Source organism: Ceratotherium simum, chromosome 2 (genome assembly GCF_057802395.1).
Source record: "Ceratotherium simum simum isolate JZ-2026a chromosome 2, ASM5780239v1, whole genome shotgun sequence".
NCBI classification, from domain to species: Eukaryota; Metazoa; Chordata; class Mammalia; order Perissodactyla; family Rhinocerotidae; genus Ceratotherium; species Ceratotherium simum.
The window spans coordinates 16219304-16506474 of record NC_141901.1 but is presented as its reverse complement, the minus strand read 5'-3'; the positions used below and the strand labels follow the sequence as shown (position 1 = coordinate 16506474).

At 47.8% G+C, this 287171-nt stretch overlaps 4 protein-coding genes and 1 long non-coding RNA gene across 8 annotated transcripts; 1 reads left to right on the top strand and 4 right to left on the bottom strand.

Annotated features, from left to right (window-relative positions):
• Positions 1–66560: 66560 nt before the first annotated feature.
• LOC147917762 (uncharacterized) lies at positions 66561–89359 on the bottom strand. Of its 2 annotated transcripts, XR_015554159.1 has the most exons (6): positions 89034–89359; positions 87761–87889; positions 79393–79490; positions 74262–74313; positions 71596–71779; positions 66561–70375 (listed from the first exon to the last, which is right to left on the bottom strand). It is a non-coding gene; the product is annotated as an uncharacterized LOC147917762 (long non-coding RNA). The 2 variants fall into 2 exon arrangements; XR_015554161.1 differs by lacking the exons at positions 66561–70375; positions 71596–71779; positions 74262–74313 and adding an exon at positions 76425–76808 and having other exon boundaries at positions 89034–89350.
• A 36810-nt stretch (positions 89360–126169) lies between these two features.
• On the bottom strand, positions 126170–128284 carry IER5 (immediate early response 5). The gene has a single exon (XM_087438709.1). The coding sequence runs from the start codon at positions 128082–128084 to the stop codon at positions 127128–127130; it is 957 nt and encodes a 318-aa protein (XP_087294835.1). The 5' UTR covers positions 128085–128284; the 3' UTR covers positions 126170–127127.
• Positions 128285–151545: 23261 nt separating this feature from the next.
• LOC101406881 (major histocompatibility complex class I-related protein 1) lies at positions 151546–174980 on the bottom strand. Of its 2 annotated transcripts, XM_087438703.1 has the most exons (7): positions 174854–174977; positions 168184–168323; positions 164491–164751; positions 163521–163796; positions 156074–156349; positions 155366–155470; positions 151546–154181 (listed from the first exon to the last, which is right to left on the bottom strand). In XM_087438703.1, exons 2-7 carry the CDS (start codon positions 168203–168205, stop codon positions 154141–154143), a joined length of 981 nt encoding a protein of 326 aa, XP_087294829.1. In that variant the 5' UTR covers positions 168206–168323; positions 174854–174977; the 3' UTR covers positions 151546–154140. The 2 variants fall into 2 exon arrangements, with proteins under 2 accessions (XP_087294829.1, XP_004425024.3); XM_004424967.3 differs by lacking the exon at positions 168184–168323 and having other exon boundaries at positions 174854–174980.
• Positions 174981–183738: 8758 nt separating this feature from the next.
• Positions 183739–229063, top strand: STX6 (syntaxin 6). The gene is made up of 8 exons (XM_004424970.3): positions 183739–183982; positions 200245–200414; positions 202454–202548; positions 209358–209420; positions 212851–212976; positions 214226–214332; positions 218178–218272; positions 223126–229063. Exons 1-8 carry the CDS (start codon positions 183948–183950, stop codon positions 223200–223202), a joined length of 768 nt encoding a protein of 255 aa, XP_004425027.1. The 5' UTR covers positions 183739–183947; the 3' UTR covers positions 223203–229063.
• Positions 229064–236060: 6997 nt separating this feature from the next.
• KIAA1614 (KIAA1614 ortholog) lies at positions 236061–273416 on the bottom strand. Of its 2 annotated transcripts, XM_087438680.1 has the most exons (10): positions 272840–273416; positions 270251–271197; positions 269454–269517; positions 259022–259165; positions 249985–251537; positions 248140–248296; positions 245960–246218; positions 242832–242959; positions 241867–242051; positions 236061–237297 (listed from the first exon to the last, which is right to left on the bottom strand). In XM_087438680.1, exons 1-10 carry the CDS (start codon positions 272875–272877, stop codon positions 237104–237106), a joined length of 3669 nt encoding a protein of 1222 aa, XP_087294806.1. In that variant the 5' UTR covers positions 272878–273416; the 3' UTR covers positions 236061–237103. The 2 variants fall into 2 exon arrangements, with proteins under 2 accessions (XP_087294806.1, XP_087294810.1); XM_087438684.1 differs by lacking the exons at positions 236061–237297; positions 241867–242051; positions 245960–246218 and having other exon boundaries at positions 242837–242959.
• Positions 273417–287171: the final 13755 nt, after the last annotated feature.

Sequence of the window (287171 nt, the reverse complement as noted above, 5' to 3'; positions counted from 1 at the left end):
TAGCCATAACAAAACAATCAGAAAGACAGACAGCTCCGTTCTGAGCTGTCTATTCCGGTTCTGAGGGGTTGGGAGTGGAGATTCACAGAGAGCCCACGAGAGATGTGATGCTAAATTATTCAACTTGCCTGTCCTCTCAGCAGCACCAGGAGGCTGGAGGGCTGTCAGGAGGGGCTTTTCTTTCTCCCCTTCTCGGAAGCTCTCCTGCTCTCCTCACACCGAGCGCAGGCTTTGACCTCCTAGAACAGTTGTGAGCAGTACTGTGGCCCTCAAATATTCTTACCCGACTCAGACCGGAAATGGTCAGGAAGGGTGTTCATTCCCGCATAGCTACTGCATGCAGAGAGAGAGAGAGAACCAGAAAGCTCTCTACACCTCGAAAGTGGCACAGAAACAAATGAGCTTTATTCACCGACCTGACAATGGAATGAGCTTTGGTACAAAAGCCTAAATCCAAACCAGTCATTACCATAACTCTGTCAGAGCAGGGAGGTGACAAAGGATCACCTCACACACACACACGCACACTCACTCTCCACGGAAAAAATGAAACTTGAACACAAGCAGAAAAGACAAATCAATGCTATCGGTGAGTTCCACAGCTAGTTAGGTATCAAAATTTCCTGAAGACTTTTAAAAGCTCATTCCCAGTCCCCGTCCCCAGAAACTGGGCTTCAGTGGTCTGAGGTGGAGCTCAGAGGCCACGTGCAGGCCGGCCAGGCAGGCCGGCTCTCGGCCGAGCTCAGGTAACCACTGATGTCCCCCCAGGAAGGCTGGCCTGGGGTCCCCCTCTCCTTCGGTCACATAAAAGTTGTGACCCTGTCATCAGCCCTTCGGTTCCATTCACACCCAGTACAAGGCGGCTCCAAGAATCGAGAAAACTTCACAAGATGAGGAGACATCGTTGGAGAGTTCAAGCTTCACATTTTCTCTGTATGAAGCATTTAGATAATGTACCTGTATTCCAGGCAGGGCTCTAAACACCTCACAGACGTTCATTCATGTCATCAATGCAACCCTTATACCAATTCTCTGAGGCAGCTACTAATATCATCACCCCACTTGCAAAGAGGAAACTGAGGCACAGGGGGTTCAGTGATTTGCACAACGTCATGCAATTAAGTGCCAGAGCCAGGATCTCAGCAGACAGCCTGACTTTGGAGTGCGCGCACACGTGGTTGTTGCACATAGGCTACTTGAAAACTCCTGGTCAGCAAACTGTGAACTCCTTGAGGGGAGGATGGAGCGTGAGTCCCTGGCACGCAGAGCAGCCCGCAGTCCACACCACGGGATTGAGGGCCATCACAACCCTCTCCCGAGGGCCTGCTCCGCGCCAGGCGCCAGGCTAGGTATTTTCACGTCGAGTCCCACGCCAGCCTCACCCCCCGCCTCACACGTGCATCCTCGGTCTCTCTCTTTCTCTCTCCCTCGTGGAACAGTGACAAGTCTCAGAGACAGACGGGTGGATATTCACGGTACACCCGTGCTATGCTTTTCAGACTGCTTCTGCCTTCCACTGCTCGGAGCGTCGCTCCCTTCCGTTCTGTGGGATCCCGTGACACGTCTTCCTCGACAGGAAAAGACAGCATGACAGGAGGTGCTGGGACAAGGGAGGAATGGAGGAGCCGGCCCAAGTCGGAGCTCGCGGATTCCTCGGGGCTCTCAGCTGTGTCACCCACCGTGTCTGGCTGCATCCTCGGCAAACCCAGGCCCACTGCATTCGCCTCCACTCTGCCTCTCGCCCGCCGGTGCTTCTACTACAGGCAGATCCTTTTACAGGACGAGGCAAAGGAGTGTCAGAGAGCTTGTGCTCCGGTAGATCTAAAGTCACACTTGTCCCCAGTGCAGGATGCTACCATAGCTCCTTATGCCACCAAGATAAAGTCCAGGATCCCCTGCTAGGCTTCCCAGCATTCCCTGGCCATGCGACAATCTCAACACACACTCTCAGCCCTCTCCATCCCAACACCCCACTACGGCCTCCTAACTGGTTGCCCCGTTTCCATTATGCCCCCCACAGTCTATTCTCAATGCAGCACCAGCAGGATCCTGCTGAAATGTAAGTCAGACCATGCTCTTCCTCTGCCCAAAGCCCTCGGTGGTAGGCAGAATTCTGAGATGGTCCCAAGATGCCTGCCCCTGGTGTTGGTGGGTGTGGTTTAATCAGGTGATCCCTTTTCAAAGAGGGACCGATGGTCTGAGGCAGAGGAAGTCAGAAAGATTCAAAGCAGCAGAGATGCCCTCCAAAACAGCCACGTTGTGGAGAGGGCCACATGGCAGGGAATAGCAATGGCCTCTGGGAGCTGAAAACGGCTCCAGGCTGACAGCCAGCGGGAAAGCACAGATCTCAGTCTTCCAACTGCAAAGAACTGAATTCTGCCAACAATCAGTGAGCTCAGAAAACGAGCCCAAGCCTCGGAGGAGATTGCAGTTCCAGCCGACACCTTGATTCAGGCTGGTGAGACCCTGAGCAGAGAACCCGGTGAAAACATGCCACACTCCTAACCCTCAGAAATGGTGAGACAGTAAAATTATGTTGTTTTAAGCCACTAAGTTTGTGGTAATTTGTTACACAGCAATAGAAAATTAACATACCTTCCAAAGCTTCTCCTCTCACTCAGAGTGAAAGACAAAGTTTGCACCTAACCTCCTACTATTCTTGCCCTAGTTCACTCTGAGCCAGCTGCATAGACCAGGCATACACGCACCTCAGGACCTTTGCACCTGCTGTTCCTTCTGCCTGTATGCTCTTCCCTGAAAGATCTGCATGCTGCTCTACCTCACTTCTCAGGGAGCCCATCCTTGCACCCACTCCACCCTGCTGACCTGTATCGTTCTTTGCTTTGTTCTTCTCCAGAACACTCTACTCCTGCGAACACACCGTAAGCTCATTTATTTACCTTGTTATTGTCTGTCTCCCCCACCAGAATGTAAACTCCATGAGGACAGCGATTGCTTCCTCTCTTCTGTTCCCTGCTGCATGCAAGCACCAAACATGGGGACTGACACATGGTAAACACCCAGTACTTATCTGTTGAATGAATGAATGGTTCTCTCTGGGCCCCTTCAATCCCAGAAGTTCTCAGTTGTGTGGACATTACGTACTGTTCAAGGCCTGGAGGAAGTCCCACCTTCTCCAGGAAGCCTCTCCTTCACCGGCCTCATATACCTCTGACCTCCCAACACAGGAACAGTCAGGATCACAGCGTTCACTTAGCAGTTAATTATACCCCAAAGTTTTTATGTGGCCTGATAACTGCTTCCCAGATTTAAGTCGTCTCCTGTCATCTTCATTTCCTTCCCCCAGCCCCATCCTTGCACTAGGCAGTGGGCTTTCTGAGGGCCAGGATCCTTCATTTATTTTTTTTAAAAATGTATAGAACACCACAAAGTGCCAGGCCCTGATCTCAGGACTGGGGATGCTTGACATAGCCCATGATTTCATGGCGTTTGCAGTCTAGTGAGGAGGGTGCGGGTGGAATAAACACTCTCTCGTAGTGAGTTCCTTAAAGCCAAGTACAGAGCTGAGCAAAGTTGTTCATGAAATATTCTTGATTGATCCATTGACTGTTTGAAACTGGTTGAGACTCTCACAGGGCGGGGGTACTGGAATGGGCAATGCATAGTGTATTAGTCAGCCTTCTCCAGAGAAACAGAACCATTAGAAGATATAGATAGATATCTAGAGCTATCTGGCGAGGGGATTTATTATAAGGAACTGGCTTACACCATTCGGGATGCTGAGAAATCCTACCATCTGCCGTTTGCAAGCTGGAGGCCCAGGAAAGCCAGTAGTGGAGTCCAGTCCAAACCCAAAGGCCTGAGAACCAGGGGAGCCGATGATGTACGTCCCAGTCTAAGTCCAGAGGCCTGAAAACAGGGAGCTGATGTCCTGAGGCAGGAGAAGATGGACGTCCCTGCTCAAGCAGAGAGCAAACTCCCCCTTCCTCCACCTTTTTGCTCTATTCAGGCCCTCAACGGATCGGATGATGCCCACCTGGAGTGGTGAGGGCAATCTTCTTTACTCAGTCTGCTGATCCAAATGCTAATCTCTTCCAGCAACACCCTCACAGACACACCCAGAAATAATGTTTGACCAGCTATCTGGGCATCCCTTAGCCCAGTCAAGTTGACAGATAAATTAACCATCACAGATGGCATTGACAGGAAGCACATGCCTACTATGTTACACGAAATTCCAAGAAGTAGCCATACCCAAAAGAATGAAATGCTAAAGCTCTCGCTGTTCTAACTCCTTTTGAGATCCCAGCTCACGTCGTCAGAATGGGGTGAGGTTCAGGGAACTGCCTGGTAGGAAAGTACTGCTAAATTCTCCACAGTTCCCATGGGCTTCTCTTCCTGGGGGAGACTTAGAAGAGGAAGGTTAATGAGACAAATTACAGTTCAGAAGGAAAGTTAATGGAACAAATTACAGCTCCCACTGCTGCAGCCGCTCTGGGGCCTCAACCTGTATTCATTGTCTCCTTCCACCACTGTCTAGTCGATTCCCCCTCACCTTCAGTTAGCACCTTTGCTGGCCTCATGCTGTTGGCATGACTTAGACCCTCAAGCCCGAGGGTCTGAGCCCCATTCGCCTTGCCCTTTCAGGCTAGGGTTCTGCACCTGTCCATTTACCATCACAGTTGAGGAAGGGAGTACTAAAGAGGTACCCAAGGTGTCCTCTGCCTCCCTGCCCCCATTGTGTAACAGCAGCTCCGCCTGCTCTAATGTTCGGGGTCAATCATCCTTGTCAAGATGGTGACCTTCTTCTTGCCTGCTGATCCTGGACACGAGGAGCCTGAAGTGCCAGATGGCAGCTGAAGCTTAGCTTATAGTTCAAAGATATTCTTGCTGAGTCCCCTGGTGGAAATGTTCCCTCTTTGGAGACCAGGACCTTTAACCTTGCAGAGCCCAGAGTTGCAGGCACAGAAAGCACAAATTTTTTATATGGGCCATGGAGTGATCATAAGCAAGGCCACTCCCGCATCCCCCCGTGGTCCCTGGATCCACGAGTTCTTCCAATTTGGGATATAGTGCCATATAAAGGTCTTTGAGATTCAAGGTGTATAGCGCATCCTAGAGTATGACACCACATCTTCAAAAGTATCTCCTCTGAACTGGAGCTTCAGCTGTTCCTTCAGCAGGCCATCCCAAAGCTCTATCAGCCTATCTGCTTCTAGATGGTACAGCCCGTGATATGACCAATGTATTCCATGGTCACGGGTCTACTCCTATACCTCCCTTTCTGTAAAGCAGTTACCCTGGTCTGATGTGATGTTATGTAGAATCACATGTACATCCTCGGATAGCGGCATTGGCAGGAAAGGCAAACCCATACTCAGAATGTGTATCTATTTATGTAAGAACGAACTGCTAGTCCTTCCAGGGTGGAAGGGTCCCAATGCAGTTGACTTGCTACCTCAAGGAATGGTGCTAAATTGGGGGCTCAGCATTGGTCTCTCTTGCTGGAAAGTTGGACATTTGGGGGTGGTAGTAGCTAAATTAGCCTTGGCAAATGAGAACTCAGGCTTTTGAGCCCAGGTTAGCCTCAGTGTGTGCCACCATGGCCACCTCATTCCTATTCTCATCATACCAGCACTGTGGTAGCCAGTGACAGAAGCTGACTGATGTCAACTGGCTGAGTCATATTGTCTACTTGCTTATTTATTGTCTCTCCCTTAGAGACACATAGATGCTCTCTGGTGGGTGTTAACATACGATATAAAGATATTTATACTTTTTGCCCATTCTTGTATGTCCATCCATATGCCTCTACCCCAGACATCCTTGTTCCTGACATTCCAATCTTTTTCCTTCTAGGTCACTGATCAGTTGGTCAGATTATTTGGCACTGTCCATGAATCCATATATATCCTAGAGCTACTTCTCTTTCCACACAGAGTGGATGCCCAGATGCACCACTTGAAGCTCCATCCACTGGAAGGATTTTCCCTCACCTCTATCTTTCAAGGCCACACCAGCAGGAGGCTATAATGCAGCTGCTGTATTTATTTTGGCTTAAGCCCAGATTCCAAGCTGACTCATCTATAATCCAAGATTGGGCTTTTCTTTCTCCATCGGCTAGTCATAAAGGATTCTCCCACAAGGCCGTAAGAGTGAGCTGAGGGACGGACATTGGTGAAAGAAGGGCAGATGGTGTGAGATATGAGCTACCTGCTCACACAGCTTGCTTTTGCACTCTGGTTCTATTCATATTCAATTCTGATATACCACTTCCATCTTACAATGAACTATATCCATCCCAATTATTCATTTTGGGACTAGGGAAATGACCACAAGTGGGTCCACAAGACCCAGTGGAAGCACTGAGAGCTAGACTTTGGCCAGAACATCATTTATCACCTAGTCCTCGTATGCCCCCACTCTAACTAGGGGGCCTGATAACACTTCAGGTCTCTGAGCATCAATGTCAACTCAAACTCTATGTCCAACTGTCCATAAAATATTTGGGTATTCCCCTTTCCCCAGAGTACTATTGCCAGCGTAGATGGTTATAGAGCCCTGTGGAGGAAGGACCACGTACACTTATGGAGGTGTTGCAGGGTGCTTCTTCCCAGGCACCTGACCTCTCTTTCTGTCAATGAGAAATCTGGCTCAGATCCAGAAACCAAGCAAGGAATCCTGACTTTTTATTGGGCAACTGCCCTTAGACTCCTAATCACCTATCCCTGATTTCTTCTGCTGATGCAAGTTGAGTAGTACCCTTGTTTGCTGCTCGTATAATTTTCTCCTAAGGACATTGTGTTCCACTAGCCATCTCCACAACTCTCTGTGGGTCAGGACCCCTTGGCTACCACTCTGAACTTGCTGTTCACTATAATAATTGCATCCACAACAATGGCTTCTGCCACTTATTACAATTATTGCACCCATAAATAGCTTCTGAGGTTAAGTACTGCCACCTGGCCTCTCTTGTGTTGGGGTCCTATTCTCTCTGCTATCAGCGGACCTAGTTCTGTAATGGTCCCTCCTACCATTAGCCCCCAGAAGGCCACCACCACGCTTAGTGATGTTGGTGCCTCTCCAATCAGTGCATTCCTTAAATGATGTATCCTCCTCTAGTAGGTTTTCTGGCCTTGTACGGTATATCCATTTAGCATGCCTGCATCCCTGAGTCTTTTAATTCCTTTCTCTACCATTTATTATGGCCATTCTGGCATTTTAATCTCTGTAAGGTGGGCCATCGCTTTTTCCATGCTTCTAATAGCCGCTCTAGAAGCAAGTTCACACCACCTGATTAAAGCATGTATCTTGTGAGTGTTCCCAAATCAATATCCTTTTCCTTATTCAATCTTATGTTCTAGCATTCGTGACCAAACACTCTCAGAATCCAGTCTAGTGTACTCCTCTGGCTCCTTCCAGTACATGCTGGCTAGATTGGGGAGATAGTCGTTTTCCTCCCTTTTCAAGCCCAGCATGTCCCTGGCTGGGTTGTGCTGTGACTTAACTCTAGTTATAGGCCTAGTGGCCAGGAGGAGGCAGGGACAGATCCTGAGGGAGAGGGAACACATTTTGTCCTGCAGGGGCGAGGTCTCTGCATTGTCTTCAAGCAAGGGTGGGAGTGCTAGCTCTTAACAGGGATGGGTGGCCAAATTCTGCAGGCTCAGAGAGTTCAGGGGAATCTGAGAAGTAAAGATTTGGGGGACATTGACCCAAATATCCATGCGGCAAGGTCTCATCCTTTCCCAACCAGGGCCCTGACCTTGGCATAGCAGATCTGCCATGTTGGAGAGTTCAGCCTTCTTTGGAGATCAGCTACTCCGACCATTAAGTCCTGGTCCTCAGCCTCAGCTTTCTCTGCCCTCCTTCTGTAAGATGACAGCCTCTTTACACGAAACAAGGGCGCTTCCACATGGTTTGAATTGGCTGTTAGCTGCTCTAGACTCTTGTTATCTTTGTCTGGCACTTCATAAAGCTTAGCAATATCCACCTGTGCAAGCAGAACAATGGCCCCCAAAGACCCCCCTGCCCTAATCCCCAGAACTCAGGAACTTGTGACCTTACATGGCAAAAAAGACTTTGTAGATGTGATTAAGATTAAGGACCTTGAGATGGAGAGATTATCCTGGATTTTCCAATTGGACCCAATCTATCCTGGCTGCTTTAGAAAACCAGAGAGATGGCAGCGTGAGAAGGACTTAGCCCACCATTGACGATTTTGAAGATGAAGGAAGGGGCCATGAGCCAAGGAATATAGTCAGCCACTAGAAGCTGAAAAAGGCAAGGAGGCAGATTCTCCCCTAAAGCCACCAAAAAGGAATGCAGTCCTGCCAACACTTGGATTTGTAGGTCAGCGAGACCTGTGTCAGACCTATACAATTGTAAGATAATAAATCTGAATTGTATAAACCACTACATTTGTGGTGATTTGTTACAGCAGCAATAGAAAACTAATACACTGTCCAGTCCCACTGTGTTTATAGCATTATTTCCCTGATTTTTTCCAAACACCTGATGTATAGCATCAGCTAATGCATTTTCTTCTATTGGTACCCCATCTAGTTCACCACTGGTGAAAGTTTTAACCATTGGACTTGCACCAGGGACTATCTGTGCCCATCTATCACCAATGATGGGGTCATGGGCGGTGAATGATCCAGCCCCCAAAACCCCATCTTATTACCTGCTTTTATGGAATTCTCCTTAAGAAGCTGTTGCAAGTTGGGTCATCTAGAAAGCAGACTGTGAGACAGAGTTTACTGTTTGGGAGGTTTATTAGAGTACTCCTGGGATCAACACTTGTAGAAGGGAAGGAGAATGGGGCAGAAGGAAAAATAGAGCTGCAATGCAGGTCTGATAGCCTCAGCCAATCCCATAGGGAGCTCTAGAGCTGAAATGGTCCATCAGAGTTGTCCCACAGTGGGCCAAAAATGCCAGGCCTTTATGCCTCCACCTTGATCAATCATTGGACGCTGGACACTCCTGGAAGGACATGATCTTGGGCAAGGGGCCCTCTGTAGCTGAGACTACCCAGGCAGGGGATGACAGCTGAAGACTACTTGCCAACAGCCCTCCCAGAAGCTGATTCTACCAGGCTTCTTTGAAGTGGATCTCTGTGTTCACTTCAGGCCCCTTTCCCTTTGAAGCAGCCAGTCTTACACTCCAAATCAAGAGATAAGAGGATTTCTCTATAAGGAAACTGGGCCATAGAAAAGTCCTAGAGATGATGACATGTGGGGGTCTGCAAAGAAATTGGCTATAGGGAGGCCCACCAGTCAACAAATCTCTCAGAAGTTCCAAATAGATTGACTACCTCTCTCTTAAATATGAACAGTTAGCCAAGGATTGCTATACACTTGAAGAAATCTTTCAACATGACAGAGAAAGTCTAAAACAAACAGAAAGAAAGGAATTCGGAGGAAAAAGAGACACTTCAAGTAGTAGAAGAAAACATTTTTTAAAAACTATAATTGTATCCTCTTGGAGATAAAAGAAGATACTACACTCATGAAACAAGAATACAACACTAAAAAAAATGTAAGATTGATTTATTGATTCAAGGAAAAGAAATAACTTCTGAAAATTAAAATACAACCAAAGAAATAAAAATTTCAACAGAAGAGTTAGAAGTTAACATTGAGAAAATCTCCCAGAAAAAAATTAGAAGATCATTCCTGAAGGGTCAAAATCTGAATAATGAGGACTTCCAGAAAGAGAGAGCAGGAAAAATTATCCAAAAAACTTTCCCAGAACTGAAGGACTTGAGTTTATAAATTCAAAGAGCCCACTGCATACTTACCTGAACATTTGAAAAACAACCCACATCAAAGCATATCACTTAAACATAAGAACATTGAGAACAAAGACAGTATTCTGAAATTCTTTCAGAGGAAAAATCAGATCACATACTAAGAAAAGAAATCAGAGGAGCATTGAACTTATCTGCAGCAACCTGGGAAGACAACAGAGCAATGCCTTAAAAATTCGGAGGGAAAAACTTTCCAACTTAGAATACTATACTCAACCAAACTATAAATTAAGATAAACATTAGATATAAAACAAAAATATAAATCAAACATACAAAATTTCTACAGTTTTACCTCTCACGCATTCTTTCTTAGAAAGCTACTAGAAGATGTGTTACAGCAAAACAAAAGAATAAGTAAGGAAATGTGAAGTCATAGGATCCGGAAAACAGGCTCCAACACAAGAGAGAAGCAAAAGGAATTCCCTAAGATGATGATAAACGTTAACAGCTCTACAGCAGATCTAGCAAGAAAACAGATTAGAGGAGGAATGCAGCAGTCTCCAGAGGACTTTCCAAATGAAATAATTAGGACTGGTAGATTACCTAATGTGCTTAACTGTGCTGCAATGAGATTTCGAATTCTGTAGTGTGGGGATCAGTTAGTGATAGGTACTGTGTTAGGGTAAGCTGATTAGGGTTAGGGTTGAAACAAATATACCCCCAAAAAGTCAGTGGCTTAAAGATAAGTTTATCCCTTTTTGGTATAACAGTCCTGGGCAGACACTCAAGTTGGTGAGTGGTTCCCTCTATGCGTTCATCAGCGACCCTGGTTGATGGATGCTCATCATCTTTAATACATGCCTTGCCAGGACACCCTAATTGTCACCTTCCCAATCAGCCAGAACAGGGGGAAAGCATGAAAGAGCCTGGAGGAGGTTTTTACGAGCCACATCCTGCAGCCGGCACTCATCATTGCCACTCACAGGACCACACTTAACTGCAAGATAGGCTGGGAAAGCTAGCCTAACCGAGGTCCAGAGAATGGGAGGATGGATTTCGGTGGAGAGCAGTGATCTCCACCTTAGGTACTGAGAGGGGTGGGATCCACTCTGGGGGAGTGGGGGAAGGGGGCCTGAAGCTTATATAACAGGTGCGGGGGGCACTTCTTTAATGAAAAGAATACAAAACTAAAAATACAAAATGGCTAGGGTCCCTCCCAGGACCTTGAAAGAGACCTGTGCCAGCAACAAGCCCTGAAGCTGCAGCTCCATTTGCTTCTTGGAAAATCTGCCCCTGGGCATTGCAGTAGTTATTACACAGGTTAGGCCCCAAAGAGAACCGACGGTACAGGAGCTCAAACAAGACAGCAGCCTACTTCCTGTTCGTGGTAAGGTAGGCATCTTCAATCACGTTGTCCTTCCCTCCGCCACGTGTGACTTCCACCCTCGAGTCTACATTGGCTGATCTTGCTCCTGCCACCACATCTGCATCTCTGCAGCAGGAACAAGGAGAGAGAAAGGGAAAGGTACATTCTTACCATTAAGGGCATGAGCCAGGCGTTGTCACAGCATATCTGCTCACCTCCTCTTGGCCCAAGTGAGTCATAGTGACCATACCCAGCTACAAGGGGTGCTAGGAGCCATAGCTTCCACTGGGTAGCTCAATGTACCCCTAAAACTTCTCTTACCACAGAAGAAGGGAGAAAGGATGTCAGGGCACAGCTAACTGTCTCTGCCACAGATACCTAGAAAACTAAAACTAAGCAATTTATTATTCCCAGAGACATCTAAGTTATGCAATAAAGAAAATGTAATCGTAATACACTATATGGCTTGGGTGTGAACAGTTTTGCCTAGAAATCTAAATACTGATTTTTACGTAACCAAAAATGATAAGATAGCTATCGGAAGAAGATAGAGGGAGAGAGCTGGGTCTGTTGAAAGGGACAGAGACATGGGTAGAAAGTTAATCATTAACCTCAGTGCCAAGTCAATAGATAATGCCTCAGACCGAAAAATCAAGAAATAGCAGTACACACATGTCATTTGGAAATATGGAGGCTAAAAACCAGAATTAATAGCTGAAAGAGTTGAGAGAAGTTGCCTCTGGGAATTTGAGATACGAAGAGGTAGGATGGCGGCTGATGATTTTCATTATAATCCTCGTAGTAGTTTTTTTTATCTTTTAAATTTATGTATATGCATTACTTGGACGAAAATAAGAATTTAAGATATGGTATAGGTGTACAACAAATGCTGCATAGTAAAAAAATCATACAAATCAGTTTTGCTAATTTTGAAGAGTCAACCAGCCTGACTATAATCAATTTTTTCAACTTTCTATCTCAATGACCCCCGAACTCAGTGTTTCTCAAAACGTGATCAGTGAATCATCTAAACCAGAATAATCCAGGGAGCTTGTATTAAATACAGATTCCTAGACACCACCCCTCAACAATTCAACACACTGAAGGTTGAAAACAACCTCCCTCCTTCAAACCTCAGTTCCAGCCAAGCTTGTCCACGCACTTGTTTCCACAAAATCTTTGGCCAATTCCGACCTTCCAACCATCCTGTCCTCTCCAGGGATTCCGTCTCTGTTCCCCCAGCCCCCTCTCCCTGCCTATATAAGCTCTTCCAGGTCTGTATAAAGTTCCTCTGATTGTCATGTGGCCTCCCCCGAGGGATGCCAACCCCTTCTGCTGACTCCATCCCTGTCCTGACTGTACTCCATGCTGCTGCCCACCCTGCCTGGTAACTGCCATTTTGTCCAGCATAGGGCTGGTCCCCTGGTTAATAGTCATTGTCTAGTTGTTTGATTACTTGGATTCATGTGGGTTGTGTGTCAGGCTAGGGGATGTTACCCATAAAGGGCTCAAAGGGCCTCCCCCGGCGGGCAGTGTATTAGTTTCCATTGGCTGCTGTAACAAATTACCATAAACTGCATGGCTTAAAAGAACACACATTTATTCTCTCACTGTTCTGGAGGCCAGAAATCAAAAATCTGTTTCACGGGGGCAAAATCAAAGTGTTGGCAGGGCTGCGCTCCCTCTTAGGCTCTAGAGAGAATCTGTTCCTCGCCTCTCCTGGTTTCTGGTGGCTGCCAGCATTTCTGGACTTGTGGTCATATCCTCCAGTCTTCAAGGCCAGCATCTTCCAATCTCTCTCTGCTCCATCTTCCCGTCACCTTCTCCTCTGTGTCTGTGTGTGGCCCCCTCTTATAAGGATATTTGTGATTGCATTTATTGCCCACTCAAATAATCCAGGATAATCACCCCTTTTAAGATTCTTAATTTATTCACATCTGCAAAGAAGCTTCTTCCAAATAAGATAATATTTACAGGTTCAGGATTAGAACCTGATATCTTGGGCGCCATCGTTCCGCCTACTGCAGGCAGTGTCTTAACCCACAAGAACTGCCTCACCATCATATGTCCCAAACAGCACTGGGTCAAAGTTCTCACTGGTGGCCCTTACAGATTCGTGTCTGGAAGCAGTGGTTCCAACTCTGGCTCCATACGAGAATCACCTGGGGAGTTATGTAGAAATATAACTTGCTCAGGCTCTCAGCCCCAAAGATTCTGATCCTATTCTTTGAAGTCAAGTCTGGGCATGGGTACTTGGAAAACTCCCAGGTGATTCTAATGTGCAGCCAGGCTGGAAAACCACAGCACAAAGTGTCTTGGGGAACCAAAAGCCAGCCCCGGGTGTTCTTCCAGCAGCCTGAGCTCAGCCTCTCTCTCCTGACTACTCAATGGACCCAGGAATCCCAAGAGACCTTCTTCTGAATTCCGGACGAAGAGTCCAGGCTGACAGGTGGGGGCTGAGCAGAAGGGCTCAGCAGAGCTTGTACTTTTCTGGTCTAACTGTCTGGAGCCCCACACCTGCTCCTCCTCCCATAATGGGGCTGGAATCTTGATTCTCCCAACACAGATCTAATTAATGCACTTTCAGTAAGAAGGAAATGAAAAGGACATAAGGCAAGTGGAAGACCCTGGAACAGAAGAATTATTGAAGGGCACGATGATCGTTAAACCCATTATGTTCTATCCAGGAAAGGAGAGCTTCACAGATCCCTGATCACATACACCCTACAATTGTTCCACCCTAGTCTCATTCCCCACATTCACACACACACACACACACACATGCACATGCAAACTCACACTCAGCTGCCTGTCAGGGGTTGGCACCCTGGCCCACCTCTGGGAGAACAGATGTACAAGAGAAGAAGCTGGCAGCATGGAAGACACAAGCCAACTGTTCTATACCACGACCCAGATACAAAGGAGTGTTTCTCGGCCTCCACAGGCGGGGCAATGTCAGTGCCTAGAGTATAACCCAACTGCCTGAATGGTCCTGAGGCCATGTCACAGTTTTCTGGGAAGAGGACCAACTGGCATTGCAGACCTCAAAAGCGACCTCTGGGGCTTAGCAGCTGACAGCAGCAACTGGCTACCGTTTGGAGCCAGGAGACCCTTACTGAAAGGTGGAGTGGTCACTCTGGGATCAACCTCCTGCTTAAGGCCGGTTACTCAGTGTCAGACTCCAGGGGCCAAGAGGCTGCAGGGTTCAGAGGTTAAGAGCATGGCTGTGCCCACCCTTGACCTTCACCCACATGCTCGGCCCCCCACCTGCCCAGTGTTCCCATCTAAACCGTACAAGGAGGCAGGCAGGTTTGTAGGCAGGTGCGGGAAGGAGCCCTGGACTGGGAAACTGGACTTCTATTCTCAAGACAGCTGTGTGGCCTGGAAAAAGTCACTCCACCTCTCTGAGACTCAGATTCTTCATCTGCGAGATGAAGGGGTAGGACTTGGGATCCCTGAGTCCCTTCCTGAGCTAAGGTTTGGTCAACTAACTTTCTTACTTTTTTTCTTTTCTACATCATATATTGAGTTAGTTTTTCAGAGTTCTGGTACTTTACTGACTCTTAAAGTGCCTCTGTATCTATTAGCTACCAGCAGACTGCTGCTTACCAGCTGCAAAACCCCAGTGGCGTACAAAATTAAGCAATTATAGCTCACACGGCCGTGTGGAGTGGCTGGTGTAGGCTGGCTCCTCAGGCATCTGTAGATCTGCTGGGGGCTCTCTCTGGGCTGCTTGGCCTGGCACCTTAGCTGGGCAGCTCTGCTCCACATGTCTCTCATCCTCGTCCTCTCATCAACCAGCAGGCTAGCCCAGGCCTGTTCTTTCCAGGGAGAGAGCAAGAGGGCAAGCAGAAATATGCTAAGCCTCTTGAGATCCTGGCTGGAAACTACGCTATCACTTTCATCCTATTCTATTGGCCAAAACAAGTCACATGACTAATCCCAGCTTCAAGAAACAAGGAAATAAAATCCACAAAGTCAGATGGCAAAGGGCATGGATAAAGAGAGGGAAGAATAGGGGCATTAATGCAACCTACCACAGCCTCTCTGGGACAAGGAGAAATACCACCCAATTCAGGCCAGTGGTCCACCCCGAACCTGAAGGGGGTCTCGGTGGAATCAGCCATTTCCTACAAACATATAGGCTCTCTATCCTCCTGACACAGCCTGGGAGAGAACGCTGGATTCCAGAATCTGCCGTCTTGCTCTGCCCCAAGTCTCTGGGCCTCCTGGGGGGCTGAGTCCAGGGTGAGAAGGGTCACCTCTTGGGCTGACGGAGCAGGGCGTCAGAACCGGCACAGGCTTGGGCCCTTTGAAGGCTCTTGGCACCCGAGTTGATTGGAACTAAGGATGAGGGATTTGATTTGGAACTGAGCAGGAAGATCCAGAAAGGGAGGGTGGGCAGAGTCTCCAGGGGGGCTGCAAAGCTCACAAAACACCTCTGTGGCTTGGTGGAAAAGGCCAAGGCTTGATCTCAGCATCAGAAAACCCAGCTTCCCATCCTGGTTCTGCCACTAGCTAGCCAGGGCCCTCAGGTAACTCCTTCAACCTCTCCAGGGCCTGTTTCCATATCTAGGAAGTGACGACGCTAATATGCTCCTCATGGGCTTGAATTAGGCCTTTACATGAAATGGGCTTTGCCGAGAACCACTAAATGTCCTCTGAAGTTGTGTGACACTCACCTCCCCACGGCCCGGCATCATTGCCCACCTTGCTCTGGGGAAGGAGTGACGTTCTCCATCCCCTCTGCAGACACTGCTGCTCCTTCAGGCCTACTGTGGCCACCCTTGTTTCTAGCCTCCACAAAAGCCCTCTGTGCTCACTGGTCCCGTCTCGAACGTTTGATTGCTGTTTTGATTTCCCATCTCCCTGGTTGCCTCCCTGCCAGGCTATGCCCCTGGCTGCCCCACCCCAGCTGATCTAGATTTGCCATCAGTATCTCTGGGCTTGATTCTTCTGGTCTGTCCCAGCAGGGCGGCCTCACACGCCTGCATTAAAGGTCAGCTCTTGAGCGGTATTATGGCTGAGCAGCTGGGGGAAAGCTTCAGAAGCTGACTTCCCTCTTTCTAGCTACTAAGTCATTCTTTTATCCATCGACTCCCAAGTGGGACCCCGGGCCCGAAAACAGGCTGCTCCCTGGCACCTCGGACAATGGCGTCTTTCAAAATCTCATCTGGACCCGTCTCCCTGAGCCATCCCCACCTGCCTTGAGACAACAAAGCACCAAACCTGTTCCGTTGGCCTCGCTGAGTGGCAGTGCTCACACTTGGAGGCCTCGGGAAAAGACGGGGCTGTGAGGGGCAGTAGGGGGTCTCCCAAACCCCATCTTCCTAGCCATCCAAGCAGCACCTGGTGCTCACCAGCTCCCTACTGACCTTCCTGGACCTGCTGGACGGACGAGGCCAGGGAGATGGTGAGAGGAAAGCCTGTGACTCTGCGTGTCTACACAGGGGCAGAGCACAGAGAGGGAAGGAGGCCAACGCCTTGTCAGCCAGGCCAGCTGACTGACCTGGTCCAAAGGTGGGCCCCTGTCATCAGGTGGCCTCTCAGATTCAGGTGAACCTCTTGTGACCAAACTCTGAGGGGTGGATCCTGAGCTGTCTTCTACCCCAAGATCAACAAATTAAATACTTCTGTCCTCCAGCTGACAAATATATATTGAACCCCTGCCATGTGACAAGTAGAGGTGGCAATGGGGATAATGCCACAGTGAATAAAACAGACAGGGTCCCTGCCCTCAAAGAACTCACTCGTGGGGAAGACAGATCATAAACAGCTGAAGCAAGCAATAATTAAAATTATTTCAGGCTGTGAAATGTTCTGTCCAGGAAATAAATACAGTGCTGTGATACGGTCTGGAGGAGCAGGGACCTCTTTGTGATGGGTGGTCAAAAAGGCCCTTTGGAGGAGGTGATATTTAAGCAGGGAACTGAAGGATAAGGAATAGGAGGAAGAGCAGACAGGGACTGCACGTGCAAAGGCCCTGAGGTAGGAGCACTTGGTATGTCCTAGGAAGTGTAAGAAGAGCCATGTGACTAGAGCAGAGTGCAAGAAGAGGAGGGCAAGGACAGCTGGAGAAGCAGGCAGGGCCAGCTCACCTTGGGTGGGAAGTCACAGAAGATGCTGGGTTTCTTTCAACTCATTGGAGGATTTTAAGGAGGAGGCTGGCATGGTTAGTGTTTTGAAAAGACCTCACTAGTAGTGTGGGGAAAATGCAAATAAACTTTAAATCAGAGCAGAGGAGGCTTAGGGTAGCCAGAAAAGAAGGCTTTCTGATAAACAGGACCAGCTGGAAAGGGACTTGCTAGAAATTTCTACCTTCTTGCAAGAAATTAAAAATAAGATGGAACCATCTATCTAAAACGGTTTATAATTATCTTATCTTAAACAGTTGTCTAATTCTGTTTTCTACATGAGCTGTATCTCAGCTGAAATTTTCAATTAGGTAAAGCAGAGAAAATATCTACCTGTTCTGCCTTTTTTAATTCAATAAGATAGCAAATTTTTTTAAACTTGGAAAATATTATTTGTCTTATTATTCAAATGAACCAACAGAAATGTGTTGAGAAGTTGACTGTGAGCCGTGCTCTTCAGGAAATACAAAGTTCTTTTTTGTGAAGGCAGCCCCAACTTCCAGGGGCTTGTACTCTGATTTGCGGAGATACAACAAAATAACATAAAAAGTTGAATAACAATCTGGTACTGGAATTTCAATTCAAGACAAGCAACAGAAGAAATATCATAAGGTTGTACATGAGAACTCACTAAATGGATTTTAAAGAAAATGCCCAGAACTGTTGGAAGAAGGCAGAAATCACGCTTGGCCATACCTGGACAGACAGCTTCAGGTGTGGCTGGCTCAAACCCGGCTTTGGAGCCTCCAGGGAATTGGGAAGGCTCTCCCAGAGGGGGATGGGCTGGACAAAAGCACCAACAGGGTGTGCGTGGGGGAATCCTGGACACGCTCGTGCCTCGTCACTGACTGTTGCAAACATGTCCTGACACATGTGGGTTCGCATACGCAGGAACAGATCTGGGTTTTGTGATGCCCAATGCTTAGACCATTTTGGTGCCCTCTGTAAGAACACAAAATGACTGATATAAAATTAGGTATGAAAGAGCACATTTATTTTGAATAAGATAAGAAATAACAAGTTATTATGGGAGTCTTGAGATTCAGAACCTTTTTCTACCAAGGTCTCTTTAGGCAATTTACCAGAAATGCTTGCACAAAAATTCCCCTCTCCACTTAGAACAACACTCCTCAACTCCCGGTACCTCCCGGGGCCTGGAGCCTCAGCCTTGTAAATTCCAGGTAAATCTGCCCCTGAGCACAAGCAAACAAGAGATTGACTTGGATTCAAGCACCAGAGAACAGAAGGAGCTGGCACATCTGTGGAGCAGGCCCAGGGGAAGGCCCTCACGCCCCACCAGACAGTGAACGCAGAGGACAGGTGCTGATGGGAGCAGGCACATGAACACCTCCAACCCATCTATGCATCTGAGTGACAACAGCTGCAGGGATGTCCCTCACATGAACCCCAGCTGAGCCCCCCAGTGGGGCCAGTGGCTCATCTTGTTTGCAGGAGCTGTGCCTTTGAATAACGGCGACAAAGCTGGCGAGTTCAGCTGACCCGGCAGGCCTAACTTAGGAATTCGCTGAGTGCTTCCAATTATCAGGAGATCATTGCTGGTCCAGGCATGGCAGGATCCAGGTTCTCCAATCACGCATCAGGCTCTGCTACTCCCAACATCTCCTGTGTGCTCTGTGAACTGGGCTCCAAATCTGTAGGAGGACACTTGTGGACTCCCCGATCATGGCTAAAACTCTGCAGTTTCCACAGATGTGCCCCCTGGTGCAGAGCAGGGCTGGGGGAGGACGTGAGAGGATTTCCCCCAGTTTGAGACACTTACCACCCTTAAGTCACCATTAAAACTACAGTGTCATAGACTACATTCAGTACAGTGGGTTGCAAACATTTAGTCCAAAAGAACTTTTATCTAGAAGGCCAAACAAGCAGATCAGAGCAATCCCTCAACATCACTCGCACTCCTTATTCTTCTCAAATACATTCAGTCTGGCATCAAGTCTCTCCTCATCACGGTAGCCAAGGAGTCCAGTATCAATAATAGCCAGTCACTGGAGTGCCCTTTCCCCTATCCCATCCCTCAGGTCACTGGAGAGGGGGCTCTGCCCTTCATCCTCTCATCTACCACTGCTCCTTACACAGAAAAGACCACTCTCCCCAACCCTTTTCTATCTCTCAGAATCTGCTGCTCAGGAAGACACAGAAGTACCCCTTTGAGTGATTCATTCACCAAAACATACTTGACCACAAAGACCTACCCATGGCTGTTCTCAAGGCTACAGCATTGGCCTCCAAAAACACACAACAGCCAACCACCCACCACCACCACCTCGGCAGGCAACACCGAGGCCTCCACCCCTCACTGGCCCCCACCAAGCCCCTCTCCCGGGAAGGACCACTCTGAGCCCTACTCTCTCCCCTCTCCTCCAGCACTACGTGCCTCTAAACAAAACTTAGATTGGAGGAGGGTGGTCCTCCCTGGGCATGACTTTTTTGTCCTGAAACACAAATGCTGTTAACAAACAGGAGGGCAAGGAGACCAGAATTCCCAATGGGAAAGTTTGACTACCTTCTTAAGATGATGGGAGAAAAATCTCACCTCATTCTTTGGCATCTCTCATGACAGCCAGAACAAAGCATGAATTTACAGATCAGTTAATACCTCAATGGATTATCCTACCACACCAATGAAATAAAGAAAAGCAGGATTTGGGGCTGCCCCGTGGCTTAGCAGTTAAGTGCGTGTGCTCCGCTACTGGCGGCCCGGGTTCGGATCCCAGGTGCGCACCGATGCACCGCTTCTCCCGCCATGCTGAGGCCGCGTCCCCCATACAGCAACTAGAAGGATGTGCAACTATGACATACAACTATCTACTGGGCTTTGGGGGAAAAAAAGGGGGAGGATTGGCAATAGATGTTAGCTCAGAGCCGGTCTTCCTCAGCAAAAAGAGGAGGATTAGCATGGATGTTAGCTCAGGGCTGATCTTCCTCACAAAAAAAAGAAAGAAAGAAAAACAGGATTTTCCTGGCAAAGAGGGCCAGTGTCCTATGCCCCCATTATCCATCCCTATGATCCTGAGGGTCAGCGGTTTGAAAATTACTGAGCACTACATCGCCCCACCACTGCTCACAGCCTTCCTTGTACAGAGGAGGAAATTGGAGTGGTCTGCCCAGGTCAGCCAGCCAATCAACCCTGAGGCGAGCAAGAAGCAGCCTTCCGCATAGTAGGATCTGTCATTTGACACCAGTTCCTGTACCCCAGCTGAAGCCCCTTCCGCCTGCGCAGGTCCTGACACCTCCCAGGAGCTCTCAAAGGAGCAAAGAGAAAGAAGAAGCAGGACCCAGGAGCCCTTCCTCAGCAGCTACCACAGAGAAGAGCCTCCTTTCCCCTAGAAAGGACTGTTTGTTTGCGGGGGTTTTTGTCTGCTCCAGCTCTGAGCCTTTCAATTCCGAGCCTGCTGAAGAATTAGAGGAGATAGGACCTGAGACAGACACGCTGTCTGCCCCAGCTCACCCGGGAGAGGTCAGACTGCAGGGTGTGCGAGACACTCCAGGAATCCGCCAAGCAGAACCCTTCTCCTATAAGCTGTCAGAAATGCCACCAGGGGCTGGGAGACATTTGCTTAATATGAAACATTGTTCCTGGGGGAGAGGAAGGAAACCATATCAAGAGACCAATACAACCAAATGTTGGCAGGAGCTGCGGTGTCTGAAAATCACTAGTGGGATGCCTGGAATTCTGAATACAAATTCCAGAAGGTCTGAAGCCATCTGGTTAACAGGTATGAATTTAAAAGGAAATAAATATTTTGCTTTTGAGAAAACTGAATCATGAGGAAGCCTTTGATGTGGCAAAAGAGTACTAGTCATGACAGTCTATGATACGCCACAGTAACAAATAAATCCTGAAATCTTCATAAAATTCATCTTAATCCTAAAGGTTTGATATAACAGATTTATTTATTATTCACAAAAAGTCTGGTGCCTGTCAGGAGGCCTTCCTTCATCTTGCATCTATGTCCTATGGACACATGCCTTCAAGACAACGGAAGAGAGAGAGAGAAAAAGGCACATCCATCCTAACTACCTCAGCGTGGAAATGGCTCCCATCATTTCCACTCCCAGCCCATGGAAAGAACCAGGCACACGGCCCCACTGTAAGTCCAAGGGAAGCCGGCATATGTAGGGAGCACGCAGATATCTGATGAGCGCCAACTATCTCAGCCACATTGAACCCCCAGCTCTCTGCCCAAATGGCTGATCTTTTTCCTAGGGCATTGAGCTCCCTATCCCCAAATATTCCATTCATTTCACTTTTGGCCAGAGCTGTCGTCAAACATGGACTAAAACACATGTCCTGACGAGCTTATCTCAGCCCAGGTTTCACAAAGGCATGGGGCAGAGTGCTATCAGAGGAGAGTGTGACTGAGGGCTGGCACCATGATGTAGTGGTTAAGTTCGGCACACTCCACTTCAGCGGCCCGGAGTTCACGGGTTTGGATCCTGGGCCTGGACCTACACCACTTGTCAGCCATGCTATGGTGACAACCCGCATTCAAAATAGAGGAAGATTAGCACAGATGTTAGCTCAGGGCCAATCTTCCTCAGCAAAAAAAAAAAAAAAAAACGGAGAGTGTGCCTTCTGCTTACTTGAGGTCCCTCATGGCAACAACATCCAAAAAGGCTAGGAAATTGTGATTCGTAACAGTTTGTTCATCTGACAAATGTTTATGGAGCATTCACTAGGTGCCCGACACCGTGCTCCGTGCTGAAGACACAATGAGGACTGAAACACAGCTCCTGCTCTCAGAGACCCTAGAGTCTGGTGGGGGAGGCAGGCACCAGTCGAATTACTTCACAGATATGTAACTACAAGCTAAGGTAAGTGCTAGGAAGAAAGGGAATAGAGAGCTATGGCAGAATATACAGGAGGACCCGATCTCACCTGGGTGAGTCCGTGAAGATTTCTCCAAAGAAATGATGTTTAAACTGAGATAAGAAGGATGACTAAGGGGACACTAGGCAAATGAGGTACCCACAAGATGAAGGGAAAAGTGTTCTAAGCCGAGGGCACAGCATGTGCAAAGGCCCTGAGGAGTGAGAGAATGTGGAGTGTTTGAGGAGCTTCGAGGTGGCCAATGTGGCTGAAGCTCAGAGGACAAAAGTGCCACCAGTAGCCACAACCCCAGGGGACACAATTCATATGGAAAACCATGTGTGTTATTTTTTAATGGGATTTTTGTTTCATAATTGCTTAAGTGCAGGGTGGTTAGAGTTTGGCATTGGCCCTTTATTCAACAGTGGGGGGAAATGTCTGTGGGCCCTTCTCTGTGTTGGCACTAGATGGTTCATGATCAGTGCCCCCCAGCTCCCACATGGCCGTCTCACCAAAGGTAAGGCCCCACCCAGACAAACACTCAGCAAGGCTTCCAAAGAAAATGTGCAGGGAAAAGACACAAACGTGTTGGAAGAGCAGACTGTAGAGTTATGACAGGCCTCCTTCATACCGTCAAATGCCTCGGATGCCTCAAATCCCATAAACATCTCTTCAGGGAAAAAAAACTGGTGAAAAGAAAGAAATGAGGGGTGAGCAGTTTATCAGGGGGCCCAATATGAAGGGTGTTTCAATGGCCCAGAAGGCACTGAGGGCCTGAGTGCAACCTAAGGGGAGCTGGGCTGGCTGCAGAGGACCCTGAACTTGGGAGTGCCACCCCCAGCCTCAGTCTGCCACTAGGGGCACCTCACTCTCTGGGGGTCCCAGGGGCCCCAGCTCCCTGTCCCCACCCAGACCTCAAGGCCACCAGGCCCTGGAGAACTGTCCCCTGCCTAGATTTCCAGCTTCCTCCCATCCTGCTGCCCTCCCTTCCCATCTCCAGCCACCTCAGACCTTCCCAGTTCCTCACAGCTTCTCAAAGGCTCTTCCGGGGCCCAGAACACCCCTCCTTCCCCTCTTCCTCCTCCTGCCCCTCAGCTCAGCCTTCTCCTCTCAGGAGACCTCCCCTGACCCTCAGACACCACTCTGTGCCCCCTCGCATCCTAGCGTCCTGCTCTTCACCCCATCAAAATACAATAAGGACCCTTTATTGCTGTCATTTCTTCCCTCTCAGACAGCCAGCTCCCCCAAAGCAGGGCCCACTTCTACACGGCCCACCACTGTTTCCCCAGTGCCCGGCACAGTGCCTGACACACAGTGGAGGCTCAGCCGCTATTTCCTGAATGCATGAACAATCCAACTAGGATTTAGTTTCCCAGAGCCAGGAGTTTGTGTCTGATTTATTCATGGCTACATCCCCAGCACCTAGAACAGATGTTTGTTGAATGAATGAATGACCTTCTGAGCCAGAAAGGGCAACTTAGATGCCTTCATTTTACAAGTGAGGAAACGGAAACCCAGAGAAACCATAGACCTGCCCACGTTTCACAGCTCAAACAGCTGGGCTAGGCTCCCGGTGCCAATAAGCGAGGTCATCTCCAACACTCTGCTTGTCCCTTTTTTTGGAGGAAAACATACACAGGTATTGATCCTCTCCAGAAGCAGCTGCCCAAAGTATTTATGTATATATGAGCGTGTTTATCTGTTTATTCCCCACCCTGCTCTAAAAAGAACTAGAGGCAGTTCGCCCACTGCAGCTCATGTCAACGCTGTATTTTCCAAACACAAGAACAAAACGCAAAGTAAAAACAACCTGTTTGGAAGGAGGGGAGACAGCACCTCAAGCAGAACAAGTTTCCTTGGCCAGAGCAGAAAAGCTCCAACAGAGAGGGTTTCTCTGTAATCAAATTACCAAAATTAGTGACTAAGAGGAACAGCAGATGTGGAAGATTTCAATTTTGCTGAAAGATTTGGCACAATGTCTCAAGGAACTGAATTTGCAAAATTCCTGCGTAAGAACAGTGTCACATGTAATAAAAATCTGGCTGCAGGACCACAGACGGGGGCGATGCTGACAGCCAAGCCTACAAGTGACGTCGTGGTCATTGACACAAATCTTTTCCTCCTCCTTATCTGCAAGGGGCGGCAGAAGGTGCCTTGAGGAAGCTGCAGCCGCAATGACAACAATAAAACACTGTTTATTTCTATATAGCAGTTAACTTTCTAACGCCCTGTCAGCACACGATCTCAGCTGATCCTCACCGTCAAAAGTAGAGGCTCAGAAAAGTGAAGCGATCTCCCAAGTTCACGCAGCACATGAGCGGCCGGAGCCCAGCTCTGGGGCCCGCTGCTTCCCGCCCGCTCGCGGTTGTATTAAGGATTGAGGGAGCGAGTGGCTCATTGTGGGAAGGACATTGAACTCTTTCAGGACGCAAGGGCACCGTATTTTTTAATGCCCACATGGCACTCTCACCCTGCTAGGTCAATTAGTGGCCCTAATGAGCATGTTTTCAGTGATCATTTCTTACAAGGGTCGAGCGGACTCAAGGTGAGGGGAAAAGAGAAGAGAACACAGTGGCTCATCTCTGAATCTAACCACAGATGCTTCTCTAAGGAGCCCCAGGGTTTTCGTGAGCAATGTCCTTCCCAATAGTCCCAGGAAATAGGTGCAGTCATATTGCAAACTGAAGCCTTGATGTTTTCCCCCCAAACCTGGCTCCCATCCATTGTTCTTCACCATGATGGATGCCACCACCCAAATTTATAAACCAGAAACCTCAAGTCAGCCTTGACACCCTTTCCCTCACCCCCCAAATCCAATCCATCACCAAGCCCATCTGACCTCCTAAACAATATCCGTATCCACCTTCTTTGCCCCATCTCTCCCTCCACCTCAGTCCAAGCGATCATCAAGTTTTGCCTGAGATGATTCTGAAAGTTTCCTACTGTGAGCCTCATTTCCCCTCTTGCTCCCTCCAATCCATCCTCCACACTGCTGCCAGAGCGAGCACTTGAAAATGCAAATTTGGACATGTGACTCCCCTGATTAAAATGCTTCCATAACGCCGTTGCACCAAATCTTTAACACGGCCAACAAGGCCCAGTGTGGTCTGGCTCCTGCCTGCCTTGCTGGCCTCTCCACGGCTACCTTGCCCCTTCTCTCTCCAACCTCCAGACACACTGGGCTCCTCCCTGCTCCTTGTTGATGCTACATGCTCCCACTTCAAGGTCTCCCACCATTCTCTGTCCCCACCTACCTCCCCCAACCAGATGCCTAGTTATCCTTCAAAGCACAGCTCAAATGCCATGTTCCAAGGAAGCCAGCCTTCCTTAGCCCTCACGGCTGGGTCAGCTCCTCCTGACAGACGCTGTCATAGGACTGCGTGTCTAGCTTTTACAGCCCCTATGTCTGTTTAAATCAGATAATACTTCATGACAATGGACCACATTCATTCATTTACTACTTTATTTCTAGCAATAGGAACATCACCCAGCACATGATCAAAACTCTATAGCTGTTTATTGGAAAAATACTTAATGGGGGGGCTGGGCCCATGGCCTAGTGGTTAAGTCAGTTCCCGGGCGCAGATCTACACCACCATTGGTGGCCATGCTGTGGCAGCAACCCACATACAAAATAGAGGAAGATTGGCACAGATGTTAGCTCAGGGTGAATCTTCTTCAGCAAAAAAAACTTAATGGATGAAGCATGGACACACCATATGGGGAAACTGAGTCTCATCAGCATGAAGGACTTTGACAAAGGATGTGAAATCTGCCAGGATTAGGCAGACCAGGGGCATCATCCAACCTCTGGAGATAGATCTGGGGAATCTGCCCTCCTAAAATTAAGTGAAACGTTCCTATTCAACAGGATTGAAGGTTGGGGGAAGGAGACTCCAAAACAGACACAACATCAGACCTAGTGGTGAGAAGGGCTGGCGAGGAAAGATCCAGATCTCCAACTCTTCTCAATTATCCACCCAATTAAGGCTGGGTAGACCATGGAAGAGTAGAAGCTGGAACATTCAAGAAAGTAGAACAGCAGCTTTGGGCCTACAGTGGTGTGAAGGAGGGGGCAGGCAAGGGGCAACCCCACCCTGATTATAGAGTTTGTAGGGCTCCCAAAAGCATCACCTGCTCACTAAGGGCCTTCCGTGTTCCTGACTGAATGTCTGGATGAAAAGCACAGTCTTTGACCTTACAGAGCTCAGAGTCTGAAGAGGAAACAGGTCTGTAACCACTTCATTGCAATTTAGTAGTGAAGTGCTACGTAAAGGTATGTCCAAGGTGCTGTGAGAGCCCGGAGGAAGGACAATTGACCTCTGGGGCAAGTCGGGAAGGGACTGCTCAGAGACAGTGCCACCGAGGGCTGCATCTGACTGGGCAAAAAGGTGCATCCCATTCTCAGCGTACTCCCACCACAGCCCTGGGCAGCTTCTGTTCTCCTGCAGTGACGCATAGAAACAAAACACCCAGAAGAGCAATGACTGTCCACAAGGTGGCCCTGCAAGTGGCCAAACCAAGACCAGAATACTCTGGTTCCTCCTCTTCACATCCAGAGAAGTGAGAATGCCACTCAGAGAAAGAAAACTGAGGGCAGAAGTCAGGAGGACAGCAAGTCAGAGGACATGTAGCCAGCTAGGTCCAGGGGTTGCCAGCCCACAGGCTACACTGGTTGGAGTGTCCCTCCCAAATTCATGTCCCCCAGCAACCTCATGTGCCCTTATTTGGAAACAGGGTCTTTGCAGATGTAATCAAGTTAAGCCACAGTCACACTGGATTAGGGTGGGCCTAATCCAATGGCTAGTGCCCTTATAAAGAAACGCACAGACACATAGGAAGAAGAAGCCCATGTGATGATGGAGGCAGAGATTGAAGCGATGCACCTACAAGTCAAGGAGTGCCAAGGATTGCTGGCAACCACCAGAAGCTAGGAAGAAGCAAGGAAGGATTCTCCCCTAGAGCCTTGAGAGGAAGCATGGCCCTGGCAGCACCTTGATTTCAGACTTCTGGCCTCCAGAATTGTAAGAGAATAAGTTTCTGTCGTTCTAAGCCACTCAGTTTGTGGTAATGTGTTACGCCAGCTCTAAGAAACTAATACACTAGTTTATTAGTGTAAATAATAGACTAGAGGACCAAATACATAAAGCAATTGAGTGAACCGGCATGGTCTCAGAAGTGGGCTCCAAAGTGGACCCCACTGCAGAGCATGGCCTATAAAAAGGGGCAGCAGGTACTCGGCTCTAGCCAATCGCTGCCAAGAGGCAGTGACGTTGCCAAATTTGTCAATTTTTCTAGAGAAGGAAACATTCCACACTTTGAAACCTCTGACTTTTAAATGTTAGCTCAAATGGTTTTTTTCAATTTGTTTTGTTCTTATTTTTTGCTTTTTTGAATCAGTGTGGGCCAGATAAGGCCAGACCAACCTCCCCATTTTGCAGATGAAGAAGCTGAGACTCATGAGACAAGGTGATTTATGTCTCACAACACATAAGTGAGAGCCAGGACTGAAACCCACACAGCCACCTACCACGTTGCGCTCCCACCGTCCGCCACAGCACACGGCCTTCCCTCCCCTGGAGAAGCAGGTGTCAGATCACCCTGCGCAAGATACAGACTCCTGGTGAAAGGGGCGGACTCCTGGGCTGGAAGGAATAGGCACAGACCCAAAAATGCCCTCATTTTCCCCGCTGCCATGGTGCGCAACGGTTCCTGCCAGGCTGGGTTCCCAGGAAGAAGCTACATAGCAAAGAAGTCCTCAGCCACAGAGAGAGAAAGGGATGGGGCGAGGCTTGGAGAGGCATGGGACATGGGGACAAGGAGGATGCGTTACAAGTGTGGTGTCTGTCGAAGCCAAATGAAGAGCCTCCTCTGGCAGCACCTGGGATTCCTCAGCAGCAGGCCTTCCCACCAGGGTGTAGGGTAGGCCGGCTAGAGAGGCAGAGTGAGCACAGACATCCCAGACAGTGCCAGCCAGTTACTGCAGGAGGCAGTGACGGCAAAACAGTGCTCACGAGATGCCAGGGCGGGCAGGTCTAGAAGCACGTCAGAAGGGTGGCGCCAGCTCTTCCCAGAATGCCATGCCCGTTTGGACAGATTTTTGCTTTCCTCTATGTGTTCCAAAAGCTCTTGGAAATGAGAGAGTCCTATTCAGTTCTGTTTGGACAGTGCCTGGTATGACGCTGAATATCAATAGCCCCTGCAACGTGCTCCTTTGTGCCAAGGAAGATGCCAGAACCACACACTCAGAGACCTCACACTGTGACACTCCGGGCAGCGTCTTCTCTCATGTGATGGGGGAAGCTTCTTGGAAGAGCAGGAGAGAAATGAAGACAGTGCTTTTCACTTTTTTTGTCCTTTGACAAGATGCAAGGGAAGCTTTGCTAAAAGTTGTTCATGAAGACCAAAAATGAAATTCACAGCACTGCTTGGATCTAGCAAGCCCATTACACAGCCCCTGGCTCCCGATCCTCACTGGTCTTCACAGAGCTCTGTGAAGGTGGGCACAAGGCAAATGTGGGCAGGGGGAGGTCAGGGACTCCCACCTCTGGCTGGTAGAGATGCCCTCATGCCAGAGTGGCTTGGTGAGACCCTCAAACACACACACATACACACGTATGCACGCACAAACACACTGCCCGCAGAGCGTCTATTAAAGACAAAAAAATGGGGGTAGATCCGAACGTACAGCAGCTCCTGGGTTAAAACATGAGCGATATGCAGAGGCACGCCTCTCTGCTCCACCCTAATCCCCCTGGCACCTGTGCCCCGCTATTTGCATAAGTAAATGGCAGCTCATTACAAACACATTAGTAGCTCTGCAACCATGTAAGGAAACCAACCTCCTGAACACTGAGCCACCGGAGAGTTCTCTAATTCAGTTTTGCAGCCCTGCGGCATGAAGCAGAGTCTGTTGTCTGCTGTCTGCCGTCTGTCTGTCCAGCTAGAAGAGAAAGAATAGACTCTTACGGAAACACAGAAGAGACTTAATAAATATTTGTTGAAGAATGAATGATGGGACGTGAGGTTTGCAAAGGGCAAATCTTTCTAAAAATAGAGAAGTGTTTGGACCACACTGGTTGCGGGAGGCGTTTCTCCCCATGTCTACCATCCACGGATGGCTCCAGGACAGTGGGTGCAAATCAAAGCCGTGCATCAAATCCCCCCTTAGCTTCTCCGACATGTCGCCCTATGATGCCTCTGATTCAGGTCGCAGACGGGGCCCAGGACTCTGGAGTTTTAAAATGCCTCCCGGCGATTATTTGCCCCCCTGTTTGAGAACCATTGCCCTTGAGCCTTCTTACTCACGGTCGCTGCTCCACGGAAACGCAATGTGGGCACCATGCAGGAGCTTGTTAGAAATGCAGAGTCTCAGGCCCCACGGAGAGCTGCTGAGTCAGAACCCGCATTTTAACGCGCGCCCTGGTGATGCTTTGGCACGTAGGTTTGACGAGCACCCTCTAGAGGCTGTTAGGGTGGGCTCTGTGTGAGCCCGGTGGGCCCTCCGACAGCCAGTCTCCTATCTGAGCCCTGCCGGCGGTGGCCTGTCCCCAGGTGTGTAGTGCTTTAGTCACAGCCTCAAGTCTCCACATGGCCCTTGCACAGGGCGCAGAAGTTATACTCCGTGGCCTGCCTTGGAGCTCCTTGTCCGGCGAGATTCCAAGACACCTTGGAGCCCCCAGCGTTATGAGGAGATTCACCGCAGCGCAGACCTAAGCTCTCCCGTCTTTTTTGGGGTGGGGGGGATGTTTGCATTTCTCTGCTTCGGTGGGGGTGCCGCAGCGTAGAATGAAAGGAGCAGGGAAACCCCGGGGTCAGCAAATTCCAGGCCGGCAGTGACCTGGGAGGGCCACTCCAGCCCTCCCCAGCCACTCAGGGAGAGCGGGCAGGCTCGAGAGCATTTTACACCTGTCTCCAGGGCCCTCAGGTTTCATTTCTCTAGGTAGGCTGCCCAGGAGTGACCAAGCTAATGACTTCTAGTGCAATCAAGTGTCTGCCAGGAAAACAGCCGCCCTCCCCGACTAACATGCCTCCGCCCACGGCTTGTCTCAGGTGCCCGCCACCCGCGCGCCAGGCAGCGCTGCGCCCTGCTCGCGAGGATCAGAACACCGCCTGGGAGCGAGACACAGGCAGAGGCTCCCGAAACCGCGCGACTGCCAATCGTAGGGGTATTTTTAGCCCGGATCCCTCTGGAAAGGCAGCTCATGAAACCCTACTCTGTCAGCACTCCCTTCCTCCCTTGTCCCGGGAGGAGCGGGCGTTGCCTTGGTAACACGACAGTGTGGATCCGCTGCTTCGGGGACACCTGTAACTGGCCCGCAGGGAGAGGAATCCAGGGCCCCCTCACCTTCGGGCACTGGCCCCCTTCCCCTGCGCAGAGTCCCCAGGGAACGGGGCCCCAAGGGCTCAGGAAACCCGCACAGACGCCACAGCGGCCTCCCTGGGAGACCCTGAGACGCCGCGCTTTCAAAGATGCCTAAACCGCCATTAACACAGCACGCAGTGCCGGCCTCAGCTCCTCTCGTTAAATTTTCATGAAATCTCTGCTCGCTGAAGATTGGTTCCTCAGTTCGTTTGGGGATTAATTATTCATGTGAGGGAAGTGGGGGGTCAGACAGGCGTCGGTCCCGCCCGCCTCCTCCTCACTCTGCTGTTTGACCGCCTTTACACTTTCTCCTTGAAAGGGGCTGGAGGCGAGGGACCAAGCCTTGCTCTGAGGCCCGGAATGTCTCCTTGGCCCTTGCTGCTTCCTTTATTGCTTCTCTGCTTTTAATCAGGCGCCTGGTAAGTTTCCGCCCTAGATCTCCAGTTCGTTCTCCTGTCCTAGTGTGGCACCTCTGGGCAGTAATGAACTTGGAGGGATGCAGATGGGCTGTTGGTTAACTCGCAGCGCAGAGAGGATACGCTACCTGGAACAAACTGGAATGAATCCTGCCCAAGCTGAGCAACCGAAGGTCCAAATGTGAATTTAGCTGTTTGACCAACAGAAGAAGAAATCGTCACCATCTCCATTCAATTAGTTAGGTCTTGTTTTGGAGGTTGGTTACTTGAAGGCCCGAGAACATAAAATGTAGTAACAGAACAAACCACAAAACCCTCCGTAATCACATTGATTCTCTTTTATTCTTCCACGATGAAAATAGCTCTGCTGGATTTTTTTCATGGTTATGTAAATAATACCTGCTTATTGTAAAAAAAAGAAATTAAGCAATACAGAAATGTATTGGAGAGAAAAGTCAGGATCAGCTGCCCCAGACATAACCCCTGCCTGCTTTTGATAACAAGTTTTCACACTCACACCCCTCACATGCATACATGTGCAATTTTACAGAGATGGAATTGTATTATGCACCATGAGGCTTTGTTTCTTTCTGTCACAGAGTTTGCGAATTTCTCTCGCTGCCTCCTCACCCAACCTCCCTCCCCAGGTACCCAATGTTAATAGCCTGTCACATCAGACAGGCTCAGGGAGGAGCAAGTCCCCATGCTCATATCTCCCTTGAAGGTGTCCTCTCCTACTCCTGGGAACTGTCTCACCACACTCCCATAGCTGTGGCCAAACACTATTTCAGTCTCTCTTCAACATCCTAGGGAAAGTGATCCCATAAAACCGGAAGTCACTTCTCTGCTAGAAACAGTCCAACTGCTTCCCGTCTCTGTCCAACAGCTTCCTGTCTCTCGTTAAGATAAAAACAAAGGCTGTGAAATGACCCACAAGGTTCTATATGATCCAACTCTCCCTCTGTATTGTCTCCAAACTGTCTCCTTTTTGTCCCCTCTGCTCTGGCCTCACTGGCCTCTCTTGCCACAGGGCCTTTGCACCTGCTATCCCCCCTACCTGGTCCACTCTTTCTCTAGATATCCACAGGCCTCATTCCCTCACCTCCTTCAGATCTACATTTTAATATTGCCTTCTCAGTGAGGCCTTTATTTGCCACTCCATTTAAAATTTTACAACCTTTTTCCCAACATTCTTTTCCTGTCTCCTGTTTTTCTCTAGACACCTATCTCTAGCCACATGCCATCTATTTTACTTATTTATGATCCCTATCACCCCACTAGAAGGGAGACTCCATGATGACAGGGTTATTGATTCTGTTCCGTTCACTGCTGTGTCTCCAGCACCCAGACGGCACCTGCCCAGGTAAGTGCTCACTAAGTATTTGTTGAATGAGTGAACTGGGGCCTCTTCAGGGTTGAGCAGGGGCCTAGATAATCAACAAGTGCTTGTTCAGTAATTGCGAGTTCGTCCTACAGCTACACGTTCAAGGCCAAATGGTTCCATGAGCCTTGCTGTTTACAGGAGCAGGCACAGGACATTTTATCCCTAGGGTACTCTTTCTGCTCCTCAGACTCCGGAAGCAACAGGTTGCCCCTCTCCAGCTGAGTCAATAGTCCAGATGCTCCAACAAGGGCTCCACACGGAATCTGGGGGGACCCTTGCCTCTGAGTCCTTGGAAGGGTCTCAGATGGTCTTCCCCATCAGGGTCCCTTAATTGAGGCAATCTTTCCGCTTAGCCTCGGCTGTGGGCCACTGGCCGGTGGTCCCACATGATGGGCGTCCTGGACTCTTGACCAACAGTGCAGCTCGCTACGTCCCCTCCTATTCCCTGACTGCAGAGAGCAATCCAGAAACGTCAGCCTCCTTCCCAGGGCACCGGGGAGGTGACTGCAGCAGGGAGCATGAGCCTCTGGTCAGTTTGTTCGTCTTTTCTTTTGGGTCGCTTCTTTGTTTTACCATTGATGATTATCATATAATATGGACTGTCTTTTTAAAAGTTTATTACCTGGATAATAGGTAACAAATGCATGAAAATTCAGCTTCTTTTGAATTGCAATCTGTTCTACATTTAACTTGTGGAAAGTGGCAGGGTTGGGGGCACGGTTGGGGAGACAGTTTATCAAGGACTCACCTCCCCCTGGTCTGAGACCTTCTGATATCTGGCCAGACAGTCTGTCTATGGAAAGACACACACATACAAAGAGATGCACACATGCATACAAAGACACACACACACACACACACACACACACACACAGCTTTCACAACCCAGATGGCAGGAGCCTGAGTGCCAAGCTCTCTCTGGCAAAAGGCTGTCTGCCTCCACTCCCCACCATATCCAGGATCACAAGCACAGGGGACTAGAAATTTCTAAATGCTGCCCTTGGCCCTGTTGTTGGAACACTCTCTAGAAGCTAATACATATTCCAGCTGCCCCCCGGGCCGGTCCAACCCATGGTCCCCCATGCTCTCCCCCTCCACTGCCTCTCTGGAGAAGGAAGGGCCAGCCCCCTTCCAAAGGTTTCTACCCTCTTCTTCCAGGGAGAAGCAGCCCAGACTTTTCGACAGCGAGTACAGGAAGGGAAGGAGACCAGGCCACTCCGCCGTGCCCGGGTCCCTGGCAGCCGACAGGCGGATGGCTCCCTCTGTCACAGGAAGGGCGCGGGTGGCCACAGTGGGCATCGGCTCCTTAGTCAGTTCAACATTTGGGGGATTATCTTCTCCCAGGGTTCAGCAGAATTAAATTTTTAAAAACCAAAATATCACTGATTTAGAATAAAGGTAAGGTGGGAGCACTAGTGAAATCTTTAGTTCTACTAGTTGTTGAATTTTTTCAATGTAATTATGTCTCTTTCAACTACATCGAGTAATACGAATGCCAGGCTAGACATTATACATAAAACAGCTCATTTAATACTCACAAGCAGTCTGCAAGGTAAATATTATGATGCCATTTTATCCTGGTGAATGAACCCAACTTCAGAGAGGTTAGAAGCTAACAGCTGGTAGGCGATGTCCCTGTAACTATTTACATTGCATCAATCTTGGATGGATGGATGGATGGATGGATGGATGCATGGATGCATGGATGGATAGATGGATGCATGGATGGATGCATGGATGGACAGATGGGTGGACAGATGAGCAGGCAGATGGATGAATGGACAGATGAAGAGCAGAAGAAAAGGCAACTAAACCACATAACTTACCAGTTAGCTAAACTAATGAAATAGTGGGGCTATTTAAAGGACTGAATTTGACTGATTGGTAATTAGCATTTCCGCAGTAAAGAAACAGAAAAGAGGAGGCAGGAGGAGGAGGAACTACTATTATCAGAACCTGTGCTCTGGAGCCAGACTGCCTAGGTTCAAATCTCGGACCCACCATTTACTAGCTGGATAACCTTGGGCTAGTTATTTACCTCTCTGTGTCTCTGTCTCCTCATCTGTAAAATGGGGATATTATAACTCATGAGGTTGTTGTGAGAATTAAATGCTACATAAAATAACATACAAAGCATTTAGGACTTTGCCCCGCACCTAGCAAGTGCTCAGTGAATACTGCGATTGTTATCCCCACTTTATAGGAGGAAACTGAAGCCCAGGGAAGGCGATGACGCTTATTCTGTCACTGCTCCAATAATGCCACTTTCCATATTGATTAGCGGAAACCCTTTTATTCAGTCATGGTGCTACAAGAACATCTGAGCCAACTCTAGCCAAATGATCTCAACTGTGGCGAGGATCTAGATTTTAGGTAAGATTTTTTAACTATAGCTTTTTTTTTTTTTTTTTTTGGTGAGGAAGATCAGCCCTGAGCTAACATCTGTTGCCAATCCACCTGTTTTTGCCAAGGAAGATTGGCCCTGGCCTAACATTCGTGCCCATCTTCCTCTACTTTATATGTGGGACGCCTGCCACAGCATAGCTTGATAAGTGGTGCGTAGGTCCACACCCGGGATCCGAACCTGTGAACCCTGGGCCGCCAAAGTGGAGCAAACTTAACCACTATACCACGGGGCCAGCCCCTTAACTATAGCTTTTTAGAGAACTTATAAAAGGTGATGCAACAAGGTAGAGACCTTGCTTCATCAGAGCCTGATACACATTTATACCAGTTGCTATTACAGGAGTTCAGAGAGACTCCATAGGGATTGAGAAAAAGATAGAGCTGAATTACATTTAAACTGCTATAAATATTGTTGGGTAAATAAATGTTAGCAATTATCATATTACTCAAGGCCCCTTATTCAAAGACCACGATAAATTCCTCTCAGAACTCAAGGAGTTTTATTTCTTCTGAAGAACTTCCTAAAACAGGTCTGAAACTCCATATCAGAAACCCTTGGAGCCAGACGCATTTCTGAATTTAGAATTTTCAGACTTTTGAGAGATACTAGAGTGCAGACAATTTATCCTGTGTAATTCACCCTGGAGATCTGGGCTAGCACCTCGTGATTAAACATCCTAATAGCTCTGCAGAGAACTGTATATGTGAACTGAATATTTACACTGAGTGGGATGTATAAAAACTATAAGCAGGCCAGCATCAGCTCAGGTCAGGTTTTGGCACCAAACAGTTTCTTGCAAACAAATAGAAAATCTTTGGGCTCTCAGAGCTTTTTGGAAGTCAGAAGGGCACAGTGGGGATCTTGGGCCTGTGGTGAATAATGAGCTGTGCTCCCCTCAGCCAGGCTGCTCAGAAGAGCTTGGTTTGTGTCTCATGAAGTTACTGAGCCCTCACCACACGGGCACTGTTCTAAGCTGGTTTATGTGAATTGTCTCATTTGGTTCTCAGAACAACTACAAAGCATAGGTAAGCGGCCCAAGGCCAGTGGGCGTGGAGCTGGTGTTTACCCTTGGGCCTCTGAGATCAACTGATGAAGCTTCCCTGCCAGTGGGGCATTTCCAATATGTTTTTCCTTCTTCCTTCACTTTTTGTTTTTTGGTTCCTGTCTTTTAATAATAGTTTTTGATATTCTCTTCTCTGTCTTTTTCATTGAAACTAGTAGGTAGAGGAGGTGTCACAAAACTTTTTTAATTAAAATAATTTTTTTTTATGTCCCATACTTTTTACAACACAGACCTGAAATCCTTCGTGAGGTTTTGGGGATGTAGCAGAGTCAGCTTCTAACAACAACCAGCACAAACACTTATGCTGGACTCACCGAGACAACTTCTGAGTAAAGAGAATCCTACTGAGATTAAAGCACGGACGGGGAAATGAAGAGTTCACTCCCAAGACCTCAGGTGGTTGGAGAAGGTTAAATGCAGGCCCTCTCAGCTCAGTTTTGCAAATAAAGGGTCTCATTTGGTTTTCCCAACCCATCGACCCCATCTGGCTCCGTGCTTGTGTAGACAGCACCAACCCCGTGAGAGACACAGTGTAGGATGCAGGGCTGCTACTTTGGAGCTGGGGGGCATGAAGCAGATGCAGAAGGCAAAGGAGGGCATTCCAGACCAAAGAGATTGCATGGTATGTTGGAGAATGCAGACTGGTCTGGCAAGGCGGGAGCTGAGCTCACAGGCAGGAGACGGAAATCGAGGAGCTGCAGGAATAGTCTGGAGCTGATACTGCAGTGCTCCAAATGCCAGACTCAGGGATGTGCGCTTCACCCCAAGGGCCCTGGAAACCCCCTGGAGGCCATGGACAGAGGCACCCCAAGGACACTCGAGACCTGTTTTACTCACGGCCATATTCCCAGTACCTGGAACAGCAGCTGGCACATAGCTGGGACTTGGTGTACATTTGTTGAAGGAAGGAATGAAAGGATGAACACGTGAGTAGATTTACGTTGGAGAACATACTTGAATGTAGAGGATGGGGAAGGAGGAGACAGCAAGCCCAGGGAGTCACAGCAAGAGTCCAGGTGTGAACTGACGAGGGAAATCAGTGGTGCTGGGCATGGACAGGAAAGGACACAGCCAATCAACAGTGATGGCGGACTCTATAGGACGTGTCAACCAACGGGATATGGTGAACGGAGGGCAAGAGGCCTCAGAGACACCTGGCCAAGGGTCCTGGTGAAGAAGGGGGAGAGGGCTTTTCTCAATGGGCTGCGTGGGAGAAGACAGCTTTCAGGCTCGGAGATGCGAGATTCTCCAGGGCCACCCTGGGGAACGGTATTTGCATGCCCCACTGAGCATGTGTGGGCAGCAGCCAGAGCTGGTGCGTAAAAATACATAGTGGCCAGAGTAAGAACACAGCTGTCGCAGCCTCCTGGAGAGGTCTGTCTCCCTGTGGCTCTTCTCCCTGCTCACCATGCTGCCCACCCCCTCACCTCAGGAATGTACCCCTGGAGACAGAGGGAAGCAGGGATGGGAGGGAGCTGCAGGCTCTTGAGCAGCGGTGGGTGGTGCCAAGCCGGGGACCGCTGGCAGCAGGCGGGTGTCAGGGAACACAGGAGATCTGGGGAGGGCCCATCTCACACCAGTGGAAGTCCACAGGGAGGCTCTCGAGCCGCATCAGAGCTAGGGAGGGACCAATGATAGCTTTGATACTTCCTGGGGAGAGGGCCAGAGTGGCTCCTTTTCCCACATATAGGCATGATTTTTAGGTTTGGGGTGGCGACGCCATGACCTTGGCGTTCCCTCTACCCTGTTCCAGAAACTTTGAGGGAGTTGGGGAGGAGCCAAGGGAGCCTCCTGGAAGGAGCCCCTCATGGCTGTGAAGCAGCCCCACCCCTGCCAGCCTTCACGTCTACAGGCCTGGGCCAAGGGCTCCAGGTGGCCCAAAGGAGACCCTCGGGGTGATCCTTCCGACAACTAGACCCCATATGACACACAGTCCTCGGACTTTGGAAACCTGAAATCCGACCCAGCAATGCTGGCTCTTCCAGAAAGATCCACGCAGGGGTCAGCAGGTCAGCCCTCCCCAGGCTCACAGAGAAAGCCCAGGCTGAGGGGTAGGTGACTCACCCAGAGTCACAGAAAGAGCCAAAGAGCCCAGAGCCAGACCCCAGGGAAGGGCCCTCTCTAGGGTGGCTGTTACTCGCAGAACATTTTCTCCTTAGGATCTGCTCTCACAGGGCCATACCTTTGGGTCGAAAGGGACACATTTTGGGTCGAACGGGACACATTTATTGAGCACTTACTATGTGCCAGGCCCTGTAGTGGACACTGAAGATACAGAGATGAATGTGACATGGCCCCTACTTTGAAGGAATTCATAGTTCATTGGAGAACCAGACATAAACCCAAACCGTTAGAGTAAGTAAGGCTGTTCTAAGGATTCAATGAGATAGGTGGGGACAACAGTAAGTCATTTAATCCTCACTACCACGTTGAGGGAGGTATTGTTAGCCCATTTGATGGATGAGGAAACTGAAATTACGATGGTTAAATCACTGGTGTTGGTTCAACAACCAGTGAGAGAGACTGCCAACTCCTCACTCAGTGACATCACGTGGGTCACTTGAAATCCACCACAGAAATTGGCAAACACTACAAACCAGGTGACAGTCTGGATTCAGAAAGTCTGAAACCAAAGACTTTTCCAGTTTGACCCAGATTCTTTTCTGGATTGAAGTATCCCTTCTAAAAGCCTGCCTCCCCTGGAGAATCACACCAGCCCATCCGGACAAGGCCAAACAAGACAATGGGTGTGATCTGCCTTCTGTGTCACAGAGGGCTTGCAACTAGGTTAAGTCACCATCTAGCCCCTGAGTTCTGAGCTAGCATCTTAGAAGACACACTGGGGCTTAGATGTGCCATGTGGGCCTGGGGTGGGAGGGGATGGGGGTCAGGGGGAAGATGGGGGCTGAAGAGGGAGAACTGCACTCCTTTCTCTAGAAACACTAATCTTGGTAAACGTCATTGGTGGGATTATTTAATTAATCTCCGTCTCCCCCACTAGCTCCACAAGGACAAGGACTCCACAGGACGAGGACTGTGGCTGGTTCTGCTGACCATTGTCTCCCAAGTGCCTGGCCCAAGTGCCCCATGCCTGGTGAGCAGGAGGCCCTACATTAACATTTGTTGAATGAATGAATGAATGAATGAATGAATGAAGCAGGGGGGCATCAAAGCTAAACTGTACACAGAGTGGCCAAGCCCAGCCCTGCCTTCCTCCCTATAAGGCAAGAGGGAGTCTGAAGCCCATCCCAGCCCTGAGAGGAGGCTGCAGAAGTTGCCAGACAGCCTGGATGGAAATCCCATCATGCCACTTGCTAACTGGGTAAGCTGTGCCGCAGTGTCCTCACCTGTAAATGAGGTTGTGGGGTTGCTGTGTGGATTAAAGGAGTCAACCTTTGTAAAGTGCCTGGCACATCATGAGTGCTGCGTGTTTGTTAAATAAATAAGGAATCCCCTCCCCTCCTCTCCAAATCAGTGTGCAGAGATACTTTCTCCTCTGCTCTTTGAATGCAATTTTCCAGCCCATTCTACTCCAGAGAGGGCTTCCCTGGGGAAAAAAGAGATTCCAGCATCCTGCTCCTCTGCCCACCCCTCCCCACTCTACCCTGCCTCACCCGCTGGCATTCCAAAACACCCGTCTCCCCACCTCGGTCTCTCTTTAAAAGACCCTGAGCCTTATTCAGCCCCGCCCGGCGGACAGCACAGGAGCTGCCCCCAGGCTGCAGGAAGTCGCGTCCTTCCCTTGCCTCCTCTCTCCAGCGCCCCCCGGAGCCCGGCTCCCAGCTGGGGGTCGGGGGAGGCGGAAGGCAGGATGCGCCACCAGGATGGAGCAGCAGCCGCGACCCAAGCCAGCACATCGCGGGCGGCTGCGACACCCAGTGGCCACCTGCGGAATCGGCGGCGGGGGCGGTCTGCAGAGCCTGGAAGTCCCAAGCCGGCCCTGGCTGCTGCGGCCTCTGCAGGGACAAAGGGAGAGAAGCCAAAAAGAAGGGAAGGTTGATGGGTGGAGAGAATATCACCAAAAGGACTGGTAGGCTCTAGGTCACAGGGAGTAATTAATTTAGTCGGGAAAGCAGTGACCCCTGGGCAGGGCTGTCCGCAGGGGCCCTTTTCTCCCTGTCCCTTGCACACAGGCTCCCTCCTATAGGAGAATATTTGACTGGGGGCTGAGACTCTTGACCCCTGACATCCCTGGCTTCCCTGTGCCAAGTGTATTACACCCCACTGCCCTGGGCTGATGAAAAGACAAAGGGCCTCTGTGGACCTGAGGCCAGGAGCAGCTTCTCTGCCTATGGTGGTGTCTGGGGATTAGGACCCACAGAGAGTCCAGATTCTAACCTTAGCTCTGCCCTGGTTCTTCATGCCCGGTGCCCTGTCAGCCGGGATTTTCTCACCTGGGAAAGAGGATGATAAAAATAAACGCCTACCCAACTTCTTGCACAGAGGGGTTGTGTGACTCAAACGAGTTAATGCTGAGGAAAGCATTTGGAAAAACAAAAACCATCACTATTCAAAATTTCTGACCCATAATGATTTTGGCAACCAGGTGACTATAGGCAAATGCAAATACACTTGCTTAAAGAGTAAGACCCTCAAGTCCTGACTATTAACAACTCAAAGGAGAGATTTTCATTTGTAGAGGAAAGAAAGGAACATACAGTTGAGATCCAAAAATACAAAGTTCCATATGGGAAATTTAAATGATCAAGAATGTCTTAAGGATTTTACTATATAGAATTTAGAAGGCAGCTCGCTCTTTAGGAAACCAGAGGAATAGACATTACGATCCCCAAAAACATTTGGAGGATGAAGGAGAAGCCAAAAGAGTTCTCTAGGACCCTACTCAGGACCACATCAAAGGTAGAATCACAAAATCACGGGACCTTACCTTGGCCTATGATATCCCTGGCAGCCCGGGCGTCTATTCTGAGTTCTCGTGAACACCTCCACCAGTCCAGTCTACCTGCAGAGGCATACTCTCTGCACAAGAACAAATCCACCGGCTGGTCCCATTCTGATCTGCTCCGACGGGGAGCCCGGGCCCCCGACCATCAGGACAGTATCATGAGAACAAAGGTGCCCCCACTTCAGAGTCCAGGGCCTGAAACCTCTAGACAGGATGAGAGCTGACATCAGAGTAAGGCAGAGACATAAGAAGCAGCTCTGGCCCCAAACCTCACCCCAAAATGGAGCAGTGAGCCGACCAGCACTTACTCACTGTGTCTATATGGTGGGCAGAGCGAGAAGAAGTGCTATAGGAGAGAGAACTGGGGCAGGCTGACCAGAGGCTGCGCACCTGGCAGGGTGGACGCAAGTCTGGGATTTCAATTCCTCTGGTTGACAAGTCTTTAAAAGTCCCCTATGATACAGGGTCCCTGTGCAGGTCCTAATGGCCCTTCCTGCTCCTCCCTTCCCTTTTCTCTCTCTCTCCCTCACCAGAGAGGGTCACATTCACTCTCACAGCCCACGAATTTCCACCTCCCAGTGGTTGTATCCTGATTTGTTCTGCTTCTTAGGCTTTTCTTCTCCTCGGCCCACATGCTGCCATGCAACTTCTATTTCCCCTGTGATGGTCTCCCAAAGAGTGCCAGAATCTTTGGGTGAGAACCTTGATATACAGCTCTTCTGAATCCTCCAAGCCCAGTGGGTTGTCTGCATTTATTGAGCACCACTGTGTGTGGACTCGTGCGCATAGAGGCAGGGAGAAGGGTCACTCTGATGTCAGTTCTCATCCTGTCCAGAGGTTCCAAGCCTGGACCCTGAAGTGAGGGCAGACCCAGACCATCCCCCAGCTCACACTGCAGTACTGATCTTAAATTAATTCAGCAAGTCCCTGTTGCTCCCACTCCGTCTTTAGTGCTGTGAGGGGTGGTGGGGACTTCACCTGTAAGAGAGAGCTCTCAGGATGCCCTCCCTGCACACCAGCCCTGTCATTCTGCCCCAAGGAGGGAGGATGTCATCTGATTGGTCAGGTTGCAGGACACTGATCGGCCCATATCTGCAGGTGGGTGTGGTCACTGTTGTAAAAGGGGGACTAGGAGGTGACTGACCTATCCCTCTCCTCCATTCGTGCAGTCGATGCAGTCCACTGGCCCAGGCTGACGCCCTCTCCCTTGTCCTTCCATGTGGCAGCCAGAGCACAGGAAGAGTAGAGATTCAGGGAGAACAAGGCCCCCTGGCTCAGCCCAGCTGACCCCAGTTCGCCAGGTGGCGTGTGGGGCCCAAGCGATAACAGTCCCCCATGCTCCAGAAGAAGCAGTTCAGCAGGAAGGTTAGAATCGTGCTGCGATAAGCGGTAAGAGCTAAAATAAAGTTTATCAGGGAGTTGGCAAAGGCTTCACAGAGAGACCAGAGTTTAAGATTGGCCTTGAAGGATATATAGGACCTCACAGACATTTGGGGACGTGGGGACAGGTATTCCAGGCAGAAGAAACTCAGGCGTGTTTGGGGGAGACTAAAGAGTCTAGTTTGGTGCTGGCTGCATGAATATGGACAATGGAAGAACATTCCAGAAAGTTACGTAGAACCTACAGGTTGGAGTCCTGGAATGCTGAGTTAAGAAGTTTTTACCTAATTTAGTAGACACCTGGGAGCTATTGAAAGCTATTGAGAAGGGAAGGCTGTGGTCAGGACTGAGCTCTAGAAAGAAGAATCTGGGAGAAGTGTGTGGGATGGACTGGAGCCAAACAAGGCAAGGGCAGGAGGATGGGTTAGGTGGCCTGTACAGTAGCCCAGACACGCAGAACATAAGGGCAGGGCAGTGGAACCAGACGGGGGCCCCAGGTGAGAGGGTGAGCACTGAACCTGGGGGACTAGAATCCCAAGGAAGAGGGAAGATGGACTGTGGACGGTTGCCAGAAAGGTCTCCAGGAGAACAGAGGTGCCCTCCACAGAAACTGGGAGGTCAGGGAAGGCAGGGCTGTTTTGCAGAAAGAGGAGCTTGGCCACCTGCCCTGGGTCTTGACCTTGCCTCCTACCACTGCCCCAGAATACACCAGAATACAAAGGCACTGCTCTTGCCAATATCTGAAATGTCCTTCCCCTAGTTCCCCACCCCTTTCTCAGCAGCCTGCCTCTCCCTTATTCTTCAGTTCTCAGCTCAAGCATTGCCTCCTCCTGGAAGCTCCCCAAGCTCCACATCAGGGGTGTTGTTAAATGCCCTCCTCTTGCTCACCTGCTCCCTGACACTTGCACTGGCTGCGCTACAATTACAGGTGAGGAACCTCCCTTCTCTGCTTCCCCATCACCCCAAAGCCCTTTGAGGACCGGTGTTTAGTTTATTCAGCCTGTGGGCAATGATGCTTATTGTGCACCTTCTAGGCTCTGACTCCCAGGTGCTGAGAACAGACCGGGGAGCAAATGCAGCGCCCGCTCTCAACGAATGCTTGGTCCTGGGGAGGAAGGAGGTGACCAGTTAAACAGAGACTCTCCATGTGATAGGGGGCCATCTCTTCTTTGACTCTATCTCCCACCCCTAGCAGGGCCTGGCACGGAGAAGATTTCATAACTGCCGGGTGGGTGAAGGGAGGACGTGTTGATTTTGAGGTGGGGCAGCACATCCAGTGAGCAGCTGGGAACGGAGGGCTGGAGCCCAGGAGAGGATCGCAAAAAGGATGTTTTTGGAATTCTGCCCACTCACCTGTAAGTTAATGCGAATTGCACTAAACCTGACATGGAGAGTATGTGGAGGTCCCAGAGCCTACAGGGAACGTGAAGAAAGTGAGGGCGCCTCTGCAGTCCCCACTTGGCTTAGATTAACAGGGGACATGTCCTTGAGCTCAGGGAGGCTGCTCCCACTCAGAACACATCCCATTTAAGGAAGCGGGACATCGAGTCGCCTGCACCAAGGGCCAGAGATCCGTCAAAGAGAGAACACTCACACTATGGAATGTTCCTGTTCCAGGAAGCACTAGCGTCAGTGGGAAGAAGGAGGCTGCGTCTGTGCAGTGCCCCAGACAGCAAGTCATATCTCCAGGCTCCAGACCCACCAATGATTATGTTTTTCCTAATTTGATGCAAGACTTCAGCTCATCTGAATGCCTGTGGCATTGAGCAAATCAAATGTAGATCCCAAAGTAACATCAAAAATGGAAAGAGCCTGTGCTGGGCATAGTTTCTGCTGGTCCTAAAAAAGAATTACCCAAATTTCCCCTCACGAGCTCCCCTTCTGGCTCCCTGGTGGAGGCCAGCCCACTGAGGTCTCCTGCCCAATCTCTCACTCGCCTCTGAAATGCACTTGATCAGTTCTTGTGGACAAATCACTGATACCAACAGCTTCTGGTTGTCTGAAAACACTTGCAAGTAAACAATCCCGCCCCAGTCAAGTTGTACAGCTTGGCTCTGGAGGTTTCTGGACGTCCCCTTCTGAGCCCTTTCCCCACCCGACTCCACCTCTGTAGTACCTGTGACCTCCAGCTCATCCTCCAACGAAACCTGAAGGGTCTAGAATCCAGACTGAAAGCTCCATGAGCACAGGGGCCATGTCATCTGCTCACCTCAGCATCTAGTACATTGCCAAGCACACAGTAGGCTCTTTATAAGTATTCGTTATGTGGATTCAACAAACTTGGGCTGAGCACCTCTCCTGAGTAGGATATAAAGATGTGCAGGTGTGCCTCCTGCCTTCAGACCTGTCCTTCTTCCTAGGACACGGTGCAGAAAGGGTGGCCAGTGCTCTGCCCACCAAGAGCCCCCTCTGCAGACGAGCCAGGGTACTCCAGGTAGCACATGCCCAGCCCCTGTGGCTCCCTCTGCCTGAGCATGGATCTACCCAAGACCCTCTCTTTAAACCTACAGTGAACACAGGCTGGCCTCTCCCTTCCCAGCTGTCCTCCTCCCCATCTCCCCAGCACTCCCTGCTCCCTCTGGGATGTTTCCAGGAACGTCTGGCACCATTTCAGAGAGGATGGAATGGCATGGCTTCCTTAGCCACCTGGGACACTTAAGCCACCCAAATTACTTCTGCCTTTGTTTCAGACAATGACGTTTGGAGAGCAGAATTCCTCGTCCTCGTTAAAAAGAGTTAGTGCCCATGCCGTAGAGACAGACCTAGTGGGTAAGGAGCAGGCTCGATAGCCACAGGCCTCTGCTCCAATCCTGGCTCTGCCACTTAATTTCTGGTGATGTTGGAGAAAGTTCTTCATCTCTGTTGGCCTCAGTTTCCTGACCTGTAAAATGGGGATGACATTAATAGTTCCTACCCATGGGATGTTATGAAGATTACATGAGATAATCCATGTAAAGCACACAGAAGAGTCTGCAATAAAAACTAACATTTATTATTATTACCTTTAATTACAGTTCAGAAAGGGCCCCACCAGAGGCTGTTTACTCCAATTGACACACACATATACTGGCTCCCTTCTCTCAGGTTAGAGTGGCTAATTAAACCTTACCCCTCTGTCACCAGGAGGCTCCTCACTGTCTCCTTGTGGAAACACCTCTGTGGAACATCACTCTCTCCACCCCCAACAAAAGTGATCTTACCACATACCCTCATGTGTGCTCTGCATTAATCAGCACAGCCTAAGTGCTGTAACAAGCAGCCCCCAAAGCCAGGGGCTCAACCCAACAAAGGCTCATTTTTCACTCATAGTCCAGTATCGTCAAGGGTAGGGGACATTCTGCTCCACCAAGTCATTTGGGGATCCAGGCTCCTTCCTAGTGGCTCCACCATCTTGCAGGGCCATGGAGTCCCACCCGGGTCCTCTGCACCCAACCAGCGAGTGGACAGAAATCACACAGGGGATCGCATGCAGGTTTTAGGACCATGCCAGGCGGGGTGTTTGTCCCTTTAGCCCCTTCCATTGGCCAGAAGCTCAATCCTTCCACACCACTTACTGTAGTGGAAACTCAGAAATAGCCTTTCCACGTGTCCAAGAGGAAAATAAAATCAGTTCAATGAATTCATAGTATATTTTCTGCTACCTACTCCTTTTGAAGCAGAGGCTTCTCTAGGAGGGAACTTGAATTTGTTTTCTTTAGGACATTCCCTTAGAAAATAGGCCCAAAGCAATGCTCCACGTGTTTCCTCTCAAATCCTGTAGCAGATGGTGTCCCCTCCCACCTGGGCAGCAGACGGGGGAGAAGAGGTGGTCTTCGGAATGCGGCAGAGCTGGGCCCAGCTCTCAGCTTCGTCCCTTACTCCACCAGCTCAGCCTCTCTGAGTCAGCTCCTCTTTTGCCAAGTAGAAGTGGTAACACAGGGTGGTTACTAATTGGAGACAACACATGTAAAGGGCGCTATGACTGGAGTTTTCTTTGGCCCTCCTCCTCCTTTGTCCTCTCAACCCCCAACCACAGCACACCCTCCTCTCCGGGCTAATGTCTCTCCAAGCAACAGACAAAGTACTAGTCAGGGCTGCCAGGGAGGGGGAAGCGTTCTTCTGCTGACCGAGTCACGGGCGGGCCTTCTGGTTTGTTTCTCAGCTGGCTGACTCATCAACAAAGGATGGAGGTCAGGATGGTCTGTGAATGTAATTAAGTGAACACAAAATCTGGAAACCCAAATCCCTCTGCCCGACCAATGCCAGCTTGATCCTTTCCATTCCCAGACCCCACCAACAACCCGTCCCCACACTCCATGCTCCAATCCAGATGGCCTGTGGATGCTGCAGCCAAACAGCATGAGGCCTTGGTTGTTTCACAAGCTCCCGCAGACTCGGTCCCTGATTGCAAACCCATTTGGGACATATTCGGAAACAAGAGGCTTTGCGCTAACCACTAGTTCCTAAATAAACAAACAAACAAAAATCAGGGCTTATGCTTTTCCACTCATTCTCCCACTCACCGGCTCCTCCTCACACAACTTGCTTTAAAACAATTCCTTGGGGAAGAAAAGGCAGTGCCCACCTTGTTCACCCCTCGTAACACCACAACAGTCTCCGCTCCACGGCTGGAAGTAGAGCCATCGCTCTCCTAGCAGCCCGAACGGCCCCAGCTGCACAGATGTGGTGCTTGGCTTGCACCAGCCAGCAGCCGGGGGCGAGCGTGTTGCTAGAAGAGCCTGAACTTGAGTTTAAATTTGCAACCTTTCTTGACTGTCACAGCTTTTTCTCAGCTGCAAATAGACACACACTCAGCAGCAGGACCCACAACACTGGGACCCCTGGGAAATCCCTAGCTCAGATAAGATGGTTGTGCCTCTCTTGTTTTCCTGTCTTTTTTTTTTTCTTTCTCTTTTGATTTTCAAACTGAGCCAACAACCACACAAATAAACCAGAACTATGAAGAATTGTCCGTTGGGCAGTACTGACTGAGCACCTATTATTACCAGGCACTGTCCTAGGCACTGGGGACACAGCTGTGAGGGAAACAGGCAAGATCGTGCCCTGGGGAGCCTGTATCTGGGGGAAGGGGGTGATAAACAGTAAAGAGATATTTTATACATCAGGATTCTCCAGACAGACAGAACCAGTAGGAAATATCTGTGTGTGTATGGATATGGATATGAATAAAGAGATTTATTTCAAGGAATTGGCTCATGTGATTGTGGAAGCTGGCAAGTCTGAAATCTGTAGGGCAGGCTGGCAGGCTGGAAACTCAGGCAGGTGTTGAGGCTGCAGTTTTGAGGCAGAAGTTCTTCTTCCATAGGGAAACTTCGGTTTTGCAGTTAAGGTCTTTCAACTGATTACATGAGGCCCACCCAGCTATGGTGAGTAATCTCCTTTACTTAAAGTCAACTGATTGTAGATATTTACCACATCTACAAAAGACCTTCACAGCAGCACTAGGTTAGTGTTTGATTGAATAACTAGGTACTCTGGCCTAGCCAAGCTGACACAGAAATTCACCAAGACAGCTATATCTACCCGTGTGGGATAGTGATAAGTGCAGTGGGGGAGAAGAAAGTAGGGCGAGGGGGTCTGGGAGCACTGGGCAGGGGGACAACAGGAGACCCACCCATGTGAAATGCAGTAGGTCAGCCAAGAGGAATCAGAATGAAAAATAAATAAATAAACATTCCTAGGCACTGCGCTCAAAAGCACAACAAAAATCCTCACTTTGTTACACACCCGCTTGATCATGACTGTGCTGCATGGCAGCCGAGACAGCAGAATCGCTGTTTGAATCACTCTCGTTAGGATTACTTGACACAGCCAAGCAAGCCTTTCTAGTCTCCTGTCCTGTTCGTTCTGCAGTTGTGAGTCCCTGTTGCAACAGCCTCCCAGCTGACTCCTGGCTTCTACACTTGCTCCTCCCCTTCACTCCTCTGCCCAGGCCCCTCCGGGGTTCCCAGGGCACCCTGGCCCATGGGCCGTCCATGCCCCCACCCTCTGCCCCGGGGGCCTGGAAGGGTCTCCTCCCAGCCACCTCCTAGACTCTCTCAAGCATCCTGCTCAGAGAGGCCAACCGTGACCACTCTACAAAATAGCACCTCCTTGTCACTCTCTGTCCCCTTAGCCCGTCTTTTTTGTCTTCACAGCACTTACCTTAAATATATATTTCTTTGTTAATTGTCTGCCTCCTCTCACCGGAATGCAGGGGGCTGGGACTCTGGGGTTTCTGTGTGTGTGGTAAAGTAACATTAAATTTACCATTTTAAAATGTACAATTCAGTGACATTTAATACATTCACAATGTTGTGCAACCATCACCACGACCTAGTTCCAGAACATTTTCATCACCACAAAAGGAAACCCCATACTCATTAAGCAGTCACTTCCCATTCCTCCCTCCTCCAACCCCTGGCAATCTCTAAAGTGCTGTCTCCATGGATTTGCATACTCTGGACATTTCATATAAATGGAACCGTATGATGTGTGGCCTTTTGTGTCTGGCTTCTTTCACTTAGCACAATGTTTTTGAGGTTCATCCACGTTGTAGCAGATAGCAGCACTTCCTTCCTTTTATAGCTGAATAATGTTCCATGGTCTGGACATGCCACATTTTGTTTATCTGTTGGTCACCTGATGGACATCTGGGTTGTTTGTGCCTTTTGCTCTTGTGAATAATGCTGCACTGAGCATTTGCGTACAAGTATTTGTCTGAAGGGGACTCTGTTCTGATCACTCTGTATCTCCAGCCCATGAACAGACCTACACAGGGAAAGGCTCGATCATTAATAGCTGTGGACAGTTTAATCCTCAGACAGATAGATAAAGGCAAGGTTCGGACATCTAATGTCCTCAGGCTTCAGGCCCCCTCATCTGTGCTTTCTGCCACAGCCCAGGACGGAGAGCCCTGCGTCTTCCCCTTCCCAAACCCACTCTGTCAGAGTCCTCGAGCTGAACCCCACCCAGCAGGGGGGCAGGGGTCCAGCCGGGCTCCTCCCCAGCTGCCCCACTCCCCAAAGGCAAGCACATCCAGACACGGGAGAGAAATGGGCCCTTCTGAATTCTCACGCAGCCCCAGGGTCTCCCGAAAAATAGAGCATCATTATCTTCAGGTAAAGTCTGATTAGGCTAATACATGCTGGACGTATCTTTGGATGGGATAAAATCTCAAATTTCACAATTAGAAATGAGACCTTAAAAAAAGGTAGTATCCCTGGTGTTGGTTTCCTAGGGCTGCCATAACAAAGTACCCAAGTACCACAAACTGGGTGGCTTAAAACGACCGAAATTTATTCGCTCACAGTTCTGGAGCCTGGAAGTCTGAAATCAAGGTGTCAGCAGGGCCGTGCTCCCTCTGAAGGCTCTCGTGGAGAATCCTTCCTTGCCTCTTCCTAGCTTCTGGAGGTTTCCAGCAATTCTTGGCGTTCTTCAGCTCACAGTTGCACCACTCCAATCTCTGCCCCCTTCACATGGTGTTCTTCCCTTGTATCCTCACAGCGTCTTATTATAAGGACACCAGGCATATTGGATTAAGGTCCCTCCCTACTCCGGTGTGACCTTATCTTAACTAATTACATTTGCGATGAGCTTATTTCCAAATAAGGTCACATTCTGAAGTACTAGAGATTAAGACATTGACATATCTTTTGGGGGATACAATTCAACTCATAATCTTGGATAAGGTAATGGAATACATATCCTCGATTTCACTAAAGTGTAAATGATTGATAAGGTATTGGGGGACAGAGGACTGCCACGCAAATGCAGAGAGGAGAGGACCATGCATAGGCCAGGTGGTTCCACTACTGAGGAGAAATGGGGTGAGAGGAGGATGGAAACACAAAGACTGGTTTCTTTGTCTTGCTTGGGATTTAGCTGAGGGCCAACCCTTCAGGGGGCCGTTGCAGAACAGAGAAAGGAGATACCTCAGGCCTCCTAGAAGCAACCTTTTCACGCTCAGACCAGCTCACTCCTCTGCTCCAAACCCTCCAAGGGACCCTTTGTCCGGTGGCCTAACATCGACGAGGCCCCACGCCACGCACCCTCCACCTCTGCACAAGCTTCACCTCCCATCACTGCCACACCGCTCGCTCCGTGTCGGTGCCACCAGGCTCCTCACTATCCTTGAAAGTGCTCTGCAGGCTTCTGCCCTCGAGTCTCTTTCCTGCTATTCCCCTGCCTGGAATGTTCTTCCTTCAGAGATCTCCGTGGCTCTATCTGCATCTTGTCAGGCCCCCCCAACCACCCTATCCCCACCCACACCAGCACTTTCTACACCCTCCCCTTGCTCATTTTTGCCACAGCACTTACCACCACCTGATAAACCAGCATTTGCTGTTTCCTGTCTGTCCTCCTCCACTAGACTGAACAGCAGGAGGGCAGGGAACCAGTGTTGTGTTAGTCACTGCTGTGTGCCAGGCCCCTGAGCAGTCCCTGGCACATAGCAGGTGTTCAATACATTTTCATCAGATGAAGGAAACAGCTTCTGCCACACCACGTGCTTGGGGAGCCTTGCGGCTACTTAGAGGGCCTTTGTGATTATATGGGGCCCACCTGGATCATCCATGATAACCTCCCCATTCAAGATCCATAACTTAGTCACATCTGCAAAGTCTCTTTTGCCATGTCGGGTAACATTCACAGGCTCCAGGGACCAGGACGTATTTGGGGCCATTCTTCAGCCCACCACGGGCAGGAAGGGCAGGCCTGCTCCCCCACCATTGTCGTGATGTCCGCCGCTGCCATGTCTGAAGTGACTGGCCACCTGCCCCACCCTCCCGTGGTGGGGCCCTGCCTCCCAGAGTCCTTCCATCAGCCTCTCCCCAGCCCGGGCTTCAGGGACTCCTGACCAGATGGCTCCACACACACACACACACACACACGCGCACACACGCACACCCCGGGCTTTCACGCAGCCCCTGAGCAGCTGCAGGCCCCGGTACACTTGCTTCTTCCTGCGAAGGCTGAACCAGGCCAGGCCATCTCAGGAAGCAGTCACCGAGGCCAGGATGGCGGCACCCCCTTGGACTTGTTTTGGGGGGAGTGTAGAGACAAGAGGCAGGTGAGGGGGTATAGACGGGTGTCCCTAGGTCCCTTTTGCACTTTTCTGTCTATTCTCTCACCTCCTGCTTCTTCTCTCCCAGGACACACTCTTTTCTCTCTCTTATTCTCCATCCTCCCCACCTCAGCTAGTGACACCCGGTGGCATTGGGCACTTTCACACTCAGTGCATCGAGGAGAGAGAGTCCAGAGCCTTTGCTATTTCTCTCTCACACACATGAACATGCTCGCACACACGCAGAGTCACATTCTGAATCATATTCTGAGCAATGTTTAATGGCAAAAGAGGCCGAGGGCATGGGCCCCGCCCTGCCTGAGCCCTGTGTGAGGACGAGAGCTATAGAGCCAGAAGGGCCAGCTCCCAATGCCAGCATCATTCCTGACTGGCTGTGAGACCTGACGCCGTGACACTCCATGTCCTCATCTATGAAATGGAGATAACATCCCCAATGGGATGCCTACTCCCATTTGTGGTCCCCAAAATCCTGGCAAAGCTTTACAAAATACCCTTGATGTGGAAGAGTCTGTAGCAACTGAACAAGAAAGAAACAGAGATCGTGGCTGCAAGGACCTCAGGAGATTGGCGGGTACCCGGCGTCAGAGGTTGGGGAATCCACAGCGTCCAGACCAAGCCTTGACCAGAAGCAGCTGAAGCTTTCACGACAGTGGTACACACTAGAATAGCCCCAGACCTGGCCCCGTTCTCCCCTCTGCGGACCCCCAGCACAGCCCACAGGGGCAACAGAAGGGGTCTCTAGAGCTCTCTTGTCTCATTTTACCACACATTGGTAAGTTCGGTATTGTCGTTTGAGGAAACCACTTCCCTAGGTGGTCCATTCAGTGAAGGCTGGTCCAGTCGGGGCCGCACAATGCTGTAGGTGTCTTCCCTCCTTCATGTTCTGCCTTGAGAAGGCAAGTAAAGACAGGGCAAAGTGAGGTGAGAAGAAAGCATCCTTTTTACATTCATAGCTATCTGACTATTAGTAGAATTGCTCAGCAACTAATCCTCAGGTCGGTTGTGGAGGGGTCCTGAGACAATGTGAGGAAAGCATGTATTGAGCCCTAGTAAAAACTAGATTTTCCCACTTACTGCCTTGTGGGGTGACCTTGTGCAAGTTCCTTGAAGTCTCGGAGCCTCAGTCTCGGATTAAATGAGCTGCCCGTTGGCCCAACTACCTCAGAAGACCCAAATGCAATATATGTGGGTGAGGGTGACCTTGAAATGACAGTAACACACCATACAAATGTGTTAAGTAAAAGAACAATGAGGACTAAAGAAAACAAAACAAAATAATTGGTTAGTTGGTGTATTAGCTTCCTAGGCTGCCATAGCAAAGTACCACAAACTGAGTGACTTAAAACAATAGAAATTTATTGTCTCATGTTCTGGAGGCCAGAAGTCCAAAATCAAGGTGTTGGCAGGGCCGTGCTCCCTCTGAAGCCTCTAGGGAAGGAACTGTTCCAGGCCTTTCTTCTAGCTTCTGGTAGCCTCAGGTGTTCTTTGGCTTATACATACATCCCTTCAATCTCCCATCTTCACATGGAGCTTTCCCTATGCCTTCACGTTATTTTCCCTCCTAGTGTGTCTGTCTCTGTGTTTTGAAATGTATCTGGGATTTTGGTTTTATTCAGGTGTGGTGAGACCAACCGATCAAGAGATGACTGCCATTGAAAGACAGTTTGTTACTCACAGTTCCCAAGAGAAGGGGGCACACCGTGCCATGCAGGGCCACACAGGGAAACGCCAGGGCTGGTCAGGAGGCAGAAGGAGCGAGGAGAAAGTGTGGGCAGGAGTCCTTATTGTGGTTTTCATGGGAAGGAATGAGGAAAACAAGGTAAGCAAGCTGAGCAGGATTAGGATTGGATAGTTTGAATGATTTCAGCAGGCTCTGAGCTATGGGAGTGGTCCCTAGTTGTCCAGTTCTTGGCCCTTGGGTGATTAGGAATATTGTCTCCTTGAGTGTAAAGCCAGATAGAGGAGGCAGTTTGGAGAATGGACTCTGGATTTATTAGTTTGCATATGAAAAGCATGCTTCTGTGCAAGTCACTTGCTGTCTGTAGGAACTGGCCAGCCCTGGAAGGGGCAGTCTCATACCAGTCACAGAAGCCCCAGATGCCAGAGCATCAACAATACAGAAAATAAGAAAATACAGCTAATATACTCTGCATCCAAATTTCCCCTTTTTATAAGGACAATAGTCTTATTAGATTAGGGCTCACCCTAATGACCTCATTTTAACTTGATTACCTCTATAAAGATGCTATTTCCAAATAAGGCCACATTCTGAGGTACTAGGGGTTAGGACTTCAACATATCTTTTTTGGAAGATGTAATTCAACCCACACAGACAAGAAACAGTAAGCTTTTCCAGTTAGGGGAGGAAGACAATTCCTCTACCCTCTAAGTCTTTCTGGCTGGTCTAAGAATTAAATTGACATGAGACAGAATAACAGGAGAAAATCAAACAAAGCTTTGTAATATGTATACATAGGAGAAACCCAGAAAAACTGAGTAACTAGCCAGAATGGCTGAAGCTGCCACCTTAAATACCATCTTCAGCTAAAGACTAAAGACAAAGGATGATGTTGTGGGTAATGGTTTGTGGCTTCAAAGGGGAGGAAGGCAATTCACATGGAAATGGAAAAGCAAATGTTTGTTAGACAGAACTTTGATAAGAATGGGCTTAGCCAGGACACTCACAGTCTACCAATACCTGGAGTTATCTGTAGTGATGGCCTGTCCTGAGGACAGGCCTTTTTTTTTTTTTTTTTTTGGTGATGAAGATTAGCCCTGAGCTAACATCAGTTGCCTTTTTGCTTAAGGAAGATTGTCCCTGAGCTAACATCTGTGCCAGTCCTCCTCTATTTTGTATGTGGGATGCCACCACAGTATGGCTTGATGGGTGGTGTGTAGGTTCTGAACCTGTGACCCCCAGGCCACCGAAGCAAAACACATAAACTTAACCACTACACCACCGGGCCTTGGGGACAGGCCTTTTATCTTAAATTCTTTTAGGCAGTTAGGGGGAAGGTCAAAGTTTCTTTCAGAGTCTTTTGTTCTTAAAAACAGTCAAGGCAGGGGCCGGCCCCATGGCCTAGTGGTTAAGTTCAGCGCACTCTGCTTCGTCAACCCAGGTTCACAGGTTCGGTTCCCAGGCACAGATCTACACCACTCATCGGCAGCCATGCTATGGCAGCAACCCACACACAAAATAGAGGAAGATTGGCACAGATGTTAGCTCAGGCAAATCTTTCTCAGCAAAAAAATAATAATAATAGTAATCAAGGCAAAGAGACTCATTTTGGGGTGGCCAATTCTGATTCCCCACACCAGTACAGGGCCAGATAGTGAATGTGTTAGACTGGAGGGCCATACTTCTTCTGTCACAACTACTCAGCTGCTATTGTAGCAGAAAAGCAGCCATAGACAATGTGTAAATGCACAACTGTGTGGCAATAAAACTTTATTTACAAAAACAGGCAATGGGCCAGACATGGCTTACAGGCCATAGTTTACCAACCCTTAGGTTAGGAGACAAATTTTCAAAGCGAGAAAAAAAGAGTTTATGCAGCCTTTCTGAGAGAGGGGATTCAGCAAGGAAATAGAGATTAGTAGCAAACTTTGAGTCCCCAGAAGTGCTAGGGGTGGAGCCAAGGCAGGTCTAGCTCAGGGCATGGGCTCAAGGAAGTGGATTCACAATGAGGGAAGACTGAACACCCTGGAAGACCCCTCACAGGCACTAGGCACCCATCTGACAGAAAGACTGAGTGACTTGCCAGAAGAATTACAGCTGGTAGAGGCAGGAAAAAAAAAGCCGGTGATTTGATTCGAGGCTGAGTGTGTAATCACTAGCCACACACCTCCCAGAGCCGGTCTGGTTACTCCAGTGACAAGGCTGTGGTGGCTGGGCATCTAGAGGGCCAGAGAGCCTGGAAAGAGACGATGGAGAACAGAAATGGGTGGGTCTTTAGAGGCCACAGACCTCAGGCTCACCGCTGAAACAGCTCTAGGGACGGGGCTTTATTAACACCCCTCCCGCACAGCAGCCGAGATGGGAGACCTTTACTCTGAGTTAACAAAGCCTCTGGGAATTGTGTTAAACATAAATTAATAAATAAACACTCAGGGACTCAGTTCACCAGAATTGTAAAGAAATAAAAAACAGAAACAAGGTCAAGATACTAATGGCAAGACGCCAATTGTGCTTGTTTAGCTGCATCATAAAACTTCACCCTTATTGGCCTGTCGTCTTCACACCTCATTGAAAATCCATTAAAACAATGGCGGGGTCATTAACCCTGACTTTCAGGCAGAAGCTTCCCTTGGGCACAGTTTTTGACTAGAGTCCCTTCATTAATGCTTAGTGTAATTGCTTGTGAGCTAGATAATTGTGATTATACACCACTATTTAAATATGGAGGGGGAGCACCGACGACTCGATCTTTTCTTTGCATCTTTTTAATTTTTTTAATACGAGTGGACTCATCCCCCTCAGGCAAGGTGATATATTAAAACTTGAATTTTTAAAAGAGAGAGCTGATGACTCAATTTACAAAAGAATTCGCTGTAGGATTTCTTAAATAATGAGCTCCCATAGCAATCAAAATTATTTGATTTACAAAAATTCAATTTGCTAGCATCTTTTCCATATTACGACTAAAGCATAAAGGTTATATTTGAAAAAGAAACACAACTGCTAATGAGTACCTAGTGAGGCTGAGCAGAGAGCTAAAGGCTTGCGTCTATAAACAGGGTGGTGGCCAGAAGACAGATTTTAAGGGTACCCTGAAGATCAGCCTCAAAGCCTGGGATATGGCTGTGACCTGCTAGGACACGCAGGGCAGACCAGAGAGCCAAGGGGGACATCAGTCAGAGAAGAGGGGACCCACAGATCAGACTTCAATTTGGAGCTACTGCAATAGATGCTCCTTGCGCGTACACAGAGGGGAAAGCCCCGGGCTCGCAAAAAGGAGGCTCTTCCCCGCTCCATCCTCCAGCCACATGCAGCTCACAAACCTACCCAGCACCACTTCAGATACACCTGATATAAAGCCCCAAGGATGTTCAAGACCTTTTCCATTAAACAGTGGCTTCTATGTTAGTATATCATCCGTTTCCGTTGCTCTGCATTTAAAACCAGCCACACCCGGGCGCACACCGAGGCACCGCTTCTCCGGCCATGCTGAGGCAGCGTCCCACATACAGCAACTAGAAGGATGTGCAACTATGACATACAACTATCTACTGGGGCTTTGGGGGAGAAAAAGGAGGAGGACTGGCAATAGATGTTAGCTCAGAGCCGGTCTTCCTCAGCAAAAAGAGGAGGATTAGCACGGATGTTAGCTCGGGGCTGATCTTCCGCCCAAAAAAAAAAAAAAAAAAAAAACAACCAGCCACACAAAATTGTAATGCCATCTTCCAGGTGTGTGGCATCAAAGTCTGTAGACTGGATTGAATAGTAATTTGTTATTAATTATTGCTAAGAACTGAGTTTTGCTATGATTTACTCTTCTCTTTCAGTCATAGTTTTTAGAATAAATTCCAGGTTACCCCTCTATTCATATCATGCTCACTCGCTTGCATTTCCTTATGCTTTTGTGAGGCAGAGAGAAAGGTGTAGAGCTGACACGCTGAGAATTTCCCAGTAGCCTTGCAGTACAAGTGTGTGTCCCATTTGTGACCATCAGTTGTCTAAGCAGGGGGAAAAAGCCACCTAGCATGATGGCTCCCAGGATTGAATACATCACACGCCAGCAAAATGTGCACTCAAAGTGTGGGGCCCTGGGGAGAATTGCGAATGTTTTGTTTGCAAAATAAGAACACTTGATCAATAATTTGTTATCTCTTGTGACCATCACTTCATAGAAGAACAAATATATTAACATCCACAAAGTCAGAAGGACGACCTCCAACTAGTTCTTCAAAAAGATAGGTGATAGGGCCGCCCCCGTGGCTTGGCGGTTAGGTGCGCTCGCTCCGCTGCTGGTGGCCCGGGTTCGGATCCCGGGCGCGCACCGACGCACCGCTGCTCCGGCCGTGCTGGGGCCGCGTCCCACATGCGGCAACTGGAAGGATGTGCAACTATGACATACAGCTATCTACTGGGGCTTTGGGGGAAAAAAAATAAAAATAAAAAAAATTAAAAAAAAAAAGATAGGTGATAATCTTACATTGACTTATACATAAAAAAACATGGTTCATATTTTTCTCATTTTGCTGCAGAGTGGTGAAAATGTTCCTCATGGACCTACAAACATCAGTGCAACAGCAGGGACAGACAGAGTTTGGAAACCACTGCCCTAGACCTTTGCTGTCCAGTTCAGTGGCCAGTAGTCACACGTGGCTGTTGAGCACTTGCAATGTGGCTGGTCTGAACTAAGCACACTTACACTGTGCTGTAAGTGTAAAATTTACACCAGATTTCAAAAACTCAGTACAAAAAAAATGAATGTATAATATCTCAGTAATTTTTATATTGATTGAAATCATATTTTGAACATATTAATATATCATTAAAATGAATTCAACATGTTTTTTACTTTTCAAAAAACGAGGCTACTAGAAAATCTTAAATTACTATGTGGCTCGCATTATATTTGTATTGGACAGTGCTGCCTAGATGATCAGCATCAATTGGAGAATGTTAGATGCCATAGAGGTAGCTTATAGCTTCTGGTTATATTCATATATATCTTATATATTTGGCATTGAAATAGCAAATAAATAGGACTTGAATTTGTGTTTCCATGCAGGGCAGGGAAGTTATGACTATGAGAACCTGAGTGTGTTCAAGGCAAACTGGTTGGCCTTCGGTGTCTTTACTTGCTGTTCCAGACGATACACTTGATGCCCTTTGGGGCCACTAGAGGGCAGTAGCATATGAAAAAATGCAAGCTTTCACACAGCCATTAACTGAGAAGACCCAACAGGCAGAGCCTGTTACAAGGTATGCTGTAATGATTATTACAGCTGATCCTCTTTCTCTCCCTCTTAAGCGCCATATGTTATGGGAGGAGGGAGAGACCACAGAGGACTGGATAGAGCGTGAGCTGGCCCTTAAACTGCGAGTGAGGCTTAGACAGAGCAAATCAGGAAAGCCATTCTTTATGAGAGAAATCACGCTCAAGGGCGAGTGTTCAAAGACCCAGGCTATACATTCAGGTTTATCTTCCTGGCTCTGCTACTAACAAAATGTGTGGCCCCGAAGCAAGTCGCTGGGCTTCAGTGTCTTCCTCTGTGAAATGAGGAGGTGGAGGGAGGTGAGCTTTAACGCATCCTCCAACCTCAGCGCTACCTCCTTTCAAGAGTAAACCCTGTGGGCCTGGTGTTACCATAGGTTTGATGAGTCAAACAGAGTAGTAATTATAGGATTTGCAGCCACAGTGGTACTTAAATTCATGCTTTAAGGCCCCCTCTGCTCCAAACACTTAACAGTAACAGATAAAATACAGAAATTAAAAAATTAAAAGTCAAAGCCCTGGAGGCCAGCCTGGTGGCATAGCGGTTAAGTTCACACGCTCTGCTTTGGCGGCCCGGGGTTCACAGGTTCAGATCCTGGGTGCGCACTGACACACCACTTGTCAAGCTATGCTGTGGCGGAGTCCCACATAAAGTAGAGGAAGATGGGCACGGATGTCAGGCCAGGGCCAATCTTCCTCCATAAAAAGAGGAGGATTGGCATTGGATGTTAGGTCGGGGCTGATCTTCCTCACAAAAGAAAAAAAAAAGTCAAAGCCTTGCTCAAAAAGATCAATATCTCCAAGGATCAGAACAGTAGAGACACACGTTGTAAGCTGGGAAGACGCTGCGGGATTGTGAGGCTCCAGGGCAGGAAGGAGGCAGAGAGGTGAGGAGCTTTTCTCCTGTGGTGAGATGGGGAAACCATGTGAGGAGGCGTCCCCAAACCAGGGACTGTGTGAGGCTCTCACATCCAAGAACCAGGGGTATAAATTACATAACAAACTGCTTCCAGGGGCTGAGGCTTATACAAAGCTTCTTACCCCCAAATAAGGAAGAACCTGGCCCCCTGGCCTAGTGACAGGATCAGCAATATCCCCAAATCATGACAGCTTGGGTACCTGAGCTGAGGATAGAGAATCTGGTTCTGAGCTGGGGGCTGCAGAGGCCAAGAGGAAGCAACTGCAAACTGTCTGGGAAGAGGGAGAATCCCCCTCCGCCCTTTCCCTTAAGGTTCTTCTGGCTGGCCAAATAATTAACAAGACAGGTTAGCAGGAGAAAATGATACCAAGTTTAATAACATGTATACATGGGAGAAACCAGGGAAACTGAGTTTCTCAACACAATACCAGAGATTCTCATCTTAAATACTATCTTCAGCTAAAGACAAAGGAGGATGTTGGGGGTGGGTGGTGGTTTGGGATTTCAGAGGGGGAGAAGACAATTTACATGGAGAGAGAAATGTAAATGTTTGTCAGACAATGCTCTGCAGGGCCACCTATAGAGAATGTGGCTGGAGAGACAGGAATTATAGTAATCAAGAGTATGTACATTTAAGTCTTCTTCTTCCATCCTGACAAAAGTTTTCACAGATAAGGTCATCCCCCCTTCTTCCCACTACACAGAGGGAGATACCTTTACAAATGTAAATATTTGGTAAACAGAACTTTGTTAAGAATGGGCTTAGTGAGGACCCTGCCAGTCTGTCTACACCCAGAGTTCAATTCCTTTAGGCAGTTAGTGGGGGAGGTCAAATGTCCATCAGAGAAAATCATCAAAGTAAAGAGATATATTTCAGGGTGGTCAATTTTGATCTCCCACAAAACCCACTAGGTTGGGTAGGGGTGAGCACAAGAGAGATCAAAATTACTAATAATAACTCCCCTCGGAGAAAGACTAAGAAAGGCAGTCAAAAATTGCAATTAAAGAAATGCAATGGCAGGAAGTGAATTCACTTCAGACGAAATGAAAACAGTAAGGCAATCTGATATTGACTTTTAAAATAAGAATACATTATTTATCCAGCAAATATTTTAACCACCTACAATGTCCTAGATACTGTTTTAAGTGCTGAGGATATAATAACAAGTAAAACAAAGTGCCCACAAGGAACTTACATTCTAGTGGAAGAGACAGACAATTTTTTTAAATTATATAATATGCCAAGTAGTAACAGTGCTGTGAAGAAATGTTTAGGATCCTTGAAGATATAAAGGAGTGGTTAACAACCATATATAAAAACATAAATTATGAAGCAACAAATAGGCAAAATCAAACAAAAGCAAGTTGTACAAAAGAACCAATTGAAATGAAAAATATAGGCATTGAAATACATAAACTCAGTAGTATTAGATAAACACTATGAAGTCATAGTGGAAGACAGAATCATTAATTAGAAGGCAGTACTGAAGAAACTACCTGTAATGCAACACAAAGACAGAAAATGTATTTTTCAAAAATATGAAAGAGTAGTCAAGAGGCATAGAAGGTAGACTGACAGGCACCAACATAGAGCTAATAGGAATTCCAGAAGAAAAGACTAGAAGGAATGAGAGAGAAGTGATGTCCAAAGAGAGAATACCTGAAGTTTTCCAGTATTAAGAGTTTGACTTCACCAAGAACTCTAGATATGGATGTATAGGAATTGTATTATCCCTATGATGTATCTAGGCCCACACATCATAGTGAAACTGCAAGACATGTAAGGATAAAGAAAAAGTTATAACCAAGAAAATGAGACTACCTACAAAAGAAGGAAAACCTGATGTTAGCAACATCATCAGCCACAGATGCCAGAAAACATGGAACTCTTGCAAAGTGCTGAGAGAAACTTACTAATCAACATAGACTTCTATACCCAGCTAAACTAGTATTCACTCAAGAGTGAGAAAAAAATATACATACTTTTTCAAGCATACAATAATTAAAAGAAATTACAGCCCATGGTCCCCAGGTAAAAGAATTGCCAAGGAATGGAATCACAATGGAATTACAAGAATTTAGAACTGAACAAGAAAAGCACAATCTATCTGAACAATAACAACAATAATGGTTAGGATATGTGGCTTCCAGCTATGAGCCTGGAATTATAGTAAGCATTTCCCGAGTAGTAAATCCCTCAGCCCTCAAAGTCAGGTTATGAACTAGGTATTGTTAACTCCTTTGTAAGGATGAGAAAAATTGGGGTAGAACAAGATAATCATGCCACTATGGACTGAAGGTTTGTGTCCCCCCAGAATTCGTATGTTGAAGCCCTAATCCCCAAGGTGATGGTATAGAGGTGGGCCTTTGAGGGAGAGTTAGGTTTAGATGAAGTTGTGAGGGTGGAGTCCCATGATGACATTAGTGCCTTTATAAGAAGAGGAAGAGACACCCAAGCTTCCTCTCTCCACTATGTGAGGCTATAGTAAGAAGGCAGCCATCTGCAAACCAGGAAGAGGGCTCTCCCCAGAACCTGACCATGCTGGCACCCTGATCTCCGACTTCCAGGCTCCAGAACTGTGAGAAATAAAGGTCTGTTGTTTAAGCCTCCCAGTCTATGGTGTTTTGTTACAGCAGCCTGAGCTAAGACACATGCATAAGAGTCTGGGTCTGTGCAAAGATAGGGAGCCAATGAAGCAGGAAGGGAGGTGCAGGTGGAATTTTCTGACACTTAGGAACAAGAACAGGAGGCCTGTGCCAGGTACAAACAGCTGTTCGACAGGGAGGAGGTGGACGCAATGTAACTCAGCAGCATTTCATGCTGGTGATTACCTTTGCTCTAGTCACCTTTGCCCTGGGCCTGAGCTGAGTTTGCCTCATTTTAAACCCTATATTATCAGGAACCGCTGCCCAGCTTTTAGCCAGAACTGGGTTTTCAAGCTGTAAATAAAGAGGCATTTACGGGAACCACACATTTGGACCGGGGTCCCCAAGCGTGGAAGCAGCCAGGAATCTCTTGGGGAGCTTTCAAACATACCCATGCCCTCCCGCCCTCCCCGCAAGATTCATCCTCCGTTGATCTGGGCTGCTACCTGGGCAATAGGACTTTTTAAAGCTCCTGATGGGGGGTTGCGGGGAGGTGCTGTTGTTCAACCACAGCTGAGCACCACTGGCCTGGAACTGGGTAAGACAAAGGAAAACGTTCGTGCTGCCCAACGGGCTCCATCTGGGGACACAGGCCTGTCAGCCCCTCTCGGCACCCGGGACAAGCACTCTGGCAAACGTCAGAGGCCGCTGTTCTGGCAGCTTTGGGAACTGGTTCCCCTTTCCTTGAAAGAAGAGTGTAGCTCTTCTCTGAAGTCAGAAAAGAGGAAGCATAGAGTACTTGTCAGCAAAACTAACGATTCTCCCAGAGTGGGGGAGGGGAGCTTTCTCTTCTCCTGACGTGGACGGAGTGTGAGGTCCAGTGTTAAAGCCTTGTGAATTAAAGGCCGTGTGAGGACACAGGTCAGTTCCTCAGGTGCATGGCCTCACGTGGAAATGACCCAGACAACACAAATTCTATTAAGCCTTATCCCCTCACATCTCTCTCTCCCTGTGCCCACCCCCACCTCTATCCCCAGTGTTCTCTAAAGCCTGGTCAGCTTGGCTCCCTCACACCTCCCACCGCCTGCCTCATCATTCCTGCCCCGCCAGCACCCACCGGCATCCGGCGGTGCTCCTGCTCCCTGCCTGCCAGGCACAATCCATCACACCCCTCACTCTGCTGTCCCTCCAGGTTCAGGGTCCTGGATGCTCATTTCCTCAGCCACCACCCAGGCTAACGCCTGAGTTTGCAGCAGGCCCAGCATAGACCGCCTGCCCTGGTGGCTCCCACCCTAGACCTTCTTGTGGAAGACGGAGTTGTCTTGCTAAGTCACCACGTGTTGACTAAGCATCTTCCTGTGTTCATGACTCCCAAATGCTGATTACATAAACCCCACCTCTTCACCAGAAACTTCAAGTCTTCCTTTAGCTTCACCTCACCCCTCCCTCCCCATCCCCTATAGTTCCTGGACTGTGGCTCTCCACCCCACACATGTGAGGTCACCAGTCCCCCCCTCCTCTCACCACTGGCTTCAAACTTAAAACTCTGACCCAAACCCACTTCCTCCTCTCCTCCTTCAGGATCCCAGTCATGTCCCCCCATCCACTCCTGCTCCCCCTGCGAGTGCTGTCTAGGTCCTCGGGCTCTCCTGAGGCGAGGACTATCTGCCTTGTCAGCCTCTTCTCCCTTCCATCTTAAGTTCATCCTGGGCCCCTAACAAGAAGCAGAAACTGAAAGAAACACGAGGTGACCAGCCTCAGTTCACCATGGACTTGCCCCACTGTGCCCGGTACCTGGCAGGTGCCTGGGAAAGGAAATGCTGCTGCCTGAGCAGCCCAGGAGAGAAAGCTGGAGCGTTCTGGCCAAGAGGGACTGCCCGCCCACCCGGGCCCGGGGGCCTGGGGCCCTGCTTCCTGACGACAATCTACTGCTCAGATATCCCCCTAGGACTACACATATCACCCAGCAGCAAAGATCTCAGGGCCGTCCCACTGCCAGGTAACTTCTTTCCTTCATTGTCAGAGCACCTGCTGAGTGCTGGGCCCTGCTCTAGACACAGAGGTACAAAGCTGGGGGAGCGGGGCTGGCCTTCTCGGGGCTCCCAGGGAAGTGGGCGCACAGACAGGTCAACAACTGTGACCACACAGTGAGCTGGGAATCGCCATGAAGCAGAAGGAGGGGGGAAGGCACCCAGGAGAAAGGTGACCTCTGCGGGCACACGGACAGCTCGAGCCTCACTCGACAGCCCGACACTCTGGCCTGGGTTCCCCTCGCCTCCACTCAGCCTCACACTCTCCATTCTCTCCTGTGTCGGGAGCTGGGTCCTGGCCCTCCACCTACCTGTCTGCTTTTCTCTCTGGCACTTGTTCACCCATGGTCCCTTCTGCTCTTCCAACTGTCACCACCCCACCCCAGCCCTGGTCATCCTCCGCTTCATGCCACATAGCCAACTGCCTTCTGGACTTCTCCACACCACAGCCACAAGGCCACCTCAAGTGCTCTCCTCTCCACATAAACTAAGGACCCCTCCGAATGTTTCTACCCAGTAGCCCAAGCGCCATCCCTCGCAGCGGCCATCCTCGACTCATCCTCCCGAATCCAAGCTGTCATCAGATCCTGTCTTTCTTCTCCCTTGTCCTTCCCACCCACCCCTTCTCTACTTCCCCACTCCCAGTGGGGACACTTAGCCTAAGTCCCAGCTTCTCAGTTGGCCTAACCTGTTTACCCCACAACACCCTCAGCATCCTATCACTCAATCTCATGCGGGGCTGCTAAAAAAATCATCCTGAGACCCTGCCCTGCATACGTCACTGCCCACCCCTCTCAAAAACCCTCAATGGTCTCCATTGCCCACAAGACTCTGCATTCCAAGATGCTCCTCCTCTGACCCCCTCAGTCATCCTGTGTCCTCCTTCCCACACACAGAAGCCCTCCACCCCCCACGCTGTTCGCCTTCCTGGACTGCCTTCTCCTCTTTCTCTCTATTGGGTGAGTGGAATCCTACCTTTGAGAGCCCCACCTCCTCCAGGTAGCCTTCCCAGAGCCCCAAGCATCAGTGTGCCCCTCCCCCAGCACTCCCGCGGCACTGGCTATCTGTGACACTCCCTCCCTCAGAGCAGCGGCTGCCTTGAGAGTCTAAATTGTCTCTCTGTGCACAGTGCTATCTCCTCACACATAGTCGGTCCCTCGTGGGCTGGGAGCATGCCTTCAATTGAGCTGAACCACTGGCACCTGCACTGGGTTGTAAAGACCAAGGCTTTCTACAAGATTGTGCTGACTGCTCAGGGTGTTCTGTTCAACAACTTGCTGCCCCCATCCCCCATTTTGGAAAGTGGTTTTCAGAAGGCCAGGGACCTGCTCCCTCCTGTGACATGCCAGAGCAAATGGGACACTGGAATGAGAGGAAAGCCACCTGACTGGTCCCATCCCCTTCACCCAGAGAGGACCATGTACACTCAGAGCTCAGCACCGAGCGTCACAGGGCATCCTCTGGAAGGAAGACAAGAAAGATGTCCCCTCCTCTAGGGCTTAGAGCCAAGTTGACTTGGAAGTCCTCAAGGGATCACGCCGTCCCTCAGAGAAGGACAAGACGATGGCATGAGTCAACTCAATGGATCCGAATTCCTGCCCACCCAGTCCTACCTGAAGGTCCAGAGAAGTTACCCAGCCTCCTGGGCCTCGGCTGATCTGTGGGGAGGCTTTGGAGACCTCCCTTTCAGGGTCTTAAGTCAGAACCTAAGACATAGCTGATAACTGGTGGCTGATGCTGTGGTTGCTACAGGATGCTGTGGCTCTGTGGGTGTTGTGTGACAGTGCAGATGTTGTGGTGTTGCTGTTGTGTGCCTGTGTGGTTGCTGCAGTTATAGTTATTGCAGTTGTAGTTGTGTGGTCATGTGGTTGTGGTTGATGCAGTCATGGTTGTTGTGGGTTGTGCGGCTGTATGGTTGTTGCAGGTATTCCGGCTCCTTCCTCACAGCCTGAGGAGGAGCTGCTGCTCCGGAGGGGTGGCCTCTTGACACCCGACACCGTCTCACCTCAGCGCCAGGCTGTGCCCAGGCAAACAGAGAAAGGAAATCCTCTCCCGGTGAGCGTTTGTTGGAAGCACGAGCTTCCCCAGCCCCCAGTCCTCTCTCTTTGGCTGCCGGTGACTCCCCAGCATGGATGTGTAGGCCGCTTATCCAGAGCTGGAGCCAAGTCCAAGAGCTTGAAACCCTGAAGGTTCTCCTCTGGCAGCACCACCTCCATTTCCAAGAACACTTGCCTGTGCAGGAACCCTTTCTCTGCAACACTAAAAATAGACCCTGCCCCATCCCACTGCCCTGAGATGCATCAAGCAAGCCCAGCCAGACAGTGCTGATGGCCTGGGGGGACAACGAGCAAGCATGATTCTGCTGGGGGTGCATGATAGGAAGACGTGACTTGCCTCAGATCATAGCAGAGGCCCCAGTGGAGAGCCCAGCCTGATGCCCACCTCCTTGACCCTGGACCCAGAGTCAGCAGGAGGCAGGGCGGGCTGGTTCAGCCCTCCAATGGGCAAGGCCTGGGCATCTCCTTGCTCACCTCTGGCCACCACTCTCACAAGGGCCCCATGGGTGGATCAGAGCCATGGTGAGCCCACAGTTTCCCCAGCATGGCAGGCAGAGACCCTCAATTCTTGGTACCCAGGATGGAATTTTACATCTGCCTCCGGAAACCCGGGTCCCGTGCAGTATATCCCCTCCCTTGAACCCTGCTCCCAATCAGAAATTTATTTGTTTGTTTTAAATGTATTAACAGATAATACTTCACATGGTCCAATAGTCAAATGTACAAAAGGGAATACAGTGAAATACGCCCTCCCATACCCTTCCCTTAGCCACCCAAAGATAGCTCATGAATAAACAAGCAAAGACGCACGTGTCCATAGGAAGGAACGTGGCATGGTGCTAAGAGTACAAACTCTGGCACTGGACTGCCTGAGTTCAAGACCCAGCACTGCCCCTTACCAGCTGGTATGTGACCTTGGGCAACCTCTCTGTGCCCCAGTTACCCCCATCTGCAGAACAGAATATAGTGATAGTACCTGCCTCTTATGATTGGGGCGAGGTTAAACAATACATATAAGCTCTCACTGAGGGGGATGTTCTTTTCTTTCCTGTTTTACAGAAATGACAGCACACTGTTTTGTGCACACTGTTCTACACCCAATTTTTTTCACTTTCAAGTGTATCTGGGAGTTCATCAGTCTATTTAGAGCTGCATAGTATTCCATTGCCTCACTGCACCATAAAGTCTTTAGCCAGTCCTTTTCGATGGACATTTTGGTGGTTTCCAGTCTTTTACAATCAACGCTGCGATGAATAAGTTTGTACATACTATATATATTTTACACCTCTATCACGTCACATAATTATCATTTCTTTTTTGTGATAACAATTACGATCTAGACTCTTAGCACCTTTGAAGTTTATATTACAGTATTGTTGTCTATAATCTCTATGCTGTGCATTAGATCTCCAGGACTTATTTATCTACTGGTCGCAAGTTTGTACCCTTAAACAACATCTCCCCAAATATACATACTATATTTTGCCCAAAAGTGATTAGGATAAATTCCTAGAAGTAGATTGCTGGTCAACAGGTACGGGCATTTGTTATTTTTGCCATCCAAAGAGGTTGTATAGATTCAATGTTCCACTGGCAACATATAAGAGCTTCTGTTCCCCAAATCTTTACCAACAGAGTGTTTAAACAAATTTTTTATCTTTGTCAATTTGGTAAGTGAAAAATACCAAATGCTGTCTCTCTGTAGTTTCATTTTACAATTTCTCTTATTGTGGGTAATGAGAAGCATCTTCTTGTATGTTTATAAATCATTTGTGTTTCCTTTTCTGTGAACTCTGTTCACATCTTTGGCCCATTTTCTTATCATATAGTCATTTTTCTTGTGGTTAGTAAAGGTCTCTATGTATTAGGAACATTACCAGATTTTTCCTGGTTTGACATTACTCTTTAGAATTTGCTTTTACTAGTCTTTCCATACATGATTTATAATACAATAGAAGTTATTATTTTTTTCTTTATGGCTTCTGTATTTTGTGTCATACTTTGAAATGACTTTGAAAGTTCTTCCCCATTCCAAAATAGTCATTTGACTATTTTTTTAATCTCCCATAGTTCCTTCTAGCATTTTTAAAAATTTAAATCACTGATTGTTCCTGGTATGCATCCTGATATAAGAAATGAGGTATGGATCCCACTTAATTTTTTTCCAGATGGCTACCCAGTTGTCTCAACACCATTGATTGAATAATTCATCTTTTTTTCCAGTGATTTGAAATGCCATCATTATCATAAGCTAAATTCCCAATAAGTTTTGTTCTATTTCCAGACTTCCTATTTTGTTCCAACTATAAGATGTCCTACACTATTTTAATTATTCTAGATTTATAATATGCATTATACCTTATAGGGATAGTTTCCTATTCATTTTTCAGCCTCTTCCTTATGAGCTGTTAGTTTCATTGGTACTTAATTTTTAGGTTAACTAAGGCAAAACTGACATTGAATATGTCATTGAATACGATGCTAAGTCAATTTTTGGTGAATTATATTTTCCCAGAAAAGTATCCAATATATCAGGTTTTGCAAACTTAGGGGGTTCCCAAGACAACCTTCAGATTCAATAATTTGCTAGAAGGCCTCATAGAACAAAAGCTGTTGTACTCGTGGTTACAGTTTATTACACTGGAAGGATATGATTCACATCAGCTAAAGAAAGACATTCACAGGGCAGAGCCCAGGAAACTTCCAAGCACAGAGCTTCCAGTTGTCTGTGGACAGTGCTACTTTCCCCAGAAACAATATGCAACAATACACACAGAGCATTGCCCACCAGGGAAGCTCACCTGAGCCTGGGTGTCCAGAGCTCCTACTGGGGCTCAAACACATAGACCTGACTGACTGGCCACATGGCTGACCTTTAGTCTCCAAACCCTTCAGAGACAAAGTGAATACTGTATGGCCCAAAACTCCCGTCATAAATCACATTGTCAGACTGGCAGGTGTGGCAGGAGGCCCCAGGTAAACAAAGACACTCTTATCAGGTGGGACATTCCAAGGACCTAGAGATTACCTCCCAGGAGCCAAGGGCAAAGGCCAGATCTCTCTTTGAGTAAGGTTAATTTTTTTTACTAGACAAGTTTTAAAATTTATGTATATGGAGTTGAGCAAAATAGTCTCTAAGTGTTCTTTAATTCCCTCCGCCTGTGGTTATTTCCCCCTTAGCATTTCTTCTTTGTGCCTTCTTCCTTCTTTTTTCTTGACAAGGTTAGCTGACAATTTATAAACCTTATTGTTTTTTCAAAGAATTAGCTTTGAATTTATTTATTAGTAACTTATTATAATTTACTAATTATAAGAATCTTTTTGTTTTACAATTCATCCATTTCTGCTTTAATGTTTGTTAATTCCTTCCTTCTGCTTTCCTTAGGTGTATTACCTTCATTCTAACTACTTCAGTTGGATGCTTATTTCATTTTTTCATCCCTGTTTAATTTTTATTAATTTATTATAAGACTATGTGTATTAGTCAGGGTTCTCCAGAGAAACAGAATCCATAGGCTATCTAAAGAAATTTATTATAAGGAATTGGCACATGTAATTATGGAGGCTGAGAAGTCCCAGGATCTGCAGACAGCAAGCTGGAGACCCAGGAAAACCAATGGTGTAAGTTCCAGTTTGAGTCCAAATCCAAAGGCAGAAGACGACCAGTGTCCCAGCTCAAAGACAGTCAGGCAGAGAGAAAGAATTCTTTCTTACTCAGGCTTTTAGTCTGTTCAGGCCTTCAACTGATTGGATGAGGCCCACCCACATTGGGGAGGGCAATCTGCTTTACTCAGTCTGCCAGTTCCAATGTTAACCCCATCCAGAAACACCCTCACAGATACACCCAGAATAATACTTGACCAAATATCTGGGCACCCTGTGGCCCAATCCAGTTGACGCACAAAATCCCACTGTGCATTCTTCTCTGGACACTGCTTTAACTGTACCTCCTAAGTTCTGATAAGTAATGTTTTCCCTATTGTTATTTTATAGATAATCATTCCATCTTGGAAGTGCCTTGTGGCTCACAGAAGGAATGTTTCGCTACTAAAGTTTGACCAGGCCGTAAGTTCAACGACTTGCCTTTTCGGATAAGGTCCTTCTGATTCTCTTTAAGCCAATGCAAAGGTGAACCAGGACCTCCTCAGGGCCCAGAAGTTGCTTTGAAAGGATTCTCTCAGAACTTGAAAAACTCATTTAAATATCAATGGAAACATTCACCTATTTGCCTAGATGGGTTTCTTAACAACTAACATCAAGAGTTCCCCGTTAAATCTCAAATCTAAGAGGGAAAAAAGAAAGCCACCATCTCTCTCCCACCCACAGGGTCATAAATAATAATATTATTTACAAAAATTATAATAGCTACCATGATACCATCTAATATCTGTTTCCAGTGCTTTATATGTCATCTTATTTAATTTTTGCATGAGTTCTAGGATAGAGATATCATGCTCTACATCTCAAAGATGAGAAAACCAAGCCTCGAAGGGGTTACATAACTTGCTTAAGATCACACCTCTTTTTAAGGGGAGGAGCAAGGATTTCACACTGGCTCTGTCTGATTTAAAGCCTATGCATTTTTTCGGGATGCCTCTCTTGTCTCTCCTCTGCCCCAACTTGCGCAATAAGATGGTTCTGCCTCCCTTGGCAAAACTTATCTTCCAGGCAGAGAGAGTACATCTGCCACAGTCCGCTCTCCATTAGGGAGCAGTCCAGCCTGGAATTCTGGAACTGAGACGCAGCAGGCGCCAGCCATGGAAAGCCTTGGCCTGCAGAAGCCATATGGATGAAGAAGACTCGGAGCCAAGCACTAATGAAGAGAAAGAGGAGGGAAATCAGAGCAGGGGCTGAGAGAGTAGAAGGCAGGCACAGCTGCTTCAGGAGGGGTCACTGACCACAGGGCCTGCATGTGCTGGACACACCCGTCACCCATGCCAAGCCCATCAAGTTCATCTCAGCCATCTGGCAACTACCCTCTAATAAAACGAGCAAACGACTTCCTATACTGAAGGTTTCAGTTAGTGTCGTTGGCCAAGTCTCAGCAGGAACCAGAGAAGATGACCACATGGGGGCTGGAGGCCCTGATAGCAGCAGCCAGAGCCCACTGGCACATCTCAGAGCACCTGCCAACTGGGCAGATTATCAGAACCCTGCCGCCAAGAGATAAGGAACGGCCTGATCCAGCCCCTAGAAGGGCAGGGCTTTATATAGCAGCCTGAGTAGGCTGAAAGGGAATGTCCTGGCTGCAGGCGGCTCTCAAGACCAGCAGAGGGGGGAGTGGGTGGGTGAGAAGGACGAGACTTTGTAAATAACCCCCTGTGTGCCGATCTGCCCAGCAGCCTTGTCTTAGCAAGGCCTGAGATCTCAAGGAGGAGCAGTCGTTTAGAAATAATTTTTATTTTCTTGATGCTTCTCTATTTTTTCCAAGTTTTCTACAATGAACATAAACTCCTTTTATAGTCAGCAAGCATGAATACAATTTTAAGAAAGTTAAAAAGAGAGGCACAAAAGGAATTCCTTCGGTTGGGAATCTGCTGACTATCTTCACCCTGGTCATGGGTCCCCGTCACGACCACTCCTTTCCCTCCTTGGCTGGTCTCTCCCAGGGGAGCCCTCTGGTGCTTGCACTTGCCTAAGTTGCAGGAACAGCTGGGTTTTCTCAGCTCCTCTGGGGTTCCTGCGTTCCCTATACCCTCCCTGCCCCCACCAGTTCAAATGTCGCTCTTCTTGGCTTTGTTGTCTTTGGAGAAGGTGTCCATGCCCCTCATCTCTTCTGGGGTGCAGAGGGGTCACTCAGGTATGTCGGCCCGCCTGCTTCCTGGCCCCCTAATGCTAGCTTAGTAATGGGAGAAAAGCAGTGGAGTCCCTGTCCAGAGAGTGTGTTTTAACAGAGATGATATTAAGATGAAAATAAGACAGTGAATGTAAAGTGTCTGACACATTGGAAACGCCCAATTAAATATGAACTGATTGTCAGTCCACTGTGCCTCCTTCTCCACCCCCACCCGCCCCCTGAGTGACCATACCTACCAAACTTGGCCAAGACGACTTTCATTGTCTCCAAAAATAACTCCTTCGTGGAGGTGTGAGGATTCACTGCCCGACTCTGGCACTAATTCAAAGCAGGAGTTCCAAAAATGCTTTGAGAGGTGACAGGCTCCTTGGAACACGAGCCTTCGAAGAGCCTCCTTATAAGGCAGCTGTCCTCATTTGGCTGTGTGAGTCATGGCAGGGACAAGAGATAAACAGATAAATGAATAAACACGTCCCTTTGTAGTAACAACGTCACGTAGGCTGAGTTCAGCTCATGATTCTAGGGCAGTTTTTAGGAGACACAAGTAGGTGAAATACCAGTGGATCCCTATTTTTCAAGCAAGTGCTACATGCAAAAAGGCTCTGTGCTAAGATTCAAAAATGGAACATAAAAAGACGACGAAAGTCTCTGCTCTGAAAGAGATTACAGTCTAGTTGAGGAAGCAAAATGCAGACACAGAAATGGAAACCTCACTAGAAAAACAGGATGCGATCCATGCAGGTGATAAGGCAGAGAGCTTGGAAGAGAGTTTCCTCTGGGTTGCAGAGATCAGAGCAGGCCTCGTGGAGGAAATAAGTGGGCACCAGGCCGGGTAATATCCTGATGCAATCAGGAGAGTCCGAGAGAAAGGAGCTCACATGTTAAGGCCCACAAGGCACGGCACTGGTACACACCACGTACACCATCTTCTTTGATCCTGACGACAGTGTTGTGTGATGTTCTCATTCCCATTTTACAGATGAGAAAATGGTGGCTCAGAGAAGCTCAGAGAGGTTAAGTTATGCGCCCAAAGTCACACACAGCAGAGGCAGAATTCAAACCAAGTTCTACCTGCTCCACAGGCCCTATTTTTGCTTCTATCACCTGGCACTGCTAAGAGCTCCCCTAAATCTGGCTCCCAGAACAGACTTGGGCTGTCTGTGACTAGTGATGGGGCTGTGGACTTCCAGCAGGGAGGATGCTGCCCAGGGTGGCTGGCAAATTCTTTGGAGATATATCGACCTCATTTCACCTGCCAGCATCGTGGGATAAGATGCGATGACTTCTAAAGCCTAGATCAAAATAATAATTTTGACAACATTTGATAGTTTTAAATATTTAAGCCCCTCCTTCCACTTTGTAGTATTTTTTGCAGTCCAGCAACTTACCCCTTTTATCATCACAACAACCCATTAACAAGCAGCATAGACTTTTCAGGAATGACATAGGAATAATTTTGCAAAGGTGACCTCTGTCCCCAGCTTTAAGTCATTCGGCCTTGGAAGATTTTTGTGATGTAACATACAGCACCTGCCGGTTAGCACCGGGAAAGGCCCAGATGCATGTGGGTGTGGCCAACACTGGCACCAAAATATTGCCCACGACCTTTGGTGTCACGCCCAAAGTCCACCGACACCAGTATGACACAAAACCTAAGCATCCCACTCCTGAAGGCGTCAACCAGCAATTATCAAGCACCAAGCTCACGGCTCTTAAAACCAGTTTAAATTACAATCCAGTGACCGTTAACTTAGTCCCTGCTCAGACTGTATAACTATCTCCTAATCATGAAAAGAGACTGGGAAGCTCTTTAAAAGAACAGTGTTATAGACTGAATTGTGTCCCCCTAAAATCCATATGTTGAAGCCCTAACCCCCAAAGTAACTGTATTTGGAGACAGGGCCTTTAGGGGGGTAATTAAGGTCAAATGAGGTCATAGGGTGAGGCCCTAATCCAACAGGTCCTTGTAAGAAGAGAAGGAGCTACAGGAGACGGTTCTGTGTCTCTGCACGTGCACAGAAAAGAGGCCGTGTGAGGAGGGCTCAGCAAGAAGGCGGCTGTCTGTGACCCAGAAAGACGCCTCACCAGAAACCAACCCCAAGGGCACCTGGATCTTGGACTTCTAGCCTCCAGAGCTGTGAGAAAATAAATTTCTGTTGTTAAGCCACCTCATATTTTGTTACAGCAGCCCGAGCTGACTAATACAAACAGGAACTCAGGCTGTAAGGGAGTCATGAAACCACTACCCAGGGATCCAGGGCAGGGTAGGACAGGCCAGCACAGGTTACAGACCTCTGCTCTGCCGCCGGGAGCCCAGTGTTGGGCAGAGGTAGATACCATCCCTCTTTCATGAATTTATTAATAGTGAACCTGATTCAGGGAATGTGACTTAGGTCCACAGGAGCAGTGGGCTTCCTAACACCGCCTCTAGGATGAGGCACACTCGCCCTCCCGTGGGCTGCCACGACTGTGTCACTGCAGGCCGCCCACTGCGGGGCGTGCACCACTCAGCTGAGCACCCAGCTGAAAGCTGATGATAACTACACTCTCCGGAGGCAGGCAGATCCTAAGAGAGAGTCAGGAATGACTGAGCCAGGCACCCTCAGCGCCTTTTCCCAAGCTCACTAAGCAGTTAAACTACTGGGGAGACTAGAGTAAGGGACAGCAGGAAGCCAGGAGTGTTCCCCTAATCAAACTCCCTCCATATGGAAATATAAAGAGAGGGAAAAGAAATTTCCTCCCAACAATCATCCCAACTCCATTCCAGGCACACACACATCCCTCTTTGAGCATCTCCAGTATAGTATTATGTGTTTCCGCCTTTCAAAAGGACAATAAAATTCACAACTTGCATCAAACTTCCTGTTATCACACACATACACATAGACACACACATACTTACGCAATCCTGGGACATGTCCAGTTGCTGAAGATGGGTGAGCTCATTTGTGGCCCTGTATCAGAAGGGGACAATAAACATTTGTTGAGCCTGGCTCACACTCTGGATCCAGTCACTTCCTTCTTTGCTGGAAGATAGGTCCATTCATTCACTTTTCATTCAACAGATATTTGCTGAAATCTTACTATGTACCAAGCATTGTGCTAGGCTGACTGACCAGGAAACCGCAAATCTGGAGATCTTGGCAAACAGCAGACCTAAACCAGCTGTTTATCCAGGCCAGACACCTGCCCATCATCCTTCACTCCTCCCCATCTCTCAACCACCTTATCTAGTCAAGCACCAAGTCCTGACAGTCTATCCTTCTGCATCTGAAATCCCTCTATTTCTTTCCATCCCCTCTGCTGTTCCTTGGTCTAGGCCACCATGTTCTCTTCCTTGGATAGCTGCAGCACCCACCTAATTGGTTTCCCTGCTCCCCCCAAGACTTGCTCTCATTCAGTCTAATTGCCATACCACAGTTCATAGTAAGAAATCTGGCCTCACCTAAACAGAGATCTGGCCTTTGTCAGGGCTCCTGGGTGGTAACCTCTAAACTCTTGCAGTTTCTACACTGGGAAAAGTACAGTATCTTTGTTATTCAAAGTGGGCCCCTCATTTACACTAATGGATGAGTCAGGGTGGGGGCTGGCTGCTGATTGTGGTTGGGGCTTTAGACCACATGATATCAGCCTGACCATGAGAGAGGGGAGGGGGCCTGGACACTGAGTTCAACCATGTGGGCAATTATTCAATCAATCATGCCGAGGTAATGAAGCTTCAATTAACACTCTGGACACTAAAGCTTGGGTAAACTTTCCCGGTTGGCAGTACTCATGTGTATTGTCACACAGCAATGCTGGGAGGCAGTGCATCCTGAGGATACAGAAGCTTCATGTTTGGAACCCTCTCAGGTTCCACCCTACTGATTACAATTGTATCTTTGACTGATTCCAATTTGTATCTTTTTATTATAATAAAACTCTGCTCCTAAATATAACACTTTCCTAAATTCCGTGAGTTGTTCTAGCAAATTATCAAATCTGAGGGTAGTCATGGGAACCCCTGAATTTGCAGACAGCTGCCCTAAAGTGAAGGTCATCCTGGGGACCCCCAAACTTGGGGCTGGTGTCTGAAGTGAGGGCAGGCTTGTGGGAACTGTGCCCTTAACCTCAAGTTTGGCTAACTCATTAGACACGGCCAGAGGGGTTTTTGAAAGTGGAACTATGATCATATCACATGTCTGCCTAAAACACTCGAGGGATGTCTTACTCTCCCTAGGATGAAGTCCAAATGCCTAAGTATGGCTTCCAAGATCTCTGATGACTTGGCCCCTGCATTGCTCTCCAGTCTCATATCCCCCCATTCCCCCTGAATTTGACATTCCAGTCACACTGAATCCTCCCTGGGTGCTCCACGTGCTCTCATTTTTCTAGACCTTGGAACATGTGGCCACTCATCCTATAATATTCTCTCCCCTCTACCTTTCTCTCACACCCTTTCTCTCGGCTAACTCCCACTAGCCCTGGAGGCCTCAGCTTAGATGTCACCTCTTCTGGGAATCCTTTCCGTACACACTACACCAAGTCAGAGATGGGTGAGCACTCCTTTCAAAGCACTTAGCACATGTATTAAAATGGCCTGGTTACTGGTTTGTCCCTCCAACGAGACTATGAACTTTCCGAATAAGAGGACAGTATTTTCTCCCCTATTACATCCCCCCAGTGCTTAGCAGACTAACACACAATTCCAAAAGAGAAATGATAACTTTACCGGGGACAAACCTGGCAGACGCCTACATGACTAGTGTTGAATGAATGACTGACGGCACAGATAGGTTTTGGAAGGCTCTCCAGGCTCCTTGATGGAGATTTGGAAAGCACCGTGGTTGTATCCAGTAGCCACTTACAAGTCATCTTTCAAGATGGTTCCACCCACGAGTTCCAGATCTTATTCATTTGAAGCTGATTTCTGTTGGCTTCAGCTTCAAAGGATGAATTTTTTTTTACTTTGTCCTCAAAATTCTGAGATGTATGCCTGTCAGTTGTCCTTTAGATATCACTTTGACCCTTTCACTGCTGTTTTATATTTCCAATCCCACCCCACCTATCAGGTTTTATGGCATTTGTGAAGAGAGGGACATCAATAGAGTATTATATTTTCAACATAAATGATTGGATAATTTATTAAAACAATCTTCATTACCAATTCATGCATGCATGTGCATCTATCCATACTTTCTTATTAATCAACACTTGATAAAGCACTGCTGGCAAGGTGAAATGGCATCTCCTTTTCCTTCCTTTTAGCTTTCAGTTAAAACAGTCAGCACAGGAGCCAGCCCTGATGGCCTAGAGGTTGAAGTTCGGCGCTCTCACTGCTTTGGCAGCCCAGGTTCCTTTCCCGGTTGCAGAACCACACCACCTGTCTGTCAGTTGCCATGCTGTGGCAGCGGCTCACACAGAAGAACTAGAAGGACTTACAACTAAGATATATGACCATGCACCGGGGCTTTGGGGAGGGGAAAAAAAAAAAGAGGAAGATTGACAACAGATGTTAGCTCAGGGAAAATCTTTAAAAAAACAACAACCCGCACAGGCTTCCTCTTTCTTCCTTTTCTCTTCCCTTTCTTTCTTCTTTCCTTCCCTTCCCTTCCCGGCATGGAAGAGTCAGCATTGGGCCCCCATGGGGTACTGACAGGGAGAGAAGGGAGATCCATATGGAGGTGCTCTGATGGCATTCCTGCTGGAACCCGAGGACACAGGGCACTGGGGAGTGGGGACAGGAAATGGAGGTAAAAAGAGGCACATCTGGTATGATTGGGAGATTGGTTACGTTAAGCAAATAAGTAAACTTATTGAGCTAATCAGTACAGTCACGGGTCACTAAATGACAGGGATATGTTCTGAGAAATGACTCAGGCTATTTCGTCATTGTGCAAACATGATAGAGTGTACTTACACAAACCTAGATGGTATAGCCTACTACACACCTAGGCTCTATGGTACTAATTTTCTAGTACCAGCATCGCATATGTGGTCTGTCATTGACCAAAATGCTAAGTGGTGCATGAATGTACATACATTGAGGATAATGAGAGCCAGGTTGGAGAAGGGAGTTACAAATATGGAGAGGGAGAGAGCTATAAAAAACCTTGAAGGTGGCTTGGAATTAGAGGTATAAATATCAACTTATGGGGTTTTTTTAATGTATAAACACACGTAGATATAGAAATAGTTATAGACTTGTGTGTGTATATACATGTGTGTGTGCATATGCATACATATATTTCCCAGCTCTGTCCACTGAAAGGGGCTAGGAGTAATGACACCCCAATAACAATAAACACACTAAGTGCCCAGATCTTGGTTTCTAAATACCATCCTCCACTGAAAGGAAGCAGGGCTCCTTCAAGACAGGGCTAATTCTAGGCTGGAGCCAGAAAAGTATAAGATGAACCTGGGACATGATGTCGTGCCAGAAAGTAAGAAAGTGCTGAGAGTGATGGGGATATGTCAGAAGGATGCAGGAGCCATCCTTAGGGGACCACTGGCCATAACTGGGACAAGTTGAACATAAAAACAAACAAGGATAGCAATGGAATATAACCTATTGAATAAAATAAGATTCCTTACTGAAATAAATATATAAACAAACACAGAAAATGGGAAAGCTCTTTTTTGCAGTCGCCTTCCAAGTAATAAAAGGAGAAGGAATGATGAAAATAGAAAACAATCATTTGGCAACTGTCAGAGTGGTGGTTGATTCCAGCAGGAGACATCAGTGAAGGCTAAGATTGTAGATGGAAGTTTGAGAAAGAACAGGAATATCTCCCCTCAAAACGCCAATCAATATAAAAGGGGGGAAATGGTGACTTCACATGGGAGAAACCTGGTAGACACCAACATGACCAGTGATCAAGATAAATATCACCAGCTGGGTGAAGGTGGTCAAAAGGTACAAAGAAAGAAGAAGATAAATGTCACCAGTTGTAGGACGGGCCGACATCATATGTTTCCCCCTGCCCATCCCCAGGTAATTCACCGAGAAAAGCACAGCTTCATTTCTGGGGTATTCTTATCTAGAAAGTATGACCCAAGCCTGGTCATGAGAAGATACCAGACAGACCCAGGGACATCCTACAGAATGAAAGGCCCATACTCATCACAAGAGATGAAGACGTGAAAGACAAGGAAAGACTAAGGAACTGCTCCAGGCTGGAGAGACTACAGGGGCACAAGGAAAATGCAACATGTGTTCCTGGGTGTGATCCTGGACCAGAAAGGAGAAGGAGACACTGTGGGACAGCCCAGAAATGGTGAATGGGCGGTCTGTGGATTAGACAGTAGTGATGTGTCAAAAAGTTCATTCCCTGATCTGGAGGGTTGTGTGGTGAGTATGTAGGAGAAAACCCTTGTTTGGGTGAGGATTCCCTCTTTTGAGGGAAATACACACCGCAGTATTTAGAAGTGATAGTGCATCGTATCTGCTCTCAAATGGTTCAGAAAAAGACTAATGATGAATATATATAAACACACACACAGAGAGACACATACATACATTACATATATACATGTGCAGGCACATACATAAAGAGAGAGAGAGAGAACAAGAGAGAAAGAGAGGTTAATAGGACAAACAGAGTGAAATGTTAACAGTTGGAAAATTGAGTGTGGGATATGTGATACCACAGATGGGTGGCTGAAACAACAGAAATTTATTTCTCATAGCTCAGGGGGCTGGAAGTCCAAGATCAAGGTGTCAGCAGGGCTGGTTTCTCCTGAGGCCTCTCTCCTTGGCTTGCAGATGGCTGCCTTCTCGCTGAGTCCTCACATGGTCTCTCCTCTGTGCGGGCACATCCCTGACATCTCTTGTGTATGCAAATTTTCTCTTCTTAGAAGGACACCAGTCAGGTTGGCTTAGGGCCCACCCTGCCGGCCTCATTTTAAACTAGTCACCTCTTTAAAGGCCCTATCTCCAAATACGGTCACGATCTGAGGTACTGGGGGTTACGGCTTCAACATATGAATTTGGGGGGTCACAGTGAGCAGAGGAAAGAGCAGCCCCCAGGAGCCACACAGAGGAAGTTGCTAACCATGTCTGGAGAGTCAGGAAAGGCTTCATCCTCAGGGTGGTGCCATTTGAACTGGCCCTTGAAAAAACAGGTTTTCATCCGACAGGGAAGGCCATTCTCTGCAGATTAAGGAGAATTGGAAGACTTCAGTTCTAATTATGTAATAAATGATTAACACTTTGCCAAGTTCCAAGAGACAAATTTCTCCAGCCCTGAATATTCTTTGCAATACTCCATCACTTCACACAACAGGATTCTGTCCTCATATTCTTTAATGTAATTGTATACTTGAAACATCTTCTCCCTCTGTTTATTTTCCGATAACATCTGGAACTCCAACATCATGTCAGGGCTCCAGCATCCTCATTCCCCTTTTGTCTTTCGGTCTATCACTAAGAATCTATCTTCTTCCTGACCTGCTACTTCTTATTTTCCTAACTTCGGGGGCTTTTTGTTCATTGGGGGTGCAAGGTTTTATTCTGTCTAGAAGCACTCTTCCCATTAGCTGGGGGATTTTTTGACAATAAAGGTGTATCTAAGCCCATTTACCATAAAATCTGTCATTGCCTAAGTGGTACCCCGCTGCTTGAGTCCTCATTCGTCTCCATGGCAATGTTCTGAAACTATTCTGCTTGTGTGAGTAAGTTCAAGGCCCATCAAATAATTTATCATAACAGAGCCAGCATATCCCACCAATGCACACACATACACATTCAGTGCATCATAGCTGCATTGGCAAAGGAAGCCACGGTTTGTTTCGTATTCATTTCAAAAACAGCAGCATATCCTTTGAAACGGACAGCCCACTCATCAGCTGACTTCAATTACTCATTCATTCATTTGTACATCCAGGCTTCCAGGGAGACAGAGACATAAAAACTTGCCTCCTCCTTGGGGCTGGGGGTAGGAGTCAGGAATGGCTTCACTGTGGAGTGGTCAGCTGATCACTGAAGGGGAAGGGCTTTCCTAACAAAAACAAAGCATGGGCAAAGGCATGGAGATGTGGACAAACGTTCAAGATAACAAAGGAAACACCTCAGATAATAAGGCTGGGAAATGGGATGGAGGAGGGCGATGGAGGGAGGTACAGACAGGAGACAGAGAGAGTAGGGCTAGAGAGAGGGGTAGCAATGAAGTCCTGAGGGACCTGTATGAAATAGTAAGGAGTCTGTACTCCTCAGGCCAGGAGGAGGATCTTAAGAGGAAATGCAGCATTATCAGATTTATATTCTAGAAATCTCTCTTCCACCACTGCCCTGGAGCTTGATTACATGGTGAAGGCCCAGAGCCAGAAAGAAGCCAGGGACAAGCTGATGAGGGCCTGAGAGGACCAGAGACCAGAGGTGTGCACGGGGAAGATTCAAGCACGACTTAAGAGGCAGGCCGGCAGGACCTCATGACCGATTTGATGGAGGAGTGAAGGACAACTTAAGATTTCTGGGCCCATTTGATGTCAAAGAAAGGAGCAAGGTTGGGGAGAGGATGAAGCGTTGAGTTTGGGACTTCTTCAGTTTGCAGAGTCTCCAGGACATCTAGGAACAAAATCAGAGACACCCTCCCCACACCGTCCTCCACTTGCCCCTCACCCTTAATTCTCTACCACAGGGATAAAGCAATCTGACCGGCTAAGCCCCACTGAGGAGGACTAAAGATGGAAGCCTCAACCTGTGACTCCCTTAGGAATCATATTTCCAGTTAACAAGAGAGTACACCTAGCCAATGGTCATCAAAGGAATGACTGCCCTATAGTAAAGTTCCAGGCAATGTGACGGGCAAGTTGGGGGATATTTTTGGGTAGGGCGATCTTCCCAGCATCTCTAAACCACCCCACAGAGCCTACAGCGAAAACTCTTAGTGAAGAGAATGCTGTTGAAATTTCACCTTCATTCCAAAGAACCCCATTCATGCCATAGATAAAGCGATCTTCCCCCTGGGCAGGACTCTGCTCTCTTGGCTGGGGTGACAGGACATCAGATGTCATAGGGCTCTGGGGTCGTTGAGTTCAAGTCCTGGCTCCCCAACTTACTCCCTGTATAACCTCGGGCACGTTAGTTAACGTTTCTAAGACTCGATTCCATAATTCCTTAAACAGGGACTCAGAACACCTGCCTCTCAGGGTTGTTGCGAGCTTTGATTTAAATGAGATGGTCGCAGTAAATGTTGGTTTCTTCTTCTGCCACCTTCTCCCCATCCTGCCATCTCATTTCAGATTTAAATCTCCATTAGTCATTCTCACTGCCTCCACTGCTTATCGCAGTGTCTTTCAACACCGAATTCACTTAGAGAAGCCTAATTTTCTCTCTGTTCATGCACTGTTAGCTGCTCTGACAACTTTAGGTGATGAAAAGCCCCCATTTGGGCGGCACAGGCTCAGAGTCGGCAAGCCCGGTGGTGAGGGCTGTGCCCCTGAACTGCCTGCAGGGGGCAGCATCAGGCAGCGTAAGGCCAAGCGGGGGCTCTCCTGAAAAAGGCTTGAGTCTGGGAAGGACCACAGAGGCGGCATTTGAATTCAGACTCCAGCTGACAAAGGACCTATTTTACTCCACGTGGGTCTGACACGCGACCTCCCAGGGAGTCGAGTCTTTGGTGAACAAGGGAGTGGTTTTCTGAAAGCACCACCGGCCCCAACAAGTCCAGCCAGGATTTTCCCAAACACACACCAGGACTATGGTTACCTTTCAATATAGCGCTGATCAAAAGGAATCTCCTTCTCACCTATCTATTGGGCCCTTGTTGCAGATGCCTCCTGCCCCCATGAAGTATAACGGGAGAGAGCACCTCACAAGGACAAGATGGGGAGGATACCCCACCCCAAGCGTTTTTAGTTTCCCACACCCTCAGCCCCGTGGGGGAGTCTTGGAGGAGACAAAAGAAATAAAGGGACGCAGCTCCCAACTCTTAGCAGCTATTAATATTGTTGAAAAGACACGCTGATGTGGAACTGGTGAAAGAGACAAAAATACATATTATCACCATCAGGTGTACTGTTTTTGCTCAAGCACTGTAACTCCATGTTCCCAAAGCCCCAGGAGGCATGGTCTGACCTGGGATGATTTTCTATGACTTGTTTATATGGAAAAACAAAGAGGCAGACTGCTTAAAATCAATCAAGACTGCCCAGAATATAAGGTCACTGTACGGACAGATGATCCTAGCTCTGAGAATTTGGAGAAGGGAGCTATTAATGTAGGTGGCGTTAAGATCCAGGGGACTTGGTCACTCCTAAGAGAGCCTCAGGCCTCGGTGCCAATGAGAAACACTCATCACTCACTCTCCTGTTGACTTTGGCCGGGGAGGGGAATCACTCTGTCACCGTGACATCACCACCTTCCAGGAATCACTGAGTCAGCTTCAGGCCGCAAGCAGAACCCACTCACTTCCTCCAACCAGCAGAGGGGGGAGCACTCCCCCTCCCCCAGGCAAAGCTTTGCATCTGTTTTTTTCACCACTGTCCACCAGTACTCAAGACACTCAGGACCTGGCCCAGCGTATCAGCTTTGCAAAGAGACACACCAGGGTGGGGCCAGCCGTGCCCCTCCAACCCGTACTCTCAGGCCGGGGAAGAGAGGCCCTTGTGCAGAATCACACCTGGCTTAGAGTTGAAGTGCAGGTGTCCCTGGGAGAGGTAGCACTTTTAGCTTTGCAGTCACTTATACCTCCCTGTGAACAAGATGAGCTGTTTCTAAGGGGAAAAATTGTGACAGAGGAATTAGCAGGGATTAAGTAAGAGGGAGATGGGGCTGGGGGGAATAAGCACAGAAAGCCGAGGCAGGGAAGGCTAAAAGAAAACCTGTGCCCACTTCGCAACTGAAGGTTGCTCCATGTGGTGCCACACAGACAGTCAACTGGGGCAAGGAGGGCCCTTGTCCAGGCCCGCTCTGGGCCAGAGAGGATGGCCACACATAGCCAGACTCAGCCCACAGCCAGAAACCCAGGAACAGGACTGGGGGTGTCTGTTGGTAGCCCTCAGAGGATGACTTTCTCTCGCCCCTTCCCTACCACAGTCATAGATGCCTCTCCTCCTCCCCATGTCAGACCTGGCCCTTCCCTGTTAAGAGGATTCAAATCAGAATCAGTCCACACTACATCAGTCTATTCCAGCTTTTTATTAAACCTGATGCCCTGGAATCTAGTCTTAAGAAGAAGAAAATTAACCAGTAGTCAGTGTTGCAATTTTATAGCACTGCAAAGGTCCAGTACTCTCCCTGCTCACACACACACAACACATACACACCACATACATACACACACGTAATCTGTTATGTTTTGATCTTTTACTATATTGTTTCACTAATGCCAACAAAACCCTGCCAGGTAAGTATCGCTGTCTTACGAGAAAACTGAGATTCAGAAAGGTGAAGGAAATTCTCCAGGGTCACACAGCTAGTGAGTGACAGAGCCAGTCTCAGAAGTTAGATTTGTCTGACACTAAGTAGCTGGGATCTTTCCACTCAGATATTCTGACTCAAAGTAAGATTCTCCTCTGAGTCAGAAATTAACAAAATTAGAATTTCATTCAGCAATTCACAAAATCTTAAGGTTGCAAGAGATTTTGAAGGTTGTCCAGGTCTATGACCCAGGCAGATGTCTGAATCTCCTGCATAATGTCCTGGCTTCTGCTTGAATACACCAACTCTAGGAAGTGCATTACGTCCTGATTCAGCCCCTGCCTGCCTTGAGTTCTTGGAGAGTTCTTTTGGGTTTAGAGCTGAAATCTCTCCCTGTAGCGTCCACGCATTGCTTCTGCCCTTGGGAACACAGAGAACCTGAGTGGTGTGTGCCTCCTGAGTTGTCTTTGTCCAGACACACGTTCTCCAGTCCTTCCAACCTCCTCCCAGGTGACAGTTGCTCACACTCTCCTGTGCATGGGGTCTGGTTTGTCTGTTCAGTCTCACAGGGAGACCCCAGCACGACTACAACACTCCAGCAGTGAGCTGACCCGCCCAGAGAACACTAGGACCAGACTATAACCCCTTCATTTATTTCACAGGTCTCAATATGCAGGGGACTCATTTTGATCGTGAATGATAACCCTTAAGTTCCTTTCCCATGTGCTGTCCCTAAGCCACATCCTCTCCAGCCCCTTGTCCAGCTGGGTTGGAAATGTTCATGACCTTTCTCTTCATGCAGACAATGACTAACAAGTGCTCCTGGGCAGTCTGGCCATCCTCCTGCCACGTGGGCCCGCTGCTCAGTGCTCCCTGGCACCTCTGATCCACTAGGGCTCAGCCACACCCTCCCTCTGGCCTCAGCTCTGGGTGTCCACTCTGAGACTCTGCCAATGGGTCCCCCTGACTCAGTCACCCCTCACCAGGCATGATGGCTCTTAATTCCCAGATCCTTACACACCCCCAAGTGTCACCTGGGAAGTTCTGGACACACTCTCATGCAGGCCATGTAGAAGCAAGGTCCACTGTCTCAGACCCTCCCTTTGCTGAAACACAACTTGCCAGCGTTTCTACCTTGCCGAGATGGCCTGTACAGACACCCGCGAGGGATTCTCCCTCCAGTGATCCAAATGTGAAGTGGGGCAGAAGCCCCTCTACTTTCCACTTCTTGTCACCCGATCTGGGCTGTTTCTAGCACCTTGCCCACCCCCAGCTTGAGTCCACGGGTGGTGGGCAAAGCACACAGCGTCTTACCCTGACTCCTCACCCCTCCTGAGTCTGGCTCCACATGCTCCACGTTTCTCCCAGCGTCAGATGGGCTTTTCTTCCTTCCTGCGGGGCAGACGCTTTCTTTGTGTCAAACTCTCTGTTCTCTACACGATGGCTTAATACATCGCTCTATGCTTCGGTCCCTAAGCTTTGCCCCAGATACAGAAGAGGGATCTTCTTGGAAAATAAAACACCTTCTCCCTCTCAACAACCAGGTTCTCAAGATTATTGAGTATTTGCTTGCTATGGACTTTCAGAAATCTAGTTTGAAATGCAAAACTGAGCAAGACTTCTTTGCTCTAGGATGTGGGGGGCTCGCCTAAGCCACAAACCCATTGATTCAGTGAGTAGGAGCATCTTCTTCATTACTGAGAGTGAAAACCCGTTATTCTAATATCTCAAAAATAATATCTAATTTCTTCCCATGGCTCAAAACAAACATCTAAAAGAACTTACCTCTGTTGCCTCCCATCCCCATCCATTCTTCTCTCCTCACCACCAAATCCTTATCCTGAATTCTGTTTCTCCCAGATCTCTACTTGACTGTCCATAAATACATCTGTGAGTTATCATATGGGGGTCTGTTTCTCTCATTAGTCAGCCCACCTTGTGGCATAAAGGTCATACCCCCAAGGGTATGCTCACATCTGCTCACTCACTGTGTTTTCAACACAGGCATTAGCATATTTAAAACCAATGAAACTGCGATTATTTTCACCTCAGCCATATCACTCTCAATCCACTTAGTATGGATGGGAAAGTGGGGCTTGTTTGTGTTTAAACCACACAGCCCAAGTTGTTCTAAGCCTAGAGGCAACACGGTCTAAACCAGTGGCTACCATACCTCCCCCGCGGCCTTCGGGGAGCGTCAGCCCTACACCACTCCCGTCCAGCACTGACGCCAGGGTCTGTGCTTCTTAACCTCTTCCTCACCCAACCCTGCAGATGCCCCACAACCACTAAGGCCTCCCACAACTCTGCCTTGACCTCGACTTTGAGCCAGCCCCCAATCAGCAGGATTCTGTGGGTTTATGCAGCGTCTACCTCCCCAAACCCCTTCACACTCTGTAGAATTTCCCTGTCATGGGAACAGTTTTTCATTTGCTCTCTCTAATACACTTTAGATTCACTCATTCATTCAGCAAGCATTTATGAACACCCTCACTGTCAGGCACTGTTCTGGGCACTACAGCTATGGGGATCAACAGGCTGGGCAAAGCCAGGCACTCAAAGTCCATTCTGGTAGAGGAGATGCACAATATACAAGGACACAGGTAAAAAGCAACAGCACCGCAGAGTGTGACTGCGTTCTGTTCTTCAAAGGAAATCAGTAGATCGTGTAAGGGAGCACAGAAGGAGGCGCTTTAGAGAGGGAGATCAAGGAAGACTTCTCTGAGGTGGGGGCTAATATTAAATTGACAGGTGCCAGATGAGAAGACGCAACAGAAAGGAAAAGCATTCCAGACTAAGAGGAAAACAAGAGCAAAAGCGCAGAGCCAGGGCTGAGCCTGGTGTTTCCCAGCAATCAGGGGTGTGGAGGCTGACAAAAGAGAAGGGCAGTGGGAGAGGCAGGGAGACCACGCAGGCCTGGCATGTCAGGGAAAGAGCTGGATTTCACTCTGCTGGTGGCGGGGAACATGAGCTGATGAAAATTTTTTTTTTTTTAAAGATTTTATTTATTCATTTTTTTCCCCCCAAAGCCCCAGTAGATAGTTGTATGTCATAGGTTCGCATCCTTCTAGTTGCTGTACGTGGGACTCGGCCCCGGGTTGGACGGAGAAGCGGTGCCTTGGGGCGTGCCCGGGATCCGAACCCAGGCCGCCAGCATCAGAGCACGCGCACTTAACCGCTAAGCCACGGAGCCAGCCCTGATGAAAATTTTCAAAGACAGCTCTGGCTACTGTGTGGAAAATGGAACTGGGGATGGGGCAGGGGAGGGAGTGGGCAGGAAAAAAGCCAGTGAGGCTCTCCCTCTTGTCTCCACAAGAAATGATGACCAGGGTGTTGGTAATGAAGATGGAAGGCAGTGGAAGGGTGGAGATACAATTTGGAGGGAGGTGTAATTTGGAGGGATGTCTGACCTTTGTCATATTGTTGTTGTCAGACGTTAAGAAAGCGCATGAAGAAGGATCTCACACCCAGAGTCAGAGAGACGGGGGGCGGGGGGGATGTGTGTCAGAGGCCAGGGACTGGGAGAGGTATCCTGCTGTGTGTGTTCACACACGTGTGCACACACATGCAAATGATTTGGGGGAGAGCTGAAAGTCTTCTAGAAAGATCCAGTAGGGATGGGGAGAGGAAGAGGCAGGGGTGCGCCAAATACTAACAACCTGAAAATTGAAAGAAGCTGTGCTTCTGGCCATGCCATCATCGCTCCCCTCATAAGGTATCACTGGGGCATTTCCCGGTCATAACAAAGGAATGGTGAATATTAACTGCCTATCACAGCTAAATTGCTTTCTGCTATTGTTTCATCATAAATAGGAGGTTTTATGAGCTACAGGTGGGCATTTCCAGCCCAGCTTCAGAATTTTGCCTCCATTTGTAACAGTAATGCTGGGAAGGAAGGGGTTCCAAGTTCTGAACAAGTGACCTGTAAATAAACCCTGGGAGCACAACACCCAGGCAGTGACTGCACCTGAGGGAGGGGGGCTCATTCATGCCCTTCTCACACATCTCACCGCCACAAATCAGCCTTTTCCTGCAAATCAGTATCTCTGCTGCTTACTCACGTTCAGCTTGTGGCCAAGTACGACACTCCAGGATTTATTTTCTTCTGTAGTTTCACCCAGAAGGGTTTAAGCTGTTAGTTTTTGTGCCAATTCCAAGTAGAATGGCCCAGAGGAGTCGTAGCAGGAAGCCTGTTTAAAAGAGTCTTTTAAAGAGAGCCGTACCTCCTTACAAGCAAAGGCTAAAGAAAGTATATTATTTTAGAGTCAAGGGTGAAAACAATTTTGTTTTTAAAGACCTATAAATGTAACTCAAGATTTCCCAGATCCTGCCAGTCTGAGCCACAAGAACAATAGGAACCCATGATTGGCTGGTTTTGAGCCACACTGCTCTAGGCCCCCTGGGACAGCCACCCATATTTCTGGATGTCTCCAGGAGGGCTCTTGAGAAGGTTTCCAGAGAGGACAGTGGTCAGGAGCTCAGACACATGGGGGCTCCACTGCTGACAGGAGGTATGAGCCTCAGTTTCCTCCTCTATAAACTGTGAAATGTAAAATCTTTTTTTGTTGTTGTTGTTGTTGTTTTTTTGTTATAAAATTTTGTTTATTGAGATATAATTAACACACCATAAAATTCACCCCTTTAAAGTGTCCAGTTCAATGGTTTTAGTATATTCACAAAGTTGTATAACCATCACCACTATCTAATCCTGGCACGTTTTTATCACCGCAAAAAGAAAATTATTCGCGGTCCTTCCCCACTTCCCCCAAACTGCCCCTCTCCAGCCGCTGAAGCCTGCTTTCTCTCTCTATGGACTTGCTTATTTTGGACATTTGGTACAAATGGAATCATACAATATGTGACTTCTGTGTGTGGCGTCTTCAGCTTAAGGTATTTTTTTTTTGTATTTATTTATTTTAAATTTTTTGTTTATTGCAGTAACATTGGTTTATAACATTGTATAAATTTCAGGTGTACATCATTATACTTCTATTTCTGCATAGATTACATCATGTTCACCACCTAAATACTAATTACAACCCATCACCACACACATGTGCCGAATTATCCCTTTCGCCCTCCTCCCTCCCCCCTTCCCCTCTGGTAACCACTGAAATGTAAAATCTGAAAGTGGGTATTCGTCTCACCTCCAGCTATTGTTCCAAGGATGAAATGATCTAATTCCCATAAAGGACCAAAGCATGGTGCCCTGCATCTAGGAAGTGCTCAATAAAGGACACAACTACCACCGCCATTACATCATCATCATCAATACCCACCCCTACTCCCCTCTCCTCTGACTAAGGCATTCTCTCCAGGCCCAGTTTACCACACCTCAGAGTCCAGTCACGGCTCCCAAGGATCTTGCTGTCTTCATGCAAGTGGGCTCCTGGCCAGCCTGCCCCACCAGACATGCCCAGGCATGTCTACCTCACCCTCTGCCTCAGGCTGGGCTGCTGCCACAGAAATGCAGAAGTCCAGGGACACACTGGCAGAAACACACCACTAGCAATCCTGCTGCTCCCTGTCCCTGGCTGCCCCCTCCTGCAAGGCGTGCCACCCCCAGGCTCCCAGGCCAGGAGACCAAGGCTCTGAAGAAACTGGCTCCTGGCAGGGGTGGCAAATAAAGCATGAGCCTCCCCAAGCATCCCTGAAATTGCCAGCAGGCCCTCGGAGAGGTCAATGGTGAAAGCCAAAGATAAATCACCTACGATGAAATCAGGCAAACGGGAGAAAGTGGCTGGGGGCACAAGGACACTTGGCGTGGCAGACAGAGTAAAGGTGGGAACAACACAGCAGCTTCCCGAATTCCTCCCCCATGAAAGTTCAGCATTGTCAACACAAAGCCAGAAAAAACACTTGAGGCAGCATTCCCAAAACTGAGACTTAAGTGCCAACTCTGTCATTTGTAGAGTGACATTTAACAAGTCTCTCATCTTCTGGGGGAACCACAATTTGCTCATTTAACACCAGGAGAGCAGCCTAAACTGCATGTCCATCTGCAATGAGACCATTGCCATTACTTCACCTTGGCTACGCTCCGGGGACTCATCTTTGTCTTCCCTGTGCACCTGTGTGCTGGGGGCCGCTAGGCCTCGGGAGTGAAGGGTGCAGATTGCACCACCCCAAAATATATCACGTGGGCATAAGGGTTATTTTGAGCTGGAGGCAATGGAAAAGAAAATACAAAAGCTCTCTGCCCTTCCTCTATTTGCCTTAAAGCAGGGCATAAATTTGTGATGTTCCCCCTCCCTCACTAGCAGCAAGGTCAGAAGTTAATCACCAGAGACAACTCTAGACCCTTATTAGCCCAGAGAGCAGCAGAGGAACCTACATCACAAACTCTACTAACTAGTCCTCATCTTCCATTAGTCTCCCCCATATATTTACCTTCCCACAGTTTGCTGCCTTTGGAAGCCTACAACCTTTCCCCTTTGTCTTGTCACTTTTCTACAAATGTATTGTTCTTTTGTCAAAATGCTATATAAGTCCAAGTTCTAACCACCCCTTTGAGTTACTCATCACTGAGTGCTCCCATGTGTATGTGTGATGCGTAATAAACTTCTGTTTGTTTTCCTCTTGTTCATCTGTCTTTTGTTAGTCTAATTTGCAGGGCCCAGTCATGCACCTCAGGTGGGTGGGGGAAAGAAAACAGATTTTCCTCCCCTACAGGAGCAAAGGCCAGTGGTTGCCCGAGGAGTCTCCGTCTAGCGGGGGAGAGGAAGCATCATCATTCCCCCGCCAGTCTGCAAATACACCAGGGGTGGGTCAGTGGTCCTCAGCCCCGACTGCAAGTTAGAATCATCTAGGGCGGTTTTAAAATGCCAATGCCTGAGCCGTTCTCCAGACCTATGAAATCAGAATCTCTGAGGGTGCACCTGCTGTTCCCATTTCAGAGAACAGTTTCCCCTCCGCCTCCACCAGACAGTTTCCTTTTTCCTCCTGTGTTAGCTGAAACCTGCTTCTTGGCGAGGACATCCTGATTCCCCCGAATCTGGGTTATGGGCCCCTCCTGTGCTGTCCTGGCTGGTTTGCACATCTGTGCTTCCCAACTCCTAGCTCCTCAGGGGTGGGGACTTTAGCTTATCTGTCCTTTATCTGACCCAGAGTAGACATTAGATACTTGCTAATTGGATGTAAAAAATGGATGAATGGATCTCGTTCATATTATAGTTTGCCTCTTCCTAGAGCTCTCCTTCTCGCTAAGAATTGGGATTAAACCAAATCCAAAATTTGGGTTCAGAAGACTGTTTCCCTGTGCAGGTGGAGTGAGTGTTGGAGAAGAGGCAGAGAACTGCTGAAATGAGGGAACAGGTAGTCCACAGCCAGGCGGCCACTCCCGCCCCTCACGTGCAGAGGCACAGGCAGCAGAAGGAAGCGGTCTCTTCCCTCCTCATCGCCATGGCCCCTTGAGACAAAACGCACCCTCCTACCCTGGTGCTGGCCTCTGTGTTCCCACCACTGGTGTCCAGGCAGGGCTGCTCTCGCTCCAACAAGGCCTGGAGGGCAGAAGGGTGGACGAGGTCTACCCTGGGGCAAACAGACGGAGTAGGCCTGGCAGGAAGGCTCCTCCCAGGAAATTCTTCCTCTGTACCTTCCCTGAAGGTCGGAGGGACCACATCTGGGGCAGGCACTGTGTAGTTGTTGTCTCTGACCCTCAGCCCCAGATGGTGACCGGCGTCCACAGCTCCCAGGAACTCCAAGGTTCTGGTGCCACCGAGAGGCACAAAATGTGAGGCCAACAATCCCAATCTGTGAGCTCGGCGCCTCAGGGGAGATGAAGAAGCTGAATGCTCAAGACGAGGTTTTAGAGTTGGTTATCAGGGAGCCCCTGCTGTGCACTCTGGCTACCTAGAAGTCCAGCCAACAGCTGACCTCGCCAGGTTCAAACTCATATCTCCTTCCCATCCCCTCCCCCACCCGAAAGCGCCTCCTCTCTGTGACTTCCCCATTTCTATAAATAACCCCACCATCCTCCCAGCCAACATTTCAGTCATTTTTTACTCTTCCCAGGTCCCCAACTCTCTGGCCCCATCCTCCGCCCAGTGTCCCTGTAGACGTGGCCTCCTCACGCTTGCACACCCTGCATCTTGGCCCTCCCCACTGCCCACCCAGTGGCTTTCTACCCTGGCCCCTGCTGCTATCTCTTCCCCTTCAGTTCCCCCCCTCAGACCACTGCCAAGACAGCCCTGACCATGCGATTCCCCTCATCAAAGCTTTCATCGGACCCCACCCCCTACTGAAGAAAACACAACCTCCCACAGTGGCATTAAGACTCCACAAAGTGGCTCCAACTGGCCTCTCTGCCCAGATCTCCTTCCTAACACTTCTCTACATTCTGCACTCTGCCCCACTCCCCAAGTGTGCCCTGTGCTTCTGGGCCTGCTACTTTCTCCATTTAGAAGAAGCATCACCTTTCCAAATGTCCAAGTCCTGCTCATCCTTCCGGACCATTTCAAAAGCCTTCTCCGTGAAGCCACTCCTGACCCCTCCTTCCTTTGCATTCCCATCAGGCCCGGCCAGCAGTGTGGCTCAGTGGAAAGCCCCAGCCTGTGTCGTCCCCTGGCCACAGTTTGAACAGCAGCTTTGCCCTTTACTAGCTGAGTGACCCCTTAGCTTCCCTGGGCCATGGATTCCTCACCTTCAGGATTGCAGTGAGGACTAACTGTGACAGCACAGCGTAAGTGCTCAATAAATAGCGGCCGATACAAAGTCGCCTCTACTCCTTCTTCAGGTGGCTCAGCTGAGCCAGCTGTGAGCCCGCCTGCAGACACACATGAACGGACACCTCCTGTGGAGCCCTGCTTGTTTTCCGCTGTCCATCAGTTACATCTGCTGACCTCCTCCCTGAGGGTTTTCTGAGCTACAGCCTGATCTTCCTCGAGGTGCACGAGCCTCTCTGTGCTTCGCCCATCGCCCTTCCTACTCCTCATGGCTCCTCCCTGAGCCCATCGGAGCCCAGAGGGCTGGCTCCACAACATGCACATCCACTTTGGTACCCTCACCACCAGGGCTGCAAAGTGTGTCCAGAGCCACCAACCTGTAATCTTCAAAGGACTTTAACTGGGGGAGAAAAAGAACCATCGCACGTTGGTTGATGCTAAATGAACCTCTTTGCACTAAATCAATCACACTTAGCTTGGTTACCGCCTAATGTGCTCTCCCAGAGCCTCGGTCATGAATTAATTCAGTGCAGAGTCCCCGCCTCAAGGAAGGTAATGGGGATTAGTCCCACTTTCCAGATGGGACCAGAAGACAGACGCTGATAAGACCGTATGCAGCAGACAGGCCAGGTCTCTGGGAGAGCAAGAAGGCCAGCACACGTCTCAGGGCCAGGGTTGAGGAGGGGGCAGCTCTGCACGGAGGAACCCCAGGAGGGGAGGCGAGCTCAGTTCTGAGGGCTCCAGGAACAGAGTCGGACAGGAGACGTGCCACAGGGAGGGATGCTTCCAACCCAAGGCCAGTTTGTATTGTCCCCAGCAGAGAAAATAGACCATTCTCTGTGTCCTTCATGACTTCACTGAATGCAGAACAGCCGGTGAGACCAGGGGAAGACCAGAGAAACACAGGGCAGCACACTCATCATTGTTATTTCTAAGTCTGCTTCACTCATGTGGTGCCACCTAGGGGCCTGCATGGAGGAGAAGGGATATTCCACCACCTGATGGACCAGCTCCCGCAGAGCCACGGTGAATTTCCAAATGTAAAATTCATTAGTCACTTCCCTAACGGTCTCAGGAATACACACTTTTTCTCCCCAAGTGAACCACATCAAAAGGCATATTTGTCAACACAACTTTTCTCCCCACCCCTAGAGACCATCACATCCCTTTCCAAAGTCTGTGGTTGGTGGCAGTTCTGACAGGAACCCAAACTTCACAGCTGCTGGGCAGGGCTGGGCTGGACCCCAGGCTGCTCGGACCGGAAACCCAGGCTGCTCTGAGCCACCCCCTCCCTTCACCTACAGCCGGGCGCAGGAAGGGCCCCCAGCCCACACACTCTCACTTCCTCTTTCCTAGAACAGAAACACGGCAGCAACGTCACACGTTGGACTTGGAGATACTTCGTATGCCTTTTCCTACTCCTGGACTTTATTCTTTTCTGCATACTTTTATTCCCTCTTCCTCACCACTCAAGTTTTCCTCTCCTCACAGGTTTCTCTTTCTTGCTCTCTTGCCCTTTTATCTTTCCTACCAAGGTCCTAGAGCACCCATTCCTTCTGAGCTTTCTCCCTTCCCCCAGCCCCCTTTCATCCTCAGTCTCCCTCTGTCCCTTCTCCCCAGGAGTCCTGAGCCTAGAGGGCCCTCCACCTCACTCCCAGGCCCTGTGCCACTCTACCTCAGGCTCCTCCTTCTCCTCAGTTCCCAAGAAAGCTGGCCAGAGAAACCTGCCTCCTCCCCTTTGCCTCCCCTCTCTCCTACCAGGCACACAAAAGGGGACAGAGGCACCAGATGGCCTGGTGCTAGCTGAGGGGCTCAGGGAGGCTGCCACCCCACAGAGGCCCCTGCTGAGCCTTCGAGCTAGTCCAAGCTGCTGCCCGGCCCAGCCGCCCAGCTGGCAGAGGAGCAGGGCACGGGGCCAGCTTCCTCAGTACGAGGCCAGCTCCCCCTGCCAGCTCCTCCTGCCCAGCCTGCCCCCAGGCCAGCCCAGGGAGGGGGGCATGCTCACTAGCTGAAAAGCAGAGAGTGTCACCACATGTCCAAGCCCCAGGGGCCGGGGCCCAACGGCCTGTGCGGACACTGGGCTTTCCTGGCAAGGAGGAAGAGTGCCTGGCAGTCTGCTCTTTCTGTGGGACAGGCCGTGCCTCAGCAATGGGTCAGTGGGCCACAGAGGAGTTAACTGTCCCCCAATTCCCCCCAAGAAAAGGTTTGATGACGCAGTGTATAGTGTTAACGGCTACCATTTACTCAGTGGTTAGCCGAACGAGGCATTATGCTCAGTCGTTTACCACAGAATCCCTCATCCTTCAATAGTCCTGCAGGGTAAGTCTTTGGAGTCCTACCCTACACACAAGGAAACTGAGGCTCAGAGAAGTTCAAAGACTTGCCCCAAGCATCATAGCCAGAAAGCCAGTTAACACAGATGAGAGCTTCTTTTCCAGTTAAGATTCTGTCAGTCCTGCTAAGGTAATGTTCCAAAGGTGGGTGCCTGCTCTCTCTTTTTGATCCAAATGCCCCCACTAAGGCCTTTAGGAAAGCCGCACAGTGCAGGACAGAAGCTTCCAAACACAGCTGGCCATTGCAAGAGTCTGAGGGACTTGTTTAAAAATCAAGATCCCAAGACCCCTCCTCTGGAGGTTCTGATGTACACCCAGCCTCTCCGGGAGACACTTGGGTAGGAGCAGGGGCTGTGGAGTCTCCAGTCACATGACTTGGGGAAAAGAGGCCTGTATCCTTCAAAGCCTCAGTTGCCTAATATAAAAAAAAACAAAATGGAGATAATGATGTTTACTTCACCGTGCCATGAGTATTGTATGGTGCTTGGCATGGTGCCAGGCATCCCGTAGGTAAACAGTTGATGTCAGCCTCCCTTTACTTCCCTTCAGAAACCCGAGGTTTCAGAGTCCAGACTGCAGAAAGCTAAAGAGAAAGGGGCGTAGCCCACGAATACTGCTCATGTCACAGTGACCTTCGATTCCTGCCTTAATAAAAGTCCACGCACCCTGCCCCAGGGTCAGCCGGCTCCCACAGGGCTACAGGACAGACTTGATCACAAGCCAGCGCGGGATAGGTGATTTCCAGGGGTGGGCCCCCTGCTCTCACAACTTCCATGGAAAGGGCTCAACAAGGACCTACTCCACCCACAAAGGGTCAAAACCCAGCCTTGCTAAGAGTTTCTGGAAACCTGTCAGTTCATCAAACTGCTCCCCAGCCTGCCTTCCCTCACCCGCCCAAGCACATATGTCCAGAGCCGCCTTTACCAGCTGCCCCTCTGGACAGTGACAGGCTCACCCCCAGGTCTAAGCCCTCCTGCCTGGTCCAGCCACCATCAGCCCCTCAGGCCACTCTCTCCCACCAGCCCTGGGCATCTTCTAGCCCCTGCCCAAAACCCATTTCCCCACTTTGAAAGGCAGTGACCCCCAAATGCACCCTTCACTGTCAACGCTGAGTTAGCTTTGACTTACTTTGAGGGTAGGCCTACGCCCAGCAGCCTGGTGAGAATCTTGCCTTTCATCCTTAGAATAGAGAAGAAGTGGTTCCAGAAAACCTCTGGCACATGGAGCTACCCTCCAGAGTACACTCACCAACATTCACGGTCACAAGAGCACAGGTGGAGGCCCTTCCACAGGCTCCCTGCTGGGCACCTTCACCTTCTTCCTCTCCCCAACCTGAGCAGTGGGGAGGCAGGTACCATATCTTCCTCTTATAGATGAGCGGATAGAGAGTTCAGCCACTCGTACAGGCTCCCACAGCTGTTGGGTGGTGGACTTGGGATTCAATTCCAGGACTTCTGAGTCCCAGATTAGAGCATTTTCTCCTTCACTGTTGGCTGCCTCTCTACAACCTATCTTGAATCTATTTCTTTCTTTCCCTCTTTGTTGCCCCCAAACGAATCGACCACCACTGCTCACCTGCGTCACTATCACAGCCTCCTAATTGGTCTCCTTGCTCCCATTCTTGGTCCCTAAAATCTGTTTTCCACAACAGCAAGAGTGGTCCTCTTCAAGAAGTGATCATGTTACTCCCCCACTGCATGTAAAATGAAATCTATCTCCGTACTGTGGCGTAGAAGGCCCCAGGAGGTCTGGTCCTGCCGCCCTCTCCCTCCTTATCTGGCACCTCACTTCCCCTCAGCCACTACCTTCCAGCAGCGTTGGCCTCCTTTCCACTCCTCAAACGTTTTCCTGGCCTGGGGTCTTTGCACTTGATGTTTCTTCTCCTCTCCTGTTTCACTCTGTATATTATCCCATTTTATTTTCTTCGTAGTACTTATAACTATCTGGAAGTATATTATTTATTTACTTCTTGGGGTTTTTTGTTTGTTTGTTTTTTGGGCCTGTCTCCACTGCCCCATCCCTCCCCCACAACGTAAGCTTCACGAGATAACTTGGTCATGTTTCTGACTGCATCCCTCGTGCCTGGAACAGCACCTGACCAATAGTAGGTACTCAATAATTACCTGCTGGATGAATAAATGAATGCTAAGGAGCCCTCAGAGATGATGGGCTGACTGGCAGGCCATCAGAGGAGAGGGAAGCTGGGGCAGAGTCTCCTGCTATATACAAATGGCCCTGCAGAGCTTCACTGTCAGCCATGCGAGAAAGCTCATCAGGTCTGGAACATAAAGAAGACAGGCAATTGTCTGGCCAAGGAGAGGGAACTATTTGGAAACTGGGAGGGTAAAGAACGGAGAATAGAAACGTTGGGTTTCTGCTAGCTGCTCTGATTTTTTAAGGCCACTCAAGGGGGTTTCTACAGTGGTTCAACACAAGCAAACATGAAACTTCTAGAAAATAGAGGAACTGGAAGAATGGAGAGAACTAAATGTTTGGGGTGAAAATGGAAGAGGCTCCCCAGAGCCTGACCTCATGTGTGTGGACTCACATGACCCTCATGGAGGCCTCCTCCAGAAGAAAAGAAAAAAGAAGGACGAGGAGCACGGGGTGGGGAGGGCGGGCGGGAGGGAGTGGAGGAGGGAGAAAGGCGAGAGGGGAGACAGAGGAGGAGGAAGAGGAGAAGCAGGTGGAGAGTGAGGAAGGGGGAGAAGGGAGAGGTGGAGAAGGAAGAGAACAGGAGGAGAAGGAGGAGGATGAGGAGGGGAGAAGGAGGAGGATGAGGAGGGGGAGAAGGAGGAGGATGAGGAGGGGGAGAAGGAGGAGGAAGAGAAGGGGAGGAGAGGGAGGAGGAACAGCTGTCACAAACAAGCAGTCCAGTGACCACAAAGTGGGAGTAGCCACTTTCCAGATGACCTCATGGTGAAGGTCACGTGGGGAAGTCACAGAGCGCACCCTGACTTTGAAGATTTGCCAGTGCAGACAGGGTGAGCGGTGGAGGGTGGAAAGCGATGCGGCACCACTGGGAAACACTCAAGTCCCTCCTTGTCCAGCTCCTCCAGGAGGACAGAGCTCCTCCCGCTCTGAAACCTGTGCTTGGCTCTTCCTTACCCGCTACAGACTGTGTCCCTAGGGATACACAGTGCATCATCGGGAGAAATGCAGCATCTCTCTGGAGCACCAATTTTACTTGATTATTTGGTGGGAGACATTGTTTTGATTAAACATATAGGGATTTGTTTTGTAATAGATGCAAGATATACGTGAATTTTTAAGATAAAAGAAGACTTTCAGAAATTTCTTTCAGAAATTTCACACCTGTAGTAGTTTTTATAAACAGTCCAAGAGGTATCGACTCTCCCCTCTTGTTCAGAGGTGTCACTAGGAAGAGCGGTCTAGTGGGTAGGTGCACAGGCTCTGGCAACAGACTCCCTGAGTTTGAGTCCAGGCTCTGCCTGTATGACCTTGAACAAGTTAGTCAACCACTCGGTGCCTCAGTTTCCATCTGTAATATCGGGCCGACTGTAATAGTAACTACCTCATAGAACGTGTGTGTAAAGTGCAATGGTAAGCACTAGGTAAGTGTTGGCTATTTTATTGCTTTGGTGGGAAAGTTGAAAAGTGCTATGACAGATGTCAGAGCCCATGACACTTGACTCCATGCCACCTTGAACCACCTTCTCTCCCCAACAAGAGCATTGGTAACACTGGGGTGGGACAGTGATCTGGCTCTCGCATGACTGACGAGGCGCAGGCACCAGCAGCTTTCCCCCGCACCCGCCCCCTCACAAGAGGAAAGGTAGGGGTGAAGGATCTGTGGGGCTGCACCTCAGGGCACAGCCCCACGCTGCACCATCCCTTACCTGGAAGGCGCTTTCCGGCTATTCATCGTCACTATCTTCTCCTTTCCTACCAATTCCTACCCATCTTCAGGGCCAGGGCCAGGACTAAAGTGAAGCAAAGTAGACATCTAGGGCACAAAATTTAAGGAGACTCTCACTCTCAGACTTTTGCAAGTGCTCAGGGTTCAGCTCAGATGTCACATCCTTTAAGAAGCCCTCCCTGAACCCCATCCATCCAAGTCTCCTTGGAGGTCCCTCACCACTCTCACTGTCAATCAGACTCCATTGTAACGGCCTGTTGACCTGTCTGCTCCCCACTGGCTGTGAGCTCCAGAAGGTCGGGGCGAGTATCATCCTCCTTTTTCTTCCTGCAGAGCCTCACACTTGCTGAGCACACGGATGAAGCCCCTAAATGTTTGGTGGATAAATGTTGAATGAATCATTCTAGAGGAGACCCTGAAGCCTGGCAAAAGTAAAGTAATATGCTAATCACCCAGCTGGGTAATGAGACTAGAACAGAGAGGTGAGGGAGGGAGACGGGGAGAAGGGTAGAGTGGAGAGAGCACCTGGGATGGCTTACGGTAGAAATGCCCCTGACCTTAGGGACAGACACCCAAGAAAGAGGGAAAGCACTCCCTTCTCCTCCTTCTTGACAAACATGATATTCTGGAACTCACTCAATGATTTCTTCATTCATGCAACAATCTGTACCGAGCACCAGCTAGCACAAGGCACTCTGCTAGAGCAAAGAGACAGAGGTGGATGGGCAGGACCCCTTGTCCAGGGCTCCTGGGCAGCCCCCGTGGGCCCAGCTCCGTTTCTGCTTCTCTCCATGCTGATTATGGGCCACCGGGCCATGGGCCCTACGTGCCTGATGCTGGCATATCAATCACAGTGCTCTCAGCCTTCAGGCCACCTTGTAACAATCCTACTGTAGGAATTGTGCTTCAGGGGAGACGCAGTGAGGCGCAATGGAAATACACCAGAAAAATCAGGAAATTAAGTTGTGGTGCCTTGGGAATCAGTAACGCTCTCATCCCTAGTCCCCTATCCCTTGTCCCCTCCCTTGTAACAGTCCTGATAGGCCCCAAAATGGCCAAAAGATAATCCCCACACTGGAAAACCTGCCTCCAAGTAGGAGAGGCCACAGGAGGCAATGGAAGGAGCAGAGAATTTGCCTGGATTTGAACTCCAGATGTGGCAGGTAGCTGCTGAGTGACTGTGCTTGTGCCATCAAGGCTCTCTGTGCCCCAGTCCCAGAACTGTTGATTAGATGACATGACATAGGCAAAGGCCCAGCACAGTCCACAGTAGGCTTCAACAAACATTAATTCTGTTCCTTTGAAAAGTGAACTCTACAATATATCCATGTAGCTTTAAAAAATTTCTTTTTGTAATTGGTATGTTGCAGTGTCTCCTCCACTTAAAACACTATTTTCTAAGGCTATTCATCTGTCCAATAACCATTACAGTTGTCAAACATCAGATAATTCCATTTCTGTTCAGCAGAGACCCAAGCTCCATTCTAGGGACAGGTAGCCCAAGGGAGGGGCAACTACCTCCACCTGGGGCATCTGGAAATGCTAGCGGAAAGGGGGGAAGCCTGGGTTAGGTTGGAAGACAAATGGGAGTAGGGGAAATGAGTAGAGATGGTTGAGGCAAAGGGCAGTCCAGAAAGAAAGATCAGCCTGAACAAAATACATGGGCGGGGTAGCGTATGGCACGCTGGGAGAACTGCAAACAGGTCCTGTACCTGCGGGACAGGAGCGTATGTGAAGACTGGAGAGGAGGTGTGGCACAACGCATAATCAAGATCCAGTCCAAAAGGGCCTTTTATTCAAAATTATGGATTTGCATTTATCCTGAAGGTCACAGAGAGACATTTTCCAGCAGAAGGTTGGATGGGAGAGAGTGGGGAAGGCTCCAGGCAGAAGCTATTGTAATGTTCAGGCTAATAAATTATTAGATCCTGCATTAGGACACTAGCCCAGGAATGGAAAAGAGGGAATCGATTCAAGTGATGTTGGGTGGTAAGAAAAACAAATATAGAAAGTAGGGATGAGAGAAAGGGAGGCATCTAGGATATCTTCCATATTTCAGGCAGCTAGATCAATGGCCATTTACTTAGGGAACCCAGGAGGAGTCAATATTAGTGAACTTGGTTTTATTCAATGAGTTTGAAATACTTGAAGGACATCTAGGTGGTGTCCAACAGAACTTGCAAGCGCCACAGAGTTCAGTCCTGAGTCTGGTGAGTAGTCACTGTGGACTCTTAGGCCTCCAAGGTTCTGTTTCCTCATCTGTAAAATGAGACTGAGACCCACTTCACAGAATTGTTTAGAGAGTGTACTAAATAAGATAGCCACGGGACAGCACCAAGCCCCATAGCTGGCACATGGTGGGAACTCCACAAATACTTGTTGAACCTGAAGGTGATGATGATCATGGACGTTTCTTTGTTTAAATACCATTACCACAAGCGTGTGGGTAGCTTGTTCTTTTCATCATGGCCTCCTCAGGGCAGTTCTGGTTAGGTGGAGAGGACCATGGTCAGGGTTGCCAGGAGACCAGCCACTAAGAAGGGAGCTCTTCATGTCCACCTCCTCAGCTCCCACGCCAGGCATGTGCCTTGCCTCTCCCCACTCCCCTACAGCCTCCCTGCCCAACAGGATTCCAGAGGCCAGGAGGTACTCCCCAGCCTGACTCAGGCAAACAGAGCGCCTGGTTTCTGACATGCAGGCCCTGAGGCAAGTCTTGCTCAGCGAAGATAAACAGGTTTTTATTACCTCCACCTTAGGACAAAGCCTCAACCTCTGGCTGCTGTAGGAGGCTCATTCCCAGGAAGAAAAATGACCTCTAGTTGCAGTATGCATGTGACACCTCCCTGCCTAGACTGTGAGCTTCTTGAGGGTAGGAACTGGGTCCCTCAAGTTTGTTGAATTTTAATTCCTTTGTATTTGGTTTCTGCTTCTGAGCCAGGGTCTTCTACCAGGTAAGCAGAGTTAGATGCACTCCTCAAAACTCAACAGGAAAATGTCATTCACTCTGGGTCAAGGTTAACAGGGTCTGCGGCCAATAGTCCCTGCTGCTTCCTCCTCCTCCTTCCCAACTCTGCACCTACCCCAGCCTACGGCGCTGAGGGTCTCGGGAGTAGATTCCTAAGTCATGCCTGAGACAATACATTAGGTTCTTTAATAAAGTTCACCAGCCCCAAAATTATATCACCTTTAGCAAGAAATTGAGGCAGCTCCAAGAGCTTACTCCTCCCCATGGTCTCAAACACTGGTCTATGGAGGATTGGATGGAGCAAAAGACACTAGAGCCTGCTCCCTCACACTCATGGGCACTTGCCACTAAAAATGAGCCAACTAATACAAACCCACCTTCCTCCCCTCCGCATCTTCTCTTCTGCTGGATCACCTTTAGACTTCTCTGGCCAGTACAAGGCAGACACTCCAGACTGCTTCTCCTCCCAACTAGCTACAGCCATAATGCACATTAACTCAGCCCCATGCCCTTTACACCAATTATGGTGTTTTAGCAAAAACGTTGCTCCCAGACCAGCCTCCCCTCCCCAACATTCTCCTGGGCTGGCTAGGCCCCTCCTTCAGCGACCAGCCCAGCCTATCTTTGCATTCGGACCAGGCTCTGACCCTCTCAGGTGAGCAGTCAGTCATCCAAGCTCTCCACTTGGAGAACAATTGATTTAGATTTCAGAGATTTGGGAGACACGGGTGGATATTCCTAAAGGAGATCCCCCACTTCCAGCACAGACTCCCAGTTGCCTAGCAACTGTAGGAAGAGAGCTGGGAAATCCGGAGCTTACCCCACAGTCCCCTGTGCTGTGATGAGCTCGGTGTGGCCCACCTAGCAGGGAAAGAGCCGCAGTTGATAATTATCAGGGGTAACAACCATAATCCCAGACCTGCTATTACTGTGTTTACCAAGGAGCAATTGCTACAGAAGCTCACACCACTGGCCTTTCCCAGGCCCTCACCCTTCCCGCCCTGTGCTGACTAAGGGAGTAGAAATAGCCGCGGGCTGTTCCCAGGAGAAGAAGCTACAGCCTCAGAGTGCCCAGGGTGCTCTGACACCGGTTCTGCCACTTAAGCTGCTCCCCAAAGCTGTGAGTGGCCCCCAAAGAAGTGGGAGGTAGGAGGTGAGTGAAGTTCAGGGCACATGCCCTGGGCCTGGGTGGAGGCAGGGAGCATCCAGGGTCAACAGAACCAATGATGATGTTTGGGATGCAAAGGGGGCTGGTCTTAAGGGGATGTTGCGCTCTCTTTTTTCCTTCCTGAAGCTGGTGGTCTGCTCTCTGCTATCCTTTCTGAGTGGCCCACCCAAGGCCAGGCTAAGGATGAGGAATAGATGCAGAATTGAGAATGCCCCTATCCTATTAGTTTGGGACCCTCCGTCTCCCAAACCCTCCCCCGCCCACCCCCACCCCCACCCCCGCTCCTGGTCTCTATGTCTCCAGCTTTGTCAATTGTGGAGATGAGTAAAAGGGAATTCCATCCAATGTCAAGAAGCCAACGAGGAAGGAGGACAGAAGTCTATAAAGCCAGCCCACTTGCTCCTCTCTTGGGAACTCCCTTGTTTACGAGCTGCTGACCTAAGCTTTATGGGTGAAAAAAATACCCAGACTTTCAGCAAATGGTCTCTGAGAATAACATGTTACCCTTTCAGAAAGCCTGCCAGCTCTGCCTTCTGTCTGCATCCTCCATGCCCTGGGCCCTGAACCCTGGCTCTAGCAACAACATCCTGATGTGCCCCACCTCTTTTCTTGGGTTTCTCTCCTTCTATGAGGCAAAGGCCAGAACATCATGGAGCCTCCCTGGGAATCAAGACCATGAGGTCAACTAATCAAAGTCATGGAATCTTAGACTGTTACATTTTGGCATGACATTAGATACAATCTAGTCTAATGTTCCCATTTTACAGATGAAGAAAATGAGGTCCAGAGACAGAAAGTGGCTGACCCACAATCACACTGCTGGTTAGTGACAATACTGAAATCTGAGCCCAAACTTCCTGACTTCTACTCAATTTTTCTTTCCAACACACTAACCTGCCCCTTGATTCTGCTTGCACTTTGGGTTCAGATCGCAGAAACATAGTTTTGTTTGTTTGTTTTTTTAATCTAGCATTGTAGGCTTAGTTACCAAACACTTTGAACTTTTTCCAAAAAATTTTACAAGAGTCCTATCCTATACTCGAAGCACTGTTTTCAGGAAAATGAAGTGGATAGTAGTATTCTCATTGTACAGGTTGGGAAACAGAGGCCAGAAAGAGTTGCCCTAAGTCACAAAAAAGATGTATCAAAAACGGGAAGAAGAGTTCATGTGTCCTGACTCTATCCAGTGCTCCTCCCACAGTCTCCATGCCTCCATAAGTTAGGCATTGTCACCCGACTAACCAAACTAACCAAATGATACTGTCACAGGTGCCCCTTCCAGAGCAGAGTGCTTCTCTGCTCAGATTCTCACAGACCTTGTGATAAGGCAGTGGTTCTCAAACTTCAGAGAGCATCAGAATCCACTGGGGGGCTTGAGAAGCATAGATTGCTGAGCCCCATCCCAAGAGTTTCTGATTCAGTAGGTCTGGGGTGAGCCTGTGAATTTGCATTTCAAGTTCCCAAGGGATGCTGATGCTGCTGGTCCAGAAACCCCACTTTGAGAACCACTGTGATAAAAGACACAACTCGTACAATCTGTGGTCAACTACATGAGTCTGGAGTATGGGGAGGATCAGGGTGTGGGAAGGAGGGTTGGGGCTGGGACGGAGTTTGTGCAAGTGGTATATGCACATCTGGCTATTTAGATGCTCATCCCTGGATGCGTGGAGCAATTTGGGAATTGGGAGCCTAGAGATGAAAGTCCCTGGCAACTTACAACTTGACCATTCTCTCACGTGTTTTCATTCTCCTTCTCCCCTTCACTCTCAGTGGCTTCCCTTCAGAGAAAGTTCGCTAAGCTTTGGCTGACAGATGCCTCACAGGCAACAGAGGTGGGAGTGGGGGAAGAGCGGTGGTTGGCAGACTGAGCCACTGAGCCACAGGTCTCTAAGTGCACCTGACCACAGGCTCAGTGAGGAGCTCAGAGAGCATGTCTTGCTAGCCAGGTGGAAGCGGGGCCCAGATGGGTTGCAAAAGAGGGAGGCACCGGGACAGGGAGGAGGCAGTGGCACAGCCCCAGCCATTGCCTGTCTTCTGCAGGCGACTGCCCCTCTCCCCTCCTGGGCTCCTTCAGAGGGCCCAGCCAGGACCAGATGTCTGCCAGATTTCTGAGAGGGCAGGAATCTAGTCCCTTGGGAGGTGGAAGGTGTTGGCTCTAGGAGAGGGGGCCACCTCTGTGGCCAGACATTCACCCTGGCCCCAACCTCCCCTCCCCCCTGGTCCCTCGGGGTCAGGAGGCCTGGGAGGAGAGAGGAAGACGATCCCTGTGCAAATCAGTGAGCATCAGTGCTCAGAGCATAACACTGCCAGGGAGGGTGGGAAGCAGAGGCCTTACCACTCAAAGAGGTAATGACTAAATGCCAAGAAAGCCGACCCAGCCCTCCTGAGTCATTTCCCAAAGAGCTTCCCAGTAGCCAATGGGCTTAATGTGCCCAGAAACTGCCTTACCTGGCAGTTTAGAGGCTGAGGTGGCATATAAGATATAACTTAAGGGGGAGCCAGGCAGATCTCCTGTCCCCAAATCCCTCTCCCATCACCTATAGTAGGGCCAGAAATTAGTTGTCATTGCTTTGGGACTTAAGCTATTTTGGAGGGGAAGCATGGGTGGGGGCTTGGGGAGGAAGCATGAAAAACTCTGGAATTCTTCTCTGCAGCAGAAGGATGCCATCTGGGAGAGGGCATGGGGTTGACAGGAAAGCAAGTGGGGGACAGAAAGAGAACTTGAGAAGACACTGCCCTACCCTACACCCATGAAGAGGTCCCTGCACATGTGGCCTCATACTCGTGCCAGAGGAGGATCTCAGACATGCCACCCTGGCCCCTGTGAGCAAGATGTTTGGCCTGCTCCCTGCCTCCACACCCTTGCCTCTTCTCGCCTCCCACCTGTCAGGCATGTTGCAAGACTCCATTGACCAATGTTTACAGAATGCTCCAAAGAAGAATGATCCAGTTGCCAAACGCCTGAGTCATCTGGCCTAGTCACCCTTTGCTCCTCTGGTCTGGCCTTCCCACCAGAGCGGAGATCACACACGGCAACATTTCTTCACAAGGCCTCTCCAGCTAGGAGGCCAAGTAGGCTTCCTAGACCTGTCTTTCTACAAAAACAGGCAGGAGGAAAGAAAGAAACCTTTCATGAGTGCCTAATATATTCAGGGACTGAAGCAGGCACACTCACATATATTGCATTATCAAATGTTACAAACCTTGTGTGGCATTATGATACCCATTTTTCAGCTGAGACAACAGAAGCAGAGGGGCTACATAGTTTGACCCCAAAACAGAGCTAGTAAGTAGCAGAGCCAGGAGTGGAACCTGGTTGTCTTCACCCAGATTCCCCCAAAAGCAGAGCCTGAGACAAAAGCTTATATGTGAAAAATGTATTTGCAAATGTGACCCAAGGAGGCAGAAACAGGGACGGAGAGAGAGCCAATACAGCGGTGCACTATGAAGCTGTCCATAACGGTCAACTGGTTGACCAATCCTACGGAACCATCTGAGGACACTTTGAAATGTATCTCAGGATCATCAACCGGGAAGAAAGGGGGAAAGCATTTATCCATTGGCTCTGGTTCGCCATTGATCAAGAGTTGCCCCACAGGGTATTAACTCCTCTGTATTTCTGAGTTGCACATGCACAAGGCTGGGAATCCTGTACAGAATTGGCCACAGCAGCAGAGGCTGAAATAAGATTCCAGGCAACGAAGACTTAAAGTGGTGCCTAAGGGCAGTGTTCTGGACACAGGTCCCACCCCAGCTTTCCGCCACACCATACTGGATATGGTGAGTAACTTACATACGGTCACTAGGGTGCTCGGCGGAAGAACCAAATGTGAATCACAGTCCATGACTTCCATCCATTCATTCAATAAACATTTATTGCAGACCCACTATGAGCTAGACACTGGGGTTTAGCAGTGAACAAGGGCAAGATCCTTGCTCTCTAATGGAGCTTAAATTCTGGTGGGGGGGTGGGGGATACAGACAATTAGCAACTAAACAAATAAACAAGTGCTGATTGTATATCAGGCACTGTGCTAAGCGCTGGGAAACTCCAGAACAGGGAGACACAAGAGCAAAGTACCACAGTCTAATGTGGTAACTGCTGTGATTAGGGAATGCATACCTCCTCTGGAGCACAGAGAAGGGGCATCTTACTTCAGACCAGGGGCTGGGGTTAGGGGGTGGGCATCAGGAAAGGCTCTCTGCAAAAGATGAGACACAAGCTCTTTTGAAGGCCAGGCATCTCTGGAGTGGGGGAAAGGAAGGGCGTGCTCCAGGGAGAGGGAATAGCCTGGGCAAAGACAGAGAGGAATAAGAGTATGCCATGCTCTGGAAAACTACAAATAATTCAGTGTGACTAGAGGGTGCTGTACATGCAGGATGGTGTCAAAAGATGAGGCAGGAAAGGTAGGGAGGGGATGGACCACAAAGACTTATATACCTAATACTGAGGCATTTGTGTTTAATTCTGAAAGTGAAGGCGAGCCTCTTTTAGTCCTCTAAGCCCAATTAGCTCTTGAACATCTCAGCCAAGAATGGAGATAAAGCCAAACAGTCAGCACAGAGATAGGCCCCAGTGGCCTTGCAGTATCCAAGAATGGCTGGACCTGAGTTGCCTGGGTTACATGTCAACAACTCAGCTCTCAACACTTAATGAGGCACAGTAGGCAGAGGGCTCACTCTTGGTCACTATGCAGTACATTAGCCTCAAGGTCAATTTCTCTGAGACTGAAGAATCCATCCTCTACCTCATCTCTTTCAGCTTCCAACTCAGCCCCCTTCTCCTCAGCCTTGCCCTTTGCAGGCAGAATTCCAAAGGCTGCCACCCAGAGGTCTGTGACATTGAGGACCCTGAGTTCAGGCAAGGTGCCTCTGGCCCTCCTTTGGTTTGCATGAAATACTTGCTAGGGCTTTCCAGCTGAACCTCCACCACCGAGAGAAAACCAGAAAAGCAATCAGCATCTGGCTACATCCCTCGCAGAGGCCCATCACATCCATCATCTGGGCAGGAGAAGCTTCCTGCAACCCACGACCACATCCCTCAACTCCCCTGCAGATCCCTTGTCAAACTGAGCCCCTGGCTTCCGTTCATTCTTCAAAGCAAAGAATTCTGCAATGATCTGAATGCAGACAAGAGCAAAACTCCCAGCAGCAGCCTTCCTGTTCTCAATTTCAGAGTAGAATGAAATCCCATTCCAGCATCCTCCTATCCCAGAGAGGTTCTGAGATGACCCAGACCACAGTCAAGGGTCCGCAGGCCCTATAGTTCAGAGGTGGTCGAGCACCTTGAGCCTGCAGCCAGGACCTGGGGTCAGCTCCAGAGTCCTTCAGCTCACAGGGATGGAGTGAAGACAGCAAAAATGGCTCCTAACCCTGGCCCTGGTGCTTGGACTTTTTTCTCCCTTGACCTGTCCCTACCCCCAGCAAAATTCCCTCGTCCTAGATCCCATTCCCTCAGGCTCCTGGTCTGTGCTAGGAGGCCTTTTTCTGTGCCTGCTGGCCTGCTCTTTAAAGCAGATGGTGATCCACAGCTGCATCCCTGCAGAGACAACGTTTGCGTTTTAGTGAGTCCTGAAGATTATGCCTGACGCTAGACCAATGTCCCAACAGAAACTGCAGGCCAGTAGAAGTTGTGGTTAGGGGCATGTGAGTGCCCCCGACCCCCACAAGACCCTTGGAATCACACACCCAGGTTCTTCTGGATCTACAAGACATGACTCCCTGAAGGACATTCTGGGCATAGGATTCTGAGCGTGTCCACGGCTGTGGGAGAGGGAGGCTATTCCAGGGCGCACACAGATACAAACCACCAAGGCAGAGGTTTCCATTCCCCAGGATGCTAAGGACTCTCAACTGACTCCTGGGTTGCTCCCCTTGAACAGATAAGCAAATCAGAATCCTTGGAGGGTGCTCTCCCTTCCCCCAGACATTCACCATACTGAAGTGATCATCTCCACCCTGACCCGGCCGCTCTCCCTGGCTTACAGGTCCGGAGAGTCCCTACAGATGCTGGGACTCTTCCTGAAGAAGAGTGATGCTGATGTGGAGGTGGGGGTGGCGGTGGTGTCGAGCACCATCCAGGGAAGGAGCTCTTGCGCTTAGCAGGACTCCTACTGCCAAAGATGGGAAAAGAAAGATGGGCCCCAGAGCTGATTCCAGGCTGCCCAAGTGCTTGGGTATCATCATTTTTCACAGCAGCCATGGCAAGCCCCCACCTGCTCCATCCCCAGGCTCCTGGTAGGAGCCAACAAAACAGATCTGTCTTCATAAGTCCAGGCCCTCTAACTGACACATCTCATCTTTTAGAAAGACCAAGAGAGATTAAACCTCCTGGTCTCTTCTTGGATCTCAGTGACAGATTTTTCTGATTCACCTCATTACCTCCTCCTACAGGGGCCCATTCATTTCCACCTCATTTTCCTCCTGTTCTCATTCCTGTCTCCATCCCAGCATATCCTATAGGGTGGGCTCTATCCTCACTCAGCCTTTGCCCTTGCAGACACGACCCCACTTCCTCTGTGCTTCTCTCTGGATTAATATGGTTTCTCTTTTCTGCCCCTCCCCTAAAGATCAAAGCTCTGGAAATCTTTCAATCCAGCATCTCAGGAAGAAACAAATCACAGGGCAATGGTGTAAGAGGATGCTGACCTCTGGGCTTTGATTGAGAAGTAATGGGAGACAGAACCTCTCACTCTGGCCTGGAATCCTTCCTGCCTCAGTTTGCTCTGAGTGTTAGTGGCCTCCACAAAGATCTGAAATCCCACCATTCACATCTCTGAACCTCCCACAGCATCCAGCAGAACAGCAGTACAAAGTACACACTCAATAAATAATTGATGAATGGAATCCCTATAAAGCTCAAGCCATTCATTGAACACTGCCTAGAATCATTAGTGTATTTCAAAATTGCAGGCTCTTGGAGTTAGAAGGGACCACGGGGGTCATCAGTTCACTCCCCAACCAGCAAAAGAACATGCACTACAGGATTTCTGACAGGTGGACATCTAGCCTAGACTCCTTGATCATCTCCCTGACCACAAATGCCTAAGGAAGCCCAGCCCCTCTCATAGTTGAGATCTCTGGTTATGAGAAAATCCTTTCTACTATTTACCAGAAATCTCCCCTCCCCACTGCTGCATCCCACACCCCTCCACACAGTGATTACAGAACTGTTTGCAGGGCTTGTGTTTTCTGTGAGAGTGTAAGTTCCCTGGGGCACCCTAACTCAGGGCCCCAAGTAAGTGTCCAGGGCAAACTGGCTTGCAGATTGGTTTGCTAATTGAAGGTGGTAGCAAATTCCCTCTAAAGCACTGGGTAAGACAGAAGGAAAGGAAGCCAAGCCCCACAGCTCTGCCCATACTTGTCCCAACTCCACACAGCCAGGTCTCCACCTCTTCATACCTTCCTCCACCACCAAGACAGCAACTTAAAACCAAACGAAACGCAGAAGGATCCTAGAGTTGTTGGGCTCCCTTCCTGACCCCCACCCCCATCTCAGGCCATCAAAATGTTGTTGATAACACTTTCCCCCCAGAAGAACACGCTTACAGAAGAGAGCAAGGATGAGCTTTCCTAGACAGAGGAAAACCAATACCCACTCCCTCTGCCCTCTGCTCAGTGTTCAGGACACTGTTAACTAATCCAGAAGACAAACAGCAGGTTAACTTTGGGCTAGGTTTCAGACAAGCTCTTCTAAAGCACCAGTCAATTTTTTTCATTTGAGGCTTTCAAAGAACAAGATGCTGCCTACAGAGCCAGAAACCTGGCTGGCAGTTTTCTAGGCATTTGGATATTAAGGGAACGGAGATGCAAAGATACACTCTGCAAATAGTAGTCACATGACACACCTCTTTTAGTCTATAACTAAGCACCTTTGGTACTGGACCACAGGCCTAGAATGGACCAAAGCACTTCATTGCCTGGGGCCTGCAATGTGGGCCTAGGCCAGAAAAAGAGTGGAGGGAATATTAGAGAGCAATATTGATGAATATTTATTCCCTGAAAGGCTGCGTTTTCAAGTTAGTGGGTGAAAGGGACCAAGTAGGGGTCATAATAATGGTTGCGATGAGGTTAAGTGGCAGATCTTTATAAACTATGAAGCCCTATGTAAATGTGAAATATTATAGACTATAAGAGCAGATTCACCAGTAGACAATCCTCAGGAAATGTTAGATACATTTTTCTTACCTGAGGCATAGTTCTACCCTGGGGCTTTTTACCAAAAAAAAAGCAAAATAAAAGCTGACTCTGTTGGACAGAAAAGAAACAAAAGGAAATGGATACATTAAAAATGTAAGTGCTTACAATCTGCAGCACACATTGAACTCCGCCCACCTCCCTTAAATATGTCCACCAAAACCTCTGACTGTCCCCTCCAGGCTCAGGCAGGCAGTCCCAGCCAGGATTCTGGGAGATGGCAGCAGAACCTTGATTCTGGGATGGCCTTGGGCTTGACTTTGCCCAGCAAAAAAGGAACGAAGTTAAAACAATGCAAAGCACTCCCACCGGATTCCACCTTCTGTTGGCCACTTCCTTCCTTCCCTCCTTTTTCCTTCCCTTCCTGCAGGAGCTACTCTGCCCCACCTTCCTTCCTGGGGAGGAGGACCTGCCCTTTCCTCTTTTAGGGTTGGTGCCAAAGGGATGAACAATGTGATGTTGAGGGGGGCGGGGCAGGGGTGAAGGGAGTCTAGAGGTGGGGAGGAGGAAGACGGTGTATGAACCAAAGCAAAGAGTGACCAAGCAGAGATGGAGTAAGCAAGTTTACTCCTCAAGTTTCATTTCAAGGGTCTTTGGCCAGTTCCCAGAAGCTTCCTTTACTGAAGGTCACAGGCAAAGAGGCTGCTAATGGCAGCAACAGCAGCAGAATCCTCCCACTCCCACCTACAGCCCCACCCACGGTACCCAACCAATGTGGTTTCAGGGTCGCAAAAACAAGGGTGGTGTCAGCGAGATACAAAGGGGACTCAATCTAGGGTAGCCATGTGCAATCTCTCCTCCGCTGTCCACAGCCCTCTGAGAGAAAAAATGAAAAGGAAACCAGGAAAGAGGCAGAGTGTCAAGAGGGTTTCTGGAAGTCTTGAAAAGGCTGAGGACAGAAAATAGGTTCTGATAGAAAAGGGAGCGGACAATCGAAAAGGTAACGCGGAGCTGAAAAATAAAAGAGGGGAGCAGTTGCCCTTATAACAAATGTATCAAGCTACCAGAGGCGATGAGAGCGGGGGAGGGGCAAGGTCAAATGCAGTCGTTTTTAAGGCAAAGCTTTGGCGTGAGGGCTAAACTGGAGGTGGCGAGCAGAAAAGAAAAGGCACTCCAGGAGGTAGTTGCGAGTGGTGGAACGCTTGAGAGATGAAGACGACACTGGGAAGAAATCAAAGGGTCCATCGAGTGAAGGGGGGGCGCGAAGGAAACCCGCCCGGGAGGGACCGCTTTGTCTGGCGAGGGCAGCGGCGGGGGCACACGTGCAGCCTGGAGCGCCCAGGGTCGCCAGGTTCCCCGCCGAGGAGCGCCCGAGAGCAGGCGTGACGTCTGAGGCGGGGCCCGGGCCCCTGCGATGAGCCGGCCTCTTGCCCGCGGGCCCCGCGCTCCAGAAGGGGCGCATTGTTACGTCCCAGGCCGCAGCAGATTGCCGCTGTCCTGCAATACCCTCGCACCCTGGCACGGCGCCACTGGCACGGCCCGGGGGTTGGAAATAGCTGCGACGTTCCCATGGCGACAAGGCAGCGACTCCCGCCCCCGCCCGTCCGCCCCGGGCCCTCCCCGCTCCGCCCGCTGCGCCGGTCCGCGGGCCCCCGCCGCGGCCGCCACCCCCGCGACCTGGGCGCCCCCCCGGTCGCCCTGGCAACGGCGGCAGCGGCGCGCGGGAGGCGACTCCGAACGCAGCCCGGCCTCGCTCCCCTCCCCCGCCCCTCCCGCGGCGCCGCGCGCTCGACCCCAGCCCGGCCCCCTCCCGGGCCAGCGCTCGGGCCGGGCTGCCGAGGGGCCGGGCCGCAGGAAGCCTCCCCGTCTCGGCCGGCCGGCCCGGAAAGGCGGGAGCAGGGGAGGAAGCTCCGCGGCGGCGCAGGCTGCAGGAGCGCCGTGCTGGTCTATAGTCTCCTCGGAGCCTCCCCCGGCCCCGCCTGACCTCCTGGCCCCTCGAAATCCTCCCAGAGCACCCCGCCCTTCCTTCTGGGATGGGAGGAGACCTTGGCGGAGGGTCCCCGGCCTACGGGGCCAGATAAAAGAGGGACCCGGAAAATAAAGCCCTCCTCTGCCCGAGGGCCGGAGAAACCGAGAAGTGTGGGCCCAGGGGGCAATGGGCTGGAGGGGGAATCGCCCACGGGAGCAGGGGTCGTGCGTTCCACGGAGCCCCCTCCCCAAGTGCACTGCACCCCGTGAAAAAAGTCTCTGTTGCTCCACGCGGGGATTACCGCCCCCTTGAGAGGAAGATTTCGACCGTGCATGACCCTCGAGCGTTTTGTTTGTTGGTGTGGTGAGGAGGGAGTACTGCAGATCCTCAAGAGTGTCTCCAGCTTCCTGCGTGATTGGGTCAAAATCGAGACTTTCCCGACGGAACAAATGGGGGTGGGGGCGAGAGAGCTCCATTTATACCGTCCCTCTTAAGGGCAGAATCTACCCCTGACTTATTTGGAATGTGAGCTCCTGCAGGGCAGACCCCCTGGCACACAGAAGGTTCTGAACTAAATTAACGTTTAGTGAATGGATATGATTAAAACCAGACAGTGCCTCCATCAATTCAGTTGTCCTGAGTGGGCAGAGCATCCCAAGGAAATACACTAAAAAAGTATTCAGGGTCCTCTGAAATTTGGTGGGAAATCAAATGAACATAAAATAATACCTTGCGTTTGTGAAGTCCTTTCCTCTAAGAATGTCACCTCATTCCGTATTTTTCTACTTCAAACTCCATAAAATTCCAGAGCAAGAAGAAAGGATTCATATGGGGCTAATAAAACAAGAGCCTGGGCTATCTATGGTCATAGTAGAGGAGCATAAAGAGTTAGACTTTGTTAGTTCTTAGAGTCCTATATTTTCTCTGAAGTGGTGTAGCTGGCTTACCTTGGTATGGTGGAAAAAGTTTAGGGATATACAGTCAGAGGACTTAGGCATGAGACTTGCTGGCCATTTAGGCCTAAGTTTCCTTGTCTGTGAAATGATTGTTGTGAAGATGAGATAATGTATGAAATAATCTTCATAAGCCATAGGATGTGTCACACAAATGCTTTGGTTATTGGAACATCTATTAATTGGTATACAAGTCATGATTCATATACTGTAGCTGCAAAACGCTTTCCAAGGCTCTGTTGGTTCTCTCTCCAGACTCCTCTGAATGGGGGAAGAAATTCAGTCAGAGAGAAATTTATTTGTTTTTCCAGGGCCACTCCTGTATCCTTCGCTCAGTTTGGCGTTAAAACACAAGATGACTTCCTTTTTGCTTCTTAGCCTAAAAGACAGCTTCAACTACTACACACTCCAAATGTAGGCACCAAAACCCAAGCCCAGAAGAGCAGCCCCAATAAGAGAGACGGAGTTAGAATAAATGTTGACACAGCAACAGAATGACAATCTTTTGTTCAGAGAGCAAGACAAGAGGGTGCTTGGACTCAGGGAGGTGGCAGATCTACAAGGGGGGACATGGAAGCAGGACTGAAGGGTTCTATATGCTGTTGAATCCCTTTTAATATTACTATGGACTGAATTGTGTCCCCCTGCCCCCAATTCATATGTTGAAGCCCTAACTCCCATGTGACTGTATCTGGAGATAGGGTCTTTAGGAGGTAATTAGAGTTAAGTGAGGTCATAAGGACTGTGGCTTTATATGAAGAGGAAAAGAGAGATCTCCCCACCACCACCACCAGGCAAGGACACAATGAGAAGGCAGCCATCTGCAAGCCAGGAAGAGATCCCTCTCTAGAACCCAGCCATGCTGGGACCCTGATCTCAGACTCCCATCCTCCAAAACTGTGAGAAGATACATTTCTGTTGTTTAAGCCACCCAGTCTGTGGCTTTTGGTTATGGCAGCCCGAGCAGACTAAGACAAATATGTCTTGCTTGGAGCTGAGCGCCCCTCCTACCACCTCCACCACCTGGCGTTTTGTTCAGCACTTCCACAGTTGTCTCATTTTTAATTCGTAACCGTGTGAGTTGGAATTGGCAGGATTTATTTTTAAATGAAGAAGCTAAAGCTCAAAGTGACTTGCTGGAAGTCATACAGATTGTGAATAGCCGAACCAAGCCTTGAGTCTCCCCAGACAACATCTAGTCAACTAATGCTAAGTACTCACCATGGGCTAGATTCTGGTCTAGATTATGGGGACAGAAAGATGAATGTGATTTAGGGGTGGGGAGGGCACAGTCTGGTCAGGAAAAGAAACATGTGAACAAATAATTACAGCAAGGAGAAGTGTCTGCAAGGATTAATTGGCCCAGCAAGTGTATGGGGAAAACAGTCCAGGCAGAGGAATGCTGGGAAAACATGGCTTTTGGGGGAGCCACAAGTACTGCTGAGAGGAGGGTACAGTGGAGGGAAGGAAGGAGCAGAGATGCCCCAGATGCCATTGGAGATACTGTTCTTCTTCCTCCTACCCAAGGACTCTGCCTTCCCAAGGCTGTGGCCAAAGAGAACTGAACTTGAACAGAGATCAAGGCTGAGAGTCCGTAAGGACCTAATATCCCTTAGTAGAATCAACAGTGAACTCCTCAGTTAGGTTCATATTAACATTCTCCAGTCAATTATCTTTGTTTGACCTGGGGGGTCTCCTAAGGGTTAGTTTATTGCAGCCCTACCCATTTGTAAATAAGCAATAATGTGCTTTAGTTAGGAGAAGATATGAATTGCATACCTATGGCTTTCACTAGCAAGGTGTCAATGTTTTCACAGAATTCTGGTCTCCAGAGGCACAAAAGTCTTACTTAAACTAATCCATGATCATCCCTCACAATAGAAATGCAGATGAAGACCTTAGTTAATGAAGGGACTAATATCTATCTGTCCCCTTTTGGGAGCATTAGTCCAAGTTCTTACCAGTTATAGTCAGAGGATTCACTTACCTTCTACTGTTTTCTTTATGAGTACCAGTTGCATACTTATGTTTATCACATCTTTAATCCACTCTGACTGTCAGAGGTTTATTAAATCATGGCACTCAAATGCCCTCCCTGGGGGAGGGGCTGTAGGTTGGGGAAGAAATGAGCCCAGTAGGGCTACTTGCGCTTCAAGCCCCTCTCCCAGGAACCCGGTTCCAGAGGCCTGCCTGCCTCCCAGGGGTACTCATTCTGAGCACCAGGCCAACAACTAATTTAAGCGCTGGTTCTGGGATTTCAACATCTCTCTGCCCGGGACCAAATGAAGACTATCACCTCCGTCACTAGAGACCTCATTAGAACTTGAACTCTGGTCTCTGTTTCTTCCCAGCTGGTTCAATACAGTGGAGAAGGTGAGGGGAGAAGGGGAGTCAGTAAGCCCACAACTCCCAGAGCAGCAGGAGTCCAACAGCCTCTGAGAACTGGAAGTGAGTAAACAAGCAATTACCTACAAGACAGCAGGGTAACCAGAGAAGTGGCCTAAATAATTTGATTCTACTCACTTGCCTGAGAGGATGTTTGCCTTCCCTCAAGCCCCCCTCCCACCCAGCTTCTCAAGGCTAATTTCACCACCCCCTGCCTACTTTCCAAGTGAAATTCCACCCTCAGTGGAAGCAAGGTCCCAGGGCTGAGAGGCAGATGGCTCTGTTCTGGCTACATTCTTCTTGGCTTGGCCATTGTCAACATCACTGCTCTTTGCCTGTATTGTGAGATGGGGAAAGAATCAGATGGTGCTGCTACCTTCCCTACTCCAATACCTCTATAGCCTTCAAATCATTTTGGGGAAGAGAATTTAGAAAGAAAGAGGTGACTCAGAATTTGCTTCTCAGAAACCAGAGTGGGAACCCAGCTGGGCTGCAGGGAGTGTGGGGTCGGAGTAAAAGAAACCTCACATTCGTTTCTCTTTTGGCTGTGAGCTCCCTCCTGCCTACTACTTATAGGCTAGTCCCTATTTTTTTCACTTTCTCTGGTGCAACTGATATCAGTGAGATCCTGGCATGGAAAGGCTTCTACATAGATAAGATTAAGGTCCAGCACTTATCTTCAAAGAATTTACAATCCAGTGGCCAAGGGAGAGGTAAGGAAATTAAAAAACATGTACATAAATAACAATACAAGGGAATGTACAATAGGCGCCTCAGGAGAAGTGCCAGTGCTGCTATTAGCCCCAGGAATTTCTCACCTGGATTGTTGAACAACCCTCTAACTGGCCCTTGCCTCACCCTGCCTCCAATCTTTCCTCTTCTTCCACTCCCAGTCCTGTCTCCACACTACAGCCAGTGATGGATCTAAATACAAATTTGATTGGGTCCCACCCCTGCTTAAAAGCCTTCCTTGGCTCCTCCACATCTTTCAAGAGGAAACCAAATCGCTAGCATGGCATGCCTAGCCTTTTGTAGTCCGACCTCTCCTAATCCTTGGGGCCATGTCCCACTCCACACCCATGCTCCAACCAGAAGGAAGCATTTGCAATGTCCAGATACTACCAGCTCTCTGGCCTCAGGGCCTTTGCACATGCAGCTCTAGCTGCCTGGAATGCTTTTTCTCTTACTCCTCACTTGGCTAACTACAATTTGCCTTTTGGGACTCAACACAGAAATAATCTCCTCTTCCCAGGAACTCTTCCCTGACACTCTGTCTTTGTTAAGCACCCCTCATCAATATTTTTTTAATCACCCCTCATCAATATTTTTTTAATCACCTAAATGGTAATGAGTTTTTCATTCTTCTCCCCCCTAGACATGAAGTTTCTTGCTCAGTTTTGTACTCAGTGCGTGGCACACGGTAGACAATAAATGAAGGTTGAATGAAAGGCTCAATGGCAGGCAGAGGAGTTCATGGAGAATATGGGAAGTCATTAGAGGCTTTTGAGTCAGAGACTGATAACATCACCAAAACTAAATTGTAAGATGAGTAATCTATTAATTATAAGGTATGGCTGGGGGAAGGGAGGGTAGAGGGAAAGGGGAGAACGGACTGAAGTAATAAGGGCTTGAAGAAAGGAATGAAAAAGGTGACAGAACTGGAGAGCAGCAATGGACATGCGCTTCCCTGTGGAGGAAATGCCAAAAGCTTGAGCAGGTGTTTGGATGTGTTGGCAAGATGGGGAGGTGGGGGCCAGGTGAGGCCAAGGTCGCAGCCCTGGTGCCTGAGAAGGAACTTGAGTAGAAGAAGCAGACAGAAGTCGGAAGGCACTGGATGCAGGTAGCAGTGGGGAAAGGGCTGCCAGGGAATCCGTGAGAGGAGATGATCTGTTTGTTTTTAGAAATAGCTTCAGCTAATTAGGACAGAAAGCAAACAGACTGGAGGAATTTTGAGCTCTGGGTTGAATTTTGTCTCTGGGTGGTCTAGGCATGCAAAGACTAACAAGTTAGGGCCTCATATCCTTTCAGAAAATTGTGATGAAGGTCCGGGAATGATATGGCTTTGTAAATCTCTCTTCCAGCTTTAGCACAAAATGATCCCACTACCAAGTAGAGCTATTAATTCTTTTGCACTTTCCCCCATGTTCCAGAGGACCTTCTGGGGGATAATGCCATTTCTCCATCTGGACGGGGCTATGTTTTATCAAGTACACTGCAGTGCTCAGTCCATTACCTTTTCCTTCTTCTCACGTTCTTCCTGTTTTCTGATTCTGAGTTTATTTTAGTCTTGTGTTTCTCTTGAAATCTTCACAGACATCTGTCTCTCTTGCCTTCTCCATCCGTCCACCCTTCTCTCCCACTCCTACTCTCACCTCCGTAACCTTTCATCAGTTGCCTTAAGAGACCTAAAACTGCACAGCTTCCCTCCCTTTTCTCTCAGTATCCGGAGCCTCTTTGTTGGACATGTCTCAACCTGTTCTCAGCCTCAGACTAATCCTCCATAATACTGAAAATGACAGATGAGGTCGGACTTGCTTGGGAGGGAAGGAAGAGAGAATTTCTTACCCAGGAAAACACACTCATTCATAACTGGCTTTCCGAATGAGAACAGAGTACAAGAGTGTGTGTGTGTGTGTGTGTTTCTGCCAACAAGAACCCCAAATCCTGCTTTCCTCATAGCACATGCCTGCATTCCGATAGGTTTAAACTCCTAATATATAAAGAGGACGAAGCATCAGAAATATATATATCTTTAGATTAGTAGCAGGCAGCACTAGCGTTTGGGGAAGCAATCCTTTATCCTCCAGGATCTTCTTGCAGTTTGTTACCTTGCCAACTGGTATGCCAGAGTTTAAGCTGCAAGAGTCTTCGTGGGCTGGGAGTGAGGAAGAGAATGAGGGCTGCTGATGCTAACAAGGTCTCTAGAGTGATTTATTAGTGTCTCCAGTCTCCTTTTATTTGAAAAGAGAAAGAAAAGAAAGTGTTTATTCCTTCTGATAAGAGACTCATACTTAGCATTTTACATATTCAAACCTCATTCACGTCAATATAGCTGTTTCTGCACCCATTGGTTCTGTCTTCAGACATGCACAGGCCCTTTCAATTGACCCAGTGTCTTCTCGAGCTATCATCCTGATTCTCTTTTGCCTTTTATGCCAAATTTCTTGGGGAGGGGGCTACAGCCAGAGCCTCCACATCCTTCCCTTCACTCCCTTTATAATCGGGTTTTCTCTCCCATCTTCTACCCGAACCTCTCTCAAAAGTCACTGCTGACAATCTTCAGTTCAATGACATTTTCTTTGTTCTTGTTCTCCTTGACTTTTCTGTTGCCCATCTCCCTTGGCTCTACTCTCACCTCTTCACAAACTGCGTTCCTGCTGACAGCGCCCTCTCCCTACTCCAGCCTCTACCTCTAGGCTTACCCTTCACTAGGTCCTTAGCTTCTGCCCTAAGGCTCTCTTGCCTAGAGAGTTTCTCTATGCTCTCAGCTTTAAGGACCGTCTCTAAAAGTTGGTCATGACCCCCTGGGGAACAGCATATGAAAAGGCCCAGAAGCTTGCAGGTGGTACCATATGGGTGGAGGCAGCATGTGAGGAAAGAAATGGCAAGAGGGAGCTAGGCCTTGTTTGACCTCAACCTGAGAAGTTCCCACTTGACCCTGAGATCAGTGGAAATATCTGCTTTTTAAACTTTAATGTGAATACAGATCACCTGGGGATCTTGTTAAAATGCAGATTCAGTAGGTCTGGGGTGGGGCCTGAGATTCTGCATTTCCAATAAGCTCCCAGATGATACCCATGTTGCTGGTCCATGGACCGTACTTAGAGAAGCAAAGGGCTAAATCACACTTACTTATCTACTGTCAGATTTTCTAGGGGTTTTCTGTGTTTTTTTTGTGTCTTATTTGGAATGTAATCTGACTTGAGGGCCAGGAGCCTGTTGTTTGCATCTATGTATTCACTATTGATGAGTTCCTTCTGAGTGTTCCTGTAAAAACTTAATTGACGGCACCCAAGGCTGAGCTGTTTATATCTTCTAGCTTTGCTTTACAAACACTAATTTATCTTTAAATCACAATTGTGAGGCAAGTGGATACTTTTTTTTTTCTTTTTACTGTAAATAGAAACCAAGAAAGATGAATGACTCTCCAAGTAGTGAGTCACATTTTCACATTCTGGTCCACAAGTCCCTTGCTCAGAGGGGTCCCAAGGAACTAGTCCAGGGTGAATTCTAACACTGCCTCTGCTTGGGTCTTCACCTGACCTTTCAAGATGACCTACTCACTCTCTGGACCTCCTTTACTCTTTCCTGACTGATAAGTAGGAGACTCTCCCCTCTCTGTCTCCCTTTCTCATAGACGAGTTCAAAAGTCTTAAGGAGCTACAAGCTCCATGTTAGGAGGCCAGATGCCTGATGCCGAGGTGACTAAAAGGTTGGGAAGCAGACAGCTGGGCCAACCCACACACCAGAATCGCCCACACACCGCATCTTTACAGCTGCTCTCAGCAGTGCAGACTAGGAGTGCCTTTTAAAAGACATTTTGAAAAGGGAGTGGGGTGGGGGGAGAAAACCACAGAAATCATAGAGTAATAACCTCAGCATAGCGTCCCATGTGCCTTAAGTTCAGCTTCTGAAACTGAATCTTTGCTTTTAGAGACTTCTCCCGTGGCCATAAAAATAAAAGCAACTTCAGTCTCTAAAGTAGGTCACACAGAGAGAGAGACAGCAGATAAATGCAGATGCCAAGGCACTTTCACCCTTTTCCAAGCCAAAAATAAAACTTGGAAATAGTCTGAAAAAAATGGGAGCTTTGGAGCAACTTGAAAAAAAAAGTGGGTGGGGCGCTCCTGCCCTGGATTCACTCGGCCCACAGCAGACCTTCTTGAGCAGGAGAACTTGACTCAGTGGCAATTCCTCCTGATGACTGCCCCCTACCCCACAGTATCTCTTCACACCCTCTAGCTCACTTCCTGCTGGTCACCTCTGTTGCATGATTCCAGTGGGTGATTACTCCCCTACTCCCACTTCTGGTAACTCACAGTAAAAAATTTCTATTAATCAATCAAAGTCTAGACGGGGGAGACAAGGCAAAGATGTGATTTTGGATTTCTCCGTCAGAGCAGCTCTGTGATTCATTTTCTGTTCTAGCAAGTGGCACACACAGTTCTAGCAAAGGGAAGCAGGAGCGGAAATGCTGTGTAGCCCACGTTTGGGCTCCCCTGGCTTTGCCTCTCCTTTCCTCCCTCTGGCCACAAGCCAAGCTGGTTTTCAGTGGCTGCTCCTGTTTCTAGGATGGATACTCCCATATCCACCCCTACTATTATGACGGAATTGGGAGTCTGGTGAGGCATCAGAATTGGACAACCAGCTACCACAGCTATGGCTTGATCTCCAGGGCGCAGAGGCTCTGGAGACTCTACAAGTCTCAAGGTCAAGAAATGCAACTCTGCTCCTTCTTAGCCAGCAGTAGCATTCTCAACCACAGCTCTTCCCTGAGCACTCAGACTCTTTCCCAGGCAAACAATGAATGTGTCTTCAGGAGAGAGTAGAAGGAGGGGAGTTTTAGAAAGACCCAGACAGAGAGACGGAAAGACAAAACAACTCCAGCACTGATGGAAGAATCTATGCCGCAAAGGGAAAGATGATGCTGTGACTGGCTAGAAAGAAATAGCCAAGCAGATGTGAATCAATTTGGAGAAAAAATCTCATGGGTAGTATCCCGGATTCAGGAAAGGGATCAAGTACGGGGAATAGCCAAAGGAAATCCTGCATCTCAGCAATAACTTCAGTGCTTTGAGCAGAGGGAATAGAATGGTTCTCCTTTACCTCAGAGAAAGAGAGTTCCCAGCAGCTGCCCTGCCCCAAGACTTGATAGATGGAACGGGTCAAAGAACAAGAGGGAACACATGGCTTTTGGCATATCCCTGAATTCTAGAAAAACTGAAAGGAGCCTTGCCTTGGCATCTAGTGGAATAATTGGGCTGGGGAAGTCTGGCAGAGGCCCAGTTCATAGCAAGAAAGCAGAAGGCTGGGACCAGGGCTGACTTGGTGCTAAATGGGTGGAAAAGGGGCAGCTGAGTCTCACCTCAATCCTTTTAAGTTAGGGGTTATCACACAGTCATAAGGGCTTCTTGTGACCATGTCCCAGAAAACTTTTTATATAAAATAAGTATTTACCAACAAATACCACAGGCCTACTTTATTTATGCCAATCCCCTAAGAGAATCACCTGCTAGAGATGCTCAGTAATAGTGATAGGGACCAGCCTTTCTTCCTGTAGCTTTCAAAAGCTGATAGCCAATATTCTTTCTCACCTGCCCATAAGTGGGCAGCATCTTTCTGCCCATAAGTGGGCAGCATCCAGTGGTGGAGGCCACTGCTGGTCAGGAGAGAAGAGAAAGGCCCTTTTAGGAATGCAGTCCCTGGAGGCTTCTCCCTCCCTGCTTGTAGGATTCCAAAGGTCTGAGATAAACCCCAGGATATAGTCCAGCAAAGACACTTTGGGCTATATTCTTCTGGGAGAGGGCAATGGCTAGAGAGAGATTTTATTTTTAAAACCCTCATTCCTGCTGGGGGAGGGGGTTGTGGCAGGCATTGGGAAAAACTGTGTTTGGATCAGGAAGGAAGCATTCTACTAGATGTGTGTATCCTTTTACACTTTCTGCTCTCACATATTCTCTTCTCTATTGTATTCTCAAGAATTGTTACTGAAAAATTCCCAGGGCATGAGTTAAGATCACAATGATTCCTAACATCAACTCTGCTTCTACTATGTTTTTCCTCCCAAGGCTTTCCGCTGGGTAGAATTTTAAATTTGAACAATGGTTCAAAGGCTGAGAGACAAACTGCTCATTACTGGAAAGAGTGCCAGGAATCCTGGGAAGCAGACCTCACTCCCCACCGGAGTTCTGCACCTAAGAGTAATGGCTTCTTTCATAGTCACAGGAGGGTTGGATCACTGTTTCTTTTCATTCTCATCTTCTTTCAGTAACTGCTGGGATAAAAGCAAGCCTAGGAGAATAAAAAATTCACAAACAGGACAAGAATAAAATATTTAGGGCAAGAGATCAGAAGTTCTTTGGTTATTCAGTGAACTGAACTAACTCTACTTAAAAAAAAAAGTATAAGGAAATAAATGTCCATCAAACTCTGTCACAGTGGGTATTAGCCTTTCGACCCCATCTCACAGGCTCTAAGCTGAGTTGTCAAGCCTAGCAAGTTGAAGTAAGCGACTCAGACTAATGCAGAGATAAAATGGAGCAGTTTTGTCATTATTAATTCTGTTCCCAATATTTACTACATCTTTATTCTGAGAAGAATTCTACCAAAGTTGTTAAATGGCCCATTCCCTTCCACTTCTTATCCCAAAATCCAATCAGTGATGAATGGTAGGAATGGAAGGGTTATTACTACTTCATTAGGTGCCTTAGAGAAAATCCAGTCCCTTCATGCAGTTCAAGCTTTCCATCATTAGGTCCTTTCCCCAAGTATAATCAATGGTTTCTGAGAGGAAAGACAGCTTTAAAGCGACATGGTTGAGAAGCGCTGTACTAAAACTTATTACCTTTATTCACTACTAATGTGGTCTTCTTGGAGTACTTGTCAAAAAGTACTTTAAATATGTTTTTTACATGGCAGTCAAATTTGTTTTTCCAGACCAGAGCTAAGGTTAATTTGCTCAAGTGAACAGGTCCCTCCGAGTGGTCAGGTGCTACAACTACGGCTTCATTTGTAGTCACACTGAATCTGATTTAGTTGTTTGTGATAACCCCATCTTGGCACTGGGAAGGCTCTTTTCCAGGACCTATCAATTAACACAGCTTAAGAAACATTCTATGCCCAAGCAATTCAGGCTAAAAATAACTCTGTGTGCTATTTTTTTTCCTTTACTCATCCACAGAAAGCATCTGTATGTCAACAAGATCTTTGCTCCTTGAGTGTTTTCACTCCTACTTACTCCTCCCTGAAAATAGAGTTGTTTGATACAATCAGGAAAGTCACAGGGTTGGTGTAAGACATACAGAACAGCAAAACTATGCTGATGGAACTAAGTTTTGTGACTGCCAAGTGTCCAGAGAAGAATAAAAGAACCCACCATTCACAGATAGGATAATTTAAAAATGTATTCTCCCTTCCCCTCCTTTCTTACAAATATACACAATTCTTTGACCATAATATATCTGATTTATAAACAGAATTCACTTCTACATCAACAATAACTGCCAATTGAGTGCTTACTATGTATGAGGTACCTTCTCTAAGAACTTTAAGGGCAGTAACTCATTAATTTTCACAACCCTATGAAGTAGGTACAATTATCTCAATTTCACATTTGAAAAAACTGAGGCACAGAGAGATGAAGTAACTTGTCCAGGGTCCCTTGGCAAATAAGGGGCAGAGCCAAGATACAAAACAAGCAAGTCTGGCTCCAGTGCCCAAGCTCTAACCATTACACTATACTGCTTCTGCAACAATTCTGCAACAAAAATGATCTTTTCTGATTTCCTACAAAGCTGTATTTCCCTATCAAATACGTCCATTTACATTCTCTAAGCAGACACATGGCCCCATGGTTCATCTTAATGTGAAAACAACGATCAACAGAACTTTAGTCTCATCCAAAACCTATCAACTCTCTTAAACACACCAAATGTTACCCCTTTTCAAATATAAAAACACACTGAGGTAGCTGTTCAAGCATAATAATTACTTTCTAGCAACATGAAATGTTAGCAAAATTAAGGCCCTGGACACCTTTTTCAGTTTAAGTAGTCAGCACTCAATGGATCTCTTGTGGCTGTAACGGAACTTAAGGAGATAATCTCTGAAAGAAAACCAATTTTAACAAGACTCTGATTACAGAATGTTTAATTCTACGAATATATTATGGTGAGGGAGCATAAAGTAGCCAGTTCCTTATGCTTAATGAATCACTAATACAGTTGCAAAAATATCCAAGCATTGGCCTACTCAGCTATGACAGTTCATATAATCAGGACTTTAGGAAGGCCAAAGCACCATTCATATGCTCCTTTCACTCAAAGTCCATAATCTTTACTTAAAGCTTTGTCTAATCTTCCCTCAATTTCTCCCATCTCTTAAACACCCTATTTACTCATAAGCTGTTATAGACCAATACCATTTTTTAAAGTACTAGCAACCATATTTTAAGATACCATTTTCTAATTGATTTGCTTCTGAAATAGATTATTGAATACCTTTCAAATATTGAACATTTTGCCTTAGACAAAATCTCTTAAAATGTAGTAATTGTAGTAAGATCAACGGATGACTTAGCTGTCATCACCTAAATGTTTACCATGACCCAAACACTGATGTCACCATTTGGGTGAGAAAAGCACATCAGGAAGTTTTGCTAAATAAGTCAAATTTGCCTAGCCCTCCTTCCTTAGCTAGTGTCACACAATTTCCTTTCACTGATACATTTACTTTCTACAGATATAACAATAAAAGAAAAAAAGCATTGAAAATTCCATCCTGATATCCACTGGAATGCAGAGGTGGACCTGACCAGCTGGGCAAATCAGTCTCACCTTCCCTCATATGTCAGATTTTTTTCAATAAGCAAGCTGAAAAATGACCTATGTTATACAGTTTAACAGAAAACGTAGTTTTAGAGAAAACAATTTTTGTGGCTGGGAACCATTTTTGTGGCTTCAAAAGTTGGCACTTAAGTTATTTAACACTAGACACCATCAGATTGGGCTGTAGAAAACCAAACTGGTCTAAATTGACTTGAGAAAAGACAGTTGTAGTAGCAGGTCTCAAGAAACTGGCAGGGCACTGATATTAGTATCTAAAAGCAGTCCCCTGATCTGGGGGGAGAAACCTTAAATGTGTTTCTCTTGATACTTAGTGAAGTCAGCAGACAATGTCCCCAGTCTGTGCATGACTGATATTAAAAACCACACCTTCAATTTTCCAGCCCAGACCATAGATCTCCCTCCTGTTTCCCTCCCAACCCAGACAGGTGATTACACACAAGGAGGCAGTGAAGTTGCTTCAAAATATTTAATACGTGTTAGACACGTAAAGTTACATTTTTATACAAAAATCAATACAACGAAGGAGAAAATACTGTACAAAAACCTTGTCAGCTCCCCCAACCTTTATACAACAAAGACTGGAGTCACCATATATACAAACCCAGAAGGTCATTCCACTTAGGGCTTCTGTCTGTAAACTTTGTTTCATTAAACACTTTTTTAAAAGCACTGTGTAGTAGTTCTGATCTAGAGCTTTTGAAAATATATCTCTTCTCTATAAACTCCATATTTCCAAGCTTGAACTTTCCTGTGAAGTTTATCAAGCTTTTTTTCCCCTGTGGGGAAGACATGGGCCGCTAACATTCCCCTTTCCCAGAGTAATCACAGGGTACAGACGTTTCTTCAGTGAAAGAGAAAGGTGGGGAGGGAGAGAAAAGGACACAAGTCTCTACTCCAGACTAAATCCCTCTAGATTTAGGAAATCCTGGGAGGAAACGCCACTCCTGGCCCGGGTGCGGTTCTAGCTTTCATGTAAGGGGTGTGTGTAAAGTCCCTTCCTCCCCCGAGAACGAATGGGGAACTCCCCGGCCCCGGCCCTTTTAGCCGCTTCCTTCTCGGTGCTGCCGGCAGAGGAAAGTCCCTGTCGCCCCCAACCTCCTGAGCCCCGGGGCAAGGGCGACGCATTCCAAAAGGACAAAATAGTCTTAATTCAACAAGACAAACTGACACACACACACACACAGACACAAAAGTTAACGATCGTCCTCTTCCAATAAGCCTCACGCCCCCGAGTCCCCGCAGGGCCGCCGAGGCCGAGGGCAGTGAGTCCGTGCTGCCCAGCAGCACCCACAGTCTCCGCACCGCGCCCGGCGCCTTCGTCTCTGGGGCGGCCTCGCAGCCGGGAGAGGCCCAGCCCTCACGTCGGAGTCGCCCGCTGCTCAACCTGCTTCCCGCACGGGGCCCCTGGGCTCAGAAGGCCACGATGGCTGTGCTCCACGGGTTCATGTCTCTCAGCACCGCCTTGTCGCAGCAGATCTGCCCGGGCTCGGCGGCTTCCGGGCCGCTCTCCTCTCCCTCGGCTTCCTCCCGGCCGCCCCCGGGGCTTTTCCGTAAGAGTCCCGAGAAGCTGGAACCGAAGATGCTAATGAGGTTGGCCACGTTACCGGTCTCCATCTCCTCCTCCTCCTCGGCCGCCGCCCCGGCCGGCTGCTCCTCCAAGTGCCGCCGGGGCTTCTTCAGCGGGCTCGCGCCGAGCGCCTGGCAGCCCGCGGGGCCGCCGCCCACCCCCGCCGCGCCGCGCTTCCTGGGGCCGACGGCGGGCGGCGCGGGGCGCTCGTCCTCGGCGGGCCGCGGCGCGCAGCGGCAGTCCACGCGGGGCGGCGCGCTCAGCGCCCCCAGCGGGTCCTCCCCTCCCGCGGGGCAGCCGCAGGGGCGGCGCGCCGCCCGTGGCCCCTCGGGACAGACGTCCGCGACCCCGGCGGGGCTCCCGGCTCCCCCGGCCGCCGCCTCGCGCGGGCCCTCCACGCGGCGCCAAGCAGCTTCCGCCTCTCCGCCCTGAAGACTGTCCCCGGCGCCCGGCGCCGCGGCCGCGGGCTCCGCGTCACCCGCCCGCGGCGCGTCCGGGACAGCGGGGCGCTCCGGCGGCGTCTCCGTCTCCGGCCAGGCGGCGCGGGCGGCCGGCGGGGGCGGCTCCCCCCAGCCCGCGGGTGGCCCGGCCGCCGGCTCCCCGGGCTGCGGCGGCGCCGGGGACCCCGCCAGGTAGAGGCCGGGGCACGGGTCGCTCAGGTAGACCTGGCGGGCGCTGCGCAGCACCAGCGAGACCAGCAGGTTCTTGTGCAGCTTGATGCCGCCGCGCTGGCCCCGCGAGTTGTAGATCTTGCCCAGGGAGATGCTGACGATGCGGTGAGCCTCCAGCTTGAACTCCATCCTGTCTCCCTCACGGGCTGGCGCGGAGGTGAGGGGCGAGCCCTGGCGCAGGTTCGGAAGCTGGGAGGGGACGAGAGGCGTCCACAAGTCGGCCCGGGGGTAGACCCTCGGAACAGCAGACTGAAGAGAAACGACTCACGGTGACGCGCTCACGGCCCCCCGCGTCCCGACCACAATACACAAAAGCCCAGCTTCGGATCCAGTCGCTAACTGAGGGCAGCCGCGCCGCCCCACGCCTTATATAGGCCGCTCGCCCGCCAATCGCGGAGGGCCGCCAACCGTTCCGGGCCGGCCGGCGCGCCCTCGTGCGCCTCGCGCGGCCAATCGGAGACCGAGGAGGGCCGCCAGGGCAGTTCGAACATCAGTCCCGCGGAGCAGGCTCTTAAAGGGGGCGACGGTGTGTGGGGTGGCAGGTGGGTTGGGACTTGTGGTCAGAAGGCAGGTGATGGGGAGGGAGCGTAGCCACAGTGTTGTTCGTAGTTAAATTTTGTGGCTTGTGTGCTGGCTTGCTGGAACCACAGAGAACTAAATCATTCGAACTTTCATCCTAGTATGGTGGTGGACTTTGCTCCGGAGTAAAGTCCCCATCCTTCCCTGATCAGCCCGCTCCCCTCCCTCGCCACCATGTCCAAAGCTGCACACACCTGTAAGCTCCTGGCCAATCCTGGCTTAAACGGAGATGATGGCAAAATGCGGCAAAGGATACCGCTGGATAACAAATGGTATTACTACAAGATATTTAGCAGATATTAATTTTGGATGAATCCCTTGCCCCCTTGGGTCACACACACTCTTAGCATCTGTCAATTCTTTTTTTTTTTTTTTTTGTGAGGAAGATCAGCCCTAAGCTAACATCCATGCTAATCCTCTTCTTTTTGCTGAGGAAGACCAGCTCTGAGCTAACATCCATTGCCAATCCTCCTCCTTTTTTCTCCCCAAAACCCCAGCAGATAGTTGTATGTCATAGTTGCACATCCTTCTAGTTGCTGTTAGTGGGACATGGCCTCAGCATGGCCAGAAAAGCGGTGTGTCCGTGTGCGCCTGGGAACCGAACCCTGGCCGCCACTAGCGGAACGTGCGCACTTAACCGCTAAGCCACAGGCCGGCCCAGCATCTGTCAATTCTAACCCCGAAGAAAGAAAAAGGGGGTTCTAAAAGTTCCTAAGTTTTTGGCTGCTAATCTGTCTAGATACAAAGGAATTGTGTCTAGGTACAAAGTTATTGGTTCTTCACTAAAGCCAGCATCTAGTTTGTTTTCTAGATTCTAGAACAAACACAGTTGTTATGCACGTTACAATGAGATGAAAAATGAATTGTGGTTCACCACAATGCTTTTTTTTTTTTTTCAACATGAGGCCTGACCAGTCCACCCTTGGAAAAATCTAGCCAAGTTCTAAAAATACAAATAGAGAAGTCCTGTGTTCCCATCATAATGTCATAATTTTATTTTGTGTCAAGGTAAAAATATAGGGGAAGAGTGTTCCAGAATTTTCTGGTCAGTTAATGACATCGTCCATCTACTGATCCTTAGTACATGGCATTAGGGGAGAATCACTGCAGGGTTGTCCAGGGTCCTGGACTGGGCTCCTGGAGAGTGAGTTCGAGTTAGTCTCACCTAAGCTCCACCACAGACCTGCCTGTTGACTCTGGGTGAATAACCTCAGGCACATTAGTTTCTCCAATTCTAAAAGGGAGAAATCACATACACGTCTCCTCTGTTATGCAGAAGATAAATGAAAACTCTCAGCCACAATCTGAATCATAAAGCTAAGCATAGCTTTCTTGGAGTCCATGTAAAACAGTTGGCCTGATCCTGCACCAGGGTTTGGCCAAGTGGTGTATTTAGTTAGGAGAAATACTAGTGAAAGGTGGGCTTGGTTATGGCCAATTCACAATCAGGAGGCCTCCAAAGGATGTGATGGCTCAGTAACATTACCTAGGCCCGAAACTTACTGATAGTAACTGAGACACCAGTCCATGAGACCCAGAGTCCCTCCTCTCTAGGAATTTTCAGCTAGTATAAAGGAGATAAACTAACAACATGAACAATTCCAAAAGCAAGACATATATTTTGAGTAATAACATGACAAAATTTTTCTTCTATTTTCTCTTTCTTTGAGAGCTATTAGTCACTATAAAACACTGATTAAGAGCATAGGCTCTGAAGACAAGCTTCCTGAGTTGGAATCCCAACTCCACTTTTTACTTGCTGTGTGACCTTTGGAAAGTTATTTCACCTCTCTGTGCCTAGGTCTTTTTCATCTTAAAATAGAGATAATAATAGTGCCTACCTCTTAGAGTTTTTGTAAGGATAAAACAAGGTAACATATGTAAAGGTCTTAGAAGAGCCTGGTGTAATAATAATAAGCTATCCACGTATGTTAGTTATTAGAACACTTCACCCCACACATGACCTGCGGGTGGGAGGAGAGGCTGGGGAGGGAAGGAACACAGATGAGAGAAAGAACTTGTATGTGAGGAGGGTGTTGAAAAACACTGATGTAGGATCCACAAGTTCCAAGCAGCAGGAGTGACAGAGTCCAGTATAGGGAACATCTCATTTGACAGGTGTGTCAGGCGCCTGTAGTAAGTAGAAAAGGCTGGAAACAGAGGCTGTGGCTACATGATAGTGGGTCATGTGTGTCTCATTGAGGAGATGGGGCCACAGGGAGCTACTAAAGGTTGTTGAGTAAGGGAACCACAGAATGGATTCTAGAACAGTTGGTACACTTAATTTCACTTAATTATAGAGGACCACTTAATTATAAAGCTCTTGTGAGAGTTTAGGCAAAGGGTCATGAAGGCCTGAACTAGGTGGAGTTAGCAAGAATGAAAAAACTGAGACAAAAGGAACTTTAGTGATGATCCGGGATGCCCCCACCCCTAAACAGGTCCTGGTAGAGCAGGCCTTTGGTGAAGCCTTTCCGACCCACCTGGCCTGGGAGCTTCACATCCTCCGCTGTACGAAGTACACTCCTTCATCATTGCCCTCATCACTTTCTCCTGTCATGCCAGGGCCCCTCCCAAACTGTGCTCTCATCAAACGCAGGAACCCATCAGAAATTTATAGCCAGAAGATAGTGAAAATATTTAACAAATGTGCAACACAGGCACTAACCATCAGAACAGAGTCCTGGTGGCCCTTATAGTGCCAGGGTTTATGGGGGCTCCTGCAGGAGGGGCTGGATGACCAGGAAGGGGGCCACTCAAGGGGCCTGGGGCAGAGGTTCTGCCAACCAGTGTGGAAGCATTTCAATATTTTAACAACTGGGGTGGCCATACCAGTGCATACTGAGCGATTATGCACTTGGATTCATGAATCGCTAATAATGATACTGTCTACATGGCACTGTGCTAGTCACTGTACAGGCATGATTTATCCTCCTTATAAAGTTCAGAAAGTAGATGTCATTATCTCTGTTTACAGATGAGGAAGCTACGACTCTGAAAGGTTGAGTAATTTTCCCAAAGTCATACAGCTGTGGGTGGAGAGAGTGGGCTACAACCGCCAACTATTTACCTGTAAGGCTTGAGTGGGCGCTCTAGGGCTAGATTACCTTGTTCCACCTCTTACTTGCTGTGTGACCTTTGGGAATTTATTTCACATTTAGGGGAAATGAGAATATCATGTCCCACTTTTGTAACATGGGCTAGTTATTTAACCTTTCTGTGCCTCAGTGATCTATTGTGCAAAAGGAGAATAAAAATACCTATAGCGATTAATACAGTTCTAGCACCATACAAGCACTTACTAAGTCTAGTTATTGTTATTGTTATTATACCAGTGCCTAGCTCAGTACCAAGTACCATGTAGTAGGAACACTGTTAGTCCTCATTGAATTTTGAATGCTTTTTCTACTGCCACATGATAGGTGCCCCATAAATGTCTGCTGACTTGAAATTGAGCACGATCACTGTTATTGTTAGGATTTCCTCTAATCCTGAGACAACAAAATGGAACCTTGAGCACTCATCTCTGGAGTTCCTGGGCTCTTATGATCAGCAAGCTTCACCTCCACCTACCAAAAAAAGTGGGAAGATATAGAACATATTCTTCTAAGCTTTAGAAAGCAGGAAACTGAGTTAGAATTTGCCTTCATCAATCTTTGAGATTTTTCTCAGTTAAAAACAAATTGGTAGGGCCGGCCCCGTGGCTTAGTGGTTAAGTGTGCGCGCCCCGCTACTGGCGGCCCAGGTTCGGATCCCGGGCGCGCACCGAGGCACCGCTTCTCCGGCCATGCTGAGGCTGCATCCCACATACAGCAACTAGAAGGATGTGCAGCTATGATGTACAACTATCTACTGGGGCTTTGGGGAGAAAAAAAAAAAGGAGGAGGATTGGCAATGGATGTTAGCTCAGAGCCGGTCTTCCTCAGCAAAAAGAGGAGCATTAGCATGGATGTTAGCTCAGGGCTGATCTCCCTCACAAAAAAAAAAAAAAAAAAAAAAACAAATTGGTAGTATTATGAGAAACACTAGGGATATCAGCAAAACAGAGAAAGCCATTGCTCTAGAAGAAGTGGCCGAGCGTGCCCTTCAGTCTGTTCTGTCCTTCCACCTCCATCTTCTCTGCTGGGCCCAGCCAGTAAGCACGCCAAGTGCCGGCCACAGCTGTTCCCACTTAGGCACTATCTGGGCCCTGGCCTGAGGATTCTTCTCAGCACAGGGCCTGTCTGCCCACTGCTGTTGACTCTATTTCTTGTTTGCATGACTTATTGAAGGCTAAGTCTTATTATCAGATGAGTACAGAGCTTATATTGCCTTAAAGTGAGGCTAGTCTGTACAAGAACAATGCAAACCCACGATGGATTATGCACACATAGCTCTGTGACAAGTAACAATGAGTGAGAAGGGGGTGGGTGAAGTAAAAGGAAGATTTCTGACGCGCTGCTCGGCTGGCCATGCTGAGGCCGAGTCCCACATACAGCAACTAGAAGGATGTGCAGCTATGACACACAACTATCTACTGGGGCTTTGGGGAGAAAAAGGAGGAGGATTGGCAATAGATGTTAGCTCAGGGCCGGTCTTCCTCAGCAAAAAGAGGAGGATTGGCATGGATGTTAGCTCAGGGCTGATCTTTCTCACAAAAAAAAAAAAAAGGAAGGTTTCTGCACTGTGTCCACCTTTCAGTGTTAGAACGTTTGGAAATTGTTTTTGGTCAGAGTTGCTTATGTAAGTGACTCCTCATTTGTATGGCACCTTGAGTTCTTTAGGGGAAAAGCTCTATAAAATACATTATTAGCACTTTATGTAAACAATACTCCTCTTGCTCTTCTGAGAACTGACATATCTGCTTTTTAATTCAACTTTTTCTCTCTTGCTATTCTGACATATTTTACATCTTTTTTTCTCTTGGCTGCTTGACTACTATAGAATTTCTTTATCTTCAAATAACATTTGACTAGGGGTGGGTACCAAAGCCTGCCTGTCTTTTTTCCTCCTCCTTATTTCCTTTTCTAAACTATTACAGCCCCACCCTCCATCGTGTCCTAAATTTTGTATCCTGGTTCAGAGAACCTCAGGTTGTTTTTGCAATCATCTTTGTCAGACCTTGCCTCCTTACTACCCCTAAGGAAAACAAGTTCCTCAATAAGTAGACCGCTCAAACTCATTAAAGAGAGCCTCGTACTCTCTCAAGCCACAGAATGAGAAAACATCACCATAGAAAACCCCAGACCTACGCTATTCAATAGTAGCCACTAAGCCAGTATGGCTGGTGTGACTGAGGAACTGAATTTTTACTTTTATTTAATTCAAATCTAAAAACTGAAACAGGATAAAATCCTTTTCCTGAAACCCAACTTTATTGTGTCATTTTTTGTTTGAAAATTTAGCATCCTACTTGCTGCTGTAATTATAAAATACACAGCAGATTTCAAAGTCTTAGTATCAAAAAGAACACAAAATATCTCATTAATATTTTTAGAATGGTTACATGTTGAAATCATAAAATTTTGGATATATTGGGTTAAATAAGAGATGTTATTAAAATTAATTTAACCAGTTTCTTCTCACATATGTGGCTCAAATTATATTTCTATTGGACGACAGTGCCCTAGGAAAAATAAAGGGATAGGGAGGTGTGGACATATGAATATGCACGAGCACATTGTGAGCAATTAACAGATATCCTTGATTGGAGAAGAGGGAAAGGAGAGGAAAGATAAAGTAAAAAGGAAGTGACACATAAAACACCTAGATAGCTGTAGAGTTGAGGAGAAAATCAAAGAAAAATGTAAAAAACAGAGCTAATTGGCCAGAAGAAAGTTCTTTCTAGAACTGAGAAGTAGCCGCAAAGGTAGAAAAGCACAATTCTACTTATCTGAATATGATATACAGAAATTATTACAATATTATTTTTAAATTCGAAATACAAACATGCAAACAAATTTCAGAGAGAGAGAGAGAGTACTCACCTGGATAGTATCATTCTTGTGCGTTGTTAGAGTGCATTTATTCTTTTTTGTGTGTGTGAGAAGATCAGCCCTGTGCTAACATCTGCCAATCCTCCTCTTTTTTGCTGAGGAAGACTGGCCCTGGGCTAACATCCGTGCCCATCTTCCTCCACTTTATATGGGACGCCGCCACAGCATGGCCTGACAAGCAGTACGTTGGTGCACGCCCAGGATCCCAACCAGCGAACCCCGGGCCGCCGCATCGGAGCGCGCGCACTTAGCCGCTTGCGCCAGTGCATTTATTCGTTACAATTCTTTTTTTTTTTTCCCCCCAGAGCCCCAGTAGACAGTTGTATGTCATAGCTGCACATCCTTCTAGTTGCTGTATGTGGGACGCGGCCTCAGCATGGCCAGAGAAGCAGTGCGTCGGTGTGTGCCTGGGATGAACCCCGGGCCGCCAGCAGCGGAGCGCGAGCACCCAATCGCTAAGCCATGGTGCCGGCCCTATTCTTTACAATTCTGATGTCCACCTTGAAGTCGCAGGACCATTTTTCAATGTGCCATTTTCCTGCACAAAAACCTTCAATGGTTCCCCATGACGTCTAGAGCAAAAATCCCACCCTCTAGCCTGGTCTCCAGAGCGCTACACAATACATTGTCAAAGACAAACAGCTAGAATGGTGAACAGAGCCTGGCTGCTCACCAGCTGTGAATGGGCAGATTTGCAGATGGTCCTTATCTTGTAAAATTGGGGAGCTGGGCTAAATCAATGGTCCTCAAACTATGGTTGCACATTAGAATCACCTGGGGAGCTTTAACTATTGAGATGCCCAGGCCTCACCCCAGATGACTTAAATCAGAATCTCTGGGTGAGACCCAGGCATTGGAATTTTTTAAAGCTCCATTGGTGCTTTCAATGTGCAGCCACGTTTGAGAACCGGTGGACTAGCAGATTGTTTTAGTATCATTTCAGGTAGAGAACTCTATGATTTTATGAATCTAGGCAAACCTTTCCCACCTTTCTACTATCCTGAGCAACATAAATGTCCCCCTTTTCCCCAGAGAGACAGGCCTAATCAGAAGTAGATGTCTCGTCTCCGACTTCCTCAACAGAATGCCCTCTCCGCTCCTGCTCAAATTCTGCACCACCACTTCCTCCAGGAAGCCTTCCGTGCCCACTGGTGTTTACAGTGTGCTCACGTGGGCACACACACTCTCTCTCATAATCTAACAGTCATTTCTTACTTAAAACCACAATACCACTTATCTTGTGATAACCCTTATATTTCTGTTTCATATTTTATTTACTCACATATTATTTATTTAACTTTTATGTGGATATACTTCTCATTTCCCAATAACATTATAAAGTGCCGGGAGATGCTATGTTACACTTTTTTGCATCCTGCCTCCTCTACACTTAGAACCCTATTACTATGTACATATCAAGGGATCAATAACTATTTGATAAACTAATTAATAGGTTCCCAAAATTTGAGGCTAAAATATTCAAACACAGCCAACTAGAGGGTAAAAAGAGAGTCCTCGACATAAATTTTTCTAGTGGTATATTAACCAAACTGTCACTGCAAATACATTTTGTCTTACCCTGCTCATAATTATTCATGACCGTAAGCTCTACCATTTCCCTATAAGAAGCTATTTTTCACATAAAATAAGCTGATTTTTGATAGACAGTTTGCTTTTTCTGCCATGCTGTTTACAAATGTGTGATTCTATTACTGAGAAAGTAATTGCTTGCCTACTCTGTTCTGATTAAACATTTATTACAGGTTAGTGATGTACTGAAAACCCTACTGGGTACCAGCACCTCCTTTAGGGGCAACCTATATATCTTTCAGCCAATAAGAAAGTCTTGCCTCTTCTCCCCCCCCCATTCTAATTGCTGTAGCTAATAGAACAAATTCTAATCATCAGTCAAGTCCATTTTAGATCAACACAGCTGATCTAAATTCTAACATGAATGCTCATTTAGTTCAAAAACCCCAAAGCACTAAGCCTTCTCTTGCTCATTTTGACTAAGCAAATTCTGAGTAAGTATTTATACAGACACATCCTCCAGTGTAAAAAGAAGTTTCAGATCTGCTCTCTACCCAGCAGCTAGTGTGTGGATTAGCAGATTTATGTTTATAAGGGAGTCTGAGCTCTTTTCAGGAAAAATGATGGTAAAATGGGCAGCACTCTCGTATCCTTCCCTGCTTCATTATCACTTAGAAAGTTCTCTGAGTCCAGCTCCTCTCTTAATAAGAGAGAATTCCTTGTGGCATTCCCTGAAAATACCAAAAGATCATTGTAGGGGGAAAAAGCGCCCTTTGTGTGTGTGTGTGTGTGAGGAAGATCAGCCCCGAGCTAACATCCATGCCAATCCTCTTTGCTGAAGAAGACCGGCCCTGAGCTAACATACGTCCCCATCTTCCTCCCCTGTATGTGGGACACCGGGAGGCCGCCACAGCATGGCTTGACAAGCGATGCATAGGTGCCCGCCTGGGATCCAGGCCCGGGCCCCCAACAGCGGAGCGCTCCCACTTAACCGCTACGCCACCGGCCCGGGCCACAAAAAAGTGCCCTTCAAAAGTCAAGTAGGACCAGACATCCTTCCATCTGAGAATTGGTCAAGGAAGAAAAACTAGTTAGAAATGTTTTGTGGCATTGCCCTTTTAAGATTTTGGTTCCCAGTCTTTTCTCCCCTTTTCCTTCAGGAGCTGGGGCTGAGGTAATGCTTAGGAAGTTTCAGAGTCACATGGGGGCCCCTGAGGTCAGAGTCCTGAGGAGGCTTTTCTCAGTCTGAGTCTTTCTGTTTGATTTTGAATGTATCCTGCCGTGATGTAGTGAGTGCGTGTGTCCCACGGATGTTCAGATCAGCGTGCCTGGGTAGAACTGTTTTTGGGTGTGTCAGTGGATGTTGGCAGGGGGGGAGGGGATCTGCTTAATCAGTTTGGCCACAGTGGTTTGAATAAATGCTATGGTTGGAAGGGATGGCAGAGCCCCTGATGTCTCTTTTCTGTTATGACAGGGATTTTTGTTTGTTTAGGTTTGGGGGAGTTGTTTCTTTGTTTTGAGGCTTAAATGATTTTAAAACTACTTTGATTGGTTCTTGGGCCAATATTATGTTTTCTCATGTGTTTCCAATTGGGTAGAAGAATTAGGTTTATTTTGTTAAAACATTAGTTTGTGTGCCTGTGCTTCGGGAGGAAAAGGAACCCTTTATCCTGATCCCTGCTCACAGATGGGAGAGTAAAATAGAATGAAGGAAAGGGTATGGCTTATGCTCTTTTTTTTTTCCATGAGCTCTAACTAGACTGGAAGGGTCTGACAAACAATTAACAATCCTCCCCACTCAGCTGCTGTTTCCCAAAATAGCATCCCCTTGGCTGCCAGGGTAGATGGGGGCCTTCAGGGGAGGAAGACACAAAGGTGCCCTCTTTATGAAGCCTGCATCCTCTGTGAGATCTTGAAGGCAGAGGGGGAAGCCCAGGGGATTAAATTAGCAGGCAGCCCAGGCTCCACCTGGAAGGGAAATAGATAATAGGCTTAAAAGACAGGAAACAGCTTGTGCTCCAAAATAATAATTTTCAGAAGCAACACATGATGGATGCTGGGAAGGTTTTCTTCCCCCCTAGTTCATAATTTTGAAGTGAAATCGCCCTTTAAGATGCGGCTCAGTGAGTGAGTCAGGTCTCCTGGTATTCCTGCAATGCCGCGCCACCTCGCCCCCGTACTTGGAAGGACTGTTTCAGCCAGCCCTTTTCTAAACCTGACTCCCAGTTACAGCAATTGCTCAACACCAGGTCTGGAGAGACCTGATTAGGACTAGTGTTGCTCTTTCTTCCATCTTCCTTCTCTGCCTTGTCCTCTTTCTTTCTTCTTTCCCTTTCCCACTTTCTGCTCTCTCAGCCTGCCATTTTTACCTCTTCCTCTTCCCTTTCTCTGAAAGACTGCCTCTCACACTCCCACATGGCAGTTAGCTCTGCCAGCCCAGGCTCTCTGGGGTCCTGAAATGTCTCCTGTCATGAGTGGGGATGTGGATGGGAAGGGAAAGCACAGGATGCACTAAACAAAGAAAACAGACCAACATGCCTTTGAGAAGGTCAGGAGCCTGAAGATAAAGGAGGAAGGCGGAGAAATGGAAGGACCAAATGTGCCCCCAAAGGAGTAAAAGATTATACATATCACACTGGATTCTAGATTTTGCTGTTTTTAAATTTCCTTGAAAATATACCCAAAGGAAATTAAAGCGGCTATCAAAAACAGAAACCTGTTCCATGAATTAACTCACAATCAACCTCAATTGCTAGAAACTACAGGCTTTGTTCCTTTTGCATTGTGTACATGCTTCCACTCTAACAGCGACGTTCTAGTTCATGGTCTGATCATATGATCATGTCCCCCCCCTGGACTGGGACTTCCCTGAGGGCAGCAGGCAGGTCTCCTGTGTGCATCCTCAGTGCCTAGCACAGCACTTGATCCAAAGGAGGCAATGGGATTCTTAAAGTGTTAGGCTGAGTGGATGGATGGATGGATGGGTGGATGGATGGATGGATGGATAGGAGAATAGATAGCAGAGGAAGACACTTGGAATACTCAAATTATCTCTTTTTCTCCTGATATTCTAGAAAAAGGAATATATTGGCAAACTGTCTTCTGACAGATAGGCAAAATAAAGAAGTGATGAGATTAACTTTGATGTTCCAACAACACTTGCTCCTCATATATCCTCTTCAGCACCTAGCGCTGTACTTGACATGCACAGGGTTACACTCAGCACACATTTGTTGAATTAATGATTTAGAGAGGAGAAAAACAGCTATTCTCCCTTGAGGGAGAGATTTCCGGGAAAGAGAATGGAAAAGCAGTATATAGTGATACAACTAGAAAGCATTTTATGACATTATCTTTCCCAACCTTGACTCTGTGAAATATCTTAAAGAAGAAAAAACCTTATGATGAGAAGGGATATTTTGGAGACTATGGAAGGGCTTTCAAAATAAAGAGGGAGGAATGGGAGTATGTAGGTGGTATGATATTTCCAAAGGATGCTCTTTCAAAGGCTTTTGTGGCTGACTCTAATGTTGGATGTTTGGATCCAGAGATGCTTACATTCTTTCATTTTGGCAAGGAGTCTGCACAATAGAGGGATATTAACTAGGGAGCAAGGTCAGCACCAGAACAGTAGGCAGAATAGAATACATGCGGCCCAGAGAGTACAGCTTCTGTTCTAACCCAAATTGGGGTGGGAGAAAGGATGTGTGAGTCCGTAAAGGACTGGGATGATGCTAAGCAAATACGTGATTATGCAGTTATGTAACCAGTGTTTAGTATAACGACAAGATAGCTCAATCTGGGATTTGTCACTCAGCTAGCTTTAAGGTCATTCATTTATCCAACTCCTCTCCCGCTCCCCAAGCCCCAAGAAAACAACAAAAAGCATAAGAGAGCTGAGATTTACACAGAACAGGAGCTTTACCAAGTTTTGAACACAGAATATGCCTGGGAGGTATAGAAAGGGCAGTTAATTGGTTGGCTCCTGAATGTGTTAATCCTGAGCAAAGCTGTGTTACTACCTCATTAGCACATTAATTCTACTGACTATTCTCTGCAGTCCTGTATCACTTAATATCCTGGGCATTTCTGGAAGTGGTTTTACAAACTCAAGTTTTACTGACTAGAATTGCAAACTAAGACTCTTGGCTCAAAAGCCCTTGTTCAGGAACATTTTAGATTAAGAAAAGATAAGGTTGTAAATATGTGCCTGAAATAATAAGCCTGGCTCTTCTCTGCTCAGAAAACCTGTGGTTGGTCTGAGCATCTTCATTGTTCCTTGCCTCTCCTATAAGCACACAGTGAGAGGTGAGCAGGATTCCAACTCTGCCAGCTGTGCTGGAAATGGTCTCCGGGACCAATGAAGGATTTGATGACCCCCATCTCCACACTCCCATAACCACTCTCCCAAAGGAGAAGTTGTGTGTGTGTGGGGGGAGGGGCCTTACTTAAGATATCACCTTTACTCCAAGGTTTTCTGCCAATCCTTCAAGTTGGAGTTCATTGCTGCATGAGTTTTTCATGCACCTTATTTTTTCATTATATTTTTTCTACAATTTCCTGCATGCATCTCTTTCGTCCTGCTAGATTATTAAATGATTCAAGGTAGGGACGTTTTTTCAGCCTCTGTCTCTCCAGTAGAATCCAGCCTACTGTCTTGTATCTAATAGGTACCCCATAAATATTTGTTACTTTGAATTTTTGAGAGATAGCAGGGGATAATGAAAAGAACACCAGATGAGGAATCAGATTCTCAAGTGGGATTCTGCCACTAGCCAGTCAGGTGACCCTGTGTAAGCCATGGCACTTCACGGTCCTGAGGATCCTAATCTGTGACATGATGAGGTTCATCTAAGGTCCCTTCCAGTTCCAATGTGCTAGAAAAAGAGGAATGAAAAAGACCTTGAGTAGCTCAACTTTATTTGCCAAATTAGTGGCAGTGGAGGAATATTTAAAGGAAAAAGGAACTGAGATGTTTCCTAAATATTTCTGGTGCTTATTAAAATCCCTGCAGTTTGGGTTCTAAACCAATAAAATATGAGGACAGAAAAAGCCATCACAACATTGGAGTTACTGAACTTAAAAAAATAAATTTGATTTCATTCATCCAGTGAAGATTCACTGATCGTCTTCTATGTGCCAGGCACTATACTGGACCCTGGGAACACCAGGGTGAGTATGGCCCCATCCAGCAGAGCCTGCATGCAGCTCACCTCCTTATAGGGGGGTCAGACAGGTGAGAATATAATAGAAATTCATCATTATCAGTCCTACAATAGGACTATGTGCAAGGACAAGGGTGGGATGGAAGAGGGCAAATGTAACTGTTCTGTGATTGCAGGGCTTGGGGGCAAGAGGAGAGCTGGGGGCCAACGCTCACAGTGTCAGAGAAAGATGCTTGAGCTACTTTCTCTTTTACTTGTTGTAGAAGAGATGATGTGTAGAAAGATGGGAGTGGGTAGGGGGAGCTCCAGCCACCATCCAACTATTAATGAAGTAGCATCTGCCCCCGAGGCTTGCTAGGGCACCACATCCGTCTGTGTTGTTCACTGAGGTATCTCTAGCACCTAGGACAGTGGCTGGCACATAATAGCGCTCCAAAAATAGTTGTTGAATGAATGAATAAAAAGAATACATTAAAACACATCCTCTGTTCACCTTAGCCCTATCTTTTTGACCAGTTCAGAATGCTACACAATGGCATCACAGAAGCCAAGGAAGAAGATTTCAACAAAGAAAGTATATTCAGTGATGATAATTCATGTCATATATAGCAGAAAAGACAAGTGAAATTAGATTGAGAAGTGGATTGGGCAGTTGGGAGTTTCCCCGTGACCTCCCCAGAACAGTATACCTGGAATGGCAGTGACATACATAAGTCCTTCTGCAGGGTGTTGAAGAGTGATAGGGAAGTGAGGCATGGAGACAGCTAGCAGATAGCTTGTTCTTAAAAACTCTGACTGTGAAGATGAAGAAAAGTCTTAAGCAGAGAGAGAAATCCAGGAACTTGGGAAGGTTTGTTAAAGTCGAGAGAGATTTGTTGAAGGGCAAGGAGTCTACATCCAGGGAAGGGCTGCAGGGTATAGGAGGAAAGGGAACCAACCAACGTTGAGTTCTCATGGTATTTAATCCTCTCAACAGCTCTCAGAAAGGTGTGGGGCTCATAGGTGAGGAAACTGGGGTCTGGAGATGTTTTATTAAACTTGCTTCAGACATGCTACAACATGGATAAACTTTGCGGACATTACGCTCAGTGAAATAGGCCAGTCACAAAGACAATACCATATGATTCTACTCAGGTGAGGTACCTAAAGTAGTCAAATTCATAGAGACAGAAATAGAATGGTGGTTGCCAGGGGCGGGGAGAGGGGGAGGATGGGGTGCTGTTGTTTAATGGGTATAGAGTTTCAGTTTTACAAGATGAAAAGAGTTCCAGAGATTGGTTGCATAACAATGTGAATGTGCTTAACACTACTGAACTGTACGATTAAAAGTGGTTGAGGGTGAATTTTATGTTATGTGTGTTTTACCACAGTTTAAAAAATAAACTTGCTTACGATCACACAGCTAGTAAATGGAGAAGATTAAATTCAAATTCCTGTCTTGTTGGCTGTGAAATCTCTGCTCTTTTCTATAAACACCCACACCAGTCTATGAAGGTGAAACTACAGCAGAGAGAGGGGATGAATGGCAGAGGAAGGTCTTGGGGGAGTCAGTAAAGGATGGGATCTAGAGCCGGAGGTAGGGGACCAGCCCAGAACGAAAGTAAAATACCTGTATGAGACTGAAGGGAAGAAGGGAAAGTGGGGTGGGGTGCAGGTCCATTTGTGCTGCGGAGCTAAGGAATTTCTGAGAACCTCCACTTTTCTTTGCAAAGTTGGAGGCAAATGTGGAGGGATCAAGCAGGGAGCCTGAGAGAGTGAAGGAAATTTGGAATAGCTATTGTGGACAAAACTGACCAGGGTTACGTTTATAAATATATGCCAAGCAGAGTTGAGATTCTGGCCATTATGCCTAACCAAATATGTGGATAAATTCTAGGAGGAGCTGCCCCTAAGGAAATATGCAGTTAACTGAAGTTTACTCATTAGATTGACCAGGACAGTCACAATCAAAAGCATTAGTCATACCCCCCAGGGGACTAAGAGCCCCAGAAAACGGGAGATTTACCTATAGACTCAAGGTGCAGCTGTGAACAACTAGAAAACAGCTGCTACAAGGAAACCAGCTTGAACCCAACAATCAGAAGAGTTGAAGTGTAATCAGTCTTAAGTGGTGGCCCTCCTGCCTGTGCAAAAAAGAGGCTTAACGTTCAAGCATCTTGAGCTGCTCGCCACCAAGTGATGAGAATTTTCGGTCACACAGGTAGATGCTGCTCACCTTAAGTGGGGGCATCTTCAAATTATAAAAGATGGCAACAAGATCCAGGCACCAAATACTTGGTGTTTTTTTTCATCTATGGGGTTTAAAACCAGTTGTTTTAACCAGTGGAAATGCCCCCAATACTCCCCAAATTACTTATAATGTTATAACATGAGACTACTAAATTCTAATAATATAGCCTTTCCAGATTATTCCACTGTTAATGGGTCCCATTAAGTATCTTAATTTACAATCTACTGATTGCAAACTAAGTGGGATTAGTTTTTAAAAAAAGAGTTTTTGGGATAGCTGTAACAGGCACAGATCACTTTAACAAGCTACAACTGTAGTCAGTTCTATTATTTGGCCAATCTCTACATGGAACTAGTTTCATTTATGTAGTTAAGCCAGATAATTACAAACATAACAGAAATGAGTTGCTGAATTTTCCTTCAATTTAAAAGACTATTTTATTTTGAAATAACTACAGATTCACAGGAAAGTGAAAGATAGAACAGAGAGGTTCCATGTACCCTTCACCAAGTTTCCTCCACTGTTACATATTATACAACTATGGTATAATATCGAAACCAAGAAATGATACTGATACAATATGTGCATATAGTTTGACGTCATTTTTTCACCTGTGTGGATTCGTGTGATCACCACTGCAAACAAGATACAGGACTATTCCTGTATCACAACAAAGATCTCTCCCATGCTACCCCTTTATAGTCACACCCATCCCTCTTCCCCCAACCATCCCTAACACTGGCAACCTCTAATCTGTTTTCCATCTCTATAATTTTGTCATTTTGAGAATGTTATAGAATGGAATTAACATTCCATCATGTAACCTTTTGAGATTGGTTTTTTTCACTCAGCCTAATGCCCTTGAGATTCATCCAAATTGTTGCATGTATAAATAGTTCATTCCTTTTTATTGCTGAGTAGTATTCCATAGCAGAGATGTTTAACTGTTCATCTACAGAGGGACATTTTGGTTGTTTCCATTTTGGGGTTATTACAAATAAAGCTGCTATGAACAATTGTGTACAGATTTTTATGTGGACATAAGTTTTCATATCTCTGGGGTAAATTCCCAGGGGTGTAATTGCTGGGTAAGTGTATATTTAATTTTTTAAGAAATGGCCAAGCTATTTTCCAGAGTTCCTGTACCATTCTATGTTCTCACCAACAATGGATGAGTGATCCAATTTTTCCACATCCTTTCCAGCATTTGGTGTTGTCACTACTTTTTATTTTAGCTGTTCTTATAGATGTAGTGCTATCTCATTGTGGTCTTAACTTGCATTTCCCTAATGACTAGTAATATTGAACATATTTATGTAAAGACATAAGGGTTATAATTGGTTTCAGAGTTTCTTTTGGCAAATCATTTTACTCTCTCCAAACCTCAATTTTCTCTTCTGTAAAATGAGAAAATTTAACTATAAGATCCCTAAAATTTAAATAAATGAGCCTCCAGCTCTAAAATTCTGTATACCACTGGATCTCCCTGGGGGAGTTTGTTTGCAAGGTGAGGAGCTTTTAATTTTCCCTTGTGCATCAGCTATTCCCATCTGCCAAGAATTGACAAGTAATGAATCTTATCCATGGGCATCATTGACATTGCCATGAAACATGTGACAACTCGCTTTGTGCTTCATTTGGCCCTAAGCCCTATTCAACATTTAAGTCACATCATCAAAGTCTGAGCAAAAAGATTCAGACTTTCACAAATTTATAAGGGACTTTATTAATTTTCTGATTCATTATAAGTTGTTTTTACTCCTTTGTTCCCAAGGTTCACTATACAACATAGTTTTGAGTAGATGATACCTTACAATTTTTATCAAGCATCGACTGAGTGCCTACTGTGTACAGATAGGGTGATGTATTGGAAAGAGCACAAGCTGTATGTGGAGAGGAACTTGGGTTTGAATTGTGCCTCTGCCACTCATTAACTGTGACCTTGTCGAGAAACGTAACTTATCTGAACTTCAGTGAAACGGAGATAATCATACCTGCTGCTAAAGTTGTTATGAGGAATAAAGAAAATATATGTAATGTACCCAGTTCATAGTAAGCACTCAAGAAATGGTAGCTATGATTATGTGGGGCCGGGGTGTAGTCCCTGAAGGAAACCTAGAGGAAGAGACACAGCCTGTGCCACACCTTGTGCAACATGCTTTCACACACACACATCTCATTTAATTCCTACGTTAACGCTGGGAGGCAGGTAGTTGCAAACCTGTTTTTATAAAACTGAGCCTGACAAGTTAAATAACTTAAGATCACCCTGATGCTAAGTGAAGGAGATGGAATTCAAACTGTGTCCTTAAGGGGTTTACAGTCTAGCCAGAGAGATACGCTATGCAGAAACAGATAAATACCAACACAGTAGCAAGTGTCAGTTGAGTGGCAGAGCCAAAGAGCATTTAGCAGTTTAGAGAGGGAGTTAATTCTGAGGATTGGCCAGTTGGGGAAGGCAAAAGGAAACCAGAGGGTTAGAACTTACTCTGTCTCGCTGGACATCTCTGAGTTCCTAGATGTCACCATCACAACTGTCTGTTGGTCCTGGAAGCCCAGCTCAGCTGCTGTGGGGAGGGAGGTGGGACTTGGCTCTTGCCATCCTCCCCGTGTCTCCCTCCTCCCCTTCGTCAATGGAATATTTATATGCAGGCCCTCTCATCTCACTCTAAAGTTTTATCCAACCTGTGCATTACCACACTGTCAGGTCACTGTCAGAGTTGTATTTCTTCTATTAACATGAAACTCAGGGTCCATTTTATAGAAATACATTCTAGATTATCTTCCCTAAAAACATTTTCTATGACGTGAGATTGATTTGCTTATAAGCATATGTCTGGGCCATTTTTGCACTTGCTAATTTTCAAAATGTCATTGGGCTCTATTGCCTATATAGTCTGGCTCATAGGAGGTATTACAAAAATTCATTCAGTCAATATGCGTATGTATTGAGTGCCTACTACGTGCCAGGCACTGGAGTCTCAGGCCTCATGGAACATACATTCTATGAATGGCTGATTAACTAATGAAGGCCATAAGAATTTAATTTGAATATCAATATCCATGGCAGATTACTAGTAACAAATGGGAGTAAATAAATTCTGTGGCTTTAATGGAATATAGTGTATCCAATGCTACACAGAGAAACTACTAAATTCTTTGTGGCAGGGGACAATCCTTGAAAATTTCATCATTGGGCCTGTAAACATGTCATTTTGTAGACTGATTTCAAGTCTATGAAGCTGGGCAAGTTTACAAATCTTTGAAATTTGATCTCAATTTCAGTTGCAAAAGCCTAAATTGAGGTAGAGCAGCTTGCCTTTGCGTCTCCAACCCTCCTTGATCCTGGGGGACCAATGACTAATTCAGTCTTTTAAAAGTAAAGTGGAGGGCAGCCTCTGGGGGTTACATCTGGTTTGGCAACTTCCTGTTGTGCATAATGCACAGACTATGTATTTGTAGCTGTTTTGTGAGTAATATGCAGAGTACAGGCTTTTCGATCTGTTAAAGTACCTCAAGGCATTGTATTTCAGCAGCTGATGAAACTCCAAATGTTTTACTTTTTGTTATTCCAGCCCTTCAATCCTCCCTGGAATTGTCACCTTTTAGAGTTTGTGTCTTCTCAGTGTGCTCCCAGAATTCTCTATTTATGCTACTGTTGTGTTGCTGAGAAAAAAATAGAGCTTTTACTCAGTTCAGGTAACAGACTCACCTTAGAATCCACACTGATACCTCAAAAAGGAAAAGAAAACAAAGACTGTTGTAGCTTGGGGTTGAGGACTCATTTCTCCCTTGGTTTCACTTCCTTTTCCATTCTGGTGGCTTCCCATTTCATTCTGTAGCCTCTTGTTCCCTGAATTTATTTTCCATTTGAGAAGCCGTTTTCTCAGATGTTTTTCTTCTCGGTTGTTCCCACTCTCTGGCCCCAGTTTTGCTTCTTCAGAGGTCTGGCTGCTGCCACGGCCCTTGCCTCAGACCCAGTCTCAGCTTGCCAGGGCTCCAGGCCAAGCCGGCCTTCCAGCCGCCACTCAGCCACTGAGCTCCAACTGTCCAGCTCCAACCGACGCAGAACCTTCTGGTCCCAAACATTCTCTCACACCCAACCCCCCCCCAAGGGACAAATGCAGAAGCTCCTGCTGGGTTCCGCTAACAGTGAATGGGAGGAAGTGTAGGAGAAAAAAGCATAGAGGACCAATTCTCCTTAGAATGAGCAGTTTCACATACTTGCCAGCTTAAGGTCATTGATAAGTATTGATGAAATTTGTATTTCAAATGTGTACTTCATTAACTAAATAGCCAAATGACAATAGAAAGGAAAATTCAGATTGTATAACAGCTCTACTGGCCTTAAGAATAAGAAGATATATTTTAGGTATCAGATATTTGAGCCCCCAAGATGGCTGAGAACTCATTTCTCAGCACCTCTTCTCATACACTTCAAGAAAAGTGGTGCCTCATGTAAGAACCTCTGAATTCTGTCCTGTCCCTAATATGGGGGGCGGGGGGAGTGTGGTTAGAATGTTTGGGATTCCTAATCTCACAGACAAGGCAATGACAAGATAAAGTATTAAATAAAGAATGTTAACGCTGCTGAAACCTTTGGAGAATTCAGAAGCGTCCTTGGAGCATTCATCCTGGGCCCCTGGAATGTCATATGATCCTGAATGGGATATTTCCCCTCTATGACTTCAGTTGTAAGATGACACTGTTCTTTTGCACCAGTATATGAGGACTAGCTAATTAAAATACTGTACTGGTTCATTCAAGAAGTATTTACTGAGTTCCTACTACATACAAGGCTTCGTGCAAACAGACCATGTAATATGACATAAAAATTTAAAAATAGATTGCCATAAATAAACTCTATGATAGGATTATGTAAAACCTTTCAGATAATTTTAGCTGTTTGGATATACAAACAAGGCTTCTACTTTTACCGTTTTGAATGAATTGACCTGTTTTTTTCCACCATCAGCCCTCCCTTCCAAATCAATTCATTCATCTTAGTCTACAGCCAATTCCCATCTATTTTCTAATGGTATGACCAGAACTGCCATGTAAGGTTGTGGCCTGCACAAGTGTATCCCACCAAGGTGGCAGGATAGAAATCCACTCCATGTTCTGCTGGCTAAGCCATGTGACCCAGCTGGGTCAGTGTCCACCCAGAGGAAGGGAACAATTTTCTAATTTGCACAAATGTCTTGTATGGGTTAGCTGTGGCCCTGCTCATGTCTTCAGTTGGTTCACAAGCCAGAAATAGAATAAATGGGCAGAATTCAGTGTTGTAATCAAACAAGATTTACAACAAAGATACACTTAATGGCGTATATGGTTTTTATCTTGCTACGTGCTAAGTCACACACGTAAGTGGCTGTATTTGGTGTTCTTTTATTCAGTCAAGCCAACTGTGGGGAAGCAAGAAGGAAACCTTCCGGAGAAGGAGGGCACAGTGAAAGCCTTGATGAGTTTCCCTAGAGCCACAGTTTGGGCTTCTTCCTCAGCAGGGGTTCCCATAGTCTGAGTGTTTCCAGAAATTTTATGTCCAGGGATCTGAACTCATATTTGACCTACTGAAAGACATCAGCATCACCCCTCTGGCAGAATGTGACCTTCTTATGAGAATCAAAGATGGCAGGCATCAGAAGCCTCAGGCTCTGGAGGAGAAGCTGTTGGGCAAGTAGATCAATGAGCAACTCCTTTCACCATCAGGGATGAAAGTTGGAGGCCAAGAACACCTTTCCTTGTCCTGCAGGGGTTGGTGGGGGTGGGGGGGTGACTCTTATAAACGGAAGAAAACTAAGTGGTGTGATTTAAAGAAAGGATCACTGGCCCCTCAATTCCCCCAGAACCATCCAAAATTCCACCAGATTCATTTGACTTAACTCCTCTCATGGAAAGTTAAGATAAGGTGGACTATAATAGTCAATCTCACTGCAGGGTGAATTCATTTAATTACTTTGATTTCCCAACTGCTAACTGATCTACTGGAGCAAAAGAAGCTTTGCTGGATTGAGGGAGCCTGCAGAGGTTTGGTAGGGGTGTGCTATAGGTCCAAAATTCATGTTTAAGTCCTAACGCCTGGTCCCTCAATATGTGATATTACTGGGAAATAGAGTTGTTGCTGATATAATTAGTTAAGATGAGGCCATACTGGAGTAGGGTGGACCTCTAATCCAATATGACTGGTGTGCTTATAAAAAGGGAAATTTGGACACAGAGCCACACACACAGGGAGAACACCACGTGAAGACTGGAATTATACAGCCACAAGCCAAAGAACTACCAGAAGCTAGGACAGAATCCTGGAAGAGATAATTCCCTAGTGCCTTCAGAGGGAGCGTGGCCTGGCCAACACCTTGATTTTGGACTTCTGACCTCCAGAACTGTAAAACAATAAATTTCTGTTGTTCTAGAAGCCACCCAGTTTGCAGTACGTTGTTACAGCAGCCCTAGGAAACTAACACAGAGTGGAATGGGGAGAGGATGGTGGGGCATGGCAGTTGTGACAGATTGTATCTTTCCAAAAATGGCCACAACATCTCCCACCCTTCTTACAAAATGACTTTGACAATCTTCCCATTGAGTGCTGGGGTCTATATACTCTCCCCTAGAAAATGAGCAGGATTTTGTGACTTCCTTAACCAATTAGAGTATGGCAAAAGTGACACTCTGTGACTGCCAAGGCTAGGACACATAAATGCCATGCACCTCTGCCTTGATCTCTTGGGATACACGCTCTGAGGGAAGCTAGCTGCTGTGTGAGCAGTCTCACTGCTCTGAGGCAGCCGTACCGTGAGGAAGCCCAAACTAATCCACACAGAGTCCCTGAGTCTGCACAGAGAGAGAGATGCCTGACCCCCACCCCCAGCTGCACCAGTCTTGCACCATTTCAGTTCCTGCACCATTTCAGTTCCAGCCACTATCTGACTGCAACCCTGAGTCAGAAACTGCCTAGCCAAGCCCTACCCAAATTCCTGACCCATAGAAACCATGAAAGATAATAAAATAATTGCTGTTGTTTTAAGCCACTAGGGCTTGGGGTTTGTTACACAACCTGCAGGGTTTGGGGCAACCAGAAGATAGAAGGGCATTGGAGAAAGGGAGCCCAGAGTGAAAGGGAGATGCAGAGATGTTGCAGAGATAAAAGGCTAAAAGATGGCAAATGTCCAGAGAAAGAGAGGTGGTGAAGGCATTCAGAAAGGGCAACGGGGACTCTTCCTCTGAGAAGGGCAATGCAGTCAGGTGGAAAACACCTGGGCTGGGAGACGAGTGACCTGTGCTTCCTTCTAGCACTGCTGCCCACTGCCTGAGGCTTTGGGCAAATGCCTCTCCTCCCTGGAGAACACTCAGTGAGCTAATGAATTGTATGTGAAAGAATAGCTAACCCTGGAAAGGAGGAGCTAAACAGCAAGAATGTGTCCCCATGCACCAATTCTGAGGCCACCAAGCACTTTTCTGACTGTGGTGGTTGTTCTCATGTAGACTCTGCTGTTGGAAGATGCATTGACCAGCTGAGACCCATATCTGACCCACTTGGCAATCGTGTTTCCCACAGTAAATTAATACACTGGCACTCCAGTTTACACACCCATCTGATCAGCCCGTGGGGACACTCGACCTGCACATGTGAGGACACAGACCCCAGACATGGGTGATCAAAATAACGTGTGATCACCCTGATGGGCCCTGCCAGAAAATGATCAACCAGCCTCCCTAGTGGATGACTGTTCCTCATGGCCACAAGTGCAAAAACAATCTCCTCTCAGGCCAAAAATAGAGAGGAGAGGAAAAACCAAGCAGTTCCTCTGAAATAAGGGAAGGCTTGGAAGAACTTGAAAATAGTGGAAGCAAGGAGAGGCAGATGCCAACCCTCTGACGGGACAGCTCAGGACCCCAACTACAGAGGAGTCTGGCCCTGGAAAACCTTGCCTGACTTTCACACTGCTCTTCAAACTACTTTCCTGCCCTCCCTGTTACTCTGCCATTTAAATGTACTACATCTTCGTCTGTATGTGCTTAAAAAGAAAACAGATAATAAATGGAATGGAGTTAAAAAAAAAATAAAGAACAGAGTTGAAAAGATTTCTTATCTAGTGTTCTTAATCCAAATATTAAGTAAAGACAATTCAAAGTCAAAACATGATTGTGGTGATGGCACAGTTCTTTGTTTTTATATATATATATTTCTTAAACAGTTTTATTTATTTATTTATTTATTTTTTTGTGAGGAAGATCAGCCCTGAGCTAACATCCACGCTAATCCTCCTCTTTTTGCTGAGGAAGACCGGCTCTGAGCTAACATCTATTGCCAATCCTCCTCCTTTTTTTTTTTTTCCCCTCAAAGCCCCAGTAGATAGTTGTATGTCATAGTTGCATATCGTTCTAGTTGCTGTATGTGGGACGTGGCCTCAGCATGGCCGGAGAAGCACTGCTTCAGTGAGCGCCCAGGATCTGAACCCAGGCCACCAGTAGCAGAGCACACGCACTTAACCACTAAGCCACAGGGCTGGCTCCTGTTTTTAGTGTTTAGATTATGTTACCAAATATTTCATAGATTTTGATTACTGAGCATCTGTACTCAACAAACATGAATTAAGGGAGCAATAACAAGTATAATATTATTAAGAAATAATATAATTTTGAACCCTGGTAAAATGAAGATTGCAAAATTTGGGGTATTTTTTAAAGTCACCCCTTTATTTATATTATATTATATTTATATGACAACTCTTTATATTATAAAATCCCCAAGAGAGAAACAGAAATGCTGCAAGTGCATTACAGAATATCTTGTCACTGCATCCTTATCCTTGCCTCCACTTCCTCCTCTTCACCCATTTGGGCATTTTTATTTGTGTTAGGTATGGGGCAAGGCCCTGGGAGCACAAAGAAGCTTTGGCCATTCTTGTCTTTGATGAAAACACCATGCACCTGACATTTACATAGATACATCACCTCTATCACTATGTGTCCATCCAAAAATATATTAAGTCCTAACTATTCTGATTGTAAGAAGAAAACAGAAATAAAGTGCTCTCTTCATAGTGCGACACTGCTTAAAAGATGGTATGGATGGGGCCTGCCCCTTGGCCTAGTGGTTAAGTTCATCGCACTCTGCTTTGGCATCCCAGGTTCAGTTCCCAGGTGCAGACCTACACCACTCATCAGCAGCCATGCTGTGGTGGCAACCCACATACAAAATAGAGGAAGACTGGCACAGATGTTAGCTCAGGGCAAATCTTCCTTAACAACGACAACAAAAAAAGATGGAATGGAAACTGCCCACAGCAACCCTAAAAACAAAATAAGTAAACACAATTGTGCTCCTACGCAACTCAACTGGTGACAGAAAAGGGAGACATACAGTGCGAGCTTCATCCATGGAACTACGTGGGGACAGTGGAGCAAGGAGTAGGCCTGGCAGGTGGGTTCTCTGAGGCCTGGCACACGGAAAGTGTCTTTACCTATGGCTGTGATGATTAAAGCCAGAGGGCAAATGTCATGGTCAAGGGAGAGGAAAGTCAAGCCTGAGGTACATTTCCAAAGCAGTTGTCAAAGTTGGGGCCACTGAAGTAAGTATTAGGGCTGAGGTATGCAGTCAGACAGGGTCAGAGGAGTGGGATGGATGAATTTGTAACTCACGGTCAACCTTAGGACCAGCAGCTACACATGGTAGGACAAGAGGTAAATGGTGGCGAGGATTTTAGGGGGTTGAGGAGAGTAAGGGGGATTAAGGGGATGTTAATTCTCACAGTGGGACTTTTATTTATTCCCAGTGCATATGTATGGAGAATAACATATGTATAAAGAGGAGTCAGGTTCATCCACAATAAGCCAGTAGAGGATGAACAGAAATTAGAATTGAACCCTCTTCTGAGACATAAACAAGCTATCATTTTTACATTAAAAGATTTCAATTGGGTCCATGTCTCTGTGGTTCCACTGAAGGTAATAATATGTCTGATAATTATTGTTCTTACCCACAAAAGACAGAAAGAACAGGACCACCTCCACAGATCCAACCAGGCCTATTTTCAAGATTCCAAGCTACCGGGCAGATTTGCCATAAGAACAAGGGCATTTTTGCTTTTTCTCAGGCCAGGAAATGTGTAAAACAATCTGGCCATTCACAAGCCATTGTAGAAACTGGCTGGCTACTCTCATGGGGTGGTTCAACCCTGTCTGTAGGGACACAGTCATGGCGCCCATAATATTCAAAGCTCTTGCATAATAAACATTCTCATGAAAGAAGATGAAGGAGAAAGGCCATTTTATGACATAGTGAGGTGCCCCTCCACTGGGGGTAGTCAAGTGGAGGCTGGATGCTCAAGTCAAAGGCACTGTAGAAGACATTTCCTTCCCTGGATCAGATAGTTCCTTCCAGCTCCGAGATTCTCTAGTCTACTTGTAAACTATTGTTGACAAATGGGGTGGAGAGAAGTATCGTGTCATGACACAAGCTACATTTAGAGCCAAATATGAAAAAGGAGTCCATCAAATGAGCTCGAAAACTAACAGTCTTTTTGGAGCCAAAGAACAAAGAAAATTTCCTGGCTCCTACTTTCCTGCCCTAAATATTCAATCCTATAATATCCACGTCTGTTGTGGGTGTGGTCAAGAGCTTTGAGCACTGGACTTGAATCCATAGGAGACAGAGAAGACCATGATTCCTAGAGGAAAGAGAACTGGAAAAGAGCTATCTCCAGTCATTGATCTGGTGTAGCAAGGTAGATGACTCCATTTTGCTCTGAAAGGAAAAGAGTTTATAGTCAGATATGTGCATTTTTCCTTATAGCTCAAAAATAAATTATGCAATGTTCAGCAAAATCTGAGAAGCATTGACATTTTTAGTCTGCTTTGTCAAGATTCTCTTAGTACTTGACAAATTTTCACTCAAATTCACAAACTCCATAGGATAAAAAGCAGGAACTCACAGTGTATATCATTCCTGAGAGAGGTGTGTCATTGTAAAAAAAAAAAAAATTTTTTTTCCTTCAGCAGCTATCATTTATTAGATTGGGATTAGTGCTGTACTTTATAAAGAAAACATTAATGACCTGTTAACTCTCTGAGTTGATTTTCTAATAAAGGAGTTGGTTTCACTTTGATCTAATAACATGCTGTGTACAGTATCACCTGAATTGGGGTTGAAGTCTACGGCTATGAAACAAAGCCAAGCTCCTGGTCCACACTGGGTTCAACCCGTAATCCAGGTTACACTGTGATCAGCTTGAGCACCTAGTGAAGCCAGAGTCGGGGAAGGACCTTACAAGACTAGGCCGTATGCTCTCTAACAGCAGAGGTCATGTCTGGCTTTTGCACAGCTATATCCCAGCATCCAGTACAGTGCCTGGAACATAGTAGGTATTTAATACATATTTACTGAATTAATAATTTTTCCCCCAAGGTATCAAAAGCCTCTATCTCTCTCATTTCTCCTTCCCCTTTCCCAAAGTTATCTATTCTTCAACATTTTATGTGTTGAAAGATGAATTTAGAAGAAAAAAGACTTTCCTATGATTGGGGCAGAAAAATGTTGTCAAAATGGGAAAACTTACTGAAGTCTTGAAACAGAGGACAAAATGTCCTTAAAAGTCAATAGTAATTAATAAGGATACAGTTTAGAAAAAGACAAATCAAGATCACTATGTATTCTCTGACCCAACTTCTAGGGGGACAGTTCACCTGGACAGGAGTTATAAGCCTTTGTTGATGTCAGGCATCACCTATGAAACAGACCACTCTCCTTGCAAGCATTATCCGTGGTGTGTGTTCCCTGTATGGTGGGAGAGGTGTTCCAGGTCCTTATGTGATCGCAAAGCAAAGCTCAACCCATTTCTAAACCGGCTTAGAGTGGCAGGCACAGAAAGTAAAAGTGGAGCTGCAGAGAGACCATCGGCAGCCCCTAGGATCCTTCCACATGCTTCTCACCTCGAGGCCTTCTTCTCCAGACTAGGACACCGACTCCAGCCAGGGCAATGGCGAGGACAATGGACCCAGCGACAGCTTTCATCACCAGAGGGATAGTTTCTGATTCTGAAAGCAAGAAAATGAGGAAAAATCAACAAGTCCTTCTCCCCTTCTATGTTAATTTCTGGGGACTTTTGTCCCGCCCTGGTCTTTGGGAAGCCCACCACTATTTTTCTTACTGTCACTTCTCACATCATAGCTCCGTGTAGGGTAATCATCTAAAACAGAGGAACAGCAGTTCTCAAAATGCGGTCTGATGCCCCAGGGGTCCTTAAGTCCCTTTCAGGGAGTCCATGAGGTCTAAGTCATGATTTCCCATTTTTAATCTCAATTTCTCACCTGTGTACAGTGGAGTTTTCTAGACATCCCATGATATGTGATAACATCATCGCTCTGACAGATAAGGAAGTATGTGCTTGTGTTTTCTTGTGTTTAAATTTTTTTTAATTTTTAATTTCTAATACAGTAAATAGAATAGATATAACCCACATAAGCAAAAAGTTCTTTGGGGTCCTCAATAATTTTTAAAGTATACAGGAGCCCTGAGACCAAAAAGTGAGAGAACCTCTGATTTAAAGGACCCATTTCAAAGCATGCAGTGATCCACACTTCCTGCTTGCTCCCTTTCCTCAATCTCCCCTCCCCAGACAGCCACAACCCTGTCCTTACCCTGGGGGACCTGAAGAACCATGTGGAGGCCACAGTGCTCCACATGACAGGAGTAAAGTTCGCTGCTCTGAGGATCCAGCTCAACTGATACCCATGTCTGATAAGTCCCATCCCCACTGGGAAGAATGTCTCCATAATCCATTTCTTGCTCAATTTCTTCTCCATTTTTCATCCAGATCATGGAAATTTCTGGGGGGTAAAAGCCATGAGCTCTGCAGAAAAGAGTTGTAATCCCTGGAAAAATTTCTCTGCGATTTATTCTGACCAGTGGAGGCTCTAGGAAGAAGAAGCTGAAGTTAAATAGAAGTATCTTTTATGTACTGAGCATACAATATTAGAACTTGGCAACTGGGTTTCCCAATTAATTTTCTTCATTGCAGGAAACATCTAAAACCAAGAATGACCCAGAACCCAGGTTTATCAACAACAAACTTATTTATTGTGTCCTTCCTACTAGGGCAGTATGCTTGGGAATGACAAATGTGGAGCTGAGCCATGCTCTCTGCTCTAAGGGGAGAAAAGGAAAAGGAAAACTGGGCTGCAAAATGCACAAGCAACTATTTGTGATGAACAAAAGATGGGAGATTAGAACTCAGCACTCCTTTTTCTCAATTCTGTGCGAGTGCAAATAGATATCACGGCCGTCTGAGCTCAGCCTTGGCTCTGAACCGCCTTGTGTACTTGGGCTGGCACTTTGGTGATTGCTATGGTCTGAATGTTTGTGTCCTCCCCAAATTCATATGCTGAAATCCTAACTCCCAAAAGCAATGATGTTAGGAGGTGGGGTCTTTGGGAGGTGCATAAGTCCTGAGGGTGGAACTCTCATAAATGGGATTAGTGCCTCATAAGAGAGGCTCCAGAGAGATCCCTAGCCCCCGTCCACCATGTGAGGGCACAGTGAGAAGTCGACAGTCTGCAACACAGAACACACCCATCCGACCATGCTGGCACCCTGATCTCGGACTTCCAGCCTCCAGAACTGTGAGAAATAAATTTCTGTTGTTTATAAGTTACCCAGTCTGTGGTATTTTGTTATAGCAGCCCGAATGGAGGAAGACAGTGATTGTCATCAGGCATAAAAATATGTAAGGTAAATTATGTCATGGTTATGCCCTCGAAGGGGCTATAGAAATTCACATCATGGAGGGGCTCCAGCAGTGACAACAAAGAATTGTCCAGTTGTGGTCTTGCTTCCTCTTGACTATCTGCTAATTTTCCATATGGTGCTGTCCTTAACGTCTCCTGCTGACACTGGGTCACATCCAGATGGGAGCCATACAGAGCCCGACAGCATGCCTGGAGGGACTGCTTCCTGCTCATCTCTAAGACTTGCCTCCTCACCCCACTTTGCTATCTGCCACCCCGATACAGGGAAGAGCCTTCACCTCAACAATACCTTCCTTTTCTTTTTCCTGAGGCATGAAATTTAGTAGGAAAAAAAGGCTTTCCAATATTAAAAAGAAAATACAAACTCCACCAGGTGAGACAGTGCCTGTAAGGAACTGATCCCATATCCTTTTCTAAGAATGGGCTTTGACCAAAGTGTTGAGACCCTATGAGGACACTCACGGTAGACAGAGAGGAGGCTTGGAGGGGGAGCAGATACACTGAAGTCAGACTTCCTACACTCTTCCCATACAACCCAGGTACCCAGGCTCCCCCATCTTCCCAAAGAGCTCCCCACCCCAGAGAGAATCAACAGGATTAGTATTAACCCTCGAATCCCAATTCAGAGCAACTTTGTCCTAGTTTCCCTACCTTCTTCCCAGGGCTAGATTCACTGAGAGCAGTAGGCCAGGCAACTGGGGGTTCTCTTTGTCTGCAGCCAAAGGTGATGCCGCTCATCAAGATCAGCAAGTGGAGACTCATATGGCCCCTCTCCAGATCTACCTAGCCTCGGCCTAAGATGTCTTAGTGATTAAGCATCCCATGCAACCCGAAGTTGGCCATAGATTTCAACCAGATCCTAAGCTGTCAAACATTCTTCAGTCTGGCTACAGTAATAACATTTAATGTGTGAACAGAGACCTTTCACATATAGCGTTTCACATCAATTTCTGTGAGGCAGGCATTATCACATCCATTTATTTTACTCAAGATTATTGCTTTCTTGGCCTAGCATCAATTAGCCCACTTTTTCTGATAACAAGAACCTCTTCTCCTGACAGACACAAGATATACATTGGAAAATTTGTCCACCCCACTCTAACATGTGCTTCTGTTAAGAGGTACCAATCTTAATCCTGCCACCCAGACATAACCCAAACTGTGTGCACTGGTTATCCTCTCTTTGCTAGCCCCCCGATATAGTCTCTGACCTTCTGTGCCCTGCTCTGTGCCCCAGGAGCCTGTGCTCATCAGACTGCGCCTCCAGGGCTCCCTTGGCCCCCCCGCTTCTGGCTGGGTTTGGCCACTGGGAGGAGCATCTTCAGCAAAGATCAGAGAACTGGAGGAGAGAGGGGTTGAGGTCTTGTCCACCAGTTCCCCAACCACTGCCATCTGCCAGTGACCGAGCTCCTGCACAGCCACAGCTCTTGCTAGAAGGCGCCTCCAGGGTACCCCCCTCGCTGGGGTCTGGTAACAACAGTCCCTCCCCTTGCCCTTCAGATCTATGGTGTGTAATAGTTTCCCTCTGTTACAAATCTCTATGTACTTCACTAGCCCTGTTTCCCTCAGTCCTGATTATACCTCTGTAGATAGTCCCATTGTTGAATTCTCCTCAGTTAAACTATTTTGAGTGTGTCATTTAGTTCTTGCTGGAACTCTGTTACCCATGGCCAATCTTAGAAATTTATCCTGATGGTCACAATGATTAGTCCAAGAGGCAGCCCATGATCCAACTCAGGCCAACCAGAGTCCTCCTGTGGTAAAAAATTTTTTGTAACTAGAGCTGGGAGAGAGAAGCCCATTCTTCTGAGATGGTGAAGCTACGAGGATATGAGCTTGATGCTGGCTGCCACATCCTCACCTCAGAGAAAGCCATTCAAATCTTGGTTTTAATTCCCCGGGTCCCCACACTGCCCTGATTCCTGCCTTTCAAATAGCTTCCCTCTTTGTGCTTAGCCAGTTTGAGTAGGTTTCTGTTACCTGCAACCGTTATGATTAAGATGAGTATTCAGCTAGGGAGTGGGAGAGTTGAAGCTCAAACTCTAGTCATCTACCTCCACAGCTGATGCTCTTGGACAGAGAGTCCACGCTCACAACTGTGGCCCAGATGCCTCCCCAGGGGCCCCTCACAGCTCTGGAAAGTCCCACCACTAAAGATCACCCCTGTCGGAAAAGGCAGATTGTGTCTAGGAGTTTCCCGTCACATGATACAGACATAATTCACTTTGAATAAGATTATAAGTGAAAAGTTCTGCATTAACTAAAAGTTGAACAATTGAATCATGTCTTTAATGTATAAGATGAGCTTTTTACTGAAAGGAATCTTATCACAAATCCTTTAGTAAAGCAAAGACTCTCAGTTTGTCTTCTTTGTAAGTCCAGATTTTCACTCATACTGGTGTTGCGTGAGCCCTTAGTAACCAAACAACTTATCAGAATTGCTCCACTTCCCAGCTTATCACCAACAGGAGATGGAAGGATTTGTTTCACTAGATCCCCAAAAAGGAGGTGTCCCTGGAGGTAGTCCACTCCATCAAGAGAAGCAGAATTGCTGAATCTTGTCAAGATGCTGATTCTTTGACAAAGGAGCCAAGAACATACAATGGGGAAAAGAAAGTCTCCTCAACAAATGGTGTTGGGAAAACTGGATAGCCATATGCAAAAAAATGAAAGTAGATCCTTACCTTACACCATACACAAAAATTAACTCCAAATGGATTAAAGACTTGAATGTAAGACCTGAAACTGTGAAAGTTCTAGAAGAAAACATAGGCAGTACGCTCTTCCACATCGGTCTTAGCAACATCTTTTCAAACACCACATCTGACCGGGCAAGAGAAACAATAGAAAAAATAAACAAATGGGACTACATCAAACTAAAAAGCTTCTGCACAGCAAAGGAAACCATCAACAAAACGAAAAGACAACCTAACAATTGGGAGAAGATATTTGCAAACCATACATCTGATAAGGGCTTAATCTCCAAAATATATAAAGAACTCATGCATCTCAACAACAAAAACTACCAACCCAATTAAAAAATGGGCAAAAGACCTGAACAGACATTTCTCCAAAGAAGATATACAGATGGCCAACAGACACATGAAAAGATGTTCAAAATCACTAACTATCAGGGAAATGCAAATCAAAACTACAATGAGATATCACCTCACGCCCGTCAGAATGGCTATAATTAACAAGACAGGAAACAACATGTGTTGGAGAGGATGTGGAGAGAAGGGAACTCTCATACACTGCTGGTGGGAGTGCAAACTGGTGCAGCCACTATGGAAAACAGTATGGAGATTCCTCAAAAAATCAAGGATAGAACTACCATATGATCCAGCTATTCCACTGTTGGGTATTTATCCAAAGAACTTGAAAACACCAATTTGCAAAGGTACATGCACCCCTGTGTTCATTGCAGCCTTATTCACAATAGCCAAGACTTGGAAGCAACCTAAGTGCCCATCAAGGGACGAATGGATAAAGAAGCTGTGGTATATATACACAATGGAATACTACTCAGCCATAAGAAACGAAAATCCAGCCATTTGTGACAACATGGATCGACATTGAGGGTATAATGCAAAGTGAAATAAGTCAGAGGGAGAGGGGCAAATACCGTATGATTTCCTTCATTAAGTAGTAGATAATAACAACAATAAACAAACACATAGGGACAGAGATTGGATTGGTGGTTACTAGAGGGGAAGGGGGGAAGGTGGAGGGTGAAAGGGATAATTCGGTACATGTGTGTGGTGATGGGTTGTAATTAGTATTTTGGTGGTGAACATGATGTAGTCCATGCAGAAATAGAAGTACAATGATGTACACCTGAAATTTTTGCAATGTTATAAACCAATGTTACTGCAATAAACAAATAAGCTAAAAAAAAAAAAAAAAAAAAAAAAGTAATAGGGCAACCTGAAATCAACAATCCAAAGATTGTTTTTTGATCCAGTGCTGGTTGAATCAATGGATACGAAACTGCGGATACAGAGGACTGACTGCAGACACAGTATTTGCTATATTTAAGAAGCATTCTTACATTTTTTTTTTTTAATTAATGTCTCCTTGGCATCTATTGAGATGTTACATGGATTTTCTCCTTCAGTCTGGTGATATAGTAAAACATTCCTAAAGTATCTTAGTCATGGTAAATTATTCTTTTAATATACTGCTGGGTTCCAGCTTCTAATATTTTATTACGAATTTTTGTAGGTATATTCATAAGTAAGATTGGGCTATAGTTTTACTGAATGTTTATCTTTTTTAGAATTATGATGGTTTTATAGAGAAAAATAAGAAGCTTTCTTCAAGCTTTGAAACAGTGTGAATAGCATAAACTGTCTGTTCCTTGAAGGTCTGAAAGGTTTCACAAGGCTTCACTTGTGAAAACATTTTGGCCTGACACTTTAAGGACAACTTTCCCTATTCTTTCGATAGCTGTTAGTCTATAATTTAGATTTTCTATGTCTTCTGGCATTTACTTTATTAACTTACAACTTCCCCAAAATAGTCCATTTTTATTCAGACATTTACTCATAATTATTTTTCATTCCTCCACAGCTATAGTTAAACCCCTTTCCTAATATTTTACATGTGAGTTTTTTTCACACTTTTATCACAAATCATGGAAGGATATCAACTACCACCAGTTATCGTGTGCTTATACAATTTAATCCTCACAACAAACTTATGAGGTAGGAATTTTTATCTCAATTTTACTAATCTTTAACTCAAACTTTTCTCAGGGTGACATAATTAGTTAAGTGGCTAAGTTAACCTAGTCTTAGTCTGCCTAGCTCCAAAGTCCATGTTCTCTCTCTCTCAACATGCAATAGTGAGTGCCTTTCACTAAGATGATGCTTTTAAAATTCTTACTGGTAGAACACTTGATTAAATTGAGCAGAGATGGATCTGGCTCTCTAGAGGAAGACATCCCACTTTGTGCAAGAGAAGGTTTAATGAAAGATTTTTAAAATTGATTTAAAATATCAAAATTTTTCCAGTTCTTGAGGAAGGAAATAAACTTAGTCATGTGTTCATAAGTGAGAAGGAAGAGGAAGATTATACAACAGATTCTGGACTTTCAACTCATCTTTCTTCAGTGATTCAGTCTTTTCTACACCAGCTATAAAATATTGTGTAGGGGCCGGCCCCGTGGCAAAGAGGTTAAGTGCGTGCACTCCGCTGCTGGCCGCCTGGGTTTGGATCCCGGGCACGCACCGACGCACTGCTTGTCAGGCCATGCTGTGGCAGTGCTGGAGGAAGATGGGCACAGATGTTAGCTCAGGGCCAGTCTTCCTCAGCAAAAAGAGGAGGATTGGCATGGATGTTAGCTCAGGGCTGATCTAGCTCACAAAAAAAATAAAAATAAAAACAAACAAACAAATAAATAAATAAAATAATATGTTTCAAAAAAAATCTGCATGTTACTTCAAAATTATATTTTAAAATGCAGAGATTGAAGTTCAAGGACATTACTGAAGTTTTAGACGTTTTAAACCATCCAGTTCTTAACTATGTCCTTGCAATGTAGATCATCTGGCCTTTTTTTGTTTGTTCCCTTCCACATGATAAATGCTGAGCAGAATGCTAACATCCTTAGGCAAGGTCTTACTTTAAAAATGTATAGGAGCCTCTATGGAAAACGGTATGGAGATTCCTCAAAGAATTAAAAATAGAGATGCCCTATGATCCAGCTATCCCACTACTGGGAATCTATCAAACGAACCTGAAATCAACAACAAAGAGGCTTATGCACCCCTATGTTCATTGCAGCATTATTCACTATAGCCAAGGAGTGGAAGCAACCTAAGTGTCCCTCGACTGATGATTGGCTCAAGAAGATGTGGTACATATATATAATGGAATACTACTCAGCCATAAAAAAAGACAAAATTGTCCCATTTGCAACAACATGGATGGGTCTGGAGGGGATTATGTTAAGTGAAATAAGCCAGAAAGAGAAAGACAAACACTGTATGATCTCACTCATATGTGGAATATAAACCAACACATGGACAGAGAAAACTGTATTGTGGTTACCAGGAGCAATGGGGTTAGGAGGTGGGCACAAGGGATGAAGGAAGACATATATATGGTGATGAACAAACAAAAATGTACAACCTAAAATTTCACAGTGTTATAAACTATTAAAATATCGATAAAAAAAAGTAATAGGGCAAGTTTTCACAGGGAGTTATAGGTCACAGCAGTCCAACTAATAAGATGGATTTCAGAATACGGTGAATATAACCTAGATTAGGGGAAGTTATGTATAAGACCAAGGGTTCTGAGGATGAAGGGACAAGGTGTTGTCCCTTCTCTTTACCTGTCCTCTGCAGGGTATCTTTCCCATACTCTAGGAATCTCTTTAACCAGGCAATATATTCTTCTTCCAACCAATTCTTTTGATATTGTAACTCATGCCGATTGGCCTCCCATGCCTTCTTGGTGATGTGAGCCACATTATCTACAGCTGTCCAGGAGAGGGTGTCTTTATTGAAAATAATGAAATCCTGTCCATCATACGCATATTGGAGAAATCCCGTGGTGCTACCATCCTCCAGCAACTCACAGCCGATCATTCTCTGGTAAGTGTGAAACCCTGGAACGCACATGCAGGCCAGAAAGGGGTTTACACAGGGACGTAGAGGTGGGCCCCCAGGTGATGTGAGTGGGGGCATGGCTGGAAGCATCCTCTGCCCCAGAATACATCCCCCCACAGGCCTGCCACGGCATCACTGAGTCTCCAGGAGGTTCCCATGACATAAGCCCATCTATCAAAAGATATTTGCGGAGTACCTGCTACATGCCAAAGGAACATGATAATTCCTGCCTTGGGGAGTTATCCCATAATGGGAATGACTAATTGATAAACTTTATAGTGCAGTGGAGGAGGGAGAGATATGCAGGAGCCAGAAATATCCCTGGGGAAGTTAATGCAGTAAGTCATTATGCATAAGCAAACAACTCACTAAGTCTGGCCACCAGGAAATGAGACACAGAATGGCCAAATTTAGGATGGGAAAGGAGAAGATACAGGTCAGAAGCCTGAATAGGGATGGGGTAGGGATACGGGGAGCGAAGGACAAAGGGCTCCCTGAGAAGAGACAGACAATTTGGAAGATGCATAGGGCAGAGGGCAGGCACTGAACCCCATCAACCAGATTGTCCAGCCTTTGCCAGAAGCCACAGAGAGTGCAACTCAGCTACTGCTCACACTTGCTGTCAGCCCAGGGACCTCTCTGCCGGGGTGGGGACCAGTGAGGGAAAGCGTTCATCGCCGCTGCATTCATCACCTGAGTGATTGTAGCGACTCTGCAGGTGCTTCAGTTCCATCTTGAACGTCTGCTGCCAGCCCCTCAGCAGCTGAGTGTACCTCTCCCAGTGATCCGGTGCGAGGTTCTCCGCCATCCACGAGGCCCGCGGCTCCTTCCGCCGAGAGATACTGTCATATGTGGTGATGGGGTGAGAGTCCACATACCCAACTGAAATAAACTCAGGGATCCCATGGCCAGGATCCGAAACGCCCAGGCGAAAATATCTGAGAGAGTGAGTCCCTGGGAGGGAAGCAAAGGAGGAAGATATTAGAGTCACAGATGATCCAGATCCATAAGCTGCATTTCATTTAATCCTCACCTCAGTGCTCCATGTTCAGCTCTACCCATTCCTCCCAGGACCCAGCTGCCACTTCCTCTTACAGAATCACAGAACTACAGGAACTGGGACCTGGAAAGGATTTTAGAGCTCCAGCCCAAGACTTGGAGCCTTTTTGATTCAGGTTAGGAAACATGAGAATGAAATTTTACAGGTAATCTCAACTTGTAAGTGAAGTAGAGAGTGGTGCTCTGGTCTGCAGGAGAAGAGCCCAGGACCACCCATTGGGCCCCCAGGGGGAGCTGTCCCTAAGGGACTCTGAGGGTTTGAAAACCCTGACAACCCGACTTCCTTGTTTTACCAAAGAAGGCTCTGAGTGGATAAATGAGGGCCCCACTCCACCCCTGTGTGTGCCCGTGCAGGCGTACACACACACACACACACACACACACACACACACACACACACACACACACCAGGTCAGTCAGAGTAAAAATTCACATAAGGGCTCAGGCCTTCTGAGAAAAATTTTTAAAAGCACAGTGCTTTTCCTGTTATACCAAACCACCTCTGTCAACCGTTTTCTTATTCTTTCTCTACTTTTTCTTCTGGCCAAATATCACTATAAGAATTGTGTAATCACTAAGGGTCAAAAGTAGGCTAAAATGAAAAAAAAGCATTTGGCCCTCTCTGCCACTTCCACACTGAACTTCTCTCAGCTCATCCAAGAAGCTCACGGTCTGGTGGAGACAGACAACGCAGTTTCAAAGTGGTGTGATCGGTGCTGTGATGGAGTCAGTGTGGGGCATGGGCCCTCAGGGGAGACTTTCCAGAGAAGAGATGTCTTAGTGAAGATCTCAGGGAAAGGTAGGAGGTGAGCAGGCAAAGGGGCTGGGAGGGGACACAGGAGGGAGGGTGGTGGGAGCAGAGCAGAAACCACAGGTGTACACAGGAGGTATGAGAGTGTGGCTGCGGGAACAGTTGGCCGAGGACGGCTGGGCACAGCGAGCATCGCAGAAACTGGGAGAGACAATGCCTGGGAAGTAAGCAGAGCCCGGGCTGAGAAGGCCCAGGGCCTCCATGCTATGCCCAAGAGCTGCAGACAGAGGAATGCAGCAACGTTGGCTTTCGTCCCTATTCTGCTCACTGTTCTCTGGAAATGCCCATCTCTAAGCCTTTTGTCTTGTTACCTCCTGCCATCCTGACCCATCTATTTTTTTTTCTTTTTGTGAGGAAGCTCAGCCCTCAGCTAACATCCATGCCAATCCTCCTCTTTTTGGTGAGGAAGATTGGCCCTGGGCTAACATCTGTGCCCATCTTCCTCCACTTTATTTGGGACACCGCCACAGCACGGCTTGACAAGTGGTGCGTCGGTGCGCGCCCGGGATCCGAACCCGGGCCGCCAGTAGCAGAGCGCGTGCACTTAACCACTACGCCATGGGGCCGGCCCCCATCCTGACCCATGTAAATCCTTCCCAGTCATCAAAACCCATCTCCAAAGACACTCCCAGGACCAGCCCTGACGTTTGCGTGGCCAAGGACAAAGGAGATGCAGAGATCCAAATATTTAAAAGGAATAAATCAAGCTAACAAACTGTTAAATATGTTCTATCCTCCTACCTTGACAAATATACCTTCAAATGACCTCAAAAGCCAAATTCTGCAGGAGAAGCACCCAGGACCATTCGAGTTTAAAAATACCAGACTTTGTGAAATTCTAAACCTGAATGAGGTGGCACAGAGAAAGCTGGCCTCCGTCCTCCAGCCCCCGGCCCTCGACCTGAGACTCACTTCCTTCACTGCCCTCCCCTGGCTCCACCCAGCCCTGCCAAGGGCCTTGTACATACACATCAACACCCCTGCTCTCTCATTCAAGCTCCATCCACAACACTGCCTCCTGGCCACTCCTCGGGCCTAGCAGAGCCCTCACCCACAGCATAGTCCATCCTTAGGAGAAGGGAACAAAGAAAGAGGCCTGTGTCAACCTAGCAGCCCTGAGTCATCTGGGCAGTGCACTCCAAACACAGGGTGACCACAGGGACTCCTCACTCTGCGGGGAAGGATGCGGCGAGGGGAGGGCCAGAGTGGAGCCCTCTAAAGTGTGGGGCCGCATCCACGTCCAGGGCCTTCTCTTGCCTGTCTAAGTGCTGTTCTAGACACCACTTCCCCAAAGTCCTTCCAGACTGCCTGACTCAATGCTGTTGTCCCCTTTGTGAACTCCCTGAGCACTCAGATCTTCACACATGGCCCTGTCACTGTGGAGAACCATGGACGGGTGTCAGACTCCCATTCCCCAGGCTGAATGTCACTTAATGATGTTCCCTCCGTCCTCTTCATTTATAAATATATATTTAGGCAAAAGAATATTGAATTTTAAAACATCAGCTCATAAATTGGTTGGGTCGGCTTTTGTGCATGCAAGTCTGTCTATAATTTTCTTTTCTCTAAAACTGTTTCTACAAGAATTTATAACGTGGAGACCATCTTTTAGAACTGACCGCCCCAAGGCTAGGGTACCCTTACCTTAAGGATGAGGGGACACAGGATTCCCTGAGACTGAACCAGGCCTGCCGGGCCCCTTTGGACCAATCGCACCAGTTCTGTAAATGCAGTGCCAGGTCCGCTTCCTCCCTGTTCCTCCAGCTGGGGCGGAGGCAACGCGGCAGGGTTCAGAGCAGGTCCCCAGTCCCATGGGGCCCCTCCATGGAGGTTGTATCCTGCACGTAGGCTGCAGTGCTGAGCAAGATGGAGACTGGTCTCCCCCAGGCTTGGGCAGAGCATGGGGCCCCCAAGGCCCCTCTGCACTGCTTTGACCTTTTACCTCTGCCTTTCCCTTCCTGTGGGGGGTGGGGGCTAGGGAAGCAATCCAGTGGAAGCCTCTGAGGTTGGACATAAGATCATCATAAAAGTGTTGGGTTTTATAAAATTTATTACTTTATGGTTTCTTAGAAAGTATTATCCCATATATTGGTTTGTTTGTCCCTTGGAACAACCCGCGAAGGATTATTATCCCCGTTTTACAGGTGAGAAGTCAGAGGTTCAAAGAGGTTTTGTAATTTGTCCAAGGTCGAAATGTTGGTTCTTAAGAAAACAAGAGCCAGGGATTGAAGCAGAAGAACAAATTCTATCCCCAAACCAATAGTTACCATAGCCTGCCTTCTATTCTCCTTATCATTGCTTACCTTCTACCCACTTCTCGATCCTAAGGCACTTAAGAACTGGGACTTCGCTTTTTTCCTTTGTATTTCCTGCAGGCCTAGCAGAGGGAGCTTGGCACATGGTAGGAACTTCGTAAATATTTGTGAATTAAATTGTTGGCTAAACATTTTATTTCTCTGCTTTGAAATAATGAAATATGCTGAAATGAATATGAATCTGTTTAACCTGGAACTTACACTTTAAAAAAGTACTTTTCATAAACAGCTGGCTGGTGAAGGGGAGCAGAGGTGTACATGCTTGAATCTGCAACCGAATCTGAAACAGTTCTATTTCTCCACATCTGGAAAGGTTTTGTGGCTACTCTGCAGATATGCAACTGTTTAAAGATGGAGGCAAAAGGAAGAACAAGTCGTGAACATCAGCTCTCACACTTTCTTAGTATCCATTTGTGTATTCAACAAACATGTGAGCATCTCCTCTGTGCCAAATACTGTTCTGCCCTTATGGAGCCTACACCCTAATGGGAGGAGGGGAGGAAGACAGACAATACAAAATGAATGAAATATATAACATGTCTTTCAAAAAGTGCAATGGAGAAAAGGCTGCAAAGATGACTAAGCAACACAATTTTAAACAGCAGTGGTTAGGAAAGGCCTCCTCAAGAAGGTGGCTTCTGAACAAGTGCCTGCAGGGAGTGAGGGAGTCAGGCAGACATCTGGGGACAGCAGTCCATGCAGGGGCACAGTACAACGGCCCTGAGGAAAGGACACACCCGGCATGCTCCAGGAGCAGCAAGAAGGCCTGTGGCTGGAGCTGACGGAGGGAGGGGAAAAGAAATAGGTAGGAATCGCTCCCACAGTTATTCATAGGAAAAAAACCTCACAGAAATCAAACTCCAGACAAAAAGCGGGAGAGGAGAAGGAAGAAGGAAATAAAAAAGAGACTATGTTACTGAGCTATGTTGGATTGGTATAGAACTTCCCTTGGAATCCGGGGTTCCTTTTACAACCTCTGGGGTCCGCATTCCTAGTAGATGCCAACAAGCAAAAAAAAAAAAGTATTAATGACTTGGGGCTTCACCTCTCAATGGGAGGATTTATTCTAAGTGAGTATCACTGACATCATCTTCACACATAATATTTACAAGTCATGTAACTTTGCTTTTTAATAAAAATATAACTTTATAAAAATCCGCATTATCCAGAGTTTATAAGAGGTAAATAGAGAGAAATAGGGCCTGTTGACAATACTAAGTACAGTGTAATGTCCTTTTCTCTAACCTCAATCTCAGTCTAATTCCTGGTCGTGGAGCAGTTGTTCTCCACCAGCCAGCCCTGACTTCAAAGGCTGCTCTGCCCCTAAAGGCTGGCCTCCATCTGCCAGTCATCTGCCCATCCACCCCTCATACCGCTGCAGTGTGGCTCTGCTCCAGGACATCACAGCCCTCTCCCCTTCATTTGCCATGGATTCAGTTACCAACCTGGTGCATCCACAGGTACAAGTCTCATTTGCTCCTTAGTTGGGCTTCCAAGATGCTATATCAGCTGTGACGGGAAGTTGGTTGACAGATATTAAGTCAGTAACTCAGAACAGTAAAGATAGGAGAAAGTCCGCGGCACCCTTTCTCTCATGGTACATTAGATTGTGTGATAATTTGTCTCCTATGGATGTGTTGCCCAGGTGATCAGATTTCTAGCATAACTATGAAGGTTGAATCATCTGAAAAGACCTATATTGGACCATTTCTGATCTACCAAAATGGCAATTTCATATAGTTCAATCTAATCTTCTGATTCTTTCTTCTTGCTCCAATAATTACGCAATTAGTGTTTTTCTCTCCCTTTCCATGAACAGATCATCAGCATCAACTCACTTATCAAACTGAAATCTACAATTTAGAATTTGGTCTTCTGTCCAGGCCAGCCAAGCTTCTTCTCAAAGGGCGTTTGCTGCCCTGTCCCGATAGCCCCTGATAGACAATGCTGGAAAGCCTGAACAACACAACCAAACAGCTCTTAGAAGACCAGGTGCAGTGGTTACTTTATGTCCTCAGAGATGTTCCCTTTAACCTGCAGATTCACTAGTCGGGTCATTTTTACAAAAGGCTGTGAAAATCACCGGGCTATAAAATAATTAATCAAGTGTTTTCAGGTGTTCATCTCTGGGGGCAATTTATATTTATTGGGTATCTACCATGTACAAGGAATTGTGAGGCAACGTCAAGAAGAGAAAAACAAATCAGACACCAGTTCTTCCCTCCAGGAACTTACAGTATTATTGGAGAACTAAAGCACGTAACGTAGATAAATACAATGCAATAAGACATGGCAGTGAGCAGTCAGTGCCACAAAAGAGGTACCAACAGAGTGCTCCAGAAGCTCAGAGAAGAGAGATCCTGCTCTCATGTGAAGGACCCAGAAATGTTCCAAGGAGGAGGTGGCAAATCTTCCATGAAGTTGGGCCTTCAATGAGCCGTGAAGAGCAGCAGCATCTGAAGCATAACTATCAGAACTGCATTGATTTATTGAGTAGCTACTATGTGCTGTGTACCATGCTAAGCCCGTGATAAACATGAGTCTCATTTACTCCTCACAGCAACCGTTTGAGGTAGGTCTTATAATCCCCATTTTGCAGACAGAAATAGATGCAGAGAGATGAAGGAAATTGCCCAAGATCATCCTTAGAATGCATAAGTGGAGGAGCCAGGAATCACACTCTGATTTCTCCTATGGGAAGTCTCTCTGCCTTAGACTACCCAACTGGCCCTAATGCAGGGGCACTTTCCCAACCCAGGCTCTGTCTCAGGCTCCTCGCCCTGTCATCACTGCTCTCTCTCGCCCCCTTGTGTCAAGGATGACTCTCTGTCCCTGATTTTCCCAGGCTCCAGATCTTCCTACAAGTAGCTGTGGGTCCTGACTGGATAACCAGGTCAACAAAGTCCTGATTATTTGTTGGCCCTCCCAAATAGCCCAATGCCTTATTACAGTCAAAATGATTAGGATTCCTGGGAACTACTCTTTGGAATTTCAGGCATCATGGGAATGAGGGGTAGAAGTGGATGGCGATATTTTTAGTTAAGAGGACCTTTGGACACTTTTCAACCATGCAGTGATGTGGATGGTTCAATGCACAGCAAGAACTGCTAGTCCCTCTCCTAACAACTCGTCTAACTACAGGAACTCAGTAAGGGCCTGAAAGTGCTGAATGTGACAGCTTGATTTTTTGATTTTTTACTCCTTTGAGGTTACCCTTTTGGAGGTTACCAATGTCTCCTTTCATATAAGTTTTATTATTTTCTGAATTTCCAAGCTGCTAGGGATAGAGCAATGAACACATCAAAGTCCCAGCCCTCTGAGCTAATTTCTAGAAGGAAGACTGGCACTAGATAAATATGTAATATACGATCAGGTGGTGATGAAAGTTGAAAGCAGAGAAGGGAGATAGAGTGTGAAGAGGACTGATCTTTTAGATAGAGGGACCAGGAGAGGCCTCTCTGAGCAGGTGGCATTTGAGCAGAGATGTGAATAAAGTGAGGAAGTGAGTCATGGGAGAAGAACCTCCAGACAGAACAGCAAGCCCAAGTCCTCAAGGAGGGTACACGCTCCACATGTTTGAGGAATAGCAAGGAGACCACTGTAGGGCCATGTAGAGCTTTGGAGAATAAATGAATGAGCTCTGGTGGGTTTTTTCTCAGGACTCTCTGTATACAATGAAGACCATACGTCTCACATTTCTCAAAAGAATTCCAGTTTTATGAATTTTATTCTTTTTAAATGATTCATTGAAGATATAACAACATGTGAGTTGATATGTATACTCCTGAAAGATTTTTAATAATAAATATACACTTAGACATCAGAAAGAATGTCCTTTGTCATCTTTCTCAATTTGAGTTTTATACAGCAAGAGTTTAAAGAATCACGTGTTTGATCTTTAACCTAGGCCCCTTCCCTCCAGTTCTTGGCAATCCTCTGGAGAAGAGGATTGAAGTCAATGGATTTTAATGAGAATAGACAGATATTCCAACTGGTCAGAAGAAAATCTGCAAATTAGTTGAATTTCTCAGATTTAGATAGATTCAATGTCAACTAAGAAGAAGAGGGCCTTAAGGGAGTGAAACATTGTCTTGGAGAAATTTCTACTGCCTGTACCTTGGCAACAGCTCCATGGAAACAGACTAAAGCCTAATAAAGTCTATAGCAAATGCCCTTATTTTCTCATATTAACTCTTTGAACTCAAGGTCATTTCTAAGCAGACAATCTGCAAGTCAGTCTTTTAACACGAGCCCAGTTGGCAACTTAGGGAGCTTATCCATCATCAGTCCTTGTCGGTGAAAAACTCCATCATTTGTGAAGCAAACTGATACATTCATAGAATTATGAGTAATACCAAAAGACTGACCCTGGTTATTTCAAGATTAAACACAAACCACATATGGCTATGCAAGAGAGATCCCATTCATGCCCCTGGCCTAATTACACTCACCCACATTACCAAATCACGGTTTCACACAGGCTGAAATGAAGAACAGGATGAGTTGTAAAGCATGAAACATCTTTTTTTTTTTATACAAATTCTGCAACTACAGTAAACCACAGTTGCAAATTTGTTATCATTATTGCTGCCCAAGTTCTCTATGGCTCACAGTCAGATGATTTCAGTTTCTTAGGGACATTACCTTTGAATATAAATTCACTCCAGAAGTATTTATTAAGTGCCTATTGGTCACTAGGTAGTGCCGGGGAAAAAGAAGAGAAAAACGAGGAGAGCTCTCTCTGCCTTTAGGGAGAGCCTGGAAGGAAAGATTTTGTAAATAGAATACTGTAGAACTGTGACCAGCAGCTATGGGAGTACAAAAGAAGGAGCAGTCACCTGCAGGCCACAGAGTCAATGAAAGCAACACACAGGAAGTGATATTGGAGGTATCTTGACATTTCCTGGACTTGTGACCCCAAACACTCTGCTATCTCCTCCCTGCATTTCCATGTCTAGAAGCTCCTATTCAGGGCCAGCATTAGGCCCAAATATCAGGTAGACCAAGTCTTTTTTCATAACCCTATCTCCCTTCCCTGTCAATGTCCCTCAACGTTCAAGAATGCTCAGTCAGGGTCCTGGCAGGAAACAGCCTTCACTCCAGATGAGTCACATGAAGAGACATTAACGAAGGGGCTCCTTGCAGAGGTATGGGCAAGGTTAAGGGAACAAATGAGGGATGATGAGGCACCAGAAGCTAGCAACTATGGGAAGTCGTTACCACCCCTAGGGCTACAGAGATAAGAGTGGCAAATAGTGTTACAGAGGCCCAATGGGAGCTAGAACCATGAAGAAGGGGCTATTCAGGGAAAACAATATTGGGGAGGGACAAGCTAGTATCAGAGACATTACAGAAAGAGAGGAAGGAGGAAGGAAACACCCCAACCCCTCTTTCCTCCCTGCTCTCTGATCTCTCTCCTTTCAGCATCTCCCATTGGATGAACCCAAGCAGAAATCAGCCTGCAAGACAGACTAGGTGATGCAGTCTGTAGCAGTCAGCCTCCCAGGGCACAAGACGGGACAGAGAAGGAGGGAGTCTAAGGAGTCATAAGGAGAATAACCAGCACCAAGTGACCTTTCCTGTCCTTTATAGCTGACTGATTTTATTTTAAATTCTTCCAATTATCAAAGTGCCAAGCGTCCACATCCAGAGGTACTGTGATACTGTGGAAAGCCTTTGACTGCAGGCTAGACGACCTGGGTCTACTTCTGACTCTGCTCATTGTGTGAGCTGAGTCAATCCTCTAGGCTGAGGTTTCCTCCTCTTGAAATGGGCATATTTTCTTAGCCTACAACAAGGGTTAGTGACACCATGACATGAAAGATTATGTTTAGAGGATATCATGGTCATATTATGGGAGAGTTCTTTGAGGATCAACGGAGGTAATAAATAAGCTTTTAACTTCTAGAAATATCACCCTTTACCTCCCTCTTCCCTTCCTCTTTCCATCATCTGTCTCCTACCCTTACCCCACAATCTTTCCCATTTCTGACTTGAATGGTGGGACTTTTCTGGACTAAATTTCTATAGAAGCAGGAGCTATGTCTGTCAAATCCCCAAAAGTGCCTGGCACATAGTAGGCCATCAACAGACATTAGTGGAATTAATACACAGATGATTTGAAAGAGTTCCTTCCTGTCATGTTCTTGAGTTACCACACATGGTGGTGGCCCAGACTGAGTTCTAGACACTATCCGCCAACCCACCTGGGCATGCAGGCTCCTAGCTGGGAGAGCACTTGCTTAGGGCAGAGAAGCCTGGTGCTTCCAGCCCCTGGGCCTTCTCATATATTTGGGGCAACAGAAGGCATCTGCTTCCCCAGCGACACGGGCCTCAGAAACAATGTAAAACTCCTCCTTCTACTCAGTTGACGTCCCTTGCACCAAGTAAACAAGTCTAGGACCATGGTTTTATCTTTCTGGGATCTTTTGTTACAGGTAGGGCTTGTGATGAGGAGGGAAAACATAAATAAACCTGAACAATGATCTGCTCCACTGTTCAATGCCCGTGAAACTCTGACCACATCCCCAGGAGACTCACTAGGCTAGTAAAGAGGAGAAACAGAAGTAAAACAAAAGATATGAGCAGAAAAACAAAATAGGAACAATGCTCAGAAGGAAAGTGAGGAAGTTACTAGGAGGGTCTTTCCAGAAGGGCTTCCACCCCCTCAGGTGGGTGACATCAAAATCCTACACACGTGAACTGGGAAACTGTTCAGCTAGTTCGTCACTCCTACAAGTCCTGGGTTTAATAAATACACCTTTCCGCCCCGGCTTCTTGATTATTTCACCGCAAATTTTGGGAAGACAGGCTGTTCCCCCTAGGCTGCCTCAGCTTTGGAGTTCAGAGCAAAGAGAACTTGGATACTCACGAGCATCGCTATACTTCACCGTTAATACAATGATGAGAGGTAACAGGGGCACCATCAGTCCCCCCAAAGTCCTTCTTTCTTGGATTCTTTTAACCAAAACACTGACAGGCCCCTGCTGATCTTTCAAGAACCTATATACCATGCGCTCTTCCGTGATTTAGCAACTGAGCACAATCCGGGCCCTCTCCCAGTAAAAACGGGAGAAATGCTTAGTGTCATCAGTTGCTAGGTAGAATAGAGAGAGACCAAATGAAAGAGCTGACTCCTTTCTGTGGTGACTTTTAACCCTTCGTTGGTCTCAGACACTGCTTGCTCCTTTTGGTGTGTCTGTCTTGATTGACCTTGTTGCCAACTTTTAAATATTTATAGAGCACAGCTATGTGCAAAGCATAGGGAACACAAAGACTAATAATAGTCTGTCCCTCAGGGGGCTGGAAAGAAAAGAAGACTTTGCTTCTTCCCTGGACCTTAGATTTTGCCCAGGGTCAATGGTGGAGATTCACACAGAGTTCCCAGGACTTGAAACTCCCTGCTCTGGCTTCCTACAATGCTACAGTCCAAATGTCTGATAGAGCATGTATCACTCAAACTCTCCTGTCATTTTTAGCTTAGGTCTATCTTCCCTGCTGTTCTAGAACCCAGCATAATAAGCTCAAAAAATACTTGTTGAATTTTTGGAGGACAAGAAAAAGGCCTAAAAGAAGATTCTGAGGGCCCAGGATCAAGCTGCGACTACACTATCCTCAGGAGAGCATGACAAGTTGGGAAACAGCAACTTCAGCTTATCCGGGGAGCTGATGGACAAGCCCAGACAGGAAAGAGGAAGCAGAGGTGAAGGGGAGAGATGACAGGAGGCAAGGGCACCAGGCAAGCTGGCTTGAGCTCTGGTCCAAGGACCTAGGTTTGCACCCCAGCAACTTGACCTTGGGCAGAATCCCAAATTGTGCTGAGGCTCAGTTTCTTCAACTTCAAAAGCAAATCCTGGCATGTATTTCACAAGGTTGTTGAAGGATTGGATGAGGTTCTGTTTAATTATGCACCTGGCAGGTAGTAGAACTATACATACTGGTTTCCTTCTGTGGTAGGCTGAATAATGCCCCCCTCACCCCAAAGATACACACATCCTAATCTCCAGGACCTGTGAATATATGACCTTACATGCAAAAGGGATTTATCAGATATGATTAAGAATCTTGAGATGGGGAGATTATCCTGGATTATTTGGTGGGCCCAATGTAATCACAGAGGTCCTCATAAGAGAAGAGCAAAAAGGTCAGAGTCAGAAAAGATGTGACAACGGAAGTGAGTTCAAAGTGCCATTGCTGGAAAGGGGACATGAGCCAGGGAATGCAGACAGCCTCTAGATCTGGAAAGAGAAGGAAGAGATTCTCCCCTAGAGCTTCCAGAAGGAATGCAACCCTGCTAACACTTTGATTTTAGCCCACGAGACCCACTTTCAGACTTCTGCCTTCCAGAATTGAAAGAGAATAAAGTAGTATTGTTTTAGGGCACTAAGTTGGTGGCAATTTGTTATAGCAACAATAGGAAACTATATGTCTTCCATTTCCCAAAAGAAAAAAAGAAGCCAAATAATGAAATTAACATTTGGCAACCTCTCAGCACCTCCTAGCGCCTTCTCTTCTCAGATATTTGTATTTCTTTCTTCTTTTCCTTCCTCCTTCCCTCCTTTGTGCTTCATTTAACAAATGTGGAGCACCATGTGCCCCTCCCAAGCCCCCATAGTCCCAGATGTCTCTTGCCAGCACTGGAGCTCTATGGCAAGGTATTTGTTCCTTTGAATTTCTATCCATATCTTGTTCCCAAAACGTATATTTTACCACAATCTACTCCATTTACATTAAAAAGTAGGTATAGTGACTGTGCCTCTCATTTTTAGGTCTATTTACTCTAATTGCAAATTAGCAAGTACAATCCATAAAACTTGAAAAAGACACACAAAAAATCAGTGTAAGAAGATCAAAAGCACCGATCAGAGTAAGCCACTGTTAGCATCTTAGTACGTCTTCCAGCGCTTTTGCTATGACTATATATGTACGTATATAAACACACTTTTTTGGGTTCATTTTCCAAAAAACAGTTTCATATCCTAATACTATTTTGTAAATTATTTTTCACTAAGTAATTTCCCAATATCAACATGCATTTTCTTTATGGCATAGCTTTAATACTCCTTAAATTTTTAAATAAATCGATTTGATAATAATCAAGATCTCAAAGGACAGGCCGAGACGGCCCTACTAACCCAGGAAGCGTTGGGGTGGGGAGTGTCCTGTGCATTCTCCTGCAGAAGAGCAAGCTCTACCTCTGAGCACTCGTCTATCCTGGAATCTCAAGCTGCACTTTCAGAGTGGCTTGTGTTTATCTTGTTCACTACCGATCTTTTTAATTATGTCTTTGGCTTTTTAATACCTGCTTTATGATATGTATCTTAAGGCCCTTCTGAAGAATCTGACCCATTTGCAAATGGGACAAGTCACCCTCAAAAACCAAAAGACAAGTTATCAAGTTAGCAAAAGAGTCTTGTTCATTAAACAATGTTGTTTTCAACATAATGTATTTTATTACGTCCAATAAGTAGTTTTCTCTGGGCAGTTTTTAAAAATTCAATAGGGGTGTGTATGTCTGTGTGTGTGTGTGTGTGTGTGTGTGTGTGTGAAGTCTGATCTGAGCCGTTTTCTGTGCTTTGGTAAAATCCACTTGCCAGGTTTAAGGCAAGGCTAGCCCTGGTACAAATGGGCAGTAGAGTACTGTAGCAAAGAACATGGGTTTAGGAGTCAGACAAACTTGTTTTCAAATGAGGCTCTGCCACCTCCTACCTATGAGACCTTGGGCAAATTATTAACCTCTCCAAGCTTCAGATTTCTCTTGTGAAAAATGGTGGTAATAACAATATCTGCTTTGCAAAGTTGTGAGGATTCAATGAGATCAATAGTGGTGGAACCAAGAGGTGACTTGCCACTTCTTGGGACTTTAAAGCACTATTTATCACACACACATAATCGCCATCAGCCCTCCTGGACCATCCCAAATAAACCCATAATTTAAAAAAAAAGACAGTGAGTCTACCATGTAACCTCAGTTCGAGCCTCCTAGACCTGCCATCCAAACAAGTTACTTTCTAAAACCTGTCCCATATAGAAATTCTGGAGCCACTGCTGAAGATTATGCACGTATATCACTTAGCACAATGTCTAGTACATAGTAAGTAAATGGTAGCAATCATTATTACTATTATTGTTATTACTAATTTACCAAGAGTGGCTGTGGTTTTTCCTTCCCTGTGCACTGACAAATTCATAAAGGATGGTAAAGGTCATACCTGCCCTGCTAAAATGGTTCAAATCCACTGTTTTGTCAAGAAGTTCACTGAATTCTAATAACGTATCTTAACTTTTAATACTCACCAGTATCCATCCATTCATACATTCCTGACTTGCTTTATCCTAAAAAGGATTTAAAACTGCTAACTTTTGATGTACTTTTTTATATGTGGTCACTTGGGTTTCTCACTTCTCTTTTTTAAATTTTTCTTTTTTTTTTACTTTTTATATTTCTGATTATCCAAGTAAACATTTCATTGTAGAAAACTGCCAAACCTCAAACACATTTCCTTTTTTCTACATAGAAAAAATTTCTATATATAAAACGGTTTCTATATATAAAAGTGAACAGAGTTGAAATCATATCATTTATACAATTTTGTGTCTTGCTATTTTCAATACAGGTCATTACACACTTTTAAAGAACATTTCTAATGACCATCCATCAAATGGTTAGTCCATAAATTCTTAATCACTTCTTAGTGTTGGATATTTAAGTTGACTGGAATTCCTCCTTGTTTATTTTAATCCAGTGTGTAGGTAAGGGTAGAGGTGTTGGTAACAACCAAGAAGAGGAAAGAAAACATAACCAGTGTGTGCATATTTCCTGTGGTTGAGGCTGGGAAATGTAGACAGCCATAGCCGGATCAATGGAAGCCAACTGGAGCAAGCATTTCCTGGATAATGATGAAGAGTATAATACGTACGATCTACGTAACACTTTTCTCCCTTACTCTTATCTTGTTTCAAAAAGGATTTAAGGTGAACTCAACAACAAAAAAACAAACAACCCAATTAAAAAATGAGCATAGAACTTGAGCAGACATTTCTCCAAAGGAGATATACAAATGGCCAATAAATACATGAAACGATGCTCAATATCACTAATGGTTAGGAAAATGCAAATCAAAACCACAATGAGATACCACTTCCCATCCATTGGGATGACTACTACAGAAAATACACACACATACACACACACACACACACACACAGAGAAAATAACAAGTGTTGGCAAAGATGTGGAGAAATTGAAACCCTTGTACACTGTTAGTAGGAATGTAAAATAGTGCGGCCAGTATGGAAAACTGTCTGATAGTTCCTCAAAAAACTAAAAATAGAATTACCATATAATCTAGCAATTCCACTTCTGGGTATATACCCAAAACAATTAAAAGCAGGGTCTCAAAGAGATATTTGTACACCCACGTTCAGAGCAGCATTATTTACAATTGCCAAAAGGTGCAAGCAACCCAAGTGTCAATCAACGGACGAATGGATAAACAAAATGTGGCAGATACATAAATGGAATATTAGTCAGCCTTAAAAGGAAGGAAATTCTGACACATGCTACAGTATGAATGAACCTTGAGGACATTATGCTAAGTGAAATAAGCCAGTTACAAAAAGACAAATACTGTATGATTCCTCTTAGATGAGGTATCTAGAGTAGTCAAATTCCTAGAGACAAAGTAGAATGGTGGTTGCCAGGGGGTGGGAAGAGCGGAGAATAGGGAGGTGTTTAATGGGTACGGAATTTCAGTTTTGCAAATGAAAGAGTTCTAGAGATTGGTTGAGCAACAATGTGAACGTACTTAACACTACTGAACCATATAGTTAAAAATGGTTAAGATGGTATATTTTATGTTATTTGTATTTTACCACAATTAAAAAAATTTAATTATTTTTAAAAAAGGATTTAGGGTAGCTTACAGTATCTCGTACATTGCAAAATGCTTTCACATTTATCACTCCAGTTGATCCTTAACACAACCTAGTGAGGGAGCAGGTTGGGCTTATCATTCCCAATGGAAAGTAGAAGAGCTCCTCTTGCAGGGCCTAATGGAACTCCGACAGATTTTAGGGGGAGGGGGTGGCTCAAGTCTATCCTGGCATCCTTAGCAATAGGACGTGAGTTGATCCTTTCTGATCCTTATCTTCATGAGATCCATGGCCTGGTGGCCTGTGCTCTATTCTTTGCATCGGCATCTCCTATTTCAGCACAAGATGCCTCGCAAGACCCAGCAAGCTCCCTCCATCGCTCACTCGCCTTATCTGGAGACTCGCTCAGGGCCCAGATCTTCTCCTGGATGCCCTCTCAGGACTCTACAGAAAACTCAGAGTTAGAGTGTTACCCTCCTCCAGCAAAATGAACAGAATCTAAGCGTCACAGTTTGATGCATTCTGACAAATGCATACATCTGTGAAACCCACACTCCTCTCAAGATACAGAACATTTCTATCACCCCAGCAAGTTTCCCTTCCCAGGCAATACTCCCCACCCCAAGGCAACTGCTGTTTTGATTTTGTCACTCTATGAGAATTTTTTTTTTTTTGGTGAGGAAGATCAGCCCTGAGCTAACATCTATTGCCAATCCTCCTTTTTTTTTCCCCAAAGCCCCAGTAGATAGTTGTATGTCATAGCTGCACATCCTTCTAGTTGCTGTATGTGGGACGCGGCCTCAGCATGGCTGGAGAAGTGGTGCGGCGGTACGCGCTGGGGATCCAAACCCAGGCCACCATTAGCGGAGCACGCACACTTAACCACTAAGCCATGGGTCCGGCCCTATGAGAATTTTTAATTCTCATTTTTGAGGGGATAAGGGGGATGGGATTAGAAGGCTTTTTACTGAGTATTCTTCCTGAGTTATTGTTTATGCCAGCACCCAGAGCCAGTTAAACTAAAAAAAAAAGAAAAGAAATAGCTTCCTTTGTTTCTCCTTGCATTTTAGCTATACTTCCCTTTTCTGGGGCAATGGAGCCAAGGTCTAGTTTGGTTTGAAAGAGGGTGAAGGAGGGTGACATATTACAGAAAGGGACACTCCCCTCTCCACACACATTTCATATCTCAACCCTCCACTATCTCCATTGTTGGTACTTTTTCCAAATCTCTAATTATGGGAATTCTCCAAGCCTCTGTCCTCCATCCTCTATGTTTCTGCTTATGAAACACTGACCTCTCATTTGTGGTTTAATTAATAAATTCATGGAATAGATAATAAGAGGCTATGCTAGGCACTGGGGTGATAATGACATTAATATAGTCTCCCCACCCTCCAGGAGTTTACAGTTTAGTGGGGAAAACCAATATGCTAGCAGCTGATTTATATCCCCCTAAATCTAATCCTCCTCCTGTGCTTTCTTTCTTGGTTATTGGAACTAAAAAGCACCTGATTTCAACTCCAGAACCCCGCAGGCCTTCCTCCCTCTTCTTTTACCACCCCTACCCCACCCCCACACTGAATCAATCAGTCACCAAGTCCACTGATTAGGTTTCTAAAGTGTTAAATGTATCCCTCCTCTCCACTCTAGTGGCTGCAAGCCTGGCTCAGGACACCCTCGTTCCTCCTCTGGACCACAACCACGCAGCTGACCTCCCAGCCACCGCGGCAGCCATCTCAAATGCCACTCTGATCCTGCCAATGCCCTCAGCTGCCATGGTCTACAGAGCACATCCACAGTTCTCAAATCATAATCAAGGGCCCTTGGTAATCTGACCCTGCCCATCTCCCCCAGCCTTAGCTCCTCCTGCCACTCTCCGGTTCCTGCTACTCCAGCAACACCCTCTGCCATGGCTCCCCACAGGCTGCCATGCTGTCTCCTGGCTGCCTCTCGTCACTGTTTAGAACCCCGCCTCCACACACAAATAAACTGGTATCTTGTCTCTGTGTTTCTCTGGCAACCCGTGCCCTTCTCTCATTGTGTGTAACTGCCTGTCTCTCCCACCAGGCCGACAGTTCCTTGAAGGCAAGGATCAAGCCTGTTCATCTCTGTGCCTCCAGTGCTTAGCACATAGTAAGAGTACCACGCATGTGCCAGGCACTGTTCTAAGCACCTTTCACACATCAATTCATTTAACCCTTACGACACTCTATGCAGGAGGTGTTATTGTGGCATCCATGTCACAGTTGAGGATAGTGAGAGATCAAGCAGCTTGCCCAAGACAACAGTCAGGAAGTAGCAGAACTGGGATTTGAATACAGGCAATCTGGCTCCAAGTATGGCTCTTAACTACTATTCTCATCTGCCCCTCAACTTAGTGTGTTTGTTGAATGAATGAATGAGGATCCCTTTCACCTCCCCATCTCAATATGTCCATAACCAAATTAAACAGTTCTCTCCCAATAGCCTCCTTACCCACATCCACCCTCCACTGCTCCTCCAGGGTCTCAGAGAAGCCTGGAGTCTCTGACTTTCACCTCTCTCCTCCCCAATACCATTCAATCTCTCGTCAGGTCTAGGTGTTTTGTTTTTCCTTTGAAATATCTATTAGATTCGCTTCTTCCTCTCCATTTACAATTGCTGTCGGTCCTAGTCTGGTCTTCCTCCCTTCAGGCCAGACAACCACTGCAGCTTCCTCACTGGTTTCCCTGACTTCACTACCCGACTCCATTGGGGTCTTGGGGTTTAAGGCATTTTTATTTAACCTTCACAACAACTCACGAGCTAAATATTATTATTTACATGTTATAGATAAGGAACTGAATAACAGAACCCAGGTTCAAACAGGGTTTGCTCGGCTCCAAGGACTCTTCCATCTCCAAAGAGACTGGTGACCTTGGGCAAGTCACTTATACTCCAAGAGTCTCAGATCCCTCATTCATAAAATGGGGATAATAGTAATTACCTCATCCTGGGGGCAACTGAGATAACACTTAGCACAGTGCTTCAAACACAATAAGTGCTCAATGGTTATCAGCAATTAAAGTCCACAAACCCCACAGCACATCTAGCATAGGAGTTGGCTAATTGCTCTGACCAAAATATTTTCTGGAACAGCTCTTGAATCATAGCTGAGAGGAAGTTGCCATACCTGGCCCCTTCTCTGTCCCTCAAAGGTGCTCTCTCCTGTATGAAAAAATTACCTTAGTGGTCACTTGCAGAATACACACGAAAAGAAAATACGTCCCCATCTGGAGGAAAGCGCACAGAATCTGCGGCTTTGCCCTGTCCAGGCTGTGTGACCACAGGAAATCTTGAAACCTCTCTGAACCTTTCTCATCGACAGAATGGGAGTAGTAATACCTTCCTCCCAAGAATATTGAGATAACGCACAACTTTTAGCGCATTGCCAGACTCGTGGTAAGACCTACATAACGAAGTGCAACATTATCATAGTCAGATAAGGTATACGAGCACGCTTTATTGTAAGACGAGGACGAGATGGATTTATAAATCATATGTTATCAAAATCAAGTACTGAATATAGAAGAAAGGTAAAAGAATTGTGCAATCACGTACTGAGGCGTAGCATGAAAACACAGCAGCCCTCCTACGAGGCAACAAGCACCTCCTTGCACCAAATGCTGAGGGGCTGGTGGAGAAAGGAGCAGCCCTCCTCCACCGCCCCCAAAGCCCCGCCCCCAGGGTCGCCTGACGGTGGTCGGGCCCGTCGACGAGGGGCGGGGCCGACCCTGTCACGTGAGCGCGGGTGCGGAAGTGGTGCAGCGGGCCGCGTTCGTGGTTGGCCGCGGCCGAGGGACTCGGGGGCGGGGTCAGGGCGTCCGGACGCGCCGGGAAGAGCCGGGGGAGGAGGCAGCGCCGGAGTCAGGGATTCTGTCTGTGGTGCCCACCGAGCGCTGGACCAGCGGCGGTCCTGTGCACCTGGCCTGCACTCGCGCGCGCTGCTCCGGGTCCCCCAGGCCCAGGCGCCGGCGGCTGCGGGAGGCCAGTGGGGTGTGCGGAGGGAGGCCAGGAGGGCGCGGGCGCCCTGTGCACGAAGCAGGCGTGAGGCGGCCGGGGGCCGGGACGCCATGTCGATGGAGGACCCCTTCTTTGTGGTGAAAGGGTGAGTGTCGCCGAGGACTCCGCTGGAGGAGGCCAGCCCGCACCTCCCGGCTCTGCTCTCTGTAGGGGGAGGAGAGACAAGTTGAGGCTGGGGAGGGGACGGCTTAGCCTTGAGGGCCATGACCAAGCGTCGAGACATCCCTCCCCGTCCTACCTGGACTGTGAAACCCGTGCCCCCAACCAAGCCCCTGGGGAGGGTGTCCCCCTTGGCCTGTGCGCTGCGGTACAACTTTGGGGGTCGAGGGGTTCGGCAGCTCTGCAGATGGGGAGGGAGACACCGGTCCCAGCCCCAACTGGGGCGGTAGTGGAGCACGGGGCCCCGCTTCGAAGGAGGGAAAACAGCATCTGGGCAGGAAAAGGGAAATGGCCCTCCTGAGCTTTGTAGTTGGCGTGGACGGGGGTGAGCTCCCATTGTCCATTGAGTTTGGAGCGCTCGCCCGCAGGCTGGAGAGACCACAACAAGCCCGGAGGCGTCTGAGCACGTTTGCGGGCGGGGAGGGGGGGCGACGTTGATCTGGGAGCCTGGGGAGCAGGGCTCCGGAAGACAGCTCAATTCAGTGGGGGAGTTCTTACTGAGTAATGTGAGGGGAGGAAAGCCGTCGCTCATACTCGGTGATGATGTTGGAAGGAAAACAAAATGCAATCAGCCAAACCAAACTTTCCTCAGTTTCTATTAGCCCCGGGATTTTCCCACAGTGCCGAAGGAAATGAGTGCTTTCTTTTTAACTCCTGATTTCATCCAGGCCATTTGACAGGTTTCCCCCATTTCTTCTTCTTCTGCCTCTCTGACTAGAACTGCCTTAACTCATTTTTCCTTCTGAGCTGTCCTGACTCCGTCTTTGATTGCTCGGTTGTTTGGAGATAGAAACTTTAAGTGCACTTTGTTATATGAGCTTTGTAGGCATTAAACAAATGCAAGAAAGATCGTTCTGATGTTGTAACTTGTCAACTTTATGTTTTAAATGTCAAACATAAAAAAAATCTGCGAACTACCAAGTTCCTAGAAGATCAGTACTAATTATCATAAAGTGTCAGTTTGCTTTCACATAGTTGCTACTAGCTTCCTGTTTCTGCAGTGGTAAAAGCTGACCGGTTGCTTGGGTATATGTGTGTTCTTTTAAGAGTTCTTCTCGGAAAATTTAAGTGGTACTTTAGGTGAAATGCTTTAGTATCCATGATACCACAAAACATGTTTATGTACTATTTCCCAGAAAGGTTTTTTCTTCACCTTTAATTTAGATGGGAAAATGCTGAGCTGTAGATTTATTAGTAATATGTGGCTCTCTATCTGGAAAATGGATTATATTAAAAGGCTTGATTTAGGGCTTAATTTTTAAATGTTAAAGCTGTGTTTTAAGCATTTTTCCCTTGAATGAAAGTTCTTAAAGCTTAGGTTGCACAAGTTATCTCTGGCAGTCGAGACAAGAAATAATCAGCACATTTTTATTTGTTTTATTTTTAATGGAATTTGTGAAAACACTCAATTGCTCTGCCATCTTGACATTTCCTTCCTGGTAGTATCCAATACAGTCTACGGATGCTTGCTTGTTGATTAGATATCACTGCTTTATTGGAACATTGGCCTGGAGTCCTGGTTGACTTTTACATCACCTTAGCTGGTGTCCTTAAGTCGTCTGACGGAAAAGAGACTCTCTCAGTACCTTCTGCTGCAGAAAAGTAAAATCAGCCACGTGGGTGTCTCCAGACTGTGTGACAGCATATTTGGGGAGCCATGTACCTCCATGTATTAAAAGTACTGAAAATGAGTCACACAATGTGGAAAAATTAAAGACACCTAAATTATGGCCCTTAGCCTAGGAGTTTATAGTCTAATCTGAGAAACAACTCTTTCCAGCATTAAAAATGATAGGTGGTAAAAGATTAAGCGCTGAAGTGAATGCTACAGAAGATAAGTGCCCCAGAAGTTCAGAGAAAGGCAACTCATTAGGAATTGTTATGACTGAGAAAGCTTTTGGAGGTAGTAATAGATCTTGAATGAGGTTTTGAGATGAGTGGAATTGAGATAATTGGGGCCTGTCTTATCTGGACTCTTATCAAAGAGCCTCTTAATTGTTCTTCCTGCTTCCAATCTCTTGCCTCTTTCATCTGCCCTTGGTTCTGTTGGATCAGTGCTGTCCAATAGAAATAAAATGTGAGCCATATATGCCATTTTACATTTCCTAGTGGCCACGTTAAAAAAAAAGAAACAGGTGAATAAATTTTAATGTCTTTAACCTAATAGAGTCAAAATATTATTTCAACATGTAATTAATATAAAGATAATTAATGAGGTTTTTTTTGTACCAAGTCTTCAAAATCTGGTGTGTATTTTATGCTTACAGCACATCTCAATTTGGATGCTAAATTTTCATCAAATACTTGATCTGTATTTAGAGTAGATTAAACTTACAGTTGAAAAAGTAGATTCACATACCCAAATTATTCCAAACATACTTAAAAGTTTTCCAATAACTGAATTGCCTATCAGTTTTTAAGTTTAAAATTAAAAATTTAGTTCCTCAGTCACACTAACCACGTTTCAAGCGTTCAGTAGTTCAAGCACGTGGCTTCCATATTGGGCAGCACAGGTGTAGCTTTTCTAGAACCCAAGCAGGGGTTCCCTACCTAACATCGTTTAGTGGCTGCCTGTTGCCTACAGAATCAAGCGCAAACACTTCATGACCTGCCACCCTCCTCTATCCTGCACTCACTCTGCCCACCCTCAGCTCAGGGCCTCAGCAATGCCAGACTCAGTACAGTGATTGTGACCGTGGTACTGAATGCCCTGCTCCACATGCACCCACTCTGCCTGGTTCACCCACTCAGCTTCCAAGATGCAGTGTCAGCATCTCCACTGCCTCCGGGAAGTGCTTCCCTTGGCACCTGTAACACGTTATTGCACCTCTTCCTCTGGCTGTCCTTCATTATTAGACTGTGAGCTCTGAGGGTTGGGACTGTTTTTCCAGACAAGCACCTTAAATATATAACGTAAATGTTGAATGAATACTCTTTAGTGGTGGTGGTGGTTCATGGTGGGAACACCATCAGCAAAGGCCCTGAGATGGGCATTGTGTGTTGAGAAATCATAAAGCAGAGCAGCCCAGGTGGAGTAGGACGTTTATTTGGGGAAATAATAATGATAATAGCATTTAAAGGCTGCCACTCCTATGCTAGGCATTCTGTGCTTAGTAAGCACTTTATATGAATTTTTACTTTATAAGAAAAAGAAAAGCTCTATGATGTAGGTACTAGCCACATTTTAGAAACGAGGAGCTGAGGGAGGACAGAGGGGTTAAGTTGCTTGCCCAGGGTCACACAGCTTTGGATTCAAATTTGAACTGCCTAATTTTACTGATACTGTTAGCACTTCACAGTACAGATAGAATAGGCTCAAGGAGAGTCTCATCTTGAGGCCTTTGGAGATTTTTAAAGCAGGTAAGTGACATGCAGTTAGGGTTTTAGGAATGTTGATTTTCCTAAATCAATGGTGATGGATGCTTCAGCATGAGGAAAAATTACAACGGAGACCAGGCAGTAAGCTGTTTCATTTAAACATGCAATGATTAGTGCCTGAGTGTTGGAGGCTCATTTTGTGAGGTTTAGGCCTTGTCCATGTCTTGTTGACAGCAGAATCCCAGTACACAGAGGAGAAAAAGCCCACAACTGGGCAGCTGGGCTCTTAGGGCAAAGGTGGCCCTACCTGGCGCAGACATTCACAGTGGTATTTACACCACAAGAACTCGGTCCCTGAAACTCCTGGCTCTACTGAATGACCTCTGACCTGCCTCTGTCTCTTCACCCATCCCTAAGTGTAGCCCGTCTAGTCCTCCTTTCCTGTGTGTTCTCGCTGGGTGAGCTTTACGATTCCCATTGCTTCAGTCTCCCTCTGTATCTGTGCACATCCCCAGCCCAGTCACTGACCCAGCTCTCTCTTGAGTGCTAGTCTGTGTTTTCTACTCGTTATTCCATATCCCCCACCCTATGGGGTGGATGTCTTCACCTACTCTTCTCCTCCTCCCCTCTCCCCGCAAAGGCCTGCCGTCCTTCCTCCTCTTATCCCTCTTCACTCCTGACTCGGCTCTCTCCTTCAGTCCCATGTCCACTTGGTCATCATGTCCTATCAGTGCCAGTCCTTGGATACCTCTCGAATCTTCTCCTCTTGTCTAGTTTAGTTCCTCTGCCCTAGTGCCTGTCGTCGTCCTCTCCCACCCGGACTCTCGTAAGTAGTTCCTTCAGCAAGCCTGCTTGCTGCCAGTCTCTTCACACTGGTACCAGACGTGACCGCAGAGACACGATCAGGGCATTTCTCTATTCAGAATCCTTTGTTCTGAAATATTTATTGAGTGTTTTCTGCATGCCAGGAGCTGAGGCTACGGCAGTGAACAAACATGCGTGTCGTTATGGAGCTTACGTTCTAGGGGCAGACCGTCACCAGTGAACAATATATGGTATGTCCGGTGGCGATGAGTTCTGTAAGAGGAATAAGCTGGGCAAAGGGAAAGGAAATGCATATTCTGCGTGTAATTTTTCTTTGTATGTGACTTCGGGAGGCAGTGAGGTTTGGTGGAAAGAACTGGACTTTGGTGATCAGGCTGATCCAGGGTTGGAATCTCACTTGTGTCAGTTACTTGGTGTAACTTTTGGCAAGTTAATATCCTCTCTGAACCTGTTTCTTTATGTCCAAAATGGGCTTAAAAATGCCTGCTTTATCGGTTAGGAGGGTTAAATGAGTTTATGCATGTAAATTGCCCGGCACAGCTTGGGGCACATAATAAGTGCTCAGTGAACATCCCCTTTTAAATATCTGTTAATGTGTTTCCATCCAAACAGGCTACCCTTTCTGAGAGGAGAGACCATGTCTTATCGCTTTTTGAGTAACATTTAAAATAAAGTTAAACTGATATATGCTTATTTTAGACAACTTAGGAAATAAAAATATACAGAGAATAAAAACTTACTGAAATGCCACCGTCCAGAAATAGTTAAAATTTTTTTGTCTTTTTGACCTTTGTTTCTATTAATAGTTTTATGTAATACTGTTCATCAGGTTTTTTTTTTTTATAATTTTATTTATTTTTCCCCCAAAGCCCCAGTAGATAGTTGTATGTCACAGTTGCACATCCTTCTAGTTACTGTATGTGGGACGCGGCCTCAGCATGGCCGGAGAAGCGGTGTGTTGGCACGCGCCCGGGATCCAAACCCGGGCCGCCAGTAGCGGAGCGCGCACACTTAACCGCTAAGCCACGGGCCGGCCCTGTCCATCAGTTTTTGATCTCTTTTTATATATCAGGTTCAGTGCTAAAGACCTAAAAGGGACTGTCTTCTTTTTTAATCCTTGTGAAGTAGGTACTAGTACTATTGTCATCATTTTACAAATGAAGAAAATGAAACGTATTAAACTTTTTCAAGTTGGATGGAAATTTATGATGTTCCTAACTTTTCACTATTACAGTTAATACAGTGGGAAGCCTACTTGTCACAGGTCTTTATTGCTGCTTCAGATTATTTCCATAGCCTGTATTTCTGTAACAGAATTGCTAGTTCGGAGAGTATGCACATTTCAAAGCTTTTGGTGCATATTACCAAATTGCCCTCCAGAAATACACTCCCATTTTCACTCTCCCCCCAACCCCACCCCCAGTGTTTGAGGGGCCCATTTCCCTTGATCCCTTGCCACAACTGGGATTCTCATTTTAAGAAATCTTTACAGGGGCTGGCCCGGTGGCGCAAGCGGTTAAGTGCACGCGCTGCACTGTGGCGGCCCAGGGTTCACCCGTTCGGATCCCAGGCGCGCACTGACCGACGCACCGCTTGGCAAGCCATGCTGTGGCAGCGTCCCATATAAATTAGAGGAAGATGGGCACGGATGTTAGCCCAGGGCCAGTCTTCCTCAGCAAAAAAAAAAAGAGGAGGATCGGCAGATGTTAGCACAGGGCTGATCTTCCTCACAAAAAAAAAAGAAAGAAAAGAAATCTTTACTAATTTGCCAGGTGAAAAATGCCATATTCAAATCATGTCATTTTCATCTTTGTATTCAGTAGGGACTTATGCAGTGTGTGTTTGATGAGTGAACCCATTTTGTTTTGGTTCTGTAGTTTTTTCCCTCTCTTGTTGGCAAGCTTTTAAAATTTACAACTTCTAATCGAACGGGCCACTAAGAAAACCACAAAATTGAGCCTATTGGTATATGAGAGTATGGCGTCTCCTGCAGGTAGAGGCACTAATGTTGTGGCTCTTTCACATTTTGCTCATTTGGAGGCGTTGTGTGCCTGAACAAGGAAAGTTTTATTTCCAGGTTCTTGGCCGTGGATCAGTGTTGAAATAATGGCATAAGTAAGCAGATGAGCAAGATGGTTATGTTATGTTGTATTCTTCTCTAACCATCTCTTGTTATGTTCAGCCTTTTAAACACTAGATTATGAGCTCCTTGAAGGCAAGCATCATACATTTTATTCACAATGATGAGAAAACTTTTCATTGGTATAATCACTGTTAAAAAATTAATCCTTGTTCGCAGAGTAATTTTAGTCCAGTAAAATTGAATGTAAGTCAGAGCTCCTTTTCTTCTTTTTAAAATCAGAATCAGATGTTTCATTGTAAAAAAAAAAAAAAACTTTGCAAGCATCTGTTATAAATTTATTGAATGCCTAATACTATATTTAGCTCCTGAAGTTGTAGCCTGGTTTGGAGAACGCTGTGCAGATATGCGAAAGAGTGCATGTGAAAGACAATATGCGTTGTGTGTAAGATTTTGGAATAGAGTTGAGATGGTGTGGAGATGGAAAAAAGGACAGACCCACAGGGAGAATGTTGGTCAAGGACACATTAGTGAAGCACGCAGGGTCTCAGTCTGGGCCTTAAAGGAATGTCTGCTTTTCGTTTGTGGAGGTGTAAGGACTTGCCCAGGCTGGGGAAGCAGCTGAGCCAGAGTCTAGGAGCAGGAATGAGAAGAGGGAGGATGGGAAGATGACTTGCCAACTGAAACAGAATTTGTTTTAGTGAGAAATCAGGTTGGATATTAAAGTTGGTCAGTTTGGGGAAAGAGGAAGCGTGAAATACCCAGCTGAGGAGTTTAAATTTAATCTGTTTCCTATCATCAATTCTTAATCAGGAGGCAGTTTTAACTAGCAGTTACTATTCGCTTGCCTGTGGTCAAACAGCTGTTCAGGACTCAAACCCAGGTCTTCTGATTCTGCAGAGAAAATTGATTTGTCTGGAGGCAAAGAAAATAGATTTGCTAGGTCTGGAGGCTTAGCAAAGATGGGATTGAACAGGTCTTAGTTGTGGAAGGTGCCTTGTACTCAAGGTCGGAAGAATTTATGGCAAACAGCCAAGATGTCTGAGCCCCAGTTCTCTAATTTGTTCAGTGATTGCAGACTAGTTATCTTGAAAGTTCCTTCTAGAATTAAATTCCAGTGATTGGGCTTAAGTAGAGGTTGTGCAAGGTGAGAAGTAAGAGGAAGAGTCAGAGATTACGCTTGTCTAGACAAGTTTCGTATCTTGGAAACTAGTGGCACTATTGACTAAAATGGGGAAGTTAAAGCAGATTTTTTTTTCTGTTTTATCTTTTTGTTTGAATACTTTTCTGTAGGGAGGATATGATTAGTTTGCTTTTTTGTTGTTAGTGCCGTCAGTCAATTCTGACTCCCAGCGACCCTGTGTACAGCAGAGCGGAACCCTGTCCAGTCTTTTTGCGCCATCCTCTCGCCTTCCGGCGCTGTATGGGGCAACGCTCCGCTGCCAGTCACAGGGTTTTCATGGCCACTTTTTTGGGAAATGAGTGGCCAGGTCCTTCTTGCTAGTCTGTCTTAGTCTGGAAGCTCTGCTGAAACCTGTCCACCATGGGTGACCCTGCTGGTATTTGAAATACCAGTGGCATAGCTTTCAGCATCACAGCAACGTGCAGCCACCATAGTATGACAACCGACAGATGGGTGGTGTCGTTCCCTGACTGGGAAATGAACCCAGGCCCGGGTGGTGAGAGCGCCGAATCTTAACCACTCGACCACCAGGGCTGGCTAATTCGGTTTTAGACAAATGGAATAATCCTATAGGCAGCTAAAAATATAGGAATTAATCCTGGGTAAGTGGTTAGGGGTTGGAAATGCAGTTGGGGAGTCGTCAGCTTAAAGGGATGTTTTCAACCTGTGAGTGTTGACGAGCACCTAGAAGCTGTAAAAAGAGTGCTGAGAGACATTGGGACCAGGTGGCGGAAGGGGAAAGAGAAAACTGGTAGAAAACTAGAAGTGTGCAATGTCACACACAAAAAAGGAAGTGAGAGTTTCAAGAAAATAGATATGAGGGTTGTAGTGTCAAGTACAGTGAAAATGAGGATGAGTTCAAGCCACTCATGACTTTGATGTGCAGTGTCATTGGTGGCAGTCGTACTATCCCAGAGGAGTTATGGAAGCAGGACAAGGTTGAGGTCAAAAATTGTATATAACTGTAGGTAACTACGTAAAGACCATTTTTTCCCCTACAAGAGTAATTGCAAAAGATGTCACAATGATGTTGAATTTGGAAATGGCAGTTGAATTTGGAATGGCAAGTGAAAGGTGTGTGTGTTTTTTCCCTTAAATACAAAAGATGTGAATGTGGAAGTCAAACAGAAAAAGAGCTCCTCCCTTACCTAGCCCGAGGGATGGGTGGTAGACTGAGCTTGATGGAGTGTGGGGCAGGAGGGCAATGTGGTTGCAAAGACTTACATAACCTGGGTTTTTCAGGTTTCATTACTAAAATGGAAACTATCTGCCTTTACTAGCTTCTCTATACAATGAAATGGGGGCCTCCCTGTAAAGAGACATGCAGAATAGGTGCTGCCCCAGATACAGATATTGTGGCAGATTGTATTTTTCCAAAGATGGTCACCCCAATATACATCCTGTCCCATTTGCTTTTCTTAAATTATGAAGCTGACGTTCTATCAAGCTAGCATCCTTCCTTTTTCCCTTGAACCTGGGTAGACCTTTGTAACTGCCTGAGCTGATAGAATGAGGTGGAAATGTCATTGCTTGACTCTTGAAGTTAAGTCATAAAAGACAACCAATATAGCTTCCACCAGCATCTTTCTATCTTGAGACACAAGCCTAGGGTGCCCTGAGCTAACATGTAAGAAGTCCAGCTATGCTGAAGCCACTCTGCTGGAGAGATCGTGTGGAAAGACTACACAGAGAGAGAGAGACTGCTGAAGAGCACCTGCTCTTGCAGCCGCAGCCCATTGAGTCTTTCAGCTGAGACCCCAGACAGTGTGAAGCAAGGACACACCATCCCTTCTGTGTCCAGTATCAATTCTTGACCCATAGAATCCGTGAACATAGTAAACGGTTGTTTGACACCACTAAGTTTTGCAGTAATTGTTACACAACCACAGTAACTGGAACAGATGCCAATTCAGTGTCTACCAGCATGGTCAAAGAAAAAAGGAGAACTCAAAAGGATGATGGAGGTTGCAGCTACAATTATCCTGCAACTTGTTGGCGCAAGTGAATGACAGGTTCTGGGGAACAAAAGCTCCTTAATGGCTGAGATACTCCTTCCTCCCGTTTTACTGACAAACTTCATTAGATCCAAATAAGAAAACTGATTTCATGGACATCTGGATGTATCATCTGTAGCCCTAGAAGTTGATTGGGATGGTGAGCCCTTCACCATGGTGGAACAGACTGGAATGTTGTATGGGAGAGGCTCAACTAGCAATGACAAGGGGTTAGTGTTGGGCTGGCTTCAAAAACAAACTCGGTTAGGGGCCGGCTCCGTGGCGTAGAGGTTAAGTGCACGTGCTCCGCTGCTGGCGGGCCCATGTTCAGATCCCCGGCGCGCACTGACACACTGCTTGTCAGGCCATGCTGTGGTGGTGTCCCATATAAAGTGGAGGAAGATAGGCACAGATGTTAGCCCAGGGCCAGTCTTCCTCAGTAAAAAAAAAGAGGAGGATTGGCATGGATGTTAGCTCAGGGCTGATCTTCCTCACAAAAAAAAAAAAAAAAAAACCTAGGTTAGTCCTGCCAGTATCAACTTTTTATTTATAAGGAATGGACGAATCTAGTTTTGATAGCTTGAATGACTTTATTTTTGCCCAAAAGATACATTTTTCAAAGATGTGGACTGTTTTTATTTTTGACAGTTGCTTCCTGGGAAAGAAGCTCTGCATTACAAGTGGTCCCATGGACGTGAGGGTGGATTGCAGTGAAGGACTTTCATTGTGGTGTTCATAGGGAGTTCAGTCCACGAGGATATGACAGGTCCCATGATTTTGATGCACCGTTTGGTGGACAGTGAGGGAGAAGAGCCTGATCTTAGTATTTTCAATGCTGCAGCTCTTGTTGCCCATGAAGTGTGTAAGAAAAGCTGACTTTGGAAGCATATGCAGCAGATGTGGGAGCAGAAAATCTGCTTGAGTGCTCTAGAGATACCTATCCCTCTCCTTCAGGGAATTGAAAAAAACTTCTCTGGGTCAGGAGCTAAACCTGTAATTCCTAGGAAAGTAATTAGCAGATTTTCAGTGAAATGGTGCCAGACATGATTCCCAGTGCTGTCAGTGAGCGGGTTGTTATTTACCAAGAAGTTTGCCAAGCTGAAGAGCTCCAAAAATTCAAGGTATACCTGGCTCCTCCTGGAAAGTTCTGGGTGTCAGGCTTTAATCATTCCCGTTACACTGTTGGAAGAAAAACCTGAAAATAGCTAAACTAGACTCACCAGGAAAAAGAGGCAATGCCTTGTGATTTTGACATTTCTGGAGACCACAGACAGAAGTGGACTGCTGTTGCCTAAGGAGTCCACAGCTGCAGCTGCTCCCTCAGGGTGCAGAGTGCCTCCCAGGGTGCAGTGCTCACATGGGCTAACTGTGTGGGCCAGACAGTGCTGGGCGTGTGTGTGGGAAGTGCCTAACGAGCCAGTTCATGCAGAAACAGCTCCCTTGCCTTTCCTGAGAAAGTGTGAGGAAAACTCAATGGGCTCTTCTCTCGCGCGCTCATTAAAACCCTCAGATCTCAAACAGATGACATGATTATATTCTCCTTTGTTCTACTAATTTATTTACTTGGAATGCCAAGTGATTCTAAATATTTAGTTCAGATGTTTACAAATGGTTCTGAATTGAGTGGGTTGTCTCACTAGTTAGAATCTCACATTGTTAGGTGTGTCTTGTGGCTTCTGAAACTATTCAGAAATCCCCAGTTCTTTAGGAAATTCTGGTTACCATTAATATTTGGCTTAAAAATAGGATTTGTTTGTGACACACGTTGTTTTCTACTTTCCATTCATACATTCTTTTTCAGGTTAGTGCTAAGCTGAAATGATACAGGAAGAAGAAAAGTTGGGAGATGTTTTAAACTTTGAAGGGCGGCTTTAGCTACTCTGAAAATATGATTACTTGATACACTGCAGGTTCTTGCTTTTCTTGCAAGATCTGAACCATTGCTGACAGTTCCCACCTTTGTGATCCCTTAAAACACCTGTCTTAGAAACGTAAAATAATGACTACTTTGCCTTCTTTATGCCTATACTATTAAATGAAAACGAAAAATGACACTGCTTTTAAAAACAAGAGATTGAGAGTGGAATAAGCCACTTCACTGGCCAGGCCTGTGGGGTGTTGAATGTTATTCTGGGATGGCTTTGTAACATTTTTCTAATTCCTGCCATTTCTTTCATTTCTTCTTCAGAAACGCGCTGAAGTTCTTGCATGCTTAAGGACTCCTTGGTTTCCCTCTGTGCTACTAGAATCGAATCCACCCATGTGCCCCCCTCCTCCCTGTCAGATCTGAGAACCAATGTCTTAAGAGCTGTGGTTCTAAAAATGTGATGCTTGGATCCCAAGAAGTTCTCAAGATCCTTTCACAAAAGAGTCCCTCAGCTTAAAACGCTTTTTATAATACGCAGATGTTATTTGCTTTTTTCATTGTGTTGATATTTACACTGATGGTGCTAAGCTGTGGCAGGTAAAACTGCTGGTGCCGTAGCCTAAATCGAGGCAGTGGCACCAAACCGTCCTTGTATTCCTCCTTCACAGTGAAAAAAAGACTTGTATTCCCTTAAGAATGTTCTTCATGAAACAGTAAAAATTATTAATTTTATCAAATCTTGATCCTCGAATACACTTTTCTTCATTTTTTTAAAAGTTGTAATTTACCTACAGTAAAATTTACCCTTTTTAGTGTATGGTTTTGTGAAATTTGACAAATGCATGTAGTCATGTAACCACCACCTCCACAAATAAGATAGAGGACAGATCCATCTTCCCTAAAAGTTTCTCTGTGTCCCTTCTTGTCCCTGCCCCCATGCCCAGCACCTGGTAATTACTGATTTGTTTTCTGTCACTATAGTTCTGCCTTCTCCAGAATAAATAGAGTTCTATAAATGGAGTCATACAGTATGTGGACTTCTAAGTCTGGCTTCTTTCACTTAGCATAATGCATTTGAGATTTGTCCATATTGTTGCATGTATCAGTAGTTTGTTCCTTCTTATGGCTGAGTGGTATTCCATTGTGTAGATGTACCACAGTTTGTCCATTCATTAGTTGAAGGACACTGGAGTGTTTTCAATTTTGGACTATTATGACTAAAGCTGCTATAAGAATTTGCAAGTTGTTGTATGAACATAAGTTTTGGTGTCGCCTAGGAGTGGAATTGTTGGGTCATGTGGTAAGTGTACATTTAATTTTAAGAAACAGGCACACTGTTTTCCAAAGTGGCTGTACCATTTTGCCTTCCCACCAGTAAAGCATCTGAGTTCCAGTTATTCCACCACCTGGTCAGCACTTGGCGTTGTCAGTTTCCTTTTTTAAGCGGTTCTAAGTACGTAGTGGTATCTGATTGTGGATTTCATTTGCTTTTTCCTAATGACTAATGATATTGGGCATCTTTTTCATGTGCTTAGTTGTCATCTCTGTGTCTTCTTTGGTCAAGTGACTGTTCAAATCTTTTGCCCATTTATAAGTTGAATTTGTTTTCTTGTTAAGTTTTGAGAGTTTTTTAGTATATTCTAGACATAAGTCATTAATCAGATATGTGATTCACAAATGTTTTCTCTCTGCCTTAGTACACATTTTAATATTCTAGGTGACAAAATGAGAGTGTGCATAAAGCACGTTTGCTATTTTGTGAAATAGCGTGGTTGTCTCCAGGAAAAGCACTTCTGTGATTGAGTTGCCAGCTGAAACAGCTCTTTTTTTCCCTGCACAGGATCTCATCTTTACTTGAAAGAATGACTGACACACTGGTTATCGAGACTTGCATATGTTCTCAAATCTCAAAATTATCTAAAAAATACTTGAGATTTTTTTTTTTTTTTTTTTTTTTGGTGAGGAAGATCAGCCCTGAGCTAACATCCAGGCTAATCCTCCTCTTTTTTGCTGAGGAAGACCGGCTCTGAGCTAACATCTATTGTCAATCCTCCTCCTTTTTTTTTTTTTTCTTCCCCAAAGCCCCAGTAGATAGTTGTATGTCATAGCTGCACATCCTTCTAGTTGCTGTATGTGGGACGCAGCCTCAGCATGGCCGGAGAAGCGGTGCATCGGTGCGCGCTCGGGATCCGAACCCGGGCCGCCAGCAGCGGAGTGCGCACACTTAACCGCTAAGCCATGGGGCCGGCCTTGAGATATTTTCTTAAAAATGAATGAGGTGAACCTGTCACTTCATGGAAAACAACTGACAATATTTTTGCTGATGATAAAATTAGAAACTTTTTTTTAAAATAGAATTTTGGAAAGCTTATATCAACTACTATGATTTTGGAGATTCTCAATACTTAAGTTTTTCCATTGAGATTGGTGGTGAAATTATTATATGATTTTGGATATTGTATAATGAAAGGAGTCAGCATTTGGAAGATCTGTGATACTCAGTAAACTAATATTTTCCAAATGACCAGTATGTGATGTTATAAAATCATACATGGATAAAAATCCATTCAGAATACAAAGTAGAGCAATGGATTGGTCACGTCTGAGTTCGCAAAGCTTTGATACAGCTTCAGGTTCTGCATTGCAACTAACCGCTAAGAAACTGCCGCTTGTTTTGGTTTAGTGTCAAAAAAAGATTATCCACAATTATCTGAAAAAACGATTAAAATTCTCCTCCCTTGGGGCCGGCCCGGTGACGCAAGTGGTTAAGTGCCTGTGCTCCGCTGCAGCGGCCCGGGGTTCTCCGGTTCGGATCCTGGGCGTGCACCGATGCACTGGTTGTAGAGCCATGCTGTGGCGGCATCCCATGTAAAGTGGAGGAAGATGGGCACGGATGTTAGCTCAGGGCCAGTCTTCCTCAGCAAAAAGAGGAGGATTGGCAGATGTTAGCACAGGGCTGATCTCCTCACAATAAAAAAACAAAATCTCCTCCCTTTTTCAACTATATATCTATATGAGGCTGGATTTTCATCTTATACTCAACCAAAATATATGTCAACAGACTGAATGTAGAAGCAGATATGAGAATGCAACTGTCTTCTGTTAAACCGGATATTAAAGAGATTTTCAAAAATAAAAATGTTCAACAGTGCCACTCTTCACTAAATGTTTTTATTTTAGAAGTTATTATTTTACAAAAAACGTGTTAGCATATGGTAAATTCATTGTAATTTTTAAATTGGTAAATTTCTTTAAAATGTCTGTTTGAATTTCTAGTATGGTAAATAGTTATAGCCCACATCAATCTAAATTCTTTGGAATCTTAGGTAATTTTGAAGAATGCAAAGGAGTCCTGAGACCAAAGAAGTATATGAATCGCTACTTAAGAAAATTTAATTCCAGTATCATAGTTCATGTACTGGCGGTGGAGAACATCGTATGCCCTAGCCTGAGGCTTCTAGTTCTCAAAAAAGAATTTATATTTACTTTACAGAATTGATAAATTTTATATTCTTTAAAATGAGATATCATTATAGATACCTCTTTAACTGTCTTCCATTACCGTGGATCATATTCAACACTTACAAATAAACCAAGTACCTTATATTATGGGAAGATGTGTACCTCTTTCTCCACCAAATAAGCCAAAAACCTCGATAAAGAGTAAAGATAGTGGATTTACATCCCTTCCCCTGTTTATCTCAAATAGTTTCTCATTAGCACTGAAAGTCTAAAGGCTGACGTGAGAGCAACGATGAGAGCACTTGCCTAATCCATAAATTGAGTATGAACCTCCCTTGGTAGAGTCATTGTTGGCCATAAAGCTCAATGATTTATTCAACTTGGGCCCAATTGCAACTTCTCTGTTTAATACTCAACCTTATAGCTCTCATCGATATTCCACAGACGGAAAGTGAGGCGCTTTTCTTTGTTTTTATTAGTGCTTTCTCTTCTGGTACTTGAAATGTCAGAAGGAAGAGGATGCGTGCAAATTCTGTGTTAAAGCTACAAACAGTAAACACGATTGAATGCCCAGAGGAACTGATTAAGAAATCGTAGAAGGATCAAAACGTCTCTTAGTTTGGGAGCAGTAAGGTTATTGTTTTGTACACGAGAGACCATGTGATTATCAAGTGACTCTTTTTTGGCTTTCATATGCAGTAATGTTGGATTATAACATTTAGATGATGAGTATTGGCCCAGCGGTGGGGAGAAAAGTTTTTAAAACCTTGTGACTATATCTAATCTAAAAGCGTACTAGATCATAGCACTTAGTTGCCTGGTCTCACTCTCTAAACAACGCACTAATCAGCTCTACAGCATTGCTTAATCCAGGAAAGTAGATATAGTTAAAGCTAATACTATTTGGAAATCTTCTAATGAGATTTTGGGTTTAAAAATGTCTCAGATTAAAATAACCTCTAAAACACTGGCGGTGTAAGAGTGACCCTGCCTCCACTTTTTTTTTATACCGCATCCCCCCCGGCCCTGCCCCAAAGAAAAGCTGTATTGGGACTTTTTCATCTGAATATAAATTACTGTCACACCACATGGCAGCATGTGGGCATGTTAATGACCCTTTAGTTAATTTGTAGGATTTCTTCTTATACTACTTTTAAGTATAGTCTCTTCAGAGAAAAATCAAATTTTGTCCTTCTCAAACAAACTTGATATTATAGCTGCTTAAATAATGGCTATTTTATTCTGAAATCAGCTGAGAACATAATACTCAGACTTATTTTAAAGTTTTGAACTTTGATATTTGTCCATGAAGAGCCTTCTATAAAGACTTAAAAACACTTTTGGGAATGGTGGTTGCTGAGGGTGGGGTATGATCATAAGTGTTAACTTAAGTCATGTGGTAACTTGTTCATGGAATGTGGTGTCTGATTTCTCTCCTTTCCCTTCACCTTGATGCCAGGGAGGTACAGAAAGCAGTCAACACTGCCCAGGGGTTGTTTCAGAGATGGACAGAGCTCCTCCAGGACCCCTCCACGGCCACGAGGGAAGAAATCGACTGGACCACCAACGAGCTGAGAAACAACCTCCGCAGCATAGAGTGGGATCTAGAGGACCTTGATGAAACCATCAATATCCTTTTCTGTGGGGTCTGTGCCATTTGGGGCAAACAGACAGATGAACAGGTTTTTATTCAGCTGTCTCAAGTACATAGATTAGGCATTTCTTTTTATAATTGATCAGTGTTGCTCTTATTTGTACCACGAGACACTTAAAATAATTGCCCAGTAAGCTAAGGTAGAGCAGCCAAAGTCTTCCACAGTGCATGGCAAATCCTGAATTTAGAGGCAGCATAATGCAATGGTTATGAGCTCGGACCCTGGAGTCAGACTGCTTGTTCAAGTCCTGGGTCCACCAGTTAGACTGCGTGACTTTGGGCACATTGCTCTGTGTGTCAGTTTCCTTTTCAGTAGAAAGTTAAGACAACAACAGTATCTAGCACATAGGGTTGCTGAAAGTTTAACAGGTAAGGAGCTTAGTATGGTGGCTGACACACAGTGAGCTTCTGTAAAAGTGTTAGCAGTCATTATTACCTAGAGGTATATACAGCCCAGTGTTATGCATTGGTAATTAGAGATCAAAAGAAAATCCTTTGGGGACTGGCCCCGTGGCGTATTGGTTAAGTGTGCGCACTCTGCTGCTGGCGGCCCAGGTTCGGGTCCTGGGCGCGCACCGATGCATCGCTTGTCAGGCCAGACCATGCTGTGGCAGTGTCCCACATAAAGTGGAGGAAGATGGGCACAGACGTTAGCCCAGGGCCAGTCTTCCTCAGCAAAAAGAGGAGGATTGGCGTGGATGTTAGCTCAGGGCTGGTCTTCCTCACACACAAAAAAAAGAAAATCCTTTGGTAGATAGTCTTTTTCCTGTTGAGGAAGTAATATTATGATGCCATTGTCCATTGGAGGGGCATCTTGTACCAAGATACTGCATTTAGGAAAAGCAGATCTGTTATGCTAAGTCTTGCTATTGATGTTAAATAAGTTCACTGATCTGACTGACAAACCAGAGAACTGTAAAACTTGAATGATGTGGCCTTGTTTTCGACTGGAAAAATCTCATTTAATCAAAACTTTAGATTGAAGATAGGCCATTTGCATGTTCTGAGTTCTGTTTTGTTTTTTTCGAAGTGTGGTAAACATCAAGGAAAGTAGCTTTTGTCAGGGTCACTCCATAGTCAGCACAGGTTCATATGCAGTTGATGTGTAGTGTCCGTAATTTCTATTAATCATGATGACCCCAGGTACTTTTCAAATTCTAAAATTAGTGGAACAAAATATGTGAGGAGGTAGAATCAAAAGCCCAGTTACAGGGAGATACCTCTCCCCTTGAGGTAGGAGGGAGAAGAAAAAAATGGGGGGAGACAGAAATTATGAGATAAAGAGGGCAAAAGTTTTAACAGATATTCATCATTCATTCACCAAATAGTTATTGAGTGTACTACATGCTGGACGTTTTCTGGTTACTGAGATTGGATCGATAAGCAAAACAGTCTACCAACCCTCATGGAATTTATGATGGGGGGGCTAGGGAGGGGCCCGAAGGGGCAGGGGAACAGACATTAATCAAATAATAGCACAAATGTGTGCTTGAAGACTCAGAGAAAAGTACAGAGAGCTACGCGAGTGTCTGACATGGGGCAACAGGACCAGGCTGGGCGTGAGGAGATCAGGGGAGGCTTCACTGAAGAAGCCTCTAGATTAAGAAGCAGGGTTAGTTTCTTGACATAAGTGGAATGGTTTGGAATGGCAAATGAGAAAGGCTTGCAAAAGCTGTCAGAGGTGGTCTAGAGTCAAAAAAGAATAGATCCAACGTGCCAGCAGATGTCTGGAAGAGCCCAGCTCAGCTGTAGCCAGACAGCCACGGATTTGTAGTGAGTCAGTTAGCAAGGGCTGTTTCTTAACCTGGCAGGTCATCTCCACCGTGGGGCGTAAGGATCCTCGTATAGCTGTGGGTAGAGAAAGTTTGAGAATGATTTGAGTCAAGTTGACTACGTTTTCAGAAACTTGGGGCCGGATTTTATTGCTTGTCTGTGAGAGGTTCTCTGGTTTAGCATGATGTTGTTTGTTAGGCTTTTGATGATGAAATTGCTTTCCCTTGACTTTTTGACCCACGCATAGTTGAAGCAAATCCTAGAAAATTCAATCTCGATGCAACCGAGTTGAGTATAAGAAAAGCCTTCATCACAAGTACTCGGCAAGTTGTCAGGGTAAGGAATATGATCTTGTTGGGTTATTTGTGTAAGAAATAGCCAAACTTCTTGGAACTCTTTCCCTTAATTGTAAACTAATAGATCAACTCTGAAGCCACTTTTTAGTATGAATTAAATGCCGGTTTCCCACATATAATTTCTCTGATTGAAAAAAATCTTTTTGTAGTATTGTCAGGCTTATTTCTTAGAGCAAGAGGAAAGAGTAGACTGCTGGCTTTGGAAAGGTTACTTTAATGGTATCCTTGTCCATACCTCGCCTTCTTCCAAACTAGTTATCTTTCTTCCTCTTTGTTTCTTAGTATACTGTATTTCTGGACAAAAGGAAGAATTACTATTGTAGAAACCATTTGGTTTCCTGAATGATTGGTAATCACTTTGCATTGTGAAGAGTGACTCTGCTGGGTTTGGATGGCGGCCCCTTCCACCATCTGAATTGCTTCTGGAACTCTTGCAACCCATGTTACTGACATTTCCATATACAACTGCTTGACAGCCTTTCGGGAGTTATCCAGAGCAAGCAAGCATTTATCAGAGTGTAAAAAACCAGTCCAAGTGAACAAATATTTAGTCTCAAATTATTTAGGTAATAACCTATTATTTAAAAACCTAAGAGAAAATTGCATTTAAGTGAAATCTTATATCATTAAGATATGTTTGTATTTTGAAACTATATGGCTAAGCCGTTTGATTAGCATAACTAGATATAAGAGAACCAGCTGTCTTTAACATATGTACTAGAAAGCAGCTTCCTTGAATAAAAAGACTTGGGATCATACCAGTGCTAACATATGGCTTTTTAAGAGTCATCTTAGGCAGGAACCTTGGTATATGTTTGCCAAAGACTTTATGTCTTGTGATTTCTTTTTGAAATTATTTCAAATGGTAGATTATCACTGAACTTTAAATATTCTTCCTTGTTTTATTCATCAGTTGCCTTTCTACATACATATATCTAAATTGTTTATGAATAAAACCACATTTTAATGGGGCAATGACCTTTTGGTCCTCAGGTGCCCCGTCTATACAGTGAGCATTTGGATTAGACACTCCTAATTTCTAACCAGTTCAGAATGCTATTCTGATAAGGAAGCCCATTGTTAGGTGACATACTTTTTGGTAAGGTAAATACTTACCCAACTATTTATTTTATAAATGTAGTTTGCTTTTTAATTTTTTGTAATAGATTGTCAGAAGGACACTTCTGTAGATGTTGGTATTTAAATGGTGCCTTGCAGTGAAGCATGTATTCTTGTCCTTAATCATTATATTTGTTCTTTCTGCAAGGTAGTACTTGTAAATTTTGCAAATTGAAATTCAGAGGTCAGTATATTGAAAGTTATTTGGTATAATTGGAAGTAGAATCCAAAGTTTGTTTTCTAATATTGGAAAAGCATTTTAAAATACATTCTTTTAGGGCCGGCCCGGTGGCGCAAGTCGTTAAGTGCGCACGCTTCGCTGCAGCGGCCCGGGGTTCGCTGGTTCGGATCCCGGGCGTGCACCGACGCACCGCTTGTCAAGCCATCCTGTGGTGGCATCCCATATAAAGTAGAGGAAGATGGGCACGGATGTTAGCCCAGGCCAGTCTTCCTCAGCAAAAAGAGGAGGATTGACAGATGTTAGCTCAGGGCTGATCTTCCTCACAAAAAAAAAAAAAAAAAATACATTCTTTGAAAGAATTATTCTAAATCAAATCTGTACTTCAAAATGTTACAGTCCTTCTAGAGTTCAGATCTAAACCATGCTCAACTGTATGATCCAACTGAATATTTTAGAGTTTTTAATCATTCTTGTTTTAATTTATGACCCCTTTTTGGAAAGCTGTTACTATTTTCCAGTGGTGTTAATAGTAGTACCTAACTGAGCTTTTGCAGATCTAATTTCACTAAATTCTAATTGAAGTCCTGTAGAAGAGAAGGAAGTGGTAATGATGTTAACTTGATTTTAAACAACAAAAAGCACCTTGTGTTGATTCAGTATTACTGCATTCGGTTAAACAGTACTTGTATACAGAGATCTCTGGGTTCCAGGTGGAGGAAGTTGATAGAAAGGGATCAGAGTTAGCAGATTGGGGAAATAAGACACAAGACCAAGCTCAGATTAGGGATTTGTACATTACAAGTTTATGAAAGCTGTTCTGTTACTGTTATCAGCAGGTTTTCACATAATGTTGCTCCAAGAGGAATACATTTTGATCCACAGTGTCTGCCAATGGTGCTTTCTCCTTCTTAGGCAGGGGAGTCAGTGATACATTATACTTTTTTTTTTTTTTTTTTTTTTTTGGTTCTACTTGAAGAAATAAATCTTTCTCCTGTGTTTCTTCTCAATTAAATGTTCATTGGTTTTGTGTTTAGTAAGCCTCCCTTGTTTAAAGAGTCTTGTGTATGTCTTTCCAAGCATCTAAATTTGTGCAGTTTTTATTAAGTTTTCCTGGCAATTTTTACTGAAGAAAGCAAAATATTTTTGTTTTTGTGTAAGTAGCTTTGATATTTTTGAGGTAATCATTTTTACGTTTGTGGAGTTGCCTGTACATCAGAGATTTTGCATGTGAAATATTTATATTATGGAAATACATTCCAGAAGTAACTTTGAGTGACGTGAGTAGTGGAAGGTTTTGCAGTGTGTGGCAGAACAATGAATGAGAGGTGACGAGACCTGAGTTCTAGGCTCAGCTGCGTGACCTTAATAAATTTTCATTGTAGCGAGTCATTTAGCCTCTCTGGATCTCAATTTTCTTTATTGATGAAATGATCCTCACTAACATTCTCTGACTTTAACTTTCAAAGGCTATCAGAACTATACCCCTCTCCCAAAAAAAACCAACCTGTTCCAACCCAAGAATTGTTTATAGTCAATTATATGTCAAGATAGAAGTGGTTTTGATTAATCAAGAAGAATGAGGTGTCCAGTGTGGATACAGATGATGTTGGGATATGAGACCTATGAGTGGGACACACTGCGGTTTATACTGTCCCAGTCACTCAGCTTGGGAGACGGTGTGAAACGGGAACGGGAGCATAAACAACCAGGACATTTGTTGTTCTTTTGGCAGGTGAACCATATTTTATTGGTACTAACTGCTTCTTGACTGCTGGTTCTAAATTTCATGTGTTAGAAAGAAGATGAGTAATTATGTTTTTGCCATGACAGGTTGTTACAAAATGCTTAAAACTGTTTAGTGACATAGCTTAAAATTCCAAATCCTAATATGAAGGTGGTGTGTTGTATTTGGTGACTTTTAACCTACATAGAAAAAATGCCATCCTGGAAGGAAAAGCCATAGCTGTTTAACTGCAGCCATGGCCACGTACGGGATGCGCACCTCACAGCTGTTGAAGAGTTCACTGACCATCAGAGCTAACACGAGTGTGCTCGCGCACGCGCGCGCACACACACACACGCCATATTTTTTTATTAAGCAGAAAACTTTAAAAATGAAATTTTAAATATATATGTCATTAAGGTAGTGCCTGCTCATTAAAGAAAATTAGAAAAATTTTACAAGAGGAAAAAATAGAAAAAGAAAACTCAAACTAATACACAAACACAAAACTTTGTTGTATTTTCTTCTCAATGCATGACAGTTGTATTTTTACATAGTTGTGATGATACTGTTATACAATCATAAGCATTTTTTTATTTTACTTTTTTAAATTAAAAGTAGTCCATACTTACTATTTTTTTAATGCAGATAATTTTGATGTGTAAGAGAGGCGAAAGTGCCCCTCCATTCTATAATTCCACTCCCTGGAAATAATCACTGACAACAGTTTTATATATTTTTTCCAGCCATTTCATGGACATTGAAATACATTCTTAAAAGGGATGGCATGAAATTGTCCTGTAATTTTTTTCTATGAAAAAATATATTGTGAGGGCCGGCCCCATGGCTTAGCGGTTAAGTGTGTGCGCTCCGCTGCTGGCGGCCTGGGTTCGGATCCCGGGTGCGCACCGATGCACCACTTCTCTGGCCATGCTGAGGCCGTGTCCCACATACAGCAACTAGAGGGATGTGCAGCTGTGACGTGCAACTATCTACTGGGGCTTTGGGGGAAAAAATAAATGAATAAATAAAATTATTAAAAAATATATATATATTGTGGACATAGTCTTATATCAACACAGATTCATGTAGAGCAGGGCTGTCTGATACATAATACTGCATTGTGTGTGTACTGTAAGTTACTGTTCTCTCGTTTGGACATGATGTTTATTTCTACTTTTTCATGTTATAAATAACACTGCAGTGTACATCTTTGCATGTCTATTTTGGAATATATGTTATATTATTTCCATAAAATAAATCCTATTCGTGGAATTACTGGGTCAAGGCAGTGAATATTTGATGCAAGTATCAAGGCTCTTGAAACAAAATGCGAAATTTATTTTCAAAGGGTTGGTCCGGTTTGCCTTCATTGTAAAGGTAAGCCATTGTTTGGGACACTAGTATTTTTTTTTTTTTTTTTTTACCATTTTTATTAGAGTATAACAAGACAGAAAAGTGCATGTATCCCAAGTGTGCGGCTTGAAGAGTTTATAAACTGATCACAACTGTGGAGGCAGCTCCCAGAGCATTCCCAGCACCCCCTAGAAGCCTCCTTGTTCTCCTTTGCTGTCATTACTTCCCCGCTTACTGTCCTAACTTTTAACAGCAAAAACACAGTCTACAGATAATGGTCAAAGTTCAGTTGAACTTCAGAGTCACTTTTCCATACATGCGTGTTGATATTTTTAATTATGCAAGTCATGTTCATTGTTTAAAAAAAAAGACTATTATGGGCCGGCCCGGTGGCACAAGTGGTTAAGTGCGCGCACTCTGCTGCCGCGGCCTGGGGTTCGCCGGTTCAGATCCCGGGCGCGCACCGATGCACTGCTTGTCAGGCCATGCTGTGGTGGCATCCCATATAAAGTAGAGGAAGATGGGCACAGATGTTAGCCCAGGGCCAGTCTTCCTCAGCAAAAAAAAAAAAAAAAAAAAAAGAGGAGAATTGGCAGATGTTAGCACAGGGCTGATCTCCTCACACACACAAAAATAAATTAATTAATTAATTAATTAAATTTTTAAAAAAAAGTTTGCCAACCCCTGCCTCAGAATAAAATCCAAGCAGCCCAAAGGCCCTGCATGTTTGGGCCAATCTTATCTTCTGTTCCCATGCTGCCAACACACAGTCGCCTCCTTCAGCCGCACCAGACTTCCTTCTCAAAAGCTAAAAAGCACTGAGCCTTTTCTGCCTCCAGGCTTTTGTACTTGCTGTTCCCTTTGCCTGGAATCCTCTGCCCTTAGTTCTTTCTGTGGTTGGCACATTCTCGTCCTTCAGGTCTCGATTCAGATGTCACCCCTGTCCTTCCAAAGTGGCCTTTCACCCACTCGATTTGAGCTTATGCCCTTCCTTCCCAGCACAGTAATCACCTTGTGTGTGTGTGATTACTGTGCCTCTTCTCCACCGTGGGGTGAACTCCGTGCGGCAGGGGCCGGGTCTGTATTGTTCACTGCTGTATGCCGAGCACATGTCAGGCTTCAGGGAGTATTTGCTGAATGAAGGAATGGGTGTTTTGAAAGTTGAAGCAAGTGTGGTTATGATTCATACTTAGTGCAGTAGAAATTAGGGAAGCTGTGGCACTGTCTGATCTACCATTCGCTTGTCATGGGTCTTGGAAGAAGTTTCTAAAAGTCTGATACCTCAACATGTGCATCTATAAAATGGTCTACTTGCTAACAGAAAATTATGAAGTATTTTTGCAACCTTTTTTTTTTCTTTTTAAGAAAAATTGTAGGGGCTGGCCTGGTGGCATAGTGGTTAATAAGTTTGCACGCTCCGCTTCGGTGGCCCGGGGGTCGCTGGTTCAGATCCTGGGCACAGACGTACGCACCGCTCATCAAGCCATGCTGAGGTGGTATCCCACATAGAGCACCTAGAAGGATGTACAACTATGACATAGAACTACCTACTGGGGCTTTGGGGAGAAAAAAGGGAAAAAGGAAAAAAGCTAACAGATGTTAGCTCAGGGCCAATCTTCCTCAAAAAAAAAGTTTAAAAAAAGAAAAGAAAAAAATTGTCTTATAGTAATCATGTACTTAGTTCAAATCATTTTAAAGTATATGAGGTTGTGGTTAAATATGATAAACAAAATGGCTCATATTTAATAAAATGTTTTGCCTTGGATTAAGTAATGGGTCCATTCATTTTTCTTTCCATATAAAATTATTTTTAATACCACTCTGGAGATTCACTCTGGCATTAGAAATAGTCTATACTTCACATGAATCCAACTCAGAAGTAAAATAAGTGACCTCTTGTATCACTGTAAATATACTTTATCCTCAATGACATGGTTTTTCATGTGTATTACACTTGAAGGTGCTAGCCCTTCAGCACAGGCTTGTGTGTTTGAACCCCAGGGTTGCCATTAATTGGCTGTGTGACCTTGAGAAAGTATCTTAGCCTTCCTAGATCTCCGTTTCCTCAGCTATAAAATGGAGATAATACCAGCTTCACAAGGTCGTTGCAAGAATTTATTGCCACTGTGTGCACTTGTTTAGCGGTGTTTCTAGCCTGTGGTAGGTACCTAGGAAATGCTAGTTCCTTCTTCTTTTCTCTTAATTTAGTATCCAGGTTACCTTTTTTCAAGGGAGCATCGTTCTCTTTATTTCCTTTATTTTTGAGACTGAAAATAAAAGCCAAAGAATGCTGTCTTTTTGGAAAAAAAAATCTAATAAATTGCGTATTTTGCTAGTGTACAAAATATTAAGCATGATTTTGTTTAAGTATATCTTTTATTTGTTTTCTGGTCTTCTATTATCTCATTAGGACATGAAGGATCAGATGTCAACTTCATCTGTGCAGGCATTAGCTGAAAGAAAAAATAGACAGGTGAGTGAACATCAGCATATACAGTATCATCAAAGAAAATACACAGTTTAGATATTTGGAATTTAAAAATGCTGACCATCCGTGTATCATGTGACAAAGCAGAAGCCCTGTGCGTGCTGAGCCCAGAGTGATGCTGGCAGGTTTTATGAAAGTCTGGTCAGCCTGCCCCAGCACCATCATCAAGTCTCTGTCCCCTCCCCTCCCTCACCCCTTCCGGTTCTCTCCTTTGGACTCCCATAGAGAGTCTGTGTGGACCCTTATAGCCCTGACCACACAGCCGTTTATTCTGCACCTGTTGAGCACATTCTGTGTGCCAGGCTCTCTGCTAAGGGCTGCAATTGCTTAGTTTCTTGTCTTTTCTTCTGCTGGACCCCAAGCTCCTTGAGAGTAAGGAGGGATTGTGTCGTGGTCTGGTTTTTTGTTGTGGTTGTTTTTAAATCTCTAGCTGCTATTGCCTACCCATAGAACTCACTAGCCATTTAATGATTGAAATTTTATGTAAAGACATTTGAGGAACCTTAAGTGTGTGTTAAATTAAATCTTTCATCATTTTAAGTATCTTTTTTTTTGAGATGAGGTCCAGTTTTTATTAGTTATTACAAATAACTTACGAAACCTAATAAGTTTCAGAAATCAAAGCACAGATATTGACACATCAAAAATAAAAGCTGTAAGAGACCAGTCTTGGGCCATCCCTGTGGCGTAGTGGTTAAGTTCGCACACTCTGCTTCGGTGGCCCGGGGTTCACCGGTTCATATCCTGGGTGTGGACCTACACACCGCTCATCAAGCTATGCTGAGGCAATGTCCCACATAGAGCAACTCGAAGGGTGTGCAACTATGATATACAACTATCTACTGGGGCTTTGGGGAGAAAAAAGGAAAAAAGGAGGAAGATTGGCAACAGATGTTAGCTCAGCACCAATCTTCCTCAGAAAAAAAGACCAGTCCTTGAATTTTAAGTATCTTTTTAAAATTACACATTTTGGTATATGATAGAAATTCCTTTCCAACTGATAAAATACAGTCCTTTTTTAAAAATATGCAACAGTCAAAATTTAGACCTGATTTAGATTCTATTCAGACTCTATAAAGTTACCAATAGTCCATTTAATGGACTGTTAGCTCAAGAAAGCAGCTCACTATTTTTAACTAGGAATCAGTTCATAATATAAATCCTTACTTTATACCTATGGGTCTTTGTTGACCCCCTTAGTTTTGAAAACAGGTAGTATAAAAGCTCGAAGAAGGGGAAGGGACTCTCCAAATATCCCCTAACTTATTGTTCCTGTTTCCTTTCCCTGCGTTTCATTTTCCAAGTCGTCGTCGTTTTTTCTTCCTATCTGCCTCCCTTGCTCTAACAGTGCAGCTAGGAAAAGCCATTAGCTAGCCCATTCCGTGTGGCACTAACTCTTGAAAGAAGCTAGTGAATGGCCACAAGCTGGCTAGTTTTGGAGTTCCCTTTTCGTTTGCACCCCAGCTTACAGAAGTTGAGTGACAGTGCCTGAAGTGGTTGTGACCGTGAGGTAGGTAACGTCCTTTATTACTCCTGATGTGAATTTTTTATTCTCTAGATAGTATAGTTGAAGTACCATAAATAAAATGTGTATTTATACATTGCTTTCCAAGTGTGGCTTAGAATTTTGTTTTAGATGGTGACTGAAATGTCTTTGAGTCACAGATTTTCAAGGCATAGCAGGCCAGGGTTCTCTGAGCACTCAAGCGGGCAGAGTTGGCCTCCTGCCTCATGCTGGGACCAGATGCTGTGCTGCTTGGCCAGGACCTCTGCTCTGGCACCTGCACACAGGCGGGTCTTCAGTGCACTGGGCCCTCTCCCCATCTTTCCCATTAGAACAGACTCCTGGAGGTCAGACTGATGAAATCTAAGCTGCTTCACAGTAGAGCATAGGTGACGCTCAACAGTGTGACATATGTCCACCTAAGTGTAGACCATGGATAAGCTAGAAAAAATAGCCCTCACTGTGGCCCCAGGAGCACACAAGGCCCTGGTGGAGCCCCAGTTCTCTCTCTGTAGCCTAATGATCCACTGTAGCCTTTTTCTGACCTTGAAAAAATTGTGACTAAGCCCCATTGTCCTCCACAGAGGTCCTTAGAGTCTTTGCATCAGAATGAGCAGGATCTTTTAAATCTCGATAGCCCTCAAGCCAGGTTGGGGCAGAGCCATCCACAAAAAGCCTTGGGTCTGCCTTATACCAGAGACAGTCACCATCCAGCCTCTTGACTGGACTGGAAGCTCTCAGGCATCCTGATCGTCTTCTCATAAGCACCTCGTAACTTATGCTCTGCAACCTGAGCCTCCCCGAGCCTAGCCCCAGAAGTGTGGCCATTGGACTGAATTCACCTCTGAAAGTCAGGCAAGGAAGTCAGTGTCGTATGGAGGGACTATTGGAGGGCTTTTCATACAGAGAACCAGGTAATCAGTTAGGCTTTTAACAGTTTCAGAAAGAAAAAGTACCTGGTAAGAAGATTTGGCAACTCTACACGGAAAAAGAATCTTAGTCACCAGCATCTTCTGGTTCATTGTGCAGGGCTGGTGTGAGCATTTAGTTTGACCAGCAGCTCAGAAGGGCTTGTGGGATCCCGGTAAGAGCCAGCTGCTGAGCGTGAGCTCTCACTTTCCTGGCTGGCCTCTTCATGCAACCAAGACATTCCCAAACTTATCCTTCTCTGGCTGCAAACTTCCATGAATTCATATTGGGAAACCTGACCCTGGCATCTGGGGGCCCTGGTGGAGAACTCGGGCTTCAGGGCCAGCACTTGCCTGGGTTGTCGGGGTCAGGCACCCGTTGTGGCTGTACCTGCCTGGTGAAGCAACCCCCATTCCCATCTGGGGAGCCTGTAGCCTTTCAACTGAAGGGCATTGGGATTTATTCATGGGTTAAATTGAACAGATGTTTGTGGTTCTTGTGCCTTCTGTATGTGAGGGGCTATGTTAGCTTCTTGTCGTTCTAGCAAACTCTCCCCTCCCCACTCCAAAAAACCAAAAGCTTTCCTGGATCATACTTAAATAAAAACTCTAGATCTCTGGAATCAGACTAGACCCTGTGGGTCTCTGGTGAACTTCCAGGGGTGCTAGGAAGAGCTGGCCTGAAGAGACCAAGTGCTTTTAGATTGTAAGGCAGTATACAGATGGGCATTTGTTGACTTAAAGTTGACATTTATTTGCAGTTTAATGGGACAAAGCCCATTTGTGAGTCCCATTGGGAGAGTTTGGAAACAGTGCCCTTCCTGGCATTCCTTAAATAGTCCCACGCAGGCACCAACCTACACTGCTACATAAAAGGCTGAGCCGGGGGAAGATGGATTATGAGGAGTATGAGAACGCTTGATGTCACTGTGGTGGAGCACTTGTTCAGAGAGAGTAACTGTGTGTTCCTCCTGGCCCTGCTGCCCTCTGCCCCATCTCACAGGCGCTTCTAGGAGACAGTGGCGGCCAGACCTGGAGCACTGGGATGACAGATAAATATGGGCACCTCGACCGCGAGCTCCAGTTAGCCAACTCCCATTTCATCGAGGAGCAGCAGGCACAGCAACAGGTACCCGAGAACCCGCTGGCTGAAGACAGGGAGGCGGGAGGCGGGGCACTTCCCTCAGTTCCTCTGTCAGCGGGGGGCTTTGCTGGTAAGGACAGGCAGGTGGGCCGGAGCTCGTCCTGCGGCTGCCTGTCTCGTGTGTAATGATTGCATACATGAAGGGTTGTTAAAACCTCCTTTAGAGCACGGCTGTTTCAAGAGCACCAAGCTTGATTAGGTCTCTTAGGAAAAGCAGACCAGACGTCAAAACTGACAGACAAGGCCACTGGCTAAAAAAAAAACAAAAGCAGCGTCTTCCCCAGCCTCCACTTGTATACTCGGTTTTTGTTCCTTTCAACAAAGGCACTTTCAGAAAAATTGAGTCCCTGTTTTTTCACTGAAAATTATTATTGGTTCCATTATATATATGATTGCTTTGGTGGAGGTTAAGGGGTAGAAGGAAAGTGAGGTTGATTATGTCTGCATTGTTACTTGCGATACGTAGTTGTATTAATGAAAGGAGGCTAATAATAGTGTGTTTGGGGATTTGAGGATCATCTACCCATCGAAACTATTGGTTCTTAAATATTGTGTTTGATATATAGATGTAAGTTATGTGTTTTTTTGTTGTTTTTCCATTAGCATGTCTGCTTACCCACTTGTCTACCTAAATTGCTATTTACCAAGCAAACTTTTCTTTATAAAAAGTGAAGAGGCTACAGCACAATTAAAAGTAAACATTTATCACTCAGTAGTTGTCCTTGAGGTAACGCACTGCCACGGAGGAGCTGTCTCCAGTCTGTCCTTGAGGAGGGAGGAAAGGAGTCTGTGGGTGGAGCTTTCCCACATCCAGAGATTTGCCAGACTCTTGTGTTAGAGCTGTGGCTGTCTGTCGTGAATTGAGACCTTGACCCTGGCACCAGGCTTCCTCTTCCCAAGTGTCCCCCTGTGTCAGTGGTCACTGCCCAGGTGCTTTCAGCCATTTTCTGTTCCCTTGTTGGGCTTTAGCCAGCCAGAGTAAATCTCTCTTGGTGGTTTCAAGCCCGGCTGACTGTTCACAAGTTGGATCAGCAGGAGCTATCAGTAGCTTGACAACCTAGCCTTTTGAGCAGCGTGTTCTTGGAGGCGACGGTCTGGTCCTTTGATTTCTGGGCTTTGCTTCTGAATGCGAATTGTCCCAAGTTGGCAAAGAAGCTAGCAGCTGCTAGCGTGCTGGGCTCAGAACCAGGTAAGATGGATTTTAATTGCTTATTTCCCATTTCTCTGGCACCAGTTGATCGTGGAACAGCAGGATGAGCAGTTGGAGCTGGTCTCTGGCAGCATCGGGGTGCTGAAGAACATGTCCCAGCGCATTGGAGGGGAGCTGGAGGAGCAGGCAGTGTGAGTATTGAAATGCCCCTTTCACCACAGTGAAATTTAGGGGAAAAGCCATCTTATAGGACCCCTAAAAAGCCTGACAGTTACATGGCTAGTAAAACCAAAAGCTATTTTATTTATAGTTGCATCTTTATTCTGCTTTACAGTCTAGCCTCTCCAAAAGAAGCAGATTTATCAGATAAAATTTTCAGCAGGATTTAGGCAAAGTTGTTATTATTATTATTTTTTTAAAACACCTACAAAAACAGATACAAATTCCTCTGAGCGGACACTTGAAGTGTTGTTATGAATGGGAACGTGAAACAGATATAGCTATGTAACCTCTGCGGAGACTTGTCCCAAAGAGGACAGGACATGAGCTAACTTAACTTTATCATCCCATGACTCTCCCGCTACACTGAGCAAAACTTTTTGTTCTGCATCTTAAATTTTAACTTCATGAAAAAAAGCTTATAAATTTAACTGCAACTAATAAAAAATCTTCTCCCTCAAAAATAAAAAGTAAAAACATATGAGAAAACATAACTGGGTTTATTTGTAATCTCCTTTTGCTTTCTGATGTATAACACCAAAAACAGCATTCTTGAATGCTACCACATAATACCTTTACCATTTTACAAGATTTTTCTTCTGAAAAAATAAGACAGTCCACTAGGATATTTCAGACACTCTCCTATCTCAACTTCATTTGTTATAAATTCAAATTAGTCATCTGTTCTACTGGGAGGCCCTGGGTGTTGATAGAGGAGTGAACAGAATAGACTGTCTCTGCTCTCAATGAGCTTACCATTTACTGGGTAGAATGGACATGATATAAATGAATGCAGTCATTAAGTGGTGATGGAGAAGTAGGAGGACTGCTGTGATGGGGAGGGGCATGGTGCCTTGAGAGCCCTAACTTAGCCTGATCTGCAGACCTGACTTAGTCTAAGGCCCCTGAGAAGAGAGATTTAACTGGAACCCAAAGGATGAGTAGAAGATGGTGAGGTGAGAGTCGAGTCGGGGGGAGGGGGTGCAAGGGGAGATGAGGGGAAGGTCTACAAGGAGGAAGAAAGAGCACTTGTGAAGACTTAGAGGTGAGAAAGTACATGGAACAGAAAGCTTTAGTGTGTCTGGAGCATGGGGATTGGGAGGGGAGTTCCAGAAGTCAAGACAGGGAGGCAGAGAACAGATCAGGGAGGCCTTAGAAGCCATGTTAAGGAGTGAGGACTTTGTATTCTAAGGGTGATGGGAAACCAGTGAAGGTTGTGTTAGGAGTAATAACATGGTCAGGTTTATATTTTTGGAAGGCCCATCTGTCTGTAGTTTAGATGATGAACCACAGTAGAGCAAGAGTGGCAGAGGGAGACTAGGTAGGAAGCCGGAATAGCAAGATTTTAGGCGTACATGTTTCATTTCTGTCTAAAATGCATTCTTATCCTAAAATTCCAGTGTGGTAATGGGAAAGGACTAATTGCCTGAGCTGCTTCTGTTTGGGTAGATGATGGAGCAAGCCTGAGAGACTTCCAGTTAAAGGTGGTGAATTAAACACCCCCTTTTATCTCGTTTCCCTCTCTAAAGCCCACTAAAACAATAGGAAAGGGATTTTTTGTGTGGCATAAAACCAATGGGGACATACAGCATGGAATAAGGAACAATAACCATAACGTTTTAGATCCTGGAAAGTAGAAAGGTGAAAGGTTCCTGACTCAACAGACCAGAGAAAGCTGAGCCTCAGCCAGCAGAGGGGAGAGCCTAGGAGCAGTGTGATTCATGCCACACACCCCCGAGCTGAGAAGAGCATTTACTCACTCCTGGTAGTGCAAACCCTGAATGTTGATCTCATCAAATTGTGACACAATTACATTGGAAGGAAGGGGAAGAGAAATGGGAAGGATGCAGGGGTGGGAATGAAATGGGAAGAGAGCTAAGCCCTAGCCTTTCATAGCACAGAATCAGTGGGATCAGGATACTGAGGTGCAAGCATGTTACTTCAAAAAATGGGAAAGCACCAAGAGAATAGTTGAGGAGTTGAAACCCATTGCCCTAGGGGATGGGAAACAACAGTAGTTTTTAATAAAAAGCCTGTAGGACTATTTAGTTCTTTAAACTGTGTATGTGTATAACTCGGATAAAAATAGTAAGTAAATTAAAAGGGACAAACATAAGTCTGGACTTAGACCTGTGCCGTGCAGTACAATAGCCACTTGCCACGTGTGGCCAGTCTGAATTGAGACGTGCCCTGAGTGTAAAATGCACACCGGATTTTGAAGACTTAATATGAAAAAAATGTAAAATAGTTTATTAATGATTTTTTATATTAATCACGTTTGAGAATGATATTTTGGATATATTGGGCTAAATAAAACAGATTATTAAGATTAATTTCACCTGTTTCTTTTTTTTAAATGTGGCTACTAGAAAATATAAAATGGCATATGTGAATCACATTTTTCATTTTCATATTTGTTTTGGACAGCAGCGAGGTACACAGATCTGAGCTAGAAACTTGGTGAGTGGGTGTCCCTGGGCTGGAGGTTAGGTGACTTGCCTATTTTGTCTTCAGTAAGAAGTCATGTCCAGCCCACAGAGGTAGCTCTTGTTTGTCAGCATTTGGCCCTGCCTGGATAGGTTTGCCAGCTGCACGGCCAAGATGCCACCAGGATCTAAGATGAGCTAAAAATGTTTTACTTTGAAAATTCAGATAAGTGACCAAGACTTGTTTATTCAGTTGTCAGCATGGGGTTTATTTAGTAATGAATTTAATGAGGAGTTGGTTGCCCTGAATCCTGTGGAGCTGTCAGGTGCCTCTTGTGGGCACAGACCAAGACCAGTAGTTGCTAGCTGCCATTGATGCTGTCAGAGTAATAAAGCCTTTGTAATGAGACCTCTGGTACTAATTGTTATGTTACATTCTATCCTCAGAATAATCACATGTTAATCAAAAGTTGAAAAGTCTGGAATGTTTAGAAATTTATGAAATAAACACTACTTGAATAAGAGTATTTTGGTGTTTTCTTTCCTACCTGCACCTTGGACAGCAAATAGTGTGAGCCGCCTGGAGCCAGTTCTCTTAGTGGGAAAACACTGGCTTCTCTGTGGGTGTAGACGAGGAGGAGCGGGTACCATCGGGAATGTCAGTCCTGAGGCCTCCGGCTTTCTGATAGAGCACAAAGTGCCTTCAGGGAGATTATTTGATTAAAGTGTGTTTCCTAACTCGTATTGCATAAAGTGCTTTGTATGTTACGTGGTGCTCACAAGACCCTGGCAGGGCAGCAGGGCTGATAGGCTTGCCCGTTTACAGGTGAGCACACACTCCCGGCAGCTGTAGGTGCCCTGTCTGGGGTGAGCAAGTGGCAGCGAGTGGTTGTCTGACTCCACATAGCCTTCTTTCTGCTACATTTCACTGATACTCAGTTTGTGTTATTGTGTAGTCAGGTCCACACTGCCTTGTCTGCAATTCTGAAATCTAGAAAGCTCTGACATTAAAAAAAAAAAATTTTTAAGTTTGCAGCAAGTTCATGTTACAGAAAGACCTGACCTGAACAGACTGCAACTATGATTCCTCGTAGTTTCCTCTGCAGAAATGTCCGTGTGTTTGATTAGGGGACTGCTCTAGACCCTGCTGAGGGCGTTGCCTAATATACAGCATATATAACTTACTACTTTTTTTTAATTCCAAAAATTATGGAATCTAAAACATATCTTGTCCCAAGGATTTTGGGTAGTAGATTGGGGGCTTGAATCCCAATGTAGCCTGTTTCATGTTTGCTAAAACTGAAGCCTAGACCCTGATTTAATTCCATGACCGATGCATTGCCAAGACTTGGAGCTTACCAGCTACCTTCTCTGTCTGCTTCTCTTTCTAGTATGTTGGATGATTTCTCTCACGAGTTGGAGAGCACTCAGTCTCGGCTGGACAATGTGATGAAGAAACTTGCAAAAGTATCTCACATGACCAGTGGTATGTATGGTGTTTAAAGCTTAAGAATTCTTACTTAATTCTAGAAACACAGTCTATGGGGGTCTCTCACAGGTCTGCCCATTTGGATCCCTTCCCTGTGGCACATTTTTGGTCATGCTTCTGGGTCAGAGAAGGAAAGACTAGTGTGTGCGGCCCTGGTCTTCACTTGTGGCCTTCACTCGGGAGGAGGGCTCTGTGCCCCACCGCTGCACAAGGCTGCTGCTGGTTGGTGGCTTTTCTCCTGGTGGGGCACCTTACTTGGCAGTTACAAAATCCTTTTTTATTTTATTTTGTTTCTTTGCCAAATTGGGGAATTATTTTAAACCAATAATTAAGAAGCCAGTTACTATTTTTCCTAGACTTTCTTTCATTGAAAGAAAAATGCCTACTATTTCAGAATAAGACAGCCTTGCAGATCTAATTTAAATTGTTTTTATTTAAATCCATAGTGAAATGTTGCAGGAAATTTGCACCAGAATGGGGATGAAGAAGTAACAATTTTCAAATTAGTTACTATATAGGAAGATGTGTTCCAGTGACTCTCTTTTTTAATTACTATAACCCATCTCCCCTAGTACATGAGAAATAATATATTTTAAATTAAAAAAAATTCAGTATCTCCTTTTTTCTTTATTTGGTGAGGGTGGCTTTGTGAAGGGAGGAACTGAGAGTCTCCTTGAGGTAACTTCAGAGTTCCTGAACTGTAGCACCCCCGCCCCCATTAGAACATGCCTTGTTTCTTGACACCTCATTCTTCTGTTGGTCTCTTCCCATCAGGTACTGTTATAGAGTCTAATAGTTTAGCCTTTTGAGGCAAGATTTAAATACATATGTGTATTTGCTTTTCAGCGGTTTAACTGGTAGTCCAGTTACATAGAAGTTCTCTGGGGCTCAGTTGCTTATCTGTAAAAATAGGTTGATACTAACCTCTAAAGGTCATTGTGAGGATTAAATGAAATAATAATAATTAATTTACAAGTGTTTAACACTGTCTTCCATGTATTAGTACTTAGTAAATGTTTAAAGAAAAAGAGTAAGATGCGCAGAAGGTGGCCCTAAGGGGCAAAGGACTTGTATATGCAAAGTAGAGGGAAGCTCATAGCTAGACTTAGTTCCTTCTTTCTCTCAGGGGCAAATGTCTTTATGCTTCTAGCAGGCTCTTCCTTGCCTGAAGCAGGCACCACCTTAGTTCCTCTTTCACACGCTTAGAGAAAGGTTTGCAAAGTCCTCTTCCTGATTCCTTCTGTTCTCTCCTCTTCCACTCTCACCCTTCTGCTTAAAAAAGAAAAAAAAAAAAAAAAAGCTATAGACGTGGAAGCAATCCCCTGCCCATCAGCAGATGGATGGATAAGGGTGTATATATAGACAATGGAATACTAGTCAGCCATAAAAAAAGACACAGTCATGCCATTTGTGACAACATGGATAGACTTTGAGGGTATTATGCTAAGTGAAAGAAGTCAGACAGAGAAAGACATACTGTGTGATTTCACTCATGTGGAAGATAAATGAACACGTAGATAAGGAGAACAGATTGGTGGTTACCAGAGGAAAGGGGGGTGAGGGGAGGGCAGAAGGGGGGTAAAGGAGCACGTATGTATGGTGACGGATGAAAAAAGACTATTGGTGGCGAACACAATGCAGTCTGTACAGAAACTGAAATATAATAATGTACACCTGAAATTTACACAATGTTCAAAGCCAGTATAAAAAAACAAACTTCAGCGGCCAGCTCCGTGGCCTAGCGATTAAGTTTGGCATGCTCCGCTTTGGCGGCCCAGGTTTGGTTCCCGGGCGCGGACCTACACCATTCATCAGCAGCCATGCTCTGGAGGCTAACCCATATACAAAATAGAGGAAGACTGGCACAGATATTAGCTCAGGGTGAATCTTCCTCAAGCAAAAAGAGGAAGAGTAGTGGCAGATGTTAGCTCGGGGCGAATCTTCCTCAGCAAAAAAAAAAAAACTTTACATAAAATCTAATAAAAAGAAGAATAGATTCATTAAAAAAACACAAAGTTTTAATGAAGTATTGTGTAACCAGTTTAAACACCCTGCAGGCCTCTCACTAGTGTGTGTATTAATCCCAGTCAAGTAGCTACTTCAGCACCAGTTTGTCTGGGGAAGAGCAGTGCACAAAGACGCACTGTGTCCTTGTCTCCCAGCGTCCAGGGATGAGGAATTTAGAAAAGGACTTGTGTTGTGATGAACGGCTCATTGTTCATTGATAGCACTGAGGCTTTCTTATGCTTTATTCTACTTTCTCCTGAAAGAAAAGTTTGGGGGAAAAAGTAAGAACTTTAGTTATATTTGTCTAAGAGAGCCAGGAAGCAGGGCATTGAGCCTGAAAGGCCCTTCAGTTGGACAGCTTGCCTGGGGTTTTCATTTTAATCTTTGCTTGCTCCCCAAAGAAAGATTGCTCAGGGCCTCTGGCTGGGTGGTGTTGGCTTCGATTTGACAACAAGGCAATTTGTATTTGTCTCTGTTCTCCTCTATAACTTTTGGGAAAGTTCACTGCTTTTTAATCAAACCTGTCCATAAAGAAAGTATATCAAGACACACTGAGGTCTGATTAGGCAGTCACTGAACACACGCTGCACAGTTCCTGAGGGGCACAATGCCCGCCCTCCCCATGGCTGGCTGCTTCGTGGGCAGAAGTCAGCCAAGATGCCGCACTTACTTTTTTGAATGACCCAAGGGTGACGCTAGTCTTGTCATTCTCCTACCCAAAGAAAGTATCTTCTTTTGAGTAGATACCAAGGTTTTCTTCCCCTCACTTTCCAAAATTCTGTTGTTCATCTTTTCTCTTTAGGGGAGGAAAATATATTGGGAGGAAAAAAAACAACCAACCATTGGAGTTCCCTTTGTTCCCCTCTGACTTTTTGAGGCAAGTCTTGAGCATGCAAAAAGCTGGTTAGGACTTTTCACTTGAGGTCACAAAAGCCCTTGTGGTTAGGACCTACCCCTTCTGGGGAGAGTCTGCTAGGAAAGCAGCTCCCTGGGGTTACCTTGTTCATGCTTCATAGAAGCAACTCACCACTTCAAAGATTTCGGCTTTAAAAGAGTGTTCCTGGGTTGTGCTAGCGTGTGTGAGGGATATTCTCCTTGATGAAAACCCCTATTGAATGCAGTTGCAGAAGAGAAAGCCATTGGAGGTGGGGAGGGGGTTGAGTAGAGACTGAAAGGCAAAAAATGGAAAGCTGGTTCTGAGTTTGAAATCCAGGTTTGAAAATGGCTGGATGTTGGGGGCGGGGTGGGGATATATGTGAGATTGGCGGGCTGAGGGGTTAGGAAGCAATTACCTTTACTGTTTAGTCCTAGAAGAGTATCAACTAATCATTTTAATGAGAGTGGTTTTAAATTATTGTAAACATTTTTAAATAGATGAAAGAATGCTAGATACTCAAGTTTTCTCCACCACCGAGGTGATAGTTAAACAGATTAAAAATATCATCTGGAGTAGGCCATCTCTGCCTCCCTGTGCCCTTTGGAATAGGCCTGTTTCAGAAAGGGAATGGTGAGACTTGGGGTCCCTGCCCTAATAACAGTTACCACGTGAGTTTCTGGCATGTCTGAGGCAGAGCAAGGTGGGCACCACTAGGAAGGTACTTGCTCTACTTACTGTCACTTGGTGGCACTTTCTTGACCTAGTCTAAGACTTTGCTACCCATGATATTTAAATAATCTGAGTACATGTTTTGTGGACTTAGCATTGCTTTGTGAAAAGTTGTGCAATCTATTTTCCTAGATGCAGACCTTTTTGTAATGTGATTCTCAGTATCTAAAATCTAATAGCTAACGGTATGCTAAAATCTGCAAGCTTTCAAATAAACTTTTGATGAATCAGTATACCCCTATATTTCTATTTAAATGGAACTCTAATTTTTAGCAGTTGAACTACACTTCCATAGGCTAGTGAAATTTTCTAGCAGTCTGACCCTTTGTAGAAAATGCCAGGACTCACCTGCAGAAAGACTACTTACACTCTCTGCATCTCCCCAAGCTAAGAGAGCATCCTGTGCCCCGAGCCCAGCACAGCGCGTGTGTGAGGCTGTTCGTGTTGTTTAGTTGTCACAGCAGCCTGTGGAGCCGCCGCGGCAGTCGGGATTGCAGGCTGGCGCTGGATTCCCCTGGGCCTTTGTGGGCCCTTCTCCTGTCCCTCAGGGTGTCTTTGCTCTCGGCCATTTAGGTGGACTTGAGCCAGTGTGTTTCCTGTGCCTTTTCTAAATTGTTGGTAGGGCAGAAGCTCTCAGAAAAAATTCTGCTTTCCTTCACAGATGAGCTGTCTGTTACTGTCAGACGGTTACTGGTTAGGTAGTCTCACTTCTTCCTGACGAGGTGTGGTGTAGAATCAGTCACGCCCATGACCACTGCAGCTTGCTGTTTCAGCCCTCCGTTTCTTGAAGTTGCTTTCATCTCCTTGACATCCTCCCAAGTGCTCCTTGAGAAAAGAGCATGATTACTGTGGAACTAAATGATTTGACTTTGGTGGAGATTAAAGCAGGAGGGCCGTGATCTGTAAGGCCGGTGCCAGCACCTTTTCCCGGATACAGTGACCACCGGCAGAAAGTGGAGAGCCCCAGATCTCGATTAAGGGCTTGAGGCGCAGAGTGTGTCCTTACTGCGAGGCTCGCTTGCAGGGCGCTGGCAGCGTTGCGACTGCACGTCAGTGCCGGCCAGGAGCAGAGCAGCGTGAGAGGCCCAGGTGCCTGGCGGGTTCAGGATCCTCTGTGTCCCTGTCATTTGCGTGTGCTGTCCACTTTCTGCTTCAGGCTGTTGCCTTAAGTTTCATGTAACTGTATCTGGGGACTGTAGAGTCCCGAGAGAGCTAATCCTCGTGTCCTGCCTTCCAGATCGGCGCCAGTGGTGTGCCATAGCCATCCTCTTCGCGGTCCTGCTGCTTGTGCTGATCCTCTTCCTAGTGCTGTGAGGGGTGACGTTCCTCCCACGCACAACACACAACGCACAGACCCGAGGGGAGCAGGAGAAGCAGCACGCCGACGTTGCCGTCTCCTCACGTTCCTCTCCGGAAAACAGCCCGCACTGACTTTCCTCTTTGTGACCCCACAATTGAGACAGCTCCTCCGTCCCCACGCTGCAAGGGCCGTGGGAAGAGGAAGTGGACGACTGCACGCTCCTGGCGCCGCCTGTCCTGTTCTGAGGACAACGGGCCACTGCTTTGCCTCCCTGGACTTCATTCCCCCTGGAGGGCCTCTGAGGAATCCAGAAAAATTCGCAGACTCAGTGTTGGCCGTTGCTCATTCCCTCCATCTTTGGCAGCTCTTTTCTCCTGCTCAGCCCCTTCCGCTGCTCGGCACGCCGCTGTTCATCCAAAAGAACCCTGTCAGGAATGTGGCTCCGGGTAGGTTTCCTTTCCCACTGTGGTAGCATTCCTGAGCCCCCGAGAGCTGGTTATTAATGGGGACAGAGGGCTCAGAAGCAGTTGGTGACAGAAAATGGGGTGATTCATTTTTCAGGGATAAGTGGTAGGATAAAATTGCTTTTCCAGGCACATTTTTTTGTGGTAGGAATAACTAACGGGAAATAATGAAAGGCGCTGGGCTTCGGGGATGCTGACAACTCGTGGCTTGAATTGAAGGGGGAAGGAAAGGGCAGCAGGACCTGAGTGCACTGCCAAGGGAAGGGCGGGCGAGGTCACGGAGGTCAGAGCCTTGCTGAATTCCTGTTGCTATCCTACAGCCTCCTCCCCAGAGGAGCAACTTGCATTTTTAGGGTGACCCCTAAATGTCTGGCTGCTGAGCAGCTCAGTGGCACCCTTGAATGGATTAAGACGGGGATTAGCCTCATGGACAGTTGTTTTATCCCTGTGTCACTCTACATTGAGGGATGGGGTTGGGAGTGGTTAACACATTGATTACATTTACTCGTTTACTGTAATGACAAAAAAGGCTAGTTCTGGACCAGACTTTTCTCACCATCACAAGGATTGGTAGGTGAACTTGGTTCTGCTTTCCCAAGATGACAACTCGATCTGATCATCCATTTGGATGACTTAGCCAACCCAAATTTAAATGACAGACGCTTTAATTGAGTTTTAGTAGCTGAAACTGCTGAGACACTAAACTTCAAGCTTCTGATGACTTTAAAATGCCTCCAGCGTACCTGTGTACATAGGATATTTTTATAACCTCCCTGGTAAATAACCTAACACTGCCGTCGCAGCTGAACCCAGTACCTGAGCGCGGCGTGGGGGCTGCGCGCCCCTCACTGTCGTCTTGTGCTCTTGGAAAGCACAGCGACATTGGGCAGAGTTCTAGCTTTTAGTCTTCTTGTTTCCTCATCTTTTGGGGTCCATTCCTCAGTACACCTTTTTTTTTTTTACCTTTTTTCTTGTTTTTTTTTTTGTTTGGGGCTTTTTGTTTTGTTTTGTTTTTTACTTTTTTTGTGATTTGCAATGATGTACTTGCCCAGCTAACTTTTGAATTGCACTTTTTAATAAATACTCGTAACAGTTTTTTAAAAGAAGGATATTTTCTCGTGTTTAGGATCATGGTAGGTAAGGAGATCTGCCTGTTGATGATCTAAAAGCAGATTTATAAAACTAAAGGGGTGGTTGACATCCACGTTTACACTCTATTTGATATGTAAATAAGTTATTTCTTTTCAAATTAGCAGAAAAAAACAATTATTACAAAGGGCTTCAAATGTAGGGTACTAGATTATTTGTTTTACAAAGTTTTGAGACTTATTCAAATAGTGTTCTATAAATTTAGAATAGGGAGGGTCCTTAGATTTGCATTTAAATATACAAGTCTTTGTGAAGAATAAATGTGGACGTTGTCTCAGTACTATAACCCACACACTCCACATTACAAGCAGCACTGGCCTCGTAAGGAATCATGCAATTGCCCTAGTGAAAAGCCATGCTGTTGTCCGGCTGTTAGCAGATTTACTGTGCCCCGCAGAGCTGTCATGTGTGTCAGCAGGGCCTGTTGGGAACACACGTCGTCATTAGTGACTGAGATACTCCCCTAGCTTCAGGGACCACGTCCCATGACCTTGAGGCTTAGTGACTAAGTGTTTGGCTATGTTTGGAATCAGCCTACTACTGACCTCACTGACTTCAGGGGTTTGATAGAGGGTGGCTCTGGTAGACGCTGAAGAGGGAAATGTTTTGAGCAAGTTTACTTAAAACACAGGCATGGCATGTGTTCTCCCTGTGGGGCTGCTGCTGTCTCCTCACCTGGAAGGAGCTGTTCTTTGAGAGCCGGCCCTGCCCCAAGCATGACTTCTGGCCTCGCTGGCTTGGCCTGGGTCTGACCCTGTTGTGCCCGGACTGGGCGGTCACTGCAGACAGTGTTCATTTGAAGGCCCTCCACTCAGACTCCAGACTGTGGCCGTCAAAGAGAACAAGCCAGGGGCTTAGGTTTGTTTTTAAGGACAAATCTTTCCTCATCCGTGATCTAGAGGACACCCAGGTCGTCCCTTACCCCTGTGTTGTAAAATGGGCAGAGCAGTAGACCCCAGTGACCCCCACACTGCCTAGACGCACATCTTGTGGCACTTGGGCTTTTTTTCTCCTTAGCACCTGATCCTGTAGTCGTCACTGGCAGAACATGATGGATGCCAGAGAAAGAGCTCAATCTATGTTTACTGGAAGAACATTTCACAAATCAGCTGACTTGGGGGTAGAATGGGGAATGAACCATTGAGAGAGTTTGCCAGAGTGCGAATCCAACTGGAAAACCAAAATACCTTTACTTTTTAGTCCCAATTTGTGATCTTGTCTTTGTGTGGACTGTGAACACAGTGCGCTCTGTGCACCCGCTACCGTGTGGCAATTGGAAGTCGCGGCGTGTGTGTTACATGAGGATCTTCACGCCAGCGCCGGAGGGGGAAGCTTGGGAACTTGCCCATTATTCTCTGCTTTTAGCCAGAGTTAAACAGACTGATGGGTCTGGTAGCCAACAGCTTGGCAACTTCCACTCCTTCTCACCTCGTGAGATTAAGGGCTGTGAAGAGAAATCTAGTCTAACTCCAACAGAAATCTGTCTCTGTGAAGTGTTGTACCTTCTGTACGTGAAGGGGGGAGAGCCAAGATTTTTCTTTTGGTAACTTACTGGCTGTGAAGTGAGATGGTTACCTTTCTAGAGAATTCATAGCATTTGAAGATCTAAAAACTGAATGATAAATATGAGCTGCTTTTCAACCCTGTGGACTTGGACTGCTTGGCTTTACCTTGTGTCGCACGATGAATTTGTAAACAAACCAAAATTCGGACTGTCTGGAAAGCTGAAGTGCTGAAACATGGAATGCACCACCTCTAATTCTCCCTCTCTCTTCCTCCCGCTGGCATTCCTTTCCTGCCCAGGTTTTTTAAGAATAATTTTTTTTTAAAGAATGTTCTTTGTCCATCAAGAGCAGAGAGAAGGTGAGACCAAAGGGATCGCAGACTTACAGCGCCCTCCCTCACGCTGTGCCCTCCCTGACCAACGTCAGGTCGTAAAGACAGTGCTCCATTGAAAGGCCTCTGGGGCCATCGGAGGCACGGTGCTTGCTTCTCCCGGGGCCTCTGCCTCTGTGTGAGGGGTGGTTTAGTCACCTGGCTGGCCTGATAAGAGGAGGTGGTCTTTCTGTAATGTCCAGCTGCCCTTCCCAACTCCCAGCCACAAAACATGCTTATGCTCAGAATAAGGAGGTCCTGTTCTTGTCAGGCCTGCGTCTGTCTGTTGTACGTAAACGTGCGTGCCCTTCTTACCTGTGTTGACTTGAGAATGCTCACTGGGAAACTGCTGTCTAGCAGCAGTGTCAAGTCCAGAAAACCCTGAGAGTTCTGAGTCGAGTCAAACACTCCTTCAGGCGAGAACAGCACTGCTATGAACCTCCCAGACTAAAGCCTGGTGCCGGGTCACCCAGGGCGGGGCCGAGACTCCAGACTAGCTGACGTCTGGGTTCAGCATCCCTAACGGTAGACTCACTTTGCTCAGTCCTGCTGTTAGAGGTGAAACAGTTACAGCCCCCCAACAACGTGGGAGGCGTTTGGCAGGTTCCTTTCTGAACTTGGCCCCAGGGAGCCCACATGCTCCCTGGGACAAGCTTACGGATTTAAAGCTGACCTCAATGACATAAAAGACAGGCTGATGGTAACTTGTGCTTACCCTTTCCCCCAGCCATTTGATGTTTTTTGCTTTTGGACAAACGCTGGAACTCGGGAAGTTCCAGTGGCACCCTGGCGGTGTTGCTGTGGTCTACGTACATTTGGGAGTGCTTTGTAGAGACAGCCTCTGCACTAATACAGACATTTAGGGAGGTGAGGAAGAAAGAAAAAGAACTTGGTTTCCCTCTGACATAAGCTGACATGTTAGTGCTGTTTTCCTTCTGACGTGACCGTTGTCCAGAGATGCTCTCCCTGAGGCTGTGTGGATGGGACTGGGCTTAGACAGTGTGATGGTCCCGGTTACTGCCCCTCTCCTTGGGTTTCACATGAACGTTTCATGGTTTGCCAACTGCAGCCAGACCCTGTGAGAAAATGTATTTTACCATTTTTTTGTTAAGGTTATGAGTTACCAAACCCTGAAGCCGCTTGCTTATCCAGGGGGTGTTAGAAATAAGACCACCCAGCCTCATTGTTCGCTGACCAAAGCTCTCAGGTCCTCCTTCCTGGCCGCAGCCCAGCACTCCACTCCCGCCAAGCTTTCTGTCAGCCCCAGGGTAGGACCAAGTTCAGGGTGGTGCTTTCCTGCTTTGCAGAAAGGAGGTTTTAGCTAAACAGCAGTCAAGGAGCAGTTAAGGTCTGTTCTGGGAGAGGCAGACATCCTGGTCCTCAGGAAAAGAGTGCCTGTGCCCCCTCGTCTGAGCGAGTAGGAGAGTCAGCCACGTGTCCCACTAATAAGTTGTTGCAACTACTTCTAAGTGCCATCTGATTGCATCCTGACTGACCCAGGCTAGGCTCTGCTCTCGGGAAACTTCAGAGAATGCCCAGGGCAAGGGGTGGTCCAGGCACCAGGAAAGGGCCAAAGAGACCAGCTGTAAATGATACGGATTTAGTTTTTGTAAGTGGAAATATGCTTTCACTGCTCATTTGTAATCAGAATTGTGTGTAATTCACAGGATGTGTGATACATGGCAGGACTCAGTAGGACTAAACCATTGTCTTTTTCTTCCAAGGATAAAATAACCTGCAGCGTTTTATTTTTAAATAACTAGAAGGTACAAACTAAAGAAGTGAGATCAAGGATTAGATTGCAAACGCCTGGGTGATTTCCGGATGGTGCTCCCCCCAACACCCCTGAGAAGAGCACCAGAGCCCTGGTGCCAGAAGTTTACAGCCCTCGCCACAGGTAGATAGATTCTTGCTTTCTCTATTCGCTGGGTCTCCAAGTGTGGTGTGGGACCAGCGGCGACAGCATCCCCTGGGAACTTGTTGGAAATGCAGGTTCTCAGGCCCCAGCCCAGACCTGCTAAGTCACAGACCCTGGACTGGGGTCAGCGGGCCGAGTTCAACAAGCCCTGTGGGGACTCAGAAGCCCACTCTAGTTTCAGAACCACTGCTACCGCCCCGTGGGATTTAGGCTGCAGTAAACCGTCCCTCCAAAATAAAACATCTTCCACAGCTTTGATTGTAATCTTGACATTAAACTTTGAAGACACTATAAACTTGAAAACTTTTAAAAAGTATTTGTGTAAAAAAACCTCAACTAGCCATCCTTCAAAGTGATATTTTTACACCCTGAAGTCTATCAGTAATGTTTCTTACTTCTGCTCTTGAAATCATGTTACAACTGTATAAAGAATACTGTTCCGTATTAAAGAGAAATGGAGAGACCATGAGCTTTTTTCTGAGTGGTTGGTTTTTTTTCAGTTTGTTTGGTTTTTTGTTTTGCTTTTAGTTCTTTTCATACCTAAACATGGCCCCCTCCCCTCCTTCCACCCCCACTAATAAACACGGGCATATGCCTGTGTCTGGGGTGGGGACAGTTTGTGGCTGCTGGAAGATCTGAATTCTAAATTGTGCTTTCTCTAGCTGAGCAAGTTTTATGAATTCTTAAACCCCAAAATAACCATACTATATATTCAAAACGTTATACACAATGTTACAGAGTTCCAGTTGGGACAGGGAGTATGGGGGAGCAGAAAGACTAGAATACAAAAGCAATCGAGTCCTTTAGCTCCCCCTCACTGACATGTTGGCAAGCAAGAATACTGGCCATCTAAATGGGTAGTCAAGAGCCTGCCCTCGATGCCGTGTGGGACAAGGTGACGAGGCTGCATAAACTCCGTAAGGGCAGGGGTCGTCGTCATTCCATTTCCCATCACGTCCTCGCTCTAGGGATTGAGCACCCTCTGTGTGCCAGACTCTCTTCTCAGTACTTTGTCCGTGTTAACGCATATAATCCTTAAAATGGCTGCATGAAACTGGAGTTTCCTCTCGCATATTATCTCAAATTGACAGATTAGGAAACTAGGACACAGAAGTAATTTCTCAGTCACGCAGCTGGCGAGAGGCAGAGCCAGTTACTTGCCCCCAGGGCCTCGCACAGAAGTTGGCACATCAGTGCTTCATGAGTCCTCAGCCTGGTTTCCCCCAAACGTGATAACTAGCTGGAAGGGGTAAAGGCAGATCAACATACAAGCAGCTCGCTAGAGGAATGGGTGCTTGTTTTGAGAGTTATGATTAGTCGTTGAGAAGGAAGGGATTTAGGCGGAGGAAATGGTTGTGTGTGTCGCCTGAATAAAGCAGATCACCTCCCCCACCCCAGCGGGAAACGTGGACTGTGGCGTGCACAGGGGAGAAAGTGCATCTACAAGGCTGAAGCTTTGCGCCCCACGGCGCCTCAACTCCACTCGTGGCTCTGCTGCGCAGCAAGGGTGAAAGGGCCCCGCTGGCTGCAAGTCTTACATAAAACTCATTGAAAAAAGGCAAGACCTGAGGCAGAAATGGAACTCACAGAAAGGAAGACCCATCCACGCTGCCACAGTGTTTCACTGTTCAAAGGGACACATTTCAAGTCGGTAAACCTTGATCCTTGGCACCTCCCTGGTGTCAGCTGTCTGGGAACAGGGCCCTCCTACCAGGGTGCTGACACCCAGAACACTAGCACTGGCTCCTGTTTGGTGCAGGCCAAGCAGAGCCTGAGCACAAATAGTAGCCCCACCAACACACCTCTCAGAGAGGGAGTGACCAGCTCCAGGGGGGCCTTGGGGTTGGCCGTATACTCCCAAATCCAGCCTCTAACCTCTGTGATGTTGTTCCTCTCTCCCTTCCTTTCCCACAGCATTAAATGCTTTCTCCATTCACAAAAGCTCACACCAACATTGGCTGGCCTTTGGGAATGGGTCATCAACTCTTCCAGGAGCAAATTTCTTCCATTTTCTATCTCATTAGTAGGTAATACTTTTGGCCAACATTGATGAGAATCTGATGTGCCAGGCAGGTCTTTGACCAAGGCATTAGGGACCCGGTAGGGAGCAAAACACTGTTCTCGTTTAATTCTCAACCCCATGAGGGACATGCTGTTCAGGCCCTTTTTATATGTGAAAACTGAGGCATGGAGCAATTAAGAAATGCGTCCAAGGATACACCCAGGAAATGGTAGAGTCAGGATTAGAACCCACGTCTGACTGGACTGTTATGCAGCCTCCCTTAAAAGAAAAAGGACGCCCTTCAGGTTTCAGTGGTGGCAAGCAGATGTTTCACTAAGCTGTCTTTCCAACCAGAGAAATGGTCCAGGAAAGCTGAGGAGGAAGAGGGATCAAAGAGCTGTGGGACAAGTTAGCGGTGGATTAAGGCACTGAACGAGAAGTGCCGAAGACAAACACGGACACCAGTTCCCTTGGGCTTGAGCCCGCTGTGGAGTTCAAGAAACCTACTGGTCAAGGACCTCAGGCAGGCCAGCCTTGCTGATAAAATGTTTTGGAGCTTTTGTTTATTTGGTTGGAAATGTGTAAAATTAAGTCAGCCAAATTCCTTATTACATAAACCCAGAAAAGCCTGTAGACTCAGTCTGAGGAGCCCAGGAGGAGAACCGAAGTTGTGGCATCTGAGCTGCTGTGAGCTCCCGTGATTGCCAGCATTCCTGGTCCTGAGTTTAACCCCAGAGCTGGATGGAGGCTGGCGAGCCTGGGGCTGGCCTTTCTGCTCGCCAGGTGGAGTGGGGCCTCCTGCCTGGGGCTTCCATTGTAGCCCTTGGCACACTGGTTTTCTTTTTTCACAGCTGTAGCTATCCCCACCTGGGGACATGGCATGCCAAAGGCAGGGCAGGCCTCTCCCCAGTGCCCGGCAACTGGCCAGACCCCTAAGGGCAGCTCCACACTGTGAGTCACGGCCTGAGCCCAGATTGCAGAAGGACAAGACAAAGGCAGGCCCAGCGGGCAGCCCGGCATCCACAGAAGAGCCCCAGATACCCTGCAGGTCTGGCAGGGCAGCTGTTAAGGCCTGGCTCCATGGACAGAGAATCAGAGCCAATCCCAGCAGCCCCTTCCTCAGGGCCCAGCACTCCGACCTGGCCAAACCCACAGCCTGAGAGCTGGGCAAAGCTGCTTGCCAAGGAGGGCTGTTGCCACATCTAAGCAGGTGCTCTGGCTCTGTAGGAAAGAGGGAAACTTCACAGAAGATGGGGGGGGGAAGGAGAGAGGGAAGGGGATCTGGTGACAGCTCCATAACCAGCCTGGGGATCCGGGGTGGGGAATGGGCTGGGCGGATGGAGCAGGGAAGTCCAGTTGTTGCCAGGTAAGTTTGGTGGAGGATAAACAAGCATTCTGTGTGAAAAGAGCCACAATAAAGAGCCCTTGGTGCCCGATTCTATGGGACCTAAGGGGAGGGGGCCAAAGTCAGCATGCAGGGTGTCATGGAGTGCTTCCCAGGGCAGGCACCTCTAATATTTTTAAAGGCTGCCAGGGGGTCTGTGGGTGGACAAGGGGAAGAGCGTTCCAGCAAGGACACACACATAAGCTTGATGAATGGGTGGGTGGATGCACACAGGGAGTTGGGGCATGGCAGTGTCGCAGACCAACACCCTGAAGCTCCGGCCAATAAATACTCATGTGGGAAGCCCGATGCCCAGAAGCCAGTTTGCAGGACCAGGAAGTCCCATCACGTCACTGCACTTCACTTCTGGGACATGGGCCTCCTCTTGGCGACAGGGATGTAAAATCAAGGATGCCTCTTCCCCCCAGGGGCCCGGCACACAGACCGGCCACCAGCCCTGTAAGGTTCTTCAGCAGCCTGGCAGGCAGCGCGCGGCCCCAGGAGGCCAGAGGCGAATGCGGGGCGGAATGGAGGGTCCGAGGCAGCCTCCTAAGCCTTAGCCCCGAGGACGTGTTCTTTGCTTTCCTTCAGCGCAGGGCCTTCACAACACTTTAAATTACAACTCAGGACACACACACACACACACCTGAAAGCAGCGTGTCCCAGACAATATCTACCCTCGCCTTGTGCAAGGTAGTGATATTTTCTTTTTTTTTTTTTCTTCAAATACTGGTTTCAACCCACAAGATAGATTTTTGTGATCCCCGAGTGCGTTGTGCCCGCAATTCGGAAAGCACTGTTCTGGAAAGTAGTCCGCCGTCCTTCTCCCCTCCCCCGGCGGGGAGTTGGGAGCGCCCACCCCATGTCTCCGGGGAGAAATGGAAGCGAAGTTCCCCCCCCCCCCCCGCCCGCCCGCGCGCGGAGGTCGGCGGCGGCCGGCTCAGAGGGGCCTCCCGAGCTGGTGTCGGCGCCCGGGGTCGCCGCTCCGCCCCGCAGTCTGTGCGGTCCGGGGAGGGGGTGCTCCAGGGCCTCCGAGTGAGGTGAGTCCCACAAGGTCCCCAGAGGGTGCACAGACGCAGGGTGGAGTCGCAGAGGGCCGAGTTCAAATCCTCCTGATCTAATTATTTGTTGTGACCTTGGATGAGTGATTTAACCTTTGAGTCTCGGACTCTAGTTTGTAACCCGGAGATAAGTAGTCCCTCTTCCGCAGAACTGCCGTGAGGATTCAGGATTGTGTCCTGAATGTCCCCAACAGAGCTCTGGAATATTTGCGGAACAGGCGGAGCAGCGTGGGGGACGGCACGGCGGCTGCACGTCCCTGAATTCCCAGGTTAACCTTGATTTCCAAAATTCGAGTGGTGCCTGCGGTTCCTCCATCATTCGCGAGACCTCGGGACGCTGCGCCCCAGCCACGCGTGCCAGCCCCTGCGTCGCCTCGTTTCCTCTCCCGTCCCCCGGGCCAGCTCCAGCTCGTCCCCGCAGCGCGTTCGGCGCGGTCGCCGCGCAGTTCTCCAGTCTGTCCCTCTCCCCGCCCCTCACTGCGCGTTCCTCGAGGGCAAAATGAGGATCGTCTTCGTGCCGGCCTCCGCGTCGAGCAGAGTGTCTTGCGTCGGGGGTGGGGGGGATGAGGAGTGGGAGATGGCGGGGGGGGGGCGTGTAACCCCCCAAGACCCCAGCCCCCGTCAAACCGAGCCGGCGCTGGCTGGACGTCCGAGGCGGGGCAGGGCGCCCGGTGCCCCATCTCCTGTCCCCGGCGGCGCGGAGACGGCGGCAGGGTGAGCGGACAAGGCTGGAAGGCGGGAGCGCAGCCCCGGCCCCGCGCCTCCTGCCGGCGCGGCGGGAACCTCCGGGCGGCCGAGTGGCGGGCAGGGCGCAGCTGGCTCAGAGCCGGCCGCCTGCGACCTGCCCCGACCCGCAGGGCCGCCCCGACTTGCAGGCGACACTCGCGTCGGAGCAAAGTAGCCTTTTGGGGAAGGCGGGGGCGAGCGGAGTGAGGGCGGGGCGGGCGCGGGGCCGTTGTCCCAGCACAGTCGCCTCCTGGTTGGTCGCTGGCCCACGACAGACCTCGGTTCTCCCTCCCAGGGCTCTCGCCTCCCGCAGGCCCCTCGGCCACCGGGAAGACGCGCCCTGAAAAAAATGAAGTCAGAACAGGCCTCCGTCCAGGCCCGCGACTTCTGCTGGTGGTTTCTGAACTTGCTCCCCCACCCCCACTCGCACCCTAAGGATATGGACATGACTGAGGCCAAAGTGGGTGCCACTTTCTGTTCTGTGTAGTCCCCATGTCAGATTCTTGTGTGAAGCGAGGTCTGGACACACAGAATACCATTAAACTGCCGCGGAGTGGACACAGGTTGGCACATGCTGCTTATTTTCTGTGCCTGATGGTCCTTTCTCTTACCTTCCAGTAAGTTCCTCATTTTACAGAACCCTGCAGGGGGGCACCTCCTGGGTAAGCCTCCTTCCCTCAGCTGATCACTGCTGGCTCTCAGGCTCCCTGCCCCAGGCTACCCAGGAGGCAGCTTCTCTGGCTGCACACACAGGCGGGCCGTAATGTCTGAGTGTCTCCCCTAGACTGTAGACCCGGGAGGAAGAGCCCCTCTTTCTCATCTCCCTGGCTGCTGCCTGGCACCTGGCCTGGCTCCTAGTTAACACACTAGGTTCTGAGGAAGAGGGTTCTGATGGTCCTGTGGGTAATGTGGATGATGCAGGGCTGGACAGAGCTTTCTGGGTCAGCAGCTCCCCAGGCAGGGCAGATGGGGTCAGAGAGGAGGCTGGGGGAACCAAAGTGTACCCCCCACACACACACACAAAAGTCAGGGCCCCAGCATCACTTTAGCCTAGGTATGGAGCGCCTTCTGCCTCCTTGGAATGAGAGCAAGGCTGGTCTACTTCACACACAGTCCAGAGTGCCTCCCTCCCACCCGCTTCCGTCAAGCCTTTTCTGGCGTGGGGTGAGGGGGGCTGCAGGAGGAAGAGTAGCCCCAAGTCAGAGGGGCCAGATCTGTATGCCCTGTCATTGTCGCTGACCGTGGTTTTCTATCTGTGTAAATGAAGACAGTAAACAGGACATACCCGGCAGGACTATTTTAAGGACGAACTAAGATGATGTGTCAAGAGCCTGGCCCCACACCTGGGAGGTAATAGATGCAGCTGCTCTGTACTCCTTGGGTGCCTTTCCCTGTCCTGTCCTGTCCTGTCCCAGCCAGAACGCCCCCACTCTCATTTCTTCCCAGCTGGGGCTGGAAAAGCATGTTGTCCTCACCATACAGAGAAAACCGAAGTGCCTTTTGCCCCTAGAAGCTTTTTTCAACATGAAATTTCCCCCAAGTTTCATGACCTCAAGGCAAGGAACTGGGGTACAGGAGCCACCAAGGTTTCCCCACGCCCGTCGTTTCCTGCTGTGGGGCCATTTCTATGCTTTGGGGGCCCCAGGTGGTCTCTGAGGTGTCCCAGTGCCCTCTTCACACCCTGAAGGCCCAAGAACTTGTTCCACTGGCCCCTCTGCTCACCTGCTAGAGCCTCTCCATTCCTCCCTCATCCCCACCCCAGGGGAGCACAGCTTCCCCATCTGGCCGTCCTGGGGGGCTCTGGAGCCCCCCTCACCCTCTAGCTTCCAGCGGCAGTGAAGAGGGGTATTCACTGGCTCCTGCTGACAAGGCCCTAGCCCCAGGGGAACACCCCCCCACACACACAGTCACGTTGCCTGCTGAAAGCTGCCGTCACACTCATTTTTACCCGATTCTGCTGAAGGCTGTATGTTTTCTCTCACAGCCTGCACCCATCCAAGTTCTCAAACAGCCCTGAGCTGCCCACTCCGCCCCCAACTGCGTCTCCAAGGCCCCTTACTCCATCCTGCCTCCTGCTCCTGAATGCACCTCCCCCGGGCTCCTCCCCCAGACAAACTACTGTCTCTGGACGCTTCTGCGGCTTTCACCCCACCCTGGGGGCCTCCCCAGCCTCCCCCTCTGGCATGCCCAACACAGCCCACTGCTGTGCCTGTGTCCTCCCTCCCCCCACCACCCCCTGCCACAGCTACTGAAGGTCAAGTGAGTGTCCAGCCCAGAATTTAGCAACTCAGAGTGGGAGAAGCTTCAGCTTTCCTTTTTAATAATTTAAGACTGACACACAGCCATCCATTCCCACAGCATCCCAACCCTTTGGGCACTGTTCAGGCCTAGAGCGGGGAAGTGCCCAGGCAGGATAGCCCATGCCCACCTGTCCCCTGCTATCTCCCTCCTGGCCACCCCACCCACAGCTGCCCGCAGGGAGTCTGGGCAGAGCTTGGGGCTGGGGAGAGTTGGCACCAGCTGCAGCCCTGTGTCCAAGCCCGACAGGAGAAGGAAGATAGAGGCTGCAGCAGCTCCAGCCTCGCTCTGGGCAGAGGCGGAGGGGAGGGTGGTGAGGGCAGGGCCGGTCTGGCCAGTCCCACTGGCCACAGCTGCACTTCCCTGAAATTGGTCTTGGTTTCATTTTTTTTCCGTCAACCTTATATATCACAAAAATTTCCCAGAAATTCTTAATATTCTGGCTACCAGATAACATCTCCCAGATGTTCTCAAACCAGCCCATATGTTCTGATTTTAGGTTTGGAATATATGGTCAATGGCTGTAAGGCTGTTACTCCGGGACACTTTGCCCATTTCTGGAAAAGAGCAAAGGTGTCAAATGGGAGCTGGGAGAAATGAGACTGAAAAAGGCAGGCTCGAGGCCAATGTGGCCAAGCACTTTCTTTGGTTCTGGAGTGTGAGAGGCTGGGGGAGCCCGACAGAGAGTGGGATGGGCCCTGGGGGTGAGGCGACACTCAGGGACCCAGCGAATCTCTCTCCTCCCCTGCCAACAAAGGTGCAGAAAGAGGCTGACACCACCTCAGGCATGGAGGGACACCCATACTTTCTTTCCCTAGCTCCGCATAAATTAACATCCTTAAACAAAACACAGGAACAGGCTCCTTTCTCTCCCTAGGGTGGTCCATCACCAAGGCCCTGCCACAGCCCAGGGTTACATGCCACTGTCATCTTCATTTCGGGGAACACAGCAGCTCTGTCGGCACATTCCCAGCCATCCCCCCTGGGGCGGTTCAAGGCTTCCAAGGGGATGACAGTGAGGTCAAAAGCACCTCTGGGTCACCGTGGGACAGGCCTCTGCCTCAGCACACGGATTGACAAGCTCTCTGCGTGCGCCAGGAGCTCCTTAATGTGAGCCAGGCCCAGCCCCGCAACCTTGGCCCCGTTCACCTCAAGGAGCTCATCCCCCACCCCCAGCAGCCCCGAGTACAGCTTGGCCGTGCTCTCGTCAGCCATCGCCTGCACGTAGAACCCTGCAAAGGAAAATGGGAGAACTGAACAAATGAAATCCAAATCAGAGACATGCATCTCTGTGGAATGCCGACCAGGTGGGTGCTCCCTGGGGTTGCGGGGGGCAGGTGCTCATACAGGGCACTTCTACACACAAACACACACACACACTCTCATAATTTCCACCTCACAACTACAACTAGCTTTACACATAGATACAGTGTGCCTGCCTCTATGGTATAACATTTCTCCATCTCTTCTATTAAAATGCCCCTAGTATAAATAATGCTTTAAGCTGTTATTATTCATGTATACCCCAGTGTGAATGAGCTAATCTTATCTTTTTCTGAGATGAGCTTTGATTATAGAATAGGGAAGAGAATAATGTTTAAAAATTAAGAAAAAGACCTACTACATGCCTGGCACTGTGCTAGGGGGGATTCACAAATAGACCAGTTGCTGCCCTCAAGTGGCTGGAGTGGTGGGAAGGTATCAGTGGAGTAGCAAACATGGCCGAGGTCAAGTCCAACCCTGGTTTGCTTTACAGTATTGTCTAGAACTAGCCCTGGCCTCAGTCTTCCTCGGATGGGATTCCTCACTTAGGATTTAGAGGCATCTTGGCAAAAGCCCAGGAAACATAAAGATTCTACCCCCATTTAAAGCCATGGCAGCTCCCTTTTCACTTCACACATACCCTCTCCCCGCCAGTGCCCCCGAGAGGCCCGGCCTGGCCAGGAGGACCATTCCCTGGGTCTCTAAGGTGCAGAGTGAGCCGGGGGAGAACGTGTTTCTCCTCTTTTCCCCAGGTCTGACCCGGCAACCCCATGTCAGTGGAGCAGGCTCTGTGGAGCCTCAGGCTGGCCCGGCTGGGTTCCCCTGGCCTCTCTTGGCCACGCAGTGCTGGAGAGTCCAGCTGAGGGACCCCTCTCGTCTCAACTTCTGCAGAAAACCTTTCAAACTCCCCGTCAGCTACTTTTACCTGAGAGATGCAAGGAGGCACAGGCTCCTCCAGGGAAAGCTGGGCACCCCACCCTGAGTGAGCACAGTGTCTGAGAGCACAGCCCAGCCTGCTGGAGGACTAAGGGGCGGCCTCTGTGCAGCTGACAACACCTGTCGAAGTCACTGGGGCAGCCAAGCACCCCCTTAACACCCTCACTGCTCCCCAGCCTAGGTTGGCTGCTGGCTCCTGGCTCCTGGCTGGCTCTGAGTTAGAAGCATTAAGCAGCTGCCTACACATTACTCTCCACTTCCTCTTCCCAAAATCAGCTTTCTTAGAAGGGACCCAAAAAGGCATCTCATCTGGTTCCTCAGTCTCTGGCTTGAAGCCCTTTAACACATCGTGGGCTAGTGGGAGGTCATCTCTCTGTCCACCTAGCCCCCCAGGAGCTCCCTGGCCCCAATAGAAGTCAGGCTTCGCAGAGCCCACCCTCTGGAATCTGGGTTTGAAAGTGCACTGAAATCTCCTCCAAGGCACCTGAAGGTTTGTAGCTCCGGGTCTAGCCAATCCAGGCTTTCGACGCGGTCCCTCTCCCTGGTCTGAGTTACAGAAATCCCTTTCGCTGCTTCTTGGCCAGGCAGAGCCTTTCCTGCGAGGCTGTCTCTTCCTGACATGGTATGTGCGCCGTTAGGCTGCACAGGGCTTTCCTCTCAGCCTGTGCCCTTTTTCCTCTTCTATCTGGTGTTTTAACTGCTTGGTGCCCTGCCTGCATGTTGGTGGCACGGGGAGAGGGCAGGTAAGGAGGGGAGGGGCGGAGCCTGCGGAAATGGCTACTGTACAGCAGGACATGCGTGGGGAGTGATGGGAAAACCCAAAGAATGCAGCCAGAGCCAGACCAGACACTGACGTCATGCGGGCCATTTTGGGGAGACTCTGGGGTAGGTTTCACAACGGAAAGTTATGATAAAAATATGACAGAAGGGGCCAGCCTGGTGGCGTGGTGGTTGAGTTCACAGGTTCAGATCCCAGGCACGGACCTGCAACCCGGTTGTCAAGCCATGCTGTGGCAGGTGTCCCACATATAAAGTGGAGGAAGATGGGCACGGATGTTAGCCCAGGGCCAGTCTTCCTCAGCAAGAAGAGGAGGACTGGCAACAGAGGTTAGTTCAGGGCTGATCTTCCGCACACACACACAAAAATATGACCAAGAGACTGCTATTGTGGGCATTTACTGTCCGCTGGAAATGGCCTTGGTTAAGGATGGATGGTCTCTGTGTGGTGTTCAATTAGAAGCAGAAGGCAAAGCCTGCTGTCCTCACAGGCTTGTGTAGAATCGATGTGAGAGCCAGCAAGTTAACATCAGCATCTTGATGTTTTAGTGAGGAATGCAAACCAGCCCCTGCCCAGGCCCCTCTGAGGCCGAGGAGACGTGAAGGAGGAAGGGGACAGACATGGCAACTTGTCCAGCACCAGCCACATCCTGTGGTCCTGTGTGCGTGGGGATCTCTGTGTGACATCCAACGGCCAACTGCAGCAGCAGCAGCAGGGCACCCCCTGGGCAGGACAGGGAAGAGCTCGCACCAACCCAGGTGAGGGGTGCCCTGGGGAGCAGGCCAGGGCAGACCCCAAGAGCCCTTGGTCATTAGAGACCCCTGTCCATCAGGACTCCATGACAGGTGACAGGAGAGGGGCTCCCCCTGCCACAAAGGGGCCTGAAGCACTTTTGGGGAGGAGGGAAGGCAGAGAACAATGCCCGGTTGTGTACGCTCTCACATGGGCAGACGGTGCAGATTGTGCCGGTCCCCGTCTGGAGTTCTGCTCCCCAAATACACGTTCTCTTCCTGAAGAGGGAAGGGCAGAAAAGTGCCAGGCACCTTCCTATGTACCTCTTCGAATGCTCCTTATGACTCTGCCAGGTAAGTTTTATTATCTTCAGATCAGAGAACTGAGGCTCAGAGAGTTAAGGTCACACAGCCAGCAGAGGCGCTGGAGTACAAACCAAACTGTGTCTACCCCCTGCCTCACACTGCCTCCGGGGCTCCCTTTCCCCTCACCTGAGGAGACAGGAAGCCCAAGGAACAGGCGGAGTGGCTAGCAGCCTGCTTTATGCTTTATGATGACCAATATGTGTTCACAAACGCCATCTCCCTGTGAGGAAGACATTGTGTCCTCCTGTCCAGAGTGGGGAGAAACTTGTCTTCTCTTCCTCTCACACTCATGTAAAATCCGTCAGCAAACCGAATCAAAACTACCTTCAAGTCAACCAAATACCAACCACCTCTCACCGTCTCCACAGCCAGCCCAGCCCACGCTGCCACCCCCACGTCTTTCGTGGATTAGTGAAATAGCTTTATAACTGGTCTCCCTGGTTCCACCTTCGTCCCACCAGGCCCAGTCTCACACAGCAGCCAGTGACCCCGTTAAAAGTGTACATCAGAGCCCGGCAGTCTCTGCTCCCAGCCCCAGCGGCCCCCGTCTCACTCGGCACGAAGGCCAATGCCCCTTCCAAGCTCAGTCCCCTCTCCGGCCCCTCGCTCTGTCCACTCTCGCCCTTACCCCACTTTGTTTGTTTCTCAGTACTTTTCACCACCTGACATATAGAATACATAATAGATAAAAATGGATATTTTTTGTGGCTCTAGCCTGTCTCCCTCACGGGAACGTGGACTCCAGGGACAGGGATTTGTCTGTTCCACTGGCTGCTGTCCCCCAGTCCCTACAGCGCCCAGGAGGTGCTCAATATGCCTTTGTTGAAACAGGAACAGATGCAAGAACTCGCTGCCGTCTGCAAATGTGGCAGCAGGCAGGTTTTTCTCCAGATTAAATAACTGACCTGGGAGATCAAAGCCCAGACTAAACCCTCCTCGGCAGAGCCGCCAGGGCAGGCTTCCGAACATGCGTTTCTGTGTCCGTCTCTCTCTTTCTCTCTCTCCCCTCCTGCCCACCCCTAGCAGAGCTGTCTTCCTTCCCCATTCATCTGATCTGGGAAATATCTTTTAGGGTCCCTCATCCTGAGATGGATTCTGGCCCACAGATCTTGGGTAACAGCCTGGGCAAGTCATTTTGCTCCAAAAGACTCAGGGGGCAGCCTGAGAACTGGCCGGAGCGCAGAAGGATGTCCAGAGCCCCTCCCTGACCCCGCCAGTGTTGAATCAAGACCTAGTGGGCAACCCAGCCAGGGGCCTGGAGCCAGGATCTGTGTGAACATAACCCTCAGGAGCCAGCACCGAGGGAGGGGCCTGGATGTACAGACGGGCAGGCACGTTCCACGTGGCCAGACACACTCAGCAGCTGGGGGAAGGGAACCATGTAAACATCTCAGCCACATCAAACGGATTGCCGAGGACCAGTGAGCACAAAGAATCTCCCTCTGGCTCTCCACTGAAGAGATGGCCTTCAAGATTCTGATTTCAAGATGTCAGAAGACAGCAGAGGGACGGTGGAGCCAAGTTGCCATGTCTATCCCCTTCCTCCAGCAGCCCCACACCTGGACTCTTCCGAGAGTCCCTGAGGGGAGAATTCCAGTCCTCCTGAGAGGTTCTCTGAGTCCAGAGCTCTCTTGCCCAGCCAAAGACCAGAAATGACCACAGCCAAAGGCACTGCTGTGGTTTGCTAAGGCCCAAGGCTGCAGAGCCCGGAAAGGGGAGGGGCATACCTGAGTCCCGGCGCCCGTTCCCCGAGGCCACACAGAAGCCAAAAGTGCCCTCTGGGGAGCGTTGCAGCTGCAGCTGGCTTGTGCCATCTGGGAACACCTCCACCACGCGGCCCACTGTGCGAGCCAGGCTGGGGGCACCCACGTCCTCTACGCTGAGGGCACGGCGGGGCGCGGCCTTGGCTGGCCTGCGAGGGGACCGGAGACAGAGTGAGGGCACAGAGGGCTGGGCACTGGGGCCCAGCCCCTCCCTGGCTTAAAGATGACTGATGCCCCTCGACTGGCATTGGAGGCTGGGGCTCCACCGGCCTCAACCAGCAAAAGAGCCTGCTGGCGCCGAGACTGGCGGGTTCCCACAGCTGTCTGAGGCTCCTCGGAGCCTGTTGCAGAACCAGAAGCCTCCCCCACACCACCAAGAGCAGTGGTTTTTCATCTTTTTGGGTGCAGAGACCTCTCTAAGAATCTGACAAAAGCTATAATTTTATATGTAATTTCCAGGAATTAACGGACCCCTAGAAGTCCCTCCATGGAGCCCCGGGTAAGAGCAGCTAGCCTAGAGGGTCTCATCAGAGAGGGGGTATTTCTCTAGGCAGGGTGACAAGTCAAGGGCATCTTTGGGGGTCCCTGTCTCTGGATCTTTAATTGGATCTTTAGTTGGGCCAAGGAAGCTCTCTGAACATTCTGATCTCAAGATGTCATTAGATAGTAGACAGAGGAATCAAACTTTCCACTCTACCCCTTCCAGCAACCCCACACCTTCTTGGAGCTTAATCGCACAGGTGAGGGCACTAAGGTGCAGCTCCACAACCCCTGTGGCACCTGAGGCACAGGTAGCTGGCCTCACTTTCCCTTAACAGGGATCCCACCTAGGGCCATGCTGCTGAGGCAGGAAGGAGTTAAGCTTATAGCTCCACTGCAGAGAACTCCACTTTCTGAGTTTATCCTCCAAACCACTTGCCCACTCTCACCTGCCAGCCACACTGTGGTCCCCTGGCTCCCCTACCAGGTAGAGGCTGGACCGGTCCACCTTGCCGCTCAGCAGATAATGGAGATTCTGAAAGGAGGCAGCTTTCCGATGCTGGTGAGAGGGTGACCCCTGGTGGGAAAGGTCCAATATTGCAGGTGAGAAAAGGCACCTGGCAGGGGGTTGACATGACCTGACTCCAACCACACACCTGAGGGCCTTCTAGGAAAGTAATGGTACGAGCTTCTGTCATCACTTCAAAGTGCTCTACAGGAATCACCATAACTTACTCAAGGAGATGGCCCCACACAGGTGATCTGAAGCTTCAACTGTTTTAAATTTTGGCTGCAATAACAACTTAGTACTATAATACTAATGATCTCATTGATTAAGAAAATCTAATTTTCTCGTTAAGAAAAAAGTGAAAGTAAGTTAATTATAGGATAATAAACAATTTTAGAGTTAAAATCTTAAATATTATTTTGTGATTCTTTAGTATCCTTTTTACAATCACTTACATTCAAAAATTTTTATCTAAGTACATATGCACCTTAAAACCTTGTGCATAAAAAGATGGACAAGACAAAGTCCCTCAAGGAGTTCACCCCATGATGGGGGCAGGGGTGAGCACAGGGAAGTTGGAAGCTCTAAACACATGTTGTAAGTGCTCAGCTAAAAGCACAGACAATGTGCAGGGAAGCAGAGAGACAGACTTCAGCTTAGGAGGTCTGGGGACACTGGGGAGCTGACACCTGAGCGAGGCTTGAAGCACGAACTCTCCAGATGAAGACAGAGGTGAAGGTGCTCCAGGTAGAAGCAGCAGCGTATGCAAAGACATGGAGAGGCGAGAGAAAGCGTGGTATGTTCTGGAACATACACATGGTCTGGGTGGCTAGGCTGCAGAGATGACGGGCTGGAGCCAGGGGCCAGACCTGGAAGGACCTTATATGGCCTGCTAAGGAGCCACCGAGTGATGTTAATCAGAAGAGTTACAAGATCAGACCTGTGTTCTAGAAACTGACCCAGTGAGGAGGCTGTTCTGAAGGTGGGGTGTGGGAGTGGTGGAGATGGAGGCAGTGAGAAGCAGACTTTCAAACAAATACTACACACGTTTATCGCATTTGGAATCTATGCTCTAAAGCAGTACGGCAGATTATCAAGACACTGAAGAAGGGTCCTGGCCTTGTATCAGAGTTCAAGAAGGCTTCCTGGGAGAAGTCATGTTTAACTTCAGTCAGACCTGAAGGACTAGCAGGAGTTCCCTAGGGAAAGAGAGAGAGAGAGGGGGAAGGGAGGAGAGCCTTCCAGATGCAGGTTCAAAGGTCAAGGAGCCGCAGCCACTAGCAGATGTGGGAGCAGCCAGCATGGTTAGGAGTGAGAACAGGGCCACTGGCCCCTCGGGAGGGCAAAATGAACAGCAACCAGTGCCGCCTCCGCCCACCTCTCACCACACACACACTCAGCAGCACAACAGGAAGCAGTTCACCCTGAGATACATCAGAAATATTGCTGGGTGAGAACTCTTTTTTCAGTTCCTGAACATTTCTTTCTGCTGCTCCGTCCTCCCTGCACTTGCTCCCACCCCTCCTGGGCCAGCTTACTTTCTCTCTTCACCCACTCGGCTGACCTTGTCTGTAACCCCTCTACTACGCTAACGGCACCATTTCCCTCCAGGGGTTCACAGAGATCGGGGCTCTGATGGCAACACGTCTGGGCACCACGGCTCAGACACATGGGACAAATCTAACTTCATGAGGAAAGTGACTTCCTGGAGCCCAATGTCACTCTGGGCTCTTCTCCCCAGCTTACACTGCTCTGCTTCCATTCATTCACCCAGCACATACTCATCGAGCACCGACCCCGTACCAGGTGCTGCTCCTGGTGCGAGACAACCAATGGAATTTCCATTCGGCCTGCATTCTCTTTTCTACCTCAGCCTGGAAAATGCAAGGCTCCAATGCCCCAAACCACAACCACGGGCTTCCTTCTGTCCAGGGGAGGGGAGGAGGGAACAGAAGAACAAACACAATACCTGGAAACACCTGGAATAGAACAGGGCTTTCAAAACCTAGCTGGGAGGCAGTGCGCTGCTGCTGGTCTATCCTCGAGCACATGGGGAGGGAGACCTTCAGCTTGCTGCCCTGCATTCCCTCCCTCCCTCCCTCCCTCACTGTGTATGGATACTATACTAACCATTGTACAAATATTGGGACTATAAAGATCAAGTGCTGTTCCCTCAAAGAATTCACGCTCCAGGGAGGGGAAACAGATCAAAATCAGTTAAAATATTATGTGACAAGTTCCATGAAGGAGGGGAGCACAGGATGAGATGGGAACACAGAGTAGAGGCCCCCAGCTCAGCCCAAGGAAGGGTTGGCAGTGGCTTCCTGGGGGAGGCAATGCCTAAAGTGTTGATGGATGAGCTGACACTAGCAGGTAGAGAAGGTGGGAGAAACATTTCAGGTGAAGATTCAAAGTCAGACAGAGTGTGACCTGATTACAGAACTGCAAGGAAGCCAAGGGTAACTGGGGCCGAGTGTTAGAAGGAGAGCGATGGGAGACAGAAGCAGCCAGGTCACAGAAACGCTTTGGCAGTGTCATGTGATCTAAACTTTATCCTGAGGGTGATAAGGGACCAATGGCGGATATTCAGCAAGGGGGTGACAAGGCCAGATTTGCACATGGGAGGACCACTCTGGAAGGCACGTGGAGAAAGACACAGTAGAGATGCCAGGCAGGAGGCCCTTGAGGTAATCCAGGTGTGAAGTGATTTGTGCTAGACTAACAGAGTCGCTGTGGCCATGGAGAAGGTTCCAGAATGAACTGGAGTAGACTCCAGGACTTGGCAGGGGTGGTAGGGTTGAGGGAGGGGAGAGGGAGGAGTCTAGGATGAGCCCAGGCGGGGGCAGCTGGCGGAAGAACAGAAGTGTGGGAGGCTGCCCGCCCCCACTGTGTCCAGGGGAATCCAGGTCTCCGGGGTCAACCGTGGGGATGCCAGCAGCTTCCCTTCCCCACCTTGGGCTCCCTGGGCGGCATCCTCAACACTCCATCCCTCCTTTCACCTTTCATCCCAATGGTGGCTACACCACCAGCAGCCTCACACACCCCTCGGCTGGAGCCCTCAGCACTCACCAGATGCAGGGATTGTAAGGATGGGGCTCTCTTCACTTTGGGGGTGCTGGTGTGTGAAGCTGGGCCAGGCGCAGGCGGCGGCAGCTGCTCCACACTGTAGCTGTGGGACTTGCCCAACCTGGGCCGCGTGCCCTGGCCCAGGGCCGAGAAGAACTTTTTCAGCCCCAGGGTGGAGGCGATGCTGCTGCTGCTTTTCTTGTTCCTTTCAGAAGGGGCGGCTGAGGGTGGGCCAGGTCCTGCACTGACCCCTGGTACTGCTCTGAAATGCAAGGGTGGACATGAGGTGGGCAGGAGAGGGCTAGGGGGCCGAGGCCAGGGTGGACTGGACCTCAGGGTGCTGTGGGCCCCAGATGGGCCAGCCCCAATGCCTCCTGGAGGAAGTGACAGCCAGGCTGCAGGAAGAAAGGCTGAGCAGACTTCTGCTGGGTCCTCTGCTTGGGCAGCTTTTAGGAAGAAGAGCTCAGACAAGATCCTTGGCATCACATTCAACCACGGGTTCACCCAATCATTCATTCCTTCATTCATTCAGCATTTTTTCAGGACCTCTTCTAGGCTTCTCGCAGGCACTGGCGCATGTGGTAAGCAAGACAGACAAGGTCCTCGCTCTCGGGAGCTTATAAACAAAGACTAGTAAACGAAGGCGGAATACCGTCAGTGACTGATGAGTAGGGTGAGGCAGAGAGTGACAGGGTGGCCAGCAAAGGTCTCTCCGAGAAGATGATATTTAAAGTGAGAAGTGAGGGGCCGGCCCCGTGGCTTGGCGGTTAAGTGCGTGCGCTCCGCTGCTGGCGGCCCAGGTTCGGATCCCGGGCGCACACCGAGGCACTGCTTCTCGGGCCATGCTGAGGCCGCGTCCCACATACAGCAACTAGAAGGATGTGCAACTATGACATACAACTATCAACTGTGGCTTTGGGGGGAAAAATAAATAAATAAAATCTTTAAAGTGAGAAGTGAATGGCAAGAAGGAGCCAGTCCTGCCAAGCCCGGACGTGAGAATTCCGGGGCGAGGAAACAGCTGGCGCCACAGCTCTCAGGCAGGGAGAGGCTCGGTGTGTTCCAGAACACAACAGGGCCAGGCCATTAGCACTTGGACAGAATGCGCAAGGGAGAAAGACGTGCCAGATGAGGTCGATAAGTAGGCGGAGGCCGGATTACATTGAGCTGTAGGCCAAGGTAAGGGGTTCGAATTCTATTTCAAGTGAGAGGAAAAGCCATTGGTGGGGGGGGGGCAGTTTAAGCAGGAGAAACGACGTCCTCTAAGGTTTTAAAAGATACGTTTGACCACTGTGTGAAGAAGGAATTGTAGGGGGCAAGAGGGAGGCAGACAGCAGGTAGGGGTTCTCCAGACAGGAACTGCAGCTGACACCAGGAGAAGCACGGAAAGGGTGGACACGGGAGCTGGGGAGCACTTGCAGTGGATGCGAGTGGGGAGGCAGGAAGAGCAGCCCAGATTTGGGGGTGAGCACCGTGTGGGTGGTGGTGTGTTTGCTGGGAGGACAATCGGGGGACCAGTTTGGTCAGCAGTGATCGAGAGTTCGGTGTGGCAGTGTTGAGTCTGGGGTGCCTCTCACACCCCTGGGTAGAGACGTTGGCGGAAACCAGAGGTACAAATCTGAGCTCTGGGGAGCACACCGGCTGGAGATGGAGACTTGGCTCTTGGTGGCATGTGAAGCCTTGGGCTACATGTCACCAGGAGTGGCACGCAGTGGAGAAGAGAAAGTCCCAGCCAGAGGACTAACTTTCCAGGGCTGTGAGGCCCCAGAGCGTGGACTCAGACCCTCTAGGCTGCAGGAGAGAATGGCACTGTGAATGCTGGGCTCAGCATTCCTCAGCATCTGGTTGTTTCCAAGCCCCGAGTCAGGAGCGAGTCCCCTCAGACAGACGGCTCCATCCGGGGAGCACCTTGAGGGCTGGGACTGTCTGGTCAGCTGTGCCCAGCACAGCGCCTGGAGCTCAAGGCTCTTCAACGAATGCTCGGTGAATGAATAATCAAGTACGTTAGAACAAAACGGTTCAGAAAAGAGTATTGGGGTGCCGTGCTTGGACATATCTAGGAACCTTCAAGGATTTGGGAGTAGTGAGGTCAGTCACGCTACCACTCCAGGGGGCTCTCTTTCCCTATCCAGCATCCCCAGACCCCCACTCCTGCCGTCAGGGCTCTTGCTCTTGTCACTCACCGGGATGACACGTGTCCTCTGGAACTTGACTCTGTCCTCTGCAGGCCTCCCTCTGGTTCTTGGCTGGACTCAGGCTCCTCTGAGGCCAGGGAGAGGCTGACACCCACGGTGCTGACGGTGCCAGCAGCTGCTGAGCCGAGAAAGCCCTGGCATCCTCCTGCAACAACCACAGCATCCCTCCGTGTCACTGACCCATCGCCTCAGATCACAGCGGAGGGAGGGGACATTCCCCAAGACAGAGGCAGGAGAGCCAGAGGAAGGTGGGGCGGGACAGGAGCCCCAAGAAAGCGGTGGAGACAGTGGTGAGACACCCACAAGGCAGGGGTGGGGTCTTGTTTACTCTGTAGCCCCATCTCCCCCAGCACAGCACCTGGTACACAGTAGATAATTAGTAAATGTCTGTAAAATGAAGGGGCTGCTTGTGATAAGTCATGTCCCTCCTAATCAAGAGATAGTGGGAGTGGGGGAAATTTTGTATTCCTGGGACAAAAACCACCATCTTGTCGGTTGTGATTTCCTACAGCTTTAACGATAGCCACCATTTTTGGAGCATCTATGATGTGCCAGGCAATGAGTTAAACCCTCTACAGAGATTATGTCATAGTTCCTAGGAGATAGGTTCTGTTATTACCCTCAGGTACAGGGGAGGAGCCTGGGGTGCAGAGGGGTTGAGTGCCCAGGACCTCCTGGCTAACGAGAGGAGCCTCAGCTGGCCCTCTGCTCCAGGCCAGCCTGAGAAGGTGAAGGCCAGGCTGCCTAGAAAGGGCAGCAGATCTCAGAACAGAAGCCTCGCAGGAAGTGGTCAGTGGCAGCCAGCAGAGCCCACCAGAGAGAAGGCAACCACACCTTAGCACGGTCGGGAGGGAGCGTAGGGTGGGGCCTGCCTCCTCAAGGTTCATGTGAGCAAGGGCTAGAGAGGGACAGTGTCTGTGTCTCCCTGTGCAGTGGAGGGGGTGGTCAGCCCCAGCCACCCTGGGGGGCATCCACATCCTCAGTAATGTCCATATGGCCTGAGTGAGTGGCTGAGTCGCTCATCTCAGATCACAACATCGGGGATCAGAGCCTAAGGCTGCTCACGCCCAGGATTTGCCCACAATATGAGGACGCTTCTAAGGGCAGAGGTGAATCCTACCTCCTTCAGCAGCCTTGCCCACTGAAACCTACCAGCCTGCCCAGCAACGCCAGGGGTCTGGGAGGGCTCTGCCGGCTGGTCACCGTGTCCCCCAGACAGCACGTCTGCCTGGCCACAGAAGGCCTCAAGGGCAGGACTGCTGCTGAATTAGTTCATGCATTCCCCACAGTGCCTGGTACAGGGCCTGGCAGGTAACACATGCTCAGTCAATACTGAATGAATGCACGAGTACATGAAGGAAATGAAGATGTTGAAGGGGCAGGGCCTCAGCCACGTGATTATGAGGCATTTACTGCTCTGAGCAAATAGTAAATCTTGGAGCTGCTGCCTCCTCCTGCTCTGGCGGTAGTCAAACTCCCTAAAGCCCAGGCCTTGAGCAGCCACAGAGCTTGGAGCTTCTATACACACCTCAGGGCTCCCAGCAGTTCCCAGCACCGCCTCCCCACGTTCTGCCTCCCCCAGGGGGAGTTGGCTAATCCGCCTCCAGGCTCCTGTTGAATCCTGCATCCAGCCCACACACCCCACAGCTTCCCGGACACCTGCTGCTGCTCGGAGGGGCTCCAACGGAGGGGCTCCAACGGGCTGCTGCGAGTGTGCGTGGCTATGTCACCTATCAAGATGAAAGGTAAGTGAAGACTCTGAGTGCCTGGTGGGCCACAGAGCTGGCCTGGGCTCTTTGCTCTAGGACTGCCTTGGACAGGGCAATCCCTTACCATCTCCACGGTCCTCCAGGGGTGCCTCGGGCTCCTTGCTTCGGGGGCCCTTCTCCACCCTGCCCTCAGGGCTGGCTCCTCCCTGGGGCTCCTGCAGCCCCCAAGGCACACTGTTGTTACAGCTGTTGGTGGACAGGGCCAGCAGCGGGTGCCTGACTTGGGGGCCACAGGGCTGGGTCTGTGGAGGGATGAGTTCACAGGTCCTGGGAACTACACTTCTTGAAGGAGGCCGGGGGGTGTTCACAGGCTCTCCCTGGTCCCCTGGCCCTCGGGGCCCAGCCAGGGCTGTATGCCTGTGAGACCCAGGCGAGGTGGTTTTCCTTGAAGACGGGGGGGTTGGCACCCAGCCTTCGTCGGGGAGGGAAGCGGTTGGCTGCTGGGCCTGATGGGGGGCCGAGGGTTCTGCATGACTCTGTTGCAGGGAGGAAGCAGAGGGAGTTTCCAGAGACTCGGGACCCTCTACAACCTGGGCTTGTCTGCCTGGCCCGGAGGACCCCAGCTTCATGCAGGAGGCCACAGCACAGGCTGTCCTGCACTGAGCCCTGGCATCCACCGGGTGAGCCCAGTGACTTCCCAGCCCTGGTCCAGGCTGCCCCTGGGACCCCAGGGAAGCCCTCTTAGATTCCAGGACAGGAGGCTTCGAGAAAGCGTCTTCTCTGGGAAACAGAGTCCCCTCAGGTGCATGTCCTCTGCCTTCTTTGCCCTCATCTGAAGCCTCCACGAGGTCAACCCCAGGCGGGCAGTGCCGGGCCTCAGGGCTCCGGGGCAGCTCCATTTCAGCCTTCCGGAACCACCTGTGGCCTCCTCGAGGCCTGAAGCCCCGCAGACGGGCCCTGCTGGGCTGAGAGGTCCCGGCCTCCTCGCTATCGGTCCGGCAGCTGTCCGAGGTGTCCGTGCTGTCCAGGGCAGAGTCCACCTCCTCAGGGCGCACGGGGTCTCCGATGTGTGTCTCCCGGATCCACTGGGTGTGGAGTCCTGGCTGCGCAGGGAGGGGCCTGATGGGGGCGCTCCGGCCCCGAGAGCTAAGGGGCTCCGCCAGCATCCCCTCCGTCCCACAGGCAGCGTGGCGCTCCTGGAGGACCCTCGGGTCGGGGGCTGCCTTCCCCTGGGGAGGGCGCCGGTCCTCCAGGCAGTGGCCACAGGTTCGGCACTTCCTCTCCCGGCCCCGGGCGGGCGGCGGCGCCGGCAGGGCCCTCCGATCCCGCCCGCCCCCGGGCCTGCGCAGGGCCCCTTCGCCGGCCTCCCTGCGCTGGAAGCCGCCGTTCATGTAGGCGGCGAGGTCGGGCTTGGAGCGCAGCGGGCCCTGCTCGCCCGCCTGCAGCGCGCAGCCCAGCACCTGGCGCTGCCGCTGCTGCAGCCGCTCCAGGTAGCGGGACTCGGCGTCGCGAGCAGACTCATCCTCGAAGCGGACGTGGGACGGTGAGGGGCCCCGCTTCGGCCACTGCCCGCTGCTGGACTCCCCGCTGGAGGAGTCACTAGTGTTCCCGTTCTGGAGGTTGTCTCTGCAGGCAAGGGTCATCCTCGGGTCCAGGGCTGGGCTTCTCCCGGCATCTCTGATGGGGAGACAGGAGGAGAGAGGTCACAGGCAGCAGGATGGGGAGGAAGGCACCCTGGGGCACAGTCTCCCACAGTGCTCCTGGTCACTACAACCCCAAAGTTACCCCCAATCAGGTTCCTGGGTGAGTCAGAGAGCAAATCAGAGTAGCTTACCAGGCCATCCTAACCCTGAGACACAGCCCTAAACAAAACCAACACGACCTTCTTCCCTCTTGTCTTTCCCTCTGTTGCCCGGCTCAGCCTGAGTTCAGATGAAACATTACTAAACTCAGGATTGTACAGAAGTAGGATATCCAAGTCCTCACATGTGTGACATGTGTGTGTTTAGGAGAGGAAGTGAGCCTGGCCATCACAGGCATCTGGTAGTGAAGAAGTGTGGCAAGACTGTATTTCCTATAAAGGTTTAATGGGAAGAATGTATTTTAAGTCTCTATGGAGATTGTGTGGGACCCGAAGTCAGCGTTTCTCAGCATTCTTGCTCCCAAAAGTGGCCACTCAGGGTTCCTGGTCTTCTTGCTTAGACAGGAGGTAGGCAGAGTGACACCTGTGTTTCTCCCAGGACTCCCCATCCTGTCTGGCCAACACCCTCTCCGGTACCTGCTCCCCACAGCCCCTCGCACACTCCCATCCTGAGAAGCTGTGCTACGAAGAGTCTTCACATTTCGTCATCAGCCTGGGCTTCGGGAGGCCCTGTGGCTGGTGGTCAAATCCTGCTCAGCCCCAGAAAACATCCCCACAAATCTCACACCAGGGTCCCTGGAGCCAGAAAACCTGAGTTTCAGGCCACTATGCAAATAGACCCAGGCCCATAGGCCATTTCCTACCAGAGGCCACCTAAGTAAGGACCCTCCTTCTCCCTTCCTTTTCCCTGCAGTGGCCTCCCCATCAATCTACTGCTAAATGTTCGGGATTCACATCATTTCTCTCATTTATCGCCTCCTTATCACTCACACTGGACCCCTGCAGTGGCCTCTTATCCACTGCCTCCTGTCTGTTGGTCCCCCTGGAGCACAGCTTCATCACACTAACCCCCAAGGGGGTGCAGGATCAAGTTCAGTCTGTGAGGTAAAAACACAGGCCCTCCACATTCCTCCCTGCTTTCTTCTCCAGCTCTGTCCCCTCCCACCTACTTGTAGGGCCTCCAGACTTCCCACCCCATCCACCTCCTGCAGCCCTCCTGCCATCCTTCCCTGGACTCTTCCTTCTTAACCAGCCTGCATTTGAATCCTATTCATTAAATCTTACCTGTTGTATAGATACCATGTATGATGCTTAATTTTATGTGTCAGTTTGGTTGGGCCATGGTGCCCAGGTACTTGGTCAAACATTATTCTGGATGTTTCTGTGAAGATGTTTTGTGGATAAGATTAACATTTAAATTGGTGGACTTTGAAGAAAGCTCCATGCTTCAAAATACCCTCTATGAAGCAGTGGGCCTCACTCAACCAGTTGAAGGCCTTAACAGAACAAAGACTGAGCTCCCCTGAGCAAGAAAGAATTCTACCAGCAGACAGCCTTTGCAATCAAGCTGCAACTCTTCCCTGGGTCCTAAGCTTGCCAGCCTACCCTGCAGATTTTGGACTTATCAAGCCTCCACAATCACGTGAGCCAATTCCTTAAAATAAATCGTTCTCTCTCTCTCTCTATATATATATGCGCACATTCTGTTGGTTCTTTCTCTGGAGAACCCTGACTAATACACCATGATAACATCTCCCTCCTCTGAACATCTGTACCACTCATTTGTCATCACAGACCCAGAAGATGTCAGGGCTGGAAGGGACTGCATGACCACATGGCCCCTCCTCATTCCTGCCAAGGACAGGCCACACAAGACCAGTTCCCAGGCTGACCAGCACCTGAGCAGCTGGGAAAGGCAAGCTGTGGGGATTTTTTCTCCTCATAAGGAGCCATGAAAGTAGAACCAGACACTGACTATGCTGATGGTCCAGTCCCATCTAGAGACAGGGGCCTGGATTTTAGAGACCTGCTACTTCTTTCCAATGACCCAGAAGTGTACCCGTGCAGACAGTTATCCATGCCGGCACACCTTATGTGTTATGTTACTGTTTTTAGCCCTCAAAGTGCCTACTAAGCTTCCCTAACTTTACCCTCCTGCTCCTCCTCCTCTGTCTCCCCAGAGAATTAAACTCTGCTCCAATAGCACGCTGTAAACAGCACGATTTGCTCAAGCTGCCTCGACACTTCAACAACTTATTATAACAAAATGTATGTGAGGATAAGTGGATTTACTAATCCTTCCTCTAACTGGATGCTTCAGTGATTCTGGAAGAAGGATGCCAATGTTCTCAAAAAGGCTGCCTTAACGTGAGTTCCTTCTTTACCAAATTTAAGCTACCCGACAGAAGGACAAATACGGTATGCAGTTAAAAGGAAAGGAGTTCAGATGACAGCAGGAAGAAACCATCCGTGCTTAAGAATCACTGCTAAACATGCCAGCCAGTGGGGCGAGTGGTCACTGAACTGGTTGACTTCTAGAACTATACGTGGCATTTACTGGACTGGACAGTGTGTCTTTTCAGGCTGTTTCTTTCTGCATGGACAAATGGCCTTGCCTGTCTGGCTGAGGTGAACATGACCTGTGCCCTGGGGGTGTCACCAGCCATTCCTAACCCTCCCCCTGCTCTGTGCCTTGACAGCAAAGCCACTGACCAGTCTCACAGCCCTGATGGGGTGGAACGATCTGGATTGCTGATGGCCTGGAGCATGATGTACAGAGGCTACCCTTTGGGATCAGGTGGTGAACTGAGAGGTCGGAGTTAACTTGTCCAAGACTGATTCCCTGAAAGGCTCCCTGGGAACCAGTGACGGCTGAGGGCCTAAGGCCCTCGCTCACCTGTGCCGTGTCAGATAGACTACAACCTCAAATCTTTCCCCCAGCCCTCTGATCACACCAGGGGAGGGGCTGGTGCTCGCCCAACTGTGAATGCTGCGCTGGCAGAATAAAGCTGGAGCCAAGGTCCTGCCATGTCGTACTGCGTTGTATTCGAGCCCCTGATTCACCACAAGGAGGGATGAGACCTCCTAAGTCATGCAGCTTGAAAGCGCCACGGTGCACGCGCTGGGGTCTCCCTGGGTGACCTGCGTGTCCACCAGATATCTGCACTGCCCTGGGATGCAAGGGGCACTGGGGGCCTGCACCCCTGCCCCTCCTCCTGACTCCAGCATTCTCCTCAGTTAGCACTGCTCCAGGAGGAATGTTTATTAAGAAAAAAACTATTGCTAAGCAAATGGATCTGCCTGCTTTGAGATCTGAGCAGACCCTGTGCTTAAAAGGGCTGCTTTGAGGAATACTGAAGAGTTGTCAGTCACCCTGTTTTCTGGAACTCACGTTCAGACAGGGCCAACCTTTCCATCACAACAGCCACAGTGCCCAAGGGCCACAATACTTCCAGGGGCCCAGGAAAATGTTTTATTTTAAAGTCAGAAGAAAATAAATAAACTTTTAAGTCAAAGAAAACATTCTAATATATAATATTAATATATTCACCATTAAACCAGCATGGTCATAAAACATAATTTTTAATTCTTTTTATGGAGGAAAGGGCCCACAGAGGCAAGAGTATCCAGGGCCTCAAAAAGTCATAATGTGGGCCTGCATTCAGTGAGGGGTTCATAGCTGAGAGGTCAAGCTCCTGATAGGATCACCCGTGGTGAAGATGGTGTGGGGTCTCTGCCTGTCTCAGCACGGCTAGGGAGGCCCCTCTGACCCCCGTGCTGGTGACGTGTTCTGCTGGTGACTGCGAAGTACTGAAGCCCCAAGCCCTTGCCCCTGAGGACCCCACCCACACCTGCGTCTCTTGAGCCTTTCAGGATCTGAGGAAGGGGCTGTAGGCAACCACTCTGGGGGGGGTCACTGTCCATGTGGGGTTCCTGGGTCAGCTCTCCAGAGCATTCTGGCCCAGGAAAGGAAGGCTCTAGCCAAAGAAACAGCATCACCTCACCTTCCAGAAACAAGAGGAGCCCCACGGAGCAGAAGGTCTACGCCCACTGCACAGACAGGACACCCTGGCCGGCCAGGCCCACCCAATGCAGGAAAGGCCCCCTGGGAGATGGGGTACACCAGCTTGGACACGACAACCCCTGCGCAGGCCCCAGAGGGCAATGCCTGCTCTGCTGATGGGCGGTGGGCTGCACTTTCCGGGGAGGGAAAAAGAAAGCCCGGCTTGAAAGGCAGTACGTGCCTAATCTAACAAGGGCGTCCAGGTCCCGTCAGCCGCATCAGTGACCTTGACTTTTATATACAAGATGGGGAATTGAGCCAGCCTAGAAGTCATGCCGAAGGTAGAAATAACAGTTTTCTTCTAAAAAGGGAAATAAGGAGAGCTTAATCACATAAGGTACCTTCAACTCAATTACTGAAAGCCAGAGGCCTCCCCCAGCAGTGCTGGAAAAGTGCGTGAAGGCACAGTGAGGATTCTGGAGACACGTGCAGAGCGAATAACACATTTCAGCAGCAAGCAAATAGCCTACCTGCCAAGCTTCTCAAGGTGAGGCTCCGCAGATGCCCCAACAATCGTCCCCCTTGGGGAGGATTCTGCCTCAGAACCTGGAGTTGAATAGCCTCCATGGGAAGGCCCCTTTCTAGAGGCCCACTTTCTACAACGTTGTCCTAACCACACAACCCATGTGACCTACACACGCTCTACAGTCTTAACACAGCCACTATCTGACACAGAACAATAGCACTTCCGGTGTCATCCTCCCAGGCCCTGCATCTTGCTGACATGTTCTGCCCTCCCAGGATTAGGAACACCAACCTAGGTGTACCTGTCCCCAAAAAGCAAGAGCCTGTGCTTCCAGGAGCTGCTCAATTTCTACATTGATTTGCTTCCAGAAAATGCAGCTACGGCTAATTCTTCACCTCCTGGAAAAGCCTGTCTGTTCAGGCTTGCCCCAGCCAACTCCAGTCAGACCAAGGATAAAGACGGCTTTCTGGAGACTGCTCTGTCTGGCCCCGCTCCTCTCTCATCTTTCACTAAGCTGCTTTTTGGAAGGACTGATGCCTCTGGGCTGGAGGGCGGCGCTCCTGCATCTCACCGAGGCCCATGTGGCATCTCCATGTTAACTCGGCAGCACTCTCCAGGGTGATCTGACAAGCGTAACCTTTAGAAGCATCTGCAGCAAGCCATCTGGCGTTGATTTTCAGCTATACCCTCTGAGGATTCACCAGCGCTGCCAAGTCAAAGTAATTCTTTTCTGGACACAGCAGCTGCTAAAGTGGGTCACCTTGCATTTCTACAGCATTTCTATAGCATTTCTATGGCCAGGGGACAGCCTGCAAAAGAGAACCTACTTTCAGGTTAGTGATTGGGGTTGTTGTGAGCTGCTGATGTGTCTGGAAGAGGAAGTGTCCAAGAGTACATTTATACACTCAAGGCTATTGTGCAGATAGTTTTGCCTATTTTGAGGCTACCAACCCCAACCCTAGTACCTATAGAAAGTGGAAGGGGAGGGTTTCGTGGAAGTGTCAGGCTCTGGGCCCCATATACATGCAGAGAAGAATAGTTAGGATGCTTCAAAGAAGCCATGCCCATTCCTAACTAGTGCCCTCCAGCTAGAGGGAGACAAGGCAAAAAATGTGGAAATAAAAGGGTAGCCTGTCTGGCACCTCTTGCCAGGATTTAGGGTCTCCTGAGCCCCCTCCTAAGGGTCACCATGACAATGAACACAGAGGCAGGCTACAGCCCCCTGCTCATGCTGGAATCATCTCAATGGTGCCATGAAGGTCCTCAGCCTTTAATGAGCAGGCTCAGCATGCCCCATCATAGAGCATGTGGTGCAGTTCCAGATTCCACTGAGAATGCTTGCTCCCTCTAGTGCCACGTGGTGATGGAGACCGGCTGACCTAGCATGCCCACCATGCCAAACAAGCCACAGGCCTTGTTGGCTGCACAGATGGTCCTGCTTGGGACAGGTACAATGTGGCATGTGCTGGCAACCAGATCTCAGGCCCAGGTGCACCAGCTCTGGTGTGGTGAACTCCATGTCTAAGTGGTTCCTTGAAGTGCACCGTACACGGAACAGGCACAATGATGGGGATGGGATGTCGCTCAGGGAGCAGCCACATATGTGGTGTGCTGGTCTGAACATCCTTGAACTTGTTCTTTTCCTATCTCTTCATCCCTGATGAGCTCACCCTCACCCATGGCTCCAGCATCATGAAATCAGGGTAATGCCCAAACCTGCAGTTCTAACCTCTCTCCTCCTCTACAGAGCCTGATCCCAGCTGCCAGATAAGCATCTCCAGAGGATGTTCCATGGGCAAGCCCTCCAAAGCCTGACATGGCACCTAGACTTCACCCCTTGGCTAAGGCCCCACCAAACCTCTAGACACCAAGTCAGAACCCCGGGCTCCATCCTGGATGCCTCCCCTTCTCATATTTCCCACATCCAGTTAATTAAATGATTGACAGTAAGAGGTAACACTTATATGGTACTCACTATGTGCCAGGCACTGTTCTCAAAAATTTACGTGTATTAACTCATATAACCCTCACGACAACCCTGTAAGACAGGCACTATTATAATTCCCATTTTGCAGATGAGGAAACCGAGGCACAGAGACTTCCCCAAAGGCAAGAGCTAGTAAGCGGCAGAGCCAAAATTCAAACTCAGTGGTCTGGTTCCAGAGTCTTCACCACTTCTCTGCCTCATTGAGCCTGCTTGCTTCTGGCTCTTGGCAATCTCTTGCCTCCACACCCTCCTCCCTATCACACCTCACCAGGACCATGGTGCAGCCTTCTCACTGTCCCCAGATCCAACAGGTCCCTGCAGACAGAACGGCTTCACGGAAATGCAAATGCGATCATGCTCCCACCTGCTTAAAATCGTTCAGCAGCTCCCCACTATTATGGGAGACATCCAAATTGCTCAGCAGGCCTGGAGGCCTCCAGGACTGGCCTCCACTGAGCGCTCTGGCCTTCACACCATGCACGCCGGCATGTCCTCACACGGCAGCCTGGCCAAACACCTGAGCGCTGGGCTCCTGCTCATGGTTTCTGCCCCTGCCTTCCTCATCTGCCCAGTGAATATCTACGTCTCCTTCAAGCCCTAACTGAGAAGCCTCCTTCTCTCGAGAGCCTCCCCCATCCTTTTCAAGCAGAGTCATAGGTCTCCTGCTCTGCGTGCACATTTTTCCTCTCCTACACCACAGTCCACAGCACTGTATTGATCCGTTTGCCAGTTTTCTCCCTGGAGACTGTGACCTCTGTCCCCCCAGGGAACTCAGATTTTGTCTCATTCATCTTTCAATCCTCAATGCCTGACACTCAGTAGGCCCTCAGTGAAGGTGTGTTGACTGAACGAATGAATGAAGGCAAGTGCCTAACATGGGAGAAACACACACACGGACAGAAGGGAGGAGTGAGCAGCGGCATTTTGGCTAGACCCCATCTCCCCTCCCTGCCCCCTTCCCTGCACAGCCCTCCCCGGCTGGCCTGGCCCAGGCCCCACTCACCGGCTGCCCTGGGCAATGGTGGGCACAATATCGTGGCTGGCACGGAGGGGCCGGGTCCTGGCCTTCATGCGGGCACGCTGCAGCAGATGTTTGGCTTCCTCATGCCTGGGGCTCAGCACGGGCTCCGGCTTGGGCCCAAAGGTCCTGCAGGGTGGCACACAGGCCAGAGCGGGCGGGGGAGGGATTAGAAGAAAATAACACGGATTAGGAGGGTTTTAACAGTGTTGAGCATGGCTCTGCCAGAAAGAGCCCTGCGTGTGCAGACTTCCTTGTCCAGCTCCCACACAGAGGGTACCCAGCCTGGGGCCTGGGAAATGGCCCTGAGCGACTCTGGACGGGGCCGGGGAGCTGGCCCACCTTGGACATCTGCTCAGGGACTGAAGGCAGAGACCCCAGGAGGATCTAGAAAAGGATAGGGGAATCTCCAGATTATTCTATTCTTCCCTCCCTGGGCAGACAGCAGGATTTATCTGGAAGGAGGGGGAGAACAGGGCCTGGGGTTGTGGGGCTGGGCCTGTGCCCGGCCAGATGGTCTTTACACGCATCACCTCCCTCTCTCCTTCTGTCTCCCTCTGCACCCACACATACCCACTCAAGCACACGGCACCACCCCGAGCTCCCACCACAGACACAAGGAATCAGGGCTCTGCCCATCACAGTTCTGCTCCTTTGAGGAAATGACGTTTCTATAAATCCTGGTGTTTTCTTGCCTCAATCCCAATCCAAACCCGTCAGGCATCAGTTCAAGGCTGAGGGAAATTAAGCTGGACCCACACCAAGTTAGCAAATGGCTTGATTTTCATAATAATAAGGGTCCTCTGCTGGCCCTCACCACCTACCAGATGTGCTGCCTCCCCGGCCAGTCAGGAGCTGCAGAAAATGACAGCAGCCCTTTTTCAAAGCTGTCTCCGAGACAGTGACATACAGCCAGCAGCGGGCCACAGCAACAACAGCAGCCCCCAACCTCCCACCGACAAGACGTTTCTCTCCTGGAGCTCCCCCCGCCCAGCCAGGCGGGCGAGGGCAGGTGTTCTCTCCACTTGACAGATGAGGGTGTTCCGGAGCAGAGAGAACATTTGGCACGTTGCTCAAGGTCGAACATCAATTGAGAGCAAAGCAGACGACAGCTAGCCCCACTGCCTCCAGCATCCGTCCCACATCCCCCGCCCCCCCCTCCCCAGGTCCCAAAACAGGCTGAGGATGTTTGTGGCTGGAGTCAGACACACTCTGATGTGACTTCAGCATCCCCTACGGCTGCCCCTGCCCTCACTGTCACATACACTGGGCTGTCCGCACCAGGGAGGGTCCACAGAAAGAGAACTCAGGCAGGGAGAGGCTTAGCCAGGCTTAGATCTCAGACTGCAGCCCCCCCCACTCCCATGCCTTACCCACCCCATATGTCACCTGGAGAAAGGGGCCTTGTACCGACAGGGGGAAGGTACCAAGTAGTTTCCTGGGTGACAGAGATGTGAGTGGAAATGGCACAACTCTGAAGCCTTCTTAGGACATCCTTGGACAAGCTCTGCACAGACAATGATTTTTCTTTTTTCTTTTCTTTTCTTTTTTTGGTGAGGAAGATTGGCCCTGAGCTAACATCTGTGCCAGTCTTCCTCTACTTTTTTGTATATGGGACACCGCCACAGCATGGCTTGATGAGCAGTGCGTAGGTCCGCACCCAGGATCCGAGCCCACAAACCCTGGGCCGCCGAAGCAGAGCACACGAACTTAACCGCTACGCCACTGGGCTGGCCCCTCTGCACAGACGATGATTTTTTCTTTCTTTTTTTGCACTCATTATTTGCACCTAACCCAGCTTTGGGGTCCAAGGGGAAAAAAAAGAACTGCTAGAATAAAGGCACCATCTGTGCCTATGAATGCTGGCAGGGCCCAAGCACAGTTTTGGAACCAGGAGGGCTTTGCTGGAGGATGTGAAAGAGACTCTCCGGGCCTGCTGCCCTGTGGAGCCTCCTTTGGCAGGAGAGGCCTCCCTTTGCACACTTCCTGAGCTCCTCCAATGCACCGCTGAGAGCAGCTGTGCTCTCTGGGGCTCCTGCTCCGACAGCAGAGACAATGAGGCTACCGGCCCGGAGAGACGCCCCTGCAGCCTCGGGCCTCTGGCTGCCAGCCCGCACGCTTGGGAGCCTTCCGGTGACAGCTGTGCTTCCCCGGCTGTCGGAGGGCATTTGTCACAAGACCTGGTGGGCAGGCAGGAGGGCCCCCAGGCAGCTGGCCAGATGCTGCCACGATCAACCTTGCCCCCAGGTTTTTAAGCCATTTTCCAGCTTTGCTGTTTCCCTTCTGCTCCCTCTCCTTGGAACTGTTAACTTTTTTTTTTTTCCTCCTCAGCTGCCCTGCTTTGGTTCCTGGCAGACAAAGCTGGTTTCTCCACTGATGAGAAAAAGCAGGGCTTTCTAGGCCCCTGGAGGCATCCAGGCAGTAACAGTCTGAGGAGGGAGGAGGGTGCAGCCGCCTTTCCAGATGGCAGCCAAGGTCCGCAGGCCAGGCAACTCCTAGTCGTGGTGCACGCTGACCAGCCCTGAGGGGAGGCGGTCTTTCTCCCAAGGGGCAGGGGGCAGGCAGGTGCAGGGCTGTGGGACGCTGAGTCTGTCCCAGTTTAACCGTCCACCTCCCATCGCTGCATCATACTGGTCCCCCCAAGGGGCGCCAACCTGCCAGGCAGAAGGGTTCAGCCTCTTCCATCTGAGGGAGGCATTCCAGTCTAATCTGACCCTGGCCTCTGCCAAGGGCACACAGCCCCGGAGCAACCCTTCCCATCATGGACTATAACCCATGATCCTAGCTTCCACAATTCTCTGGAAATTTCCTGGGAGAGTTGGGGCAGTCAGTGCACCGGTAGGCAAAGGCAATTCCACCTAAGAATAGACAGCTTTTGTCACTCACTTGAAAGCTTGCACATCTGGGCCTCATCAGCTCAGTGGCTGGGGCATAGGGATCAAGTGGCTGAGTGCTTTTCTTCCCTGGGCCTCAGTTTCCCCATCTGTAAACAGTGGGAGTTAGAGAGGGGAGAGGACTCACTGCTACCCTATGAGTCTGGGTCTTTGACCAGGTAGTCTGGTGTACCACAAGGCAGGGTGGGGTATTTTAAGGTCCTCTCCCTGACGGGTTCACACTACAGATGTTTGGCCCTCAAAGAGCAGCAAATTGTACAAAGAGCTAATTGTTGGAGACAACTAGCATCCATTTGAGTATTCTGGCCCTTCCCTCTGCCCCACACCAACCAGCATCCTAAATTGCTTCCCAAGAACAAAGGGCCGCGTGTGTCCCCCCACCTCCCATCTCTCATTCTGAGCCAGTTTCCTAGCTCTGACCTCAGCTCCCCTCCCAGCCCAGCAGGCTGAGGTCTCCAGTCAGGACAACCGCCACTCCTCTCCTAGCCTGGGAGGTCAAGGGGACAGAGTGGCCTCTTTCTGCAGCCATCATAATCTTGGATTAAAATAATAAGCTCTAGCAAGTCTGGGTTTAACCCTTTCATCCCAGGAACAGGAACTAGGGAAATAATTTGGACTGTAAAGAGATCTGACATTTCCCAGATTCCAGGATGCAGCAGGTAGAGGAAAACACAGGGTACAGAACATATATAAATCTTTTTGCCTAGCTTTTGTTCCAAGCTGTTTTTTGTACATATACAGATATTTTTGTATATTGTAAAGCTTTTTGATGACCAAGGAGAGAGCTCTCTTGCTCCCATCTTGGGTGTAGTTCCCTGACTGAGAGGGAGAGGAAAGGCAAGCCGAATGGATTCTGGACGGCATGCTCTGTGAGGGCGGGGACCTTGCCTTGGGCTCACTCTCATAGGTGCCTTCTCCCCAGGGTCGCAGGACACTGACAGGACAGAGCCTAGAGCAGTGGTAAAAGCATGGTTCAGGGGCAGCCTGCCCGGTTCTGACTCTGGACTGCCACTTACTAGCTGTGTCACCTGCCAGTTACTTCGAGGTGAAGCCTCAGTTTCCTCACCTGCTAAATGAGGGCTCAGTTGTTAACTGAGACTGAGCCCCTTAAGAGAGCTTAGCACAGAGTTGGGCACTTGCTGAGACCCAATCAATGTTAGCATTTATCATTATTATTGCTTTTAGGGTCGCACCGTTATTTTGTTAAGTCACTCTCACCCCCTCACTGAGCAAAGGATGGACTCCCTGAATACGAACTAAATCACCTGCTGGAGAGATCCCCTTGTCGTCTGCAAGGGGAAGGCATGTTTGGAAGTGACAAACCATCCTGAAGCTAGCGAGGGCTTGGTGGTTTTGCTCTAGACTTTGAGAAGCCTTTGACAGGGCTCACAGAAAAGGCAATTTCCAGGGGCTGGCCCCGTGGCGTAGCGGTTAAGCGCGCGCGCTCTGCTGCTGGGGGCCTGGGTTTGGATCCCGGGCGTGCACCGAGGCACCGCTTGTCAGGCCATGCTGTGGTGGCGTCCCATATAAAGTGGAGGAAGACAGGCACGGATGTTAGCCCAGGGCCAGTCTTCCTCAGCAAAAACGAGGAGGATTGGCATGGATATTAGCTCAGGGCTGATCTTCCCCACAAAAAAAAAAGGCCATTTCCATAGTTTCCATAGGATGGGGGGTGGAGGAGGCTGTGTAGTAGCAGAGGGAAGGAAGCCACTGCCTGGACAATAAACGGGCGCTGCTCTCAACAGAGAAGGCAGAGCAGCATCCTTAAGATTGGCTGCCGTGGGAGACGCCTCATTTAACACCTTTAAAAGGATCTGGGTGGATGCATGCAGAGCTTCCCTAAGACGTCGACCTCCCGGGATAGCAGAGCGGCTCTGTCCTTGCCTTCCTTAAGAAAGCTAACAAACTCCCTGATGGGCTGCCCCTCCAGTCAGCACTGCCTGGCCCCGGCGTGTGGAGGCAGGTGTCCAAGACACCCCCGGATCAGGGGAGAGGGCTCAACTCTGGAGGCCAGGGAGGGGGGCTGCCTCTTTGTGAATTTCAGCCCGACTGCCCCAGATGAATAGCCTTGGTAAATTAGCTTTCTTGAGCCTCTTTATTCATAAAGATTGGGACCATAATGAGATTTTCGTGTGTGGGGCGTATGTGAGTGTGACAATGACATGCATGAAAGTTCCAGGCGGCACCAGCTAAGAGGTAGGCCTTCAAGTGTTAGCATCCTTCTTTCTCCACCTAGGATTTAGAACGCTAGGTACTTTGGGAGCACTGTAAGTATTTGAAAACACTGTTGAGTGGTTCCATTTAATGTTTTCTTTTTAGCTTTAGTTCTGGTGGGTCTGGGAGTGGTAAGGGGGTGTTCCCTTGTGTCTGTACATCCGAGTCAGCGGGCAGGATGGGGAAGGGCCAGGGATGAGCAGGGCAGGCAGCGGCTCAGCCGTTCTTCGTTACACCCTTGCCTTGGGGGGCCCTCAGGTACACCTAACGCCCTGAGAATCCTGGGGAGTTTCTTCTCCCATGCTCACCCCCAGGACTCATCATGACCCCAATACTAGAGGCCCAGGAGATCCAGAATCTGACCAGCGAGCCAGAATGAGCCCCACGCCCTCACCAGGCTACACATGTACCAGACCACAGGCCGTAGCGAGGACCCAGCGCTGCCAGGAGATGAGGTCATCCTACCGTGGAGGGAGCAGGTGTGGCCAGAGGAAGAAATTAATGTCTCTCCATTTCCTCCTGCCTTACTCAAAATCTAAATTCCAAGGCTCTCTATACAAGGCCTTAGCCTGCCTGCCCACCCTGTATCCTGATCGTATCATCCACGCATTCCACCTCAGCCCTCTCCCACACATTTCTGCAGGTCTTACCCCCTTGGCATGTCCTCTCCTGTTTGCATCCAGACCCTATCAAGCCCACGCGGGCGTCCAGCCCTTGGAGAGCCCTCACTTACACTCGCACACGAGCGCCTCTTTTCTGAGGGCCTGTTCCATGCTGATCCTCGGCAGGCCCCGGGGCCCCGAGACAAGAACAGCACAGTTCTTGCCCCCAAGGAGTTCCCAGAAGGAGGTCCACCAGCAACAGCTATGGCCGAGGCTCATGGAGGCAGAGGGGGCAGTGAAAGCAAAAATGGGAATCCCATCTGAAGTTACACGCAGTGGTCGGTTCACAGGAAAGTCTCCCAAAATGCTGGTTATGAGATTAAGTTTTAAAAGCCTGAGATTTTCTCCCAGCTGTGGGCCTGACCACTTGAGCCACAGGCCAGGCCTCTGAAATTCTTGAGGGTTCGCTGCCTGCCTCTCCTTTAAATTGGAGTCTACAAACTCCTTTGGGGCTGTGAGTTTTGACCTCTAGCAACCCAACAGGGGCCTGAAAATTGGGACCCACCAAAGTGTGAGCTGCTGCAGGCTGGCCCTCTGCTCCCTCTCTTCTCATGAAGAGGTGTGCACACTGGGGTCCAGGAGCCCCTCTAGGCCTCAGCTTCTGTATCTACAAATGGGCACGATTCCCCAACAGGGATGGGGCGAGTCAGCAGCCCAGGAAATCCTCTGACATTGTTTCATCATTAGAGCACAAACGAAACACAGCCCCAGACCCCCTCTCCTCTCCACTTCCCCACAATAATTACAGCCCTGCAGACACACTCCAGGGTCCGAGGCCCCCAAGATCACACACACAAGGTCCTGATTTGAACCAGAGCGGGCCTGGGTCACACAGCACTAACTTTTCAACCAGACTGCCAAGGAAGGCCCTCGGGCCTGGGGGCCCGCCCTGGCGCCCGCAGCAACCCAACGCTGAGTGCTTTTTGCACGCCTTGCACGCCCGACTTCCTTTGGGTGTGGGGCCTGGAGTGAGCACGGCATTGGCTGCTGCTGCTCCTCTGGTTTCACATGCTTTTTGCACAAGCTGGGTTAATTTGGGATCCTAAGGCAATCTGTAATCCTGACATGCTCTCTCAGAGCCTCGACAAGGAAGAGGCCGAGCTGGTCCTGGCCACTCTACAGAAAGGGGACGGGACACCCCAGGGCTGCTAAGAATGGATGTGGGCAGAGACCGCCATGGGCAGGGTGCCCCACTTCACTTTCCTCCCCTCTCCCATCTCTAATGAGTCCTGCGCCCAGACACAGCCCACGAACAAGGTCGCTGACAGCCTTGGCCCCCATCTGCCCTCTCTGAAGTGCCTACCTCTCACCTTATCCTCTCCCCCCAAATCAAAACCCCATTTCCTGAATCATCTCAACAGTGACCTAGCAGAGAAACCAGCTTATCCTGGGGAGCTGTTACCTACCCTGCTTTGCCTCTACCTGAGACCACCAGGCCAGCAGAAGCAGATCTCCAGATCCCTAACTCAAGGAGTGGCCTGTGGGGCACAGAAAGGACAGCTTGTGGCAGTGTGACATAATGGTTACCACACAGTGCTTGGAGCCAAGCAGCTCTGAGTGCGACTCTTGGCTCCAATACTTAATATTGTATGTTATAACCCTGGGCAAGTCACTTAACCTCTTCCCAGAGGGGTCTCTGTCAGCGAAACAGGAACAATCAATACAGTTAGTTATTAGGACACAGTGAGAATGCGGGTACCGCACTCAGCATGGTACCCGGGCAGGAAGATGGCAGTGCTGGCGTGGTCTTCTGGGGGAAAGGAGATTCTGGTCCTCTAGGACTCAGTGGAGGGGACAACCCTGGGGTCAGGGGAGGGAGGTCTCCTCCACATCTGACCCTTAGCATTTAGGGTCCCGGGGCATTTCTGGTGTTCCCTCGGCATCTCGGGGGTCTCACCTCCATGGCCAACTGTGACTACCCCCTACAAGCGGGGCCAGCCCCCTAGTTGCACAGTGACTACTGTCTTGGGCTGTGCGGTCATCATCCTTTCATGAGCTTCTTGTCTTTTCACCACGCAGAGCAGTAACAATTGTGGACATAATTAAATACATGTTGGGTTAACTTGGTCAAAATGGTTATTTGATTGCAACACTGAACTGCCCTGATACTAAACTTGACTGAATGTGAAGCAAGACCTTTTACACCTCAAACCCTGAGAAGATCTGAGGGGCTTCCTGCCAGAGCATGTCCTGACTGATGTGCTGGCCCCTTCAGGATAGCCATCACGATGGGCAGCCGCAGTCTCAGACACTCTGCTGTCCAGGTGCTAAGCCCCTCAGCACGGGCACTAAATCCCCGGACCCTGGTCCCATGTGGCACTCCTGGGGCACATAGCTGAGAGAAGCATGCCTTATTTCAGAGGTCTCTTGGGAAGTTCAGCTATACGGAAGTGGCATCAATAAAGCCATCCTGCTTCAGGGAGAGAGGGAACCCTGCAGTGTCTTAGGGACCACTTTACTATCTGCTCAGGAGCCTCAGGAACAGAGCCAAATGAGGAGCCCTGTCTGAGGTGGTCTGGAGACACAGCTAACCTTTCTCCCACCCTTTCTCTGGCCCTGGTGCCCACTCAGCAGGGGCCTGACTGTGGATCGCCAATAGAGGTCAACAGGGCACTCTGAATGACCTTCCACACCAGAGGACAAAGTTTTCCCCATGCCAGCTCTATGCTCAGATGCATGCTGGGCAGAGTCCTAAAGCTCACTAAGGCACCTTCTCTCTCTCTCTCCACACACACACACACACACACTCACCCATCGTATGTATACGCAGCACACTATACACATACACGCACACACCCACACATCCTACACCTGCACACACATACCCCACCTGAACCCTGAAATGCTGCAGAAGGCCTGGCAGGTAAACAGGAGTCCAGAAATCCCCATCTTGAGGATTCTACACGAATGCCGTCTCCTCACCAGACTGAGGGAAAGTCCCTCCCTGCCCCAAGGTTGAGGTTCTCCTCCTTTAAAATGGATGTTTTTATTACTTATTATCCAACATGTGAGTCAGGAGCTTTGGCGTCTCCTTTCAGGAGTGACCTCTGGACAAAACCCCCAGTGGCGGCCTCTTGCCGCTGAGCCTCTCTCCCACCCGGGGATGAAGGGGTGGGAGGGGTAGCGGGAAGGAGCAGCTGCAGGAAGAGGAGCATCGTCTCCGCAGGACAAGCCGCCTCCTCTGCGGGCTCCCCAGGGAAGGCGGGGGGGACAGGCTGTCACTGAGGACACGTCCTTTCTGCAGTCACACTCCTCCACACTGGCAGCGCTAGGTGGAGACATGAGGAAGAAGCTGAAAACAGTGGCCATGGAGGAGGAGAGACCCCTGACCAAAGGGGAGGCCACTATGATCCCCAATCATGAATAATGAGAGATAAAGGAGCCAGACAGCACCTCTCTACCAGGCCCTTGGCCAAAGCCACTGGGAAGGCAAGTAGCCGAGCGGAGGCTGAATCGCCCAAATCTGTGCAGCCCTTGCTTTGTGAAAGCAGGACTGGGGGGCCCTGTCCACGTTTTCTGGAAGGTAGGTCAAAAACTGAGCAGAATTTATGGAGGGAGTGGCCTGATAATAGGGAGCGACCTCTGCCCTCAACAGAAACCACGAGACCCACAGGAGGGTGACATCACACTACAGCAAGGGAAATGAACCTCTCTTAGCCTCGTGTGCCAGGAGCCCAGCAATGCTGAGGCTGGGTCAACCTCTCAGCAGGCACCACTGACGGCAGCTCAGGCTCAGATGGCCCCTCACCCCCACCGTGAGTGTGTCCTGCCCGGTCAGGACACTGCCCATGTTGGAAGGCGGCCCCACTGCCCCTGCCCAGCCCAGTGTGCCCACTTTCCTGAGGCGTTGGTGGAGGGGCTAGAGCAGAGTCTGGGAGACATCGTGGTGAGGAGGGAGGAGGTGAAGTCCTCTACACGACCCCAGCACATTCTCTTGATTGGGAAAGGAATTGGTGCAGTAAAAGCTTTGCATTCCTATACTTTCCCTAAGGATTTGCACAACCATTATCTCGTTTAGCCTCACAACAGTCCTGTGAAGTAAACCACACAGACACTATTTGGCCCACTTTAAAGATACAGAGAGGAGCCGGCCCGGTGGCGCAAGCAGTTAAGTGCGTGCGCTCCGCTGCGGCAGCCCGGGGTTCGCCAGTTCGGATCCTGGCACGCACACTGACGCACCACCTGGCAAGCCATGCTGTGGCGGCGTCCCATATAAAGTGGAGGAAGATGGGCATGGATGTTAGCCCAGGGCCAGTCCTCCTCGGCAAAAAAAAAGATGAGGATTGGCAGATGTTAGCACAGGGCTGACCTCCCTCACAAAAAAATTAATAATAATAAAGATACAGAGACAGAGGCCAGGCAGGGAAATGACTCCCAAGAACGCAGCGCAGGTCGTTTGCAATTCTCTTTGCCCCATGCCTCTGCGCCCGAGGGTTTTGCTCAAGTAGCAGGCAGGCACCAGCCTGGGTGCCGGGCCCCATCTACATGGTCTCAGGGATGACGATCCATAGATCCCGCTGCCCACCGTCTCTGGTGCAGGGGTCTGCCTGCCCTCTTGCTGCCTCCAGGTCGACCGTCCCGACGCTGGGAGAACGAAGGGAGACGGCAACAAGGGAGGGAGAGAAAATGTGCGCTCTGAGCTCTTACCTGTTCTGGTCCAAGTCCTGCAGGGAGATGCCCGAGTCCCAGTCCACGTCACCTGCTGGTCGCTCTAGGACCCAAAACAGAAGCAGAGATTAGGGCAGAGCCAGTAACTGGGCTCTCAGCTGCCACTTAATGAACATCAAGGAGAAAGTTTTCTCCAGAAGCCATTCACTCCCCAGATAAATCCCATCCCCTGCCTGCATCTCGGCCTGAGAGGTGGAGGCACAGCCTGTCACGGTGACTGCTGGCGGGCATTGCCATGGGCTGAGGGGCCTGCATGGGTCTTCCCAGGCATGGGGTGAGGAATGAGCTTTTGAAATGGGGAAGAAGGACGAGAAAGAAGGCTGTCTCTCAGGCCTGAACCCTCACACATCCCAACAGTGCTACCTGAGCTCTGCCTACCTGACAGGATCCTCTGTGGGGAGGGGTTCCTACCAAGAGGGCAATGAGGTCCGCTGGGGGGTGAGGGCATGTCATCTGAGGGAGATGCAAAAAGCCACTCTTGAAAGGGCTAAAGCCACAGGGAATAAGTCATGGTAGCCTCCACCCCAAGCACAGAAAGGTGGCCTCTCATTGGTCTCGGGGGTCATTGGGGTCTTCAGCAGACTGGGTAGTTGTAAGGTGGTAAAGAATCTAGGTCAAAGCCGAGAATAAGAGGACATCCTGATGATTCTGGTGACAGGCAGCTGTGCTTGCCCCCCTTTCCCACCCCACCCCTCTGTGGGTACCTCCTCCCCCCTTTCTCCTCCTGGACTCCCTCCCACTTCCCCCACCACCCAGACCTACGGAGTGAGCCTCACCTGGTACAGCTCTGCCCCAGGATGGAGTCCAGGCTGGGATTCCCACCTTGGGGGGGCCCTGCCCCCCAACACTTAGCATCTCCTGCAGCAGAAGGCGGTTCCTCTCCACCCGGTCAGACAGGGACAAGGCACTGCACCCAGGACCCAGAGCCCCCAGGTCTCCAGCTCTCCAGAGCCCCCCCAGCAGGTCTGGGCTGGGGACAAAGTGCTCCTCACAGGTCAGAGACAAGCTGTCCAGGTCTCCCCCTGTGACCAGACCATCCTGAGGCAGATATGACCTTCCTTTCCTCAGGTTGGGCATGTGGGTGATTTTGTTACAAGGACTGGGGCCCCCAGGCCGGCCTGGAGTGACTCTGTGGACGGGGCTCTCTTGCAGAGAGCCAGGCCCTGGCAGTAGACTTCTCTCGTGGTCAGGCAGTGTCCATACTGCTTCTGGAGGCCATGGGCTCCTCCCGTTCCAGCACTCGAGCCCAGGGGCAGGTGACCTGGGAAGCCTGGGGCCCCCATTCCTGGCAGGTTCTTCCTCACTGACACCGCTGTCCAGCTGCCCATCGGTCAGGTTCTGAGCATGGAGGACCACCACAGCATCTGGCAGGGAAGACCCCTCTGACGGAGTCCTAGCTCCACCCACCTTGACTCGTCTAGATTTGGCTTTGTTGGGTGATGGCCGCTCGTGGGAAGTGAGGCAGGGGCTCGCCCCCTGTTTGCCTGCTGTCATCTTTTCCTTCAAGGCCCTCACCTTGGATTCCAGCACGGATGGGCCTTGGAGCTGTATCCCCGATGCCCTGGGAGGCTGCAGAGCCATCAGGCTGGGTGTTCTGTCTTCCTGAAGACAGGGCCAGGGTCTTGGGAGGTGTCCGTTATCCGGCTGTGGCTCAGGGCCACTTCCCTCCATATCTGGGGTCACCTCCACGGAGCTGGCTGTTCTGCTCCCTATTTTGAGCCCTCTGGAGGAGAAAACAGACAGAGCTCCTGAGACCCAGGATCTGGCTAGCTCCAACAACCTCCTGGGTCCCCAAAGTGCCTGTATTGGGGGCAGAGCAGGGGATGCCCTCTAGATAATGTGAAAGCACTCTGCAAAGTACAAACCATTGGATGGCACAAATAAGTTATTACTGAGCTTTTTCTTCCAAGTCTGAGTAGTGTTCTAGTTTTTCTAACCCCATTTTACAGATGGGGCACAACGAAGCTTCAAACAACAAGTAATTCTCTGCCAAATGTGGACCGGAGTGAAAATGGGGGCGAGATTTCCCAATCCCTGGCCTCTTGCTCTGCTGACAAGTGGTTCAGGGGAGGAGGTCAACATCTGCTAATAGCCAACAAGCTCCTCCCTTTCCAAGGGGAGCGGATGCAGATGATGGACTTCAGGAAGATACCACACAGGATCCGAGCCTCCAGCAGAGGTGCCCCGCTGTGCACAAGCCTCAGGACCGCAGCACGGGGCTGTCTGTGCTCAAAGGGTGGCCGTGGTCAGTCACGAGCTCCCCTCAGCACCGGCTCCGTGCCAACCAGGCCTGCAAGTGCTTTCAAACACACTCTCAATCCTCACACAATTGCCAGAACCGGATTATTTTCCTCATTTTTACAGAGAGAAAAACTGAGGCACAGAGAGATTAGGCCACACAGGTGCAAAGGGGAGGCCCAGTTTGGAATGCAAAGCTTCTCCTTCCAAGGCCGGGCTCTCCCACAGCACTCAGTGATCACTACCCCACTCCCCTTATTCTGCAGATGAGAATATCCCGTCTAAAGAGGTTAAGTGACCTGACAGAATTACACAGCTCCTTGGTGACACGGCTGATGTCAGTGTCCTCACAGCGAATTAAAGTGAGCACAGGATTTTATTCACCAGGTTGTTCTGTGCACACATACATGCCACAGTGTCTTAATATTTATCCTGCTATCTAGAAAATGCTCCTTAAGCATCATATCTAGATATATCCCACTTGAAGTAAACTGCATGTACAAAAATCCATATTACAAATTAGCAGTTAACTATTCACTTCCTATATAGACTAAAGATTCACCATAGAATTCTCTTAAATGGAAGTCCCTCTATAGTCATTTACCACAATTCAGTTTATACATGTTTCAGGAATGCACATATTTCATAAAGCAAAATACACACATACTGCAAAGTGTCACATCAGTTTTAAGCCAGTGAAGTTTAAAGACTATCTTTAGGAGGACAAGATCACTCACTCTACCAGTTAATCTAGAATTTACCAACTTTCTCTTTGCAGCTCAGCCACTGATTTCTCTCTTCTAAAGTTCAATCCAGAAAGCAGGGAATTAGATTGTAATAGAAGCAATTTCAGTCAAATTAAAAGAACTTTCTGACTGGGAAAACTCGGGAACAGCATTCCAGAGATAATCCGTCTCCGGAGCCCTTAAGGAATGAGAGCCTTCCATGGCGGGACTTGGGGCACAGTCTTCCGGGCTGATTGGAGCCGCCTGATTCCAGGGCCCAAGGACTGTATTTGCTGTAACTCAGAAAAGCTGAAATGAAGATGGACGTGCGGGGCGGGCCTCCCCCGCGACCCTTCCGAGCCCCGCTCTGCGCTCCCGCCCCCTCGCCTCCCCCGTACTCACTGAGGGCCGCCGCCGGCAGGGTCGGCCGCCGCCTCCATCCCCTGCAGCCGTCGGGGAGGCGAGGCGCTCCTCTAGCCCTGTCTGCCTCCCGGGCCCGCGGCAGGGGTCGGGGGCTCCGGGAGTGCGGCCCGCAGGTCTCGCCCCGAGGGGCGCGCCCGGCCCGGGGTCCGGGGAAGGGCTCCCGGCTCTGCGGGGCCGCGGCCTCCCTCCGGGTCGAGGCGGGGAGCGGGGTCGGGGGGCCGGGCGCGGGCCGGGAAGGAAGTGGCATCGGCTGCTAGTTCACGGCTTTGCCATTAACGGGGGAGAGGCCAAGCCGGGCGCCTTCCAGGGCCGGGAAAGGAGGAGAGGGAGCGGAGAGGGCGGGAAGGAGGGGAGCGGAAGGGGCTGGAGAAGCGGGGCCTGCCCCCGGCCCCCCTCCGCCGCAGGCCGCGGGTCCCGTCGCCGCCCGGACGCCCGAGCCCAGCGGAGCCGCTTCTCTCGGCGGCGAGGGAGCGCGCGCCTCCCGGACGTCAAAGGGGCGGGAGGGAAAGCGAGGCCCCGGCCCGAGTGTGGAGACGACGGGGCCGCGGGGCCCCGCGCGGGGACTCGGGGCGCTCGGGGGTGGGGCCGCCTTCCGGGCCGCGGCCCGACCCCTGGCGGGGGAGCGCGGGCTGCAGGGCGAGGGCGCGCCGGGTCAGTCGCGTCCGCCCGGCCAGCGCCGGCCGGGGAGGCTGCGGCGAGCGCAAGCCAGGGAAACACCGCGTTCTTGCTGAGCTTCACCGGGACCGCGTAACTCGACACCCGGTGGGGGGGGGGGGGCGGAGGAGGCTCGGCCATCGGTGGGGGAAGCGGAGGAATGCCCTTTGTGTAGACAACTTTTCCAGAGGAGTCGGGCGCCCTCTCCGAGGTGCCACCCCAACGGCCTAGGGCGCCGTTTCCTCCGAGGTCAAGGTCATTCGTTTCCGCTTTCCACAGGCGCGAGGGTACGCCGGAGTGGAGGTGGGTTCCCTCTCCCGCCCTGCTAAAGGAAGAGCCCGGTGCCTGCACGGCCAGCCGCCTTGGGTAGGGACTGGTTCTCAAGGTCCTGGGGACTCCTCTGGAGACCTTGTCATCTTTTCCAGACCTGGGGAAGCAGCCACAAAGGGCTTGACCTGCAGCTGTGGCCCAAACCAACGGAGTTTTCTTTCTGTTTCCACCCAGAGGGAGGTGATGGAGCCACACCTATTTCCAAATTTATTTTTGCGCAAAGGACGAGAAACAATCAGAGTTAGGACCCAGGAGATTCCGGAAATCTCTACAAAGGGAAAGTACCCATTCATCTTTCCTTCGGCCTGCCAGATTCACTTTCCAGCATGGGCTGCTTTCGCATTTGTGCTTGAGCACGGCAGTCACCATCTAGATGACAGGCACAGCAAGAGGAAGGAGCACACAGTGTGCTGAGTGCTGTGTAGCCAGGTGGAGGGAAGGACGGTGTGCAGAGGAGGCCGTCTCTTGAGGGAGTAGGAGTTTCCCTGGGGAAGGTTGGGGCCTCTGGGCAGGGCAAGAGCATCCAGGCCTGAGAGCAGCTCTTGGGGGAGCTGTGCCTAGATTGGCCTTGGGCTAATTTAGGAACCTGAGAGATTATCTCAGGCCAACCCTCTGTGTTACAGAACAAGCCCAAGATCACACAGCTCTCTGCCAGGTCATCTCCGGAGTCTGGGGCCAGTGCTCTTGCAGTTAATCTCCACACTCCATATTCCCAGAGCAAGCACTTCCTTCAACAGGACACTGACACTGTTATTAGTACTGAGCACTTCATAATGCAGTACCGTACCACGAGGAGGGCGTGCTGTCACCCCGCCTGGGGGCATTGGGCTAAGAGCTATCGGTTCCTCATCTCATATGGCAACTGCAACAGATGGGTACTGTTTACTGTCTCCTTTTTCCAGATGAGGGAAGCTGAGTCAGGTGGTCTGCCCAAGGTCACAGAGCTAGTAAGTGGCAGGCCTTCTAGAGTCCAGGACCCTCATGTCAGCCACACTGCACAGTGCTGTCGCCAGCATTCTGTGCATTCAACATGGAATGATGTAGTTTAAAAAATCAAAATAATTGTGAAGTGCTGTAATAGTCAAAATACACTGCCGTGGTGGTCTGGCTCTTCCTTTCTGGATCCTTCCTGCCTGCCTTATTCCTGCCGTCCAAGGTAAAATCCTGTGCACTTCGCAAGACTCCTTCCTCTCCGTGTGCAATGTCAAACCTAACAACAAGGATATGTTACTATTATTGGGGACCACGTGTGAGCTAAGGTACTCCACACAGGATCTTTTAGATCTCTACAACAACCCTGCAAAGTGAGTATAGTGTCTCCCCACTTTAGGGATAAGGAAATCGGGGTACAGAGAGGTTAAGGGACTTCCCCAAGGCCGCACAGCTAGTATAGTCACAATCTGAACCCAATCCTGCCTGGCTCCAAGATCTCCTGCCTTGCTTCTTCCTTTCAGAGGCGTCTCGGAGCTCAGACTCTCAGAGGTGACTTCTCCCTGACTCCTGCTCCCACCCCTTCTGCCAGAAGTTAATGATCTGTAAGGCAAGTTTCTGAAAGTTCCAGCAAAAGCTTAATGTTTAAAGGAAACCTGCCCCCCAACCTTTTAAGATGCAAATAATCACCTTCAGTTTACTCATTAAATTTGTTATTTTACACTTAATATAGGGGGATGGGGTGTCACATCTATATAGAGGCTTTAAAAGCCACCTGTCCTAAAAATACCAATAAGCAAATCCTCAGAATACTATTAAGTTATCACGACATTCACATGTCTGAGGGCCCTTTTCATTCATCTGGATTCTGTTGGGTTCAGCAAATATCTGCTGAGCTCCTAGTATGTGCTAGGCTCTGGCGAGACCAAATATAATCCCGTAGACCCTGTCCTTGAGGAATTTCTGGTCAAGCAGGGCCAGGGGAGGGGCCGTCACATAAACTTCCTGGGTAAGTGCTCCCATCGAGGTAGGGGTAGGCTGGGAGTGTAGGTCGGCTCACAGGAACGGCGGGATTGAGGTGCGTGTTGGGTAGAGGGGATATCACAGAGAGCCAGATCTTGGAGAAGGAGCAGGAATTAGCCAGACAGAGAAGGAGGGGTGGGAGAAGGCATTTCGGATGGAGAAATCAGCATAAACACAGGCATAGATGTGGAACTGCCTGGTTTCAGTGTTACTAAGCATAAAAGTTAAACTGGGAGAGGCAAGGGGAGGGCCAAGGTGCAGAGCAGGGGTGGTGTGGCCTGGTTGAGGGCCTCTGGGGTCCAGGTGAGGAAACTGGATTCCATTCTGTGAAGTGGAGAGTCCCTCAAATGTGGCTCAGTCCGTAAGCATGGAACTTGTCTGGGCTGGGGAACTACCTCATGTCCTTATGTATCAGACTCTTTCATTGCCATCTTTTGGAGAGAAATCTAGGAGGAACACAAATATGTGGTAAGTAGCAATCACATAGTTCCCTTCCTCCATTTGGACAACTAGGGAAACCCACCATCCCAAGAAGCCTCCTTCCACTTAGCCCGGATGAAAACACAAGCCTCACCCCTCCTCCCCATCTGCCCCCAGCGTGCTCTGATCACTCAGCTGGAAAAAGGAGCCATGAGGGATGTAGAAATTGGGTTACACTTAGGATGAAGGGATAGATGAGAGAAAGTCCAAGGTCACAGCGTTAGAGCCAGATGGGGCGGGAAGGGGGTGGGAGGGACACCTCTGCCATCCCTTCACTGTACTGCCTGAAGGAGCTTATCCAACTGGAAACCCAAATTTCCTGGTCGCTCCTATCCTGGTCATGAGGCACATGGTCTGAGGAGCATATGGGGGCAACAGATCCCAGCAGCAGCTCCTGGGGACACAGTTCGCGGCCCCAGGGCCCTCTCAGGCCCTCATCCTTTCTTTCCAGCAGAGGCCCAAGGAGCAATGGGACTGGTCTCCCATGCACCTGCCTCTCCCCTACTTAGAACCCTCCCACGACTTCCCAAGGGCTGGTCTGCCCTGTGCCTGTGTAGACTCTCCTGGGATGGGGACGCCGGTGAAAGGCTGATTCTGAGGTCTCACTCGTGGAGATTCTGATTCTTTAGGCTGGAGTAAGGCCCGGGAATCTGTTTCCTAATAAGCTGCCCAAGTGATTTGGAGGCCTAGTCAGTTTTGAGAAGCACAAGTCCTGGGGTTAAAACTCAGACTCCTTCGTATGGCGCTCAGGTCCCCCCAGCCTCAGCTCTCACCACCCGACAGCCTATCCTGCATGTCCACCATATTCAGTTGCTTCTAGTGCCCCCGACTGATTCGTGTCTTCTTGCCTTCGCCCAGGCTTTCCTTCAGCCTGAAACGCCCTGCTTCACTCTGCATACACATACCAATTTGGCTGTCTCCTGCCAGACCTTCCACACTCAGCACAAACATCGCCTCCCAGGGAAGCCTTCCCCAACACCCTCACAGTCCTCCTAACCTGGGTCAGAGCCGCTGGGGCCCGCTTCTGCCAGAGCACTTATCACACTGAGTTGTCAACATCTGACACTTCACAGAGCACTTCCTGATCCGTATCTGTGTCCCTGGCCCCTAACATGCCTGCCACATAAAAGGTATTGACTAAATGCCAGATGGTTAAACAAAGAAAAAAAATTCCTATCAGGTAAGGATCCCTAAGAGGAGAAGAGAGGGCCACTGCCTGCTAAGAGGATCAAGGTCATTTCCAAGAGTTTTGGTTCATTCACTCAGTACAGCCAGTCCTGCCCCAGGACTGCACCCAGGCTTCCTGACTGACTCCCATCTCCCCCCGATGCCCAGGCCTCCTTGCCCCTGCCCCGCCTCCCTCTTCCCAAAATGGTCATTGATCACAGACAGTGGTGTGGACCTCGTACTTCAATTCTGTGTGAGCCTGGAGATTTGGAGGTAAAATAGCTTCAGAAGAAGAAATGGATGGGGGAGGGGAGAGAAGATAATGAGAGAGAAGCGTGCAAAAACAGGCAGGGAGAGGACACAGAGATACACACAGTCACGCAACATGACAACTGGGCACCTTCAGAGAGCAGCCACCTTGTTTCCTTGTTGTGCCTCTCTGCACACTCCAGCACGCACGTAGACACTCACGTGTGAACACGTGTATGCCGTGCTCTCCTATGCCACACACACCTGAATTGACTAAGTCTCAAGGAGAATGGAAGTGTGGTTCTTACCTGGTCAGGGTCAGCGGGCACCGCTCCCCCCGGCTGGCAGGCAGGGAGCCCACTGGGAGGGGACAGGGACTCCAGACTTCACTGCCTCAGAGGCCCACTCACCCCGTAAATAGCCTGAGCCTGCTAGGCATCTGTTCCCATGCCCGAGTCCAAACTGCAGCTTTTCGTCTCGTAATCCTAATCACAGGGAAATGACTGGGATTAGGAAAATATTTTAATGCTCTCCCTCCTACTCTGCCATGCCTGCTCTGTGGGAGGCCGTCACCAATACAAGGAGAGGACACCTAACTTTAACCTGTCTGTAGATAATCTCTGTTATCGCGGCCAAGTCATTTTCTCATCTACAAAGCAAGAGCAGATTCAGGGAGAAAGATATTGGAGGATCACTGAGACATGATGTCACGTTTGTGACGGTTTTTGATCTTGAGAAAAGACAGAAAGTGCTCAGTGCTATATTAATGATTTGCTTAAGACATATGAGAGACTATGACAAAATAAATTAGTAATCCTCGCACTTTTAGTTCAGTTAAAAATTACAGTTCTTCAATGGAAGCTAGAGTGGTATTTGAGAAAATTCAAAACTGTACCTAGAAGTAGAGTCTTCCTTAATATGATAAAAATATCTTTCTCAAATCTAACAGGTAACAGCCAACACATTACAAAATGGTGAAAGCGCAGGGTAGTCCTACCAAAATTAGGGACTGCACAAGAACACTTTACATAACCATATTCATTTAACAATGGTTTATAAGTTCTGAAGTATTATTTCAGATAAATGTTAATATCAGATAATTTTAATAATTATTAAAAAGGAGTATAATTAATATGTATAATATACGTATAATACATTTCATAATTTTTTAAAAATGTAGGAGCTATATGAAAAAGAACCCACTCCACCATGTACATGAAAAAAGACCTAAGTAAATGGAGAAATATTTACTCAGTGCTCCTGACACTTATTGTATATTATGAAGATGAAAATTTTCCTTCAATTTAAATATTTAAATGTAATTTCAGTCAGGATTCCATATATAGGCAAAAACATTCAAGAGAAAAATTTTGTAAAAGAAGAATTAAGAGAGGGAACTTATTCTACAAAATATAAAATTGTATTATAAGGTTATAATAATTAAAATAGAGAGGAACTAATGCAAAAATAAACAACCAGATCAATGTAATGAAGGGGAGGAAGACTATCCTCTGCCCACTCTGGGTACTTTCCGGCTGGGCTACAAATCAAATTGACTCATGAGACCGAATAGGAGGAGAAAACCAAACAAAGTTTAATAACATGTATGCATGGGAGATACGAGGGAAACTGAGTTTCTCCACAAATGGCAGAGGTTTTCACCTTAAATAGCATATTTAGATAGACAAAGGAGGATGCTGGGGTAGTGGTTTGGGATTTCAGAGGGGAAGAAGACAATTCACATGGAAATGGAAATACAAATGTTTGTCAGACGACTCTTTACAGGGCCACCTATAGAGAACGTGGCTGGAGAGACAGAATTTTTGATAAGATGGGTTTGTTGGTGCCTTTCTTATCGCATCTATTTTACATTATACTACAGCCATCATATAGTAGTGGCTCCTTCCTGGAACAGGCCTTCTATGTTAAATTCTTTAGGCAGTTTGAGAGGGGAAGTTCAAATGTACTTCAGAGAAAATAATCAAGGTAAAGAGACATATTTTGAGGTGGCCAATTTTGGTCTCCCACAGTAACATAATGGATAGTATAAAAACAGACCCTAAACTTTCTTTGTCTGATAAAAGGTATTTACAAAAAAACATATTGAACACTTTTCCAGAGTTTGGCAACAAGGAAGGATGTCCAGTATCACCACTTCTATTCAGTGTTATAGTGGAAGTCCTATCCAGTGCAATAAAGCTAGAAAAAGAAAAAAAAAAAGTATAAGTAATGGAAGAAATAAAATTATTATTTGCAGATTACATGATTACAGAAAAATCCAAAAGAAAATACAAACTCTTAAAATTAAGAAGTAAATTTAGCAAGGCTTCTGGCCACAAAATCAATATATAAAAATCTATTATATTTCTATATACTTAGCAACAAACAAATAAAAAGTGAAACATAAAACAGTACCATGAATAAAAGCATCAAAAAATATCAAATGCCTAGGAATAAATCTTACAAAAGATTATTAGCAAGACTTCTACATTGAAAATTACAAAACATTATTGAGACAAATTAAAGAAGATATAAATAAGGGCAGGGATATACCATGTTCTTAGATTAGAAGACTCAATATTGTTAAAGTGTCAAGGCCTCCATAATTGATCTATGTGTTTCTTTTAGTTTGCAAAGGCTATGGTAACAAAGTACTACAAGCTAGGGGGCTTACCAAACAAAAATTTATTGTTTCACAGTTCTGCAGGCCAGAAGTCTGAAATTAAGGTGTAAGCAGGGTCATGCTCCATGGGAAGTTATTTGGGGAGGTTATGTTTCAGGCTTCTCTCCTAGCTTCTGGTAGTTGGCTTGTGGCAGCACAACTCCAATCTTCACGTGGCCTTCTCACTGTGTGCATGTCTGTGTCCACATTTCCTCTTCTTCTAAGGACACCAGTCGTATTGGATTAGGGACTCACCCTACTCCAGTATGACTTCATTTTAACTAATTACATCTACAACAATCCTATTTCCAAATAAGTTCATCTCATTCTGAGGCACTGAGGGTTAGAACGTCAACAAAAGAGTTTTTGGAGACACAGCTTAACCCGTAACAGTATTCACTACATTCCAATCTAAATTACAACAAGTTTTCTTTCTGGTAGAAAGTGACAAGCTGATTCTGAAGTTTATACAGATATGTAAAGGATATAAAATAGTCAAGACAATCTTAAAAAAGAAGAACAATGCTGGAGGACTTGTGCTAGCAGATGTCAAGACTTATAATAAAATTACTCTAATTCAGACAGTGTGGTATTGGTGAAAGGAGAGACAAATAGAATAGAGTGTCCAGAAACAGACTCACACTTTGACATTATGAAGCAAAAGTCTGAAGTGTGTTGATAGCACCTGACAAAACAATGTCTTTCTTAAGATCTATGCTGAGGAGATAAAAAATGAGGACAAAGATTTGAGTAAAAGGAAGTTCATTCAGCATTATTTATAGTAGCGAAATATTGGAACAACCCAAATGACCAACTAGAAAAGAAATTATGGTACCTCTATAAGGTGAGCATTATGTAGCCATCAGAAGTAAACTTTATCTTGAAATGTGTAATTAGGAATATTCTCATGCAATAATATTAAGCAAAAAAAATATGAAACAGAATTTGCAGTTTAATCTTAAGTATATAAAACATATGTGAATCAGCAAATATCTACATTTATAGTTATCTATCTGTATATAAAATAAGACAGAAAAGATATCAAAATGTTCACCTCTGAATTTGGGGATTTGGGTAGTTTTTTTTCTTTATACTTTTTGATATTTTAGGGCTTTTTACAATGTTCTATTTTCATAAACAGAAAAGAATTCATTATAATAAATTATAAAAATAATTCAGAGAAAAACTTTCTTTCCAAGAGTATCAATATTCTCTCTGCGACTTAATTTTGTAGGGCAACTTAGCACTGCCTTACCTCTGTAGAACTCAAATAAAAGAAGTGGCTCTTCAAAATGGATATGATTTAATCATATTCACAACCAATATTATGATTATTTTTATTTTTACTTAAGACCTGACTGTTTTTAAGTTCACCAGCTCAGTAAGCATCTTCCCTGCTTTTGGAGATTGTCCCCTGCAGGGAACAGGGTTATAATCTCCTGGACATCAGGGAGATAGAACTGGGCAAACAGTACCCCACACTGAGTAGAGACAGAAAGTCAGTAAAATATATCTCAGCCCTCTGAGTCTGACCTCTATGCCTGGGTGGGGTGGGAGTTAGATATTATAGTTAATAACTATTTTATTCAATAACTTATTTTCTTTCTTATTGTCCATCTCTCCTTCCAAAATGTAAGCTTCATGAGGGCAAGGACTCTCTTCGTATTTATCAGTGTATCTCCAGCCCCTAGAACAGCGCTGTTTAATAGGGTGGCCACACACTGGGTTTCAAAGTGGTAGTACAAGACGAGAATGTAAAAATCTCACTAAAATTTTTTATATTGATTACATGTTGAAATGATAATATTTTGGATATATTGGGTTAAATAAAATATATTATTATATATTTGTATTGACTACTCTAGGTAATTTATTATGTATTTTTAGAGTGTGACTATTATATGTAATTTGAAAATATATATGTGGCTTGCATTATATTTCTACCGGACAGCTCTGCCCTAGAATATTGCCTAGCATATAGTAGGCACTCAATAAATATTTGTTGAATGGATTAATAATAATAATAATAATTATTATTATTATTATAGCTAACGTTTCCTGAATGTTAATATGCCAAGACTATGCCAAGTGCTTTGCATGCTTCATTTCATGGAATTCTCTCAATAATGCTCTTCAGTAAGAACTCACATTTCTAGATGAAGACCTAAGCCGTAGAAAGGTCAAGTAACCTACACTACAGTAGGTGGTAGAGTCAGGATTCACACCCAGAGCGAGTAAGTGGTGGAGGCCAAATGGAACCGCTGCCTGCCTCCAAGGACCACACACGTAACCACTTTTCTCTACTGAGTTCCTGAGTCTCCATTAAGCCTCGCAGGTAACTCCAGGGCCTGCACATGCAGCCACGTGGCTTAAAACGAATGCAAATTCTGTGGAGGTTTATTAATAAAAAATAATGTTAAAAAGCGGCAATGTTGCTCATTCTGGTTCTGAATGAGTCTTTCCTTTATATAAGAACAGTGACAGGGGCCGGCCGGTGGTGTAGCGGTTAAGTGCGCGCGCTCCGCTGCTGGCGGCCCCGGTTCGGATCCCGGGCGCGCACTGAGGCACCGCTTGTCTGGCCATGCTGTGGCGGCGTCCCATATAAAGTGGAGAAAGATGGTCATGGATGTTAGCCCAGGGCAGGTCTTCCTCAGCAAAAAGAGGAGGATTGGCATTGATGTTAGCTCAGGGCTGATCTTCCTCAACAACAACAACAAAAAAACAGCTATAATCTGTGCAACTGTATAGATATTGCCCCCTGCCCCAGGGGCCAGGGCGGGGGCTGTGGGATTCAGGGCACTCAGGCCTCTCCCTCTTTGTCACTCAGCCCCTCCTGGATCTGCCTCTTCCCTCAGCTTCCAGGACCTCGCCCTTTCCTGGTTATCCTCACTCTTCTCTAACTGCTCCTTCTCGGCTCCTCTTCCTGCCCCTGGTCTGTCCCCTGGAGCTCTGCCCCCCATTCTTACATTGTGCAGACTCCCAGAGGGACATCTAAACCCAAGACATCCGTGCCATCCACCCCCATATGCTGAAGACCCCCACTCTACACCTTCATGAGGCTGCCCTCTGCTGAGCTCCAGACCTGGAGCCCAACTATATTTATTCAACAGACGGTTATAAAGTTCCTACTATGTGCTACATAACTGGGTGGAGGACACCTCCCCCTGTTCAGACACTTCAACTGGACATGTTAGGAACTGAACGGACCACGTTTCCCTTCTCTGAACCCTCTCCCAGAGAACAGCGTCATCAACCACCCAAGCCAGCAACCTCACAGACTCCCTCTCCCTCGCCCTCCAAGACAGCGATGCTGCCCTGTTCCATCTCTTGCAGCCACCCCCTCTCCTGTCTCCGCTGCCTCTACCTCAGTCCAGAGCGCCAGGATCCCCATCACAGAACTGAACCTGCCTTCTTCCTGGCCTCCCTGCTCCAATCCCTTCTCTTTACAGCTGCTGGTGATCTTTCTAAAACCCAAATCCCATCACGCCTTCCCGGCTTATAGTCCTCGTGACCAGTGAAATGTGGTCCATGACTTCGACTCTCAGCACTGAAAGCTCCTCAACCCACCTTCTTCAGTTTCTCTGGTCTCATCTCCTCCCACATCCTGTATCCACCCCACGCTCACTCACATCGCTCCACTCCACGTGTCCACGTTCTGTGAACATGTCTGTACTTCCCACCCGGGAGGTCCCTCCATCCTCACCTGGGGGACCCTCATGATCACCCCCAGACAGAGCAAAATACCTCTTCCCTGTGGCCCAACACCACTCACAGTCTGCAGCACCTTCTGGATGGGTTTCTTTCTCTGTCTCTTCCACGAGTCCATAAACTCTTTGCAGCAGTTAAAGCCTAACTTTGGAATCAGCCGACTTTGCATATGTTACTTAGTCTAATTCACAAGGCAACCCTAAGAGCTGATATTATCATCCCCATTTTGTAGATGAGTAAACCAAGGCTCAGAGAGGCTAACTACTTTGCCCAAGTTTCCCCAGCTGGTAAGCAGTGGTCCCAGGATTCAGAGGTGGTCACCTGCCTCCAAAGGGTGTTGGTGACCAGACAGGGGTCTTGTCAAGGGGTGGCATGACCAACCAGTCTCTGTTAAGAGAGGTTGTTTTGTTCATGCGGCCCATCTACTCCAATATCACCTCTCTCTTCTCTGTTAATGGGAACTGAAATAAGCCCTGGATCAGCCCAATGTTTCCCTCCTTACCATTAACAACCAAAGGCACCTAAGCTCAGGTAAGCTGCTCCCCACCTCCCCGGTCCATTTCCTTACACTACAGCCTCCAAGAGGTCACAGATTGTCTGAGGACTGGTTTAGTCGAGGGTTAAGCTCAGGTCTGGTATGAGCTTGATCAAGTGAGATGAGGATAATGAGTGGAAATGCATTTTACTTGTTGAAGAAACTCTCTAAGGAGGTTTTCACTCAGGACAATGCGCTGGGGTCTTGGGTTGTGGGCATCTCTCCCCACACGGCTCCCCTGTCACGTCCACAGGGACAGGAGTTAAACACTGCCATCTGCCTCTGTTGTGAAAGGCAGGTACCAGCGTGTGCATTAGAGCAGCACTTCACATTCTTTAAATCATCTCCCAAGTCAGATTTTGCAGAGGAAGAAGCTGAGACCCAAGGAGGTCTAGGAATTTGCCCACAGTTACAAGGCTGGTGAGTGACCCGGCCCCTAGCCCCACTCCAGGCCTGGAAACCACATTTCTGGCTGTGTTATAGCAGGGACTAGCCTTCCAGAGAGAGTCCCACACATGGCCCCACCAATGTGCTCTCACATGGGCACCCCCCAAGAATGCTTCCCTCTCAAATCAGAGCTCCCCCACCCCACCCCCGCTAATGCTCAGAGCAAAACAAGGCTTGCCCTGTGGGTGGTCACCTCGGGCACAGAGGACAGCTGCTCACTGTGGCCCCTCCCACACTCTGGGGGGCAGGCGGGGAGGGAGGAAGGTCTTGCTTTGCCAGTGGAGGTCTAACCTGGCCAATCAGAGTGGCTCAGCGTTGGGTGGGAAAGGGTCTCCCCAGAGTCTCAGAAGCTGCTTGGGCAGAGGGGAAAGACAGTACATCTCAGCTGAATGGAAGGCAGCGCTATTGCTCTGGAAATCCCCCCTCTTCATTTTTCTATATTTTTTGTGTCCTTTCTCTCTCTAGGTGCCTGAGGCTGCTCTCAAAAGGGAACCTAGTACCTGTTTATCTACTGTTGGCAGCCCCTTGAACACTCTTCAAGCAAGTGGGAAAATCAGCATGGAGCCCCCAACCCCTCTCTGTCAGCTGGGGGTGCCACTCATCAAGCAATCAGGTCCTCTTTTCCTCCTGAAGATGTCGTCCCCGCCTTGGTGGGGACAGGCACCTGGGAGCCCTCACCAGCAGCAGATAGTCTCCAACTGGCCCAGGCCACGAGATGCCGGCTGGCAGGGGCGCCCACCAGGGAGCCAGACTGCAGGGCCCAGGGGAGCCTGCTTTTGCTTGTGTGGAAGGTGCCCTCGAGGCTTTTCTGCTGCAGACTGGCTCCCTAGATCTGTGAGTATCCAGGGCCTCTGGGAGCCAAGCCCTTTCTAGCCCCCAGGCTGTGCAATGCCTTGTCCTGGGGGTTCCTGCCTCCTGTTCCCTCCTGCCCCCACCAGCCTGGGAGGTTTAGCTGAGGACACACATAAGCCTCAGAAGCAGCCTCTCTCTGGGCAGAATTCCCTCCACTTCTGTGGTCCATTGAAAAGTTTTTTCCTGGATTAAACTAAGGTACATGGTGGATGAGGTATGGAGGGAGAGACCCAAATTTGAAAAGTCCAGGATTAGACCCTGGCAAGCTGGTTTCAGCTCTGGCTAGGCCACATCTACTTGTGGGACCAAGTGCTGGTCACTCCATGGACTTCAGTTTCTTCATCTGAAAATGGTGGACTGGACTAACAGGTCCCAAACTAAGTTCCTCAGAACCCCAGAGTCCCATGAGGTATTAATAGGTCTCTGGTGAAAAAGAGAATTCAGTCCAATAAGTTTGGGAGATAGAATATGCCATCTCACCCTCCTGGCAGGTCATCAAGCCCAAAGGCATTTGAAAGGCTCGGGGAAGTCCTGAAGGAAAACTAAACTAAACTAAACTAAACTAAACCAGTCTACCTTGTTTAACCCTGCCTTTCTCAAAAGTAATTGACTACAGAAGCCATTTCCCTCAAAATAGCAATTAACATCCTGGGAAACACAGTTAGGGACAACATGGACCAGACAACCTCTCAGGTTCCTTCTTGCCGGAAAGTCCAGGCCCCTCGACCCAGGGGGAGGAGCAGGCAGCCACTGCACTGCAAGTTCCAAGATCCCACAGAAAGGGCAAGGCTGCAAGCAGAAAAGGCTCCCTCAGGGGGCAAGTGGCGGCCCATCCCAGCCTTATTTTATTTTTTTAGAAAGTCTAGTGCTATGAGGAGTTAGAGACCAAAAATGGGGAAACTTAAAAATCTCAGTTTCCACTCAGAGTCTTTGTCAATTTGATGAAGTCGATTCACTTTAAAACCAACAGCCTCAGTCTGCCCATCTGTGAAAAGGGAGAACTAGACTTGGTTGGCACTCACTCAACATCAACCCACAGAAGTTCCCAACCAGGGGTCCCCAGACACCTAATGGGGAGGGTAGCGTAAGCTATTTCCAATATTTAAAGAAGTCTAATGAAAAGTACATGTTTACCATGAGAAGTGTCTTTGCTTTTGACTGGTATTGTATCAACTCAGTGTGACAACATCGGTTGTCACTGGCACAAGGATTATCATGCAATGAATATGGTTGGCTTGTTGGACAAAATCTTTACAAACTTAGGGTCCGTGGAG

Excerpts from the sequence above, each read along its gene's own strand:
- IER5 (XM_087438709.1), bottom strand. The coding sequence starts at position 128,084 with ATGGAGTTCAAGCTGGAGGCTCACCGCATCGTCAGCATCTCCCTGGGC.
- LOC101406881 (XM_004424967.3), bottom strand. The coding sequence starts at position 174,908 with ATGGTGCCCCTGTTACCTCTCATCATTGTATTAACGGTGAAGTATAGC. Across the intron at positions 164,752-174,853 it reads GGTGAAGTATAGCGATGCTC|GGACTCACTCTCTCAGATAT; the intron begins GTGAGTATCCAA and ends CTTCCCTCCCAG. Across the intron at positions 156,350-163,520 it reads AGATACCCTGCAGAGGACAG|AGCCTCCACTGGTCAGAATA; the intron begins GTAAAGAGAAGG and ends TCTTCTTCCTAG.
- STX6 (XM_004424970.3), top strand. The coding sequence starts at position 183,948 with ATGTCGATGGAGGACCCCTTCTTTGTGGTGAAAGG. Across the intron at positions 212,977-214,225 it reads AGCAGCAGGCACAGCAACAG|TTGATCGTGGAACAGCAGGA; the intron begins GTACCCGAGAAC and ends CTCTGGCACCAG. Across the intron at positions 218,273-223,125 it reads AGTATCTCACATGACCAGTG|ATCGGCGCCAGTGGTGTGCC; the intron begins GTATGTATGGTG and ends CCTGCCTTCCAG.
- KIAA1614 (XM_087438680.1), bottom strand. The coding sequence starts at position 272,877 with ATGGAGGCGGCGGCCGACCCTGCCGGCGGCGGCCCTCA. Across the intron at positions 248,297-249,984 it reads CCTGGAGGACCGTGGAGATG|GAGGATGCCAGGGCTTTCTC; the intron begins GTAAGGGATTGC and ends TGGTTGTTGCAG. Across the intron at positions 242,960-245,959 it reads CCTTACAATCCCTGCATCTG|GGGTCACCCTCTCACCAGCA; the intron begins GTGAGTGCTGAG and ends CTTTCCCACCAG.